Source organism: Heteronotia binoei, chromosome 9 (genome assembly GCF_032191835.1).
Source record: "Heteronotia binoei isolate CCM8104 ecotype False Entrance Well chromosome 9, APGP_CSIRO_Hbin_v1, whole genome shotgun sequence".
Taxonomy (NCBI): domain Eukaryota; kingdom Metazoa; phylum Chordata; class Lepidosauria; order Squamata; family Gekkonidae; genus Heteronotia; species Heteronotia binoei.
In genome coordinates this window covers 51562559-51850916 of record NC_083231.1, presented here as the reverse complement: position 1 = coordinate 51850916, position 288358 = coordinate 51562559, and the positions used below count along the sequence as shown (strand labels likewise).

At 42.6% G+C, this 288358-nt stretch overlaps 1 non-coding gene and 1 pseudogene across 1 annotated transcript; one reads left to right on the top strand and one right to left on the bottom strand.

The window, feature by feature from the left end:
* Positions 1–134922: 134922 nt before the first annotated feature.
* TRNAS-GGA (transfer RNA serine (anticodon GGA)) lies at positions 134923–134989 on the bottom strand. The gene has a single exon. It is a non-coding gene; the product is annotated as a tRNA-Ser (tRNA).
* Positions 134990–272589: 137600 nt separating this feature from the next.
* Positions 272590–275991, top strand: LOC132577582 (nocturnin-like; annotated as a pseudogene).
* The last annotated feature ends 12367 nt before the right edge of the window (positions 275992–288358 follow it).

The following is a 288358-nucleotide window of genomic DNA, read 5'->3' as shown; positions in this document are numbered from 1 at the left end:
GCTAAATCTCACTGCATCAGACATATTCACAGAAACATCCATACCTCGGCTTGGCTTCGCGAACGAAGATTTAAGAAGGGTGCAATAGTCCACGTTTGCTGCAGGCTCTCTGGTGGCTGACAAGACCAATGTGGGACAGGCAGGTCCGGCCACAGCGGCTGCAGGGAAAAGTCTGATTTAGGGTAGGTCCTGTAGCAGTGCGATTCTTCCTCAATCTCCTTTTGTCCTCAAGACCAGCTATGCGTGCGTTCTCAAAGGAAGAGACAGCCTGGTGGATGGTGTGCCTCCATGCTTTGCGATCTGAGGCTAGGTCAGACCACTGGTGATGGTTGATGTGACAGGTGCTAAGGGATTTCTTCAAGGAGTCCTTGTACCTCTTCTTTGGTGCCCCTCTATTTCGATGGCCGGTGGAGAGTTCGCCATACAGGGCAATCTTGGGAAGGCGGTGGTTTTCCATCCTAGAAATATGCCCTGCCCAGCGCAGCTGCGTCTGCAACAGCAGTGCCTCAATGCTGGTAACCTCCGCCCGCTTGAGGACTTCAGTGTTGGTCACAAAGTCACTCCAGTGGATGTTGAGGATGGTGCGAAGGCAGCGCTGATGAAAGCGCTCAAGGAGTCGCAGGTGGTGACGGTATAAAACCCACGATTCGGAGCCGTAGATGAGGGTTGTCATCACAACCGCTTTGTAAACATTGATCTTTGTGCCTTTTTTCAGATGCTTGTTGCTCCACACTCTTTTGTGCAGTCGGCCAAATGCACGGTTTGCCTTTGCCAGCCTGTTGTCAATCTCCTTGTCGATCTTGGCATCTGAGGAGATGATGCACCCCAGGTAGCTGAACTGCTGGACTGTCTTCAGAACTGATTCACCCACACTGATGCAGGGGGGGTGATAATCTTCCTGGGGTGCAGGCTGGTGGAGAACTTCTGTCTTCTTCAGACTAACTTCTAGGCCGAATAGCTTGGCAGCCTCTGCAAAGCAGGACGTCATATGCTGCAGAGCTGATACCGAGTGGGAGACGAGTGCAGCATCATCAGCAAACAGTAGCTCTCGGATGAGTTTTTCCATTGTCTTGGAGTGTGCCTTTAGTCGCCTCAGGTTGAACAGGCTGCCATCGGTGCGATAGCGGATGTATACACCATCGTCATCATCTAGATCTACTGCGGCTCTTTGAAGCATCATGCTAAAGAAGATCGTAAAGAGAGTTGGCGCGAGAACGCAGCCTTGCTTTACACCTGTGCCTATTGGGAAGGGCTCCGAGAGGTCGTTGCAGTGTCTGACTTGGCCTCGCTGGTCTTCGTGTAGCTGGATGATCATGCTGAGGAACCTTGGGGGACATCCTAAACGTTCCAAGATTTGCCACAGGCCTTTCCTGCTAACGGTATCGAAAGCTTTGGTAAGGTCGACAAAAGTCACATATAGACCCTTGTTCTGTTCCCTGCATTTCTCTTGGAGCTGCCTGAGAACAAATACCATGTCGGTGGTGCTCCTGTTAGCTCTGAAGCCGCACTGGCTCTCTGGGAGGAGTTCTTCTGCAATGGTGGGCACCAGTCTGTTCAGGAGTATTCTGGCAAGGATTTTGCCTGCGATGGAGAGCAGGGTTATCCCCCGGTAGTTGGAGCAGTCTGACTTTTCCCCTTTGTTCTTGTATAGGGTGATGATGATTGCATCGCGAAAGTCCTGTGGTAATTTGCCTTGTTCCCAGCAGGTGACAAGTACTTTGTGAAGTGAGCTATGTAGTACTGTGCCCCCATGCTTCCAGATCTCTGGTGGAATTCCATCAACTCCCGCTGCCTTGCCACTTTTCAGTTGCTTGATGGCTTTAACAGTCTCTTCTAGGGTGGGGATCTCATCCAACTCTGTTTTCACCGGTTGAAGTGGGGTGAGGTGGATTGCTGAATCTTGAACTACGCGGTTGGCACTGAAGAGAACCTGAAAATACTCCGACCACTGGTTCAGTATGGATGCCTTGTCTGTGAGGAGCACTTGGCCGTCTGCACTATGCAAGGGACTCTGAGCCTGATATGATGGACCATATACTGCCTTCAGGGCTTCGTAGAACCCTCTTAAATCACCAGTGTCTGCACACAGCTGGGTCCTCTCTGCATGCTTGGTCCACCACTCGTTCTGAATGTCTCGAAGCTTGCGCTGGAGGTTGCTACATGCAGCGCGAAAGGTTGCTCTTTTCCCAGGACAGGAGGGCTGAGCAAGATGTGCTTGGTAGGCAGATCTCTTTTTTGCCAGTAATTCTTGGATCTCTTGATTGTTCTCATCAAACCAGTCCTTGTTCTTCCTTGTGGAGAACCCGAGGACTTCTTCAGAGATCTGCAGGACGGTAGTTTTTAGGTGTTCCCAGAGTGCTTCTGGAGAAGGGTCTGTGGGGCAACTGGGGTCCTCAATTCTTGACTGGAGTTTTGCCTGGAAGGCAGCTTTAACTTCGGCTGACTGGAGGCTGCCAACCTGAAACTTCCTCCGAGGGATACCTCCTCTCCTGGGTGTGGGTTTAAAGTGAAGACGGAGATTGCAGCGTACAAGACGATGATCCGTATGACATTCTGCGCTGGGCATTACTCGGGTGTGTAAGACATCTCGAAGGTCTCTCTGGCGCACCAGAATGTAGTCGATAAGGTGCCAATGCTTGGACCGTGGGTGCATCCAGGTTGTCTTCAGACTGTTCTTCTGCTGGAAGATAGTGTTGGTGATGGTGAGGTGGTGCTCCATGCAGAATTCTAGTAGGAGGCGCCCGTTGTCATTGCAGTTGCCAATGCCGTGTTTGCCAAGTACTCCTTTCCAGGCTTCTGAGTCTTTACCTACTCTGGCATTGAAGTCGCCAAGGATGATCACCTTGTCCTCTGTAGGGGTCTTCCGTACGAGGTTGCGTAGATCAGCATAGAGCTTGTTCTTTTCTGCAGGATCTGCTTGAAGGGTTGGGGCATACACACTGAAGAGTGTTGCATGCTGCTTGTTTTGAAGTGGGAGGCGCATGGACATGATGCGATCTGAGTGACCTGTTGGCAGGTTTTCGAGTTTGGAGGCAATGGAGTTCCTGACCATGAAGCCAACGCCAGAAAGGCGGCTCTCAGCCTTTGACTTACCCGACCAGTAGAGGGTATAGCCAGCACTGTGTTCTTGAAGACTACCTTCCTCAGGGAAACGGACCTCACTGAGAGCTGCTATGTCGATATTCAACCTGAGAAGTTCGTGGGCAACTAGAGCAGAGCGTCGTTCAGGGCGACCACTGCCTACTGTGCCAAGCATGGTTCTGATGTTCCAACACGCAAGCTTTAGTCTTTGCACACTTTGTGAGGCAGGTGCATGCCTTTTCTTTGTTGTTATTTTTTGACCGCAAGTAAGGATGCCCGTTGACCGCGGCTAGCCAACTGGGGTGGGGGAGACGAGCTTTGTTTAGGCCACCTTTTCTAGGCCCCTCTCCGTGTGGAGCAAGCAGTGCTGTCCCTAGATAAGGCTGCTTGGTCATTCAGGGTGCTGCCGAAAAATGCTTTCGTCTCCGGGTTAGCATCAGGCGACCAATACCCTGAACCGCCTACATGCAGGATCGGGACTGCGGCTTCCAGTGGCACCTTCCACCTGCCGTTTCGCCCCTTGCCCATCGCTGCAGGACTTGATGCGTTGTGTGTTGTGTGTGTGAATATGCCCTTCAGGCCTGCGCAGAGGAATTTTTTAGGTGAAGCGCAGTGTGCGCGGTACTGGCTCCACCCTTTCACCTGGGGGTCATCTGCCATGGCCCAGTAAGCCGGGACGCCGGCAGCGAGTCCTCCAGGTGGTAGGTGTTACATTAACGAGCTCTATCTGCCCGGGTTTGATGTTAGAGTTTTCCTTCTCTTAGGCTGGCGAGGTTGGTGGGCCCAGCCTGCCCATCCGGTTATACCGCCGGACATTCGATCGCACCATGACGTAGCAAACTTTGTGAAAACGGGGGGGACCAGCGAGAAGGTGTTGCTATGGATGCAGTAATGCAGGAGAGGCCATTGCAGTGACCATCTGCCAGGCATAGCCAGACAGTGACCACGCGGCGTTCACTACACCGGGAGAGGAGAGGCTATGTATTGCGCATGCACTTTCCCTGGGGGGGGGGGGTAGGATTCGCAGAGGGAGCCCCCCCCCACCCCCCCCCCCATATATCCATACATAAATATGTTTAAAATACATATAGACACTGCATGTACTTTGAGTTGAACCTTAGGCTTGCATCAAGGAAGCAGATTCTTTTCACTGTTTTTTTGGACATCTTTTTCATTTGTTGCTGGACACTGGCCCTGTGATTCCAAGTAATCCTGATATAAAATTTAACTGAGTCCCCAAAGTATTTAGATAGCAGCACAGATGCCTCACAGAAGGTCTTTGGCAAGTGACACTTTTTACTGTGCAAAGCATGAAGAAACTTTGTCAGCTGTGCCATTGATTATGCAGCTTGTTCTATAATCAAGAAAGTCCAAAGTAAGTGATGTAGTAGGAGTCAGTGTGGTATGGTGGATTGAATACTGGAGCTGGAAACCCTAGCCAACCCATTAAGTTTTCTGTCTTGAGCAGTTCACTCTATCTTAGGAAATATAGAACAGACCTGCTTTCAAATCTGCTGTAAATTATTTGGGTTGCCTTCAAAGTCTGCTTTCAAATGCCATGCTAAATCATGTTTTATAAGCTGTGGTTTAATCAAATACTAGCTAGTTCTGATGTCTGAAAGAAGACAGTCTCCCCTGCCCTTGTCCACTATCTAGTACCAAAACAGGATTTCATAGTTAGGACTAACTATTGCCAATAAAACAACTTCAGATCCTGCTTTGATTGAACCATAACCAACATTCAGGCAATTACTGTAGCCACAGTCTATTTAATGAAACCATGGTTTTACACAGTGGGTGGGATCACTCTGGAAATTTGGCACAGCAGTATCCCAGCTTTGAAAAAGCCAGTTCTCTTTGGTGCATGCTGTAGCAATCACACAGCCCCAACCTTGTTGCTGGGAGAGGCATGGACTACACATGTGCAATAAGAGCATTCAAACTGCTCCTGTGTGTGTGGGGCTGGTGCACTGTGGGCCCAGCTGTTCAGAAAGCTGGGAAACATGCCCTGCATGTGTTTTATAGATTTGCTACCAAGGAGTTCCTGGTAGCTATTTAATCTGGTCCCAGTCCATCCTAAAATGAGGAAAGTATGGGTGGGACTCAGGAATAGGGTTGACAAGTCCAACCCCAGAAATATCTGGGGACTTTGGGGGTGGAGCCAGGAGACACTGGGGTGGAGCTAGGGGGGAGGGGGGGAATGGCGCCGGGGAGCATGGAGAGCCGCCCCTTCTCGGAGCGGGCGACGCTGCTGTGCCGCTGCCGCCGCTTCTCTGCTCGCTGTGGCTGCTCCTCCGAGATGGGCTCAGCCTGAGCCTATCTCGGAGGAGCAGCCACGGCGAGCGGAGAAGAGGCGGCAGCGGCGCGGCGGCCTCGCCTGCTCCGCCTCTGGGGTGGAATCGGAGGGGGGGGTGGAGGCGGGCCGGGGGCGTGGCGAGCCGCGGGTCCGGGTCCTAGAAGGGCCCAGATTTGCGGCTCGCCATGCTCCTGGCCTGCCTTCGCCCTTCCCTTCTCTGGTTTTGCCTGTGCTTCTGCCGCCTCTTGGCTGCTCCTTCGAGATGGGCTCAGCCTGGGCCCATCTCGGAGGAGCAGCTGCGGTGGGTGGGGAGGGGGCGGCAGTGGCGCGGCGGCCTTGCCCGCTCCGGGATGGGGTGGCTCGTCATGCACCCCGGTGCCGTTTCCCCCTCCCCCCGCTTCCATTTTTTGGGGAGTGGGGGAAAAGGGTGGAAATCCTGGGGTCCCCCGCCAGGGCGGGAGGGTTGGGAAGCCTACTCAAGAAGCAGATATGTGTGTGTGATCATGCACATTAGATCTGGAGGGGAGGCATTGACTAAACTAAACCGCTGGTTTGCTGACCGGATCATGTCTCTTTGCTGAAATCATTGCAGAAGTTCTCGTATATGGGTATATTCTTTATACACAACAAATCTCCTATACTCTAATACAATCAGTGGATTAGGTCACTATACATGTTACACAGTTGAGGCCTCACATAGAAAACAAGACCCAAGACTTAGCTCTGAAGTTGTTTTATTCATAAAAGGAAACAGAGCTTGATATATTTTTGTTTTTAGACGGATTCCCCCCCTCCACTGCCAATTTTCTTTGAACTTTTGTTTTGCTTAACAATTAGTTAAGCAATAGTTTAAAAGATAATTAGAAAATTAAAAAAATTCAACCCAGTGTGCATAGTCCATCCAAAACATTTAAATGGAACACTTTTGACTACTGCTTATTAAAATAGCTGGGGAATGCTGAATTTTGATTAAATGATGCTGAGTCAGCACAGTTGATTGTTGGACTTCGCATCCCCACTCAAGCCATCAATTTCTCTGTCTTGGGCAGTTCACCATCTCTTATTGAGTATAGAAAACCTGGACCTTGGAGGCATTTGTGCTGCTCATCTTAATAGGCTGAATATAGCCAGTTTGAATATAGCCAGGCACAATATAGCCAGTTTGGTGTAGTGGTTAAGTGTGGGGACTCTTGTCTGGGAGAACCGGGTTTGATTCCCCACTCCTCCACTTGCAGCTGCTTGAATGACGTTGGATCGGCCATGGCTCTTGTAGGAGTTGTCCTTGAAAGAGCAGCTGCTGTAAGAGCTCTCTCAGTCCCACCTACCTTGCAAGGTGTCTGTTGGGGGGGGGGAGGTAAAGGAGATTATGGTGTGTGTGTAGCCTGCTTCTATGTAGCAACCCTGGTATTCCTTGGTGGTCTCCCATCCAAATGGGACTGTAATTAGCTTCTGAGATTTGACAGAATCAGGCTAACTTGGGCAGGCTAAATAGAGGCAGGTATTTTGTAAATGCAAATAAACAATTTTTGTGGCACTTAAAGTCAAGGAACATTTCTTTGGCATCATGAGATATCAACATACACTGGCTTCCAAGTCCTTTCATTCCATAGCACTTGTTGCAGGTAAAGTTTTGCAAGGGCATTTATCCTTTTAAAATTCCAACATATAAGACTGTCATTATTTCTTGGGCAGCCTAACTACAACTTGTGGTAACTTAAACAAAAGAAAAGGCATCATTCCATAAGCAGGGAAAGCTACTGTACATCTATTAATGATCATGTAACCTCACAGTACTATGTCAAGCTCCTGTAACATCAAGTTGGGTCAGTGATCTTTTTGCCCTGATTTTTGTCTTGGGTGGTCAGCTGCTCCTGCTCGAGGCCTTTTTCATTTTCTATCCAACTTTTATTCTGTTTCAGCGGCTGACCTTATTTTGCACAGACCTTAGTTCTAGATGCTGTAACCATACACAAGTTCAAACAGTGTGCCAGTAGCCTACCTTAGAGACCGACAGCAATTGATCTGCAACCTGACATGTTACATGGTGTAATAATAATAATAGGAAAAATCAGAGGTGTACACAGGAAGGCATTTTTTAATATAAAAAATCCCTCTGCTTTCTAATCTTATTTATATTTTAAAGAAATCTGTTTCATTATTTGCACAATTTAGGAGGTGATTGATGGCCACTCAGATAGGCCTAGTTCTCCTGGCTATAATCTCTTAGTTACTACTTTAAATTTAGGTTACCAACTGATAATATTTTACAATCTTTATTAATATCTGGCTTGCAACTGATTAATTGTTTTTTTAAAACTGTCATAACTAGCAAAAGCTTAATAAATATCGCTCTCTGAATATCCTGAAGTAAGCCTGCAGTTCATTTTCAATGGGAAGTAGCCAACAATTTAATTAATAAGGCTTACCAGTCATTGGTTTGTATCCAAAGGCACTCTTCTGGTCATAAAGGTATCCTATTCTCAGTTGTAGTCTTTTATTCATGGAAGGATTCTCATGAATGTAAGATGTTTTCCATTAATGAAATAGGAAGAGGAATTGGAGAATAGGAGGACATTTTTTGATTCAAACTAAAGGCCAGAATAGGAGGACATTTTTAAAATTCCAACCAGAGGCTAGGATATCTAATTTAGGAGCATGAAATATTTACTATGATTGCAATGTACCAAAGCAAAACTGATTTTAAAATTACTGTGCTGTAAAGGAATCTGTTTGAAATGCCATTGGACATCAGGGATGCTTTGAGTTTTGCAAACAACAAAAATACACACAGAGCGAAATGGTCAATATTTGATTATACCTTGTTGTTTGCAATGTCCTTTCCACACCTAAATGAATGACTTTATCTGATTGCTTCTACAATTTGATTGCAATAACACTTTAAGTAGTGTTTCTTCTAGAATTTTTTAGATATAGCCTTTGATTCCTCAAGTCTGTTTTATAAGAGGAATTCCTCTTCACTTTCTCTATAATTTCTCTTTGTAGAAAAACCAATGCACCCTTTCTTAACTTCAGCCCTTGCTGTTGTTTACGTATTGTTGACATTATGATGCTGTTAGCCGCCCTGAGCCTGCTTCGGCAGGAAGGGTAGGATATAAATGTGAAAAATAAATAAATAAATTTAATATTATACACCACAGGGCAATCAGGAGATTAGGAAAGTTTATTTGCCTACCTCAGACTATCTACAGAGCAAAATTCTGAAGTTGTTCATAACTTCCCTTTTTACCCCTCCTGTCTTCAAATTTGATCAAAATGGAATTTGTTATAATCCAGATTCCTGAAAAAGAGGAAAGAAACACACTGTTTGATTTCAGAGAGAAACTGGATAAAGATGAATTAAGAGAATTTATTTTAGTAACACTGGTTTCACCTGTGCAATGGGACATGGTGTCTGCCCTGATAGCTATACACTCACAATTACTGACTTGCTTGCATTACATGTGCACTAGGGTAATCATAGTCTAGGCATGTACCACTGAAAATCACCTATATTTCATTGTATGTGTTGCTTTTGTGTCTGTGCTATTAGTAGTATTCATCAGCCATCAGTATTCATCACGTTGGTGCATGTACAGAAATAACTGGATCATTCTACAATTCCCAAGCCACAGTATGAGTATGTGTAAATCTAATTAATGCAAATGAAGTTAATGGGAAGTAGATTCAGGATGAACAAAAGAAAATACTTCTTAATACAACAAATGATTAAAATGTGGAATTCACTGTCAAAGGATATAGTGATAGCTACAGGAATAGACAACCTTTACCTTTTTACAAGAATAGACAGTTTCAAAATGAGAGAAGAAAGATTCATTGAGAGCAAGTTTTCAGTGACTATCAGTGGCTAATAGCCATGGTGACTAAAGGAAACCTTCACATTCAAAAGTAGTAAACATTTGAGCACAAATGCCAGGAGGCAGCCGTCATTTTGTAGAAAAAGAGATGCTGGAGTTCATTAGCATAACTCATTTGCATATGCCACACACCCTGACATCACTGGAAGGTGTACTAAATTATATCAGCTCAGCATCCACCTTAAAATGCTTCTTGAATTATAATTATTAAAATAAAACCTTATTCCCATCATATTTCTTAAATTACTTTCTCCTATGTTGCTACAGTGGCATGATGATTTCCATCTGTCTGTTTTAGATGTTTTGGTTATTTCTCCATTTTTTGAGGGGAAAAATATTAGAAAATTCGTCAAATCTTAAGAGTTCAGCAAAATTCTCACAGGGAGTTTGAACAATGGAGCCCAGAAGCAATTATTTGGTGGGTGAGTAAGAAAGAAAGAACACAATAAAATTTAGAGGATCTGGCGCTCCACTTGGCCTTTATACTCTGTTGATGGCCCTGCATAGTAACTGGTTGGTCACTGCGTGAGACAGGATGATAGAATAGATGGGCCACTGGTCAGATAAAGCAGGCCTCTTATACTCTTATGTTCAATGCCCTGGGCTCATAGACCTTCACTGTTCTTGCTTGATGAACATTAGTTCTGTGAGTCAGTGGTTCTGTGATCAACTATGAGTCAAGCTTTTTTGACAAAAATATGTGAGCTTGCTTAGAGTTGGAACTGTGAACAATTCTGCTAAGGACAGCTTCTGAAGGAAAGATTTTACTGATCATTAGATGTTTTATTATAACTATTTTCTTTATCTGCTGTGCCCTTTCTGAGGCTAGAAGTTTTTTTAAAAAAACAACAACACAGCAGCCAATGGATGGGAATTCCTATACATACTGCACATCAGGCACAAATTTCTGCTGTTGAAGACCAGCTGTTTTGAAATGACTTCACAAGTCTGAAGCTGCTAGTTGTCAATACAGAAACACCCATGAGATGTTTAAGGATTTAACTGGTTGCCGTGTGGGAGTTTTCCTGGGATCCAACATTGTTAAGCACCCTTTCTAATGATGAATGTGTTTGTGATTAGAGTACCAACACTGACAAAGTCTGCAGGTAACACAAAAGTGCTGTGAGAAATTACAAAGTGTGTGAAGGTGCAGGGTGCTGCTGCAGAGGGATCTGTGCTGCTTGCTGGCATAGTCATACACACACAAGTGAAATGCTAAATCAGACTTCTAAGACGAACCTCAAATACTGTGTCTATTGTTCTTTGGAGGGGGAAACAGTGAAAAGAATGTCCGGATCATAGCTGCTTCTGTGGAATTGGTTGGATCAGTAGTCCATTCACTGATCCAGTGTTTTATCAGTGTTCTGATAAAACAACTAAGATTATTTTCCTCTCTATGTAAACTGGGAAGCTGAATGGGGATAGATTTGTGAGATTTCTGCTAGTTTGTTATATGAATTTGGGAGTTAAAAGTAAAGCTGTTCAGGAAAGCCTTCATTATAAACTCTAGTTGCTTGAATATGAGAAAACTACCACAATTTACATCAACCATCTGGAAAACTTGGATTAGCAAACATGGGTTGCAGTCAGATGAACAGTTTGATCTGAAATCATTGTTGTTCCCTTCCAGATTTAAAGTGCATGATCAGACAGTGACATCTGCCTTCCATTCCCCAATCATTGGCACCCCAGCCTTCAAAAGTGGAGTATTAGGCACAGGGGAAAGTCTGGCCTTTATGGACATCAGTGCTTATGGATGTCCAGTCTTTATGGATGTCAAAGCCCTGAGTGAGCCCCTGAGAAAGCAACCAGAGTTGCAGGGGGGAAGGTCTTCAGAGTCCAAAAGAAATCTTGTAAACCAAGTATTACTTTATTACTTATCTATTTGCCTTTAAAAATATTCCTGGATGTCTGAACTCAAGCCAGTTGTGAAGTGTGAACCTTCTCATCCATTTCTGCCACCCCTCTTTTAACCAGGTAGTGGTGTGTACGTAAGCACACAGTCACCTCTGGGTAGTCAATCACTGCTTGTGCATTTATTATTTACAGTTTACACACAGCCCCCCCCCCCCCCACACACAGCCCCCCCCCACACAGAGGATTTTCTCAAGACTGTGTTTTTTTAAGAAAACTTCCAAGGCACAATTTTAAAAACACTTTCCCTGCACTGCACTACATATCCCAGCAGCCTCTTTCAACAATCCCATTAGCCACCAGCCACCACCATCCTGCCAGGAGTTTGAAGTGCTGCTTCCCATATGTGTTTATGTGCATGCTCAGAAGACAAATGATGAAAAAAGCTGCCCACTCGGTAGTTATCGCACAGCAGTAATCTGATTGATCAACCATGGTGAGTGCATGCTGAAGTGGGTTATGGTGGGATGTCTGATCAAAATTCCCTAATACACAAGGCTGGATTAATTAGAGGTGGGGCCAGATTGTGCTATGCCTGTTTTCTGATGGCAGCCATGGATGCCATGCTTCACTTTTACCTTCACAACAGCTCTGTGAGAAACATTAAGTGACCCAATATGTTCCTTGGTAAAATGGGAATTTGAAGTCACACTGGCTTCTCTATAGGAGCATTTTTGTCATGGGAACATTCAGAGTAATTTAAATGCAACCAGGTGGGTCATAAGCACTGACCAGATAGAGACCTGTTTAACTTCTGCATTGTTGTGGGCTCATTTCTTTTCATATGCCTCGCAACCATGGTAAAGATAATATATTCTGTTAAATAATTTATTATCACTGACATGTCTATGTAGAATTGGATCTCCATCAGCCTGCCGCCTCGCAGCTAGGCTGACGGGGATTGTTTGCCTCCTGGGAGCGAGAGCAGACGGCGAGGTACGCTTTAGGCGCGTCTTTTAGGGGGCGGGGCTTAAGCGTGCCTTTGTAAGCCTCTGCCCCCCTCACTTTCAGCCCCTTGATGATCACTGGTCTTCCCGCCCGCCCTGTGTGCTATATAGGCAGTTGCTGGTCGGCACATTGAGCGAGGGGCCGGGTAGGAATTTTTTACTCCCCAGCTGTTTGGCTTATGACTGGGGTGTGTTTTTTGCCTACCCTACATAGCATATCAGTGGATTATGGAATTGGCTTTGGGATGGTGCCTTATTATAGGTTGGTCACTTTGCTGGCAGGTTTTACTGGGTTATGGTGTGAGGCAGCCTGGGGAGGACCAGTTAGCCTCCCCCTTTTGGGGAGTTAGGGGTCTGGCAGGATCAACCTTTGGGTATTGGTGACCCAAGGTGTGTGAATACAGACTGTCCTGGAGACTTGATTGGATGGGTGACTTTCGCTGAGACACGCGTCTGGTGACTGGGCCCTCCAGTGCGGGCCTCCCTGCTGGGCCTGCCTGACGGGAGCTGTGACGCACAGATCCGGCTGGGGGGCCGGGTCTCTCGCCTGTAGAAAAGGCAAGGGAGCAGTCTGTGGAGACCCCTGGCCCTGACCTGGCTGCAGTTCTGGTTGCCCTTGTCGTTTAATTAATAAAGTGGCCCATAGTTTTTACCAACTCACTTGTGTCCGCCTCTTATTCCGACTTGGGGGGCAAATCCAAATCCAACTGATTTTTCATCTATCTAAAGTGATGGGCAAATAACTATTATATTGAAATCAAGTATATTCTTTCTATTGATGTGTCTTTTATTAACAAAGAAAAGGAAAGGAAAGGTCCCCTGTGCAAGCACCAGTCATTTCCGACTCTGGGGTGATGTTGCTTTCACAAGCCAAGAACAATTGATTAATTGGCCTCCATACTCTTTGAGAGCACATGTTTATAACTTCTCCCCATGATGTATATGTTGTTCATTTTTACTAGTGTAACATAGCATTAAAAAATGCCATGAAAAACCAGCTGGGTATTATTTCATAGAGACACTGGAGATTAATACAGTTGCCACAGATGGTTCATCCCAAGGCATTAAAGATTTTATTTAATGTTTTGGTGCCTTTGCTTACCAAGTTAGACATCACCCATACTGTGCTAAACAGCTATCACTGAAACGTAAGTATGCCTATACTATCAGTAGTGGCACACCTCATTCCCCTATTGTGGCTCAGCCGTCTTGTTGGAACTTCAGCAACCATTAGTACTGCCTTGGTTAGGCCACACCTGGAATAATGTGTGCAGTTCTGGAGGCTTCACTTAAAAAAAGATGTGGACAAAATTGAGCGGGTGCAGAAGAGAGCAACGATGATGATCAAGGGTCTGGAGGAAGAACCCTATGAAGAAAGGCTGAAAACGTTGGGAATGTTCAGTCTGGAGAATAGGAGGTTGAGAGGAGGAACGATTGCTCTCTTTAAATATTTGAAAGGCTTTCATTTAGAGGAGGGCAAGGAGCTGTTCCATTTGGCAGCTGAGAAGCAATGGGCTCAAATTACAAGCAGAAAAGTACCATCTGGATATTAGGAACACATTTTTTACGGTCAGAGTAGTTCAGAGGTGGAACCAATTGCCTAGGAAGGTGGTGAGCTCCCCTTCATTGGCAGTCTTCAAAACACAGCGGGATGATTATTTGTTGGAGATGCTTTAGGCTTATCCTGCATGGAGCAGAGGGTTGGACTAGATGGTCTGTATGACCCTTTCCAACTCTATGGTTCTATGATTCTGTAATTCTATAAGCAGCATTATGGGGAAGTCCCCATGTGACTCAATTGTGTTGCCCCTAGTTATTTGTAAGTTGAGAACAGGTTAGGTGGTAACATGGAGATGGCAACTTTCCCATGTATCCTTTCATATATGAACTCAAGTAAAAACTATAGCAGGAGAAGTTGAAGGAAGACTATTAAAGGCAACTGGGGCGGAATGTATTCTTCTTGCCTATTATAGAATGCACTGAAGAACACAGCAGGACATGGATCCACATTTGCTACTGCAACTGGGTTATTACACTTTTATCTAGGGTTGGGCATAGACTAGGAATTTGCAGTTCAGTTAGCAAACTGAACCAGCTACATCCCTGAACTGGTTAGCAAACCAAACCCAAACCAGTTCACAAATCAGTTTGCAAATCAGTTCAAATGAACTCTCCCCCTGGGACCTAGACACTTCAAAATCACATAGGATCTCTCCTTTACATGTCTAATAAGTTTGGTGAAGATTGGACTTTAGAGATCCTAGTTACAGATCCCGAAACATGGTGTCCCCAGACAGTGTTTTTCAATGACAGGTCACACACCAGTTCACGAATGTACTCTTCCAGAGTGCCTTCTGGGATGTCCCTACATACTGCCAATAAGTTACTTGCAGGTTGGATTTGGTGGGTCTGAGTTACAGACTCACAAACAAGAACCCCCCCCCCCCCAGGAAGGTGTTTTTTGGAGAGATGTTGGGTATGGGTTCATGAGTTCATCTGACTAAAAATGTATTCATTACTAAGGACCACACCAGCCAGCCACCCTACCAAGGCCTGGAAGCCACCCTTAAGCTGCAGGTGCCTGCTGCCACCCTGCTGCACTTGCCCTCCCTTTGTGGGCTGTCTTAGTGATGATTGGGCAGGGCCAACCATCCCACCATGCTCAGGTCCTGGGAGCCATTTGCAGCAAAGAACAAAAAAAAAAATGCAGCATGAAAACCCAGGGAAAGTAATTTCCCCAGACCAATGCAGCATGGAAATCCAGGGAAGGTAATTTCCCCAGATGCCTGCTCAACTAATGTTGACAAGAAATCTCATAGCCAGGAGATCCTGACCCACCAGCAATGCTCTTTCATGAATGCAAAGACACCTAGAATTCTCAAATACTTGACATGAACAAAGACAACATGCACCGTCCATTGGCTTATATACACCTCCCTGCCTATCTTGAAGATCCGAAGCGGACCTCTCTGATTAGCAAGCAGCATTGCCTGTCAGGCTTGGAAAGCTCTGTATTGGAGTTTCCAGGGTTGTAGAAGACCACCCTCAACATCTTTTTTGCACAAAAATTTCTGGGTGAGTTTTCTTCTTCAAATGCTTCTGAGCTGCAGCAAAAAGTTCAGATAGGTCTGTGCTAAGCACATGATTCCTGATCTGTGCATGAACCTCAAACCGGATGAAGTTCATCCCAGACTTCTGAGTCTGAACCGGTTTGTGCCTGCCCCTACTCTTATCCTAAACCAAGAAGAATAGTTCTGATCATTTCCCCAATAGTGATCTGTTGGCCAAAACAGTATTTTGCCCATCAAAACACCCCCCCCCCCACACACACACATACTTTTCTGGGGAATCAAAACCTATCACAAAGTTCACACAATCTATCAGCAAGTACTTCACAGTTACACAGTGCATATGCTCAGGCACAGATAGGACATGCCATGCAAAAAAGCAACATTAAAAGGAACATGTATATTTCAGTCTTATAGTACTTGAGGCAAATGTTTATCACTCATTAATTAAAATATAATAGGACCACCATGGACCAGAAATTTCTTTAGGAGTTCATATTTGTCTCAGGTTAGCTTTTGCACTTAAACATATGCAGTAGTGCATACAACATACCTTGTAACTTCATGGCTATTTCTGATGGTTAAAATGAAAGACTGATCAAACATTTGCCTTTATTCAAATAAATAAATTGATGATAAATTGATTTATCTTTTTTATGACATCTCCTAAATGCTATGTTTAACCTACATTAAATAAGATTTCATTCACTGTGGAAGAAAAACTAATATTAGTTCTAGAGAAAATAATTATTTTTCTTTTACTACTCATTTGCTTTGTTTCTTTTTTTATCTTTAAGAAGTTTCATATAATCTCTCATTCCTGTAAAAAGAAAGAGCAATTAACATTTGAACAGTCTTCATGATTACATATAATCCAAACGCCATAATCATGAAAGCAGCTCTTTCAAAACTGATAATGATGAAACTCATACACTTCCACTAAACCCTTGGCCCATTTCCCATACAATTGGTAAGGAAACAAAACAAAATCACATTTTTTTAACTTTATCTCTTTCCTTTTTGTTGAAAGTAATAGTTTACAAATACTGTGTAAAAGTTCTTCAAAATTTTTACTGTATGCAATATTAAAAAATGAAAACAAATCTGATAATATAATTCTCTGGAGCCTTCCATCCTTCCTTCCTTCAAATTTTTGGCCTTCTTGAGAGCTCCAGATATCTTTTTAAAAAAATTCATGTTAAACAAAATGGGTAAAGTATCAATTAAAATAAAATCACAACAAATGCTACCAAAATATAGCACCATAAATTTAATTGCATGGGAATTTTAAGAAGCTTTTTTAATCACCTGAAGACATTTTTCTTTGAAATGTGCAGTAAAAATGGTGTGCTTATAGTATCCCATTGGTACATATGGAAAGGGGCAAAAAATCAACTTGGATTTTTAAATAAGGATTATAACAATAATTCAGTCAGTGTATTATGATCCAAGATCAGAAATCGACTCTTCAAAAAATATGCCCTTTATATACATATCTCAAATATACCTTGTAAAATACATTGGGCGTTTTAGCACTGACCTTACTCCGGAGCGACGTCCCTCTTCACCACGCAGCGTCTGCGCAGATTTCGCACTAATTGCTCTGCAGAACCCGGAAGAGCCGCAGAACCCGGAAGAGCCAGAAAGTCCCGCGGCTTTTGCGTCGCAAGTGTAAACCGCCAAAAACCAGTTTACTTTGCGGCTCTTCCGGGTTCTGCAGAGCAATTAGTGCGAAATCTGCGCAGACGCTGCGTGGTGAAGAGGGACGTCGCTCCGGAGTAAGGTCAGTGCGAAAACGCCCATTGGTTCAAGAAAATTTGTTAAACAATAATGTTTTCTTCTGTCTAATTGAACATTCCAAGGCACAAAATCTGGCTACTTGAAAGGTCATTTCCTTGCATCAATTACCAAGCAAGAGAGAAATATAAACTTGGTTAGATGATTGGACATAATACAATATTATGAATATACATATTTCAAATGTTCTGGTAAAACCTACAATAAAAGAGGTTGGCATGGTCAGAGGCATTTTATATATGAGGTACATGCATACCTCCTTTTTTTAAAAGGGTAAAAAACATAACTGAATTGCCTTACTCCCTGCCATCCAGAAGTTTTCAAAAGACTCAACAGCTAGCTCCTTAACCATGCCTTGAGTGATCTGATTACATTATTTAATTTGCATTATGAATTGAGTGTATGTCAAAACAAAATATGGTCTAATTTTTTATCTATTTATATCCTGCTCTTTCCCACATACACACGTGAAGCTTCCTCAAACTGAGTCTAACCACTGGTCTATCAAGGTCAGTACTGTCTGCTTTGAACAGCAGCAACTCTCCAGAGTCGCAGGCAGGGACCTTTCACGTCACCTACAGATTCCAGGGATGGAACCTTGGATTTGGCTGCATGCAACACAGATGCTTTACCACTGAGCCATGATGACTCCAGTCCTCTAGGTTTAATTTCATAGCAACATTATGAGATGGAACACACTACCAGGTAGTGACTGACTGTAGAACACATCATCCAGTGAGCTTCATAGCTAAGGGAATTTTACTCCAGGTAATTTGGGTGAAAGTTCCCACTTGACTCAGTACATCATATTGCCTGTTCTGGTTCCAGAAGCATCAAAGTCAAGACTCTTTTAAAGCAAACATGTTTACAGGCTAAAAGCATCTTTAATTTCTTTCTCCAACATTCTCATTCAAATAATGATTAAAAACTAAATCTGGGTTACCCGTGATGTAAAATGCTAGTGTACAGGTTGACCATAGATAGTTTTCTACTCACTAACTGAGACCATGGTTAAGTGGGATGTCTGAATGTAGTCCAAGAATTTCAATAACCTGTATATTTCCTTTGGGGCGTATTCAGTAATGACTCTAAGAAATTATGTGAAAAGTGCCAATTCCAAAAATATTCTCATAGGTTTGCAAACATTTAATTTATTTATATGTGTTTTCATAGCCTATATGTATTACAATTTCTGATTTATAGCAAAAATCCTTGCAAATTTGAGGAATGCTTAAACACCAATTTATAGATAGTTCTGTACTAAATGTTCTTGGTAAGACTCCGTCAGGTGTTACTAGTTCATTTTTATTTATATTTGGAGGAAAGTGTTAATTATGTTCCCCCCCCCCTGCAGAACTAATAAAAGGTGTTACACAAATTCAGCTTGAGTTTCTGACAGTGACAGCCATGAATATCAAAAAGTGTTTGCAATTTGTCTTAACGTTATAGCACAATACAATTTTGCTCATTCTATTATTATTATTAAACACTGTGGTTGTTTTTGCTACGACATTTTTGCTTGTCTTATGTCAGTTGAATTATTTTTTAAAATTATCAATACTTCCTTATTCCTGGAATAAAATTATAATGAAACAAATTAGAGACACAACATTTGTTATCGGTGTTGTAATTCGTTTTTGTTTTCTTCTATACCTGCGAGTGACTTTGGAAGCAATTCACTCTGATTCTCCCTATACTTCTGCATCCTGTCTAAAGTTCAAAATTAATCCTCTGGGAGATTCATGTTTGCCCCATGTTGCCTCAAAATCTGAACAGAATTCAGGATTTCCTGTACAGAGGAGATAGGTCTCTATTGAGTAATTTCATGCTCAGTAATTACCTATTCCTTATCTGGTGTCACAGGTTAGTTCACAACTTTGAAACATCCTTCTCCCAAAATTTGTAGAAGTTTGAGCCTCAGAGTTGTCTGGAAATACTGTGAGACTTCCGTGTTTGATTTTGCTTTTAAGCATTGAGATTGAGCAGACACTGATTTTTTTTAATTCAACACTTAATTGTTTTTAAATGGGCCATTTCCCTAATTTGTGATTATTATTGTGATGACAGGTTTACTGTTAAACTGTTGCATCTGCATCTTACAGGTGCTGTAGATGAAGAATGCCAATAATTAATGCAATATATTCCAAACATCGGGTAATGGCCAACAAACTTTTAAAAAGTTTTGTTTTAGATGCAACACATACCAGAGAAGTGACTCTTATTCTTACCATGCTTGTGAATGTCATCCACATTCTGGAGAAGTTTATTCTTTTCTCATAGTACTAGTATAGACTGGCAACAATCAATGAAATTAAGTAGCAATGAATTTGTGGTGGGGAATATACTTTGTGCTACCCTTTAGGGCCATATGTGATATGCTGGATCTCCTTTAGGTATGAGCTTTCAAGAGTCAAAGCTCCCTTCCTCTGATGCAGGGACCTTTGACTCTTGAAAGCCCATACTCTCAAAATCTTGTTGGACTTTAAGGTGCTACTGGACTTGAACCTGGATGTTCTATTGCAAACCAACATAGGTACCTCTGAAACTATTTCCATATTCAAAGACTTTGATTACCAATTTTGAGGGCAAGCTATTTCTATCTTGATTCAATTACCAATTTCAAGGGCAAGCTATTTCCATCTTGATTTGTTTCTTAGCTTCTTAAGATCATCTGGTTGTCTACTACTGGATAGAAATGGAATGCTGGCTCAGCTATATTTTGGGTAAGATCTAGCATAGGCATGTTCTTTTTGAGCTAAATTAAAACATAATTGCCACAATTTCCAGTGGGACAATGACCCAGAAAAATATTATCTACTGATTAGTATGATATTTACATAAAAACTGTTAATTGCTTGAAATCATAATTAGAAACATGCTTTGTGGAAGCAATTCACAATGACTTATAAGGTGGAGTTTCTAATGGAATTGCTGACACAACATTAGCTACAACTGTTAAATGAAGAGGTAATGAAGGGTTTGATAATGCAGCTGATAATGACTTTACAAATTTTTTTGTTTGCAGTAAGAATAATAGTGAGAGTCATTTATTTAACTCCTGTAACCATACATTACTGCACACATTTATTCAGCTGTTAAAGTTCACTTACAATTGTGTTAGCCTTCTACAATAAAGTATGTTTCTATTCCAGGTTTATAATGGACTTGCTAATGGGGTATTGACTACAGTTTCTTATCATCCATCTTCCTATGGCAAGGTGTTCATTACTGTTCACTTAATAATTCCCAGTTTTCTCCACATCCACATAAAATTGCTTTTATTATGAATCCATTCAAGTCGCACTCCCCAGTAGTCACAGCGGCCTCCAGCATTTAATGAAGTGGGGTTTCAGTGTATCGCTCAAATAGTAATTCCACATGCATCCAAAGGCTGTTTTCCTCCTGTTGGTTGTGGCAAACATGTGCATATAATGATGCCTTTAAAACTTAGTGAAAGTTGTGCACTGTCATTCTGTTGATTGGAATGTTAAACTCAAAGCTGGTTTTTAAAAGGCTTGCTGTAGCCTCAGCACCGTTAGAGAGGAACTATTGTTGAGCACATGTCAAGAGTATATTAAAGTTCTACATTTCTAATCATTTCTTGAAATATGAACTGAAGAAAATATACCAATTACAGTTACAAAGAGTAAGAAGATGACAGAACATCTCTAGTGCAATGAAACTGCAAAATGGTCACTTGATTGGCTCTTGGGAATAAGGCACCCTGTGTGCTTTGAAGTATGCCAAATTTTCACTCTTAGAAATGTCAGAATAAAATAAGATTTTTGTGTGGCATGACATTTTCCTCACCTCTCCTCCATCTATTTTACTGTTGGCGGTTTCCCCCCAGTGATCCTACACAATTAGGAATCACATAGAGAACATGGGAACATTATGGTGCTATAGAACCAATCAATTTATGCTATGTGATAAAATCAGAGCAAATTGTTTGCCCTAAGTGTAAATTGGTATGGAGAGGGAGGAAGAATGTCCTGATTACTGAGGCAATGCTATCTCAGCAATGAAGATTCTCTCTGTGTTGCTGTGTGGAAGTTTTATTTCATCATGGTAAGACAAGAAGAGACCTGATTGGGCATTTGAATATTTATGTTGATTGTCTACATTACTTTCAGATTTATTATGGCATGAACTTCTATAGCCAAGATACTACTTCACCAGATGCCATATCATGCAACAAAAATTTACTATTCTCTAGTACCACAAATTTCTGGAAAAGCTACAGAATGGTAATGACACATATTCCTCTACTACATACATGCCCTTCTTTCTGTACTTCCTAAGAAATGGTGTCTACATTTAAGTTCTTAGATCTATATTTACTTTCAGCCATGTTTCTGAGGATTTGGCCCTCACTGGTTAAATTAATCTTCACACTATTAATGAGTAATAAGGGGTTTTTTTTTGTAATATTGGGTGGATTTATAGGTGTGTCTTTTGTCCCAAACTTTTCAGCAAAGTTTAACTGGCATGTAGACTAGGAAATCCAGATTTTAATTATTCATTACAGACATATGCTTGACTCCATTCACACAGGGCAGTGAGATGATCAAATGGCTAAAGCTGGAAGGGAAAAGCAGGAGGTGGCCAGCAAAGAGGAATGTGAGCTATAAAATCAGATCCCATACCATATGTCATATTAGGTATGTAGTAATGATTTGAGGGCTGCAGGTTGTGAAATCTGCTTTGTGTGAAGAACAGAGCAAGGCATGTGACACTAAGCTATTCTGTGCAATCTTTTGAATCATAAAATCACCATGAACAATGAATTTCTAGTTAGCACAGTATAATGTGTTCCTGTAATCAAGAAAAATATGAGTCACAGAGGAAGAAAAGTACAATAGGAAAAACTGCATTTAAAAAGAAGCATCTGATGATCATGGATAAATTTTGTGGAATGACAACATAACAGGTAGCCCAGTCCCTTGCATCTCTACTCAGAACGGAGCCTCCTGCAGCCCGTTGCATCACGGCGTGGCTGCAGGGGAGATTTTGCCCGCCCGGAGGGAGAGCAGACTCTTCGGCGCGCTTTCGAGCGCGTCTTGAGGGGGCGGGGCTTCAACGCTGCTATTGAAGCCCCGTTTGCCGGCTCGGCAGTCCTCTCGGCATTTTTGGAGGGCTGGGAGCGTGCTTGCACGCTCTTTGTGTGAATGGGGGCTGTGTGGGCCGAGAGGCTGGTCGATCATCGCGTGAATCGTCTGGGAGGGCAGCAGAGCGCGTCGTGGGACCATTGTTACTGCAAGAGTGTTGGATGCGAGAGTGTTGCTGTGTGCCCTCGAGCATTTTATCTCCTTTCGCCTGTTTACAGGGGCGCCATTTGGGTGGTGGGAAGCTTCCTTTACAGGGGCCCCGGTTGCCAGCGCTTCTTGGGGGAGCAGATCATTTGTTTGTGCCCTGTATATCGTTAAGGGTGTTAGGTGGCCATTTGAGCGAGGCTGAGATGATTACCAGGGCGGGGCGGCCATTTTCATAGGCTGCCATTTGTCATAGGTTCTGGGGTGGTTGTACTTTTACTTCTCCCTGGTGCTTGGTGGCCATTTTTAGGCTTGCTTCTTCTTCCCCACACCTTGCTCTTGGGGCGGCCATTTTATGAGGTGTTGAGGCGGTGGCCATTTTAGAGTCCAGTGGGGTGGTGGCCATTTTGGAAGCCGGCTTTGGCCTTTCCCCCCCACTTCGCCTTTGTCTTGGTTAAGCTAATTTTTTAAAAAAATGAATTGTGCTGTGCTCTTTAGCGAGCATGTCGAGTCGTAAAGGTAGTGGAAAATCAAAGGGGAAACAGCCTATCCCTAAGGCTCCTAAGCCTCCACCTAAGCATCCGCCGCCCCCCTCGTCTTCTGATGAGGAGGGGGATGATGAGGTTAACGCAGCCATTTTCCAGCAACTGCGAGCACTGAAGCAGGCATCGGGGCTTCCACTTTCTCGATTGCCTAAGAAGGGACAATTTTCTAAGCATGCTTTGCAGGCAGATAAACTGACCCGCTTGTCTCTTTTGGAGGGCAGATCTGCTGCAGATGCTGCTGGAGGAGCTGTGGGGCCTGTTGGCTATGATGTTGGAGCGGGTCCGTCGTCTGGTGCAGTTGGTGCTGGGTCAGTTTTGGTGCCTGCTTTACGCTCTGGTAAGTCAGGGGATGGGTCTTTGCCTCATACTGGGCCTGTGTGGCCTTGGGGGGCTTGGGGGTCTGCTGGTCCTAGTGGGGCGGGTGCTCAGTTAGGTGGTTCAGGGGCTTCTTCAACTTTAGGCTTGGAGCAGCAGAGCAATTGGATGTGGCCACAGGGTCAGTTTGGTCCATTTGTTAATTGGCCCGGGGTGGGGCAGCAGGGGTCAGCAGCGGCTTGATCAGGTGGCTGGGGTTTACCTTCTCCTTACGGGGCGGTCCCTTTTGGCGCTATGCCTTTTGGTGAGGTTGCCTTGCCTTTCGGCGATCACCTGCTGCCTGCCACTAGGGAAAAAATCTTAAAAGGGGAATATGTTGACATATTTTCCCTTTTATTTAGAGAGTTGGAAAAAAAAGGACAAGGAGGAACTGGATGATAAAGAGAAGGAGAAGCTCAGGAAGAGGAAGGTTGATCGGACCTGGGCCAATTGGCTTCCGGGGTTTTTCATATATGCGGGCGTGATAGCACGTGCGCAGCCCTGGCGGGCCGCTGTATTGATTCAATATATGGACATCATATACAAGGGGTATACGATGTTCAGCGGCCCGGCCTGGATCCAATACAACCAGGAGTTCAGGATGAGGGCTGCTTTGTACCCTTCACTCCCTTGGGATCGGATTCACCGGCAGTTGTGTCTGCAGGTGATGTCACCTGCTCGGCCCAATTTGGGGGACCAATCGGACAGTGGTCACCTAGTGACTAAGGCTTCCTCTTCTCCTTCTGGTGCGTCCTCCTCCTTCTGCAGTGTTGTGGGGCAGGCGGTTCAACCCTGCTTGCTTTGCTGGGAGTTTGGGTCGCAGGGGGCGTGCAGTCATAAAGACTGCCATTTTAAGCACGAATGCCCCCTGTGTGCTGGCCCACATTCCTTCAACAACTGCCCGAGAATTCGGCCGTGCAAGGGTCAGAAAAGATCAGGTGGGGGTCCTTTTCAAACTGGAAAAGGGCCCCAGCCCGATAAAGGTGGGGCCTCTTAAAGAATGGTGTCGCAGGTACCCACGTAGGGAAGACAGTTTATATTTGTTGAACGGTTATACGTTGGGTTTTAGAATTCCTTTTCAAGGTTCTCGCGTACCAACTTGGTCCAGAAACCTTAATTCAGTTGTGGGTTTAGAGCACATAGTTGAGGCCAAAATTGCTAAGGAGTTGGCGGAGGGCAGGATTTTGGACCCATTTGCCAGTCCTCCTGTGGTTAATCTTAGGGTTTCCCCGTTGGGGGTTGTGCCAAAGAAGGCACCTGGTGAATTTCGTTTGATTCACCATCTTTCTTACCCCAGGGGTTCCTCTGTCAATGATGGCATACCTGAGGATCTATGTTCCATTAGGTATACCTCATTTGATTGATGCTGTGGTCAGGGGGCTGAGTTGGCGAAATGCGATATCAAGTCGGCATTTCGCCTTCTCTCTGTCCACCCTGATGATTTTGAGCTGCTGGGCTTTTCGTTTGCAGGGCAATTTTACATGGACAGGGCATTGCCTATGGGTTGCTCTGTATCATGTGCCGCTTTCGAGTGTTTCAGCACCTTTTTGGAATGGGCTGTGCACGAGAAAGTGGGTTTGCAGGATGTCGTTCATTATCTGGATGACTACCTGTTTGTGGGCCCTGCTGGTTCGGGTCGTTGCACTCAGTTGTTAGCCGGCTTTATTGAGTTGGCCGCTGAGTTGGGTGTGCCATTGGCTGAGGAAAAAACTGAGGGCCCGGCCCATTGCCTTGTGTTTTTGGGGATCGAGCTAGATACTTTAGAGCAGTCATCTAGGATTCCTGATCAGAAGCTGCAGGACTTGAGGGAAAGAATTAATTCCTTCCTGCGCAAAAAGAAGGTTACGTTGCTTGAGCTGCAGCAGTTGGTGGGGCATCTTAACTTTGCCTGCAAAGTGGTTGCCCCGGGTAGGCCTTTTCTTCGCAGGTTCTGTGACGCTATGGTGGGCCTTCGCTCGCTGCAGCACAGGACCAGGGTTACTAGCAGCATGAGGGAGGACCTGAGGATGTGGCAGGAGTTTTTGGAATCCTTTAATGGGATTTCTTTTTGGAGAGAGGACATGAGGCTCGAGGCTGAGCTTCAGGTCATGTCCGATGCTGCTGGGTCATTAGGCTTTGAGGTCTACTTCCGTGGACACTGGTGCATGGAGGTGTGGACGGAGTCTTGGGTGCAGGCCGGTTTGAGCCGGGACCTCACGTTTTTGGAATTTTTTCCCATTTTGGTTGCGGTTTGGCTATGGGGGAGTGATATGGTTAATTGCACTGTTCATTTTTGGTGCGATAACATGGTGGTTGTTCATGTTATTAATTCCCTTTCGTCCAAATCGCAGCGGGTTATGAGGTTGGTGAGGGCCTTCACTCTGCGTTGCCTGCGGCTTAACATTTTGTTTTTGGCCAAGCATGTTCCTGGGGTGAATAACAGGGTGGCTGATGCTCTCTCTCGTAAACAGATGGAGAGGTTTCGTCAGCTGGCCCCAGACGCCGATCTGGATGCAGCGCTAATGCCCCAGGAGCTATGGCTGATTGGAGAGCCGAGGCCTGCAGAGCGATAGGCTTAGCCATTGCACCTAGCACCAGGAAGTCTTATGAGCGTGCTGTGCGGCAGTTTGAGGACTTTAGGGCTGAGGTAGGGTATCGCATTGTTTGGCCCCTCCCAGTGGAGCAGTTGCTCCATTATTGTGTTTCCTTAAGAGGTAAGGGATTGGCCGTGCTATCGATTCAGGGATGCATGTCAGCGCTTGCCTTCGCTAGCAAGGCCTTGGGGTTTAAAGAGGAAACAGCAGATTTTCGTATTTGAAAGATGCTGGAAGGGTGGTCCAGGGAGGCTGGGCCTAAGCCTGATACTAGGACCCCTATGTCTCCTGAGATTCTTCGGGGTTTGAAGCGCAATTTGTGCGTCTCATTTCGAGGCAGTGTTGTTTCACGCAGCCCCTCTAGTGGCCTTTTTTGGGGCGCTGAGGGTTAGTGAACTGGTGGCAAGCTCCAAGAGTGATGCTTCAGGTAGGGTGTTGTTATTGAGGGATATTAAGTTGCTGGGGAGTAAGGCGGTTCTTACTATCCGGCGATCCAAAACTGATCAAGAGGGCATGGGGACTGTGCTAGAGTTGGGTCCGTGTTCGGAAGTGGAGCTTTGCCCAGTTTCCACATTGGTCGACTATTTGGCTGTGCGGGGAGGTTGCGAAGGGTTGTTGTTTTGTCATGCTGGAGGCAGTCCTCTGACAAAGCATCAGTTTTGGGCTGTGACGTCAAAGGCTATAGCCTTGCTGGGGTTGTCTGGAGTGAGGTTCGGTACCCATTCCTTTAGAATCGGCGCAGCTTCTACGGCTGCTGCCTTGGGTTATCCTACTTCGTCAATTCAGCGCCTTGGCCGTTGGTGGTCTCAGGCTTACAAAGGTTATATTCGTCCTTTGCTCCGCTAATAAGTTTGTGGTTAGGAGCCGGGGTAGTTTAAAGTTTGGGTTTTATAACTTGTCTGTTTTTCCTTTTAGATGCTGTTGTTCCTGGCCGGAGGAGCAGAGTTCTCATCTGTGGGCACAGTTATGTGTTTTGGGCGGCACATCAAGCTTGGAGAACTGCTGTTGGCTCTCAGCTGGGGCTCAGCAAACATGTTACGATAGAATGGAGGGGGCGCTGGGGTCTTCAGTGGCCTGGCTTGCTTCCCCTTTTGTTTCACGGGTGTGTGGGCCCTCCTCTGCAGGTATTAATTGTTCACCTGGGAGGGAATGATCTCGGGCTGATTAAAGGCAAGGCGTTGATCTTGCAGGCCCGAGATGATTTCAAGTACATAAGAAACAGATGGCCTGGTACCATTATAGTTTGGTCGGCCATGATTCCGCGCTTGGTGTGGCGCAGTGCTTGGAATCCAGCTGGGTTAGAAAGGGCTCGTTACAGAGCGAATAAGGAGATTCACAAGGTTTTGGAGGGTGGTTTGGGCCACTACTTGCCCCATCCGTATATTTCTAGGGAATGTCCTGACCTCTACAGAGGGGATGGGGTGCATCTCTCGGAAAAGGGTAATATGCTTTTCCTGAGGGATTTGCGGCAAGGGTTTATGTTGGCTTTGGGCCTTTCTGTGGGTGCTAAGCCCTAAATAGAGACTTGGCCTTAGTTGTGGCAGTTTTTACGGGGTTTATGGCACCATGCGGCCTGGGGAGGACCGGTTAGCCTCCCCCTTTTGGGGAGTTAGGGGTCTGGCAGGATCAACCTTTGGTGTGGCCCGAAGTGTGTGAATGCAGACTGTCCTGGAGACTTGATTGGATGGGTGCCTTTCGCTGAGACTCGCATCTGGTGTTTGGGCCCTCCGGTGGGAGCTTCCCTGCTGGGCCTGCCTAACGGGAGCTGTGGCTCACATCTCCGGCTGGGGGGCCGGGTCTCTCACCCGCTGGAAAAGGCAGGGGAGCGGTTTGAGGAGACCCCTGGCCTTGACCTGGCTGCAGTTCGATTCCCCTTGCCGTTGCTGTGTTATTTAATAAAGTGGCCCATAGTTTCACCAATCTAATTGTGTCCGTCTCTTTATTCCGACTTGGGGGGGGGGGCAAATCTCATGCATGACTTGGGTAGCCTAAAGCGGTTTTAAGCAGAATTAGTTTTGCTCTTAAAACATTTCCCTAAACATTCTAATTTGTATGTTTTGATGGCAAATATTCTCCAACTATATCTGCATTTTGAAAACCAGTGATATAGTTATTTTCAGTATTTTGTAACTCATAGTTGTTGTTTTCCAAAATGAAAATAGTAACATGTAATGGTATTTAACTTTGTTGTTTCTACCATCAAGTCATGTTTGAGTTATGGGATGGATGATAATGGAACTGAAGTCCACCAGCCCCACCCGGGACTATCCTCAATTTTCATCCTTATCCTACTGGTCCTAATAAATCATATCCCCAGCTATATTCTGCCAGAGTATAGTGCAAGCTGTTCCTATAATCCTAGGGTTGTGAGCCAGGATTTTGAGGATGTATGCAGCACAGTCAGAAACTGCTTGCCCTCTTCCATTCAGACTGCACAGTTTAAGCACATTTTCCCCTTTGGTGACAGTATTCTTTTAGAACCTCATGACATCACAGACATAAGACATAATCTGTTAATGAGGTCCTTTCCACTTGCCTAGGAAGCTCCCTCACCAAGTGTTTGTCTCTGAGATTCCAAAGGCTCTTTGGATGTGTTAAGAGCTGATGTTGCCCTGAGTCCGCTTGCGGAGAGGGCGGGATATAAATGCAAAGTAATAAATAAATAAATAAATAAATATCCCTGGTTTGGTTCCTTTTAATGGTCCAAATCCAAAGCCTGTGAGAAGATTTATTTTACTATTCCCCCAAGGGCTAAAATGATGAACAAATGAGTGTGCCCTTCTACCTTTTTCAAAGAACAGATATGCAGAGACAGCTCTCTGCAAAATTATTGGGAATAACTTACTGATCATTCTTAAGGGTCTAAAGGAGTCTGTGGTTATACTGCTCTTTAAGAAAAAAACAACTTTGGATCCTTCTGATCAATGCTTCCTCTAAGCTGTGGAGTATATTGAGCAAAACTTCTACTTTGTGAGCTACTGGCATTAAAGATGTGAGCTACTGCATAAATTAATTTGCTCTGGGGCCATTCTTCCTGAGTTAAGGCAAAAATGTGTGAGCCGGAGGCTAAAAACCTGCGAACTAGCTCACACTAACTCAGCTTAGAGGGAGAACTGCTTCTGATCATTCCTGGGTAAGTTAATTGAGAGAGTGGTAACTGAACAGCTCCAGGCTTTCCTGGATGATATATCAACATTAGATTCATTCCCATCCAGCTTCTGTCCCAGCCATGGAGATAGTGTTGATAGCCTTGACAGATAATCTCCATAGACAGCTGGATTGAGGCAGGTCAGCTATTATTAGATCTTACAGCAGTGTTTGACATGGTCATTGTACTCCTTTGACCTGCCACCCAGCCTCAGATTCAGTGGGAGCTCACAGGAGCACAGCTCCTGAACCTTTCTGAGAGTTCCATTTTCTCCTCCTGAGAGTTTCACCTCCTTGTCCATTGAATAGTATGTGCAGCTGCATAACAATCCCTGGATGAGCTCCACCACCTATTTTTCTACAAACTGACCCCTGCCTGCCACCTTGCTGACCTCCCATTTGTGGGGTGCCCCTTCAATGGATTACCTCTTTTCTCCAAGGTTGGGGACAGAGGATGGTGCTGGGAAAGAAAGTACTTTTCTCCCTGATGTTATTTAATGTCTATATCCTGGTGATCCCTGGCCCAAAATACATCTGGCTGTCTCAATCAGGGTCAGGGGCTTTTCAGTCTTGGCCCCAATCTGGTGGAATTCTCTGTGAAACACCGTCAGGACCCTGAAAGATCTTATGCAATTCCTCAAGGCCTGCAAGGCAGAGATGTTCTGCCAGGCCTTTTATTTGAGGGCAATGACATTTTCCATTCTGGCTAGCATCCTCCCATATTTTTCTTTCCCCTCAGACTGTTTCTCTTCCTCTCTACAACCATGAGGTGGTCACAGTTTGGAATTAGGAGATAATTGCTGTCTTTGCCATTTGATTGTTTAGATTGCTGTAGTAATATTTTATGTGCTTGTTTTTAAAATTTTTAAAAATGTTTTTACTATGTTGACTATCATCTAGAGTCCTACAATAGCAGGGATTGGGAGATTCATAAACCTAATAAACAAACAAATAATTCAGTTATGGAAATAGACTATGTTCTTTTCCATGTTCTACAGCAGATTTTATGCAGAAAAAAGTTCTAACTTTTTGTGGTTGTTTGTTTGTGTGACGGACTCAGAAACTTATCCTGAGAAGCTAGGAACAGCCTTACAACAATTGGCTGGGATACAGCCATGATAACTAAAATGTAGTGAAATGAAGGGACTTGTAGCAGGTAATGACTCAGGGTTTTCAGTTCAGTTTAGTTTTGAGTCTGGAAGTCTTCAGCAAGAGTCTGGAGTGAAGACTGAGACTTAGGCTAGTCAATTGTGGAAGCAACTGGACAAGGATCTGAGAACAGCCAGTGGGGCTGAGTTCCTTGTGGAGACAGAGCTGGGCTGAGCTTCTGTCTGAGAGAGAGTTTGAAGTCACAGAGCTGGGCTGAGCTTCTGTCTGAGAGAGAGTTTGAAGTCAGAAGGAAGGGGAGAAACCAGGCACTTTCTATGAGAAGAAACTGTTTGTGGGAGATCTGCCAGCACATCAAGGCAGAATCCTTGTACAAAGTGAGATCACACAAACACTAAGAAGGGAGGACTGGATTCTGGTGGTCAGCAGGGCTTCCCATTATTCAAACCAGAAAACTATCTGGGGCTGAGACACACAGGAGTGAGAGGCTGGTATTAGCTCTCAGTGGTGTGAGTCCTGGATGCTAGTGAGAAATGTCTATAAGGGAGAATTAATCTGGCACCAGTCAGAAGTTCTCTCTGTGTGTGGAAAAAGAGTGACTGCCAGTTTGTTATTTTTATAATTTGAATAGCCAGAGCATAGGGTTATATCATCTGTCAGGGTTCTATAGTATTCTAAAGCCTGCCTGTTTGGTAATTTAAAAATCTTCTGCCAGGGTTATATATTTAATTTTACCTCAGCCTGACAAAATCTCTGTGTTTAGTAATTGATTATTTTTGCCAACCATCTGATGCCAACTGATTTGCCTTTAATCAAATTTAATCAATATTATTTTTATCCCTCTCCCTTGCCTTTTGTTATCCAATAAATATTTCTTTGGCTTTTGAATTTAAAACCATCTGGTGCCTGTTTTTAGAGGTCTGAGAGGATTTCTGTATTTGTGCTTGAGGGACTGAGGGAAGGTGACTGGGAAAAAAATTATAGCGGTCACCCTCCCAAGCTGACCCTGACTGGTCCCTCACAGCTTTCTAACAAAACTAGAAAATTAGCTGGGGCTGAGACACATAGGAGTGAGGGGCTGGTATTAGTTCTCAGTGGTGTGAGTCCTGGATGCTAGTGTGGAAATCTATAGTGATTACCTTCCCAAGCTGACCCTGACTGGTCCCTCACAGCTTGCTTTGCAAAAACCTTTCTCTAATGCCCAAGAATTTAATTAAATTGAGGTAAGCCATGGATTACCATTTTTCAGCATCCACAGGCCTTGATAAATTTCAAGAAACAAGGAAGAAAGGACAATATAATGGTGACATATACTAACTCCCATGGAGGGCAATGTGGCTGTGTTCTTGAGGTGTTAGAAGAAATAACATCTCAAGTTGCAATTATTTTTTTTTGCTATGGAAAGAACAGCATAGAGGCTTTAAACTATTACATACCATAAAACATTATATTGCTGCAGTTGGGAAAATAAATAATGCATGTCACCATACAGCATGGAATGTTGCCTAGATGAATGGATTCAAGCACTGTGCTTGCCTTTTGCTAAATGCTTATTCTCCTCATACTGTCAATTCTTCCTTTGCCTGTAGCATTTTTCACTGGAGCTGATCATTCATTCTCTTGGGGGAGATTTAAATCGTATCCTAGATGTAAAAGGGAAGTAGGGAATTTCTAGAAAACTAGATGTTTGGGAAGGGGGAATTACTAGAAAACTGAAACAATGTTATAAAAGTGGGGCTGGGATGCTGTTGAAATGGTCTTTTTAATTTGCAAATTCCCTTTCCTAAATGGCCTACTATTCAGTCATGAAATGTGCTTTGTATAAGCAGAAGGAGAAAGATATAACCTCTCTCCCACACAAATGTTTTTATTTGATTTCAACTGTGAACAAAGGTCTACAGTTTACATATGGAATTGTTAGGGTCAGGTTTAAGGGTTCAGTGGCCCACTGTTAAACTACCCATCTCATTTCTTTGCTAGAGAGATGAAAGCTGTTTCCTTCACTATTTTTCAGCCTACAGAATATATGTAACTGAAGACTGCAACTATGAAGTATTAATGCATAAACTGGACAACCTCTCAACTTAAAAATCACTGTTTGGTATCCATCTAGCGTGAGGGGCCTTGTAGGTTGCATTCTAAAGAAAAGTCTGAGTAATTTTCTTTGTCCAGGGGTTGTCGATTTCAAGCAAGGGTTTGTTTTTTAAATATATTGAACATCTGAATAAAGCTAGACACAAAGCTGAAATGACTTCAGAACTCTAAGTAACCATGCAAATGGTCTAAGCTGTCCATATCCAAGTTGTCTACATTGCTCTTTTGCTCTTCATAGGATTGTGTCTCTTCCAGGTTTGTTGCCTGGGCGTTTTTGTTTGTCATACTATTTCTTCATATAAAGGATCTAAGCATATGAAGCAGGTAAAAGGGTTTTGCCCCCCTTTCTGTTGCCTCAGGCTAATCCTCTGAGAAGTTAAAGGATGCTTGTTTATTATACTTCTGGTTTTAAGAAATTTCAGGAGATGTGTGATGAAAGAGATTTGAAACTTCAAATAGATTAGGGCCTGTCACATTAGTATGCACTGGAGACAATTCCAATTCAGCTGTGTTAAATCACACAGATGTGTGTGTCATCATTCAATGCTCACTGCACTATAACAGTGCCACAATATGGCAAAGTGCATGATAACCAGCAGATCACTTAGGGGTGCCAGAGAAAAGTTTTGTGTAGTTGTATCATCAAATGGATGTTGTAAGCCAAAATGCCCTCAAAAGAGGTTGGGGAATTGATAGGTGGGCAACTATGGCTCAAAAGGATCTAGACTCTATATATACAGGATTCGACTTCCAGAAATTCTTACTAAATTTAAGGAGGACACTAATTAAGTAAAACAATTATGCTTTTATTACAGAAAATTATAGAACACACAAGGTAATGGATACATACAACACACATACAGACCTAATAAAAATAGAGAGACATATACAGAGGTAACACAAGGATGGACAAACAGGGTGATAATTACTGATTGTAGTCTTCGAGGAAGGCTCCAATGGCGATGAATGAGGGAGATGGGGGAAGGGACCCTCAACTGATCAGGTATCAGGGACGTATCTAAACAGCAGGATTGGGGTACTGTAAGGTCCCCCTGTGTAGGGAGTTGGGTCAGAGGTTATAAGGACTACCTTGAACCCTTAGGGGGTAGGAGGTGCAGGAGTGGATGACAGGTAGTCAGCTGATACCTGACCTCAGAAAAAGGGGAGGCTCCAAAGTGACTATAGGGGCTTGACTTGTGTGGTGGGCAGTGGCCAGTCTATTCGGGGCACTTGATTGGATGCCCACATCCGGCCTGATTGGGCTTCCATGTAACAATGGGCAAGGGGGAGGCTCCAGTATGACAGTTAGGGCAAGGCATGGGTGGAGGTATTGGGTGGAGGTGATTAAACAAGCTATCCAAACTTATCTATAAGTTTGTATAATTATAATTACTAATGTATTTTTAATATATTTAAATTGATTTTGTTGGTTTTATGTTGTAAGCCGCCCTGAGCCCGCCTCGGTGGGGTAGGGCGGGATATAAATCGAATTAAATAAATAAATAAAAATAAGTGACAATAGAGAGTCAAATTGATACCTAAGGTGACACCCAATTTATACAAAGAACTCTGGCTCTGAGTGAAGCTGTTCTTCCTCTTCTTTACTCCTCTACTGGCACCATCTTTTGTCTTGGGTTCCATTGGACAAAAGCTTAGGCAGTCTGGCAGGATCCATGCCTAAGATAAGCTTGATTGCCTTATGCAGAAGTGACAGCTGTTGAGTACGTGAGCCTCTTGCTTCTCTGTCATGGAGTCTGGCACTGCAGGAAGATGGCCGCTGATGATGTTAGCCTACCAACATGACTTTCATGGTCAAGGCTGAAAACCGCTTGTCCAGACAGTTCCTGGCAGTGCAACTTCTTCCACTACAACTGCCGAGATGGTACACGCACGGAGTGGCTGGAAACCCATCTGTACTTCTGGCTAGCACTCTTCCAGAGATATAGAGTGCTGTTGTAACGCTGAGGCTGTTAGTACTCACATAAGTCTCTTATACTCAGGTAGATAAAACTCACGTTTCCCAGCAGATATGTGTGAGTTGAATCTCCAGGTAACCTGGCAACCAAATGGGTGATTACGATGTCTGTATACTACTGAAATTAGAGGTCTTTTGTTCACAATGTGTCTCTAGAGAAGTGTCATTCTTATTACCTAAGTGCTGACCAATGTTCACATGTCCATTTTCAGTCTAGCTTTTAATATGAATGCAGTGTTTAAACATTTGGCAGATACGCACAGAGTTTAGACTTCTGAGAAATGTCTAGTAGGTAAAAATTGATAGAAAAACACAGCTTTTCCCAGTTATTTTCCCTAAGAAGAAGACCATAGATTTATACTCCACCTTTCTCTCTGAATCAGAGTCTCAGAGCAGCTTACAATCTTCTTTTTCTTCTTTCCCCACAACAGACAACCTGTGAGGTGGGTGGGATTGAGAGAGCTCTCACAGAAGCTGCCCTTTCAAGGACAACTCTTGTGAGAGCTATGGCTCAACCAAGGCCATTCCAGAAGCTGCAAGTGGAGGAGTGGGGAATCAAACCCGGTTCTCCTAGATAAGAATCTGCACACTTAATCACTACACCAAACTGGCTATCACAGGGTATTATAGTCACCTAACACAGGAAAGAATTACTGTTAGGGTACAAGAGGAAGCATATTGCAACAAAATTGGGATGGTCATGTCCAGTGGGAAAACTATAGTGATGTAAAGAAGACAGAAACATTATTTTATTTTAAATGTCATGTATCTGCCTTTTCCGACACTCAGAACAGCAATGCTGATCATATACACGATGCAATAAAAATAAATAATAACAATACTAAAATTAAGCAATTAAAGTAATTACAATTTCTTAAAAAAAATTCAAAACGACATTCCATTAAAATATCTCTTCATTTTACCTCATAATTTAGATTATAAATTAGAAGTTATTTAAAAAAGAGGTTTTATTTCCTCTGTGGAAGCTCAGCAGAGAAGCTGTTTTGCTTCCCACTGATATTTAGTATCTTCAAAAAGAGGAAAAAGAGTGATAAAATTATATATCAAATAATGTATTTTTTCAAAATATCAGCAATCATTCAGAAATCATTCAGCCTTTCACTTTTATTAGTGTGAATATATATGAAAACAGAATTATATTCAACATATTGGGTTGGAATCCATGATCTGTCAGCAGACAGCACTGACCTTTCCCACAGTCCCCTCTTCCCCAACAGACATTGCTGATCCCAAGAAAGTTTATTCCCAAGGTCCTGGGAACAGCCACAAGGATTGCAATGCTGCAATGGCGAGGGGGGGGGGAGGATGAAACTGTGTTTTCTGCTTCTTCTATCAGGGCAGCTGAGGAGAGGAGAGAAGAAAATGATTTATCTGTCTTTCCCCTTCTCACTGCAGTTTCCCCAACAATACTATCAGATACATCATGTTATTCTGGGAATAACATTTCTTGGGGTCAGAAATGGTTTGCTTGAGGGAGGGACCTGTGGGAAAGATCTGCAGACCTCGCTTCTTCAGACTGTGGGAGATAATCCATTATATTTTCAAATGCTGGAAACAAATAAGGAACCCCACAGCTAAATAAAAAGAGGAGCCTCACACCCCTTTATGTCTGTATATAATGAATATTATATTTCAAGAAGATTGCACCCCGATGTCCTCTATGCTCCTGTGGGAAATTGTCCCCTGGTATACAAAGGAACTCAGGGGGATGAAGTGAGAATTTCAGTGACTAGAGTGTGTTTGGCAGCATACTTGTGATGAGGTGACACAAACTCATAGGACACTTGTGAAAACCTATGAGATGGGGATGAAGGCTGCAAAGAGGGAGTTCTACTCAGCCTACATTGCATCCGCAGGCTCACACCAAACTCTATTGTTTAGGGTGATTCATTCATTAACATCTCTCACAACAAGAGGCACAAAAAAGAGATAGCAATTTGGGCATTAGTTTGGAGGTGTTCATGAGCTTTCTCATGGATAAAGTCCTGTTGATCTGTTTCAATTTACCTGCCAATTTGGATACAGTTAGTGAACTGGAGGCCTCTTGGCTGTCTTTGGATTCAATTTGTGACTCTTTCAATCTGCTCTCCTTTTCTGATGTTGACAGAGTCCTGCGTGCTGTAAGGCTGACCACCTGTCTACTTGATCTGTGTTCCTCATGGTTGGTCAAGGCCAGTAACAAGAGGATCCAGGGCCCTATGAAGGAAATTATCAATCTATCCTTGGAGACAGGGACATTTCCTGAGGGCCTCAAGGAAGTAGTGGTCGTACGACTCTTGAAAAAGCTATCACTGGATCCATCTGACCCAGACAATTACTGCCCAATATCAAACTTATCATTTCTGGGTAAGGTAATTGAGAGATGGGTAGCTGAACAGCTTCAGGATTTTTGGGAGGATACATCAGTGCTAGATCCATTCTAATCTAAATTCTGCTCCAGATGCAGGACAGAGACTGTCCTGATCGCTCTAATAGATGGCCTCCAAATGCAACTGGATTGGGGTGGGTTGGTGCTGCTGCTATAGCTAGATCTTACACAGTCAACCATGATCTATTGACTGACCACCTCACGGATGTGGGAATCTGGGGAAGAGAGCCAGTTTGGTGTAGTGGTTAAGTGTGTGGACTCTTCTCTGGGAGAACCAGGTTTGATTCCCCACTCCTCCACTTGAACCTGCTGGCATGGCCTTGGGTCAGCCATAGCTCTGGCAGAGGTTGTCCTTGAAAGGGCAGTTGCTGGGAGAGCCCTCTCAGCCCCACCCACCTCACAGGGTGTCTGTCATGGGGGAGGGAGATAAAGGAGATTGTGAGCCACTCTGAGACTCTTGAGTGGAGAGAGGAATATAAATCCAATGTCGTCTTCTTCTTCCTCCAGTGGCTTTCCTCTTTTCTCCACGGTTGGGGACAGAGGGTGGTAGCAGAAGAGCATGTGTCTGCTAGATACCTCCTAGTCTGTGGGGTTTGTCAAGGGGCACTCCTCTCCCCGATGCTGTTTAACATCTATATGCCCAGCTGGTATGAAACTGTGGGCTGGGCTGTCATCAATAGACAGATGTCAGACAGCTGTATTTGCTGTTGGGTGATTGGTCAGCTACTGTCCCATACTCATTGGCCAAGGGATTGGAGGCTGTGGTGGGCTGGCTGTGGAATAGCATATTGAAGCTGAATCCATCAAAATCCTGTTGCTCCAACAGAGCTTGTATGGCTGGAGGGAGTGGGGTTGGAGTTTGAGCGTAGACTGCTGGCTTTTGACAGGGTGCCTCTAACAGCAGCACCAACCAGCAAGAGTCTGGGCGTAACACTGGATACCTCCTTTTCAACGGAGGCCTGGGTTTTATGTATTACCAAAGTGACATTTTTCCATCTTCAGAAGTTTGGCAACTGGCTCCCCCTCCTATCTTGCTCAGATCTAGCCACAGTAATCCATGTGACAGTCACCTTCAGATTAGTGTAACTCACTGCACACTGTCCTACCCTTGAATTTGATCCAGAAGCTCCAACAGGTCCAGAATATTGCACTGCAGTTCTGACGGGATCACCTAGGACAGCACATATCCAACTCATGCTGTGCCAGCTACACTGGCTTTCAGTTGACCACTGAGTCAGGTTCAAGGTTTTGGTTATGACCTTTAAGGCCTTGAGCAGTCTGGGACTGCCTCCTCTGCTGTAAAGTACTGGGGTTGGCGCAGTAAGAGACCAGAGTCGGAGAGTGATTTCAGCAAGCTTTACTTCAGGAACACACACACAGACTGAGCTCTATTCAAACTTCCCACTCTTTTATACAATTCTTGCCCCCTTCTGATTGGTCCTTAACTATGTACATGGATTGGCTATTTACAGAGGCCTAAGGGCCTATCAGGGTACAGTATGAGCCTAGGTGTTGATTGGCTACTTATGTTTCAATCCTTCCCCTGATTGGGCACGCTTAGGCCTTCTCTGGAACCCTGGTGTAGAGTACAAGCTTTGGCTTGTTCAGCTTCCCTCCAAAAGTAACAGTTCCCTCCAAAAGTAACAGTTCGCCCATTTGAGCCTAGGACACAACATCTGCTATGTCCCTGGAAGACATTATGCTCTACTGGTCAAAACCTACTGGTGATCAGTGTCAGTGTCAACTGAAATCAAGATTTCAGAAGGACAAGGAAAGGGGCTTTTCGAATAAGCCAATTGAATTGGATCTTATTCTAGAGACTAAAAAGAAGATAATCTCCAAGGTGTATGATTGGTTACTCCAAGTTAAGATGCAAGACGAAGTTGTAAAAGAAGCATGGGTCCGTTGGCTGAAGGACTTCGGCTACAATATAGCCCTAGATGAATGGGAAAAACTATGGAAACAGAACATAAAATTAATAAAACCAGCAGATCTCAAAGAAAATTTATATAAAATGGTATATAGATGGTACCTTACACCAGACAGACTGGCTAAAATCTATCCCACATATTCAAACAAATGCTGGAAGTGTCGTGAAGCTAAAGGGTCGTTGTTTCACATTTGGTGGCAATGTAAAGACGCAAGAAAATACTGGACCCAAGTTAATATATGGATTCAAAAAATCTTGAATATACATATTAACCATGTGCCAGAGTTGTATCTCCTGAACATTTGTAGACAAAACTTTCCTATGATAAAACTGAAACTGCTACTGTACATAGTTACTATCGCCAGAATACTTTATGCCAAGTATTGGAAGATTGACAGAATTCCTAATAGAGATGAATTTATTAACAAGCTGTTGGACGCCGCAGAATCTGATTTAATGTCCACAAGATTAAGAGATGGTAATGTCCAAAAATGTCAGGAGGAATGGGACCCTATTTATAAATGGGTTAAAAGTAAAGGTTTTGGCATGGAGTAACAATATTTTCCCTTTGTTTTTCAAACCCTCTCCATCTCCTAGTGTGTTTGAGTGGGTGGTTGTATAGTTGTTAGATTTATTATTGTGTTTTGAATGTACTGCGCATTGAAGTGTCATGAATGCTCTGTTTTTTCCCAATGTATTGCGCATTGATGTGTTCTTGAATGTTTTGTGTTTGTATTTTTGATAATGTTGATGGTATTTGTGCTTGTTCTATGTCCATTTCTTGTGTGTCAATGTGTTTTCACTTTTTGTGTGTTAATTCCTTTTCTAATAAAAACCCTTTAAATTAAAAAAAAAAAACCTACTGGTGATCCTTGGCCCTCAATGAGGACTTTTTCAGTTCTGGCCCCAACCTCATGGAACTCTCTACCAGAGAATATTAGGGCTCTGCAAGATCTTCTACAGTTTCACAGGATCTGTAAGGTTAGGACAGCAATGGTTGCCAGGCTAGCACCTCCCCCCACCCCCTTACTGCTGCATCCAGAAATCTGTATTGGAAAATTTTAATAGGATGCCTTTTGGATTTGTAGTTGTTATTTTAATTGTTTTTACTGGTTTTAAATGTTGTATTTATAAATTATGTTGTACATCGCCCAGAGCCCAGCTTTGGTCGGGATAGGGTGATTAATCAAGTCGAAAGCATAAATAAATAAATTCAAGTGTTGATGGAATGGAAAGGCAGCATAAAATGCTTTACTAACTAAAATTAGCTGTATATTGAAGTTGGGGAAAATGTTATCTATGGAGGACAGTATGGGCCCATGTTGTGGCACAGGAAAAGGAACATTGTCCCCTGTTCTTTTGTACTGGGGCAAAAAACCCTCTGGGAGAAGAGGTTCCTAGCACTGATGCCTTGATTCATATTGGGGCCACTGCTGTTGCTGCCTGCAGCAAAATTACATGTCAGAATAATCAGTTACAGACTCCTCAAAATTGGGCCATGGAATCAACACAGGTACACAGATATAATAGTTGTGCTTATTAAGCACCTGAAGTTTACCACAAAGGGTACAGAAATAATGTAGACGAAAGCAATTTCAGAGGGGTGCATATAGGGGAAACTGCAGAAGGATGTCCCACTACTTAATGCATTCGTCCATTCAGGTGATCAATAAACACTGGGGTTCTTTTGCATCTTTTCCCAGAACAAGTAATGTATGTTTCTACCTGAGTTGTTTGACTTAATTTTCTTTCTTAATATCCCATCCATTATTCTGACATGTTTTATAGAAAGAACAAATTCTTGATTGCTGTTGCATACCAAAGAAAGGGTTTTTTTTTTTGCTATCTATACCTTTACCCACTCCTACCTTCATATGCATCAGAAGCAATTTAAATGCCATTGCTTGAGAATGATTTCCAGGAGTGTGTCCTAATGAGGTTCTCTGGTGGCATGTCAATGTGATGGATATGTACTTCTGTTTAAGGTGTTTATATATATATTTTTAAGACACAGAGATCCATCTTGACTGGATTCAAAATGATCCTTTCTGTTGTTTTGTTCACCAATCTTCCTAAAAACAATGTTGCAGAAGCTGTGGAAATACAGATTTCTTTTCCTAGATGAATTGCCCGTGTTCTTTCCTGAGAACAATGAACCATTTATTTTCTCTTCTAAGTGGAGCCATTGTACAGCTGACTGAGAAGACATTTCCCATTGAGAAGTTAGTAAACTCTTGTTTTCATATTCATATTTCTGATTCAGATTAAAGTCTCCTGGATCACAGGTATGTGAAAACTAGCATCTAAGGAATCACAGTTGGCTGACAATTCTGCTTGTTACTATGATGACAAATCTATTCAATGACCCGGGTCAGTATTTCTGAATGCCCAAAGATAGCTAAAAGTCGATCAACTTCTAGCCAGGATTTAGGCCACATATAATCAGCAATGGTATTGCACAGTCATCATGTTATAGCATTCTTTTTTAGTTGGAGTTTCCAGTATGGATAACACTTTACACTATCAAATTATAAATAATGTAGTTTAATGATAATGTATTTTCTAACTGATGTGTGAATGCAGCCTTACTGAGGAGTGTGGGATGACTAAGGATTCTACAAGAATGAAGTTGCTGTATAGAAAATCCTGATCCTGCTACATCTCAATTCACATTCTTAAGAGTCATTGGTTTCCTGCCACAACAGTCACTATGGTGGCATGCTGGACCAGGTCTTGACAACAAAGGTTCAGTATATTTTCTCTTTTCCTTAGGTTACCTGAACATATGAGGCATCCCTAGGATGAGGACACAATGGCTTAGATTCCACTTAGAATTTCTGTGGGTGCAAGGATGTGGGTGGTTTCTCTAATTCCCTCTTCCCACAGTACTAAAAGAAGTCTTGTGAGGGCAATCAGGATAAATCACCCCCTCCTTTACATCAACGGAAATTTTAAGCAAGATCCAAGCCATAGTTTCAGTGGACTATTTTCTTTCCTGCTTGTACACTGAAGATTCATTGACTCTATGGAGGATTGTGACAGTGCTGCCATTCCATATCTAGTACCACAGATTATTGATCTGATAATGTGACATATCAACTCAACCATCATTTGTCATAAGATCAAGCTCATTAGCTAGAGAAGGTGATTCCAACATCTCCCTTTGGATAAACTGAGGTGGCAGCAGCTGGCTGGAAGGGAAAACCAGCTGAATGGATGGTGTGTGCCTTACACAAAGCATCAGGGCAGCACAGAAGAAGCTCTTTAGGGGCTAGCTGCTGCTCCACTCACCAATTTGTCCAGCAAATGGATAAGGCCTCCTTTGCAGGAAAATGTTGTTTGAGTGGTACATGGTATGGATTAAGTGGGAACCCTTATTTTGGAGCATGAAGGGGTAATTCCCAGACCAGAAGCCTGGGGCTTTGATGCCTTTGTGGATCTATGACAAAATGCCATTATCTTTGACTCATAGACCTTATGGGTAGGGGGAGGATGTGGCACATCTCCTTCAAGCACTAAACAAGGCTTTGCAAGGAGGAGCTTGAGACATATACCCGTGTGATGGCTCAGAGTCAGGGTGACCTTGCCTGTCAGGAATGCACATACAAAGGAGACCTGACTCTTCTGCATCCTACCAATCATAAGTACTGCCATTAGGTTTGGAATGGGATTTTGGCCTGTATGTGCTGCTGATCCACTTTTGATCAATGTAAAATAGTTGGCCCATTTATTATCTCAGCTTATGGTGTCAACTCTCCTTATTCAGCATCTGCAAGCAAAGATGTGTTTTAATTCCGTATTGCTGTTGCCTAAATCTAACTGGTGCTCTGTTTCTTATAGTCTGAAGACTGTGACAGATACTCAGATCTTTAAATATATACAAGGCTTTTTTCCCCCCTGGAAAAAGGGGTGCTGGAATTCTAAGAGGGTAATGAAGGAGAAACACATGTGTTTTCATGAAGAGGTTTTAGAACTCCATTCTGCCATGTTCCCCCAGAAAAAAAGTCCTGTATATATATATATATATATATATATATATATATATATATATATATATATATATATATATATATTCTCTGCCCTGAAAAACAAATGCCTTAGAGTGAAATGAAAGACCAGACATTAGCATACCTATGTTAGTTAGTCTGCAGAAGTCACAATGAACTGTGATTGCAAAATGTACATGAATCTTGGTGGTTGCCAGACTCACACACATGTCTCTATCTCCCTTCTTTGTATGGTAAGTTATGGTTAAAACCAGGGATCATTTTGTAGAAAAATAGGTGGTGGAGCTCATCCAAGGATTGTTATGCAGCTGCACATACTATTCAATGGACAAGGAGGTGGAACTTTCAGAAGGAGGAGGTGGAACTCTCAGAAAGGTTCAGGAGCTCCCACTGGAGTTTAAAACCAAACTCCAGTTACATATATGCACAAATGCAGGTGTAGAAGTTAGCTGAAGTTAGTTTCCTCATCCCCCCTAAATTGGGATTCTAAACAAGAGTTTCCCTAAGGTGGGAGTGGGAGGACTTGTGGTGGCTCTCTAGGACTAAACTTTAGAGCTTAGAATCTAAACTAGAAACTTTGGAACACCCTCCCAGAAGCTATAAGGGCCCTGCGGGATTTGTCGGCGTTCCGCAGGGCATGTAAGACTGAACTGTTTAAACAGGCTTTTGTGGTTGATTGAAAAGGGGCTGCCACCGGACATCCTACAGAATGCTGGTGATCATAGTCAGAAGTCAATACCGCCTATATTGGACTGAAACAGCGCTAATAGTTTTAAAATTGATAAGTAAATTATGGTTTTATATATTTTATTGAATTGATTGTTTTTATGATGTTATAAGCCGCCCTGAGTCCGCTTGCGGAGAGGGCGGGATGTAAATGCAAATAAATAAATAAATAAATAAATAAATAAATTTAAACTAGAATTTAGAATCCAGAATTTTTCCTTAACAGTGGTTAAATATAAATGTAGCCTTAAACTCCTGTTTTCTGTCTGTGATAATTCTGGAACAGCAAATATTATGGATGAACCTCAGGCATTTGATATGCATGAATGATATATTTTTTAAAAAATGAAAGTGATTGAAGCCTCCAGATTTTAGGACTGATTAAAACTTGAGGGTTTTCTAGTTCTTCACACATGTTCTATTATTTCTCATTCACAAATCAGCATGGAGGAGAGAGAACACTGATGAATCACCTGAACTAGTCACAGATGCTGTTGGTTTGAAAATGTATTCTGTGCAGTACAGAAGCAGGATATTTGCTTAAAGATGTGTATTATTTTGAATTTTCAAATTTGGACAAATAAGAGTGGAAGTCATTCAGTTAGTCCAGTTGCAGACAAATGAGAGTTTTTAACATTCAGCTCACATGCTGAGTTAAGTGTAATACTTGGCTAATAAATAGTGCAGATCGCTTTTTTATGACTTGTTTGTTGCAGCCTTTATTGATTCTTATATTTTATCTCCATGCATATTCAAGGATAACATTAACAAATTACAAAGGAGAAATTTAAATTTAAAAAAGATCACTTGGCTTGAGAGTTTTAATTCTTCAGCATACTTTTATGTAGATAACTAACCAGTAGTAAACAAGTAAAACGGAAAGGCAGATGAAACTGCTGTCACCAAAAAGAAAGCCTTCCATTTTCCCTACTCAGAAACAGTCATGCACAAAAATTCCTTAACAGGGAATGGTTGTGTATTTATCCTTTTCTACATGTTTGAGTGTGTATACTTCATAAATTAAGAATGGGCACTAAATATAATCTTGACATGATATGCACATTTGGAAATGTAACCAAGATTTGACTTTCAGAGTGAAAAAGATATCTATCTGGTAGTTCTGATTTGGAAAAATCAGGGCTGGGCCCTCCAGGTGAGGATGTGGTAGCCTACAGAGAATTTGAAGTACTTCAAAACTTCTAGGTACTGTTGAAGATTCCTATCACATGCAAACAGCTCTGTGAGATCCTGTCCTGCTTCTAGACATCTTCTATTTCAGTTTATTCTCCCCAGTGAACTTCTTTCAGTTCCCACCCATATGCCATAACAAGAAGAAATAAGTTCACCATGTAAGGCATTTTTTGATTACATGTGCCATATTGTTCCAATGATTTCCACCCCCCACCCCCCACTGGGAAAGAATGGCAATATTCTCCCGTTTGTTCACTCTAGAACATAAATAATAATGAAGGAAGCTAAACATGGTCTTGATTTCTTCCTCAGACTACTATGCTATAATTACTTACTTTACAAGTAACCCCAGTACAGTGGATTGGAAGCCTTGCAGCTTCAGGCTGTACAAAAGAGATGAACACATAAATAGCCAGACGTCAAGTAAAGATTCGTTAATCTCTGCCAGGTCATTGCCTGACTGATGGTAGGACACTGCATGACTCATTAATGCTGTTAATAAACTATAATGTATTATCTTTGTTATCCAAGTGCATCACATTCTGGTCTGTCTTTCCACCTTGCTGATAATGCCAGCTCTGACATTGTTCCTCATTCAGATGTCACTTTATATTCCGCTGTTTGGCTCTGACTTGATTTATAATTAAAACAATGTCATTAAGATCAAGGGACTTATTGATTTCTGCGCCAAATAGTTCACATGAAGTAATTTATTTCATTGATTCTGGGGTCCTTTCTGTATTTGTTTTGCTTCCATGTGGATGCTGCTGACTTTTGCTGTAGAAGACTTTAAAAAATGGAACATTTGAAGTATGGGATCAAGTAGTACCTATATAATCCCCCCCATTCAAGTATATTTGAAAACATTTTAATTCAAAATGGCTCTCTTTAATATATTTTTTCATCTACAGTAAATAGGTTATGAAGGATTATTTTTAAAGCCATAGTGAACTTTCTCTCCAAATATATTACTAAAATTCTCTTCTATTAATTTTAGAAGGGAATAATCTGTTAAATTCTACAAATACTTGGAATATATTAGAGTCCCTGTATCATTTAACAACAGCACCAGAACAACATTCGGCATAATCTGACAACTGAAATGCATTAGCAGTCAAAATGGCCATTATCTAAGATGCAACTGTTAGTTGTTGACAATAATTGACAGTCAAGATGCAGCAGCATTGAGCATTTGACAGCTGACATTTATTTATGTAGACAATTTTATGCCACATCTCTAGGAAACCTGCTTGAGGCGGATTACAAAACAAAACATAATTAAAACATTTTCTAATTAGAAACCCCCCCCCCCCCTAATTTAATGACTATTAAGTTGGCAGCTGCAATGGCATATAACACAAACACCCTAACCTCTAACACTAACTCTCTAACCCTAGCCATAACTCCTAACCCTAACCTCTGTTAATTTCTTGCCTTAAAAACCCTATGGGGTCACCAAAAGACAGCTGCTACTTCACAGCACTTTCACTACAACCCAAATCCAGTTACATCTTAAAAAGCAGAAACCATAACAACACAGACCATGGAGCATTTTAAAATAACAGGTTTCAGACTACAAGTGCACTAAAATAGTGTTAAAAGATCTATGTCTTAAATAAAAGTCAGAATACATTGGAATGTATTTGTCTATTGCCAAAAAGTAGGGTTGCAAGCCTCCAGGTTGGACCTGGGGTTCTTCCACTTTTACAACTGATCTCCAGCTGGCAGAGATCAGCTCCCCCTGGAGAAAATTGCTACTTTGAAGGTGGGTATACTGAGAACTGAGGCACATCTTAACTGGCAGATGGGACAATATGGGACCAATCTGTGGGACCATCTCCTCTCTTATGCCCCAGAGCATTATGCTCTGGTGATAGTAACCTATTGATGATCCTTGGTCCTAAAGAGGTCCAGCTTTCCTCAACAAGGTCCAGGAACTTCTTGGTCTGATTCCAGTCTGGTGGAACTCTCTACCAGATGACAACCAGGCCCTGCAGGACCATATGCAATTCCACAGCTGTTGCTCAGGGGCTCTGCCTACACCTTAGGAAGCACCCTACTAAGAGATGGGGTCTCCCAGTCTTTCACTCTGAACCATGATTCATTGCAAAAAGCAAGCCAAGAGAGATAAACCATGCTGGAATGGAAATACAGCATGTAGACAGTGTTTATGGTTCAGTAGAACAGCAGCAACACTGACCTAAATTTCCCCTCCCCAGCTCTGAAATAGAACATGTAAAACAATTGGTCTCAGATAAAGTATGACTTAATCTCTGGCTAGCAACTACTGGCTAATCTCTCCTGTCTCCAATACTCCTTCCTGACACCTTTCTTGTGTTACCTTATGTTAATGTGTAGACTTATTTACACAACCCTCTCTCTTTCCTGCCCCCCTCCCTTCAGAGTATTGATGTTAAATTAGTGCCAAACATTAAATCATGATGGCGCTTTATGACCAGCTATCAAGAATTCTTTTGTCCTGAACTGGGAATCCATTCAGGAACCCAGAAAAGACCCATCAAATGACCATTAAGGGTTGTCATAGCTCTGGGAAGACATCCACCCCTCCAAATACTATAAAACATGAGAGCAAACCATACCTCCTTGTTCAGTCTGGGCACATAGACAGGTTGTTCCCCCATTACTCTAAGTAATGGGCTTCTTAGATGTGGCTTCATGGATGTGCACGTTTCCATCTGTAATTTCTAAATGGATTTCTGCACATCTGGAACAGGTAATATCGCCCTCTTCAACAATCCCTAAAAATCCCTATTGATCACCTCTATTTTTCTAGCTCTTGTGTGTATTGTATTACTTGTGTGTGTGATTATATTTTTACATATTTTTTCTAAGTAAACATTTTTTTAAAAAAAACTATTTTAACTCAGGAGTTTTCCTTCTGACACTGGACCGTCATATTATTGGTAAAAGATCAACTCCTAAGCTCTATCTCTTGCTAATTCCCCTGCTAACACAGGGCCTGTAAGGAAGACATTTTCTGCCAGGCTTTTGATCGAGGACAGTGATGGCTGGCACCTTCCTATTCCCCATCCCTTCCCCCCCCTAGGCTTGCCAATCCCCAGGTCCCAGTGAGGAATCCCCCAGTTTTGCAGGCTCCTTCCCACCCCCAGTCAGCTGGCTGGCTGGGGGAAGCCCCCTCCCAAAAAAGCCACCTTGTGCTTCCACCTTGGAAGCCTAGAAGAAGCTTGGAAAATGCTTGCTTTTTGGAAGGTGTATGTGCCTCTAAATTTGTAGAAGCCAGGCTGAATGGGGGTGGGGTGAGCAGAACAATGGTGGGCAGAACAATGGTGGCTGCACCTAGTTGAGATGGGAACTGGGGAACAGAAAAGTCTCCTATTCATGTAGGTAAGGATGGAATCAGCATACTGTGATACAAAGTTTTTCTCAGCAATTTTCCACTGGCAAGGAGAAAAAGTATCAGGTATGCATGGCAATACTGCCTGAATAAGCAAATAGTGTACACATTAAAGTATATGTGTGTTCACTGGAATTAATGTACAGTCCCAGAATGATAAGCCTTTAATGGCTTTGATTCTACAGAGAACACTGTCAGAAGACAAACACTTTTTAAAACTTAATTTCCTACTTTAGGGGTATCTACTGTCACTAGAGCATCATTTATCCAAGAAAGAAATTCAATTTGGAGAAGTGAAAATCATTTTTTCTCTTTTTCAATAGAAGACACAGTTTTGAATATATTTTCCCCTTGCCTCTTATTTTTCAATAGTGTACTTGACAAGCTTTTCTTTTCCTAGCTTTTGTCAGTGACAAGCAGAAGCCATACCCTGTTCCAGGAAGCATAAAAATAGTTTTATCATTAGTACACCCGCAACAGGTCAGTGTAAATATGTCAAGATGGTACCACAGCCTAATCAAATGGCCATGTTGCACTAGCAGTATAAGTGAGGGGTCAAACAGCCATTCAGTTTCCTCTATCAAGATACAAAGGCCAACACAGCAGCTTCAGGGCTGATTGCTTGACATACATCATCATTTTAGTTCACCATCCATTCTTTTGTATTTGCATTTTATTTATTTTCAGTTTTCATATACAGGAAACATTTAAAACAATGAGAGAAAAATGAGGGGAAAAGCAATATATCGACACTATCATAATTAGAATGATTTATTATTTAATATACCCTTGCTTGGAATTTTAGTAGTACCAGAACCATTTTCATGTGGAGATTAGTTTCTAGACGATGGGTTGGATCCCACAAAGCAGACCCCTTCAGGTATTCCCAAGTCTCTGTTAGAAGCAACATTTTGTGGGAGGCATTTTGGACTACAGCTGGGAAAAGGGTAGATGGAAAATTTGCACTTTCGCAGATGGAAATGCTTCCATCCACATAAATTAATGAATATTTAGGGTGATATCTAAGCAAATAATTAATTAAATGCATATACAGTTTAGCACTAAATGTAATGTTTGGGTAAGGATCTTGTTAAAGGTAAGTGATATATTGCTAAGTGATAATTAATCACCTAAACTATTGAGATTTACAAACACCAGCACAACTTTAACAGAAAGGAAGAAGGCATTTCCATCCACCAATCTTGGTATCCAGCTCTGCAAAACACACTACAGACTATAAATTGCAGAAATTCACAGAACAACCAGTACATTCCACAGAACAATCAGCACAGTCAACAACCATCTTCCTTATTTTCACACCCCTTCCAACCCTCCCAGCAATTAACACAGAACAATGGTCACATTCAACAGCCAGTTTCCTTATCACTACCCTTCCAGGAAGACCCACCAAACAATGGGCACATCCACAAACCTATTGCCCTTTCACCACACCCCCTCCAGCCTAGAAATAGCAGCTCTCCAGCAGCCCTGGCCTCACTCAATGCACAGCAGCCAAGAAGGTCACAGCGCCTGCTCCGGCTGCAACGCCACTGAGGATGTTCTCCGCAGCTGAGAACGAAACGTCTGGAAGAAAAACTTTCTCCAGTAGAACACGGCACCGAAAGATTCTACAAATCCTAATGATGTTACCAGCCGTGAAAACCTGAAATCTTTGATAATCACCTAATGCCTCACTTTTATGTAATATAACAGTTACAATTGTTTATTATTGTATCTTCTGGAGAGCCAGTTTGGTGTAATGGTTAAGTGTGCGGACTCTTATCTGGGAGAACCGGGTTTGATTCCCCACTCCTCCACTTGCACCTGCTAGCATGGCCTTGGGTCCGCCATAGCTCTGGCAGAGGTTGTCCTTGAAAGGGCAGCTGCTGTGAGAGCCCTCTCCAGACCCACCCACCTCACAGGGTGTCTGTTGTGGGGGAGGAAGGTAAAGGAGATTGTGAGCCGCTCTGAGACTCTTCGGAGTGGAGGGCGGGATAGAAATCCAATATCATCATCTTCATCTTCATCTTCATCTTCATCTTCATCTTCATCTTCATCTTCATCTTCTTCTTCTTCTTCTTCTTCTTCTTCTTCTTCTTCTTCTTCTTCTTCTTCTTCTTCTTCTTCTTCTTCTTCTTCTTCTTCTTCTTCTTCTTCTTCTTCTTCTTCTTCTTCTTCTCTTAGTTGCAATCATAAGCCTTTATTTTAAAATGCCCAATATCACACATTTCAGTGTATACCTTTACCCCAAACACAGAAATTATCCCTTTAGGGAAACTATAATGTGTGTAGTGTCTCTTTCTTCTTTGTTTAGGCTAAGAAACTTCAGCTTGTCTAGTTAGGATTAGAAACAGAACTGGTAATGTCTCTGAGTTCCTCAATTCTTGTCTTCTAATTTCTTTTCTTCTTCCCCATGTCCAGCACTGTGGGCTGTTTCACTGAGGCAGTGGCTCTTGGCTCCCTGACCACTTGGAGCTCTGGTAATGTCTAACCCTTTTTGCCTAGGCATCTTTTTAGAGAACTGTTTGAGATTCAGAGGGTAATATAGGAAGTTCCATGGAGGCAGAAGGGCTTTTAGCTCACCTATGACACTGTTTCTGAAGCAAGGTTGAATTTCAGTTTAATTCAACTTGTTAGCGTTTATATTTTATATTTATAAAATGGGGGAGGGATGTTTTTTATGTAGCAAGTAAATGTTCCTAAAACATTTCACAAAGAACCTGTGATTAGAAAAAAATCAACTGAGATACCGCAGGGCACATGTGGAAGTACTTATGTGTAGCATCTTGTGTAGTTTTGAGGAATTTTTTCAAAAACCACACAAACCATTATTGATTTGCAGAAAATGGCATCTCTCTATCATCATTCGCAAAGAAATAATGAAAGTCTTATTAATAGAACGCCCAACCTGCAAGCATCCTCACTTAGAACAATGCATTAGAAGTTCAGCCCTAACCATGTCTTGCCACAGAGAAGGTTAAGATCTCACGTTTTACAGTTTTGCTGCCAAAAGCCATAGTTCTCTACATCCCTGTTACTAGCTAATAAGCAGTTAATCTACATCTTGTTCTTCACAGTCTTTGAACCTAATTTCTCCCTAATGGAAATAACTACCTGCCAGTGCTGTAGCTACTGCCTCTCACACTGCAAAATGAATATTCCCATTGGCTTTTTTTCAATACTTTGAGATCAAACAGCAACACATAGGGTATATATTAATTTAAAACATTCATGGACCACTTTTCAATTCTAAAATGCAATGGAAATAGTCTAAACATTCCCCTCCCACAGTGAAATATCCTGGTCCTGCTGACTTTCCATCCTCTGGACAAGGAATGAGTATTACGGGATCTAAGGGGATTTCCAGTGTTCAGAGCTCTTCCACATTCCTCTTCAATATGTCTATAAGACCCATTAACCGTATCAACTGAAACTTTGCAGTTGGTTGTCACCAATATGCAGATGATACCCAGTTATGCATCTTACCACATAAGCCTCCAGGTGCTGCCCCCTTTGTTCTGGGTCAGTGCTTGACTGCTATGGTCAAATGTTTGGGGACAGGTAATCTGAAACTGAATAAGACAGAGGTGGCCAACAGTAGATCTCCATATGTTTTTTGCCTACAACTCCCATCAGCCCCAGCCAGCATGGCCAATGGCTGGGGCTGATGGGAGTTGAAGGCAAAAAACATCTGGAGAGCTACCGTTGGCCATCCCTGGAATAAGGCATCCTTTCCTGAGGGGATTTCACTCCCTATTTTGGATTGGGGTCAGTTCTATTTGATAGACAGTGTTAAGAGTTTTGTGGTCTTCCTAGATTCTGTTCTCTTACCAGAGAAGCAGATGGTGATGCTGGCTAAGAATACATATTCCAGGTATATTTAACAGAACATCCTTCAAAAATTCATGCTATGGTAATCTTGAAAATTGAATATTGTAACATGCTTTACAGTGGGCTGCCCTTCAAACAAATCAGAAACTACAGTTGGTACAGAATGCAGAGGTACATTTATTACTAGAGGTTAGCCCATTTTAAACATCTCTCTCCCTGGTTACTAGCTTGTTTCTGGATTAACTTCATAATTCTGGTGTTTGCCTTTAAAGATTTTCATGGCCTGGAACCAATATATTTGAAGGACTGCCGCCCTAGATATGAGCCCATGTGGCAACTTTATTATGGCACAGTAATCCTTGTTTATTGCATCTCCTACTCAGGAGCGTACCACAACAGCTACTTGTTCGCAAGATTTTTGGATGGCCTGACTCTTTCGAATGATCTTTTGGATGAATTTATGAGAGCTTACACTATGATGATGTTTTGGAAGTGGTGTATCACTGAACTTCTTAGGAGGGTCTTTGGGATCTGTTGTCATTGGAGACATTTTAAAGATGCCTATGTGAATTTTTCCTATATTCATATAGACTACAATATACAATGAAAAAACCAAGAAAAAGGCAAGAGAAAATATGCAAAGTCCATAGCATATCAAATGATCAAACTTTAGTTAAAATATGGGTAAAGTTGCAAGATATCTCTGCTTTTGGGACATCTTGAGCAGTGGTTTGGTTGAAATGATAAATAATCATTCTTGCTGGGCTATTTGTGATGCTTTATTTTTGTTGCTATTTAGTCTTTGAAAGTTTTGAGTGTTTTTACTGCCTGCCTTTAGCTCATTGTTGGGAAGAAAGACAGCTGTATACATTTTCAAAATAAAATAAAATGAATAGGTTTTTGAGGGAACAGTGAAAATGTGAGACTAGTAGGGTGAACTAAACAATTAAACTTTACACAAAGCCTTCGCTCCCTTAGTCAGGTTTGACTAATGTGATGTTGCTTTCCTTTCCAAACTTTTATTTTCTAAGTGGTTTTCCTTCCCTCCTACGTATTTCCTGCTACTGCCATGAGGCTAGTTAAAAGCAAACAGTTTTCAAGAACAACTGAATCCTCAAACTACTGATTTTGAGGTTATATCTCTAGACACTGGAACTGCCACTGTGTGTTTTTCAGGAAAGTAAATGAAGCCAGTTTCCTGATTACCCAAAGGTAATTTAGATGCAGCATTAAGGCTAGTTGAGTATTCCAGCACCAATCCAGTGCTACTTGTTTGTTTGGATACTATTTTGCAATTTATCTAATAAAATTCCATTCAAATGCAATGTTTCCCCCCTCCAGTAAGGCTTGTGTTTGCTCAAAGTAATAGAATGAATGAGTGGTTCAGCAAGGATTAACATTCATAACCTTAGTTCTCTTCTGTAATCACTGTACAGCTACAGTGACTTGTGGTTCTAACAGCATTTGGAAGAATTTTTATGTAGTCCCTCAAGTGGTACAGCTGAATAATAGCATTGCTTTGAAGCAAAGCTTCAGTAATATTATGTTCATGAAACCATAGTGACACTGTAGACTGCCAGCATGGATATTTGGACCAATTCATACCAATGGAAGTGGATACATGTTGGCCTCCTTTAAATATATTGTTTTGTAACTTTCTCTTTCAAAGTTTCATGGAATCATACACAGTAAGCCATTATTAATATTTGTAGATGGAGATATTCCTGGGGTTCTTATATGCAGGCATTAGAATACTGTAACTAACACAGGAGAATAGTTAATGACTATTTAAAGTTTCAGAGTATTGTGAATTCTCATAGACGAACAAGCTTTCATTCCAACATAAACTTCTGTAGACTAGAGCCCACTTAGTGGGATGCATGTATTAAGGATGCATTAAATACACATGAATATTTATGTGTAAGACTATGTATCATCAGTCAGAGTCACAAGCCAGCTGCCAATAAGTAATGGAAGAAAGAGATAAATTGGATGGGTAGAATGAACTAGGGGGGATGTGATTATCCAAATTGTTGTTAAGTTTTCTAACTAATTAGTGGTAGGGGCCAAATTAGATTTTATTAGGCTTGTTAGGCTAGGCTAAGAGTGTGATTGGTTAGGAGTAGATATAGGAAGTGAAATTAGTATAGAAATATAGGAAGGAATTGTGTAAGAGGACACTACTATATTGGTCTGAGGCTGTGGTGAAGACCAACTTGTGGTGATGTCTGGCCAGGGGATCTCAGTGCTCCTGGGGCAGGGAAAGTATAGTGATGGGAATAGGCAGAAGTCGAAGGAAGGAGACTGAGATATGGAAATGCTCGCTCGCCTTCCAGTCTATGCCCCATCCTGATAGTAGCAGGTAGTGGGACCAAGAGAAATTACTCACCCCCATCCCTGGTGTTGTGCAATGCCAGGTCCATTAATAATAAGACCGCAGTCCTACGAGACTTCCTGCATGACCAGTCAATGGACCTGGCTTGCATGACTGAGACCTGGGTGTGAGATAGAGTAGCTCTCTCTCAAATGGCTTCAACTGGGTACTCAGTCCTTCACCAGTCATGGACTAGCTGGCGGGGGGGGGGGGGAGTGGCACTATTTATACGGGAGGTTTACTCCTTGCGGGTGCTCCCACCCCCAATGATCACTGGCCTAGAGTGTGCTGGCCTGTTATGGGATGTGGGGAATCCTCAAACCTATTGCTCAAAAGCTGGCCGCAGCAAGCATCCGCTATAGATGGTCGCCCTCAGGCAGACTTGTCATACATCGCCAAGGGAAAAGCTGGACTATTGAAGACCCTGAAGCTGGTTTGTATCTACTTCAGTCACTCAACATAGATGTTCCGATGGAGCTGGATCGTAAGTCACAAAAGCGAAAATGGACCTTCGTGTCACCGCCTAAGGATCGTAAAATCTCAGCCCGTTCGCATGAACCAGCCCAGGCTCCGGACTCTATACAGTCACTGCAATCAGTAAACTCATCATAAACCTGCGTTGTTATCTTATGTTATCTTACTTTAAAGCTTTGTCTTATATGATAATTAACATCTGAGGGAGGGTTGGGGGGGGGGTGAGGGTAGAGTGGGGCTTGGCTCTCCAGCTCTCAAGAATGAGGGGAATGTGTAGTGGAAGGGTACAAGGACCCCGGTCTTGGGTGGTTTCCTGGGACCCACGGGTTTTCCCCATGTGCTGGTTACTGGTTCTGTTATTTAATGTATCCGATGGGAGTTCTGTCCCCCTGCAGACATCTTTCCAATCTATCTTTGACCATCATTTATATACAGAGGGGACAGAGAAAGGGGGAGGGGGGTGGGGATGAGGTATACTTATTGCTGTTACTTGTATTATAGTGTTAGATATGCTGGTTACCACTTATGCTGCTACTCTAGTACGCCATCTGCTGTTCAACTAGGGATATCACATGATTGTCTATTAGTTCTGTATAGGTTTCTTTGCCTTTTTTCTAGTTCTTGTTTGTTTGACTTGACACTGATGCAGTTCATTTGTCCTAGGAACAAAATGCATATGCCTTCATGTTTTATGGGCTTGCTTTTTGGATCAGTGGCCCTTTTTCTCCTGTGCTCGTCATTTTTCTTTCTCAAAGGCCCGCCAAGTTGGCTTAAACTACTATTTCTATTTAGCCCTGTTATAGCAATTAGTACCTTTCCAATATCCCATTATATTCCCGCAGTAATCATAGATTGGGACACTGTCCTACATTCACTCACATACAAACCATCCTTTTTCATAGTCATGAGGTCTCATACTGCTATGGATCTTACATTGTAATTGTCTATAGTCTCCGTCCTTTGTCCCTGACGGGAGACCTAATTTATAATCCATATATTTTGACCTAAATGGCCCTGGCCCTAAAAATCGTTTCGCTGAACTGTCGAGGGCTTAATAGCAAAATCAAATCTAGACGCATCCTCTCAGGGTTGAAGAAACGTGCTCTAGACATTATCTTTCTACAAGAGACACACTTACGAAATGACATTAATCCCCTATTTCGCTCTGCCCATTTTCCTGTGTCTTTCACAGACTCTGGTTCCTCTCATGCCAGGGGGGTTGCCATTTTACTCTCACGTTCAGTTCAGTTTTCTTGCTTGGCCTCTGAGATAGATGAACGTGGTAGATTTCTTTTTGTTAAGGGTAGACTCAATGACGAAATCACAACCCTAGCTGCCATTTATGCGCCTAATTCGGGACAACTAGAATTTATCCGGGAGATTATGAACAAAATAAAAGCTTTTCAGGAAGGCCCTTTAATTATCGGAGCTGACTTTAATTTCCTTATGGACACTCGGCTAGACAGAAAATCGGAACATTCGCCTCTCCACTCCCCCCCCCCCCAGACGAAGCTTTTCCCCCTCAGGCTTGAATAAAATAATGTCAGAAATGGGGCTTACAGACTCCTGGAGGTTTCTCCATCAAAATGAGCGGGACTTTACCTACTTCTCTTCGCAGCATCAAACTCACACGCGCATTGATTATATCTTTATTTCTGATTCTCTTTGTAATGCTCTTGTAGATGCCTACTTACTATCTCTTTTTAACTATATTCTCAATTCTGGCTCAGTCCCTCAGTCTTGGAGTCTTGCCAAAATTATTGTTTTACACAAAAAAGAGAGAGATGAATTAGACCCCAAGTCTTACCGACCGATATCTCTTTTAAACACCGACTACAAACTTTTTACTAGCATCTTAACAAGGCGACTGAATAGTTTTATGGCAAATTATATTGCCTCTGATCAGTCGGGTTTCATCCCTGGTCGTGACTTAACTGATGTCACCTCAAAAACACTGAATTTGATTCATCATTGCAAAACCAAAGCTGTTCAGAATGCCTGCATCCTATCTATAGACATAGAGAAGGCCTTTGACTCGGTCGAACCTCTCTATCTGCACTCCTTACTAGAAAGAATGAATTTTGGTCCCAAATTTCGTACTCTTATTGACTCCCTCTATCTCTCTCCTTCAGCACTTCGGATTAACAACTTAAACTCAGCTATTTTCAGTCTGTCTAGAGGCACACGGCAAGGCTGCCCTCTCTCGCCCCTACTATTCGCTCTTGCAATTGAGCCGTTGGCCATCAAAATCAGGAACGATGCTCGCATCCATGGTATTCTCGTGGGGACCGAAGCTTTTAAAGTTAGTCTCTTCGCAGATGATATAACCTTGTATCTTACCAACCCTTCCTCGTCACTTCCAGCAACTCACTCTCATCTTTCAGACTTCGCTATCGCCTCAGGCCTCACCATAAACTTTGATAAATCTCTCTTGCACCCCATTACCCTATCTTCTACCTCTATTTCTTTTATCAGCAAGCACTACCGATACAAATGGGTTAGAAAATCTTGGAAACACCTTGGTGTTCACATCCCGTTAGACTTCACTACTCTCCCAACCGTTAACCAGACAGAAATTTCCAAATCTATCAATTCTCTCCTATCCCACTCGGGGAAAAATATTTTCACCCTTTTGGAACGTATCTATCTAATTAAATCATTAATTCTACCTAAGATTGTGTTCTATTTACAGGCGGTCCCTCTGTGTGTTCCAGCCTCTCTGCTGCATAAATGGCAATCCCAAATAAATGAATTTGTGTGGCAGCATCGGAAGCCAAGGCTCAACTTTCCCTCAAGTAGACGGCCTATTTCGCTGGGTGGATTAGCTGTCCCAGATATTTCAAACTACCATGATGCTGTTATCCTCACTAATTTGGTGAAATATTATAGGTCCTCCTACGTGGCGGACTGGAAGTTGATTGAGGATTTTTATCTCAGGGCCCCCTCTTTCCAGGAGGAACTCTGGTGTCTAAGCGCGTCAAAACTTCTTCTTCTCCGAACCCTTTTTTGGCCTCCATGCTGCAGGTTTGGCGTAAACACCGTAATAAGTTAGCTCCCCCGACCTCCTCCTTAACCACTTTTGTTAGACAGCCCTGGTTCGCTCCGGCGCTGAGTAAAGACTCGTTTATGCAATGGAAACGTCTAGGACTGACCCGATTTGCTGATGTTCTTCTTAAGGGGGTACTGAAAGATAAAGTGACTCTGGAGGCTGACTCTGACCTTCGACTACCCTGGTTCGAATACCTTCAACTTAAACATTTATTAGATACACATTCCTTCAGTCCCCCTCTGCGCGTCCACCTTGCTGGCTTTGAAAAGATCCGATTTGGTGATTCAATCCCGATCAAAGGACTGATATCAAAAATATATCAATTGCTACTCAGCCCCCTTAATGCAAAGCCGCACTCCTATCAAGGTGCCTGGGCTCGAGATTTGCAGATAGAACTAACTGAGGAGCAATGGCGAGCCATCTGGGGTTCTTCCATATATAAAACGAAAGCAATGAATGTCCAACTTCAAGCCCTTAAAGTTCTCACACGATGGTACCGTACCCCAGTGCAGCTAGCGCACTCGTCTTCCATCTCACCCCTCTGTTTCAAGAACTGTGGACAGAGGGGCACTTTTCTCCACTCCTGGTGGCACTGCCCAATCATAAATAGCTTTTGGAGACAAATCTATCAAGAAGTACAAGAACTCACATCATACTCTCCTCCATTTACACCCAAATTTGCCCTTTTAAATCTTCTAGATAACTCAAATATCCCCGAATCTGCAGAGGAATTGATCTCACTCATGTTTGTGGCTGCTAAATTTGCAATAGCTCTAGTTTGGAAACAACACTCTCCCCCCTCACGACAAACTTGGTGGTTAAAATTGTGGGATTATTTTGCACTGGATAAGCTCACTTATGACTTAGGCCCTCATCGTTCCCAACAAATTGCTTCCTCAAATTTTATAGAAAAATGGCGACCTTTCATTGATAAAGTTTATGCTGATAATAGAATCCCCAATGCCTCATACCACACTATATTGATGTCCTGTCAATTACTTTCGTAACTGCACTCTGTAATGTTTCATGGTGTCATGTTTTGATATTTGATATTTGATGCATACTCATGGTTTTCGTTTGTGATATCTGTATCGCACTTCTTAACTCAATAAAGCATTCTTAAGTTTAAAAAAAAATGTGGGGAAAGGTTGGCTATCTGGCTTGCATACTGACCATCTATTGCACTGGCCAGTGCCTTACCGTCCCTGATGGAGGCTGTAGCAGGCTAGGCGTTGGAATTCCCATGACTTTTGGTCCTGGGCGATTTCAATGTCCATGCCGATGACGCGGACTCTGTATGGGCGACAGACCTAGTGTCATCCATGGAGATACTGGGGCTCTCCCAGTGTGTAACAACTACTACCCATCAGACTGGGCACACTCTAGATTTGATCTTTGTGGCGGGGGTTATGGTGGACTGGATTACTGCTGAGGCTGTGCCATGGTCGGACCACTATGCCCTGAAGGCCCATATGGTTGTGTCACCACAACTCTGTTTAGGTGATGAGCATATTTTAGCTCACCCACAAAGCCAGTTGGACCCTATGCAGCTTCAAACAGCTCTGTGAGATCCTTGGCCCCCTGGCAACTCGCTATATGGACTAGCAGAGACGTGGCATCAACAACTCTCCACAGCCATCTATGAGATTGCTCCCTGGTGTCCTCTTTGCCATCACTTGAGGCTTGCCCCATGGTACACCCCAGAACTGCAGCTGATGAAATGGCAGTTTAGACGACTAGAGAGGCGATGGTGGCATGCTAGCGACGAGGCAACAAAAACATCTTATAGGCTGTTTATGAAGTCCTATGAGATGAAGATTTCTTGGATTTATATCTTGCCCTATACTCTGAATCTCAGAGCGGTCACAATCTCCTCTACCTTCCCCCCCCCCAACAAACACCCTATGAGCTAGGTGGGGCTGAGAGTGCGTTTACATCAGCTGCCCTTTCAAGGACAGCTTCTATGAAAGCTATGGCTGACCCAAGGTCATCTCAGCAGGTGCAAGTGGAGATGGCAGTCAAGGCTGCAAAGGTTTACTTTGCAACCCAGGTTGCATCTGCAAATTCTCGCCCGGCCCAATTATTTAGTACAATTCGGACCCTTACAAACTTGACACAGAGCAAACCAAATGATAGCGAATTGGAAATTGGCTGTGAGGCCTTTGCAAATTTTTTCACTGATAAGGTCCTGTTGCTCTGCTGTGACCTACCCGCTAATTCTGATACAGTAAGCGAACTTGAGGCTCTAAACATGTTTTCTGATTTGATCCTGGATCATTTCACTCCACTCAGCTCAGGGGAAGTTGACAAAGTCCTCTGTACTGTGTCCTGTCACGGCTGGGGCCGGGTCAGGCAAAGTCCAGGGGCAGTCTGAGGTCTGTAGCCAGTAAGCAGGAGGGTCCGAGGCGCCAAATCCGAATCACTGTACAAGTATCGCAGGTCCGAGGTCCAGAAGCCGAGGTCAGGGAGTCCAGAAGTCACAAGCCAAAGTCAGGGAGTCCAGAAACCAAAGTCAAGACGGAGTGGACGCTAGAACATCAGGGAGATGACTAGTTGCTTCCACAAAGCCTCCTCCCAAAGCCTACAGCTATATAGCCCTCTGCTGGCTGTTGCCCATTTGGGCTAATTGCTGGCTCAGAGAGGCAGCCAGGATCCTGTTACAACTCAAGCATCCTTGCTCTTAGGAGGGCCAGAATCCTCTCAAAACTCAGGGCTCAGGGAGCGTCTTGCTTGTGAGCATACCGCCCTCCTCCGATCCCTGAGGTCCTGACGGAGGCGGTCACGCACATGTGCCACCCGAGAGGGCGAGGCAGGGGGGCTGGGATCTTCTCCAGCAGGAGGCAGGGGCACTGGTGCAGGTGGCAGGGGCACAGTTTCTTCTGCAGGCTCCACTTCCTCTGCAGGGTCCCCAGCACCCATGACATGTCCCACTATCTGCAGTTGGATCTGTGTCTGTCCTGGCTGGTGCATGCCTGCCGAATGGAACTGTGAATCCCATTGCGAGAGATTAACAACAGGTCCTTAACTGAAGGAACCTTTCCCACACCCCTTAAAGAGGCGGTGGTTCGCCCTCTCCTCAAAAAATCATCTTTGGACCTGGCTGTATTTTGTCACATTCTCAGGTCAAAGTCCAGGAAGTCAAGCAGGAGCCAAGTCATCAATGCAGAATCACAAACCGGAATCAGAAGTCAATGTCCAAATGCCAAAAGGTCAGGGTGCCAAGGAAATCAAGCAAGTCACGATCAGGAAGGAGCATGGATGCAAGCCAGAGAATAGACTTGTTGCTTCCACAAGGTTACCAGGTCCTGGGTGGGAGCTCTATGGGAGTCTCAATCAGCCTGCTCCCTGGGTGGCAGTGACTTTGCTAGAACTCAGGACTGAGAGACCTAAAGCATGCCTCATGTCTTCGCTCTGAAAGTTATTTCCAGAGCCTGCTTTGAACTCTTGAGATGGGAGGAGGAGAGCTTGGTGGAGATTGATCATCAACAGCTGACACTGGTGCCTGGAGAGTGATTGAGGGGCCAGCTGCTGTTTGTTCAGCTGAGGAACTCTCTGGCAAACTACCGGCAGGTGTCAAACTTGCCTTTTTTGGGTAAAGTCATTGAGAGGGCAGTGGCAGGACAGTTACAGGGGTTTTTGGATGACGCTTCTGTGCTAGACCCATTTCAGTCTGGCTTCCATCCAGGACATGGGACAGAGATGGTATGGGTCGCCCTCATGGATGATCTTTTGAGACATCTGGATTGGGGCGGCTCGGCAATATTGCTGTTGCTAGACCTGTTTGCTGCATTTGACACAGTTAATCATCAGCTACTGTCCTGCTGCCTTGCCAACATGGGGATTCAGGGGTCTGCCCTTCAATGGTTTACCTCGTTTCTCCAAGGCCGGGGACAAAGGGTGGCAGTAGGGAAGCAATCGTCCCAGAGACACCCACTTGTGTGTGGGTGCCTCAGGGGGCGGTTCTCTCCCTGATGTTGTTTAACATCTATATGCGTCCCTTTGTCCAGATTGTCCGGAGATATGGGCTGGGTTATCATCAGTATGCAGATGACACCCGGCTCTATCTATTGATGGGGAGCTGGACTGGCTATGCCCCAGAAAATCTGGACCTGGCATTGCAAGCCATAGTGAAATGGTTCAGGCAGAGTTGGCTGAAATTGAATCCAGCGAAGACAGAGGTCCTGTGCCTTAGTCACAGCAGCCTGGGTAGAGAGATTCCTTTGCCAGTCTTTGATGGGATGCCACTGGTGCCAGCATCGAGGGTTAAGAACTTAGGGGTGCTCCTGGAGCCTTCATTAACAATGAACAGCCACTGCCAAATCTGCATTTTTTCATCTTAGGTGGATAAGATAGTTGATTCCATACCTGGAGTGTAACGACTTGACAACAGTGATCCATGCAACGGTCACCTTGAGAATAGACTACTGTAACACCCTCTACATAGGACTGCCCTTGACTCATCTCTGGAGACTGCAACTGATGCAAAACACAACAGCTAGGTTGTTGTATGGGAACACATTCAACCTGCTCTGGAAACGTTACACTGGTTGCCTGTGGCATTCTGGATTCATTTCAAGGTGCTGGTTATAACCTTTAAAGCCCTATATGGCCTGGGACCTGTCTACTTTCGAGACTGACTTTCCCCATATGTGCCCCAGAGAGCACTACATTCAGGATCCCAAAATCTCCTTCAGATTCCTGGACTGAAAGAAGTTCGATTGTCCCTCACTAGAGCCAGAGCATTCTCAACAATAGTTCCCACTCTGTGGAATGCCCTCCCCGAAAACATCAGGGCCCTGCGGGACCTGCCACAGTTCCACCGGGCCTGTAAGACCAAACTATTTAAGCTTGCCTTCAGTAGTTAAGGGGAGGTAGCAAATGTCCCACAGCACTGACAGTTCCGCTGGACAAATATAGATATTGAGAAACACCAACATGCATCTTGGATCTTATGGTTAAAATGTGTAGAACTGATTTTATTGTATATTGTTTTTTAGTATTCTATGTGGTTTTTAACTGTTGTTAGCCACCTTGAGCCTGCTAGGGAAGGGCGGGATATAAATCTGATAAAATAAAATAAAAAATAAATAAAGGGAATGATAATAAATGCAAAAACATTTATATCCACAAACTCACCTTTGAGTTTCACAATTCAAGAAAAAAAATCCAGTCACAACTGAATCAAACATGAATAACAATAATAAAGAAAGCTGAGCAAGAGTAGTTATGCATTGAACATAATGGTGTATCTATGCGGATTTATTTTTAGCATATTATTTCCGTTTCAACTTCACATTATTATTATGGTACTCTATATTGTTGGTATTTTCAAATTCACAAGGCTAAAACCTCAGTTTCATTCCCTTTTAGATCATCCAGAGCTAACAATCTTATAGCAATCATAGTTCATTCTTTTTCCCAAGACAAACTTAATCTTAATTAGATTAAGTTTGTTTTGGAAAATATCTGAGGGACCGCCTCTCCCCATATGTGCCCCATAGAGTCTTGAGCTCTGTGAACCATCACCAACTGGTTGTCCCTGAGAGATATTTGCTTAGACTCAACCAGGGCCAGGGCCTGATGGAACATGCTTTCAACTGACATCAGGGCCCTATGGGACTTGTTACAGTTCCACAGGTCTTTTAAAATGGTGCTGTTCCTCCAGGCCTATGGTTGAGGTGGTGGGGATCTACCAGTTGGCCTCCCTGTTGCAGCCTCGGATGCTAGGATACCACCAAACATTACAACCAGCGCAATGCCAACCCTTGATTGGGATATTGTTAATTTAAATTGCTTTAACTGTTTTATTATCTGATATTTATTGTAATTGTTTTTATTGTTTTAACAATTGATGTAACCCAGCTTGAGCCTGTTCACAGGAAGGGTAGGATACAAATATAATTAAATAAATCCACAATATATTTCCTCAAAGATAGCATCAAATTGGTCCACATCAGAAGGCCACTCCAGAGGACCAATACCCTTCTGATATTGCTGTGCCACAGATGGAGGCTGATGCAAGGTTGTTGTTTTTTTTTTAGCAAATTCTGAGAAAGGTGAGATCAACAAAAGCTTCTGGGCAGAAACTGGGTACTTCTTGCCTCCTTCCTTTCCTCACCACACTAAGAGAAACATGAGAACAGATACTGCTGACTCTTCAGATACAGACAACAGTATCAGTTGTGCTTGATCCTGAGTCTTTGCTCTCACATCAAAGAGGCTCAATAACATCACTGACCTGGGTCAACATGATACTGCTTGGTTGCTCCATAATGGCAGTGCAAACATCACCCAAACAGAGCATTTGTAGATATCTGGAGCCACCCTAGTTCTCATTTTGTCTTAGGTAAAAGCAAACGTAATATATATAAAAAGGAATTACAGTGTGTTGTTCAGCCTTGTTTAAGCCCATTGTCACATGGGGAACATGTCAATGAACAGAATTGGAACCCACAATTCTTGCCCCCCTCTGCTGGTTGCCTCACTCACCCACTACTTCTTCTGTTGTCTTCTGAGATAATTTAACAAATACCTCACAACTGGATTCCTGAGACAGGAGGATGTTGCTTTGTTAACTTTTCCCATCTGAAAGACAGTAAAGGAACACGTGCAAGCAATACTGGCAAGTATTTGCACCAGAGTTTAATTTTTGGTATACTTGTCTGGCAAAATCAGATGTGAAAGCAAGCTTGCAGCAAAATGAGGCCTTTCTAAAGATAGGTTCTGAGCAAGCTGATAACTGTAGACTGAGATAGTTACAGAAGAACAGTGTTTCATTTTCTTTTATTTGAAAAGCTTTGTAATCCAAAACCATCTTCTTCTTAAGCAAAGACAGTGGAAATTTTAAACCCTTCCTTCCTAGCAAAAACGGACATTGAAGAAGCTTCTGAATTGAGCTATCAAAGCTTATTCCTCCCCTGCCAATAGTTTCCTTTTTAAAGAACTTTTTTGGCGTCATCAAGTCACAGCAGACTTCTGGTGACCTTTTATGGGATTTTTAAGGCAAGAGATATTTGGAGGTGATTTAGCATTGCCTGCCTCCATGTCATGACCCTGGAATTCCTTGATGGTCTTCTATCCAAATACTAGCCAAGGTTGGCCCTGCTTAATTTCTGAGATCTGATGAGTTTCTGAGCTCAGACTAACCTGGCTATTCAAGTTAGAACAAAAGAATTTTTAGCAGTTTAAAAACATGACACCTTTCTGTTCTTTATTTTCTTTTTTCACTTGAAAATTTGCCAAACTGCATTTTTTTCTTCATGGCAAACTAATAAACAAGCTTAGTCTTTCACAGACTTAATGATTAAATGCATTATTACTTCAGTGTATTAAACAATATAGCAGTAGATACACTAGAAATCCAGAACCATCAGCGACATCACAAATATTCCTTATTGTCAGCTACTGTTTCTTTAATAGCTAGAAAAAGGATTATCAACATTTGTCACAGCATATCAGATACTATCAAAATTATAAAGTGTGATGGTATAAATTAAACCAGTCTTTGAATAGAAGTAACAATGCTGATGCAGCCAATAGTTTTGAACATTATCTTTACATAACTGCTTCCAGACCAGTTCAATGCAGAATTAGTTGCAGATCAATACTACAGTGAATTGGTTAATCATACAGTAAACATGATATTGTGATAATCTGACCATATGCTAAATTTTCTTTTGCAAAGCCTCCGCAAATGTTCAGCTCTATCAAACAAGATAATTTCTCATGTTCTTCAGAATAGTCATTATTCCTGTTCACTGTTAGACATGGTGTTCCAGAGTCCTTTTTATTTGTATAAGTATACCCAAATAAATTAGACTTGTAGTCTTATTTCTGCTAACATAAACTGTATTTTTAACTGTCCATTTTCATCATACTGTCTTCAGTCAATTATTGACAGACAAATAGTAAGATTTGCTTCACCAGTGCCCAAGAGTAGGAAATGGTGTGCCAAGAAGCACAATAGTGAACCATCATAAGGCCAGGGATGTTGCAGTCACATCATAGCAGATATGAAGGGAACAGATGCCCATGACTGAGGTACTATTCTTATTGATAACTTGAGTTGTCTTCTTTGGGGGTAAAGGCTGCATTCTACCTAGATATAAAGCATTATGGAACAAATTTCACACCTGCTTCAGAAATACTGAAGCCTATCCTTCTCCCCGATAGTCCCTTCACTGCCTGAGAAACTGTTACTAAAATTCATAAAGCTTTCTTCTTTGAAGAAGAAAGAAAACAGGAAAAAACAGGGCTTTTTTGTAGAAAAAGTCCAGCAGGAACTCATTTGCATATTAGGCCACATTAGGGTTGCCAAGTCCAATTCAAGAAATATCTGGGGACTTTGGGGGTGGAGCCAGGAGACATTCGGGGTGGAGCCAAGATCAAGGCTGTGACAAGCAGAATTGAACTCCAAAGGGAGTTCTGGCCATCACATTTAAAGGGACAGCACACCTTTTCAATTCCTTCCTTCCATAGGAAATAATGAAGGATAGGGGCACCTTCTTTTGGGGTTCACAGAATTGGACCCCCTGGTCCAATCTTTTTGAAACTTGGGGGGTATTTTGGGGAGAGGCACTAAATGCTATACTGAAAATTTGGTGCCTCTACCCCAAAAAACAGCCCCCCCAGAGCCCCAGATACCCGTGGATCAATTCTCCATGATTTTCTATGGGAATAAATCTCCATAGGAAATAATAGAGTTCCCAGAAGACATTTCCCTCCCCTCCCCCCGCTTTCTGACGACCCTGAAGCGGGGGGAGGGCCTCCAAACCTGGGGATCCCCTGCCCCCACCTGGGGATTGGCAACCCTAGGCCACATCCCCTGACATCACCATTCTTTCACACAGGGGTTTTTTTTGTAGAAAAAGCCAAGCAGGAATCATTTGCATATTAGACCACACCCCCTGATATCAAGCCAGTCAGAACTGCATTCTTGTGTGTTTCTGCTAAAAAAAAGCCCTAGGAAAAACTAAAGTCAGATCTGAATTAATTTCATCCCCCTACCCCAGTATCCCCAGTAGTTATGTATGGCTGTGAGAGTTGGACCATAAGGAAGGCTGAGCACAGAAGAACAGATGCTTTCAAACTGTGGTGCTGGAGAAGAATCTTGAGAGTCCCTTGGACTGCAAGAAGATCAAATCAGTCAGTCCAAAGGGAAATCAACCCAGACTGTTCCCTGGAAGGTCAGATGCTGAAGCTCAAATACTTTGGCCACCAAATGAGAAGTGAGCACTCACTGGAGAAGATCCTGATGCTGGGAAAGACAGAAGGCAAAAGAAGAAAGGGATGGCAAAAGATGAGATGGTTGGACAGCATTACTGATGTAACTAACAAATTTGAGCAGACTTCAGAGGAGGGTGAAAAACAGGAGGGCCTGGCGTGACTATCCATGGGGCTGCAAAAAGTTGGACTCGACTGTGCAACTGAACAACACCACTACTTCAGTATCTCTGTTTTGAATGCCCTATTCATTCATAGTTTTAAAAGAGAATTCTATAACAGAAAAATGGCTCCCTTACCTAGAGTAGGTTAATTCTACTGTTTTGGAAAATGAAAAGTTGCCTCCCGAAATGTTGGATTTCATTATTATTTAAGGTAATTATCTTGTGTCAGTAATGATTGAATCAAGTCTGTAGAGGAAGGATTTGTTTGTATTTTTTATAATTCTAATTTGTACTAAATTGTTTATTTTGGGTTATAATAAAATTAAAAAAATTAAAAAAGAGAATTCTATGAAATCTTCTGACTTTTTAAAGCTTTGTGAAATCTCAGAAATAACTGTCTCATTCCAAACACTTCCATGCTAGCCTTCCAAGTTTCTGAGAACTTTAGTAGGCCAGAATGCCCTAGTTATAGGAAATCTGCAAATATAGTGTCCTCAGTGTTTTCAGGATCTTGCTGGGGTGGGGAATCCTCTGCCCCAAACTCTCAATTTACCACCACTATGGCCAGTGAGAGAAAGTTAAGCTAAGAAAGCAGCCGTTGGTGATATCACTTCCAGGAAAAATCCAGAAATGACCTTCCTTTCTAGGAATCTCTAGAAACGCCTTTCATTTTCCAGAAATTTCTAGAGAGGCATGTTGTCACTTCTGGATTTTTCCTGGAACTGACATCATGCTATTGCTAAAATATACCTCATGCCCCCCCCCCCCCAAAAAAAAAAAATCTCGCACAGGTTGCCAGGCACCATATGTGTGTTCTAAAGCTTCTGGGTCTTTACTAAAATCTGAAAATTCAATTAAATAATATTGAAAGAACAAAATCTTTCCCACATTGAATAAATTGACTAAGGGAACATGCTCACTAGGTCATACATAAGGAAGGAAGAAAACATCAATAATAATCTTTATTGAATTATTTTACATAGACTTTATTTTAAATATTTTAATATTAAAATGTTATTTTTAACTGCCTTGGTCACCTTATTTGGGTAGAAGGGTGACATAGAAATGTTCTAAAGAATAATAATAAAATAATTATTTATTTTGAATCTCATGCCCAGTTACAACACATTGTACCTCTAATACCACACCATATAACAATAAAATTTCCTTTCATATTTAGAAAAGTAGTGTATATTTTGACTCTACCTGCTCATTAAAAGTTATATTAATATTTTGCTTCCTTGTTGGATGTTGTATCAGTCTGCAGAGAAAGATGGCAATGCAGTCCTCCTTAACAATATAGGATCCAATGAATCTTAAAAAGCTGTAGGGAGAGTGGAGATAAGCAATAAAACTTAAAAGCAAGCTCTCAATAATAATTCTTAACAAAGAATAGAGGGCCAAACAGAACAGTTAAGATAATTTATGGAACAAATGCCTATAAAACAGCCATTAAAGACAGATAAAGAATTCAAGACAGTGACTCAGAGCTATCCTAACAGAAACGTTAAATAATTGCCTTCTCTGTGAGAGACTATGTGAACTTCTGGAAATGAAACAGTATAAGCATTAAATTCTAAGTTAAAATGTATTGCTGATAGAGGTCATAAATTTATCCTTTCAAACATTAATGCTGCCGTTGGAAGTCAGAGTTGAAACATTGCAACCTCGCAACCTCAGAGAGTGATCTGAAATTCCCAAATGGTACTGCAACTGCAAGGAATACAACACAACAGAGGGGGGTTTAAAGTAATGTTCAAAGAAGTACTCTACACTACTGGGAACTCTGCATCACAGATACCATGAAGCAACGCCATTAAATCATTACACAATGGCTGTTTATCATATGAACATACCAAAAAGATTAGGTGGTGCTCCCACCCCCCCACTTGCCAACACAAACTTTCTTTGGTTTGGCATAGAAAAAAAATACCCTATCACGGTGGGATACCTGTATCACATGATGGGCTTACATTACAATAGCAGCCATTTCTTGAATAAATATTTTGACTGCAACAGACAATCTAGGTTCTGTCCTGTACTGAAAGACAGTCAACAGCTAACATGCCACATAGCTTGATATTAAGCACAGTCTGCTCTCTTGCAAAATCCAAGTTGAAATGTATTTACAGCCTAACATTTCCTCTTATTTAGATTATCATGTTCTACTCCACCCCTCCTTTAGTACTTTAGGGAAATGGAGGCATAAACTATTCATTAAAAACACCCCCATCTCCCTCCCATCACTGCCATGTCAATGTAAATAGCATATTACCGGGTAGCTCTCCAGATGTTTTTTGCCTACAACTTCCATCAGCCCCAGCCAGCATGGCCAATGGCTGGGGCTGATGCGAGTTGTAGGCAAAAAAAACCCTGGAGAGCTACCCTTGGCCATCCCTGGCATATTATCTTATGTGCATCCCATTGTTACTGAAAACAGGAATCTACCATGAATAAATGCTTACTTGTTTCAAAATCAATACAAAGTTACTTCTGCAGGCTGCCATGGTATGGAGGGGATCATGTTGTTTTCTTCCTAAATCTCAGTATCATATATTCAAATACTCAAGTGTGGGGCACTCTGTCAATATTTAAATCCACAAATCAGGCCCACATTGACAGAAATAAGATTCTTCTCCAAACTTGATCCCCATCCCAGTTAACACCACTAGGTGTGTAGGGAAATCTGAGCATAGCAAAAAGTTCTACAATTGGGTAACCTTCCCTTCTCAAAGACTCAAGCAAACGTCCTTAACAGATCATGCTGATATACATACACACCCTAACTAATTACAGTGATTGTCAGCCTGCAAGCCATTTTCTCCAAGAGTCTAACCTTTCTCTCTCCCTTTCCTTGCACTCAGCTGAGCAATATCTTGCAAAGCAGTAGTTAGGGTGTTGCAGCAAGATAAAACAACCTTTCCTTTTTTTGAGTTCTCTCCCCAGTTTCCACACATTTCTCGTTAAATTCTGTCTCCTTTCACCTAATTTTTCTGTGCCCCTCCCTTTATTTTCACTTCTTGGTCTCAAGGTATTCTCATTTCTATCCTGCTAGTTCCTGTTGCAGAGATTATCTGGTTTGATCTTAGTCCTTTGGAAACAATGGAGGATGGGAAACAGATCTCAAAAATGCCTTGTATATGTTTGTAATGATCATTTCATGGGCTTCAAAATGGAGAACAAAAGTTCTTCCAAGTGCCTGCTCAGAGCATGAGTGGTATGATAGTGTCTGTCTGTCTGTCTGTATATCATCTATCTATATCTTTGCTGTCAAGTCACAGTTGACTTAAGAGCCCTGTGGCGCAGAGTGGTAAAGCTGCAGGACTGCAGTCGGAGCCCTCTGCTCACGACATGAGTTTGATCCCAGTGGAAGCTGGTTCAGATAGCCGGCTCCAGGTTGACTCAGCCTTCCATCCTTCCGAGGTCGGTAAAATGAGTACCCAGCTTGCTGGGGGGAAAGTTTAGATGACTGGGGAACGCAATGGCAAACCACCCCGTAAAAAGTCTGCTGTGAAAACATCGTGAAAGCAACGTCACCCCAAAGTCGAAAATGACTGGTGCTTGCACAGGGGACTACCTTTACCTTTACCTTTTTACCACAGCTGACTTATGGTGACCCTGTAGGGTTTTCAATACAAGAGATGTTCAGAGATGGTTCGCCATTACCTGCCTCCACTTCAGCCCTGCTTAGCTTCTGAGATCTGACTATCCTGGTTTTATCTGGGTCAGGGCAAGGCTGAGAGTAATCTGATTGGCCGAAGGTCACTGAGCAAGCTTCCATGGCATGAGTAGGGTTTTGAACCTGGATTCCCCAAATCCTAAAGACCTAGTCCAACATAAACACTTTGGTGTTCATGATGGAATAGCATATTGGAATTTGATTTTTGTTTCTGACATGATTACTGGCATGTATTTAACAAAGTTAAATACAATAATTTTTTCACTGTTTGCATTTCTTTTCTGGCCATTGAATACAAAGTTTGAATTGTGTCACCTTTAAGACCAAACTTTGTTCTGCTGCTTCAGACCAACATGGCTACCTACCTGAATCTTTTTTCTGGGCATTATTATTCTTCATTTTATTTCATGATTATTAATAAAAATAATTTTGTCATATAGAAGAGAGACCTGATCTGCATAGCCTCAGCCAAGCCTGATCTCATCAGATCACAGAAGCTAAGCAGGGCTGAAATGGAGGCAGGCAATGGCAAACCACCTCTGAATGTCTCTTGCCTTGAAAACCCTACAGGGTTGCCATAAGTCAGCAGGGACTTGACAGCAAAAAAACAGAGGTGGGAGTGTTAAAAAATTATATGCCCCAGGCACCAAATAGGCTAGGTATGTCACTGAGTTGTGCAGCCCTGTTTTACATAAACAATATGGCTTACAAGAAAAGAATATATGTGCCACCAGTTTAGCGCCCTTTCATGTGGGTATAATGCTTTAAAAATAATGAAAAGGGCCTCTATGCATAATCAGTTTACCTCCAAATCTGTCTTACCATTTAAAATGAAAATAAAATTGCCTTTCCTTCCTTCCTGTCTTTTTTTTTTTTACTGTATGTCAAACTTCAAGTACTTTCTCCCAGAGATGAAGGTTGCAATTGTATGTACTATAAATTACTGTAGTTAATCTGCCTTAAAATTCTGTTAGAAAGGTGCAGAACAAGGTTAGAGGTTCTGCTTGGCTGTCACAATGTAATCATTTCAAAAGAAAGCTCAGACATGTTATTAATAATGATCTGCCTTCAGCTGCTCAAACACAGTAGCATTATATCACAACTTTAACATAGTTATACATTGCCCCCCCAGTCGGAAGAACGAGACAACACAGTGTATGGGTATAAACAGGGCAACTTTATTGAACAAACAGCTGGGGCAACCTAACAACTACCCGGTCAGGCGAAGGGAAATCCAAACCCTTCCCTGCCCGGGGGAGGGCGGGACACCCCGCCCCCAGCAGCAGCCAGGTGAAACTGGCTGCTGCCAGGCCGGCAACGGTCAGGGGTCCCCTCCGATTGTCGCCGCCGCCCTCCCAGGGCCGGCGCCAAAGGAGGGACCCTTGCAGCGGGAAGGACCGCAGAGGGCCGTTGAACCCAGCTGCCGTCCGTCCCCCGCTACCTCCCTTAACCGGGGAAAACCGTGGGTGCCCACCAAACAAACCTGACTTCCAGTACCGCCCCCAAAAGTTACCTAACCTAAACCCAACCTCGAAGCAGTAGTACAAGGTAGGCGAAAAACATCCCGGCTCGGGCCAATCAGCCGGAATGAAAAAATTCCTACCTGGCCCCGATAAACGGCGACCGGAGAAGCCTGTACTATTGCAGGGCGGGAGGGTGGGCCGAAAACGGCCAGCCGAAGTGCGTGGCCGCGGGCGTGGTCCGGCCTATAAGGCCTCCCCGAACCACGCCCCAACATCCCCGGATGAAGGGGCCGTCTTGCCTCGCTCCATCCGGGGAGGCAAACTCGGCCCCCGCCCTAAAGCCGGCTAAAGCCGGCGCGGGCGGGATGGGGCCGGATTGCCCCCCCAGTCGGAAGAACGAGACAACACAGTGTATGGGTATAAACAGGGCAACTTTATTGAACAAACAGCTGGGGCAACCTAACAACTACCCGGTCAGGCGAAGGGAAATCCAAACCCTTCCCTGCCCGGGGGAGGGCGGGACACCCCGCCCCCAGCAGCAGCCAGGTGAAACTGGCTGCTGCCAGGCCGGCAACGGTCGGGGGTCCCCTCCGATTGTCGCCGCCGCCCTCCCAGGGCCGGCGCCAAAGGAGGGACCCTTGCAGCGGGAAGGACCGCAGAGGGCCGTTGAACCCAGCTGCCGTCCGTCCCCCGCTACCTCCCTTAACCGGGGAAAACCGTGGGTGCCCACCAAACAAACCTGACTTCCAGTACCGCCACCACAATGCCAAGCCTCTGCTTAGGCACTTGGGCCCACCCGCTGGCCTAAGGCCAGCCTAAGCCCCAGCTGGAGGTCAACCAAGAAAACCCTGTTGCCAGCTACGGACAGGTGAACACCGTCCTGCCGATACAGGTCCGCCCTGTACGACCGTATGGCCGGGTGTGGCAGGTAAATCCCAAGTCCCCCGGCGAGCGCCCTCCGCATCGCTCTATTGGCCTTGCGTCGAGCCCTCTCGACACCGGCTGGGTTCCAAGCAGCCCTCCACACCCGCCGCGGAAGGATGGCGGACCACAGGATCAGCACCTCGGGCCACCTGCTCCGTATCACCTGGAGGTCCTCGATCGCCTGGCATGACAGGGCCCTCCCCTGCACCAGGCCCAAATCGTTACCCCCGAGGTGAATCACCAAAATCTGAGGCGGAGGGCCGACCCTCCCCCGAAACAACAGTGGCAAAAGGCCGTCCCAACGTAAACCTCGACGCCCCTGCCACTCAACCACTGCCCGCTCGCTGAGGCCCAGCTGCGAACCAAAGGGGGACCGTCGAGCGTAGTGGGCGGCCCAAAATATCATGCTGTGGCCGGCGATCAAGATCGTTGTCCTCTCACCCCTCGCCACAGCACCTGAAACAAAGAAACAAATTGTAACCATCACTTTACAAACACCCTCAGTGGGCAATGGGACGCACGTAACCTTTGTAGGCCGCAGACCTCCACCTACCAACCTTCTGAATGGCAGGTCCCGGGTACCCCATGGCCGCCGCCGTCGATGCAGCGCCAATACGGAAAGAATGGGTTCCAAACCGTACCCCACCCAAGCCGAGCTTGTCCAGGGCGCGGCTTGTAACAGACCAAAACTGAAATTTGGTCAATGGCAGCCCGTCCTTGTGCCGGAACAGCGGACCCAGGGCGTCCCCCCGGACAGCGATATATTCCTTCAGGGCCAAAACCGGGCAGATATCCCTATCATGGCAGGGTCCCAGGGTGATACACATACCCCGCTGGCTCTGATCCGTCTTTGACTTACGGATTGAGATGGCAACGCTGTCCCCCTGGATCTTAATGTCGCCTGCTTGCAGGGCCCGCCCAGAGCGGTCTTTCCTAGAGCTGACCACCAGCTCACTCACCCTGAGGGCCCCAAAAAATGCCGTCATCACCGCCGCCTGAAACAGCGCGGCCTCAAAACTAGAAAAGCAAACTGCAGGCCAAACGGCCCTGAGACCCTTCAATACAGCCGGTGAGAAAGGTTGCCGGGTGTCAGCTCGGGGTCCCTGTTCCCGTGTCCAGCCCTCAAGCATCTTGCGCAGTCTGAAGTCATCAGACCTATCAGGGAAGCCTTTAATCTTCCCATAAAAAGCCAGGGCTGCCAACTTGGCCCTAATCGTCTTGACGACTAGCCCCTTACCTTTTAGATGCACGCAAAACTGCATAAGGTGTGATACCGGAACAGGCCAACGGATGGCCAACCCCACCTGCTCCCTAAAGGTCTGGAACTGGATGACAGCGTGGTCGTAGGCCTTCCGGGTGGAAGGCGCCAGGGCTAACATCATTGCTCGGTTGGCCTCGAGTCTCCAAGCCGCCACATTTCTGCGGGCATCCGGGCAGGCAGGAGATCGGCCTCTGGTGCGAGGAGGCGGAATCGCTCCATCTGCCGACGAGACAGGGCATCCGCAACTCCATTGCACACTCCGGGCACGTGCTTAGCCAAAAACAAAACATTTAAGCGTAAACAGCGTAAAACAAACGCCCTAACTAGGCGCATAACCGGGGCCGACTTAGAGGTCAGCGTATTAATCACGTGGACGACTGCTAAGTTGTCACACCAGAAGTGGACGACACGATTAGCCAGAGCCGATCCCCATAACCGCAGCGCTACCACTATCGGGAAAAACTCCAAAAACGTTAAATTCCGGCAAAGGTCGCTGGACAGCCACTCAGCAGGCCAGGCCTCAGCGCACCAGTGCCCGCGAAAATAAACACCAAAACCGACGGACCCGGAGGCATCGGAAGTCACCTGTAGCTCAGCTTCAAGCGTGAGTTCCTCACGCCAGAAAGAGACCCCATTAAAATCGGACAGGAAGTGCAGCCACACCCGCAGATCCAGTCTCATGCCCTGGGTGATCCTGACCCGGTGATGGGGGCGGCGCAAGCCCGACATAGCGTCGCACAAACGACGCAGGAACGCTCTCCCCGGGGCCACCACCTTACAGGCGAAGTTAAGGTGGCCCACTAGCTTCTGAAGTTCCAATAGGGACAGCTTGCGTCGGCCCATAGCCGCGGTCAGCATCTGCTTCAACTGGTCGATTTTTTGACCGGGCAGCCTGGACGTCTGATGGGTAGAATCCAACTCGATACCCAAGAAAGTCAAGGTGGCCGCTGGGCCCTCAGTTTTCTCGTGCGCGAGTGGAACTCCCAATTCCGACGTCAGTGCCACAAAGGACTGGAGCAGGTGGGCGCAGTGGCCCGCCCCCTGGCGACCCACAAACAAAAAATCGTCCAGGTAATGCACCGTGGTGGACAAACCGGATCGGGCCCGTAGGGCCCACTCGAGGAAAGTGCTAAAACGCTCAAAGGCTGAGCACGAGATAGCACATCCCATGGGGAGGGCCCGGTCCATATAAAACTTCCCTTCAAAGGCGAAACCCAGGAGCTCGAAATCATGCGGGTGTACTGGTAACAGGCGAAATGCCGACTTAATGTCGCATTTCGCCATTTCCGCCCCCACTCCGCAGCTCCGGACGATCCTGACTGCCTGATCAAAAGAAGTATATTTCACGGTGCAAAGGGGGTCCGGAATGCCATCATTAACCGACCCTCCTTTCGGATACGAAAGGTGGTGGATAAGACGGAACTCCCCAGGGGCCTTCTTAGGCACCACCCCCAACGGGGATACCCTCAGATTGGGAACTGGGGGGGCCTCGAACGGACCTAAAACCCGGCCCTCCCTGCATTCCTTGAAGATTTTATCTCTAACAATCGGTTCCATCCCTTTGATGGACTGCAAATTACCAGACAAACAGGGGCCTCTGGGCCCTTGAAACGGAATGCGAAAACCATAACAGAAACCATTCAACAAATAAACCCGGTCACGGGTACGCGGGTAAGCCGCGAGCAAACTTCTAAGAACCTTCAGCCTGATGGGACTGGGGCCCTTTACCAGATCCAGGGGGGTTCCCGCTGCCCCCCGTCCGCTTGCCCCCCGATCGGGGCTTGGTCTTACTACAGGAAGACAACGAGTGGGCGCCGCCACACAACGGGCACTCGTGCTTGTATTTGCACGGCTTTCTGGTGCACCCTGCCTGGGAAGCAAAGTCCCAACAGACCAGCCGGGGTTGAACCGGCTGCCCCGCTGCCGAGCGGGGACCTGACGCCATTGCCTGTTTATTCACCAAATGGCCGCTATCCGACCTGTCGCCGCTATTGGGCTTAGCTGGCGACATGAGTTGCAGCCAAAGCTGCTGGTGGATTTGGTCCCAAGGGATGCCAGGGTTCAAGGCCGCTCTCATGCGGAACTCCTCGTCATACTGCTGCCAGGCAGCGCCAGAGAAGTCCGTGTAGGCCTTATAGATTATATCAATATATTGAAACAGCGGGGAGGCCCGCGCAGGTTGCGCCCGCGCAATGACCCCCGCATAAATCAAGAACCCCGGCAACCAATTGGCCCAGTTCCTTTCCACCTTGCGACGTTTGATCCTTTCTTTATCTTTCTCGTCTAAGTCATCTTTGTCCTTCTTTTCTAGCTCCCGATAAAGAAGGCCAAAAACATCCACATATTCACCACGCAGGATTTTTTCCCGCGTGGCCGTCGTCAGGTGGTCTCCTAGAGGCATGGCAGTGTCCCCAAAAGGGCGGCAGTGAAAGGGGGCAGTACCCCATGCACTCGTGGGGCAACCCCAGTTGCCCCACTGAGAGAAAGGCCATACTGATGGTGACGGGCCAGGTTGGCTCCCCCATGGCAAAGCGCCCGCCATGGCCGGCTTGCCAGTAGCATCGGGAGGCGCAGGAGGGGGGGCTACAACTCCGGCTCCCGGGGTTGGGCCCCAGGGCAACACTTGCCCTTGACCAAACGAACCAGCTGTGTAGGCTGGCCCGTGCGCCCATCCCAGGCTGAAATTGGCCGGTGGGCCCGGCATGTATGCTGAATACCACGGGTTCAAACCTCCCCACGGCCACGTGCCTGCACCACCCGGCCACCCCTTCTTACCATCAGGTTCCACGCCATCCGGCACCCCGACAGGAATAGCACCGCCTGCACCGCCCGGGCGGGCCGGCCCCTCAGGGGCGTTACCTTCCTCCACGTCCGAGTTGTCGTCAGAAGGCTCCTGGCCGGATCCGCCGGACGGGCCCGGAAGTGCTGCCCTCTCCTGTAAGGAAGAGAGACGGGCCAGGACCTCCTGCTCGAAGGCCCTGGTGGAAGACCGAGCTGCTTTGCGTCCACGGGGGGGGAGGGTAGACCCAGGCTCCAACCCATGATGCCTCTCCAAGGCCGTCAAGCTGTCCACAATAGCCTGCCTGGTGTGGGCCTCTTCCTCAACTCCCGGGGGGGTACCAGGGTTGGGCCTCTTTTGCCCCTTCTTTAAGGGCTGCTTGCCCTTTGACTTTCCTTGCCCCTTGGGCATGTTTTAGGCCAGGCCCCAATACCCAAGCAGGCAAAGACAGATGGGACCACAATGGCAGCTCCACCCCCAACCGTGCAGGGAGCAGAAGCCAAGTTCCAGCCCCTCAAAGGGGGAAACCAAGGCCCGAAACCACCAACCACTATATGGAAGAAGGGGGGGAAGGAGGGGGGGGGGTGAAGGACGCTCAAAAACCGCCCACCTAGTCCCCAGGCCAAAGATCCCGTGTGGCGTCGCCCGGGAAGCCTCCGAGGCGGGAAAAGACGCCCTGCTACTAAAGCGGCGACGCGCCGCACGAATCCACGCCGCGCGATTCCCCCTCCCCGATACAAACCGCGCCGGCCAGCTGACCGGCGGCCGGGCGCGCGAAGCAGCTGCTGCCGCCTCACAAGCAGGCCGGATGGCCGCGCCGCGGCCGCACGCCGCTCCCCTCGAGCTCGTCCCGATTCCGAGTGAGTCCCGTCGGCTGCTCCTGACCGCCTCGAGGAGGTAGGCAGATGGGAAGGGAAGGGCGAAAAACGCCTCCACCGCCAATACCGCTCCCCGTCGTCGACTCTACCCCGTCTTTCCCCAGAGGCCCTGCAGACGCCTGAAGGGACCGGGGAAGACGCACGCCTCACCCGAAAACGGCCAGCCGAAGTGCGTGGCCGCGGGCGTGGTCCGGCCTATAAGGCCTCCCCGAACCACGCCCCAACATCCCCGGATGAAGGGGCCGTCTTGCCTCGCTCCATCCGGGGAGGCAAACTCGGCCCCCGCCCTAAAGCCGGCTAAAGCCGGCGCGGGCGGGATGGGGCCGGAGTCTGTAAATTGCATCTTATCCGCCTTATGATTGTATCTTAGGCAGCCTGATTCTATGGATCAACATTTCTGCAGCAGCCCCTATACTATTTGAAATAGCAAAAATGTAAAGTCACATCCAGCATCTGCAACAAATATTTTTACTAACTCCTTCCAGCATGATTCAGAATTTCCCCCAAAAAACGGAATCTATTTTTTTCCTCCAGACCACATCAGGAATATAATGGGACTCAAATACCTTCTACCATCATCTTGCAAATGCCCTAAATTGTTTTGTGATTGCCACAAGACACCCAGCACACACAATATTTTTTACCTCACATCATTATTTGCTACATTCAGATTTCCTGGTTGTTGCAGCAGTCACGGCCAGGAGATCTCTCTGTAAGATCTCAGTTCCTCCCTGGTACCATGGATTTGTAATTTCTAGAGCAGATGAGTACTCCATAATTCTCCCAGGTAAACTATATCCCAGGGTTCCTAGTGCCTGGAACAGTGAAATAAGCATGCTTCTTAGCAGGACTTTTTCTGTAGAAAAAACTCAACAGGAACTCATTTGCATATTAGGCCACACCCCTGGCATCACTTTGCCTTGCAATGGATCTCCTCTTTCCTCCAAGGTTGTGAACAAAGGGTGACGATAGGGGAGCAATCATCCCAGAGACACCCACTTGTATGCAGCGTGCCTCAAGAGGTGGTACTCTCCCATATGTTAACATCTACATATGCCCTCTTACCCAGATCACCCGGAGGTTTGGGCTTAGGTATCATCAGTATGCATTTGACACTCAGCTCTATCTATTGATGGGTCACTAGTCTGGCTGCACCCCGAAAAATCTGGACCTGGCACTGCAGGTCATGGCGAGGTGGCCCAGGCTCAGTTGACTGAAACTGAATCCAATGAAAATCTATAAGTTACTTTTAAAATGGTCTACGGAAGATGAAGTAGTGAAATCTCAAATGATTAAGTGGGCAATTAATGTAAATAAAGAAATACAGATAGACACATGGGAATATTTGTGGAAGAACTCTATGAAACTCTCAACATGTCAGAGTATTAAAGAAAATTGTTTTAAGATGATGTACAGATGGTATATGACTCCTAAAAAGTTGGCAAAGATGAACAATAAGATGCCAGATAGATGTTGGAAATGTAAAAAACATGAAGGTTCTTTCTACCATATGTGGTGGATTTGTGAAAGAGCGAAAAAGTATTGGCAGATGATTCAACAAGAGATTTCTAAGATCTTGGGATACGAATTTAACAAAGTTGCAGAGACTTTTCTGTTGGGATTACAAATGGAAAAATTTCCAAAAGAAGATAGAACTTTAATCTGGTACTTGCTCTCAGCTGCTAGGACATTGTATGCGCAGTTGTGGAAGCAAGAAAAAATACCAGAGAAATGGGATTGGATTGTAAAAGTTATGACATGGAGTGAAATGGACAAGTTAACAAGAACCTTAAGAGACTATTATTTAGAAGTATTTAAGATGAAGTGGAAAAAGTTCAGAAGATACGTAGTAAAAGAGTGGAAAATAAAAGGACATTGGACAATTTTTGATAATGACTAAGTACAAGAGTGAGGAGGATATTAATTTTGGTTCTTATTAATTCAGGGTACCTTTAATATTAAGATTTTAAGTATATAACACCGGCGGGGGTCAAGTAATGGGGGGAGGGGTGGGTAGAAAGTAATATATGGGATAGATTTAAAAAGTAATTATTAATTATGTAAGAAATTGAAATTTATTACCATATGTTACTAATAAAATTGTTTGAAAGATAAGATACAAATCTAATAAATAAATAAATACATAGTTTCAGACAGAGCTTTTTTTGTAGAAAAAGTCCAGCAGGAATTCATTTGCATGTTAAGCCATACCCCCGGATGCCAAGCCAGCCAGAACTGAGTTCCTATGCATTCCTGCTCAAAAAAAAGCCCTGCTTCTTAGTGTTCCAGATGCAAGGAAAGTGGGGCATTAGATTATTTGATCTTGATGTATTTAAAGAGTACTTTTTAAAAGTTAGTTTACCTTTATTGGCATTACAGATAAAAGATCATTTAAAGAATACTTGCTGATCTGTGTATACCCAGAAATTCAGTTTACCTTTTTGCAGGGCTTTTTCTGAAAAAAACAAGCAAACAAAAAAAAAAACCCTGCAGGAACTCATTTGCATATTAGGCCACACCCCTTGACATCATCATTGTTTCACACATTGTTTTTTTCCTACAAAAAAGCCCAGCAGGAACTGGTTGCCTGCTAAGCCACATCCCCTGACATCAAGCCAGCTGGAACTGCGTTCCTGTGCATTCCTGCTCAAAAAAAGCCCTGCCTTTTTGAACTAGAGGAAGAACTTGGGGATATGTAATCATTGTAAGCTGGATAAGCTCATATTCTGAACCAGTTAAATACAATTTTTTTTTTTGGGGGGGGGGTCATTTGGCATAAAAGTCAATGATCACATCATAATTTCTGGGGTTCTACTTTCCACCCCCTTAAAAAGCATTATACAGTTTTATCACGAAGAGCACATGGCTGGGATCTGATCTAGCTACAAGTGCCCTAAGACCTGTTAGGGACATCACCAATAAAGCATAGTTCCTTGTCAGTCATAAGATGAAAACAGAAGTTTGCCCATCAAGAAACTTCACGGCTGGTCAACCTTATGTTGTTGCAGCCACCAAAATCCTCCTTTATACCTACCAATCCTAGAAATCTGGGATACTACACAAAATGGGCTCATGAATGAAGAAGCTTATGTGAACACAATAGAATTGTGTAGAGAAATTTTATTCATTTTGTGTCATTTTGTTCTCTAATAATTGCATTTATCTTTATGATAGTTATTACAAATGTCTGGATTCTTTTTCTATTTTTATTCATTTCTATTGTTGCAGTGAGAGATAATTTACTGCTTTTCACTTTTTTTGTTTTTACCCAACTGGAATGAAATCTTCAAGTATTTTATTCTCTTAAGATATCTTCCCTGCCAAATTTTAGGCACATAGGAGACAATATCCCTGTTCAAGAGATGAATTTAACTAATTTTCTGATTTCCATATGTCTTAACAATGTATATATTAGTTCATGAGTTTTCCCTTCTATTCTGGGATTCTTAAAGGGACGGGTGGGGTAGAAAGTCTGTTTCAAGGCTTAACCATTTCCCCAACTATTTTACCTTGTATTTGGTTGACTGCAAAATTGTTTTTCCATCCTGGATTACTCCCAATGTTGGAACCTGATTGAGGAAGGCTTTAATTTCCTTTACCTATATATTTGAGTTTTGCTAAAAACTACTGTGAAGGGGAGGTTCCCCTACTCTTCACCCTTACTTCACCCCACTGGCTTGGGTGGGGTTCTTTGTAGGGAGGCAGAGGCACTGCTACTTTTAAGTACGTTTACAAGAATTAATACACTAGAAAGCTCAATCTGATCCTTCCTTAGATTTTACATCTCATCAAATTTGAGATTGTATGTTTTTACTGTTGGTAGGGGCAAAGCGTCTGCTAGGTAACTCATAAAAACAGGACCCATGCTTGCATAGAATTTGAAAGCATGAGAAAGTATAAGTATAAACATAACAAGTATAAATGTTGTAAGTCAAATTGCCCTCAAATGAGGTATGGGAAATTAATTTTAGGTGGGCAAAGATGGCAAAAATGAGCAGGGTCAATAACCTGTGTATACAGGAGACAGTCTACCCAGGAGCCCTCTTGAAATAATGAGATGGTATATCTAAAAATGGGTTTATTAGAAAAATAGTTCAAGCATACAGAAAAATAAAAATCACACAGCAGTCATACAGTCCTAGGAAAAATAGAGATGAAGACTGAATAGAGAAGCATATAATTCAGGCAAAATAATAATAATAATTAAAAAAGGGAAGGACATACAGGGCTATACTTTACCAATCTTGAAGGTTGCAGAAGGAATGGTCCAGTAGTGAAGACAATAGGGGGAGGGGGAATGAGAGACAACCAGCGTTACCTGCCATAATAGGGCCCAATACTGATTAGGTAATTGGGAGTGGTTCAGACAGCAGGATAGGGATACTGTAAGAGACACACCTGAATGGCCAAAACCCAGCCTTGATAGCCAAATTCATGTCCCAAGGTGATATCAGGTGACCCATGACATAGCTGTCAGGTGACCTATGACATAGATACATGTGACTCCTGACCTCATCGAGGGGCAGGCTCCCAGGAGGTGTGGAAAAAGGATTAGTGGGCACTGATGGGTTTACCTATTGTAAACCTTACCTAAACAACGAAATAATATGGGGCCAAATTGCTACCTATTGTGACACCGAAGCTAAACACAATGGGGACAATCTCGGTGTCTGGAACTGGTTTCAGCATATCAATCCTTCTGGCTGGATTTGTATTGTGTAAGCAACTACCTTGGCTGTCTGGCAAGAAAAGTCTTTTGTCCAGGTGTGAAGATGTGACAGCAAGCCTACTTTTGACTGTTAGTTCCTTCATTAACATCTCTAAAGCTTGCCCAGCCTCTGGAATGCAGTGCATGGTCTGCATGTCTCCTCTGCAAGGCATTTTGCAGAAGAAACTGTGTCCTTTTGGAACATTTCAGGAACATGGTTGACCTGGGCTGCCTTTTATGCTGTCTTCTGGGGACAGGAACACAGTTGCTGTCTGCAGGGCTTGGCAGCTCATGGTAGAAGCGTGATCCAGGGTTCTTTACTGCAAACTGAGTTCAGCCAGTTAATCCCATGATAGAACCAGGCAGGGAATTCCTTGTATGCTGGCTAAGGAGCTTGCTTCTCAGGGTCACACCGGGTAAAATGTATTGGGTTAACTTCACAAGTCCCAATACCTTACGTTCAATACTGAATGTCCATTGAGGCAGTTTGCTTGTGCTTACACCAGGGTTTTTTTTGAGCAGGAACACAGTTCTGGCTGGCTTGCTGTCAGAGGGTATGGCTTAATATGCAAATGAGTTCTGCTGGGTTTTTTTTTACAAAAAGCCCTATGTGAAACAATGGTGACATCAGGGGGTGTAGTGTAATATGTAAATGAGTTCCTGCTGGGTTTTTCTACACACACACACAAAAAGCCCTGGCTTGCACAAACATACCTAGTTTAAGAGTTCTGTATGGCTGACATTGGGCCTGAATGAACACAGTCCATAAAATGGTGCAAGAGGGGGTGCAGGGCTAATAATGTTGTGCAGAGAATTGACAATAGAGATGATCATCTTTGGTGGGAACATAGGTAAATTCTTCTGGCCGGACTATGCCTCTGTCACATGTATCTGCCAAGTTTTTCCCTCCCTTCTCTGCTTCCCTTCTGTATATATTAACAGCTATGCACAGTTATTTCTTAATGTAGTTAGATTTCCTTTTTTGGGGTTACATGCCAATATATGTCTAAATGGGGTCAATTTGATTAGTTATATTAAAATGGATACCCCTGATAGACAGTAGTCTCTTCCAGGAGTAACTTGCATGAGTGAAAGGGCACCTTTTTAGAGTGTATGAGTATATTTATATATTCACAAAATTTGTACCCTACCTTTATTCCCTTATCTTGGCCACCAAGGCATCTAACAGATTGAAAACATACATAATAAAAACATATCTTGAAACATACATCATAAAAACTTGTATTATCATGTCTTAAAACACAATAAAACATTAAAATACAATAAAATAATTAAAACCATTACAACCAAGTTAAAATACACATACAAAAGCATTAACAACTACAATTAAAACATAATGCAGAAAGAAGGGATCTCTGAGAGAACCCAAGGTTATGGCCCTTTTGACACTCCATTTATGATGCTGCAACTATGATCAAGAAATCTCAATATTTTGAGCCAGTTTGGTGTAGTGGTTAAGTGCACGGTCTCTTATCTGGGAGAACCAGGTTTGATTCCCTACTCTTCTACATGCAACTGTTGGAGTGACTTTGGGTCAGTCTTAACCCTGTCAGATCTGTTCTCTGAAGAGCAGTTGCTGTCAGAGCTCTCTCAATCCCACCTACCTAACAGAGTGTCTGTTGTGGGGAGGGGAAGGGAAAGGATTGTAAGCTGCCCTAAGATTCCTTTGGGTAGTGAACGGGAGGATATAAAGCCAATCTCTGCTTCTTCTGTATTAATGAATATAATCTAAGGTTTGGAATTTGGATACCAATGGAATTAATGGTTATCATTTTGATAGAATGTCACAATGATTGTAGACAGGTTTTTTGCTAATGCACAAAGCAAAGGGGTGAAAATAGCCCATAGCTTCAGCTCCTTTATCACCATATGTCTGTGTAGAGAAACCACAGTGAAACTAGCCTCATGTAGAAGCACTACCCACAGATAACCAGCAGCAGAATCTCCAGTAAAAAGAACAAAGAAAGGAATCAAGAACAGCCATTGTTTCCCATTTTTCACACTGGAGAGTCAAACAACAAAACACAGTTTGTGCATTTTTGAACTTATGTTCTTCTCCAGCTACAGGAGCTATTGCAACCAAACTAGTCTGTTTAATGTTTTTTGGAGCAATGAACCTGAGCATTATTCTTTTCTTTTCAAACAATTTATTAGTAACATATGGTAGCATAATCAATTTCTTACATCATTAATAACTAATTTTTCCCTCTAACCCATATATTACTTTCTACCCACCCCTCCCCCCCGTTACTTGACCCCCGCTGGTGTACTAAACTTAAAAAATTAATATTAAAGGTACCCTTAATTACTAAGAACCAAAATTAATATCCTCCTCCCTCTTGTACTTAGTCATTATCAAAAATTGTCCAATGTCCTTTTATTTTTCAACCTTTTTCTACATAACTTCTGAACTTTTCCCACTCCATCTTAAATACTTCTAAATAATAGTCTCTTAAGGTTCTTGTTAACTTGTCCATTTCACTCCATGTCATAACTTTTTCAATCCAATCCCATTTCTCTGGTATTTTTTCTTGTTTCCACAACTGCGCATACAATGTCCTAGCAGCTGAGAGCAAGTACCAGATTAAAGTTCTATCTTCTTTTGGAAATTTTTCCGTTTGTAATCCCAACAAAAAATCCCAACAGTAATGGCAGCACCATCCGTCCCTTTCCTCAGTCGCCAGCTGTTGATCGGCCATCCCTCCCACCCTGTTTGTTACGTAGGCAAATGCTGGTTGCCTCATAATCTTGGGGGGCCGGGTAGGAATTTTCTGCTCCCCAGCTGATTGGCAGTTTGCTGGAGTGTTTTTTCACCTACTCTACATAACAGGGGTGGGGAGGGGTGGGGAGGGGTGGGTGGGCTCCCTCTTGGGTATCCTGCCCCCCCAGGGAAAGTGTATGTGCAATACATAGCCTCTCCTTTCCCGGTGTAGTGAACGCCACGTGGTCACTGTCCGGCTATGCCTGGCAGATGGTCACTGCAATGGCCTCTCCTGCATTACTGCATCCGTGGCAACACCTTCCCGCTGCCCCCCCATTTCTCACAGAGTTTGCCACGTTATGGTGCGACCGAATGTCCGGCGGTATAACCGGATGGGCAGGTGGGCTCACCAATCTCGCTAGCCAAGAGAAGGAAAACTCTAACATCAAACCCAAGCAGATAGAGCTTGTTAACGTAACACCTACCACCTGGAGGACTTGCTGCCGGCGTCCCGGCTTACTGGGTCATGGCAGATGACCCCAAGGTGAAAGGGTGGAGCCAGTACCACGCACACTGTGCTTCGCCTAAAAATTCCTCTGCGCAGGCCTGAAGGGCATATCCACATCCACAACCCACAACACACCAAGTCCTGCAGCGATGGGCAAGGGGCGAAACGGCAGGTGGAAGATGCCACTGGAAGCCGCAGTCCCGATCCTGCATGTAGGCGGTTCAGGGTATTGGTTGCTTGATGCTGACCCGGAGACGAAAGCATTTTTCGGCAGCACCCTGAACGACCAAGCAGCCTTATCTAGGGACAGCACTGCTTGCTCCGCATGGAGAGGGGCCTAGAAAAGGTGGCCTAAACAAAGCTCGTCTCCCCCCCCCCCCCCAGTTGGCTAGCCGTGGTCAACGGGCATCCTTACTTGTGGTCAAAAAATAACAACAAAGAAAAGGCATTCACCTGCCTCACAAAGTGTGCAAAGACTAAAGCTTGCGTGTTGGAACATCAGAACCATGCTTGACACAGTAGACAGTGGTCACCCTGAACGATGCTCTGCTCTAGTTGCCCACGAACTTCTCAGGTTGAATATTGACATAGCAGCTCTCAGTGAGGTCCGTTTCCCTGAGGAAGGTAGTCTTCAAGAACATGGTGCTGGCTATACCCTCTACTGGTCGGGTAAGTCAAAGGCTGAGAGCCGCCTTTCTGGCGTTGGCTTCATGGTCAGGAACTCCATTGCCTCCAAACTTGAAAACCTGCCAACAGTTCACTCAGATCGCATCATGTCCATGCACCTCCCACTTCAAAACAAGCAGCATGCAACACTCTTCACTGTGTATGCCCCAACCCTTCAAGCAGATCCTGCAGAAAAGAACAAGCTCTATGCTGATCTAAGCAACCTCGTACGGAAGACCCCTACAGAGGACAAGGTGATCATCCTTGGCGACTTCAATGCCAGAGTAGGTAAAGACTCGGAAGCCTGGAAAGGAGTACTTGGCAAACACGGCATTGGCAACTGCAATGATAACGGGCACCTCCTGCTAGAATTCTGCACGGAGCACCAGCTCACCATCACCAACACTATCTTTCAGCAGAAGAACAGCCTGAAGACAACCTGGATGCACCCACGGTCCAAGCACTGGCACCTTATCGACTACAGTCTGGTGTGCCAGAGAGACCTTCGAGATGTCTTACACACCCGAGTAATGCCCAGTGCGGAATGTCATATGGATCATCGTCTTGTACGCTGCAATCTCCGTCTTCACTTTAAACCCACACCCAGGAGAGGAGGTATCCCCCGGAGGAAGCTTCAGGTTGGCAGCCTTCAGTCAGCCGAAGTTAAAGCTGCCTTCCAGGCAAAACTCCAGTCAAGAATTGAGGACCCCAGTTGCCCCACAGACCCTTCTCCAGAAGCACTCTGGGAACACCTAAAAACTACCATCCTGTTGATCACTGAAGAAGTCCTCGGGTTCTCCACAAGGAAGAACAAGGACTGGTTTGACGAGAACAATCAAGAGATCCAAGAATTACTAGCGAAAAAGAGATCTGCCTACTAAGCACATCTTGCTCAGCCCTCCTGTCCCGGGAAAAAAGCAATCTTTCGCGCTGCATGTAGCAACCTCCAGCGCAAGCTTCGAGACATTCAGAACGAGTGGTGGACCAAGCTTGCAGAGAGAACCCAGCTGTGTGCAGACACTGGTGATTTAAGAGGGTTCTACGAAGCCCTGAAGGCAGCATATGGCCCATCATATCAGGCTCAGAGTCCCTTGCGTAGTGCAGATGGCCAAGTGCTCCTCACAGACAAGGTATCCATACTGAACCAGTGGTCGGAGTATTTTCAGGTTCTCTTCAGTGCCAACCGCATAGTTCAAGATTCAGCAATCCACCTCACCCCACTTCAACCAGTGAAAACAGAGTTGGATGAGATCCCCACCCTAGAAGAGACTGTTAAAGCCATCAAGCAACTGAAAAGTGGCAAGGCAGCGGGAGTTGATGGAATCCCACCAGAGATCTGGAAGCATGGGGGCACAGTACTACATAGCACACTTCACAAAGTACTTGTCACCTGCTGGGAACAAGGCAAACTACCACAGGACTTTCGCGATGCAATCATCATCACTCTACACAAGAACAAAGGGGAAAAGTCAGACTGCTCCAACTACTGGGGGATAACCCTGCTCTCCATCGCAGGCAAAATACTTGCCAGAATACTCCTGAACAGACTGGTGCCCACCATTGCAGAGAGCCTCTCAGAGAGCCAGTGCGGCTTCAGAGCTAACAGGAGCACCACCGACATGGTATTTGTTCTCAGGCAGCTCCAAGAGAAATGCAGGGAACAGAACAAGGGTCTATATGTGACTTTTGTCGACCTTACCAAAGCTTTCGATACCGTTAGCAGGAAAGGCCTGTGGCAAATTTAGGATGTCCCCCAAGGTTCCTCAGCATGATCATCCAGCTACATGAAGACCAGCGAGGCCAAGTCAGACACTGCAACGACCTCTCGGAGCCCTTCTCAATAGGCACAGGTGTAAAGCAAGGCTGCATTCTCGCGCCAACTCTCTTTACGATCTTCTTTAGCATGATGCTTCAAAGAGCCGCAGTAGATCTAGATGATGACGATGGTGTCTACATCCGCTATCGCACCGATGGCAGCCTGTTCAACCTGAGGCGACTAAAGGCTCACTCCAAGACAATGGGAAAACTTATCCGAGAGCTACTATTTGCTGATGATGCTGCACTCGTCTCCCACTCGGTATCAGCTCTGCAGCATATGACGTCCTGCTTTGCAGAGGCTGCCAAGCTATTCGGCCTAGAAGTTAGTCTGAAAAAGACAGAAGTTCTCCACCAGCCTGCACCCCAGGAAGATTATCACCCTCCCTGCGTCACTGTGGGTGAATCAGTTCTGAAGACAGTCCAGCAGTTCAGCTACCTGGGGTGCATCATCTCCTCAGATGCCAAGATCGACAAGGAGATTGACAACAGGCTGGCAAAGGCAAACCGTGCATTTGGCCGACTGCACAAAAGAGTGTGGAGCAACAAGCATCTGAAAAAAGGCACAAAGATCAATGTTTACAAAGCGGTTGTGATGACAACCCTCATCTACGGCTCCGAATCGTGGGTTTTATACCGTCATCACCTGCGACTCCTTGAGTGCTTTCATCAGCGCTGCCTTCGCACCATCCTTAACATCCACTGGAGTGACTTTATGACCAACACTGAAGTCCTCAAGTGGGCGGAGGTTACAAGCATCGAGGCACTGCTGTTGAAGACGCAGCTGCACTGGGCAGGGCATATTTCTAGGATGGAAAACCACCGCCTTCCCAAGATTGCTCTGTATGGCGAACTTTCCACCGGCCATCAAAATAGAGGGGCACCAAAGAAGAGGTACAAGGACTCTTTGAAGAAATCCCTTGGCACCTGTCGCATCAACCATCACCAGTGGTCTCACCTAGCCTCAGATCGCAAAGCATGGAGGCACACCATCCACCAGGCTGTCTCTTCCTTTGAGAACGCACGCATAGCTGGTCTTGAGGACAAAAGGAGATTGAGGAAGAATCGCACTGCTACAGCACCAACCCCAAATCAGACTCTTCCCTGCAGTCACTATGGCCGGATCTGCCTGTCCCGCATTGGTCTTGTCAGCCACCAGTGAACCTGCAGCAGACGTGGACTACTGCACCCTTCTTAAATCTTTGTTCCCGATGTCAAGCCGAGAGAGAGAGAGACATAACAGGTCTGTGGATTTGGATTTGGCTATAGGGAAGTGCTGTTAAATAGGTTGGTCACTTCAGTTTGGCAGGTTTTTACTGTGCTTATGGTTCTGTGTGGCTAGGGGAGGACCAGAAAGCATCCCCTCTTGGGGGTTTAGGGGTCTGGCAGGATCAACCTTTGGGTATGATGACTGGGTTGGAAGAATGCAGACCATCCTTTGAGGATTGACTGGAGGGTGCCTTCCATTGAGACGTGCATCTGGTGGTTGGGCCCTATGGGGCTTGCCTCCTTGCTGGGCCGGCCTGGCGGGAGCTGTGCCACACAGCTCTGCCTGGGGACTGGGTCTCTCGCCTGCTAATGGCAGGGGAGCGGTCTGTTGAGACTTCTGGCCCTGACCAGGTCGCAGTTCTGGTTTGCCCTTTCCGTTTATTCTTATACTTAATAAAGTGGTTATTATTTATACCAATACCTTGTGTCTGACTCTTTATTCCGACTTGGGGGGCAAACATTTACAATACAATGGCAAAGCCAACAAACATAAACACAGATAGATGCACACTTGAAAGGAGAAATGGAAGCCAGAAAATAATTTTATGCATTCTGGAACTGTCCCCACCCCCCTCTAATATGAATAGTACAAGTGATTTTATGTCCTTTTTCCACAAATGGGAAAGATGTAACTAAGAGATTCACCTTGGGCATTACAATACATATAAGAATCCTGAATATAGTTCCCCACTAACCTTATTCTGGTCTTGTTGCTCCTTTTCCTGTGGCACTTCTGCTGGATTTTGCACAAGCTGGCCCACAGTGGTGAGTTGCCCCACCTCTTTTCAAGTTCCCTCCATGGCAGGCAGAATCCTCTGAAAACTTGTTTCTGCCTGCCATGTAGGGAACTTGAAAAGAGGCGGGGCAGCTCACCTCCCTGTGGCAGCTTGTGCAAAATCCAGCAGTAGTGATGGGAAAAGGAGCGATGAGACTGGAACAAGGCTAGTGGGGAATTGGTCTTTGTGTGTACAAAATGACACATGTGCAAAGCAAAACCTCAGTTCCAGTGAAAGGGAATACTTTATGCAATGGAACTTCATGTACCATTGTAAGACATGCAGAACTTTGGGTTGCTATATCTAGCAGCATAGCAAAAGAAAAAGTGAGAACAGATCTTAAAAGAACAGTGAAAGCCATTGACAGTAACACAATGTGAACTGTCTTCCTAATTGAGATTGCTGTGTTATTATTGTGTGTGCGTGTGTGTGCATTTGTGGTATTAAAGCCTGGTTAACACATGATTTTTGGCACCTGGCATTAGGTCATGGCAGTTGATTTTGTCAAGTGACGTGATTCATATAATATGAAAAGTCTGTCTCTGGTGTTGCATTGTGGGAAGTCATCTTTGTTGACACTGCAACCATTTAGAGATTAGTATGCACATGGAAATCAAGCCTGAGTATCTTGGCACCAGGTGGTTCTCTGTCATCATCAGTGTGGGGTGGGAAGGTAGGGAACGGTCAGGAATAGATTAGATTATTCTCAGCACCCATCTCAGCAGGGTGCAGCTGCACTACAAAACATTCAGCAATGCAGCATTATTTCTTTCAGAGGTTAATCGTTTTAAAGAAGCTTGAACATTTTTATGTAATGAAAAATGCATTAAATTTTCTCCATTATGAAGTTTCATTAGTTTTAATTCCCCTAAAATGCCATTCCATTTAGGAATTAGAAAAATATATAAACAACATCCATGCCAAGCATTTGGATTCTGCTACTTAGCTGTGAATATGCTCAAGAACAGTGTCTGCATTATCTCCTATGTGTATCCAATAGTAGACTTTGTCCCTAGTCCCTGTAAAATGATTGTTATTACTGTTGTTAATCTTTTCATGGTTTCCAGCAAGGCATCAGAATAAGGATTGTTTTTTCTGTCTTTCCAGTAATGCCAGATTTAAAATGTACCAACATTAAGAAGATTAAGTATAGAAAGTGAAAGCTAACTAACCGAAAATTAATTGAACATTTTTAGATGCATATTTCTTCTTTTGTGCTTCAGTGGTAGAAGACTGGTGACCTGTTCTTTCAACAGAAAGATGGGAAAATAAATCACATAATTTTCAGAACATTTTGATTTTATTGTTTGGGGAATTATCATTTTCATTTATAGGATGTATTTGGCATGATTTATCATATGATTCTACAAATAATGTTTAACAGAGCAATAAAATCCCAGAGTTTAACACTAAGGTGACCTTCATTTAGCATCAGCATGTTAAAAAGAAATCAGTTCTTCCTTCTATTATGGTTTATCTCCATTATCCTAATCACTGCCATTTATACCGGAACAGTTGTGCATTGTCTCAAAATAATGCATCAAATGTGGTGTCTAGCATCTGGAACAACAAGCATCTGAAGATATTTCAAGTGACAAGCTAGTCTTTTGCTGCTTATTTAGAATGCTTCCTTCCCAAATGCACAGTGTAGTATACCTAAGTATGCTCTCAGGAAGACTGCTATGAAGAATCATGGGAAAGAAAGCAATTCTGTGTGGTAAGGCGCTTCCTGACAAATGTGCCAGGAGTGATGGTAGATGCAGACTGTCCTGAAAGAGGAAATAACTAATGGAAGGTGTATACCCAGTTGAGACAAAAGCATAACCTCTGCAAATCACAGAGTCATTTGGAGGTGCCAGTGTGCTGTGATGTTCAAATTGCCACATTTGGATTCAGGAGACCTCAGTTGAGATCCTCACTCTGCCATGAAATTGCTTATGCCAATAAATCTCTCTCATCCTAACCTACCTACCTCACAGAACTGCCATAAGAACAAAAGTTAACACCGTCTTGATCTTATTGGGATAAAAATAGGCAGATAAATAGAATGTGGTAGTAAAGGTAACCCCATACTCTCCAACAGGATTTCCCATCTATTCATTATTTATCTATTCATTACAGATATATTAATGGAAAAAAAGATATTTTCATAATTGCTAAGTGATTTAGTACATAAATATAACCTAATAAAATAATAGTTTCCAGTCCACCACTCATTAAAAATAATGTCCCTTTAAATTTAAATACATGTGTTTTCATTGCATATAAATCCCAGCAAGGCCAAGTCTATGAGAAGCACAGGAATATTAGCCACTATCTACCTTTTGGTAGCCCCTGTGAGAAATATGCAGGACAGCTGCAGGGTGTTTTGTTTCCTCTTCCATCCCTGGACTGATATAGCGGGACGACTGTCATCATAGTTAATGATATCCATAAAAGGAAGTACTTCTTTAATGAGGCCCTTTCTATTTTAGGACTTGTCTTCTTCATTGCCATTGGTCCTAGCAGTGACATTGGGAAGTGCCTCAGGGGAAAAGATGGTCTTCCTCCTCTGCATGAGAATTTGTTCGCGTCCTCTGCCTGAAAGAGTGGCTAGCATATTTTTGAATGTTCTGAATAGGGATGGAATCAAACTAGGAAAATAGAATGGTGCATGGAAGGCAAGAGGGAATGGAATGCCATGGATCAATGTAGCACAGCAGCTGGGAAAGGCCACAACCTCCATGATGGACTAAGGCTGGCCTCCTTCTTGAAGTGCAAGTCATCCACTTTGAAAGAACTGAAGTCCTTTCTACGGTCTCACGTTATCATACCTGCCTGAACAGAGAAGCTATTGAGATTTACAAACACCAGCACAATTTTAACAGAAAGGAAGAAGGCATTTTCATCCACCAATCTTGGTACCCAGCTCTGCAAAACACCCTACAGACTATAAATTGCAGAAAGTCTCAGAACAACCAGCAAATTCCACAGAACAATCAGCACAGTCAACAACCATCTTCCTTATCTTTAAACCCCTTCCAACCCTCCCAGCAATTAACACAGAACAATGGTCGCATTCAACAGCCAGTTTCCTTATCACTATCCTTCCAGGAAGCCCCACCAAACAATGGGCATATCCACAAACCAATTGCCCTTTCATCACACCCCCTCCAGTTTAGAAATAGCAGCTCTCCAGCAGCCCTGGCCCCACTCAACGCACAGCAGCCAAGAAGGTCAGAGTGCCTGCTCCGGCTGCAACGCCACTGATGATGTTCTCCGCAGCTGAGAACGAAACGTCTGGAAGGAAAACTTTCTCCAGTAGAACACAGCATTTGAGCCCGAAAGATGTTACCAGCCGTGAAAACCTGAAATCTTTGATAGTTTTAGCAACTGTTCTGATTTTGGCAGTGCTGGATTTAAAACAATTTTATTGGTAACATATGGTAATAAATCTATTTCTTACATCTTTAAAAACTTCTTTTATCTACCCCATATATTACTTTCTACCCACCCCTCCCCCCGTTACTTGACCCCCACCAGTGTTATTTACTTAAAATGCAAATATTTAAAGGTATCCTTAACTATTAAAGCAAAAATTTATATTCTTATTCTTTTTAAAACTTAATCATTATTAGGCTTCCCAAACCTCCCGCCCTGGCGGGGGACCCCAGGATTAGCCCCCTTCTCCCCCGCTTTCCAAAAATCTGGAAGCCGGGTGGGGGGGGTATGGCATCTGGGAGTGATTCCATTGTGAGCAGTTGCTTAAGGTGGAGAGCTCAGTTCCTCTGCATGAGAAGAGCCAAGCCGAGTCCAGGAACACCTTAAGAGACCACCAAGATTTTTAGGGTCATAAAGAGCTTTCAAGATTCAAAGCCCTCTTTATCTGATCTTCTTAAGAGAACTTTGGTTGCAGTCACGCACACAAAGGTAGGAGGGCCTCCTGGAGCGGGGCAGGGGGGGGAGTGGTAAGTTAACTGCATACTGCCTAGCCCTTGTAGGATTGCCCCCCCCCCGGGGTTTCTGGCTCCTGTCTTTCACTTTCCAATCCCAGCGTTTACACAGAGAACCTGCTGGGATCAATTTGCAGCCGCTTTGCATTCCACAGGCTTCCATCATCCCACTTCTTCATAGTCTTCTTCTTTTTGCACATTTACTTGGAAGCAAATCCCAGTGTTTCAGCTGAGCTTACTCCCTACTAGGCGCAAGAAAGATCACAGTGCCTCTGTTTCCTGCTGAAGAGAGCTGCCCCAAACTTGTGCATGCTGATTTGGGAGTGCTCTTTGAAGTAGGCATGCTGAATTAAGGCTGCTGTTCTAAGCAGTGTTACTGGGTGAACTTGCCTTCTGAGCTTAGGGTTGCCAATCCCCAGGTAGGGACAGGGGATCCCCTGATTTGGAGGCCCTTCCCCCACTTCAGGGTCATCAGAAAGCAGAAGGGGGGGAAATGTCTGCTGGCCACTCCATTATTCCCTATGAAGATCAATTCCCATAGAATAATGGATAATTGATCTGTGGGTATCAGGGCTCCGGGGAGCTGTTTTTTGAGATAGAGGCACCAAATTTGTATCATAGCATCCAGTGCCTCTTCCCAAAATACCCTCCCCAAGTTTCAAAATGATTGGACCAGGGGGTCCAATTCTACGACCTCAAAAGAAGGTGCCCCTATCTTTCATTATTTCCAAAGGAGGGAAGGCATTTAAAAGGTGTGCAGTTCCTTTAAATATGATTGCAAGAACTTCCTTTGGAGTTCAAATATGCTTATCACGCCCTTGCTGCTGGCTCCACCCCAATGTCTCCTGGCTCCACCCCCAAAGTCCCCAGATATTTCTTGAATTGGACTTGGCAACCTTAATCATTATCAAAAATTGTCCAATGTCCTTTTATTTTCCACTCTTTTTCTACATATCTTCTAAACTTTTTCCACTCCGTTTTTAAAACTTCTAAATCATAGTCTCTTTATATTCTTGTTAATTTGTCCATTTCACTCCATGTCATAACTTTTATAATCCAATCCCATTTCTCTAGTATTTTTTCTTGCTTCCACAACTGCGCATAAAATGTCCTAGCAGCTGAGAGCAAGTACCAGATTAAAGTTCTATCTTCTTTTGGAAATGTTTCAATTTGTAATCCCAACAGAAAAGTCTCTGCGACTTTGTTAAACTCATATCCCAAGATCTTAGAAATCTCTTGCTGAATCATCTGCCAATACATTTTAGCTCTTTCACAAGTCCACCACATATGGTAGAAAGAACCTTCATGCTTTTTACATTTCCAACATCTGTCTGGCATCTTGTTATTCATCTTTGCCAATTTTTTAGGAGTCATGTACCTTCTATACATCATCTTAAAACAGTTTTCTTTAATACTTTGACATGTTGAAAGTTTCATAGAGTTCTTCCACAAATATTCCCAAGTTTCCATCTGTATTTTTTTATTTACATTAATTGCACATTTAATCATTTGAGATTTCACTATTTCATCTTCTGTAGACCATTGTAGAAGTAATTTATATACTTTTGAAATTAATTTATTATTGTCTCCAAGCAGAACTTTTTCCATTTCTGTTTGCTCTTTCCTTATTCCTTGTTTTAATATCATTCTCCACCAAGCTCTTTATTTGTTGCATTTGTAACCAATCATATTTATGATTCAACTCTTCAGCAGTTTTCAGTTCTATTTTGCCACTTTGTATTTTTAATAATTGATTATATGACAACCACTTTTCTTCGTCTATCTCAGCCGTTATTTTTATTACTTCAGCTGGCACTATCCATAACGGTCATCTCCACAACTTTCATCTCCATGTTTCTTCCCAGCTCACACAAATTCTGAGATTTTCCTTCACCATTTATCAAATTGTTTGCGATCCTTCACAATAGGAATAGTTTGAAACAAATACATTATTCTTGGTAAGATATTCATTTTAATTGCAGCTATTCTACCCAACAATGACAAATTAAGCTTGTTCCATTTTAACATGTCTTCATCCATTTTACGCCATAATTTCTCATAATTATTTTTAAACAGATCAATATTCTTCATTGTTATCTCCACCCTAGGTACTTTACCTTAGAGGTGACTTCACAGCCCGTTAGTCTCTGTAACTCTTGTTGCTTGTTCAACTGCATATTTTCACACAGAATTTTTGATTTTTCTCTATTAATACAAAGTCCCACCAACTCCCCATATTCTTGTATTTTGGCTAACAACAAAGGTGTAAGTTGTATGGGGTTTTCATTTTTAAATATTATATCATCAGCAAAAGCTCTGCATTTGTAAGTAAATCCTTTTATTCTTAAACCTTCTATATCTTTTTCTTCTTGGATCTGCATCAGTAATATTTCAAGAGTCATTATAAACAGCAATGGTGAAAGCGGACAGCCTTCTCTAGTACCTTTGCTAATTTTCATATCTTCTGTAAGATCTGCGTTTATACATAACTTTGCACTTTGTTCAGAGTATATTGCTTTTATCATTCTTATAAAGCTTTCTCCCAGCTCCATTTTTTCCATTACTGCAAACATAAAGTCCCAATTTAAATTGTCAAAGGCTTTCTCTGCATCTGCAAAGAATAATGCTATTTCTTTTTCTGGATGTCTTTCATAATATTCTACAATATTTACAACAGTTCTAATATTGTCTCTTATTTGTCTTTTGGGAAGGAACCCTGCTTGATCTTTCTTTATAAAGTTTATCAAATGTTGTTTAAGCCGTTCTGCTAAGATTCTTGTAAATATTTTGTAGTCATTATTTAATAGCGAAATTGGTCTATAACTTTTTTCATTCGTGACATCTCTATCTTCCTTAGGTATCAATGAAATAACAGCTTCTTTCCATGTGTTTGGTACTTTCCCTTTTATTCTTATCGTATTCATCGACTTCTGCAGTTTTGGTATTAACTCGTCTTTAAAGGTTTTAAAATATTTAGCTGTATATTCATCTGGCCCAGGTGCCTTTCCATTTTTCATTGCGTTAATTGCTGCTTCAATTTTTATTTTTTCAATTGGATCATTCAAAACTTTTTGCATATTTTCAGTTAAGGGCTCTATTTTTATCTTTTGTAAATATTCATCCATCTTCTCTTTCTTTATTTTATCACCTTTAAACAATTTGGCATAGTACTTAAAAATTCTCCTTTTATTCCCTCTTGAGTAACCACTTCTCTTCCATCACCACAATTCTGTTAATAATTCTATTTTCTCTCTTTTTCTTCAATTGCCAAGCCAAATACTTTCCCAGTTTGTTTGCTCTCTCAAAGGATTTCTGCTGAAGTCTTTTCAAACTCCATTTCACTTCTTTATTTAACAAATGACGCAATTGAGTTTGTAATATTGTAATTTCCCTTAAAATTTTCTTTTTCCCTGGCCTTTTTCTCAACTCCCCTTCCTTTTTCTTTATTTCATTTTGTTGTATAATGTCTTTTAAAAAAGCATCCTTTGCACCATTAGGCACATACAATCCCAATAACGTTTTCCCCATTTAATATTGTCTCTACTGCTACAAATATTTATCTTTAAACACTAATTTTGGCTCCAATTCTTGTTTAATATAAAAAACCACTCTCCTTTTCTTCTGTTCAGCCAATGAAAAAAATTCCACTCCCAATTGTTTGTTCCATAAAAATTTATAATCCTTTTGTTTGATATGCACGTCTTGCAAACAAATTGTATTACAGTTTTGTTTCTTAATCCAATGAAATGTCCTTTTTTGTGTGCGCTGAATTTAGTCCATTAACATTCCAAGACAATAATTTGTAATCCATCATGGTGCAAATTCTTTATTTTCTTCAAAAAATCTATGCATATCCTGTGCATTTGTAATTGTGATTCTTTTCCCCTGGAGTTTAAAGCTCAAACCTTCAGGTATTATCCATCTAAAACTCATTCCATTGTCTCTCAATTTTTCTGTCAACTTGCCTTGGCAGCTCCTTCATGATTCTCAATCTACTGCCCACCACTATCAGTGTCTTTTCAAAGTTTTTATTCATGATCCTTCCCACCATTTCCTTTGTCATATATCTTATAACAACATCTCTTGGTAAGTTATTCTTCTTGGCATAAAGTGAGTTCACTCTATACATATAGTCATACATGTTTTTAGACTCTTCAGGGTCTTCCTCTAAAAATTCTGCAATTATTTTTTATTATATATTCTCTTAAATCACCATCCTCCTTCTCAGGTACTCCTCTCAGACTTATCTGAGTCTCCATCAATTTGCAGTCATGGATTGTCACTTTTTCTTGCATTTTCAACAAGGTGGAATCATATACTTTCATTCTGCCTTCTACCTCCTGCACTTTCTTAGATGTTTCCTCAGTTCCCTTTCTGAGATCTTCCATGTCTTTTTTAATCTCTGCAATGATTTCTTTTTTCATTTCATTTATAATCTCTCTCACCCCTTTCATCATTCTGGTCTCCATTGCCTCCAGTTGGTCCTGCATTTTTTCCAATGAAGTAGCCGTTGTACGGGGCTGCTTGTGTTCAGACATTTAAAAAACAGTGAAAATTTGGACCTCACCAATTTCCAATTCAACTATCAGATTCAAAAGAGTAGGACTTGCCCTTTATAACAAGCCCAATTTTGCCGTCCTCGGAGCTCCCAAAGTCAAGATATTTATTTTTAAAGTTTTTAAATCTTCCAAAATGGTGGTCGTGACTTTTTACTGCTCCTTACAATTTTTTCCCCTTTTAAAAACGTCCAAGGTCCACTTAAATAATATGACTAAATAATAGTATTTATCTTCTTACCCTCTTTTCAGTTAACTCCAACAATTTTTAATGTCCCGAATTCTTTAAAAACATTGTTTTTATTTTGACCTCCCAGCAATGGCCACCAATGTTTCTCAATGGTAGTAAATTCCTAGAGTAGGTTTTCCTTCCACTACTTCCTGTTTTTTGTTGCCACGAAGTCTCATTCACACTGGTAAGGAGATCTCACGATACTTGACATACTTCCTGTCTTGCTTGAATGTGCTGCAGGTCTGTGACGATGTGATGATGGTGCTTTTTTTCAAAACCGCAAGTAGACTAAACAATAAATTCCTTTCCACTTTTTAGCACTTTTTAACACTGTCCTTTATATTTATAAAGTCCAAATTTCACCTCTTCTCCCCCTCTTCTTCCAAACTTTCTAGACTTTCCTTTCCCACCATTTAAATTTATTCCATTAAGCTGTAAATAGTTCCGGAATGAAAGATAGTAAGTTGTACCTTCTCTTCCAATTATCCAAGTTCCCACCGGTCTTGCAAAGCTTTAGATGTTTAGCAATGTCCAAGAAGGTTAGGATCCTGTCGAGCTTATGTCAAATAAATGACTCTGAAAACTTCTGCAGATGATGAAAATGCAACTCTTCCCGGAGACCCCTCAAAGGAGCCCCCCCCCCCCCCGGGACTCCCTTTTAGCCAAGGTAAATCTCCTCAAAGTTTCCTGTGCATATCTTGGACTAATCTCTGACTGAGAAAAGTAGGCAGTAGGCAACGAATTGCCTTCCACTACCCCAAATAGAAGTTCTAGCCTGCTCCCGTTATGAGAAGCAGCTCAGCTTGACATTTTCCTCCCCCAGAAGTCCTGATTTTGGCAGTGCTAATGGCTCTTCTGCCTCACAGTCCATTCCCAAAAACACATCAGGCTCTGCCTCTGAGCCCCCTGTTGACACTTGAATACAGCTGGGCAGTGGTGGGCTGTCAGGATGGGCTTGTTCCACAAGAATAGGGGCCTGTTGGGGCAGAGTGGACTTCATCCCTCCATGATGAGCATCTCTGTCCCTCACTTTCACTCTCATAGCACAGAGGGGTGTTGACAATTAGGCGGGAATGTAAGTCCTTTACCAGGGAACACACTGGCTGAGCCCCTCTGCCTGGCTGTAGCCCACCAGACACCAGCTCATCCAGGGACAGGTTTGGAAAACTTCCACTAAAGGTAATGTGTGGGTTCATAGCTGAAGAAACCACTGGCTCAACCCCTCTGCCTGGCTGTAGCAGAGGAGCAGGTGGTGGCTAAAACTGGAGCCCACCAGACATCACCCCAGCCAGGGGCAGGTGTTTAAAACTCCCACTGAGGGGGACTGCATGGGTCTGCAGCTGGGGAATCTACTGGCTGAGCCCCTCTGCCTGCTGTAACAGAGGAACTGGTGCCTCAGAGAGTGCTGAAGTACCAAAACTGTTCACAGTACTCCTTCCTTTTCTGCCTCTGACAGTTAACTCCCTCTCTGCCTAACTGCCTGTTGCTATGTAAAAAGAGCTGTGTGTGAGCTGGGGGCATATCTTCATTCTGCTCCTATACAGCGGAATGAAAGCTCTCTTGTTGGCAGCCAGAGCTGACTTGCAAGCTTTGGAGAGCAACTAGGGGTATTTCTAAGGCTGCAGAAGTCCAACCCTGTCTCCATCGCTTTGACAGTCCACTGGCACCAATGTATCTGGATCACAAACCAGTTTCAAGAACCTCTGTGAAAAAGGGTGGTTTGTGGGAGACGCAATCTCATGAATCAAGGCCTCACAAACCACGAACTGACCATATTTCTGACAAAATTAGGTTTGTGGAAAGGCCCATTTCAAGTTTTGAATCAGTACAGTAGGCTATAGGGGAACAGTCCAAGATCATATTCCCTTGGCTAAATCAGTAATGGTGTAGTGTGCAATGAATGATATAGTTAGCATCTATCTAGTACTTTTTTATTCCATCCTTCCTCCAAGGAGTTTACAGCAACTTTCATTATTTTTCCTTCCTTATGTTATCCTTACAATGACCCTTTAAGAGTGGTTAGAGTGAAAGAATGTGACTCTCCCAAGGTCACCCAGCAACATTTGAAACACACTGGGGATTTCAATGCAGGTCTCCCAGTTCCTATTCCAATAATCTAACCACTGCATTGCACTGGCTTTCACATGGGGAGAGTAATCACATGGTGATTACTCTATCTATCACACCCATTAATGGTGCAGATCACACATTTATGCATGCATGCACCCATTCTCCTACATTTTTTTCCTTGGTTTACATGTAACCATTGTTCTCATGTTGTTTTTTAAACCCAAAGTCCAAAAACAGCAAAACCTCAATAAATACATCCTACTGTTTGTAAAAAGAAGATCTAGTATATTATATGCATACAATCCAACTGATTCTCCTTCTTCACATGATAGATTTGAGTCTTAGAAGTTATAACACAGATTGAAATAGAAGAGTTTTTAAAAGTCATTACTACAAGAAGTAGAGAAAATAAGTCTATAGGAAAGACAAATGTATACCATGGCAGTAAGTCCTTCGTGAAACTAGGCACTGCAGTAATTAGAGAAAGAAGGAAAAATCCATTAAAGAAAAGGATTGTCTTGTGTGCTCCGATTATGCAGGAACCTCCATATGTTATATTTTTGACATGCTCATAATTTAAGTCCTTCATTTTCTTCTTGTAATCTTGTAATGCCTTATGTGCTCATCTTTCGCTTTTAATTCATTCAATTTGGGTTATAGCTTAATGTTAATAAGCAGATAGCAAGTAACAGAGAACTCAAACCATTATATATTTTCCTATTTTGAATATGTAGTTGCTGCTAGCTTTCTGGCTCCTTGCCAAATGCAAGTTTCCATTCTTATTTTAATTAATTTCAACCTTCTCAGTCTTTATAGTGGGGGAAAAAACAATTTAAAAGGGATTTTCCAGCATGAAACATAGGATTTACTTCACCTTTTTGAAAATTCTCATTTAGTTCTCATCATATCTCAGTATATGTAATTAATCATGTTGGTTATTTAGACTTAGATCCAACATTCTACAAATTAGCTTGGGCGCTGTCAAAATTATGGGGAGAAATGCTACAAGTAATTTCCTCTGTCACTGCTCACCTTTCTTCCTGCTTTTTGGGGAGATATCCTTAGTAATCAATTCCATATACAAGCAACAAATTGGCACCTTTCCAGATGATCAGTTTATCATACAACAAGTGCACAGTTGTTGCCCATGTGTTGCATGAGATACAGAGCCTATTAAGTAAACAATTTGGTATCATAACTGTGATCATGATTTTCTAGCATTCAAAGGGCAACAGACTGATCTATTTTCCTTCCCTCTTACACGTATTAGTCCTGCTGCTGCGACTTGGAGAATTGTCGGTCATATCATTGTGAGAATGCACAGATCAAGTGTGTATCATACTGACACCACAGAAGACAATGAAGGAGATAAAAAGTAACTACCAGTATGTAATAGATACTTATATTCCCAGAATGACACTAGCATATGACACATTTTCTATACCTGTATGACATACCCATGTCATTTATGAATGACCCAAGTACCTTTATTTTGTCCATCCCCTCTTAATTTGATTATCCTAATATCAACATAAGAAAGTACTGTTGTAAGAACTGAAACTGACTAGCTTTAATGCATGGCAGAGAACTCCTTTATGTAACACATCCCCATTGTTACTATTTGAACAAGCATTTTTATCATATGAAATATTCAAAAGGGAGGGATTTCTTAGTACTACTTCTAATGATTAAGAACATAAGAAGAGTCCTGTGGATCAGACCAATAGTCCATCTAGTCCAGCATCCTGTCTCACATAATGGCCAACCAGTTCCTCTGTACAGCCAACAACGGCATAGAGGTCAAGGCCTTCTTCTGATGTTGCCTCTGTTTGGGCTTCAGAGTCTTAGTGCCTCTGAATATGGAGGTTTCCCTCAGTCACTATGGCAAATAGCCACTGATAGATCTATCTAATCTCCCCTTAAAGCTGCTTATTCCTGTGGCCCTCACTACATCCTCTGGCAGCAAACTTGGAATCACTCTCTGAATAAAGTCAATTTAATGACAGTTACTGTGAAGTCCTAGGCAGAGTTACACCCTTCTAAGCCCATGGGACGGAGACAGTGCTGGTCGCCTTGGTGGATGACCTCCAGCGGCATCTGGATCGGGGCGGCTCTGCGGTACTGATGTTATTAGACCTGTCGGCGGCATTTGATACAGTCGACCATCAGTTACTAAAGCGCCGCCTTGCCGACATAGGGGTTAGGGGGCTGGCCTTACAGTGGCTTTCCTCCTTCCTCTCTGATCGGGGACAAAGGGTGGCCATTGGGGGCGAGCGATCCCAGAGGCACACACTTGATTGTGGGGTGCCTCAGGGAGCAGTTCTCTCCCCAATGCTGTTTAACATTTATATGCGCCCCCTTGCCCAGATTGTCCGGAGGTTTGGGCTGGGTTGCCATCAATATGCAGATGACACCCAGCTCTATCTACTAATGGACGGCCGGCCTGGCTCTGCCCCAGGGAACCTGGATCAGGCCTTGCAGGCTGTAGCGGCGTGGCTTAGATTGAGTGGGTTGAAGTTGAACCCAGCGAAGACAGAGGTCCTTTGCGTGGGTCGCGGCGCCCAGGGAGGGGAAATAGCTCTCCCAACCTTCGACGGCGCACCATTGGAACCAGTGCGCCAGGTAAAGAGTTTGGGTGTTTTACTGGAGCCTTCATTATCAATGGAGGCCCAGATAGCAGCCACTGCCAAGTCAGCATTCTTTCATCTGAAGCGGGCAAGGCAGTTGGCCCCCTTCCTGGAACGCCGCGACCTCGCAACAGTGATCCATGCAACGGTCACCTCAAGATTGGACTACTGTAATGCCCTCTACTTGGGGCTACCTCTGTGCCGGACTCGGAAGCTGCAGCTAGTGCAGAATGCGGCGGCCAGGCTGTTACTGGGGCTCCCGAAATGGGAGCACATACAGCCGGGGCTGCGCGGACTGCACTGGCTGCCAGTTATCTACCGAGTCCAGTACAAAGTGTTGGTTATTACCTTTAAAGCCCTATATGGCCGAGGACCTGCCTACCTAAGGGACCGTCTCTCCCCGTATGAACCCCAGAGGGCACTGAGGTCAGCAAGTAAAAACAAAATGACCATCCCTGGGCCGAGAGAGGCCAGGCTCCAAAGCACCAGGGTGCGAGCCTTTTCAGTTGCGGCACCTGCACTGTGGAACCAGCTCCCGGAGGAGGTGCGGGCCCTGCGGAACCTCGACCAGTTCCGCAGGGCCTGCAAGACTGCCCTTTTTAGACGCGCCTATAATGATACGGACTGCTGAGTTGCAATGAACGAAGAACCGCCATCTTTAACACCATTTAAACTGGCAGAATCAGCGCCAGAACAGCTATTACTGCCAGATATATATATAATGTAATGTAAATTAAGTATTTTAATTGAATTAACGGGTTTTTATGTGTAATTTTAATTGTTAATCTAATGTTTTACTATTTATGTTAATATATTACTTACTGTTAGCCGCCCTGAGCCGCTTTGCGGGGAGGGCGGGGTAGAAATAAAATTTATTATTATTATTATTATTATTATTATTATTATTGACTTCTACAGACTCAAAAGAATATGATACTGCTTAGGGTTGCACTGAAAGTGCACTAGAATATAATGAGCAGATTGAAACCATGCAGTCTCTGCTCTGATGGTTTACAATCTTATATGGATAAGACAGCAATGGGCTGGAGGAATCTGCAAGGTTATAGTGGTTATGCTGTTGTTCTTTAACAAGAAGAGGGATAATTACTCACTAAGAGAGAAGGAAAGACTGTTTCAATCACAAGAGGCAGTGGCAGGAGAAATTGATAGAGACAAGATATTGCAGAACAGGGAGAATGATGATCACTTAAGTAGATGGGATTCTGGAATGTCCATGTCCAGATCTTCCAACTCTTTTTAGCTTAGAAACAGAGCCATAACCTGATTTAGTTTTGGATTTGGACTAATAAGGGAGAACAGATGGCTTAATGTCTTCCAATACTGTATGAATTTCCCAACTGAACCTCATTTGCATTTTTTCATTTTATTATTAAACTTTTATCCTAATATATAGAATAAAATAATCAAAATATAAATATACAGCAAACAGAACATTACACGGGCTCATGTTTTTCCAGACCTTCTCTAATCTATAAACATCCTAAAACCTCTGAAGAGCTGTGTGTTTAAACAGAGTATAAAAATCCTTAACTTCTCCCAAGCATTCTTTCTTCTTGGGAATAGCCTTTTGCTTCCAAACTTTCACACTAACAAGTTTGGCAAAACTCCCCTGTAGTGATACTAGTTTGGGAATGAAAAAAGGCAGGTATCATTAGGTTCAGTTGGTTTGACTAGGGAAACCATTTGGGGATAAAAGTCCTCCCCCTACTGCAGTTGGATTCAAATTGAGACCCTTCACAACTGGTCTCATTCTTAAATGCTGGGGAAATCCAGTCAGATCTTTCAGTGCCTCATCTACTTAAGGCCATAAAAAGGCATAAGTAAGGAGTTGGCTAAAAGCAGAACCCTTGTTTAGGTCTCTGACACAAAAGAATAAACAATGCACAGATTTGATACAGATGATCAGAATTGTCAGCAACAAAGCAATGCTCCAAAGCAGTAATGCTCTACCAGAATCTTTATTGGCTGTGGACAATATCTCCTAATTTCCTCAAGGTCAATTGTGTTGCACTAAAAGCAGGTTTTGGGGTTTAATCTAAATCCCTCCAGTGAGGATAACATGACAGCTTACAAATAGGCAAGATTCTAGCATTAATTAAGTGACCAGGGCTTTAAATAGTTTCATGAAATATAGCTGAGAGATCTCTGCTTCTCCTAAATTAAATATTACCCTTTCCAAAGAGGTAAATAAATGGGATTCTGTCTAGAAGTCTTATTCTAAACATGTTTGCTCTGAATACCTACTAAATTCAATTAGACTAGGTAAATAAAACTTGGTCTTACATCCCTAGAACGAAATTTGTATCATAGAGAAATCTAGCTCCTATCAACATACAAGGATTTCCCTTTTTTTAAAAAAGGCTATTTTGAAGAAAGGATACTAAATGTGCTTTCTTTCTTTTTTTAGAATAAAGAATACAAAGAATCAAACAAGGGAAGGTACAATTATTTCCTTTTGGCTTACTACTTGTGCTAGTGTTGCAGCTTTCCTGCACCAGCTTCTGCTTGATTTATTAGCTTTCAGAGTCAAACTCTGCTGTGCTGTTATGTTCTCTGCCATGTAAAGCACCTCACTATTTATTATTCATAGGATTCCTTGGGAAAAGTGGAAGATGAATAAGACCAGAGCAGTCATGGCAACCCTCTTAGGTCAAACATTTTGGCTTCTAGACTCCCAAAGGTGACATCCTTTCTGTATTTCCCCACAAATAACTGGGAAATATAACATAAAATGCTAATGACTTTTCTTGAAGAATCAGTTTATATATATTAAAAAACCCAATGGGGGAGACACCATTCTCATTTAAAGGAAACCTTCAAAAATTTCCCACTCTCCTCTGTCAGGGGCTGTGGGCATGGCCAGTTCAAGGTGTTTTGTCACTCTGATTACAATAAATCTATCACCAGCTTCACTGCACCACTGACCAGTCCAAAACAACTCCCTGTGGTGCTACAGAACTGTAGGAATTTCATTCAAAACCAGCCAGTGGTGGGACAGTTATGAATGGTGTGAAGTCCCTTGTTTCTCATGCCACCAGTGACCAGAAGCAAGCTGAGGACAAAGGAGACCTGATAGATGTCATGTGGACAAAGGAGACCTGATAAATGTTGTTTACCTTGACTTCCAGAAAGCTTTTGATAAAGTTCCTCATCAAAGGCTCCTTAGAAAGCTTGAGAGTCATGGAGTAAAAGGACAGGTCCTCTTGTGGATCAAAAATTGGCTGAGTAATAGGAAGCAGAGAGTGAGTATAAATGGGTAGCCTTCGCAGTGGAGGACGGTAAGCAGTGGGGAGCCGCAGGGCTCGGTACTTGGTCCCATGCTCTTTAACTTGTTCATACATGATTTAGAGTTGGGAGTGAGCAGTGAAGTGGCCAAGTTTGCGGATGACACTAAATTGTTCAGGGTGGTGAGAACCAGAGAGGATTGTGAGGAACTTCAAAGGGATCTGTTGAGGCTGGGTGAGTGGGCGTCAACGTGGCAGATGCGGTTCAATGTGGCCAAGTGCAAAGTAATGCACATTGGGGCCAAGAATCCCAGCTACAAATACAAGCTGATGGGATGTGAACTGGCAGAGACGGACCAAGAGAGAGATCTTGGGGTCATGGTAGATAACTCACTGAAAATGTCAAGACAGTGTGCGTTTGCAATTAAAAAGGCCAACGCCATGCTGGGAATTATTAGGAAGGGAATTGAAAACAAATCAGCCAGTATCATAATGCCCCTGTATAAATCGATGGTGCAGTCTCATTTGGAGCACTGTGTGCAGTTCTAGTTGCCGCATCTCAAAAAGGATATTATAGCATTGGAGAAAGTCCAGAAAAGGGCAACTAGAATGATTAAAGGGCTGGAACACTTTCCCTATGAAGAAAGGTTGAAACACTTGAGACTCTTTAGCTTGGAGAAACGTCGACTGCGGGGTGACATGATAGAGGTTTACAAGATAATGCATGGGATGGAGAAAGTAGAGAAAGAAGTGCTTTTCTCCCTTTCTCACAATACAAGATGAAATTGCTGAGCAGACAGGTTAAAACGGATAAAAGGAAGTACTTCTTCACCCAATTTTTTTTTGCCACTGTGTGACGCAGAGTGTTGGACTGGATGGGCCATTGGCCTGATCCAACATGGCTTCTCTTATGTTCTTATGTTCTGAGCCCCATGGTGCATCAGTATTCCCCTTGTTTCATTCTAGGGTTGCTGGTTCCCAGTTGGGAGCAGGGGATCCTCTGGTTTGAAGACCCTCTCTCACTTCAGGGTTATTAGAAAGCAGGTGGGGGATGGAAAGCCTGCTTGGCTCTCCATTATACCCTATGGAGACTGGTTCCCATGGGATATAATGGAGAATCAATCTGTGGGTATCTGGCCCTCGGGGGGGGGGGATTTTTTTGAGTTAGAGCCACCACATTTTCTGCATAGCATCTGGTGCCTCTCCTCAAAATACACTCAAAGTTTCAAAAATATTGGACCAGGGGGTTGAATTCTATGAGCCCCAACCCCCAGTAGTTCCAATAGAAGGAAGGCATTTAAAAGGAATGTGATGGCCAGAACTCTCTTCAGAATTCAATCATGCCTGTCACAACCTTGCTCCTGGCTCCACCTCCAAAGTCTCCTGGCTTCACCCCATAAAGTCCCTGAATATTTCCTGAGTCAGACCTGGCAACCCTATGCCACTCTCAGTTGTCATTCTGGTAGCCTTGGCAGTGAACTGGTCCAAACTGTGAATCTTGACTTAAAAATCTGCTGTGGCTCAGGCACAAGTTTGCCTATCTGTCCAGGGGCACACACCTGCCCCCATACTTGCAACCAGCAACAGAGGAACCACACAAGCTGGGGAAGAAAGTGGGGCTCTGTCAAAGACTCTGTCAGAGATAGTGCAGCAACAAATAGGTCCCCACCTGGAGGGTGGGGTGGGGGGTGGGAAATCATCTAGAAAGAATCCCTAGGAGGCGGGCAGAGGCACAGCAGAGGCAGAAAAGGTATGCCTGGGCATCATGCAGCAACCAGCCAGTGCTTCCCAGGCCTTTGGGTCCAGAACAGCTCCTTCAGAAGTGAGGAGGAAGGCACAGGTGATGGCAACCACCTCAGGCCTGCATGGTGAGGATTCAGTTTTTTAGAAGAGCCAGGCAGGGGGAAGGAAGGCTCAAAACTCCAGTAGGCAGCCCAGTGGTCCGGAAGCCTGTCTCTTCAATGGGAGAGCCAGTGTGGTATAATGGTTAAGAATGGTAGACTCTAATCTGGAAAATCAGGTTTGATTCCCCATTCCTCCACATGAAGCAAGCTGGGTGACCTTGGGCCAGTCAGAGTTCTCTCAGAAGTATCTCAGCCCTGCAAGGTATCTGCTGCAGGGAGGTGAAGATAATGTGATTGTAGGCTGCTTTGTGTCTCCTTATGGTAAAGTGGGGTTTAAAAACCTATTATTTTTTCCATCTTCTTGCCTCCAGGGTAGAGGAAGTAGTTGAGTCTAGTGGTGACATGCCTCTTGGGAACCCTCTGAAGGATGATTCCCTGGAGAACCAGGAAGGAAAGGTTAGACTTCTCCTGAGAACACAAGGGAAAGGCAACTGGCAGGAGTAGGACAGGTAGAAGGATGCAGAGAAACCACACCTCCTCACTCAGTTCTGAAGCTCTTCTGGGCCTTGCCTTACCAAAAAAGGACACTGGAGAGCACAACTCCTGACTCTAACTGGACCCCACTGAAGCATGACATCATCACAGGGTTTCCCCTTGTTCCCCAGGTTACATTATGCTGAGGAAGCAGCAAGTCATTCCATTGCTATTATTCCTATATTTCCTTATGGCTCCACTCTCCTACATTTTTCTTAGATGGTATTTGCTGAGATGATTTCTCTTTATTCTGCTCTAACCCTTAACTTTAGTCTAGTCAAGGCTGCAAGCAGCCAAGCTGCAAAGAATTCCTGCTTGTAAGTCAATAACTGCTCCATGAAGCCATGCATTGTGATCCTTGCTGGCTGCACTTTAATCTAATCCATGTCTGAGGAGATCACAATGCAGTGGGCACACCAGGAACTTGTATTTGGCTAGTGTCTTTCTATTATGAGTCTGTTTACAAGCAATGGAATTAAACCTCTCAAAGGGTAATGGAGAAAACAGTGGGGTTGCTCTTTCTCTGGTAGTGCTTTGAAGAACATTATTGGTGTATTCTTTGTTTGCAGCTGAAAACCTCTCTAGATGTTTTATCCAATCAAAGTCGCACACTGATTGCTCTTGTACCAATTGTGCTCACTTTTTGGCTGGCTGCCAGAAGCTATATTCACTTGTGAAGGATACAGTGAAATCAAAACATCAAGGGGAAAATATATGAGACAAGAGAACTGGTATGAACTTCAAACCTGCATAGAGCTATGTTACAACCCTGTGAGAGAAGCTGCACCTGCAGAACTTCCTCAGAAATCCAATCTGTTTTAAAACACGTCACATGTGGATCTATGTTAGTATCACCTGTGATTGCAACATTGCCAACATGACCTTAGTTTGGTATAGCACACAGCAGATTTAGGAAATTGTGAATCTTTAAATAGGAATTTTGAAAAGGATCTCTGGGCCTACATAAATCAGCAAAGGTTGCTTCAGGTGAACAGGTGATAGTGTATGCTTTGCTTGACCCACATTGGTATCAGCTACTGAGGGGGGCGGGGACTGAGACCAAAGTTTCTCAAGGAGCCAATGGTCTCCCAAGCAGCACAAGACAAACTCAGTGTCAGTCTATGCCTGCTTCCTTCTGGCTTGCTCTACTTGTGAACACAACAGGTAAGATACTAACAGTGACTCCCCCATGAAGTGTACATATATATCACAATTCTGTTCTTAAAACAGAAAATCATGGTTGTTCCTGGTTGGCAAAGAAGACTGCGGTTGGCTCCAACCTTAACCTTTAAGGTGTCTGGGTTGACGTATTTGCTTTTACTGACCATACTGTGGACATTTCTGTGCTCTGTGATATATTACCTTTAGACTGAACCATGTGAAACCATGAATGTAGTAAAATGTGCTGCAAGTTCACTTTCTATTGATAACTAAGATTGTATTTCTTTGTCATCCATTAACATTTCTCTTCCCTCACTGAGTAGCTGGTCTACTATTTCCTCCTCCTTACTTTGAACATACCTCCAAAAGGCAGTTTTTGTTGTATTTAATATTTCTTGTTAGTCTCTACTCATTTCAAGCTTCAGGTTTTCTGACTGTGTACCTACAAGTCTGAATTACTTGTCCCTTAAAGAGTTTTATGCAACCATATTGGCTCGTATTTGTGATTTTACTATTGGTAACTCCTTTCTGTAGAACCAGCATGGTTTATTGATCAAGAGCAGGAAATTCTAACCTGGAGAACCGGGTTTGATTCCCTGTTCCTGCACATGAAGCCTGCTGGGTGAACTTGGTCCAGTCATAGTTTTGTCAGTACTCTCTCAGCTCCACCTACCTCACAAGGTACCTGTTTTGGGGAAAGAAAGGGAAGGCAATCTCAAGCTGCTTTGAGTCTCCTTAGGGTAGAGAAGGGCAGGATATAAAAACCAACTGTTCATTTTCTCTTTATCAGTGGGGAACTCCTAAAGTAATACAATTCTTAAAAAAATTGTTAGCTGTTTTTGTTTAATCTTTTCCTTCTATCCTAGGGAGGGCTGCCAAGCTCCCAGGCTGGGTGGGGTTCTCCTGCTTTGGGGGTCACCAATCCGCCAACCTACAGTGGGCTGGTGGGGGAGATCCCTGCCTGACGTCACCTGCATGATGATGTCACCTGGATGATGTCACTTTCTTTTTTTATATGAAAAAACTTGCTTTGATAAAACATGTGACAGTTAAAGTTGCCAACTGCCACAAAAAAGGTTCCCCACTGAAGGCCATGGGGAATTTGGCAATCCTAATCCTAGGATTGGCCCCACTACTTTTCCAAATTGGGTCCTATATCAAAAGTTGGCTACTACAATTCTTATGACTCATTGTGCAACCTGAACAAAACTTAAGAGTTTTGAAGGATATAGGAAACACCTGTTCTCTGAATAAAGCTGAGAAAACAAATAAACAACTAGTATATCTAAGCTGGATCTTTAAAACTGCCAGAAGAACAAATGTATAATTTTTACTGTAATCCTAAAAAGAGTTACATCATTCTAAATTAGGGTTGCCAATTGCCACTTGGAAAATTCCTAGAGATTTGGAGGAAGTGAATGGAATGGGTGGAGGTAGAGTCCCCTGCTCTGAAGCTGCCATTTGCTTCAAGGGAACTAATCTCTATAGTCTGAAGATCAACTAAAATGCTAGGAGAACTCCAGGACTCACCTGGTGGTTGGTAACCCTAAGTTCATAGAAGTCAGTGGGCTTGGAAGGATGCAAGTCTCTTTAGGACTGTGCTGTTAATGATGTTCTGCAAATTCCTGTGTAAGGGCTAGTGCAAGATTTTTGCATAAGGTCTGGGAAAATCTTATGCAGAAACTTGCACAGCTTTTGATAACAGAAAGACCTTTTAAAATATGATTGTCCTTTCTAGCCTACCACACCTTTGATAAGTAAAAATGGCTTTCCATTAGGAACACAGCTCCTCCACAGATGGGTGGCTGCTGTATCAGTCAACTCTCTCTCTGTCTATTTGGTATTTTATATGCAGCAAATTGGACAGGGGGAATGCACTACAGATCAAAAGAGTACCCCAAATATGACCATTAGTATGGGTGGTGGCAGCAAATACACTCTTTTCCAACAGGGCTCATAATCAGTTCATGTCAATGTCTAGTAAAAAGTAAAGCAAACATTTTGCAAAGGACCTCTTCCTTATGTTGCCTAGTTTCTGTGGGTGGACTTTCACAGTATGCAAAAAAGAGCATACAGCTCCCTGAATGTATTGGCTTTGTGCATTTATGTTAAAAAGGCTGTATAAAAATGGTATGACTTGCAGTTAGCACAGTGGCTGTAAGCATGGCAACCCCCCCCCCCCCAAATCAAATATGCACTTTAATAGCCCTCCTCTCATCTGGCTTTGTGCGCTGTACAGTTTTAATGCAGCAAAGCAGTAAGGTGGCTGCTGGCTCTTAAATTCCAGTGAGCTGTGATTGGTTCTTTAGAGTTGCTCTGGAGTACAGTTCAGCCAAGGTATATATATCATCCTGAAATGCTAGCAAGAGAGATGGCATGGGGCACTGAGTTCCAAACTGCAATAAAACTCAAAACAGTTCTGCATACTTGTTAACTAAATACAAAGCAAAAACTTTCTAAAGCCCACATGAGAACCACTGATTTGTTAACCAGGCATGACTCCTACAGCTTTACAGAGCTTTTATTTATTGTGGTGGTTTTTAGAGGAGGTTTATATCACTGTGGTCATTGCTTTTCTTTAATCATTGGGGAGATCTTAAGAACTTTCTTTTCCAATATGGAAAAAAATTGCTTTGATAACCCATATACTTGTCAGGATTATTAAACTAACATGATCCTAAAACAGTAATAAAGGGCTAACTGTGAACATTAAGTTCATCAGTAGCAATTTGTAATGATGCAAACTTAAAATAAAGAAAAAGGTTTAAGAAGCAATGAACAATTAGCCTGGTTACATGTGTGCAGATTATTTGTGTATGTGTGTAATATTCATATATATTAAACATTTTCAAAAGTGAAAGATCTACATAGATTCTGTGCATATACATATCTTCCACACACCCTATCTATGTAGATCTTCTAATTTTCAAAATATTTCCCTTACATTCTTGTACTGATTCATAGTTGGTCAGCATTATTATACCCACAAAATGGTGGGCAGACACTAAGACAGTGATTTGGCTGCCAAGTGAGATGAGCCCATCTGTCGATACAGGTGAGATTCAAACTTGGAGCCTTTTCATAACAAACATACAGATTATAAATCTTGGTCAGTTGGGTCTAATTCCTCAGACCTGACTAGCTTTCTCTGAAGTCACACAGCTGCCACAGGAAGGGGAATTTTTAAAGTGCACAGGAGTCCAATTCAGCTTGAGACTGTAGCACAGGAGGAAAAGGGACTTCTGTCCCCTTCATGCCACTTTCCTGAGATCAAACAACCCTGATGGGGGAGTAATTGTGTTAGGGTTGCCAAGTCCATTTCAAGAAATGTCTGGGGACTTTGGGGGTGGAGCCAGGAGACTTTGGGGGTTGAGCCAGGAGACATTGGGGCGGAGCCAGGAGCAAGGGTGTGACAAGCATAACTGAATTTAAAGGGACAGCCCAGATGCCCCCTCCTCCCCACAGGAGCCACCGGAGGGGGGGGGAGCAAGGCCAAAAGCAGCCAGCCCTGCCAGCCAGCCTGCTGCCCCACATCGCCCCACCGCCACTCACCGGGCCCTGTTTATTGTATTTTCATCCCACGACGCACACACGCGTGACGAGGCGGGCTGCCTGTGGCCGGCTCTGCCTCTGGCCCGGATAAGGCGGCGCTGCCGAGCTGCCCCCGCTCCTTCTCTCTTGCCTCTTCTTTCTCTCCCTCGCCCGCCTTCATGGTGTTCCGGCGCGTCGTGGCGGTGACAGACGCTGCCTGTGGGCTGGCGGGCGGCTCAGTCCTCCTTTCTTCCATCCGGAAGCAGCAGCAGCAGCAGTTGGTCAGCAGCAGCAAGGCTGGCGGGACGCGCCCAAACCGCTCTCAGCGCCTCCTTCTCTGTGGCTGAAGGGGGCTTGGAGCCCAGTCCGGCCCAGATGCCCCCTCCTCCCCGCAGGAGCCGCCGAAGGGGGGGAGCAAGGCCAAAAGCAGCCAGAGGGCGGCCAGCCCAGGACAATCGTTGCGGTCCTGCCGCCCCTGCCATGCTCCTTGGTGCCGTTTCCCCTCCCCCGCTTTTGTTTTTTTGGGGAGTGGGGGAAGAGGCTGGAAATTCTGGGGTCCCCCGCCAGGGCGGGAGGGTTGGGAAGCCTAACCTGTGTGTATCTTCAAAGTGGAGCAAAGTGCTCCATCCAGGTTTTGGCTCAGAAAAGCAGTGCTGGGGGTAGGGCACCCAGGAGTCCTTCCTTCCCCTGCACCATGCTGTCAGGTAAAATACGACACTATAGACTTTTAAAAAATCCTTTCCTTGCAGCAATGTGACTGCATGGGAAGCAAGTCACCGAGTTCATAGTGTGTAGTTCGGCCCTCAGTCTCCGACTGCACTATGCTCTCTGAACCTGCTAATTCACACACACACAAGAATGAGGCACCAGAATGGTACCATAGTGGTTTTATTTTTCTCAGAGCATGGTATCATAGAGGATCATTCCAAAATGGGATAATGCATTCAGTTTCAGTTTTATTATTATTATGGTCAGTGACCACATCCAACTGACAAAAGCATTATCAGGTATACAAATATTCAAGCTAAACTCCAGTTAAAATAAAAATATAAAATTTGGTACCTAATGTATTATTCTGCACCTGAAATCTGAGGGGAATGCTACAGTCCTTTCTACTGCTTCAGGTCTGTGCCACATCAGATCCCTGCATATTTGAACCAGGCCTCAGACAAGCTGGATGTAGACGTGATGTATTTATGCAGTACTTGTGTGGATAACTCACAGTATAAAGGAGATTGTAAGTCTGGTGAGACTTCTAGAGAGCCAGTTTGGTGTAGTGATTAAGTGTGCGGACTCTTATCTGGGAGAACCAAGTTTGATTCCCCACTCCTCCATTTGCACCTGCTGGAATGGCCTTGGGTTAGCCATAGCTATTGCAGGAATTGTCCTTGAAAGGGCAGCTGCTGTGAGTGCCCTCTCAGCCCCACCCACTTTACAGGGTGTCTGTTGTGGGGGGAGAAGATATGGGAGATTGTAAACCACTCTGAGTCTCTGATTCAGAGAGAAGGGCGGGGTATAAATCTGCAATTCTTCTTCTTCTACCCCACACATTATGCAGATGCAGAATCTTTCAGAGGATCAAGGCTGAAATTCCTTAAAGAATGCAGACTGGGTGAAATATGGTTAAGAACCACAGATCTAGCTCTTTGCACTAATAAAAGAATGTGAGCTGGCTGTGTTATTCACTCTTGACGCTTGATAAACTCATGGAAGCTGATCATTGATTAACTAACCCTTAAATAAACATGGGAAGCCAATAACATTGACCAGAATGGAGTAAAATTTTTGAACCTTCCTGGTCTGGGTTGTTAATGAAGCTACACAGCTCAAAAGTGGGAATGGGGAAGGGGGAGGAAGTCATTAGATCCACCTATAATATTGAACAAGTAGGAAGAGTGTTTGTTGTCCCAGACAGGGAGGTTAAATGCACTCTGTTGCAAAAGCAGCACAGAGAGACACTTTTCTGCTTAACTAGAAACTACTTATTTACAAAAATAAATTGTCTGGAAGATCTGGAACAAAATCTACACTGTGCAAACAGACAACATACACAACATTTTCATCAATTTCTGGGTTTTTGTTTGGTCCCATCTCTTTCCTGGCTCCTGGAGATCATTAAAGAAATAGCTGCATCCATGGTGATGACTCATCATGCTGCAAAGCTGTTAAGACACTGCCACAATACTGGCATGAAGATTCTGCCACAGAACTTGACTTCTGCAGGTGAAGAGTAACTCAATAAGGTGGTACCATTTTCTGGCTTCATTTTTTAAAGACCTGGAACCTTCTAGTAACTAAAAGGCTAGGAAAGGAAGCTGCAAACCACTTTTTAAAAATGCATTCTGCAGAATATAAACATTGGGTACCCTTTTGGAATCTGGCTATGTTTAGTAACCTTCATGAAAAGTTATTAATTTGTTTTAGGATGATTTTTATCTCACTCTAACTCCTAGGAACTCAGGGTGATATTCATTTTTTGTCTTTCCTAATCAACTCTGCAGGAAAGGGATTAGCATAAAGTGAACCAGGAAGCTTCATGGTAGAGTGGGGATTTGAACCTGAGTTCACAGATCAGATAAATTTTTGATGTAGCTTAAGTCCTAGCTACTTATCTGTTTACTGGGAATGTGTGTGTGCACCAATCCCTACAATAGTCTGTTTGCAACCTATTATTACTTTTAGTAAATTACTACTAAACTATTTTCTGAGTTTGCTTTTGCTTGCTACATAGATTGGAACATTGAAACATACCTACTTCCTGTGCTGAACTGCAACCTCCCTCTAGGGATGCTCAAACTTTGGCTCATTTTGTGTTTGTCAGCGGCAATCAGACAGCCAGTTACTCCATGAGCTGTTCACAATCTGCTTGTGTGGATTTGAAGGAATAGACTATTGGCAGTCATCAGAAGCAGACCCCCATCTCCAGCTGAGGAAATTTTGCTCTGTGTTTAGAACACTGGAGAGAGGATGTGATACTAACTGTGAGATGATCAGTTGGAAGTTGGGTTGTTCTGATTTTTACTCCTGGAAACTTTGCTGTGTCCCCAGCTTGCTGAGATAAAGCAAATTTAGTATGAGTAATGGGGGAAGGGTGTGATCAGAAGCCTAGATGATTTCCCTTGTCCCCAACCCCAAATTTACCTTCTCTGCGTCATTTTGGAAAGTATCAAAGCATAGTAGTCCTGGATATGCTTGTGTATTGTATTTCTTTTGTTTAACTTGCCTTACATAATTAATGACTTTCCATAACTTTCACATGAGCAGGTGCTCTTAGGGAAGCAGTGTTTGTCTTGCCTGAAGTTTTCCTCTTTTGGTATTCAATTTAAAGTTTATGCTTTCTTCCCTGCCAGAAATGTGGTTACTTAATTGTTATACATCCATAAACTGCTCAGCTATCATTGTACCAGGGCTCTGATTGCATTACCAAGATGGGAGATTTTTTTTTAAGTAGAATTTCTGTCTTAAAGACAGAATCTGTCTTTGTCATTCTCTTCTGTGTGTATTTTTCTCCTCTCTAGTTGCCAGCTGATAGCTGCTTAGGCATTTGTTAGGCTAATCCAGGGGACCTAGGCATCACATTGTCAATGCCCTCTGAAATATCATGAGCCAACTGTATTTAGAACTTGTATGTCTATATTGAATCAGTCAATCACCTACTCCCATTATCATGGGAGGCAGTAAAAAACAGGCAGTAAAAACAGCTAAAAACAAAGCCAAAAGATAATTCCAATATTTCAGATGGTGTTAATAACTTTTTATATCCCACTCTGTACTGTGCTGAAGCTTGCAGGTAGGTAAGGAGTGGAATGAAACAGAGGTGGAAGAAGGTGCCAGCTATGATGGAAGTGTTGCCATCCTCAACCAAAGGCCTGGCGGAATATCTCTGCCTTACAGACCATGTTGTAAATATGCATTTGCCCGTCAATAAATACAATGCATTAGCCCAATTAATCTGTGTCCCCAACTTGCTGTATATTTTGCTGCATTTATGCTATACTTTGTTGCTTCTTCTCTGTAACAAAGATGTATGAAGAAGTTTTGCACCCATCATCCAAGAGACCATCTAGAGTGTTTAGTTGCATGCTTTCTTGAAAACTTGAAAAGGGTCTTTTAAAAGATTTCCTGTGCAGGATATGCCCATCTCTCTGCTGTAATAATAACTGATGTTAGCAATCAAAACAAAATCCTTACCAGCAAGTTAAGGCACAGCATAGGCTTGAACGATCTTTTCCCCACCCTGTGCAATCACCACAGGGAATTTAAAGGCAGTAAAAAAAGTAGGTAAGAACCATTTGGCATGCTCAGATGACAGAGCTGTGAATGAGTTCTGTTAAGGCTCCCTGGAGAGTCTCTGCCACTGGCAAATCTTTGGGTATGATTCAGTATAAAGCAGTGCTTATATCTTCAGCATAGCCTGTATCAGGACAGTCAGTTCAAGCTAATGAGGGTTTCTCAGGACTTGTGAAAGGTCCTGATGGAACATAAAGGCCAAGTTTATATGTCTGCAATACAAATTGACTTTCCACTCCAAAAAACATAGAATATAAAAACATCAAAAGGTTCCCTATTTCACATTGATCTCTTTGTCAAAATGTGTTCAACTAAATGTGTAGAAAGATAGTTTTTCCAGTGTCATTAGTAAAGTCAACCTACTTCCTAGGAGTCAAGACAATTCTGTTTCTGTATTATCTCTAGTAAGAAATATCACTGGACTAAATTAGATCTGTAGTTTTGCCATTACATAATTTATTTGATCACTGAATGCTAATCACTTTGGTTGATGAACTTTCAGGTATAATATCCATCCTCTTTTTTCTTATAAAGCACAATCCAACAAAAATTAAGGGCTTTTATTTAATTAACTAAGAGAGGATTTATATCCTACCTTTTTGTAATTAAAATGGTACTGGCAGTTCACAATGCAAAGATAAAACATAAAATAATGCTATTATAACACAAGAATCTGTAATCTAAACCCTCCAATGAACAGCTGAATACAAAAAAACCATAACTGGAAAAAACACTAAAGCATTGAATAAATGATATTCCAATGGTTTCAAGTACTATTTTAAGCCCTGTTGACTTCAATGGAGCATTGAATGCATGCTTAAATCTCACCTATTAAAGTCAATAGGACTTGGTACGATCCTCTACATCAGGAGTGGCCAAACCTGCTTGATGTAAGAGCCACAGAGAATAAATGTCAGATGTTTGAGCGCCATTAACATGAATATCAGATATTTGAGAGCTGAAAGGAAGGCAGGCAGGCAGGCAAGTAGTTGGGGGAATGGAGGAGGGAAGGAAAGGTAGAAAGAGAGCAACTTTAACTTTAAATGTATTCTCCAAGCTGCCAGCTGTCTTGGCTTGGAGAATGCACTTAAAGAGACAAATGCCTTCTCCAAGCTGGCCAATGGGGTGTTGGGGGCTTTGATAGCCAAGCAAAATGTATGAAAGAGTCACAGGTGGCTCCTGAGCCACAGTTTGGCCACCCCTGTTCTACATGCTATTAAGAAGTTCATGTCATGAGTTCAATGAGCTTAATGTCTAGGTGTGGACTTTAAAGAAACAAAAACTAGTCAGTCAGTCAGTTTATTATGATCCAAGATCAGAAACGAACTCTTCAGGAAACATACCTTTTAGATACATATCTTGAACATACCTTGTAAAATACATTGGTTCAATAAAATTTGTTAAAAGATGTTTCTTCTAATTGAACATGCCAAGGCACAAAATACTGGCTACTTTAAAGGTAATTTCCTTGTATCGATCACCAAGCAGGAGAGAAAAATAAAAATTGGTTAGATCTACCTGGATGATTGGACATAGTTGGATTAATATATATATTCTGAATGTTCTGCTAAAACCAACAATAAAAGAGGACATGCTCAGTTGTTTCTACTATACCCAACTGGAATGGGCAAGGCATTTTGCTTATGGAGTATGTGCGTACCTCCCTTCTAAAAGGGAAGATGGAAGAATGTTAAATCAAGCCAAAGCTCTGTGATATTTGGGAAATTCTAGCATAAAGAGATAGACAGAAGAAAATTTTTGTTGCAGGTCCCCAAATGTAGGCTTGTGATCTGTCCATTTGCAGAGAGATGTCACATAACCTTTCTTTAACTACATTTGCAGTTTGTCCTCAATTGCTCTCACCCACCCTGAATGAAAACTATCTAAAAATATTAAGAAAGTTAATCTTGGGGTGGTGGGGGAGAGATTTAGCTTTAACCAGAAACATGGCTGCAGCCAATCCTATGATTCTAGTGTTATCAGGCTATTTCCAATCTTAGCAAAGTGTTGTGTACAAAGTAGAAATTCCAAAAAGAGATTTCAACTAACTGCCTTTTAGTTTTATTGTTACTTGGCAGTTGTCATTATCTAGACATGGCAAATTACCCCGTAAAAAGTCTGCCATGAAAATGTGAAAGCAACGTCACCTCAGAGTTGGAAATGATTGGTGCTTGCACAGGGGATTACCTTTACCTTTTAGACAAAATTAAGGACTTTAGGGCTGCAATTCTTGCCTTTTAATACTTTTTTTTGGCTTCATCATTTAATAACTTTTAATATCAATATAGTTTTTTGTTTAGAAATACATAAATATACACAAATAGAGGCTTGCCACACACTTTTACGATACAATTGTGGTTTCTATCCTCATTATCATCTGTAACTTTTCTTCTCTTTCCAATCCTAGGCTTGCTTCTTAGACTTTCTAGGAGTGGACAGTTTTCCTAGGAATAATTATGTTGCTACTCCAGCAAGGCGGAACTAAATAGCCATCTAAATGTGGTGCTCAAATGTGGATACAATTTGTTTATCATCACGACAACTTCTGTTTTGGCTCCTGAGTGGTATCCCTAAGGCCATCCCAGTTTGTGCTAACAAAGACTTTAAAATGCCCAGTAAGGTAGGAAGCTTCCAAGGCCATTTGCTCCTGCATAGTATATCAAAGCAGTTGGGTTGCTTTGCCAGGTTCCCCCCTAGATTGCTAAATAATTCTTCTTCAATGTTTCTAATTATCATAATCAAAATCTGGCAACACTCCAGTCACCAGTTGCATTACTTGTTATACTGTTATTCACCATTCTTCATGTATATAATAAAAAAGCCATTTTCAACAATGATTTCATTAATAACTGTGTTCATTACGCTCCCAATTTTAATTTCTTAAGACTGGAATGAATAGAAGCTATATGACTTCTTATTTAATAAACTGGAAAAACTGAACACACAAGAAGGTAGAATGTCTTTTACAGCTCATATAGCTCAATTATGAACACTGAAGGATCCTGGAGACAGCATTAACATGAACTAAGGGATTAATTAATCATATGTGATACACTGAAAAATCTTTGTGTCATCTAAGATGCTAATGTTCTTTTTGGGGGGGTGATTGTCTAAGTACAAAAGCTAGCAAAAAAGTAAGTACAGAAGCTAGCAAACAATTATTCTTAAATGTACAAGTTGTCATTCTGATATCCCTCAAAGATAGCTATAAAACTATACTCAGGAAAAGTCTGTAGTATCCTTAATTAGAAGGCATAACACAGAGTAGAACATAGCAGTAGAATACATTCTACCCCCAAATCTACCTCTTATGTTTATAGTTCTTCTGTAAAAGTGTTGCAGGAATATATACTATAATGAATGTGAAAACATTCAGTAAATGCAGATGTCGACTTGTCATTCTTAAGATGTTTAAGAGGCCTGTGACAAATATTAAACATTCTGGAAGACTAAAGTTCATTTTATTCCATGGACTCATGCTTTTAACACCAACTATGATTGTTTTAGATTTTCATTTGTTCAGAAATGTCCTTATGATGTATTACATCTCTTAATTAATTTGGCATTATTGTTTAGAAGTAGCTGGGTCAGTTTCAAGAGGTGAGGTGGCCAAGGAGGAATGGAAAATATTCTTAATCATTAGTTTTTCCTCACCTATATCTTTTTCTAGGCACGGTCCTCTTCCTTCCATGCAGATTATGTCAATTCATTATACACTATTTTGTCTTTGACTTCAATCGCCATAGGGTAAAATGGTGGGATGGGGAGCACCCTCTTTGGATTCCTCTTGAATTGGACCCCATGATCCAATATTTTTGAAACTTGGGGGTTCTTTGGGGGAGAGGCTCCTGCAGCTGTCCTCAAATTTGGAGCCTCTGTCTCAAACCCCACAATTCATTATACCCTATTTTGCCATTATTTCAATCGGCCTAGGGTATAATGGTCATCGAATTTCGGTGGCTATTTGCAGCTGCTGCATTTGGCAGCTGAATCAGATCAGCCTGAATAAATATGAGTTAGCTGTTTTTCAGAGTTGTATTCAATTCAGTTGAACTGAATGCACACCCCTAGTTGTTAGGATTACAGCCCTTGTTAAGTCGAAGTTGTTCCCTGCCTTGCTGTTCTGTACATTACATAGAAGAAGGTTTTGAAGACATCCTGCTTGTTGCATCTCTTTGTCCTTAGGGCGAACCATTTACCCACATCCACAGTGAGTACACATCAGAAGTGAGTCTACTCCTTCATCAAGCCTGACACAGCTCTTCTAGGATCTGTGGTTTTGGTTCAAACTTGTAAGATGCAGTCTTTCGAGTCTGTTCGTCTTGACTGTCAATTTGGTGGAGAACTGGACGAGATGGGAGTATTTTCCTCACAGCATCATCTTTACCTCACAGCATCCAATGCAGTAAATTAACCAGGAGAGATTGCACTGCATTGGTGATAAAGCTTTGGAAATATACAATAATATGCAAAATGTGCTTGTAGAACCAGCCAGGAAAATTCTGGAAAAAGTCCTAACAGCCTTTAAAAATTATTGTGAGCCCAGGGAAAAAAAAAACCCTGTTTTTGAATGTTACCACTTTTGGCAGCTCGGGTCCAATGAAGCAGAGAGCCTTGATAGTTTTGTCACACAACTGAGGTGCAAAGCTCATATCTATGATTTTGGAGCAGCAGAGGACATTATGATTAGGGACTAAAGTGTCACTGATAATAAGCTAAAGGAGAAGCTGCTACAACATACTTATCTCATGCTTGCAAAAGCAATTGATATTTGCAGAGCTCGAACCTCAGCTAATGCTCAAGTCCTAGCAATGGCTGCAGAGGCTCCAGTGACTTTGCATGCAATAGCACAGAAACAAAAAAAAAGCAGCCAACACATAAAGTAATTAGGTTTCCAAGCAACACTCCATTCTCAAGAGATAGCTGGTTCATACAGTGGTCCTCTTGCAAGAGGTATGTATGCAGTCATAATCTCAAAGCCTGTCCTGCTTTTGGAACTCCTTTCTACAAATCTGGAGCACAGAATTATTTTGCAAAGATGTCTGTTACCCAGTGAGAGAAGAATTTGAATTCCTTGTTCATTGGAGTGACTGCAGCACTTCAGCTTAGAGGAGAACCAAACAGTTGTGAGACATGGTTTTCCATCATTTGTATAGTAGGTGTTCCTGTATCTTGCAAGCTAGATAGCAGTGCTCAACCAAATACCTTACCTAAAGATATATACCTTGCCAATTACAGTGTAAGAAACACTAGCAAATGTCACTCTGGTTGCTTTTGAAAGATCTAAGTCAGGCCAAAAGCAACAATCACAGCATCCTGCATGGTTGACTCTCAGATAGTTATGTTGATCTTCAATGTCACTGAAGATGATGGTTGGAAAACCAGCCTGCATAGTCCTTGACCTTCTTAAGAAACTCCATAGTATGTCACTGCTCATTTTGGCTTCCCAAGATGATCTTTTGCCAACCTATGTGGATGTCTTTCAAAAGTTTTAACATAGATTCAAATGAATCTCATTCCGTTCTGTCTAATTAAGTATGTGTGAAGACGAAAGCTCACACCCTGAATAAAACTTTGTTAGTTTTTAAGGTGCAATTGGACTCTAACTTTGTTCAGAAGTTTGGACAGTTTCCCCAGCACCTACCATTTCCATGTAGATCCTGAGATACTGCTGGTGATACACAGTTGTTGCAAAATTCCCTATGCTACACTACCTGCACTCAAACCCTTGACAATCTGGAAAAGACTAATGTCGTCTCTACGGTAATGAAGCAAACATCAGAAAAATAATGGCTCACTTTGCCTTTGTCTAGACCCCTGAGTCCAACAAAACCACTTTTTCTTGCCTACCATTGAGGATGTACAACAAAGCCTGGCTAGCAAAAGATTCTTCACAGTCTTGGATGACAAAAATGGTTACTGGCAAAGAATCTGCTGAACTGTACACATTCAATACTCCACGGGGTCACTACCATTTCAATAGGCTGTCTTTTGGCATCTAGTCATACAGTTAAGTTTTCCAGCAAAAGAATCATGAGTACTTCTGTGACATCCTGTGTGTGCACATATGATCATTGCAGTCTCCACAAAAGAACACCATTAGATCCTTGAATAAGTTCTGAAGACTGCTGGCAGAAAAGTATGAAGTTCAACCTCAACAAAGTTTAGTTCATGAGTGACAAAGTCAACAACATGGAGCACATCATCTCTAAAGATGGCCTTCAATGTTATGATGTCAAAGTATAGGCCATAACTTAGATGTCCCTGCCAACAGATAAAAAGAACACACAACGTCTCTTGGGTACTGTGCATTATGTCTCCAGGTACATCCCTAATGACTCAGCTCTGACAGTACCTCTGTGTGTACTCCTATGGAAGATGCAGCTTGGCAGTGGGGCCCAGCTCAGCAAGATGCATGGATGCTCTAAAGACAGCGGATACCCCAGCTCCTGTGCTCAGATTCTTTGATCTGATATAGCAGCTGGTAATCCAAGCTGATGCCTCCAAAGATGGTTTGACTGCCTGCCTGCTCCAAAACATGCAGGCCATTGCCTACACCTTTTGAGCTTACATAAACTGAGCAAAACTATGCACAGCTAGAAAAAGAGCTTCTGGCCATCATGTTCACCATGGAGAAGTTTCATCAATAGTGATGATGGTGCTTGGTGTACCAACAGTGGTGAACAATGGTGCTTGGTGTGCTAACAGTGGTGAACAATGGTGCTTGGTGTAGTAACAGTGGTTCAGTCAGATCACAAGCAACTGGGGGGGGGGATCTGGTAAGCCCCCAGAGACTACCCCAGCTCAGGGCATTGTGTCCATGCCCAGGGATACTGTTCATTCAACAAAACCTCCAGAACTGTGAACAAATCTGCAACAAACATTAGCTCAGACCAGGAGAGTGGGTCAGCTGCCCTCCATGTAAATATGCTGATTTTCTTATGCAGAAGTGAAAAGTGCTCCTCCCTAAATAAGAGATGTGTGCTTGAACCTCTGACCCCAAACTTGTAATAGATATTTCATTTGGGGACATGTCACACTAGGGGATTTGGGTCCTAAGTGGAACACCCTCTCTTCACAGGAATGGGTGAGTTTTCTGGAATATGCTAGTTAGAACTAGGTTGTTGAGAGTTAGGACTCCAGCCCCTATTAAGTCTATGCTGTTTCCTGTCTTGCTGTTCTGCACATAAAAGATGGTTTTGAAGACGCCCTGCCCATTTTCATTAGCAGTGGTGAATTTGTCCCATCTCTATTCACAAGAGGCTTGGTTGTTCTGCACTTTCTCAAAGAAAATGGACTATTGCCCCCTCCAGTTGGAAGAAAGAGATGGACACAAGTGTTGGGTTTAACTAATGGGCTACTTTATTAATTATAACAATATAAAGGCAAGATCAAACTAACTTGCAGTATTAGCAAGGCCAGGGGTATACAACACCTCCCTTGCCAAATCATGGGTGAGACCCCCTGCTCCAGGAAAGAGCCATCATCAAATGACTCTGACCCAGCCAGCATACAACCCAAGGAGAGGATCCTACTAAGGTGATCTCTCAAGACAGTCTGCTTTCCCTACCCAGAGCCATACAACCCTTGAGTTGTACTCATCAGACTCCTGTTCCCCAAAAGGCGGATTTAGCTGAGGCTCGTCAAACCGCACATTATGCCCATTAAACTTCTGCCAACCTACAAAGTGACTGCCTATTTAACAGCACCACCTGGTCCAATTTCCCAAATCCCAGTCACAGTGCAAGGTAGGCAAAAATGCCTCCTCATATGAGCGAATGCAGAAGAGGTGAAAAATCCTTACCTGGCCCCCAAACGGGTGGCCAGCCTGGAGCCTACACTAATAATCAGGCGGGAGGGTGGGCCGTGATTGGGTGAAGACAGACGCCACCCATGGGGCCAGCTAGGAACATCAGCAAGCCCCACCCAAAGCCCCGAAACTCCGGAAGTGGCATAGCCACATACAGATGCCTCTCCCTCCTTCCAGGAGGGCAAAGGCATCTCCCAGGCCAAGTGGCCGTGGTCACCGGCTGAAGGATCTGCATTGTTCTATCTCTAGTACTCTGCTTTCAGTATTCTGCTTCTGCTCTGCTCGCATATTCCCCAATTTATCAAGTTTTCCAAAAAGAAAGTAGGAAAACTGGCAGTAGAGAAGAATGGTGGAAGAACCCATGCTTCTTGACACGGTGGAGGCTTCTGAGCATGCTTATAGCCCCTGTTGTTGATGGGAACTATACAAACTCTGAGTGATTTTTTTAAACCTGTATTTCCCAGAATTCTTGTTGTCAGCGAAGGAGCCATGCTCATAATTTGTCATTGCACACACAAGTAATAAGAAAAGGATCAAATCTGGGCTTTTGGCAGTCTTCTCTGCTGCCAATTTCCCCCATTGCTCCCACATCCTAGTTTACGTAGGGCAGTATAGGGAGAAGAGAGGCTCATGGCAAGGAAAATTGGCAGTGTCAGAAAAGTGATTTTACTCTTTTACAATAAAAGTTACAATTTGGGGGAGGATTCAAGTCATTCTGAATAGTATTCTGATTCCCATTTCTGAAAACTTGTCACCATCCCTTATTCCCACAGTGGCAGTAACCATTAAGTCCTTCCATAGGGACTGTTGTGAACAAAATAGTATTGGGAACATTTTATCAGCTATGAACAGTTTAAATGGGACTTCATCACAGCCACATAATTAATTTTAAAAAAATCTGACACACAAAACTGCTCCTCTAGGCAATGTTCACCAGCTGTCAGTAAAATATTTTCATATTTTTGAAATTAAATTTATATTGATTTTGAATTTCAATCAGAGCAGCTAAATGGGATTAACACTATAGGTAGTTAGAAACCTACAACTCTCTCTAAATCATTTTTTTTATTTCCAAGACAACATCTTTTATAATAATAAAACCATAGTGGTATTGGCCAAATGGAGCTCTCCCATTGGTTGATGCCTGTGCTCTATAAACCATTGGCCCATCATGCATTAATCACTACCTCTGGGTTCCCATTGGCTGAGTCCCCTGTCCCCTGCTTACTGCAGGCCTGGGAACATGGAACAAACTGCCATAAAAGTCCTACTTCAGGGACAGACACATCACTTATGCTTCTCTGTGTCCTTTCAATCAACTGGCCTCAGAAATGGCTGCCACTCCACTGCAGCTTCACAAAGCTTTTCCTCAGAGGCCATGGTGGCTGCCTCTTTCCTGTCACTACCTTCTTCCCTCTTCCTCTCAGCCTCACCCCAGGACAGTTGAGGACTAGGCCACAGAGGAAGCTGCTAGGCAGAAGCTGTTGTTAGGCTGTAAAGGGAGAGACCTCAGATGAATATAATACCATAAAGTTCATTCTCCAAAGCAGTTATTTTATCTGGGGGAGAGAGATTTGTTGTCTGGAGTTCAGTTGTGATCCCAGGAGATCTTCAGGCTCCACCAGGAGGTTGGCTACCCTAGACCTGGCAGCACCCTCTGCGTGACTTCATGCTACTTGACTTGCATGACTTAACTAGGCCTGGCTGCTTGTTCCTGTTCAGCAGAAGCCTCCCTATGATAGCCAATGTGACTTAGCAGTTGTCAACTCCAGGTTGGAAAATTCCTGGAAATTTGAGGGGTGGAGCTTAGAGAAGGTATTTTCTTCCTGGGAAACCATTGCTGCCAATCTGCCCCCCTGAAGATGTGTGTGTGGGGTGGGGGGGAGAGTGAATGCCTATACTTGGATGGGTGGAAAGACAGCAAGGATGGGGGAGCATTCACCCAGAGCCTCTTTCTAGAGCCCATTGTATTTTTATTCACAACAGGCCTTATTCCTGGTAATTATAGAAAACTTCAGTACTTTTCTACCTCCCTTCCCTGCCACTGGATGCTTAAGCAGGACATCCACTGTGGTAAACACAGAGGAAGACTTGGTATCATTTCTGCCTTATGTTTTGTAAGCCAAAATGCCCTCAAAAGAGGTTGGGGAATTAACAGGTGGGCAACTATGGCTCAAAAGGATTTAGAATCTATATATACAGGATTCGACTTCCAGAAATTCTTACTAAATTTAAGGAGGACACTAATTACGTAAAACAATTATGCTTTTATTACAGAAAACTATAGAACACACAAGGTAATGGATACATACAACGCACATACAGATCTAATAAAAATAGAGAGACATATATAGAGGTAACACAAGGATGTTCAAACAGGGTGATAATTACCTATCGTAGTCTTCAAGGAAGGCTCCAATGGCGACGAATGAGGGAGATGGGGGAAGGGACCCTCAACTGATCAGGTATCGGGGGCATATCTAAACAGCAGGATTGTGGTACTGTAAGATGCACACATGTAGAATGTTGGGTCAGAGGTTATAAAGTTCACCTTGACCCCTAAGGGGAAAGGAGGTTCAGGGCCAGATGACAAGTGGTCAGATGCTCCATGATGCTGACTCACATGGTACATTATCTCAGAAAAGGGGAGGCTCCGAAGTGACCACAGGGGCTGGACTTGTGTGGTGGCCAGTGGCCAGTCTATTCTAGGTACCTGATTGGATGCCCATATCCAGCCAATGAGCGGACCTGGCCCTGGTTACCTGATTGGGTGCCCATATCCACCCAATGAGCAGACTTGGCCCTGGTTACCTGATTGAACTTCCAGGTAACAATGGGCAGGGGGAGGCTCCAGTGTGACAGTTAGGACAAGGCATGGGTGCAGGTATTGGGTGGAGGTGATTAAACAAGCTATCCAAACTTATCTATAAGTGACAATAGAGGGTCAAATTGATACCTAAGGTGACACCCGATTTATACAATAACTATGGCTCTGAGTGGAGCTGTTTTTCCTCTTCTTTACTCCTCTGCTGGCACCATCCCTTGTCTTGAGTTCTGTTGGACAAAAGCTTAGGCAGTCTGGCAGGATCCATGCTTAAGATAAGCTTGATTGCCTTATACAGAAGTTGAAGCAGCTGTTGAATATGTGTGTCTCTTGCTTTGCTTTGCTGTAATGGAGTCAGGAAAACAAGATGGATTCTGGTGGTGTTAGCCTTTGGTTCATGGAAACAAGCTGGAAACTGTTTGCCTGTACAGTTCATGGCGGTGTGGCTTCTTCCACTGCAACAGCTGAGATTGTGCACGCAAGGAGCGGCTGGAGGCTCGTCTGTAGTTCTGGCTAACACCCATCCAGAGATGTAGAATGCTGCTGAGGCTTATAGTATTTACATAAGCCTTAGAAACTGTGGGCAAAGTCCACTTCTTAGAGCAGATGTGTGCGAGTCAAAACTCCAGGCACCCTGGCAACCTTACTGGTGATCATGATGTCCATGTGTATGAAAAGTAGGGGGCTTTTTCTTACAGTTTATGTCCCAAAGTTTGGCTTCTGATGCATCTACCTGTTATACAAGATACCTCAAACCCACACTGGCCACCCAGATGCCTCACAACCCAGCTGCATCCAAAATGCCTGTTTAACAAGATTTGGTTCTCCTTCTGAGCACAAAAAAGCCAGTCACTCTTTTTTTTTTTTTTTTAACAAACTTTCCCTTTGTAACCTGCTAGAAATTGTAAAAAGAGTTGTTAGTCTTTGTATTGATTTTCCAATGCAGCATGATGTGCACAGCTGTGGTCCATTGTCAGTTGTCACTGGTGTGCCTCTCATCCAGCTGTTTCCCACTGGGGCTACAGTTTCCGATTTTCTTCCATTTCAGTAGGCTTTTGTTGTCTAGGCGTTATAGATGGATCTTCTGCCAAGTCATATAATGCTTTCACTTCTAATGCAATTACATTGCAGATGTTTTCTTTTTCTGAGCACCTGGCCCAGGAAAATGATTTATTCATAGATTGGTAAGATGTTCAGATAACTTGAGATCTCATTTGTCAGATTTTGACTCTGTTCCACGGCCTTTAGTGCAAAACTTACCCAAATAAAGTTTTCCATTGCTTATTTCTATGCCATGAATAGCCTCACCTGTTTGATTTCTTCCAGCCAAGCAGGTGTTAAAACACAACAACAGAGGCAGTTAGGAAAAGTAGCAAGGCTCCAGTCCAACCATAGTTTCATGGGGCTCTCCTAGGTAAAAATCATGCCCCAATATGAATCCTTTCAAACTTGTCTATCCAGAATCACTGTGCTTGTCAACTGGGACATGTTATTCATGGCAAGGTGCTTAAAGAATTGTCCACAAGCTGATGCTTAGCATTGGCTGTTGTTGGCAAGGGATGCCATGAGCAGCAAAAAATGTTCAAAACAAGAGAGAGAAAAAGAAAACAGACTTAGTGAAGATATGGAAATGTTAATGGGTGACAAAGAGAAAAAGGAACTTCTCAACTCCTGTTTTGCATCTCCCTTTTCTAAAAGTGACCTGTGTGTAATCTAGCAAAATGATGAGGAGAGGGGATTGCAGCTCAAGATCAGTAGGGAGGTAGTCAGGGAATACCTAGCTACCTGAAATTGTTTCAGCTCTTTTGAACCAGATGAATTGCATCCAATAATGCTAAAAGAACCTACTGATGTTCTCTCAGAACCTGGAAAGTCTGAAGATGTTCTGGTCTTCAGGATCTGGGAAATTATAGAGTTGTCACTCTGATTTTGGTACCAAGGAAGATACTAACCTTATGCACAAGTTACAGCAAATACACATGCAATCCATGTAAAGCGCACACTTAATTGTTCTTCCTATGTGGGTTGAGTAATTCTCAGGTTACAGTTAATGCAGATGAATATGTGATACAAACCCCATATTTATCCAGGTGCTGATTCCCAGTTGTAAGGGGAACACACATTGGGTCTTTTTTAGAAATATAGGTACATACATAAAAGCAGGATCCTTGTTTGGTCACTGTGACATGTGAACAGGACTAGGGGAACAGATTATCAAATGTCTGTCTGTAAACATCTTGAAAACATTGTAGACATTAGTTGAAGCCAGGGGTGGTTTTGTAGAAAAATAGGTGGTGGAGCATATTAGCATAACGCATTAACATATGCTGCCCCCCCCCCCAACCAAAAGCAACCCAATTCAAGAAAGGAGAGCCAAAGGCGAGCAAGGCCTGCTTGGGCTGGCCACCCTCCCACCACAGTCAAAAGGCCAGCAAGCCACTCACTGCCTAAAATCACATGAGAAGTGGAGAAAGGGTGGCATGGGCTTCTCCAGGGGTCAATGAGGGCTGCTGGGGGCATGGCAAAGCTCCTAGTGACTGGATGGCTGCCTACTCTCTTAATCCAGGGGTTGTTATGCAGCTGCACCTACTATTCAATGGACAATGTAGGTGGGGAGGAGGAGCTGTGCTGAGGTTCAGGAACTGCATTCCTGTGAGTTCCTGCTGAATTCAAGGCCTAGTTGAAGCCAGCATGGATTTTTCATAAAAAAATCCTGCCAATTGAATTTTCACCGCTGTTTTATCAGGTTACTAGCCTAGTGGAGTGTGGGAATGCTGCGGACATAATATATATTGATTTCAACAAAGCAGTTAACAGATTTCCCTGTAAGTTTTTGGTTAGCAAATTAGTTAAATGCAGGCTGGATAATAGTACTCTCAGCTCATATCACACCATGCTTAAAGAGTGCTCATCAACAGTCCTTCATCAATCTGTTTTAAATGTGATTCTGCAGAGCTCAATACTGTTCAGCATCTGAGCTTCCTACCTGATGTTAGAGGCCTCCCTTTTTAGCATCTCTTTGTGTTCCCTCTTTGAGTGTATATGTGTGTGCATGTGCAGGGAGATGTGGAAAATGCTTAATGGCACTGCAGCAGCTTACCAAGCCTGCTGAGAGGGCAAGAAGGCTGCTTGATGTAATGCTCCAATTAGGGGTGTGCATTTGGATCCACTCAAGCAAAAAAATACCCAATAATACCTTATCAAGATTTCATTTTTGGTATATTTCAGCTTCCCAAATGAATTCAGGTTTTCTCAGGAAAAAAAAAAAAACAGAGAAAATCTCAGATATATTTGGAGTAGTTCTGAAAATAGCTGTTTGTCAGGCAGGCTTATGCAGCCCCTTTAAACTTTAAAGAGACTGCAGAAGTCAGTCTGAGGGTCAGCTGAAGCAATGGGCTTCTCTTGCAGCCAGGCCACAAAAGAAGCCAGCCCAAGATCAGCTGGTCATGGGGAGTTGACAACTCCCCACCAGCGCAGTCTGCACTGCCTTCTCCTGCTGCCCAGTTTAAACTGGGCAGAAGGAGTGGGCAGCCTAGCCAGGATCCACTGTGCCCACAAGGAATCCATTGTTTCCTGTGGGTGCAACTCTGTGCTGCTTTTTCCTGCTGCTCAGTTTAAACTGGGCAACAGGAGATGTCAGCCCCAGCTGGGATCTGCTGTATCCATGGGGATCCAGTCACTCCCTGCCAGCACAACTCTGTGCTGCCTTCTCCTGCAACTTAGTTTAAATTGGGCTGCAGAAGAAGCCAAACCAGCTCCAGGACTGGGCTGGTATTTTTTTAACAGGTATATTTTTGGTCCTGGTGCATTGGACCTGAAAAAAAAATATCATGATTTCCTAAGAATTCAAGATCTAATTACCATACCAGTGTTTGGATCTGGGATTATTATTATTTTAAATCCAATAGATCCGTATTGAAAAATACTGGCAATTTTTTTTTGCACACCCCTCATTGCAATTCCATCCAGTTAACATTAATATCAGCTTTTCTTTGTGTGTGAGAGAGGTATAAATTAATGACTAACATGACACTATATCTAATTGAAGAAAGACTTGCAAATTTTTCTGTGTTCCAACAGAGGTCATTTCCCAAAATATGTTGGTAGGCACAACACTTAAAACAGTTCCATCTCTATGATCAATGTGCTGAAATGTTTTGCTCTGGAAGTTCTTGACAAGGTGATCTAATAAGTCTTTCACAAGGGTGCACATCTTATCTCAGTTTAGCTCAGCTTCAGTTGTTTGCCTGCTTGTCCTTTGTTGTGTGTGTCTGTGGGTCTGTCTGTGATATGCAAACTGGATCCTCATGAGATTTGTAGTAGAATTCTAGTACACGAAAAACATCAAAATAAAGCTTCAGGAATGGATTTCATGTCTAGAGCCAGAATGATGAAAATGCAGAAATCTTGGGGAAAGGATTGATAACAAATCTAATTCTATATAATACATAATCTTTTTTTATATTAGTTTGAGGAAACATGGTGTTCAGAAGTTTTCATTTCTTTTCAAGACCATTCATTTAAACTTGTAGTGTTGATGCCACAGGGCTTCTGGAAATGTATCTGCTGTTTGTGTAAAGAATTCATTCATCACCCAAGTATCAACAAAATGTGCTTACTCTCTAGGGTTTAGCTACCAAAGTCAAAGAAAATTAGAAGATATAGAAAAACAGAATTTTATATCTGCAATGAGAAATCAATCTAGAGTGAACTTTTGCAAAAATATTTGGCCTTCTTTGGCATCCATTTTTTCACAGGAGACTTGGGGCTTCTTAAAAATCCAGTTGGTCTATTTTTTTAAAAAAAAGATTAAGGTCTAATATCTTGCAACAGTGATTTGAATTTATCATCAGTTCTTTCCATTTCTCCTAAGGAGTTATTGTAACCTGGTTTGTAAACCAATTAATATTTTGTCTCCTAACCTGGAATTAGCAAACCTAGTTATAGATCTGACTGTAAATAGCTAGTTGGGCCACAGCTGCCTAGTGCCTGCCCAAAAGAATTCGTCTCCGCCCTGGCCAGGCCGCGAAAGCGGCTACGCGCCGCGGGGACGTCCTTTGCCTCACCGGAAGGATGTGAGGCTGGAGAGAGTTTCCTGGGCATCCGGGTGCTGCCACTGAGCGGAGGGTTGAGGCTATATATAGCCTCGGCCCTGCCCAAACTGCGCAATTTCTTTTGGCTCTTGGCCCGCCCACCCAATGTGCAGTAGTACAGGTCTGACCGGTCATCTTATTGGGGGCCAGGTAGGATTTTTTTCACTCTCACCTGATTGGCCGGCGGTGAGGTGTTTTTTGCCTACCTTGTACTGCGGGCAGTGGTGTGGTAGTTAGGTAGGGAGTGTTTGGTTCAGTCACTTGGCAGAAGGAGCAAGGGGTTTATACCTTACAGATGAGCACCCAGGCCTCTGCACTTGTTTAGTGCAGTCGATCCGCAGGAACGGTAGATGGGCTTTATGGCTCAATGCTGTATAATGCGATCGTGTTTATGCCTCCCCCAAATTCGCCTCCTTCTGGTGATCGGGGATGAAGTTGAAGGGGAGGGCTGTTTGGCCTGGCTGGCCTGGCATAAACCACATTCATGGGCATCATGCTGGTGACAGGGTGGCTCACCCATTTTGGACAAGGCAGGGTTGGAGGAAGACCCCAGGGCTGGTCCAGATGTAGGTTCCCCTTGCCGTGTTAGTTGTTAATTTAATAAAGTGGCCCATTTCCCAACAATTTGTGTCAGCCTCTTTATTCTAACTGGGGGGGGGGGGTGCAAAAAGTTTGCTGTTCCATTTTGTGTATAGCAATGGCTCTTAACAGTGTTGAAGTGGGAGCTTCTTAACTTATTCTACTTCTAGCAGCCTGCTGGCAATCGGACTCCATTCACTTTTCTTCTCCTAAACATAAAATGCAAGAATCTCATACCAGTTAACACTGAACATATGAACATATGAAGCTGCCTTATACTGAATCAGACCTTTGGTCCATCAAAGTCAGTATTGTCTTCTCAGACTGGCAGCGGCTCTCCAGGGTCTCAAGCTGAGGTTTTTCACACCTATTTGCCTGGACCCTTTTTTGGAGATGCCAGGGATTGAACCTGGGACCTTCTGCTTTCCAAGCAGATGCTCTACCACTGAGCCACCGTCGTACCAGTTTTATATTTTATTTCATGTTTCTTATGTAAATACTGAGTATTAATGGATAATGTGCTGTACTTAATGGCAATTTCTTACATTTTATGGATAAAACCCCAGCAGATTACTATCCAGAGAGTGCAACTTGCATAGAAAAGCCATCTTGAATTGAACTGACATCTAGAGCAGAGTGTATCCTCACAGTTTGGAAACAGTGGTTTGTGTTTAACCATAGAACCATAGAATTACAGAGTGGAAGGGGCCATCCAGTCCAACTCTCTGCCCAATGCAAGATCAGCCTAGCATTCCTGACAAGTCCAGCTGCTGCTTAAAGATTGCCAGTAAGGAGGAGCTAACCACTTCCCTCAATAGCTGATTCCACTGTTGAACAGGTATGACCTGGCCAATGCAGTATACAATGGGACTATGACATCTTGCAATTTGGATGTTATACCTATGTTGATAGGTGTTTAGTGTTCCAAAAGAATTGTAAAAGTGACTGTTGGCCCTGGGAGACTGCTTTCTGTGGGATCTCAAGGGGGTAAGGATCTAAATAAGAATAGGAACTTGGAGAGGACAAATGAGCAGATAAGATCAACTTTTTCTTGCCATGATAGGTAATGTTTTCCCCATGATTTTAATTTGGTGCAGATTGCAGATTGTATGGGAGTCAGATTGATGGAGCAGGGATCATTAAGTTGAAGAGGAACTTGAAGGCCTAAATATTTCCAGGTTTTTGTGATCTATTTATAGTTAAATTGTAAGTTAAGATAGGACTGAAGAAATATAGGATATAGTTTCGGGTTTTTTGTTATTCAGATGATGCCCTGAAATCTGGCTAAATTCATTTAACAAAGGGCTAATATGTTGTAATGACTATAAAGGGTTACTGAGGTAGAGAACATTGTCAGTGAATAAAGATAATTTGAAGATGATATTAGCAATTTTGACTCCTGAAATGTTGGAATGTGAGTGAATCAGCAGGGCAGGATGTTCAACAGCAATATTAAAGAGAAGGTGGAAAGGTGACAGCTCTGGCGAGTGCTTCTGGTGGGATAAAAATAGTCAGATAAAGTACCATTTTGAGTTTGGCTCTGGGAGAGTTATATATTGATTTAATCGCCATGAGGAATTTTTCACCAAAGCCCATAGTTTTAAGAAGATTAAATAGGTAATTATTTGCTATGGAGTCGAAAGCTTTTTCCAAGTCCAATGAGAGTAAGATTAAATTTCATATGTACAACAATGGCTGATAAGATTTAAAGTTTAGCGGATGTTGTCTGTGATATTTCTTGTAGGGATGAATCTGGCCTGGTCACTATGGATGTAATGAGATATGAAGAGATTCAGTCAATATGTAAGAACAGATGAGAAGAACTTAAAATCCTGATTTAAAAGACCAATTGGCCTGTAAGCTTTCATGTCCACCGGGTCACAACCAAGTTTTCCCTACCATGTTTTCTTCTTGTTGGAATAGTGATGGCTTGAGTTTGTCAAGCTCTTGTTTTAGGGGACCTCACCCATCATTTGCTCCTTTCCTTTCCCGCAGTCTTGCCCATGCCTCTGAGTTTATTCTCATCATGCCTCTGAGTTTATTAAAGTCTGCCCTACTGAAATCTAATACACACGTATGACTATGAATTTTATGGTCCCCCACAGCAAATGGAATTCTAGCAGGACATGGTCACTTGCCCTAAGATCCTCACCACCTTCACCCCATTTACCATCTCTTGCCTGTTGGTCAATATTAAGTCAAGTCTGGCCAACCTCTCATAGCTTCCTCCACCATTTGATGAAGGAAGTTGTCAGCCAAACAGGACAGGAATATGCATGACCATGGAAGCTTTGCACTGTTTGTCTCCTAGTTGAACTCATCCATAACTACCAGGTCATGTTGTTTGGATACCCTATCAAGCTGGTCAAGGAGGGCAGCATCCACCGTCTCATCCTGGTCAGGAGGTCTGTAGCAGACTCCAACCACAATACTGTTTGTAGTCCCTTCCCTTATCCTCACCCAGATACTTTCCACTGGGCTGTTGCCTTACTCCTTCAGTATTTATCATCTATGCACAGAAAGCACACATAGTTTTCTTGAAAACCTCTTTGTTCCAACCCCCCTCGTTTGACCTCTAGAAAGATCCTGGAGTTACAAGATCTGTGTGGAGGAACAGATGTGCAAATTTGTAGGCTTGGGTAAAGTAGGGGAAAGGGATGAAATTAGGGCTGGCAGTCCTCCATCTCTCATTTTCTGACACCTCTTGGGGCAGTGGCGGGGAAAAATTTAAAAATGGCTGTTGGGCTGATAGTGTGACATCACTTCCAGAGAAACAACATCATTTCTCTTTAGGAAATCAATTCCTAGCAATTTCTAGAGTGGCAAGACATATGCAGGTTTTTCCTGGAAGTGATATCATGCTGTCACCAATGGCTGCCCCCATGCCCCACCCTGAGTTCTGCTGCTTGCTGGGCTGGACCTGAGAACTCTTGGTGAAATCAACCCCTTTCTTAACAGAGCTCAGCTTGCTTAAGAGGAAGAGCAATGATTACACCCCTTTATCCTTCTTCATTCCAACCCCCCAAAGAATGATCTCAGCCAAAAAGAACTGTCAGTGTTATGTGCACTGGGTGATTGGATATAAGCCAGGGTATTTGTTCTCCTATCTTCTCTACTTCCCTGTAGACACATACAAACAATCAAGTTCCTTGTTGCAGAGATCCCAAGTTCTCCCTATTGTAATGCCTCACATTGAATGCTATACATCATGAATTATGGCTAGTGAGGTTATTTGACTCTCTCCTCACATTCTTGCAGTCTCGGAGAGCAAAGCTGAAGTTGATCTAGTGAGTTGCAAGTGATAAATATTTGGTGTAAATATCAATAAGAATACTTCAGGCATTCATGAAACTACTTGGAAAAGTATTGAGAAAGTCCAATCTGAAACTTCACTAATGAAGTATCCATCACTGGATTTACTGCAAATTCAATAAAAGAGATACAGCCCATTTATGTCAGGTTATACCTCATTTGGTGACACAGTTCACCTGTCACAGTCACAAATCATTCAATATGGAAGCAATTTGCTAATTACTGCCATTTGCTCTGAAGATGAGCTTCTGTGGTGAGCACACTGCTGCTAAGATATGGTGTTAATAATTATCTGTTCAGTAAAAATTAGATGGAGAGGAATCATGGTCAGATACTGGATTTAGGAATATCAATCAGAAAAAGAATTTATGAGATAGACCAATAATATTAACAGAAAGATAACTAACTGGATGATATTTGAGAAGTCTTTATTAGACTTTTTCCAGCAATACCAGCAGATGATTTACTTATCAATTGCTTAGTTTGATGCTCTATTTTAAAAATACTACCTCTAAGGTTATAAAGTACATTAAAAAACCTCACTCTCTCTGTCTTTCTGGTCTAGCCTAGACATACCCCCCCCCTGCCCTGATGATCTAGACATATTGCAGAATGAAGTGATAGACGGCAGAGAAGTGACGTGGTAGAATGAACTGTCCAGATGAGAGAACTACATTTTTCAAAATCCCCCTATATTAATAATCCTCTGCAAGTGGAAAACTAGCATAGTATGTGAAGAAGTAGGCTAAAAATATTATCCCTAATGTGCTGCTTTATTTTCTGGAAGTTTCTGTCTGAGAGAGCATTAAAATGTGACCCTATTTCCATTTACAAGCAGAAGTAATAGAGCTCATTCTACTACTTCAGAATTCTTCCTCCTCTGTTTGCGGTGCAACAGGCCCCAACCTACTACTTCACAGGATTAGCATAAAATGGAGGAGAAAAGGAGGTTCTTTAGCCTCAGTTCCTTGGATAAAAGACAGGATAAAACAATATGCAAATTGATAGGTAATGGTGTTGTTTTCATTGCAGTGAAATACTACACTAATCCATGTCATTTTGCATTCTTCATTTGGGGAAAACTCAAATGGTACTTGATGAGATAAATAGTTTCCACTGAATTCACACAATGTGTAAATTTGCTCCAGCTTTTTTGCATTGCAGAAGAAGGTCACTATTGAAATAGAAAAGTCAATGCAAAAGGTGGTTGATGGATAAGTTGACAGAAAGCGTTTAAAGGATCATTCCTGGCTATTTGTTTGCCTGTGCCAAAGTCTCTCTTCCTTCTGTCCATTTTTGCAATCAGGGCCGGCCCACCCATTAGACAAACTAGGCATTTTTCTAGGGCACAGGCAGGGTGGGGGTGCTAAATTTGGCCATCCCTCCTTCTCCATGCCCTAGGCAAATCCTTCATTTGCCTAAGGGCTGCGCTCCCCAGTCTCTTCCCCGTTCCTTCCCCATGTCATTTCAATGCTCGTGAAGGGGCAGTGGAGCACTGTGGCTTCCTGGGTGATTTTAAGGCCCTCCCCCCAGTGATCAGCTGATCGGCAGATAAAAAAGTGCCAGAGGCTCGTGGCTCCTATACCAGCTCTCTGGTGTGATTAGTATCAGTGCAGGATAAGGGGCAGTAGCATCAGTGGGAAGGAACACCACCGAAAGAGCAAATGTGGCCACTGCCACTGTTGCCTCCTCCCCACTTCCTTCCTGGATTGCAGGAAGGATGGGAGGAGGAGGCAGCAATGGCCATGGCTGCTCTTTTATGGTGTTCCTTCCCACTGCTGCTTGCTGCCCTGGCAGGCCCTCACCCCACACTGATGGTAATCACGCCGAAGGAGCCATGAGCCTCCGGCACTATTTTACCTGCTGATCAGCTGATCGGTGGGGGGAGCTTTAAATAGCCCAGGAAGCCATGGTGCTCACTTCCCAGGCATTAAAGTGGCATGGGGAAGGGAGGGGGAGGAGGCTGGGGAGCCTGGAAGGACCCCCACAGGCTGAGGGCTGCAGCCTTCAAGCAGGATGGAGCGTGGCTCCATGGAGGGGCGCAGGGCACTGCGCTGCGGAAGGGAGTGGCAGGAGGTAAGTATACCTGGGGTGCCATGCACCCTAGGGATGGTCCTGTTTGCAATATGTATGTACCATATGTATTACTTATTTGATCTGGGTCCCAAAAGCCAATATTAAAACATTTGAACAAACAAAAATAATATTTAAAATTATAAAATAATTTAAAAGTAACACATAATACCAAAAACAGGGAGTTGGACCTATAGCTTTTATTGGGAGTATACCAATGGAAATAAGTCTTTAGCCACCGCCAGAAGGCAATAATAGAGGGAGACAGATGACTCTCCCTAGGGAGGGAGTCCCTAAGTTTATCTCAACCTAAGCTATCTTGCAGGGTTGTTGTGAGTATAAAAAAATAAGTCAGAGGGGACAATACATTTTCCCTGAGCTCCTAGGAACAAAAGTGAAATAAAAATATAATAAATAATAAGAACTAACAGAAAAATTAAGAGAAGTTATGACATGGCCATGCTATTTTCCTGATTTTCAGAAAAATTGAGTTCTAGTCTTTTTTTACCCATGTGTAATTAGAAATAGCGCTACTCTTTGTATGTTACTGAATACATGGAAAATTTTAGCCTGAAGACTTTGTAGAATGAGGGTGGGCAGAAGGTAGACTGAACTCTAATGGTGGACCACAGCCAATTTTCTTGTGAACAAACTAGTGCTTACTAGTAGCCCAGATCCTTGCAAATGTTGGACTAGGTGGACTTTAGTACAGCGGAGTACCTCTTAAAGAAGTATTCAAACTCAGATTCCCTTAATGCAAATTAGTTATGCCTTAATTGTTAGGAGATGATAGTTATGCCTTAAATCTGAGTATGCATGCCTTCTGTGTACATTTGCAAATAAATAATTGGGATATAAATATTCCAGTGAATGAGACCACCCCCGATGTAGGAAAAGTTATGAATTTCCGATTTGGTTGTCTGTGATTTGTTTAGATGTATCTCATTCTCCAAATGCTTTATAGAGATTAAAGTTAATCTTTTATTTTCTTTTTTTGCAAGATGAGAACAAGGAAACATATTGTTGTTGTTGTTTTAAAAATAATAATAGGTTTTGTTCTCCTTACAGTTCTTGTACTTTTAAAATCTTTTCCCTCCATATTGCCTGCACACTTAAATCCAAGTACGATTTTTTAAACATCAAAGTCCATTTGCATTACATTGGACCAGAACATTAGAACATTGTAATGTTTTACTTTATTGTACTAATCTGATCTCAAACACGGTTCTGTAAATTATGTCTTGTTCTAAGTGAAAATTGTAGTTCTGCTATAGTTTTTTGGGTTTTTTAATTCAAATATATGTAAACTTTGCCTATGTGAATGGAACCTGGTACCTGAGTGATTCAAAAAACACTGGGAAAAATTAATACCAATAGTTCTGGTGTCCTGTATGTTTTAGTTTAGGGTTGATTTTGCCTGAACCAGTGAGGGAGTGGGGAGTCATTCTAATTGGACTTTTGGGCTACTAGCTATGCAGAGGAAGACAATGGTAAACTGTAAGGCCCCCGATGTGTTCCTGCTAAGAGCACACTGGGTAGAAGATGTCCCTTATCTTTCACCTCCAGTTCTCTCAATATACAAGAGTTGACCATGTCTGGTTCAGGAGTAAGCCAGAGTGTGGCCTGGAACTGTACACTAAAACTCAAGATGAGGAAGAGCCAAACAAAATGGTTCCTGATAGGAAATGAATGAGCCCCGTGGCGCAGAGTGGTAAAGCTGCAGTACTGTTGTCCTAAGCTCTGCTCACGACCTGAGTTTGATCCTGGCGGAAGCTGGGTTCAAATAACTCGCTTGAGGTTGACTCATCCTTCCATCCTTCTGAAGTCGGTAAAATGAGTACCCAGCTTGCTGGGGGGAAAGTGTAGATGACTGGGGAAGGCAATAGCAAACCACCCCATAAAAAGTCTGTAGTGAAAACATTGTGATGTGACGTTACCCTAGAGTCGGAAACGACTGGTGCTTGCACAGGGGACTGCCTTTACCTTTAGGAAAGGACATGTCTGAACTTGCTATTTTGGAAGGTGGTTGTAGGACATCTGTCAAGCTACTGGTTCCCGCCCCATTAAAAACAAAGAGATATTTCTCTTTATAATGGAGCCCACAGGAAAGAAAATTTCCCTACTGGAAAAACCTTAACACCTGGTCCCTCCCTTCCTGATTATATCATCCTAATAAATGGGCCATTCTCACAACTGTATAGCCTTTTCTCTCCAGCAAGTAAGGATCATCAGTGGATTGTTGAACTCTCATTCCCAGTCACATTCCAACAGAAACCTTAGTAGTTCCTGTTTACTTGGAAACTCATCCATTTACACATCTTTCCATTTTCACAACCATGGACTTCTGGACCTTTGAATGGTAATTATAGTTCCCCCAAATCCCTGTTTTAATTCCCTCTCGCATCTATTTTCTTTTACCTTGTGTGTTTACTTCCAGTGTGCATTATTTTATTATTTCTTCTTTCAATGTAGCAACATCTCTTTGTTAAGTAACAGTTTGGTTAATTCTGAGAGTTCTCTAGGGGAAAATCCCTGTGAAATAGGTGAAGAATCTTGCTAGTTACCTTCCTCTTGCCAAGTCCTCTCTTGCTAATTCCCCAACAAAATAATAGACAGCCCAATTTTACCAAATAATAGCAAAACCACCTCTGTTAGTATCTTGTCTTGAAAACCTGATGTGGTCATCATAAGGTGGCTGTGACTAGGTGGCACTTTATACAAATACAATTCCAATGGATTTCAAGTTTATTTTATAATGTCATTCTACTCGAAGAGATTTAGTAGCAATTGGGCTACAAAGCATTGAAGTCATCCCAGAGTATTTAATTGTCCATCAATGAATATTGGACTCTCTATCAATGACCAGGCCAAGCCATACCTTGGGTAACAGCCAAATCTTGCCCTTGTTTACTGCAAAACCATGTTTCAAAGCAATATAAAAATTGTCTTTCATGTGTTTCTTTTTATTGTCACTAAAGGTTTCAAGATAGAGTTGGAAGACAGATACTTTTTACTTGTTGAAAGTGTTCAGGCCTCAGTCTGGGCAGTATCTGTATGAAACCCTTTCTGGAAATGTTGTGTATGCCACATTACTTCTATTTTGGGTAGAAATGTGGGATGATAAATGTAATAATAGTATATGAAGAAAATTATGTCCTGTTACAAAGAAGATAACTATCACATTGATCACTGCTTGCATTTCTCATATGTAAGCTCTCCAACATGCAGAATCAGGATAATGGTAATTCTTTTTTTTTTCCCTTTATAAGCAGAAGTTGATAATGAAGGTTTCCAATAATCTAGGCAATTCCAATAACCTAGGTTTCCAATCTAGGCAATTGCTTGGGCCATAGCTCTGAATCAATAAGTAATGCAGATATAACCAATAACAAGAAACAACAAATGCACCAGCATTTAAACTATATTCCTAAACTTGCTTACCTAATAGCACATAAAATTCAGGAAGCTAATCCAAAGCAAATCAGCCATACACACAAAAAATAAAACCCATCTACTTGGATTCTTGCCAGCTTATTCCCATTAAAGTCAAGCCTGGCATTTAAATGCATGGCGTACACAAGCAGAATGAGTTAAGTGCTGAATGTTAATGGTTTCAGTGGCATATCAAGTCAACATCATCTTGCATATAAGCTTTGCAAAGAGGTGTTTTGCAGCCAAAGTATGAAAAGAAATCATTGTCTGATGTCACATCTTCTTATTTCAAATTAGTCAAGGTGCCTTTTAGGCTTAAACGAGAAGTTCAAGGGCATTCTTCATCAGCTCTTGATAGCAAATACTTTCTTATCAGTTTTGAAAGAATAAGGGTTGCTGAACTGAGATTCCTAGACTTATAAGCTAGTATTGAGAACATAAAAGTATAAATTAGTGCCAGCAAAGAGATCAAGGATATTAAGGTGTATTTTAATGATTTCTACTAGAATTAACTCAGGTAATATAAGAATATGCTATTTGGAGAGAAAGCATGTATTTAGTGGATTTCCACAGGCCAAAAACTTCCATGTCAATCTGTGTGAAACTGACAATGGATTCCATAATGACACATAGTTTAGCCCTTAATATATTTTTTTAAAAAATATCTAAAATGGTACATCCCTCAAATATCCAATCTTGTGGAATTTATCAATACAAAAAGAAATCATGCAAAATATACTTGTGACAGTCTTTTTTATCTAGAAAACAATTCAGCTTGATTCGCTGGGCTAACATTCTATAAAACTGCAGAAGTAGTTGTAGCAATGTATTCAGGATGGTACTGTTGATGCTGTAATAGATAATTTACCATAATTGTAAAGTGACATATCATAAAAGAATATTAATGATTTCAGTGGATATCTGACAAACAAGAGCTGAGACTCAATGAGAAGAAAGAGGCATGAAGGAAATGATTCAGTACTCTGTATCTAAAGTGTCCCTTTCAGATCCTGTGGTACTTTAGTCAAACTATAGTTTCTCATGGCACTTGAAAAATTGTTGCATCTATCTACATTTATTCTGTAGTGGAACATACAGTGGATCATCCCAGCACTGACCTGCCTTTAATTTCAATAAACTTGTCATATAATGAGACCTTTAACCATATCTGCATTTAGAGGCAAAGATGACACCAAGGCGCACAGTGGGAAGCAGGTACACCTCTAAAAATATTTCCCTTCTGCCTTAGCTCCTGTGCCACATATCTCACCACACCAGAAAACTACCACAAGCTCATAAATCAAAGTAAATGAATGTCTGGTGCCTTTGTACATTACACATTTGAATTACATACTTTAGAAATTTGAGACTCTTCATTTTAAATAAGAAATGCTTCTTTCCCTGTCTATTTCAGCATGACTCTGAGAGCTAAGTGGGAGGAATATAACTTCCCAGACTGTGGAACTGAGCTGGCCAATGCTGCCTAGCTGAGGCAAAGACACAAAAATTCCTTTTGCTCCAGTAATTTTTGCCATGCCATTGCTCCTTCAAATGAAGTTGCTTCTGTTTGCAGGGCATATGTGAAAATTCCCTATTTGTATTAGTTTTGCAACTCTATTTGAATTCAAAGAACCATTTCATAAATAATTGATCCTGTACCCATTGCAATGTTAATGCAATATAGATTGTGACTCCACTCCAACAAGGCCTTGCCATGAAGTGAAATTTTGTTGTGGGTTGTAAAATTCTTCAGATGAAGGGATCTAGTCACATAGACTTTTCCGCTCCTTCATATTTTCTTTAAAAATTGAGAAAATAAATTATATTTCACCCTGTGGTATTATATACCTGTTGCAGTATAGAAACATGAACAACATAAGTCAGGAGTAATACAGTTGTAGAATTCTATATTTTAGTCAGTATGCTGAATGCAATTCACCAGGGACCTGACAGAAACCTAGTATTGTTTCTTTGTAAGAAAGCAACTAAAAAGATCCAAGCAAGTAGGGGTGAAAAACCTCAGCTTGAGACCCTGGAGAGCTGCTGCCAGTCTGAGTAGACAATACTGACTTTGATGGATCCAGGGTCTGATTCAGTAGAAGGCAGCTTCATCTGTTTTGTTTTTTTTCTAAGTTGAATGTATGTATTTCTATACTGAAGGAAAGTTCATGATTATATAAATGTGCACTTGTATAAGACATGGGGGCAAATTAGAGTGTATTTCTCCTGATCAATCACCATACATTTGAATAGGACCACCTGGATTGCATCAGAAGTCTTTTTAATATTACATTACCCAGAAATTTGGCATACACACAGCTGGTACAGTTTGCATATGCTAAGAAAACAAAACTCTATGGACAAATTGTTGAACTGATGAGCACTAAATATTATCATGGCAGAGAAGAGATCTTACTTCAATAAACGTATGAGAAACATAGTAATAACGTACACACAAATGGGAAAACTCGACTCTAAATTTGCATTTTATTAAAGTGATTCACAGTATACAAAACTATACAATGGTGAAGATTATAGAAATATTGTTATCTATGCCCTAGTTGGCCTTGTATATCACAGAAATACCATAATATCAGCAAATGAATGTGATACTCTTGACACTTTATTCCCTCATATTTCATATTTATTAAGGTATAAGTTTTGCAAGAGAGGTAATAAATGTTTCCTTCCCATAGTCAGCGACAATGCTTTATTTTTAACTCAATGACTATACTTGCCATAAAAACAATGGAAACTCCTAATATCTGTTCTGTGTAGATCACTATGCATCATAAATCATGCACTGTGGGCTGTAATTTATTTAACTACTCAACAGCTACTTCAGGAATTCTTGGGGGGAAAGTTCCATCAAACTGATTACAAAGTTAGTTTAGAAAAAGGTACATCATGTGTGGCATAAATGGAAATACAGGACAATAGAAATGAATGGATAAAACCACAACAGTTTTATTCCTGATATGTACAGGCCTTTCCTTGAAATGCAAATGAACAAAACCTATTCCAGTCAGGATTAGGGGTGTGCACATAAAACACTGTTTTGGAGGGTCGGGGTACACTGAACACACACACACACAAGTGTGCGTGTATTTCCTGATATTCCTGAATCCCAGTATCATTATGGTATTGGGATTTGGGAATTATTTGGGATTACCATTTTTTGCTCCTTTGGGGAATTATTTGGGATTACCATTTTTTGCTGCATTATATCCTATGGGTCTATTATAGTCAACGGTCCCCATGGGCTATAATGGAGAATCAATCTGGAAGTATCTAGGGTTCTAGGGGGGCTGTTTTCTGAGGTAAAGGCACCAAAGCTGCTGGCACCTCTCCTGGATCCTTTCCCCAAGTTTCAAAAGATTGGCCTAGGAGATCCAATTCTATAGGGCCTCAGAAGATGGTGCTCCATCCTCCATTGTTTTCAATGGAGGAGGAAAGTCGTTTAAAGGGACACAATCTTTTTAAATGCCTTCTCCAAGCCACCGTGTGACTTTGTGCCACAATGAGTGAACTCCAATGATATTTAAAGGGACTACAGTCCATTCAAATGCCTGACCATTCACTCTAAAGGCATTTAAATAAACCGAGAGCCTTTTAAATGATCTGTAACTGAGGCTATCTGGTAGCCCCGAAAAATCCTGAATATTTTCAGAGGGTTTTTTTTTGTCAGCCATTTTTGAATAGCCAGATCACCAGCCCCCTCAGTGATCAGCTGAGAAAATATCTGATAAAAATTGTTATGTATTTATCAGGGGGTCTTTTTTGCCTTGGTTTATACTGAGTCCATACCCCCAGTCAGGATACTTTCCCTCAAACTCAGCTAGATCTTTCACAGCTGCTGCAGTACAGCTACCACAAGCTTTCTATTTCTTCCTCCGTTTTATATACACACTCCCTAATTGGATTAAGGAGGTAGAATATTTTAACTATTCTAGATCATATAAAATGCATTTCTAAGCAAGATATTCAGCATTCTGTAGAAATGCAACTCAGATTTTGGTAAAAAGAAATCTTGAATTCTGTGGCCAAACTGTAATAGTCTATAGTAAATTGTGGAACATCCTAATTCATAGTGTGTGATCACAAATGGTTGTACCAGCTAGAGAAGGGAAACTGAGTTTTGTTAGTGACAAAGCATGTTGCAAGTTGAGTATGCTTGCAATCAAATCCTTGCAAATCATATTCTTACAATAGAACTCATAGCTTTAACTAACCTCACAGTGTCTAGATGTTTTACAACAAATATGTAATTAAACATTTATTGCAGCTGTACTTGCATAATATACATGCAGAAACTAAAGGAACTTGTATTCATACGTTATAATGTAGTATCCAAAATATTCTCAGTATGTTGCATTACAGCCATCATACAATAATGTATGGGCAAGTATGTGTGAGCAAACCTCCAAAAACAGACTTCACCAAATTGGGGAATGTTATTCAGCCAACTCTCAACATCCACTTCTATTTAGTTGATTCCTATCTGGGGAGACACAAAAGCCATCACCAGAGAGAGGTTGTGCCAGATACTATGAAAATGTTCTTTGATTTCCCTCCTTCCTGTTTTGCTCTCCTCAAAGTTATAATTTGAGGTGACCTTGGGAAATTTACCTTTGGGGATGGAAGTTTTATTTCAAAACACATTCAGAACTTTTATTTGCCATCTGTTTGTTTATGTACTTCTAGTCTGAGAAGCCAAGAAACTGAACATGATGGATGTTAATTCCAGTCAGGTAATAAACTCTCCTAAAATGGGGAATTTATGTTTTTACATTCCCAAAAAGTTCTCCAAGTGCCGGGGAGGACTCCTTAAAGTAATATGGGAATTCTACATGGTACAAGTGGAAGGAGAAAGGGCAAAGATAAAAACAGACAGTATACAGAACAAATGCAAACGAGGGGGAAGAAAATCATAAATATTCTCTCTTTATTCAGTCATAATGTGAAACCATAGTTCAATTGAACCCATCATGGTTAGTGTGAGTATCTGAATGCTGGCTGTCCCACTAAGCCTTTAAAATTATGGTATATCAGATTGTAATTAGAAGCATGATTTGAAGTTGCTTTATTAGCTACAAGTAATTTTAACTGTGGTTTTGTATGTTCTATGAACACAGATATCCTTCCTTCTTCGTGGAGTGTTCCCTGGACACTCCATATCTACAAAGATGCCTGATCAGAACAATCTAGGATGTGAGTGATGGTGAACCATAGTTAGAATAAACAATAGTTTCAAATTATGTCTGTTCAAGACTAAATATTTAGAAAACAGGTTCAGATAACTAACTTGCCTATTTGTGTTTATGAAGTACATACATGAAGAAATTCTTTGGAAAAATAATTTAATTATTTGCACTGGCACATTCTAGAAGCTAAGCCTTGTTAGCTGGTTGCACTCAAAACAACAATGAGTCTTATGGATCCTCAAAGACAAATGAGCTATTGTGTCAAATGTTTTTATTAACCAGGGGTCCACTTCATCAGTATAACCTGTTATATGTCTATACTGAAGGAAATATTTATTGCACCTGAATTTGCATAATACACATGCAGAAAGCTAAAGGAACTTGTATTCTTGTATACCCAACCATCCAAACAAAAGCAGGAGGGGGAAATTATTATTACAAAGTGAGACTGGAAGGCATAACATACAAGATACATGTGTTATTTTACATTGATAGCACAGATGAAAACATGATCCAATTAAAATCCAGTCAAAGTGCATACTACTCCAGGCACTGAAGAATTGTTTAATTGTTATGTTAAATAGCATAAGAAGGGATAATCATTTTCTATAGTGATCTATTCACTCACAATTTTCCATCTCTATGTGTAGTTCAGAGCTTGGCCCTAGAGTGCAGACCAAAAAATGTGCACAGTGAGATTGTTGTGGGTAGATGTCTTCATTGACTTAACTCCCAGTTTTCTGGATGAAAGCTAAAAAGTAGAAGAAAATTATTTTTTTTGGGGGGGGGGGGAAACAAATGGAGAAGTAGTGCCAACTACTGCAAGTGCCAGACTTTGCAAAATCACAACAAGCATTATACCTAGCAACTTAGTCTTTAAGGAGGAACAAAACTGGGTGAGGTGAGGAGAAAGAAGAATGGCAATTGGAGGCTTGTGGAGAATGGTTTGGGATTGGAGATGTTGGAAGAGAAAGTGGTGACAGGAAGGAAATTGAGAGGAGTTTCACAAAAGTGGTGATGGTGAAAAAGTGGCATGAGGATAGCAGAGCAAAACTAATGGAACATTATATGATATTTAAGTTTACGTTATTAGTGTTTCATACTATCTAAGATTCAGGATTCCTGACTTCTGGAAAAGGGCATAATTGGCTCTTATTCCAAAGTCAGAAGGACCTAACAAGAGCATAGTCATATAACACAATTGCATTATTATATTATTACTGTAAAATTTTCTTTGGCATTTTGGCAGACAGATTGAGTAGAATATTGTGTAAATATATCAGTGAGATTAACCTCCTATCATTTTTACCATTTTTGCTAATAATGTACCAGGTTTATTGCCTTGTTCAAAAACCCCTCTGTTTAGCATAATTAGCAGCTGTTGCTAGTGCTTTTGCTCTCAGCATTCCTATCTGCAGTCACAAATCAAACAATTTCTCATATATCTCTGAGCTTAATGTAATTTAATGATGTGTCTATAGCTGTATAACTTATTGAATTAATTTTTCCTTCTCATCCCCCTCTTCTGTTTCTGACTTCATAAGATCTTTACAGTATATACTGTGAGAATAATACCCCTATTTCCAAAACATTGTAGTTACCCATTTGGTTGCCAGGGTGCCTGGAGACTCAACTCCTCATAGATGACCTCATGCGACATCTGGATCAGGGCGGCTCAGCGGTGCTGTTGTTATTAGACCTGTCAGCCGCGTTCGACACGGTTGACCATCAGCTACTGACTAGCCGCCTTGCCGATGTGGGGATTCAGGGATCTGCCTCACAGTGGCTGACCTCTTTTCTCCAAGATCGTGGACAAAGGGTTGTGATCGGGGAGGAAGTATCCCAGAGGCACTCTCTTAGTTGTGGGGTGCCACAGGGAGCGGTCCTATCCCCGATGCTATTTAATATCTATATGCGCCCCCTTGCCCAGATTGTCAGGAGGTATGGACTGGGTTGTCATCAATATGTGGATGACACCCAGCTTTATCTATTGATGGGTGGCCAGACCGACTGTACCCCGGAAAATCTAGACCTGGCTCTACAAGCCATGGCATCTTGGCTCAGACTGAGTCGACTGAAACTGAATCCGACAAAGACGGAGGTTCTCTACCTGAGTCGGGGTGGTCCAAGGGGAGAGATCCATCTGCCGACTCTTGACGGGGTGCCACTAACACCGGTCCCTAAGGTCAGGAGTTTAGGCGTGCTCCTTGAGTCCTCCCTTACAATGGAGGCCCAGGTAGCAGCCACTGTTAGATCTGCCTTCTTTCATCTTCGGCAGGTACGGCAGCTGGCTCCTATCCTGGAGCACAACGATTTAGCGATGGTAATCCATGCTACGGTCACCTCAAGAATAGATTACTGTAATGCTCTCTACATGGGGCTACCCTTGACGCAAACCCGAAGACTACAGCTTGTGCAGAATGCTGCGGCACGGCTGCTAATGAGGCTGCCGTCTCTCCCCATATGAACCCCAGAGAGCACTGAGGTCAGCCGGGAAAAACCTGTTGACTATTCCCGGACCGAGAGAGGTGAAGTTGCAATGTACCCGCAATCGGGCCTTCTCCTCTATAGCTCCGAGCCTATGGAACCAACTTCCAGAGGAAATGCGGGCCCTGCGGGACCTTGAACAGTTCCACAGGGCCTGCAAGACCTTCCTCTTCCGACTGGCTTTCGCTGATGAAAATGGAAATTGCTAAGGAAACCGCCATCATAAAAGCAAACATAAAGTAAACATAGCATTAGCACTTTTATTAATTTAATTTAATTTTAAAACTTAAACAGATTTTTAATTAAATGTTCATGTTGTTTAACTGTAATTTTATCTATCTGTATAGCTAAACTTGAATTGTGTTGTTAGCCGCCCTGAGCCTGCCCCGGCGGGGAGGGCGGGATATAAATAAAATTTTGTTGTTGTTGTTGCTGCCACGATGGGAGCACATTCAGCCAGTGCTGAAAGAGCTGCACTGGCTACCTGTTGTGTTCCGAGTTTGCTTCAAGATGTTGGTATTGACCTTTAAAGCCCTTTATGGTCAGGGACCTGCATATCTACGGGACCGCCTTTCTCCATATATTCCCCAGAGAGCACTGCGGTCGGGGGCAAAAAACCTACTCTCGGTCCCCAGACCAAAAGAAGCCAGGCTATGCGTGACAAGATCTAGGGCCTTTTCGGTGGCAGCACCAGAGCTTTGGAATGCCCTTCCAGAAGCCGTACTGGCCCTGCGAGATCTGTCTGCGTTCCGCAGGGCCTGTAAGACCGAGTTGTTCAAGCAGGCCTTCGATGCTTGATGGAAAGATGGCTGCCACCGGACATCACACAGATTGCCGGTGATCACTGTTTGGAATTTTAATGCCGCTTATAATGTATGGATTCAGCACTATATAATGGTTTTTAAAAATTGTAATATGTTTTTAAACTGTGAATTGTAAATTATGGTTTTATATATTTTATTAGTTTAACTGTGTAAATGATACTGTGAGCCGCCCTGAGTCCGCTTGCGGAGAGGGCGGGATATAAGTCAAATGTAATAAATAAAATAAATAAACTCACACACATCTGCCAGGAGAACGTGGGTTTTGTCTACAAAACTGGAAGGGACTTATGAGTACTAACAGCCACAATGTTGCAGCAGCGCTTCATGTCTCTTGAGGAGTGCTAACCAGGAGAACAGATGGTTTCTAGTTGCTCCATGTGATCCCCATCTCGGCCATAGCAGAGGAAGAAGGTGCGCCGCCAGGAACTGTGCAGGCAAGCAGTTTCCAGCCTTAACCATAGAATCCATCTTGGAAGGCTAACACCACTAGCAGCTATCTTCCTGCAGTGCCAGACTCCATAACAGCGAAATGGGAGGCTCACGTACTCAACAGATGTCACCTCTGCATAAAGCCATCAAGCTTATCTTAGGCATGAATCTTGCCAGACCGCCTAAGCCTTTGTCCAACAGAACTCAAGACAAAGACTGGTGCCAGAAGAAGATCAAAGAGGAGGAAGAACATCTTCACCCAGAGCCAAGTTCCTTTGTATAGATTGGGTGTTACCTAGGTAGCAATTTGGCCATCTGTTGTCACCTTTTTAGATGTTTGATAGACTTAAGTACCCCCCCCACCTTAATAATTTTTCCCATTCTTTCCCTTAATGGTCATCCTGGAGCCTCCCCCTTGGCCCATTGTTACCTGGAAATCCAATCAGGTAACTAAGGCCAAGTCTGCTCATTGGCTAGCCATGAAATCCAATCAGGAAATGCCAATTAACTGGCTATTGGCTACTGCATAAGTCCAGCCCTTATGGTCATTGCAGGGCCTCCGCTTTTTCTGAGGTCATGTACCAGCTGACCACTGTCATCTGCCCTTGTACCTCCCATCCCCCAAGGGCTCAAGGTAGTCCTTATAACCTGTGACCCAGCTCCCCACAGGTGTGCATCTAGCAGTACCCCAGTCCCACTGTCTAGATACATCCCTGATTCCTGATCAGTTGAGGGTCCCTCCTCCTAGTCCTCGTTCGTCACCATTGGAGCCTTCCTTGAAGACTACGATTGGTAATTATCACCCTGTTTGTCCATCCTTGTGTTATCTCTGAATCTCTATTTTTCTTAGGACTGTATGTATGTTTTATGAGTTTATTACCTTGTATGTGTGTCTATATTTTTCTACAATAAATTTTAATTGTTTTTACTTAATTAGTGTCCCTGGTAATTTTAAGCAATAATTTCTGGGGACTTCCAGGATTGGAAAATGGCGAGCTGAGTTGCTTTCCCTAACGGGGGCAGGCTGGCACTTCTGTTCAGGGTAGTAAAAGGAGAAATTAATGCCTTCTGCCTTCATTTCTCAGCTAGAGAATTGTCCAAGATATGCACAGATATTTTGAGGAGACTTACCTTGGCTGAAAGGGAGTACCGGGGGAAGGGGGCTCCTTTGAGGCTTTGAGGGATCTCCGAAGAGAAGTTGCATATTCATCATCTGCAGAAATTTCCAGAGTCATCAATTTGGCATAAGCTCAGCAGGATCCAAACCTTCTTTTACAATTTTAAACATCTAATCTGCAAAGGACTGGTGTTGATTTGGATAAACTACGGAAAAAAGGTACTATACATAATCGTCACAGACCTGCAGTTCTCACAGTCAACACAGGAAATACGTCAGATATCGTGAGATTTCTCTACCAGTGAAATGAGATTTGAAGGCAAGAAAAGCAGGAAGTATTGGAGAAAGAAGAAGGAAGTCAACGAAGCAAACAGCCTACTCTAGGATTATAACACCAGAGAGAAACATCGGCGACCATTGTTGTTGGAATGACTAAGTTTTAACATTGTTTTTTTGTTTTAAACAATTTATTGGTAGCATATGGTTACAAAACTTATCTATTTCTTAATTTTTTTTCCTTTTTTCACATTAACCCATATGACATTTCCATCCCCCCTCCCTCCAATGTTGACTTCCCCGAGGTTATAAGTTCAAATCCATGCTAAAGGCACTTCTGACTGCTCAAAGTTCCATATATATATTCTTACAACTAAAAAATTGTCCAATATTTCTTTACTTTCCAAGTTTTCTCCATGTATCCTTTAAATTTTCTCCACTCCCTTTTGAATATCTCTAGATCATAGTCTCTTAGTGTTCTGGTTAATTTGTCCATTTCACACCACGATAAAACTTTCATGGTCCATTCCCATTTCTCTGGTATTTTTTCTTGCTTCCAAAGCTGCACGTACAAAGTCCTAGCAGCTGATAACAGGTACCAGATTAAAGTCCTATCTTCTTTTGGGTATTTTTCTAATTGTAATCCAAGTAAAAACGTCTCTGCAATTTTCTTAAAATCATAACCCAAAATTTTGGTGATTTCTTGTTGTATCATCTGGGTTTTAACATTGTTTTTAAAGTGATTGGGACATTAAAAATTGGTGGAGATAATAGATTTGACAATTAAAAATTACTACTGTTGGATAGTAGATAAGATTTGAACTGGTAAAAGGGAAAAAAAGGATTTTTTTTTAAAGTGAAGCAAACGTTGTGACTGCCATTTTGGGAGGAATAAAAACTTTAAACATTAATATCTGAGCTTGGGAGGCTTAGAGGACAGCGAAATTGGGTGCATTGGAAAGGGCAAGCTTCACTTTATCAAACCTGATGGTTCAAATTTAATTTGTTGAGATTAAAATTTTTAATTTCTTTTATATGTCAGACCCGAAACAAACTCATGCTAGGTCTGCTTCAATAGAGAAAATGCAAGCCCAATTAGATGCAATGGAAGCTAGGATAATGAAGGGGGTGAAAGAAATAACTGCCTCTAAAAAAAAAAAAATAAGAAAGGATATTGGCTGAACAGAAGAAGAGAGGAGTAGTCTTTTATATTAAACAAGAATTAGACCCGAAATTGGTATTTAAAGATAAGGATGGAAGATATATAGCGGTAGGAATTACTTTGAATGCCAAAAAAAACATTGTTGTTGGGACTTTATGCTCCAAATGGTGCTAAAGACATTTTCTTTAAAAATATTACACAACATCTTGATGAAGTGACCTATGAGCAAATTTTATTGATGGGGGACTTTAACGGAACAATTCAGAATACGATAGATCTGGGAAGAAAAAAAATGATAAAGAAGGGAAATTGCCAAAGTCTTTTTTTGAATTGGTCAAACAGGAGAGTTTGGAAGATATATGGAGGAAGTTTAATCCTGAAGTACGGGACTATACTTTTTTTTCAGCAAGACATAGCTCCTTCTGTAAAATTGACATGTTGTGGGATACTAAAGATTTGGGGCTTATAACAAAGAAAATAGAGATATTACGTAAAATAGGAGCTGATCATAACCCAATGTGGATTACAAAACTGTCGAAAAAGTCAAGAAGATGGAGATTAAATGAAGATTTACTACAAAATAAAGAAATAGTGACATCTCTGGAAAATGAAACCAAAGCATACTTCCAAGTAAATGACAGAGAGGATATAGAATTTCAGATGGTATGGGATGCCTACAAGGCAGTAATGAGAGGATTACTAATAACATTGAATAATAAAGACAAGAGAGCAAAAGATAAACAGATGTTGGACATTCAAAATGAAATTAAGAAAAAAGAAGGTGAATTAAGGAAAAGGCCAGGAAAAAAGAAAATTATAAGGGAGATTACAATATTGCAAGCACAAATGAGACATCTGTTAAATAAAGAATTGGAATGGAATTTGAAAAAATTAAAACAGAAATCTTTCAAGGGAGCGAATAAACCTGGAAAACATTTGGCCTGGCAATTGAAGAAAAAGAGAGAAAGTAAAATTATTAATAAAATTGTGGCTGATGGAAGAGAGATGGTAGATCAAGAAGGAATAAAGAGAGAATTTTTAAAATATTATGCTAATCTATTTAAAGGTGTTAAAGTAAAGAAGGAAAAGATGGAAGCGTATTTGCAGAAGATTAAAATAGCACCCTTAATTGATTATATGGAAAAAGTTTTGAATGATCCAATTGAAAAAATAGAAATTGAAGTAGCAATGAATGCAATGAAATTTGGAAAGGCTCCTGGACCAGATGGATTTGCAGCAACATTTTTTAAAACGTTTAAAGAAGAATTAATACCGAAACTTCAAAAATTAATGAATGTGATAAGACTAAATGGGAAAATACCAAATACATGGAAGGAAGCAGTAATTTCGTTGGGAGGGACGGTGGCTCAGTGGTAGAGCATCTGCTTGGGAAGTGGAAGGCCCCAGGTTCAATCCCCGGCATCTCCAAAAAAGGGTCCAGGCAAATAGGTGTGAAAAACCTCAGCTTGAGACCCTGGAGAGCTGCTGCCAGTCTGAGAAGACAATACTGACTTTGATGGACCAAAGGTCTGATTCAGTATAAGGCAGCTTCATAGGTTCATAGGTTGATTCTAAAGGAAGATGGAGATGTCACTAATGTAAAGAACTATAGACCAATCTCATTATTAAACAATGATTATAAGATATACACAAGAATCTTAGCAGAAAGGCTTAAACAATATCTAATAAATTTTATAAAAGAAGACCAAGTGGGTTTTCTCCCTAAAAGGCAAATAAGAGACAATATTAGAACTATTGTAAATATTGTAGAATACAACGAAAGACATCCAGAGAAGGAAGTTGCATTATTCTTTGCGGACGCAGAGAAAGCTTTTGATAATTTGAATTGGGACTTTATGTTTGCAATAATGGAGAAAATAAAGTTGGGGGAAAACTTTATAAGCATGATAAAAGCAATTTATACTGAACAACATGCAAGGTTATGCGTAAATGCAGATCTTACAGAAGAAATGATAATCAGCAAAGGTACAAGGCAAGGTTGTCCACTTTCACCATTGTTGTTTATAATGACTCTTGAAATCTTATTGATGCAAATACAAGATGATGAAGAAATTGAAGGAACGAGAATTAAAGGATTTTCCTATAAATATAGAGCATTTGCAGATGATATAATGTTTATAAATGAAAATCCTATGCAAGTAACACCTTTGTTGTTAGCCAAAATACAAGATTTTGGAGAATTGGCGGGACTTTATGTTAATAAAGAAAAGTCAAAAATTTTGTGCAAAAATATGCAAGTAAGTAAACAAAAGGAATTGCAAAGATTAACGGGATGTGAAGTTATCCCTAAAGTAAAATATTTGGGCATGGAAATAACAATGAAGAATATTGATTTGTTTAAAAACAATTATGAAAAGTTATGGCGTAAAATGGATGAAGATATGATAAAATGGAACAAACTTAATTTGTCACTGCTTGGTAGAATAGCTGCAATTAAGATGAACATTTTGCCGAGAATAATGTATTTGTTTCAAACTATTCCGATTGTGAAAGACAGTAAACAATTTAATAATGGCAAAGAAAAATTTCAGAATTTGTATGGGCTGGGAAAAAACCAAGGATTAAAATGAAAATTTTAACAGATGCCAAAGAAAGAGGAGGATTTTAACTACCAGATTTAAGATTATATCTTGAAGCAGTTTGTCTAGTGTGGATAAAAGATTGGGTGACGCTGTTGAATAAAAAACTTTTAACGTTGGAAGGTCATGGAAATAAAGTCAGCTGGTACGCTTAAATGTACTATGGAAAGAAAAAGTTGGTTGGTTTTTTTCACACCATTATGTAAGAAATAATCTACTAAATATTTGGATGAAGTACAGGAATAATTTCGATGAGAGAAAACCACTATGGATAGTGCCAGCAGAAGTAATAAGAATGTTGGAAATGTAAAAAACATGAAGGTTCTTTCTACCATATATGGTGTACTTGTGAAAGAGCGAAAAACTACTGGCAGATGATTCAACAAGAGATTTCTAAGATCTTGGGATAAGAATTTAACAAAGTTGCAGAGACTTTTCTGTTGGGATTACAAATGGAAACATTTCCAAAAGATAGAACTTTAATTTGGTACTTGCTCTCAAATGCTAGGACATTGTATGCGCAGTTGTGGAAGCAAGAAAAAATACCAGAGAAATGGGATTGGATTGTAAAAGTTATGACATGGAGTGAAATGGACAAGTTAAGAGACTATGATTTAGAAGTATTTAAGATTGAGTGGAAAAAGTTCAGAAGATACGAAGAAAAAGAGTGGAAAATAAAAGGACATTGGATAATTTTTGATAATGACTAAGTACAAGAGGGAGGAGGATATTAATTTTGGTTCTTATTAATTAAGGGTACCTTTAATATTAAGATTTTAATTATATAACACCAGCGGGGGTCAAGTAACAGGGGGAGGGGTGGGTAGAAAGTAATATATGGGATAGATTAAAAAAAAGTAATTATTAATGAAGTAAGAAATTGAAATTTATTACCATATGTTCCTAATAAAATTGTTAGAAATTCAGCAATAATTTCTGTATCCTGTATACATAGATTCAAAGATCCTTTTTAAGGCAGGTGCCCACCTGTCAATTCCCCAACCTCGTTTTGAGGGTATTTTGGCTTACAATACTTCTTATGATAGCTTCCCCTGTATCCCAATTATAGCCCATAATCATTTAATGCTGATCTGACTTTAGTTCTGACTTTTTAATTTTGTAATAGGACTGGGTTAAATTCCCAGTGTCTTGATTGATTAGGGTTGTTAATATCTGTCCAGTTTCATCAGTGGATGAACTGCATGGGACATGGATTCTTAAGTAGGAACAAATGTAGGGTTTCCAGCCTCCCACTGGGGGTGGGGTTTTCCCTGGTTTGGAGGCTCCCAAGCCACCGGTGTGGAGCTGGCCCCTGGGGGATCCCTATCCCCAAAGAGCTCAGTCGCACATGACGTACCCAGCATGATGACATCATCCAGAAGTGATGTCATTGCACCGGGCACATTACTCTGGCAATTTGGGTAAACACTCTATGATGCCATCACAAAAGCACACATGAGGACCATCCCCTGCTTGGACCCAGGTAGGACCTGGCAACCCTAAACAAATTAGAGTGATTTTATCTTCATACAGCCTATAAACAAGATCCAGCAGACTGCTGCAGGTTCTATAAGATTTATAAGCAAATTCTTTACTCACTGAAACATCTCTTCTGGATGGCTATGCATGGATGCAATGGTTGCAAAAAAAAATAATCTTTTAACTGACATGCAGCAGACTCTAAAATGAGCTGTAACTTAGACTCGGTCACATTGCTCTGAATTTCCCTCCATCTTTATTCCAGTTATTATCTCAAATTGCTTCAGTGCTCCAAATCCCCTGTTATACCAAGAAGCAAACTGGACTCTAGTCAGAGGGTGCCAATTTTTGGCCATATTTTTAAGGTATCTCCTTTATCTGAGACTCAGAGAAGTGGAGCAAGCTCTTAAAACTGAAAACAGCTGGACACAGCAAGGCTCCTAATCAATCTAACAGTCTGTTTAAAATCTCTCCTCCTGCTGTCTCCTTCCAGTAGAAATAATGAAACATTACATGTAGGTAGGTCAACTATTAAGAGCAATTTTTTTTGTTAGATTCTTGTTTAAAATAGAATTTACATGATGCGTGCATTGATAGAATTGCTGCAAAAAAAGCAACTAATTGCAATAAGATTCCCCCTCCCCAGTTTTTACATTTTGCTCATGTATACTGTTAATATACCACACACACAAAGAATTTAATGTAACTGTAAAGCACTATCAAATCAATATTTTTGCTTGATTTATCAATGCTTACGAAGGAACATAAGCATGAAAACAACAGGCAAAACACATTTTAATATAATAAAATATAAAAAATAATATCAAGATTGCTTTTCTGCAGTATTATCATAGAATCATAGTTGGAATGGGCCTCCAGGGTCATCTAGACCAACCCCATGCACAATGCAGAAAACTCACAAATACCTCCCCACACACATGCCCAGTGACACTTGCTCCACACCCAGAAGATGACAAAAAAAAAAGGGATCCCTGGCCAAATTGGCATGGAGAAAAACTGTTGCCTGACCCCAAAGTGGCCAACAACATTTATCTGAAGCATATAAGAAAAGGCCATGAGAACTAAGTACTGATGCAACTCATCCTGCCTCTCCTTCTGATGATTTCCTTAAATTCACAGAATCAGCATTTCTGTCAGATGGCCATCTAGCCTCTTTTTAAAAAGCCTCTAAAGAAGGACAGCCCACCTAGGCGTCCCAATCCCCAGGTCCCAGCGGGGGATCCCCCGTTTTTACAGGCTTCTACCCACCTCCAGCCAGCTGGCCGGTGCGGGAAGCCCTGCCCCCCGCAGTCACCATGTAGTTTTAGAGCTTCTGCAGGTCCGTTTTTAAAATATGTGCCTTTAAGGCTGAGCAGGAAGCAGGAAACACGAAGGGCTTTGGAGAACGGCCCCTCCCTTTGTTTTGCTTTCGTTTTCAGATCAAGTAAAGTTCTGCAGGAACAAGACCCAGTAAGTATTTGTGTGTGAGAGAGAGGGAGGGGGCAGGGATTCCCTGGTTTGGAGGCCCTCCCCCCGCTTTAGAAAGAGGGGAGGGAGGGAAATGTCTACTGGGCACTCTATTATTCCCTATGGAGAACGATTCCCATAGGGAATAATGGGGAATTGATCTGCAGGTATTGGGGGCTCTGGGGGGGCTATATTTTGAGGTAGAGGCACCAAATTTTTAGTATAGCATCTAGTGCCTCTCCCCAAAATACCTCCCAAGTTTCAAAACAATTGGACCAGGGGGTCCAATTCTATGAGCCCCCAAAAATGGTGCCCCTATCCTTCATTGTTTCCTATGGAAGAAAGGCATTTTAAAAGGTGTGCTGTCCCTTTAAATGTGATGGCCAGAACTCCCTTGGAGTTCAATTATGCTTGTCACACCCTTGTTCCTGGATCCACCCCCAATGTCTCCTGGCTTCACCCCCAAAGTCTCCTGGCTCCGCCCTCAAAGTCCCCAGATATTTCTTGAATTGGACTTGGCAACCCTAAGCCCACCATTCTCGAAGAAGCCTGATTTACAGGGGAACTGATCTGTCAGGAAGTTCTTCCTAATGTTTAGTCAACATTTTTTCTGATTTAATTTCAACCGTCTTGTTCTTGACCAACCTTCTGGAGCCATAGCAAACAACTTCACAACATCCTCTATATGATCGCCCTTCTAGTACTTGAAGATGGTTATCATATCACCTCTCAGCCATCTTCCCCCTAGGCTAAACATATCCAGCTCCTGCAGTCTTTCCTCATAGGACTTGATCTCCAGACCTCTGACCATCTCATCTGAACATGTTTCAGCTTGCCTATATCTTTCTTAAATTGTGGTGCCCAAAACTGAATACAATACTATAGGTGAGGTCTAGCCAGAGCACAGTAAAGCACTACCATCACTTTGTTTGACCTGAACACTATACTTCTGTTGATAGAGCCCAAGATCACACTTGCCTTTTTAACCACCACATCACACTGCTAACTCATGTTCAGTGTATGGTCCACTAAGGCTGTGATCACACAGATTAAAGAATGCACTTTCAGTCCACTGTCAGTGCACTTTCCAACTGGATTTTACTGTGTGAACTGGCAAAATTCACTTGAAACGTGCATTGAAAGTGGGTTGAAAGTGCATTATTTAGTGTTTGTGACCACAGCCTAAGACCGCTAGATCCTTTTTGCATATACTACTGCCAAGACCTCCTCATTCTATAACAAAGCATTGGATGTTTACTACCTAAATGCAGGTTTTTACATTTATTCTCCATTAAAATTCATTTTATCTGTTTTAGCCCAATTTTCCACCCTGTCAAGACCATCCTGTATCCAGACTGTATTCTACTGTATTTGCTACTCTTTCCAATTTAGTATCATCCACAAATTTAATAAACATTCCCTCTATTCCTCCAAATAATTTATAAAAAAATATTAAACAAAATATGGCCCAGGATTGATCCTTGAGGCACTCAACTTGTCACTCCAAGAGGATGAGGAACTGTTTTATCAGTGTTCACATGTGGATTGCTAATATAGTGGGCTGGGGAGAAGCAGTATGCCCAGTATTCTATACAACAGCAATGAAGGATTCCTAATTCATTAATTTCACTTTGGAATAAAATGTGATCCAATCTTTTGAAATTTGTAGGGTGGGATTGAGGAGAGGCTCCAGCAGCTTTGGTTCCTCTACCTCAGAAAACTGGATGGTTGTCATGGGTCAGATTGAGACATGCAGTGCTGGGGTCTCCTTATTTGCAAAGGAGCTTCATGTAGGCAGACCTGAACTAAGGGCAGAGACTAATCAAGGCTCACAGCCAGCAGCTGACCCAGAGCCACCAGGACTGCAGCAAGTAAGACCCAGTGAAGTGAGATCAATCCACCAGGCTCTCCTCCACCCTTTGTGTGCCAGAGACAGAAGCTTAGAAGGGAACTGCAAGCAAGGATTAGGAGTACAGGTTTCCTGGCCCATCATCAGCTGCTTGCTGATGAGTTTTAAGTAGTTGCAGCAGTACTCCCAAGCAATTAACTGTTAACAAGAACTTGTTGAGAAGTGCCTCCCAGTGCAGGGAGCCTGCATGTTGTGGAAGCTATGAGTCACTAACCTCTTGATTCAGTGACCACAATGCTGTTATTGAAGTCTGCTGTGTTCCTGTGACCCCTGGGCTGGCACTTAACTCTGACATCTCCCCCCCCCCTGAACTTGTGAATTACTTTGGACCGTTGGACCTTGCTTTCTGTATAATGCTTTGAATTGGACTCTGCTCTCTTTGTAATTTACTTTTGGAGTGAACTTTGATTCTGGAATTTGGCATTCAATCAGTCATATGCCAATTGCACTGGCTACCAATTGAGTACTGGATCTGGTTCAAGGTGTTGGTTCTAACCTTTAAAGCCCTGTGCAGTCTGGGACTAACATATCTAAGGGACTGTCTCTCCCCATGTGTCCCCCAGAAAGCCTTGTGCTCTGTGGATCATCATTTACTGATTGTCCCCAGCCCAAATTTTTTGACCTGGCTTCAGCCTGGAGGAACTTGCTCCCACTTGAGATCAGGACCTTGCAGGACTTATTACATTTCTGCAGGGTCTGTAAGATGGAGCTGTATTGCCAGTCCTTTGGTTGAGGCAGCAGATGCCCAATATCCAACATCTGACCTTCCCTGAATTGCCCATATCTGAAGTCAGGTCACTGCAGTCTGTACTAATTTTGTACATCCAGCACCATGAAGACCAAGAATTGGTATAGCTTTATGTTATCTGGATGTTAATGCTTTGGATTTAATGTTTTAAATATTCATTTAAAATATTATGAACTGTTTTAATTGAATATTGACCTATTTGTATTAGTTAACTGTTTTAATAGAAGTCAACTCTTTGTTGTAACCTGCCCTGAGCCTGCTTGTGGGGAAGGCAGGATATAAGCTGAATCAAATAAATAAAAATAAATAAATAGTGATTAGATTGAGAGGTGTGGATCAGTTTATTATTAGGATGTTTATCTTTCAATGTTAGCAATTTTTTATTCCCTGTGAAAATACAAGTTCTCATTTGAGATGCAACTTCAAGTTGCAAGGTCTTCATCTGTTTCTTAGAGCTAAATTTGAATACAGTAGCACCTTAGAGACTAAAAAGATTTTGGGGTATAGGTTTTTGAGAGTCAAAGCTCCCTTCATCAGATAGCAGACCTTAGAAACCATATACCTCAAACACTCTGTTGGTATCTAAGGTACTACTGGATTCAAAATCTACCATTTCTCTTGTAAACCAGCATGGCTATCCTCCGAAACTATCTTCATGAAATTCAAGCAGGAGCTCCTTTTCATATTAGGCCACACACCCCTTATGTAGTCAGTCCTCTAAGAGCTTAAAAGGCTCTTTTTTGTAAGCTCTTCGAGGATTGGCTACATCAGGGGTCTGTGACCTAATGTGCAAAGGAGCTCCTGCTAGAATTCCACCCCTAATGGAAGGCATACATTTCTTAGTGACCCTGAGGAAATTAATGCCTGATTATTTGTCTTGAGAAACCGCAGACTCTATAATTGCTTTCATCACTAAATTGAATTTAGTCAATTGAATACTAAATGGTCTTCAAATTAACTTGAAGTTAACTAGGAAATCTAGTTAAACCTCAATGAGATTCTGTAGAATTGTTGTCAAACAATGTGAAAGGTACAGCATTTCCCAGACACCATTGCTGTGCTTTTTGTTAGTGAGAAGGTTGTGTTAAAATATCTGAGAATGAACAGGTAATTCTTGCAGACTGTTCTTTATAGGTTAGATCTCATCAGAAAAAGAATTAATTGCTATGACTACTGAATGCTTTGCTAAAGTCCTAAACTGATGATATTTCAATGTAGTATTTTGCAAATTAATAGCTTTATACACTGGATATAATAAGTTTTGTTATCTGAATGTCAGAAATTATTGAAAACATGGTGCAGTTGGGTATTGCTCAGGCAAAACATGCAAAATTGGCAAAGTGTTTTGTAAAGTACTGGGGTCGGCGCAGTAAGAGACCAGAGTTGGAGAGTGATTTCAGCAAGCTTTACTTCAGGAACACACACACACAGACTGAGCTCTGTTCAAACTTCCCGCTCCTTTATACAATTCTTGCCCTCTTCTGATTGGTCCTTAACTATCTACATGGATTGGCTATTTACAGGGCCCTAAGGGCCTATCAGGGTACAGTATGAGCCTGGATGTTGATTGGCTACTTATGTTTCAATCCTTCCCCTGATTGGGCACGCTTAGGCCTTCTCTGGAACCCTGGTGTGGAGTTCAAGCACTGGCTTGTTCGGCTTCCCTCCAAAAGTAACAGTTCCCTCCAAAAGTAACAGTTCTCCCATTTGAGCCTAGGACACAACATGTTTCTTCAAACTTTCCTTTAAAACTCATGTCAAAGATTAATGGGGAGGGGGAGGAGGCAGGCATGAGGGAAAACAGACCTATTTAGTCACTTCATTGAAAAACAACAGAGGTATTCATTTGTGAATACTGCTGACACAGGATGCGCAACAGCCTTATTTCTCAGAAGGTCTGTTTCATCTATTGCTGTTATATGTGGGTTCACTAATCTGTATACAGGTGATTTTGCTCTGAATTCTATTTGCAAAGGCTATTCGTAAACAAGGAAAATTCTTCACTTCCTTGCATTAATTTAATGAGCCCGCATCTACTTAGATATGCATGGGAAACTCTCATAGGGCTAACTCTGGACATTACCATAAATTAGGGTGCATTCTAGCCCATTAATTTTGTGATGAAAGAACCAGTTCTGTTAATCTGTAAGACTTTGGCACTGGGATGTCAGTGAATCCTTCTCAAACTGTGCTTTTTGTATTAAAGGGCTAGTTCTGTCTAACTGAGATGACTTGAACATGAATGCAGGATTACAATTTCCCCAATTCCTCCCCCCCCCAAAAAAAATAAGATTGGAATATTGATCTACAGATGACATGCCTTGCAAACATCGGTTGCTTTTTTGCTCATAGTAAAGTTTGTCTTTGCATGTTTTTACATGACTCTGTATGAAGTGACACGTCTTGCTCTGCCTCATATACAGGAAGGGCAACACTGGAGCCAATCTATTTTTTGCAAAGCTATTTTTAGTTATCTTGAGCACTATTGATTGGGTGAGACATAAATTAAAGATGCAGAAAAGTGGGCATAACAGTACACACTAGAGTTGTTTTGGTTTCATAGGAGTTATTCATGTGATTAATACTATTGAGATGAAATGACGGACTGAAAAAAATGCTTGACTTTTATCAATAAATTGGAAAAAGATACCTAAAACTAGCTATAAATCACTGTATTCAATACAAATACACAAATGTAGATAATCTTTTGTTTTATTTGTTTGCAAAATTAATACCCCACTTTTTTTGCCCTCATCAGGGCTACCAAGACAAATTAAAAATATATGCAATAAAGACATGTATTAAGAACAATTAAAACAAATAATGCCACACAATTAAACCAAGCTTTGTATGGTGAATGCATTATGCAATCCCATCCAGAATGGATGACCTTTTAAATTCCAGGTCAAACTTTCTACTCACCAGTAGCAATTCCAGCTTGTCAGGATTAAGCTTCAATCTATTAGCCTGCATCTGCTCCAAATCTGCCTCTCGGCATCCGTTCAAAGTTTTTACAGCCAACCAATTTGTTAGTCTGATACGATTGCAAAATCCCTGAATTTGTTTATATACATTCTATATAAATAGGTACATATCAGTTCACAATAAAATTTGATTTTAGCATGCAGTTTTTTAAAAGCACTTTTAAAAGCGATTCAGGGATGAAATAAATGGGTTTAAAGAAGGTAAATGCATTTAAATCTGAGAGTAGAGATTTTAGTAACACGCTCTGTAACATGAAGTAATAATTCCACCCAAAATTAGCCAGAGTGGAAATAATTATATATTAATCAATATGCAGTGAATGTGATCATTAAACTGCATACAGATAAGTTTCAACTGGCTTGAAATACATGCAAAGAGGGCACCGTGGCACATGCACAAAAATAGAAGCACATGCATACAGCTTTTAAAATACACGTTATTCAATGGTAGTCATCCATTTTAGATTCCCACCAGTCCGGCTTCATCTGGGTCATGGGACGGAGACAGTGCTGGTCGCCTTGGTGGATGACCTCCAGCGGCATCTGGATCGAGGCGGCGTGGCGGTGCTGATGTTGTTAGATCTGTCGGCTGCATTCGACACAGTCGACCATCGGCTACTGACTCGCCAGCTCGCCGACGCAGGGATTAGGGGGTCGGCCTTACAGTGGCTTTCCTCCTTCCTTGACGGACAGGGACAAAGGGTGGCAATTGGGGGAGAGCTGTCCCGGAGGCACTCACTAGTGTGTGGGGTGCCACAAGGTGCAGTTCTCTCTCCAATGTTATTTAACATCTACATGCGCCCCCTTGCCCAGATTGCTCGGAGGTTTGGTCCTGGGTGCCACCAATATGCAGATGGCACCCAGCTCTATCTACTAATGGACTGCTGGCCTGACTGCGTCCTGGAAAATCTGGACCTAGCATTGCAGGCCATGGCAGGTTGGCTCAGGCTGAGTGGGTTGAAGTTGAATCCAACGAAGACAGAGGTCCTTTGCTTGGGCCGCGGTGCCCCGGGCAGGGAAATCCCTCTTCCGGTTTTTGACGGTGTGCCGCTGAAAGCGGCCCATAGGGTCAAGAGCTTGGGGGTTCTTCTGGAGCCTTCATTATCAATGGAGGCACAGATAGTGGCCACTGCCAAGTCCATGTTTTTTCACCTTCGACGGGCGAAGCAGTTGGCCCCCTTCCTTGGGCGCCGGGACCTAGCAATGGTGATCCAAGCAACAGTCACCTCAAGACTGGACTACTGTAATGCCCTCTACATGGGGCTGCCCTTGTGCCAAACCTGGCGGCTGCAGCTAGTGCAGAGCACGGCGGCTAGGCTGTTGTTGGGGCTCCCAAGGTGGGAGCACATACGGCACTGGCTGCCAGTGGTGTACCGAGTTTGTTACAAAGTGCTGGTTATTACCTTTAAAGCCCTATATGGCCAAGGACCTCCCTACTTGAGGGACCGTCTCTCCCCATACAAACCCCAGAGAGCGCTGAGGTCAGCTGGAAAGAACCAGCTGAATATCCCTGGGCCAAGGGAGGCCAGATTGAAGACTACTCGGGATCGGGCCTTCTCTATTGCAGCTCCACTACTGTGGAACCAACTCCCGGAGGAGGTGCCCGGAGGAGGGCCCTGTGGTGTTTAGACCAATTCCGCAGAGCCTGCAAGACCTACCTCTTTAAAATAGCCTTCACTTAATGCCGAGCCAAGATAGATTCGCTGTAAATGTTTTAGCCACTGAATTTTATAGAAGATCGGAGTCATAGCACCATAATGTTAATTTTAATACAAGTTGATTTAATTGTAATTGTAATTGTAATTATCATGTATTTGTAATTATCATGTATTATGGTTTTACTGTACATTGTATTTCTATGTTGTGAGCCACCCTGAGCCTGCCTTGGCGGGGAGGGCGGGATATAAATAAAAATTATTATTATTATTATTATTATTATTAAAGACTAACAAAATTTGTGGCAGAGTATGGGCTTTTGTGCATCATTGCTTGCTTCTTCAGATGCATTTGAAGAAGTGAACACTGACTCACAAAAGCTCATACTCTAACACATTTTTTTTATTTTTTTATATATAGTGTGTGTGTGTGTGTGCATGTGAAAAGATAGTCCTCTGTGCAAGCACCAGTCATTTCCGACTCTGGGATGATGTTGCATCATGACATTTTCACAGCAGACTTTTTAATGGGTTGTTTGGCATTGCCTTCCCCAGTCATCTATACTTTATTCCCAGCAAGCTGGGTACTCATTTTACCAACCTCGGAAAGATGGAAGGCTGAGTCAACCTTGAGCCAGCTACTTGAACCCAGCTTCTGCCAGGATTGAACTCAGGTCATGAGCAGAGCTTTAGACTGCAGTAGTGCAGCTTACCACTCTGTGCCACAGGGCTCATATATATATGATGTATTTGTTATAGATTTTCAGCCTTTCAAATACTGTGTGTAAGCTGTAAAGAGTGCTTTTGGCAGCTTCAAAGTAGCATTTAATTACCTGTCTATCTCATCCCATCAGTCATCAAAACCTGACAACAGAAAAGAGGCAGATGGGACTAAAATGTATGAGTATGATAATAGCAATGCAAAAAGACCTCCAGACCCTCTGCTGTTGACTACCTCAAACTTCAGTACACATTAAATGAAGTTTTACTTCCTCTGACATATGTGCTTTCTGTTCAGGGAATGAGTGAGGAATAAAGACAGTAAAGGATGACATTTGGCAATAGCGCCCTTAGGCATTTCCCTCGTTTTCATATGTTGCTAAATAAATGAGTTAACAGAGATGCATGCCACCATTCTGTCTCTGCTAGATCTTACTTTGTTTTCTAGGCATGGTAGTTTGGGGATAAGTAACGTAAAACAAAATTTTAAAACCAGGAAGAAGGTAATAGTTCAGCAGGGGCTTCTGCTTCCTGTTGAGCTCCTCTGATGCATGTACAAGTACAAAACAAGTCAATGGGCTTTGCTGTATTCTTACACCTTCTCAAGTATCAAAGAGTGGCAAAAAAAAAAGAAACTAATGCCTCTTGGGTTTTCATTTTTTAAAGAAAAAAACCCGTGTTAACAATATCTCAAGTTCTGATTTTGAAATGGCAAGATTTCCATTGGCCTCAGTAGATCCAATAACATATTGTACCTCTTTTTTTATTCTGCCTGAGGTTTGTGAAAGGTTCAAAAACACTGGTGCAAAGTTCTTCCCACATTGATATGTTCACCATCATATTATCTTAATATGTATTGGATAATGAAGGGTAGCTGATTAAACTCTGCCAGATATATATAGCATTGAAATGCAGGTGTAATTGACAAGACATTCCAAATCACCTAAAGCTTTATTTTAAAAAAGAACCATCTGTTTATTACAGAATGAGAATACAAAGCCAGGCAAAACATGTGGACAGAATCCAGGCAGCTAAGCACTTGAAAGTTCTGTTGATATAAAAGTGAGAAAATTGATGCTTAACTTTCATTTTCAAATAATTGATTATTAAGAGCTTAACTTTGACTAGATTATTCTCAGTGGGCTGGATCTAATAACTCTTTTCTAAGTGTGGAGTTCTTGTGATGGAAGAACTTCTTGGCAGAATTGAGTGTTTTGTTCAAGCCCTATGTTTGTTATTAAAGAGAAGTATGTAGCTCTCAAGATTTCAGTTTCTAGGGATTTTGCTCCTCTCAGTCTCACTTTATTTTTTTCTTCAGTAAAGGAGAAAAATACTAGGAACAGAGTTGGTTCATAAGAAAAATATCCAAAAATCACAATAGGATAATATTAAAATACCCAAAAGTCACAGTAGGATAATATGAAAGGTACAGGAATATGCTGTTACACTGTTGTGACTTTTGCTTTTCCTTCATCTTCTGAACATATGTGTTATTTTATTGAAATTGGAGAAATTCCCCATTGCCACTCGCTGCATTCGTCATTCTACTAAGAGATGAGTAGTCAGAGAAAAATAAAGTGTATAGCCATATAACTGTGTGTTGAAGGAAAACTTTTGTTCATATACTATATGTTGTCTACAAAATATGTTCAAATTCTAAAAAAAAACGTTAGAAGAGCTATCACAGAAAGAATTGTTAATCACTCTCTATATCAAAAAGAAACCCATTTTTGAACATAAGAACATAAGAGAAGCCATGTTGGATCAGGCCAATGGCCCATCCAGTCCAATACTCTGTGTCACACAGTGGCCAAAAAACTAACAAAACCCAAGTGCCATCAAGAGGTTCACAAGTGGGTCTAAAAGCCCTTCGACTTTGCTCCCCGCCCCCGCCGAAGTACCAAGAATACAGAGCATCACTGCCCCAAATAGTTCCAATAATAAACTGTGGCTAATAGCCACTGATGGACCTCTGCTCCATATTTTTATCCAATCCCCTCTTGAAGCTGTCTATGCTTGTAGCCACCACTACCTCTTGTGGCAGTGAATACCACATGTTAATCACCCTTTGGGTGAAGAAGTACTTCCTTTTATCTGTTTTAACCTGACTGCTCAGCAATTTCATTGAATGCCCATGAGTTCTTGTATTGTGAGAAAGGGAGAAAAGTACTTCTTTCTCTACTTTCTCCATCCCATGCATAATCTTGTAAACCTCTATCATGCCACCCCGCAGTCAACGTTTCTCCAAGCTAAAGAGCCCCAAGCGTTTTAACCTTTCTTCATAAGGAAAGTGTTCCAAACCTTTAATCATTCTAGTTGCCCTTTTCCGAACTTTTTCCAATGCTATAATATCCTTTTTGAGGTGCGGTGACCAGAATTGTACACAGTATTCCAAATGAGACCACACCATCAATTTATACAGGGGCATTATGATACTGGCTGATTTGTTTTCAATTCCCTTCCTAATAATTCTCAGCATGGTGTTGGCCTTCTTTATTGCAATTGCACACTGTCTTGACATTTTCAGTGAGTTATCTACCACGACCCCAAGATCTCTCTCTTGGTCAGTCTCTGCCAGTTCACACCCCATCAACTTGCATTTGTAGCTGGGATTCTTGGCCCCAATGTGCATTTCTTTGCACTTGGCCACATTGAACCTCATCTGCCACGTTGACACCCACTCACCCAGCCTCAACAGATCCCTTTGGAGTGCCTCACAATCCTCTCTAGTTCTCACCACCCTGAACAATTTAGTGTCATCTGCAAACTTGGCCACTTCACTGCTTACTCCCAACTCCAAATCATTTATGAACAAGTTAAAAGCATACGACCCAGTACTGAGCCCTGCGGCACCCTGCTGCTTACCGTCCTCCACTGCGAAGACTGCCCAATTATACTCACTCTCTGCTTCCTATTAATTAGCCAGTTTTTGATCCACAAAAGGACCTGTCCTTTTACTCCATGACTCTCGAGCTTACTAAGGAGCCTTTGATGAGGAACTTTATCAAAAGCTTTCTGGAAGTCAAGGTAAACAACATCTATTGGGTCCCCTTTGTCCACATATTTGTTCACCCCCTCAAAGAAATGTAACAGGTTAGTGAGGCAAGATCTTCCCTTACAGAACCCATGCTGAGTCTTCCTCAATAACTTGTGTTCATCAATGTGCCTACTAATTCTGTCTTTGATAATGGTATTGAAGTCATTGTTGTTCAGCTCCTCAGGTGTTTAGTGGTTTAGTGCAGGGATGGCCAATGGTAGCTCTCCAGATGTTTTTTGCCTACAACTCCCATCAGCCCCAGTCATTGATCATGCTAGCTGGGGCTGATGGGAGTTATAGACAAAAAGCATCTGGAGAGCTACTGTTGGCCACCCCTGGTTTAGTGGGTGCTATATAAATAATGGAAATACATAAAATGAGAACTTGGTAGTCCCCTAGTGTTTCAAAACGTAAAAACTAATCATGAAAGAGCCAGTGTTGTGCAGTTGGACTAGAATTGAGGAGATCCTGATTCAAATCCCTATTCAGCCCTGAAACTCAATAGATAGACTATAGGCCAGTTGCTCTCAGTTTAAAACTACCTAGAGTTAATGTGTTGGTATGCCACCCTGAGAACTTGAAAGAAGAATAGAATAAAAAGGGTGTAAACAGATAATAGCAGCCAGATATAAATAGTCTAAATTTGCTGGTATGCCTGAAATTTGGACCATGTCTCATTTCTGTACTTGTATCCAAAAGAGATGTTTGAAAAATGGAATAAGCCTTGGGAACATCTGCTAGTTTTAGATAGGACAGATTTAGTGGTGTGTCTTTTTCCTCTGACTAAAATTGCTAAAGCCTTTTAATCGTAGGCTTAGGGTGCAATATCACTGTTTTTCCTTTTAAGTTTGGAGCCTTTCAGTCCAATAGGCAGCAAGTCTTGCGTTGCTGGCTAAGAATAGCATAAGCAGCATATTTTCATTATATTCCTGGTTTCTCAGTCTCTGAGTCATGCCTCTGCTCTTGGCTTCCTGCTTACACACCACAGGCTATAGGATATTGTCATTTGAATTACTCCAACTGTAAAACAAACAACCCAGGCTGATTTCACTGGTATAAAGAGATGAGAGTAGATGGCTGACAGGACCAGAATAACAGCATGCTTCAAGCCTCTGGATAAAGAAGGAATCCTTTGAACAACAACTGCTTATAAGTCTTCATGCTTCATACCCAATATAATAGGCTAAGCCCCCCAGCCATATTTTCACCCCTGGATTCTTCTGTAGATGAACTATATATAAACTTTGAGAACATTGTTTAAGAAAATTTAAAATGTCTCACATGTTCCTAGTATGATAAGGCTGTAGCCAAGATCACTAAGCCCAGCTTCCCATATAAAGAGCAAGGTTTCAGCCTACTTTAGAACTATTTTAAAAATGGCTTATGACATGAGAATTTCCACTTTAAGAATGACATTTTGGTTTTGGATGGGGAAATTTCTTATGTCAGTCCATCCCCCCAAAACAAACCTCCACCCCCCAGTTTGCCAAACTCTGTTTATCCAAGATTTTTCTGGATGGATTTTACCATCACTTTTATAATGCTCAAGTGATCCTTTAAAAAAAAATCCCATTTATACTCACTTTGTTTCCTGTCAATTAACCAGTTTTTAAACCACAAGAGGACTTCCTAACACAATTACTGAATTTACTTAGAAGCCTTTGATGAGGAACTTTATCAAAAGCTTTCTGGAAGTCTAGGCAAACAACATCTACTGAGTCACCCTTGTCCATGTGTTTGTTCACTCCCTCAAGAACTCTAAAAAGTTAATGAGACAAGATCTTCCCTTACAGAATCTACACTGATTCTTGCTCAATAGTTTTTGTTCATCAATATGCCTATTAATTCTATCTTTGATGACAGATTCCACCAACTTATCTGAAAGGTGGTAAGCAGTGGAGTTCTGTAAGGCTTGATACTAGGTCTGGTGCTTTTTAACTTATTCATTAATGATCTGGAGTAGGGAGTAAGTAGTGAAGTTGCTAAATTTGTTCAGGGTGCTGAGAACCAGAAAGGATTGTTAGGCTGGTCAAGTGGGGTTCAGTGTAAGCAAGTAGTGCACATTGTAGACAAAAATCCTAAGTGTAAATATACATTGATGGGGTCCTAACTGGCAGTAACTGACCAGGAGAGAAATTTTGGAGTTGTGGTAGATCTCACTGAAAATGTCAACTCAGTGTGTGACTGCAATAAAAAGGATAACTGCTGTGCTAGGAATTATTGGGAAGGGGATTTAAAACAAATCAGTCACTACCATAATGACCCACATACAGCTATGGTGCAGCCTCATTTGGAATACTGTTTAGTTCTGGTCACTGCACCGCCAAAAAAAAGATGACATAGCATTGGAAAAGTTGCAGAAAAGGCAGGTTAAATTATTAAATGGATGGAAAACCTTTCTTATGAAGAAAGGTTAAAGTGGTTAGGGGTCTTTTGCCTGAAGAAATGGAGACTGAGGGATAACATGACAGAGGTTTACAAAATTATGCATTGGATAGAGAAGGTAAAGCAAGACTTTTTTCCGTGTCTCACAATACAAGAGCTTGTGGGTACTCAATGAAATTAATGAGCAGTAAGCTTAAAAGGGAGGGATAACAAGATATTGGATCTGGCTCAGCATGCAGACTGACAGTTTAAAATTCTTTCCTGTAATATCATGGATTGGTGCAATAAACTTTTCCTAAATTCTTATACAAATTTTACATCTTATGACTTCAGGAAACATGGATTCTGGAACACAATATCTATTTCTTCTTGGGTTCTGTCCATGTGTTTACCCTGCAATTAAATCCAACATCAAGGGAAGTGGTAGTGGGGGCCTGGCAATTCTTGTCTTGGTTGATCTATCAGTGGAAATTTTGAAAAGTGAATCCCAGAACCTAATTCATGTTCTGAGGATATGTGATGCCCAGGTTGGCTCTCTCATTTGCATTAACATTTATTCCCATCCCCCAAATTTCTAACCTATGGAGCCCAAACAGTGTCCTGAACAAACTTCTGTTACTCTGGAAGCTCTAGCTTTTCAAAAGCCTAATTCTCACAATCTCTTATGAGTTGACTTTAACACCAGAATAGGTGCTGTCTTGTGTAACTTCCTGATTGTTCTATCAGGTTATCCTGCAAGCAAGCCTTTTAGACAGATGGTTTGAGGATCCAATAATCAATTGTGCTGAAGCAAAATTTCAGAATTGTCTTCAACTCACCAACTTAATAGATAAAAAGAAGTACTTCTTCAGCCAATTACAGATGGAATTCACTGCTGCAAGAAATGGCGGTGGCTGAAAGCATAGACAGTTTCAAAAGGAGAAGCAACATTGGATTTATATTCCACCCTCCACTCAGAGTGGTTCACAATCTCCTTTATCTTCCTCTGCCACAACAAACACTCTGTGAGGTAGGTGGGGCTGAGAGGCTTTCTCAGAAGCTGCCTTTTTCAAGGACAAGGTTTGTGATAGCTATGGCTGACCCAGGGCCATCTCAGCAGCTGCAAGTGGAAGAGTGAGGAATCAAACCCAGTTCTCCCAAATAAGAGTCCACACACTTAACCACTATGCCAAACTGGCTCTCTGGGGACTGGATAAACATATGGAGCAAAAATCCATCAGTGGTTATTAGCCATAAAGTATAGATAGAACACTATGTCTAGGGCAGTAATGCTCTGTATTCTGGGTGCTTGGGGGAGACAACAGTGGGAGGACTTTTGGAGTTCTGGCTCCTGATGACACCCGGGGTTTTGATCACTGTGTGACACACAATGTTAGACTAGATTAACAATTGGCCTGATCCAACATAGCTTCTATTAAATTTTTATGTTCTTATATAATAGTCCTAAAACAGAGTAAAGGTGTTATGAAAAAAAGATTTGCTGTTGCATCAAAGACCACAGGAAAAAGAAGCAACTGCTCCAAAGTATAAAAGCCATAGTTTGGATCTATCTTTGCTTAGGATTGTACAGTGTGAGAATAATCCTAAACAGAACTACTTGGAATAGGGTGGCCAGACCGTCCCGGTCTCCCGGGACATTCCCGGATCTGGCCACCCAATCCCGGATCCCGGGCTGCCTATACCGGGACCATTAAAGGTCCCGGTTTAGGCAGCCCAGGAGCCGGTGGGCCGCGGGCGCGGGCGGGGAAGGCGGGGAGTGAGGGAGGGAGCGTCCCTGTGCCTGCGCAGGGCCCCTGCGCACGCGCAGGGACGCTCCCACCCTCACTCCCCGCCTTCCCCGCCCGCGCGCGGGGCCCGGCGGTAGTGGTGGAGGCCTCTCCGTGGCCTCCGCTGGTCGCTGGAAGCCCTCCAGAGACTCTGGAGGGCCTCCAGCGACCAGCGGAGGCTGCGGAGAGGCCGCGGGGCACCCGGCGCTGGTCCCGGAAGGCCTTCCAGAGCCTCTGGAAGGCCTTTGGGGACCAGCGCCGGCCAGCGAAGGCTTCCCCGCGGCCTCCGCTGGTCCCTGGAGGCCCTCCAGAGTCTCTGGAGGGCCTCCAGGGACCAGCGGAGGCCGCGGGGAAGCCGCGGGGCACCCGGCGCTGGTCCCGGAAGGCCTTCCAGAGCCTCTGGAAGGCCTTCCGGGACCAGCGCCGGCCAGCGAAGGCTTCCCCGCGGCCTCCGCTGGTCCCTGGAGGCCCTCCAGAGTCTCTGGAGGGCCTCCAGGGACCAGCGGAGGCCGCGGGGAAGCCGCGGGGCACCCGGCGCTGGTCCCGGAAGGCCTTCCAGAGCCTCTGGAAGGCCTTCGGGGACCAGCGCCGGCCAGCGAAGGCTTCCCCGCGGCCTCCGCTGGTCCCTGGAGGCCCTCCAGAGTCTCTGGAGGGCCTCCAGGGACCAGCGGAGGCCGCGGGGAAGCCGCGGGGCACCCGGCGCTGGTCCCGGAAGGCCTTCCAGAGGCTCTGGAAGGCCTTCCGGGACCAGCGCCGGCCAGCGAAGGCTTCCCCGCGGCCTCCGCTGGTCCCTGGAGGCCCTCCAGAGTCTCTGGAGGGCCTCCAGGGACCAGCGGAGGCCGCGGGGAAGCCGCGGGGCACCCGGCGCTGGTCCCGGAAGGCCTTCCAGAGCCTCTGGAAGGCCTTCCGGGACCAGCGCCGGCCAGCGAAGGCTTCCCCGCGGCCTCCGCTGGTCCCTGGAGGCCCTCCAGAGTCTCTGGAGGGCCTCCAGGGACCAGCGGAGGCCGCGGGGAAGCCGCGGGGCACCCGGCGCTGGTCCCGGAAGGCCTTCCAGAGCCTCTGGAAGGCCTTCGGGGACCAGCGCCGGCCAGCGAAGGCTTCCCCGCGGCCTCCGCTGGTCCCTGGAGGCCCTCCAGAGTCTCTGGAGGGCCTCCAGGGACCAGCGGAGGCCGCGGGGAAGCCGCGGAGCAGCCGGCGCTGGTCCCTGGAGGCCTCCAGAGGCCAGCCCCGGCAGCTCCCTCCCTCCCTCGCCGCGAGGCCGCCGCCGGAGGACTCCCCGCCGCCGCTGGATCCGCCGCCCTGGATTAAGGTAAGGGGGCCGAAAGCGGGGGGGGGGGCGGGGGGCGGCCTTCCTTTCTTCCCTCCCTCCTCCCTTCCTTCCTTTCTTCCTTCCTTCCTTCCTTCCTTCCTTCCCTCACTCCCTTCCCTTCCTTCCTTCCTTCCCTCCCTCCCTCCCTCCCTCCTCCCTTTCTTCCTTTCTTCCTTCCTTCCCTCACTCCCTTCCCTTCCTTCCTTCCTTCCCTCCCTCCTCCCTCCCTTCCTTTCTTCCTTCCTTCCCTCCCTCCCTTGCCTTCCTTCCTTCCTTCCCTCCCTCCTCCCTTCCTTTCTTCCTTCCTTCCTTCCCTCCCTCCCCCCTTCCTTCCTTCCTTCCTTCCCTCCCTCCCCCTTCCTTCCTTCCTTCCCTCCCTCCCTCCCCCTTCCTTCCTTCCTTCCCTCCTTCCTTCCTTCCTTCCTTCCTTCCTTCCTTCCTTCCTTCCTTCCTTCCTTCCTTCCTTCCCTCCCTCCCTTCCTTCCTCCCTCCCTCCCTTCCCTCTCTTCCTTCCTTCCTTCCCTCCCTCCCTTCTTCCTTTCTTCCCTTCTTCCCTTCCTCCCTTTCTCCCTTCCTTCCTTCCTTCCCTCCCTCCCTCCTTATGTTGTTATGTGATGCAGAGTGTTGGACTGGATGGGCCACTGGCCTGATCCAACAGGGCTTCTCTTATGTTCTTATGTGACGCAGAGTGTTGGACTGGATGGGCCACTGGCCTGATCCAACAGGGCTTCTCTTATGTTCTTATGTGATGCAGAGTGTTGGACTGGATGGGCCACTGGCCTGATCCAACAGGGCTTCTCTTATGTTCTTATGTGACGCAGAGTGTTGGACTGGAGGGGCCACTGGCCTGATCCAACAGGGCTTCTCTTATGTTCTTATGTGACGCAGAGTGTTGGACTGGATGGGCCACTGGCCTGATCCAACAGGGCTTCTCTTATGTTGTTATGTGATGCAGAGTGTTGGACTGGATGGGCCACTGGCCTGATCCAACAGGGCTTCTCTTATGTTGTTATGTGACGCAGAGTGTTGGACTGGATGGGCCACTGGCCTGATCCAACAGGGCTAGAGTGTTTCGAGCCCGTCCCTGTGGCATCGGTCCCATCATTGTGGGGCCCAGGGGGCCGGCGCAGCGGCACGCTGAAGCAGCCTGTCGGTCACTTCCAGGTTCCTGTCCTGCATCTTGACCGGTGTTATTAGTGACAGGCTGCTTCGGCGTGCCGCTGCGCCGGCCCCCTTGGTCCCACAACGATGGGACCGATGCCACAGGGACGGGCTCGAAACACTCTATAACCCCTCAAAAGAACAGCAGTCTAGCTCGCTTCCCCCGAGCCCTGCCGCCATAAGCCTCAAGGGGGCTCATTTTGCGGCATCTCCCGGCGGGAGGGTGGCACCCGCACGGGACACATATCAAATGAAAGAGGGGGCGCAGGGCTATCAGAAACAGTCAGCGGAGGGAGTCGGGAGACCACCCCACTGGGGGATCCACACCCCGAAAGTGATGAAGGTGGCGCAGATAGAGCCAACAGAGCCAACAGGACAAAATAAATAGGCTGCATTATGCAGCACAGTTGAGAAAGTGCCTTATCCCATATACTGATGAAGTATATACAGGATTTGAGAACAAAATTGTTTCCGGCGGTGATATTTGGGGGATTTTTGGGGACGTCACAGGAAGTGCTGTGAAGTCACTTCCTGTTTCCGGCAGGTGACGCGGGGGAAATGATGTCACAGGAAGTGATGCCACTTCCTGTTTCCGGTGGTGGCATGACATCACCGGAAGTGACGTCACCGGAAGTGACGTCACTTCCTGTTTCCGGCGGCGCACACGCTTCGCGCGCGCACCCCCCCCCCCCTCCCAGTGTCCCTGGCTGGCCTTCAGACATTATGGTCACCCTAACTTGGAAGTAAGTTCAATTTTATTCATTGGGGCTTAGTGCCAAGGAAGTGCCCATCAGATTGCACCTTGAGTGTCTTAAATCACTGACATCTTATTTTAAAGAGGGTTCTATAAGAAAAGCCTAAACATTCTTAAAACTCTAAAAACATTCTTCAAATTCTATAAACATTGGTTCTCAGTATTAGAAAGGGTTTATTGTAGTAAAATCAAAGAGATTTTCTCCATAAGGTGAAAAGATGATTTCTAACCAAATCTATACTTTTTCTTTACAAAAATGTTATTTGCTGTTGATGTTGTATTTCAAATGCATGGTGTCAGGATTATATCTGTTGTTTACTGTTAGTTTGCTGGGAAGTTAATATTCTTTAGTGCTGACACCTATTATATAGTGGTATTATATGAAGGCAGGAAGATATAGTAATGCAGACTTCTTACTTTGCAGCATAACCTGCATTATTTATTTTCAGTACCTTTCATTTTTTGAAAACCTGCACAAAATAAATTCTCCCAAAATCTAGTTACAGCACCACAGTGTTCACATTGAAAAGTCTGTGCTAGAACTGATGTATAAGTTTTGCTTTCAAGGTTCTATCACTTCGCTATAAATTTTGACTTCAACACAATGGTATAAATACCTGTGGCTAGTCGTTGTACCCAGGCCCAAAAATAATGAAACAAGACACAGAAAAAATCTGGACTATGACTATCAGGTATTGTTCTCACCACAGTTCTCAAAGTGGTGAGAAATTCCAGGTGATAACACTTACCAGCCTGGTTCCTATGCAAGAAAAGAATACTGGAGTCTTTTAGTATTTTTGTACTATATCTGCTTGAATTGCAAATATTTAGGAAGAACACAGGTGGAGGCATTGAGACACTTCTTCAGAGTAACAAATTTGCACCCTATCAGATCTTTAGAACCTGCATTTCTGCATTTAGCCAGCTCTAAAAGCTATGGCTCTTTCTTCTCCCTCTGTCTCTTTCAGTCTTAGCATTGGCACCTTCTTCCCATAGATCCACATACACTTGGCTATGCCTTTCAGGTAGTGGAGAGGGAATAATCTCTTCCAGTCCTGATGGCTGTATTGTCAGAGCCATAATGAAGCAAGCCATTATCAAACATTATATAATATCTTCAACATTGTCTAAGACTGAAACATTTTGCACACACTTTCAGCCTCAATTAACCCCTGATCTTGCTGCATCTTGGGGCTGAATGCATGTCCTGCATGCTGTCAGTGCTAAGCCACTTTGGGCTGACTGTCAGATTTTTGCATTGGCACAGGAAATTACAATGTGAAGAGAAGTAGGTAGAGCTAGGGGTTGGCAGTGGAGAAGAGAATACAATTTTTCATTTCTTGCAAGTCATTGTGGTTTCCTGCTTGTTCTGTTATAATTTAACTGCATCTTTCTAAATCCTTCCCTAAAATATTGCCTGTTGGGCCTAATAGACTTTCCTAAATGTGGAAATCCATACTTTGCCTTCACCTTTCTTCCTTGTGTTTTTATTTCCTTTAATTATTAATCCTAGAATATAATGGATCATTTGATGTATTACATTTGCTTGCAACCCACTCTTTCTTCAGGGAGTTTCAGGCTGTGAACATGATTCTACCTTTCTCCATGGTAAAAGAGAAGAACAGAGCGAGAGTAAGCCAAGGGCTCCCAGGAGACTTCTGTAGCTCCCTATAAGATGATTTTTTTTTCTTTTGATTTGTTTACTATAAGAAGGAATAATGGCTCCCAAAGAAATTCTGCTATGGCCCTTGATAGAGGAATAGCCTGGACCAGAAGAAATTGGAGGAAGGAATGAAAATAGTACCTCCAGCACCAGAGCAGCCCCCCATTGTAATAAAAAGTTCATCCTGATCCAGTAATAAAAAGTGCAGGAGCAACAGCAACACAGTCTGTCCATCAACACAGAAACAAGAACATAAGAGGTGCCCAGTTGGATAAATCCAGTGTTCATCTAATATAGCATCTTGTTTCACACAATAGCCAACCCTAGTGGTCCAGCAAACAGGAAAGTACTGGTGTGGACTAAAGCACAGACACCACCACTAGCTTCCACTTTAATCATTTTCCTTTTACATTTAAGCATTTCAATTGGGGGGGGGGGGGTAGGGTGTCCTTGATCAGAAGGCAGCCAGGATACCAGTGCATAGTTAAATGTATACGATTGCTTGGAAATCGTGTCAACACTAAAAAAACAATACAAATTTAAATCACTAGATGAGGCAAGCAATGATATGTAAAAATTTCAAGTGCTGTCAGTTCTCATGCAAATTACTGCACCTTGTGGTAGCTTTTGAAGGAATCTTTTAAAATGCAGGAAAACACTTACAATACAAGTTGTACCAGTAAAGAGCTTCCAAGGCAAATAAGGTGGTTTGCCATTGCCTTCTTCTGCAGCATCTTCCTTGGCAGTCTCCCTTCCAAGTACTGACCCTGCTTGGCTTCTGAGATCTAACAAGATCAGGCTATACCATGCTGCCTTCCCTCCAGTAAATAATATGAACGGAACTTAAAAAAAATGCACACAGTTCAGGACATATCATAATAGAACTGGAAACAATATTCAAACAGAGGGTGATAAAAAGCATTACTTTGCCAAGATCTCTTTAGAAATTGACTTGCCCCATATCTATTCTTAGAGATCCCTGTTTGGAGCATGCTAATGACTACATCTCTCCCTCCACAAAGCAGTGCATTCTTCTTCCCATACACATGGCAGTATAGCCTATCAAATAAAATGAAGCAGAGAGTGTCCCAGAGGCTTTCCAACATAAGCCGTCTGGAATACTAAAACTTAATATGTGAAGATAAAAATTAAAATATTTTAAAAGCCATTTAAAAACTTAACAAAAGTGTCATTATTTGAAGTGTTTACCACCAAATGTTGTGAAAGATATTCAACACTGATAATGAAGTATTAGATAAGTGGTGAACACTTCGTATGAATGCTAATGGACACTAAAGAATCCAGGTTAGAGAGATGGGTTCTTGTTCTACCATTTTCTTGTAATCAGGCAATGTATCATAATATTGCATATTATACATAGACTGGTATATAGAGATTGGTATAAATCCAATTGTTTCCTCCTCCTCCTCCTTCTCCTCCTCCTTGCACCAGGCAGGGAGGGAAGCTGTAAGCTTCCTTTCTCTAAATTAAGCAATATTCTCTGAAATTACAGGTTTTAAAATTGAATTATTTTGTCTTGCAGGGGATCCTGACAGAACTTTTCCAAATTGTTAATCTAGTGAATAGCTTCACATTTGATGCACAATCATTATTTACAAGCAATGCCACTTTGTTGGTTGAAATAACTGATTATTATTAATCATGAATTGCCTTCTACCTCCTGGGACTATCATGAAAATGAGATGCTGTATCTCTAAAGAGGCCTCTGAAAAGGAACATTTATAAGTAAATAACAAAACTGAACATTTGGTAAATTGCTGCTACTGTAAGCCTTAAATCAAATTCGAATTAAATAGAATCATCTCCTATGCGATTGATGACAGATTTGTGACTTCTCATGTGCTTCTATTGCCAGCACCAGATTACCCATTGCATAAAATAAGACGACTGCTAATGCAACAGGATAGCTCTATCATAACAACTGTACCATAGCAAGTAGTACATAATTCTCAGTAGTTAAACAGTTGGCTCATGCTGCTAAATTCATGCACAAATTGCATATTTAAATCAGAGTATATCAAGTATACCCAGTATGTAAAGAAACATCAATCTCTGCCTGTATAGCCTTGTGTAGCCTTGAAGTTTGTATACATGATCAAATGGAGGAACTCGTTATTGTGAACTGGCACTTGGTACCAATTCACACAATCATGTTTGCAAGTACAAATACTACATTTGATAAAATCAGTGGCTACTATTCCAGCTGTGAGATAACTGCAAAATATGCTTATGGCTGTCTTCACATGCAGTAAATCTTTCACATAAAAGCCAGATGAGTTCTATATTTTGAGATATAAAAACAGAAGCATGAAATGGTTTTTTGCAAAGGCAAACTATTAATATGATTTTTTAATATCTGTAGGACTAAATATTATGCCTAAGAGCCCCATGATGCAGAATGGTAAGCTGCAGTACTGCGGTCCAAGCTCTGCACATGACCTGAATTCAATCCTAGCGGAAGCTGGGTTCAAATAACCGGTTAAAGGTTGACTCAGCCTTCCATCCTTCTGAGACTGGTAAAATGAGTGCTCAGCTTGCTGGGGGTAAAGTGTAGATGACTGGGGAAGGCAATGGCAAACCACCCTGTAAAAAGTCTGCCAAGAAAACGTCATGATGTGACGTCACCCCCATGGGTCAGTAATGACTCTGTGCTTTCACAGGGGACTACCCTTACCTTTTTAAATATTATGCCAAATTATCATATATATTATTATATTTAAAAAGGTTAGAATATCTTTTTAAAAATATTGATATTGAGGTGAGGAGTCATATATGGAAAATATAGTGGTCAAATACTAAATAGGGAAATGTAGTTAAAGGAGTAATCTACTTTCTAAACTCAAGGAAACTTTAAAAAAAACATTTGGGAGCTCTATAGCTGAAAGCAGAAAACATTTTAGAATATGAAAACTCTGTCTTTCTGTGAAAGAAGATTGAACTAAACATTGCCAGGGGAAAGATGGAAAAGATATACAGTGTGTTTTATGAGAGATTCAGCAATGGCATCTGATTGTCCCCCCCCCCCCCCCAAGGATAGGTATAGGTGTCTCCATATTGGCCTGCAGCAACTGATAATTATGAATTGCTATTAAAGGTGATATTGCCCCCCCCCAAGGCGGAATAAAGAGGCAGACACAAATACATTGGTAAAACTATGGGCCACTTTATTAAATAACACTGCAACAGCAAGGGCAACCAAACTGCAGCCAGGTCAGGGCCAGGGGTCTCCTCAGACCGCTCCCCTGCCTTTTTCAGTGGGCGAGAGACCTGGCCCCCCAGCCGGAGCTGTGTGTCACAGCTCCCATCAGGCAGGCCCAGCTGGGAGGCTCGCACCGGAGGGCCCAGACACCAGACGCACGTCTCAGCGAAAGGCACCCATCCAATCGAGTCTCCAGGACAGTCTGCATTCACACACCTCAGATCACCAATACCCAAAGGTTGATTCTGCCAGACCCCTAACTCCCCAAAAGGAGGAGGCTAAGCGGTCCTCCCCAGGCCGCATGGTGCCATAAACCTAGCAAAACCTGCCCTAAAAAGTGACCAATCTAAAAGAAGGCACCTTCCCGAAGCCAATTCCTCAATCCACTGATATGCTATGCAGGGTAGGCAAAAAACACACCCCAGTCAACAGCCAAACATCTGGGGAGTAAAAAATTCCTACCCAGCCCCTCAAAAAAGAGGCGACCAGCAATTGCCCACATAACAGGTCGGGCGGGAGGGCCGAGCACCGCAGGAGGACTGACGAGAGGGAAGCGGAGGCTTCAGAAGGCACGCTGAAGCCCCGCCCCCTGAAGATGCACCTAAAGCATGCTAAATCACCCGCTCTTTCCACTGGGAGGGGCAAAATCTCCCTGACAGCCATGCCGCAATGCAGCGGGCTGCCGGAGGTTCCATTGCCCCCCCAAGGTGGAATAAAGAGGCAGACACAAATACATTGGTAAAACTATAGGCCACTTTATTAAATAACACTGCAACGGCAAGAGCAACCAAACTGCGGCCAGGTCAGGGCCAGGGATCTTCTCAGACCACTCCCCTGCCTTTTTCAGTGGGCGAGAGACCCGGCCCCCCAGCCAGAGCTGTGTGTCACAGCTCCCGTCAGGCAGGCCTTGCACCGGAGGGCCCAGACACCAGACGTGCGTCTCAGCGAAAGGCACCCATCCAATCGAGTCTCCAGGACAGTCTGCATTCACACACCTTGGGTCACCAATACCCAAAAGTTGATCCTGCCAGACCCCTAACTTCCCAAAAGGGGGAGGCTAATCGGTCCTCCTCAGGCCGCATGGAGCCATAAACCCAGCAAAACCTGCCACAACTAAGGCCAAGTCTCTACTTAGGGCTTAGCACCCACTGAAAGGCCCAAGGCCAACACAAGCCCTTGCCGAAGATCCCTCAGGAAAAGCATATTACCCTTTTCCGAGAGAAGCACCCCATCCCCTCTGTAGAGGTCAAGACAGTCCAAAGAAATATCCGGATGAGGCAAATAGTGGCCCAAACCATCCTCCAGTGCCTTGCAAATCTCCTTATTCGCTCTGTAACGAGCCCTCTCTAGCTCAGCTGGATTCCAAGCACAGCGCCACACCAAATGCGGAATCATGGCCGACCAAACTATAATGGTACCAGGCCATCTCTTCCTAATGTACTTAAAATCATCTTGAGCTTGCAAGATCAAAACCTTGCCTTTAATCAGCCCAAGATCATTCCGCCCCAGGTGAATAACTAAAACCTGAGGAGGAGGGCCCACATACCCATGAAATAAAAGCGGTAGCAAGCCAGGCCACTGAAGACCCTGGCACCCCCGCCATTCAACCGTAACATATTTGCTGAGCCCCAGCTGAGAGCCAACGACAGTTCTCCGAGCTTGATGTGCCGCCCAAAACACATAACTGTGCCCGCAGATGAGAACTCGGCTCCTCCGGCCAGGAACAACAGCATCTAAAAAGAGAAACAGAGAAGTTATAAAACCCAACCTTAAACTACCCCCAGCTCCAAATAACAATACTAAGAATGGAGCAAAGGGCGAATATAACCTTTATAAGCCTGAGACCGCCAATGGCCAAGGCGCTGGATGGACGAAGAAGAATAACCCAAGGCCGCGGCCGTAGAGGCCGCCCCAATTCTAAAGGAGTGAGTACCAAACCTCACTCCAGACAACCCCAACAAAGCTAAAGCCCTAGATCTCACTGCCCAAAACTGATGTTTTGTCAGAGGGTTGCCTCCAAAATGACAAAACAACAACCCTTCGCAGCCTCCCCGCACGGCCAAATAATCAGCCAATGCGGAAACTGGGCAAAGCTCCACCTCTGAACATGGACCCAACTCCAACACAGTCCTGATGCCCTCTTGATCCATCTTGGATCAGCGGATGGTAAGAGCCGCCTTACCCCCTGTTAACCTAATATTCCTTAGTGACAAAGCCCTGCCAGAAACATCATTCCTGGAGCTTGCCACCAATTCACTAATCCTCAGTGCCCCAAAGAAGGCCACCAAAGAGGCTGCGTGAAAAAAACAACCTCAAAATGAGACGCACAAACTGCTCTCCATGCTCCTTTCAAATCCCTAAGAATCTCAGGAGACATAGGGTTCCTGGTATCAGGCTTAGGCCCAACCTCTCTGGACCACCCTTCCAGCATCTTTTGAATATGAAAATCTGCTGTTTCCTCCTTATACCTTAACGCCTTGCAAGCAAAGGCCAGCGCAGACATGCATCCCCTAATTGATCGCACGGCCAATCCCTTACCTTTTAAGGAAACATGATAATGGAGCAACTGCTCCACTGGGAGGGGCCAAACAATGCGATACCCTACCTTGGCCCTAAAGTCTTCAAACTGCCGCACAACACGTTCGTAAGACTTCCTGGTGCTAGGCACAATGGCTAGGCCTATCGCTCTGCAGGCCTCGGCTCTCCAATCAGCCATAGCTTTTGGGGCATTGGCGCCGCCTCCAGATCGGCGTCCGGGGCCAGCTGACGAAACCTCTCCATCTGTTTATGAGAGAGAGTGTCAGCCACCCCGTTATTGACCCCAGGAACATGTTTGGCCAAAACCAAAATGTTAAGCCGCAGGCAACGCAGAGTGAAGGCCCTCACCAACCTCATAACCCGTTGCGATTTGGATGAAAGGGAATTAATAACATGAACAACAGCCATGTTGTCACACCAAAAATGAACAGTGCGATCGACCATATCACTCCCCCACAGCCAAACTGCAACCAAAATGGGAAAAAATTCCAAAAACGTGAGATCCCGGCTCAAATCGGCCTGCACCCATGAATCCGACCACACCTCCATGCACCAGTGTCCACGGAAGTAGACCCCAAAATCCAATGACCCAGCAGAATCGGACATGACCTTAAGCTCCGTCTCAAACCTCATGTTCTCTCTCCAAAAAGAAATCCCATTAAAGGATTCCAAAAACTCCTGCCACACCCGCAGGTCCTCCCTCATGCTGCTAGTAACCCTGGTCCTGTGCTGGGGCAAGTGAAGGCCTGCCATAGCGTCACAGAACCTGCGAAGAAAAGCCTTACCCGGGGCAACCACTTTGCAAGCAAAGTTAAGATGCCCAACTAACTGCTGCAGCTCAAGAAGCGTAACCTTCTTTTTGAGGAGGAAATCATTAATCCTTTCCTTCAAATCCTCCAGCTTCTGGCAAGGAATCCTGGATGATTGCGCTAAAGTGTCCAGCTCAATCCCCCAAAACACAAGGCAATGGGTCGGGCCCTCTGTTTTTTTCCTCAGCCAATGGCACACCCAACTCAGCGGCCAGCTCAATAAAGCTGGACAACAACTGAGCACAGCGTCCAGAAACCGCAGGGCCCATAAACAGGTAGTCATCCAAATAATGAACAACATCCTTTCTCGCACACAGCCCATTCAAGAAATGTGCTGAAACACTCGAAAGCAGCACACGATACAGAGCGGCCCATAGGCAACACCCTATCCATGTAAAATTGTCCTGCAAAAGAGAAACCCAAAAGCTCAAAATCATCTGGATGGACAGGGAGAAGGCGAAATGCAGATTTGATATTGCATTTAGCCAACTTAGCCCCCTGACCACAGTGTTGAACGACACCCATGACCTAATCGAAGGTAGTATACCTAAATGAGCATAGTTCCTCAGGTATCCCATCATTAACAGAAGAACCTTTGGGGTAAGAAAGGTGATGAATCAAACAAAATTCACCAGACGCCTTCTTTGGAACCACCACTAAAGGGGAAATCCTAAGGTTAACCACTGGAGGACTAGCAAATGGGCCTAAAATCCTGCCCTCCGCCAGCTCCTTGGCAATCTTAGCCTCCACTATGTGCTCTAAACCCTTAACTGAACTGAGGTTCCGAGACCAAGGTACCCGAGAACCCTGAAAAGGAATTCTAAAACCTAACGTAAAACCGTTCAACAAATATAAACTGTCAGCCCTACGTGGGTACCTACAAAGCCATTGCTCAAGAGGTCCCACCATTATCAGGCTGGGGCCCTTTTCCAGTTTGAGAAGGACCCCCATCCAGTCTTTTCTGACCCTTCGTGGCCGAACTCTTGGACAGTTGTTAAATGAGTGTGGGCCAGCACACGGGGCATTCATGCTTGAACTGGGAAGCTTTCCGACTGCACGCCCCCTGCGACCCAAACTCCCAGCAAAGCAAGTGGAGTTGAACTGCCTGCCCTGCAGAGCTGCCGGAAGATGATGATGAACTGGAAGGAGAAGAGGAACCCTTAGAAACTAAGTGACCACTGTCAGAGCGGTCCCCCAGATTGGGCCGCGCAGGTGACATCACTTGTAGCCACTACTGTTGGTGAATCTGATCCCAAGGGAGAGAAGGGTACAACGCGGCCCTCATCCTGAATTCCTGGTCATATTGAATCCAGGCTGGGCCGCTGAACATTTTATACCTTTTGTATATGATGTCTACATACTGAATCAGCGCTGCCGCCCGCCAGGGCTGAGCACGCGCTATTACTTCCGCATATATAAAAAACCCTGGAAGCCAATTGGCCCAGGTCCGATCGACCTTCCTCTTCTTAAGCTTCTGCTTGTCTTTATCATCAAGCTCTTCCTTATCCTTTTTTTCTAATTCCTTAAATAAAAAGGAGAATATTCCCCCTTAAGGATTTTGTCTCTTGTGGCGGGCAGCAGGTGATCACCCAAAGGTAAGGCAACCTCACCAAAAGGCATAGCATCAAACGGACCGCCCCGTAAGGAGATGGGAAACCCCATCCGCCAGTTAAAGCCACAGCTGCCCCCTGCTGCCCGGCCCCAGGCCAATTACTGAAAAGGGCCAAACTGACCAAGTGGCCAAATCCAGTTATTCTGCTGTCCCACACCTAAAGTTGAAGGAACCACCTGAAGCAGCACCAGCCCCATTAGGTGCAGCAGATCCCCAGGACCCCCATGGCCACACAGGCCCAGTATAGGGCAAAGAACCATCCCCCAACTTGCCAGGAGGTACAGCAGGCACCAATGCTGTTCCCACACCAACTGCACCGGATGACGGGCCAGATCCAGCATCCGAGCCGACCAGCCCAACAGCTCCTCCATTAGCAGTCGCAGCAGACCTGCCCTCCAAAATAGACAAATGGGTCAGTATATCCGCCTGCAAAGCCAGCTTAAAAACCTGCTCTTTCCCTGGCATCTGAGAAGGTGGAAGGCCAGATGCCCGTTCCAGGGCCTTTAGCCTCTGAAGAATGACTGCGTTCACCTCGTCCTCTCCCTCCTCGTCTGAAGATGAGGGGGGTGGAGGACGCTTCTGGGGCTGCTTAGGAGCCTTACGAGCAGGCTGTTTACCCTTTGATTTTCCACCACCTTTCCGCCCAGACATGTTTGCCACGCCAAAGGGATTACGGCACCAAACAAAAATGAAAGAGAGTTTAAACTGCAGTATTGTGGCTTTACCACTCTGCCCCAGGGGCTAAGTCTCACAACCCCCCAAAACCACTCAATTTCTTCACTCAAAAAAAAAAAAAGGCCAAAATCCACCCCTAAAATGGCTGCCACCTCAAAAGCACCTAAAATGGTCACCAAGGGCAAGAGGCAAGGCAAATAGCAGGCACAAAATGGCCACCAGGGACAAGAAGCAAGAGGGAAGAAAGCAACTCCAGTGCCTCATAAAATGGCCGACGCTCACCCACCCACTGGCTGCCGCCTCAGGCCCACTAAAAATGGCTGCCAAGGCCACCAGGCCCTAAGAGGGAGACCCACTGAGAAACGAGGGGCTTAACAGAATAAAACCTTCCAAATAATGTAGCTCCCCGCCGCCCTACGAAGCACCCCTGCAAACCCCCCCTCCCAAATGCCAACCACGAGGGGGAAAAGGGAAGGTCCTGACACAGAACCATGCTGCGCAGGCCTTGTAAAGGGACCGACAGCCAGAAAAAGGATGCCCCGCTGCGCTAAAATGACTCCCTGCACCAGTCCCATGACGAGTTCGGAGCCCAACACTGCACCACGCTTCGCACTGAACGGCCCTTCAAGGCCTAATTCCCCCCTTTGCCAGCTAAGAGCGTGACAGCACACTCCACCGAGCACCGCAGGAGCACTGACGAGAGGGGAGCAGAGGCTTCAGAAGGCACGCTGAAGCCCCGCCCCCTGAAGACGCACCTAAAGCGTGCTCTTTCCACTGGGAGGGGCAAAATCTCCCCGGCAGCCACGCCGCGATGCGGCAGGTTGCCGGAGGTTCCATTCTTTTAGTTTCACTTAATGGTTCATTGAAATTCCATTAGCCATCAAGTAGTTAAAAGGTAAGGTTGGGGATGAACTGCCCGCCCCTCCCACAGCATCGCTGCCCCCATTTTCACCATTTAAAGGCTGGGGAAGTGGCCGTGAAGTGCTTCCTAGGCCGGCCCCTGCCACGGCAGAAGCTGCAAGTGACCCGCTGAAAGAGTGGTGCTGCCCTTGCTGCTTTGTATTGCAGTTTTCCCTGCTGATCAGCTGATTGGCAGGGAGGTCAACCTGAGACACACTTCATGGCCCCTTCCCTGGCCTTTAAATGGTAAAATGGGGGGGGGAGGTGCAGTGGGGAGGCAGTGAGGCTACAGGGGGGCAGGGCAGGCGGTAAGGCATGGCCCAGTTGGAAACAGGCTGTGGACCAGTACTGGTCCGCAGCCCCGGGGTTGGGAACCCCTGGTTTAAGCGACACCAGAACTCTGTGAGGTTCATTTAAAAGGATGTCCCCTCATATTACAGGTGGGTGGGTGGGTGGGGGGATTAATTGCCAAGAAGCACCATTTACCAAAATGACAGATTGGTAACTGTAGCTAGAAATGGATAAACATATTAAACATAGCCAAAACAGCTGCAGTTTTGGATATTTGCGGGGATAATAACATTCCTGAGAACTATGTTTGACTGCAGTGGCACCTTTAATGCCAACATAGTCTGATTTCTGTGAAAAATTGAGAACTAAGCAACTTAGTTCTTAATGGAAGCCAATATCTTTATGTCCTGTGGGTTCCATTGTGCTGACTGTTTTTCAGTGACTGGTCTCTCAGCTTTGTTGTGATAGAAAAATAATGTTTCTCTTTTTTGGAAATGTGCCATGCCAGAACCAAGATGTAAGATAAGTACATGGTGGTGAAGGGGTCCCAAGAAACTTGCTTTTAAAAGAAAAGCAAAGGTGATATTTGCATGCCAGTTGGCATGTCAGTCAAGGTTCCCCTTGAACAGCCTTGATTTGTCATCAGCTTTTTTTAAAAACCCAGGATTTTCTTTCAGTGACAAATAACGAGTTTTGAAGGATTCCACACAGGTATTTCTTCTGTGGGATTCTGGTTCAATTAGCAGATGCTTCATGAATGTCCATGTCCCATCTCTGTTGCATGACAATACTGCACTCAATGAACTGGTTCTGTGCAGCAGTCCTTTCAGAGAGCCACCACCTTAATTTTTGTATGAGAGATTCTTTGGTTTGATCTAATGTACTGTTTGTGCCAACAGCAGTAGCATGGTAGCACTGGTTCTGTTCAGGGACATGGCACTGCCTGTTGGGGAGAGGGTTGGGGGCTCTCCCTTAAACTGTCTGCTCCCCAGAGTCACCGTAATCACGGTGGGAAAGGTAACTGTTTTTCCCCCACCGAGCGAAATGTCCTTTTAGGGTGCCCCTACAGTGGGAACCCATAGCCCAATACTTTTGGGACTTGGGGGTTCAGTGGGGAAGAGGCCACTTCAGCTGTCCAGAAATTTTGGGGGCTCTCTCACAAACCCCCTTCTCCCCAGAGTCACTTTTCCCACAGTTACCACAGTGGGAAAGGTGACTGCCCCCCCCCCAACCATTGGGGAAAATGGTCCATTTAGGGTGCCCTTTGAGTGGAAACCTCTGGCCCAATCTTTTTTGGGACATAGGTATTCAGTGGGGAAGAGACCCCTGCAACTGGTCTGCAAGTTTGTGGGCTCTCTCTCAAACTCTCTGCTCCCCAGCTGCCATTCATTATACCCTATTTTGCCATTGACTTCAATGTCCTATAGGGTATAATGGGGCCATGTATTCAGTAATAGCTGAATATCTCCTGCATGTTTAGCTATTACCGAATACACAATTTGGGGATATTAGGCTATACCCAATACCTTGCCCTTGAACATCCCCAAAACTGGATAATACTGCTTTTGTTTTTGCACACCCCTAATGTATGCTTGGTACTGTTGATTTACAATGTAATCCTAAACAGAATTGTGTGTGTTGCTTCCAATTTATGGTCAGTCTATGAAATAATAACCTTCAGTTTATTTTTCTGCTAGTCATTATATTGTCTACACTGGCTTGGAAAAAACTTCATTCTGAATCTGAACAAGCAGTGGGTCCTGTTTACTTGCTAGTCTATTCTCTGCTTTGCTGCTGTGCCTCCCTGCCTAGAGACATTTTGTTTGTAGTCTCTGAAGGAAGACACTGTAGACCAAAAGGAGTAAAAGCAGAGGCTGTGTTGTCTGCTACATACATCTAGGGGAGAAAGGCAAACAAACAAGAAAGCAATCCCTGGTCTTCAATAAGGGGATGACACAGCAGAAAATATGGGCTCCTGTGGCATGCTGCAATTTTGATTTGGCATTATATAGACAAATATTACTGTTCTGTATTTACAGAGCAATCCTATATGCATGTACTCATAAGTAAGCCATATTGTACTCAATATGTGTGGTTACATGCTCCTTTAGTTCCATCTTACCCATGGTTCCCATTCAGATTTTATAAGCAAGTCCAGACAACCACATCTGTCCCTCGTACACAACTCATCAGTATCTCGACTTGCCCTGGTTTGATGTCAGTGTTATTTGACCCCAGAGAAAGTCTCACTCTTTTTCCTAGAAGTGGTACACATTTGGGTTATTCCTGTTTGGACAGTTCGTGCGTGATACTGTCCTTTGGGATGTTTGGCACCTGACATCTTTGTTTAAAAAAAGCCCAGCAGACATGTGCATGACCAGATCATTGGGAATCTGAGGTGGGATTTCTGCTTCTCCAATCAACACAGGATCCATGGGAGAACAGGGGGAAAAAATCTTTTTTCAATGTGAAGGATTTTCAGATATCATTGTCACTGCCAAGGTCCAGGAAAGTAGTTCCTGGCAGTCCCCTAATTTGAATCGGCAATGTTAATTCCCGGAAATCCCCCCTCCCCCAACCTCTGAAGCAATGTTTGATTTTCCACCTCCCAATGATTGGGCACATGTTCAATGAAAATCCCGTGGCAGGAATCACCATCTGATTGCTTAGCAACTGAATGAAAGCGAGACGACTTTGGATCTGCTTGATCTGTTGTGTGCATGTTCCAAGGAAAGAGTGTGATAGCATTCAATGTCTGATTGTTCAACAACAGGATGAGATTGGGACGAGTCTCATTCTTGGATGCTCATCTGATCGGTTCCACATCGAACCAATGTTCAGCCGTTTAAATTTGAGCTCTGCATGCCCGCTTTTAATGTAACATGTGACTGCACTGTAAGGCCAAATGCTCTCAAAATGAGATTGGGGAATTAGTTAGATGGACATCTGGCCTAATAGGAAACTTTTATCTATGTATACCAGGCTCAACCATTCAGAGAGTGATGCTCAATAAAATGGACTCTAATTTAATAAAAACCAATTGTAATTTATTTAGAATAATAGTTCTTTCATACAAGGTAAAAATACAAAACACTCACACATTCACACAGGTCTAAGGAAATACAGATAGATTGATAGGGGTAACATATATGGGTAGACAAACAGGGTCATATTTACCATCGTCGTCTTCAGGGAAGGTTTCCAATGGTGACATAAGAGGACAGGGGAAATGGACCCAAAACTGTGGCCAGAATTGGGGATGGATCTAGACAGTGGAACTGGGATACTGTTAGATGCACACATGAGTGGAGTTGGGTCAGAGGTTAAATAGACTCTCTTAGACCCCTTAGGTTCTGGGAGGTCTTGGGGAGGAGCAGGGGGAGGCTCTATGATGACCAAGGAGGCAGGACATTAGCAGAGCCAATGGTGAGTTCCTTGCTGACACCTAATTGGATGCCAGTTTGGGCCAATGAACTTCACCTTAGTCCGGTGAACCTGGAAATTTCCAAGCTGCAATGCTGCCTGGGGCGGCTCCAAGGTATTAGACTAGGGAGAGAATGGGAATGGCTGGATACTTAAGGTTAAATGCGATTATCTGGAAAGGTGACAATAGGGAATCAAATACTGGCCTAGGTATCACCCGGGTTAGACAAAACACTTGGTTGAGACAGGAGATGGTTTTCCTCTTCCTTATCTTCTTCCTGGGCAAGAGTTATTGTTCTGGTATTGCTGAGCAATTAGGCTCAACAGTGGAGCTATTAATCCATTCATGAGGTAAATGGGTTGCTTGCAGGCTAGGGTGTGTACGTGTAACTTTCCCACTAAGAAGGAATGAGTTCAGCCTGGCAGGGTATGCTTGGGTCAGGAAAGCAAGATGGATTCTGCTGTTGTTAGCCTTAGGTCAATGGAGGCAGGCTGGAAACATGGTGGCCTGGCTTCTTCCACTGCAGTGGCCGAGACTGGGCACACAAGGAGCAGCTGGAGCATGTCTGTAGTTCTGGCTAACACTCTTCAGAGATGTAGAATGCAAAGCTGCCATATAAGCCTTAGAAACTGTAAGCAAAGTCCACTTCTTAGAGCAGATGTGTGAGAGTCAAATCTCCAGGCACCCTGGCAACCACACTGGCGATCACGATGTCCACATGTATGAAAAGTAGGGGGCTTTTCCTCACAGCACCCAATTACACTTTTTTTTTTTGCCCTCAAGTTGCAGTCAACTTATAGTGACTCCATATGGTTTTCAAGGCAAGAGATGTTCAGCAGTGGTTTGCCACTGCCTGCCTCTGTGTGGTGACCCTGGTGATTTCCTATCCAAATACTAATCATGGCTGATCCTGCTTATAGTCTGAGATCTGATGATAGTAGGCTAACTTGGGCCAATGGGATTTACTTCCAGAAAGCCATGTGTATGATATTACTCTAAATTTGGTGTAGACTGACTGATCATATTATCACTTTTAGAAATTGAAAAAAAAATTCTCATTTGAATACCAAACTTAAACACAATAAATGACAAATTAATCCAAAACACATGATCTCCTAGTTTATCTAAATTATGTAATGTGGAAAAGCCTCTCCAACTTTGTAATGTAGATTATGTAATGTAAAAAAACCTCTCAAAAAGCTGTTCTTAACTATATAATGAATGGAATAAAAAGATTGGGAGATTTTCTTGAAGGCTGAAATTTATGGTTTCATTAGGCTGAAAAATTAAACCTAAAAGGTATAAGAATACACATTAATCATTTAGCTTCAGCACACAAATGCAAATGGGTTAAAACTGAGCTTCATTTCAAACTGTAAGTAACTATTACCTAGCAACAAGGCTTGAGTTGTATTAGAATATATTTATAGAAAGTAAGGGACACCAGGGACCTGAACAAATAAGAGGATTATGGTCAGAACAAACTGATAGCCATAAAGCATTGTTAAGCAGTTGCTCTTTCTAAACAGATAATGAAAAAGAGTAGGTCAGGTTTCATGTAGGAAGAAAAAATTACATTCATTACACTTTATTCCCCTGCCCCTATTCATGAGATGTTCTGAATAATGTGTGACTTATATGAATTGACTTGATCCTTGAGTGTAATTCAGTGATTCCACTGAAAGGCCCACAGTGATTCTTGCAGTAACGCCCCCCCCCCCCACTTCCCCTTGTGCTAATGGAAGACATTTTGGTAGTTTGATTATATATACACATGGCATCAATTAACTGAAAGAACAGATTGAACTTCCATTCCCTCATTCCCCACAAGCCATTCCAATTTCAATCCAGCACAACTCAATCTTCAATGCAAAGTTGGGTTGCAATGCATTTTATTACACTGTGCAGTCCTGAAAAGTTCTGCTAAGGACATCTGCTAAGGACAATTCTGCTAAGGACATCTCCTGTTAAGGAAACACACTAATGGTTTTGTAACATGATTCACTTTGCTGATAATATATAAAATTGGAGAAAAATGTCCACAAACTCATCACCAGTAGAATCAAACAAGTCAATACAGCCATCTGCTTTAATACTTCAAGTTTTAGGCTTGGAACTGGTAACATCCTATCTGACAGTTAGAACTAATCATGATGTTCTTTAGGTACAAATTAGGAGCAGTAATATTCAAGAAGTTTTTGTTCAAAATAGCATGTCTTCAATTTATCAGTATGTGAAACTGATAACTCAAACCTCTGGTATGCTGTGGTAGCAGTATTTCATAATCTCAAGCAGAGCTCTTTTTTAGTACTGTCAATTGATATCCTTTTAACTGAAGCACCTTTGACCTGAAACTGGAATCTCTATATGCACAGTATATGTCCTGCCTCTGAATTATAACTTCTCCCCTGGCAACCCTGGCACTCAGAGGAAGACAGTTCTCCATCCAATTAATGCCCTCTTTCGATGATGCTGGAAAAAAGAACATTTCCAAGATGTCACTGGACAAGTCCATTACATGAGAGTTTCTATGTACAATAGTTTTATACTACCACTGTCTTCCTTTACATATTTTTTTTAAAAAAAATAATTTCTGGCCTTCCAAAAGTCAGTAACAAATTTGCACCAACAAACACACCATAACACTTTAGAAAAATAATTACGGGATAAAATTCTAGTCGCCATGGGTTCCCTGGTAGGAAAAGTATGAGCTAGGAGAGACCCTTTCAAAGGCAGCCTGAATTTTGCTTGCTTAGTGATGCTTATCAGTATGTCACTTCTTTCCTAATCCTTTATGACCCTCCCTACAACCTGGTGGTGTAAGTGCAAATCTTCTATATGAAATTTATGGTGAACTCTAGACACTATAGTATTGCCATTGTTTTTTCTGTGAAGACATGAAATACCTTTCAAAATGGCCATGCAAATATTCCTAATGCAGATATGCACTGATACACAAATATCTTCATGTACCAACTCACAACCATTTTCTATACCTTTAGACATATTTGCTAATAGCATTCAGCTCTCATGGCTATTTGCAGAAAACAAACAGCAGAGAGCAAATAGCTATACTACCACCTCTGATCTTGAAAAGGAAATCTGCCTCTCATGTTGAATATTTGCTTTGTACAGCACATCTGGTTTCTAGCAGCTGTGTTTGAATGTTGCTTTTTCACATGCTGAAGCTAAAAGGCTAACTGAAGAGAGAATCATATGCCTCATCTAGAATATGGATAGGGTACATTAACTGTGCAAGGGATTGATGTGTTCTAGAATTCCATTTAGCAGGAGACTTCAGGGCCAAGCAAAATGACATGTATGGACATGTCCTATTCTCTTTTTTATAATATTTCCAGTTTCCCTTAGATACAATCCAATTGAGATGCAGCATTTTAACATGTAATTGATTTCAGAGATTTAAACATGCAATTAACTTTATCACTGAAATCAGTGGAGCTTAACTGTGCTTATCTTTTATTAAGTTGTACCATAAATAAAATGTCTCTGTGTGATATGAATATATCTTGCTTATAATAACTTAGTGATTTTTCTATTCCCAAGTAGTTACTATTTATTCAGTTTTGAAGAATAACGGGTTTTTTTGCTAAGGAATTGTACTTTCAACTAAGATAGCTTGCCATCAAAGACAAGGAACTGATAACATTCCTTTTTGTTCTGTACCTAGCTCAGAAAAAAGAAAGGAGTCATTATTCAGAATGTACCTAATCAAAATCTGATGTGAGCAGACTTTCTAGATTAACCTTGGAAAGGTAGGTAATCTGAATACAATTACCTCAGTCTTCAGCTGCATTCTGATTTCAGTTCCCCTGTTCCCTTTACAGTTGTCTGAGGGACTGATAGTGAGAAGGGAGCAAGGAAAGAAGGGTCTTGACTGATCCTACACATGTCTGACACAGGCATTCCTGTGTATAGCAAGCATTTCTCCTGATAAGTGCATTAACTCAGAAGCCTGAGAGCTCATTTGCCTGTTTCTTCTTCTTCCTCCTCTTCCTTTGTCTCTTCCTCTTCCTCTTTTTCCTCCTCCTCTATTAATTTGTTTTATGGATTTCCCCATCCCAGCTTGCACCAGACTCTGGGTGATATACAAGCGCTATGCCTTAGAACAAACATACAACTTTAAAATTCAACAAAATTTGATAAAAGTTCAAAACCAGAATAAAAGGCAGTCTAAGACGGCATCTGATTAATTTCTGTACCAATTTGGGATTACCTGGACATTTTCTGGAAGAAGGGAGAGGAAACAAAATATCCGTAAGAGAGAGGAAAGAAGGGAGGAAGGGTGCCATCCATAAGAGAAACCATTACTGCCCTCAACCCAAAGCCTGGTGAAACATCTATGAATTATAGGCCCTGTGGAATTACATAAGATCCTTCAGGGCCCTGGTGTCATTTGGCAGAGAGTTCCACCAGGTTGGGGCCAGGATCAAAAGGCCCTGACCCTGGTCAGAGACAGCTGGGCATTCCTAGGACCAGCATATAGTTTTCAACAGAGTGCAAAGCTCTCATGAGGACATACTAGAGGAGATAGTCCCATAGATATGTTGGTCCCAGATTTGTAGGTCAGTATCAGCACCTTGAACCTCCACTGGGTACTCCACTGGGTGCCAGAACCTTGGTACTCCACTGGGTGCCAGTGTCTTTGTAATAATGCTATGCTAAAATTAGCATGCAGTCATCTCTTGGCAGATTGTTTCTAAGATCTAGAAAACTGTCTCCAATGATCAGCATCAGCTTGCAACCACATAAAAAGGAAACATCAGTTACCTTGTAGCACTGCAATCATTATAATGTGTGGATTTGCAAGCTGTAAGAATGGAAAGTGTGGTCCCAATTTAGGGCTGTCAGCTGGCAGCTAGCACCCTGAAGGAGATTTGGGGGCACTGTCACATCAATGACATGATGTCATTTCCAGGGTTGAACCCAGGATTTCGAGAACAGAATGTCTCTTCTGGGTTTGCCCTAGAAATGTTATCATACCATCAATGTGATGGTGATTTTCCATTACACACACACACACCACTGGCCTACGAAGCAGTAGCATGGATCAGTGTGCTGCTGTGGGACAACCTACCTCAACTACATAATCAAACGCTACAATTGGTTCTAGGGACATTTATGTTTTCTCCTCAAAATAATCACAACCAGTAAATATATCTATGGTAGCCTAAGCCATACTACACTGGCTGTGCCATGTTTCATCATTGGGAAATAAGCTCTAAAATGTACAGTAATTTTGCCTTGCTAGTTTATTCTGTGCCTTGGAGAGGAGCAGAATAGAGATAATATATGAATGGTGGACTACACAATTTCAATTTACCCCTCCTTTCTTTATAAAATTTTGCTTAACTGAGCCCAGGTATGACAAGCACATAAAATCTTCTTTATCCCTGTGTTTTAAGAGTTAATAGCAACTGTGAAATAGCATTTGCTTTGGTGAACTCCCTTTCCTGTACCATTTTACTAATTTAACCTGCCTACTCCATCCAAGAACTGCTGTTTGGTGCATGGGAAAAATACATGCAGGCAAAAGCTGATACTAGAATGATCCTGAGATGTTTCAGTTTCAGCTAAATCACACCCCCCCTCCTTTTTATAGTAGTAGAAAGCAAGGTATAAATGGATTGTGAATGGGGTAGAATTCAGTGCAATGGTATGTCTTTGGACAGATTGCAGTTGAACACATCATTGTTTTTTAAAGGAAGTTGAGTATTCAAATGTCTTGGTTGTCATTTATCTGTTTTAGATAAATGAGGCTATGTTGCCTTTAAACCAACAAGGAGTTCTAGTAGCACTATTAATCCTTGAAAATAAATACAAAATATTACAATTAATACAATTAGCTAACAACAGCAATATATAACAGTAGTTAAGTTAAACACAACCTTTCACTAATGAATTCTTTGCTTGAATTCAATTAACACGTGTAAAGTGAGTGCCAATTAGTACTGCAAGGAGTTCTTTGAACATGTCGAGTGGTTGCTCTCATGTCTAATGAATATAATTGATACCTCAGCATAAAGTTTTACTTGCAGCCCAAACATTCTTCTAATATAGAGCAGAATTCTACAGTAATTGATGTCATGTCTACTACATAATTACAATGATGCCTAAATACTGTTTGAGATGGGTGGTTTTCTTTCAAAAGTTGAGTGATATCCCTCTTGGTATAGAACCAGTGGTTTATGGAAACCTGTGTTAGACCTTAGATTGTTAGTTAACTGAATGAGTGGCATAAAACAATTGTCAATAGTTTTCTCATAGTCATATCTCCAGCAATGACCAAAATGCTTCTGTAACCTTTATCCTGCTCATGTTTCATTTTATTATATTTGAGCAGCAGTACTATACACTGGGTGTATAATGACAAAAGTCAATGTTGCATATTGATGAGGGACATGCAAGCCAAAGAATTTAAGACCGAAACGAAAGTTATGATGTTGTCATTCCAAAGCTGGAAGATTACATGAAGGACCATATTGTCACAGTTAGCATGCTTATCAGTCAGTTTCTAATTCTCAGTTTTCTTCTTTAAACCATATTTATTTCACCTACTGCCTTGGACCTCATCAGTTTATTTTGGTTTTCGGCTTTATTTTATCTTCACCTTTGTGGCTTTATCATCTGTTTTGTATAAAACCAGGCCAAATATTTCTTCAGTAAATTTACCATCTGTTCATGCACAGAGCCAAGTTTTTCAGAGCTTTCTCTTATAGATGTAGAATGTTCACACGTGTATCAGTAGCTTCTGATTCAAAGTTCATTTCAAGTTGTACTTATCACTATATTAGTCCATCTGTATGCACAACTGAGTAGCTAAATACATTCTGCACACAAATAAAGGGGGACACAGTTGAAAAGTAGTGTGCCAAAGAAAGATACAAACAATATGCTCTTTTACTAATCCAGTTAAGTATGATAGAATTAGATATCAGTTTAAGGCATTATGGGTAGGATGCTCTAACAATTCAAAGGATATTTGGATTAAGATCTGAGTCCCAGTTTTGCAATTCATCTGTACCATGCAGCCAAGATACGTGAAATAGATTTGTAAGCACTAGTCTGTGAGCTAAATGAATGAACTGAGGCTTTATTTCCAACCTGCCAAGCATTTGATCTGGCTGCCATCTTTGTATTTTGTTATGAGAAGCACCCTTTCTGCTGTATGACCCTGTATATAGTCCATCGTGCAAACTGGTGTTATTGTCTATTGATCAAAGAGGTCACTGTTAGGACATAAGAGAGCATATTAAATGACTGTTGAAGTGTATGCAATCAGTTTCTATTGTTTAACAATTAACATTATTTTGACATGAAAAGCCCTATATGTCTTGAGCACAATTTCATTTAATGAAACAGTGTTCTGAATGCTCATCTGCCCACTTTAGATGGTATTTGTGGGGTCAAACTAGGACTTGAATTTGCAAGAAATGAATGTGCCTTTCTACAGCCTTAGAGTTTGAACCTACTTGTCAACATAGCAAGTAGCCATACTGTAAGAAGGAAGAAGAAAACTTTTTAGATGTATTAACTTTTAGGTTAGCCTTATAGTTATGTTTTATATGTGTTCACTATGTTTACAACCTTTTGGATGTGCTTATTATGAATAAACTGGGGACATGGTAATGCATGTAAGGAAGTCTTTGAAACTGGGAATTTGCAAAACTGAGCAATTGATGGATTCTGGGTGTTTATTGCATTTCTGAAGAGAAAATGAGATTACTGTCATGTGATGGAGACTTACCCATTTTCATCTGGTGGCTGCTCTAATGAAGTGGCCATTGATGTGGAAAAGACTTGTCTTCACCACCTATTCTTTTTGCTAGAGGATGGGAGGTACTTTGGCAAGAAATGACCTTGCAAAAGTAGACGTTTTGTGAGAAGTTGGAGAAAGCAGTTCTTGGGAGAGTATGCATCACTTGCCAAGCTCTGTGAAAAAATCTGGAACATTAGCCTTGTTGAGGAAACTCCAAACCTCTAACTCCAGGCAGGAAAGGAGTCAGTGAAAAGACAAGGGGAAAGCAAGGCAAGGGTGAGGGATAGAGCATTGACACTCACTCAACTGACTATGACTTCATGATCAGGAAATCTAGTTCTAGGGAGCTTCTGGTGAGGAATCATGGTGGTATGATGTCTCCAAAGAAGCAGAGAAACATCACAGTCAGAAACACCAGCAAGGAAAGGATTCCAGTTGGCAAAATTTTCTTGGATTAAAGGGAGATCATGAGATAACCCACATGAACTCCCGATAGTTGCTATAGCTGGCTCCTGAGTTGAAGTCCTGAGATTTCATCTATCCTCATAGCTACAGTGTAGCCCTTATATGGACATTATGCCTTGCCACTCTCATTTCTTAATGAGACATTATGCCGGTGGGCTACCTTTGCCTCCTGTGAAAGGAGGAAGAGCAGGACTGTGCTTTACAGCTGGGTCCCTTGGCAGGGGACAGAACCAGAGTTTGCATCAGTTGGCTTCACCCCTGCCCCCTTTCTCAGTCTTTGCATTGTGCTCAGACTGAAAGGGTCCTTGGTGGCTCTTGTGCAGCAAACTAGGACCTGCTTATAAGAAAAAGTCAGCAGAGATAAGACTTCAAAGGCACCACTGTTTCTTGCATTCGATCATCAGTGGTTTGGGTGTTCTTTTCAGTGGCCAGCGTGGCAGCAGCAGTTTCCTCACCATCACTCTTTTGATCTTACTATATTCTTTGCAGCTTTGAATAGATAGTAGGTCATCCGCTTAGTTTAGATCAGGAGAAAAGTCACCATGCTGTTCCTCCTGATGCATTCAGGGAAGAAGAAGGAGGAGCAGAACAAAGAGGAAGGGAGTTCCCTGAGATTACATTCTACCAATTAGAGAAGGTGAGTAATAGTCAAGTAGACAGGAAGAAGACAGACCTATCTATTTGACAGGAAGGAGACCTATCTATTTGTATTGCTCTATGGTGTTTGTAGTCTTGGGGGACTGAGCAAGAGACATCGCCAGTCTTTTCTTCTAACAGTTTTCATAAATAAGGAATTTTAAAAATAGAAAAAGAGAACCTTTCTATGTAACCATATAGTAAAAGAAAACCTTGTAATCATGTTTATATTTGTTGCAGAGGAAATTGGAAGCCATCTTTTATTTTATATAGCTTTTTCTTCTTTCTTCTGCTATTTCTGTTATTTGTTATTTTTTTTAATAAAACCCTTTTACATTGTTTAAAAAGGAAATTAAGTTCTAGCAAATTCATTTAACTGATATTTCCTAATCACCAATTATTCAACCACCTTTGACCTACTAGAGGCCATACGATTATGTCACCCTGGTAGTGATCATATCCCTCTGCAGGGGTCATTTCATAGAAAAGGAGGTGCCAGAGCTCATTAACACAACTCATTTGCATATGCCACACACCTGTCATCACCGGAAAGTGCACTAAAATATGTCAGCTCAGCATCTACCTTAAAATGCTTCTTGAATTATAATTGTCATAATAAAATCTCACTCTCATCATACTTTTTAAATTACTACTTTCTCCTATATGGCCACAGTGGTATGATGATTTTCATCTGTCTGCTTTATATGGTTTGGTTATTTTCTCATTTGTGTATGTGTGTGGGGAGGAAATGTTAGAAAGTTTGTAAAATGAAAGAGTTCAGCAAAATTCTCGCATGGGGGTTGACTAATGGAGCCCAGAAACAAGTATTTTGAGGGAGGGGAAAGAAAGACCACAATAAAATGTAGAGGTTTCAGAGCTCTGCTCCAGTGAGTTCCTACCCAAAATGAGGCCCCTGTCTTTTTCTCAGATTCCTATTATAGTTCACATTGTTCTTCATATTGTAACAATTTTATTCTTTCCCTAGGTGTATTCTTTTTATTCTGTTTATAAATTGCTCCCAGTAATGTTCTGCCTGCGATCTAGCTGCCATTTTCATTATTAAAAACATTATTATATTGGTGCAATTTAGAGTTCACCTCTGTCACTTCATCACAATACATTGTTCCAGTCATTATATGTTCAGCATCTGCTGTCACTTTCACGCATCCTTATCTGGCTTCAGAATATAATCCTGCTCTTTCTACATGGTCCTAATTTTCTTACTGCCTCTCCAATGGACCATATTTGCTACACTTTCCAAAAGAGCATCTCCTCACTGTGTTATATTAATGGAAACAATAAAATAACCTCTCTCTGCCATCTTGTAGCAGAAAATCATATAAAGCAGAAAAAGAGAACTCTACAGGAGATCAGTGACAAAAGATTACCTTTTCTATGGATTCAGGTGTTGTCCTAGATCATAGCAATTAGTCTGTGTGTGTTATTTTACCTTCATCATTACTTTTTTAAGATAACTTTGCTTTCAATATAGTACTTTTTCTTCCTCCTCCTTTCATGTTGTGACTGCACCTTAGGTGGTCATGAGTTCTAGCAGAATCTAGGCACATTTGTTAAGAACTAAAGCACAGATATTCAGTGCAGGGTTGCTACTGAAAATGGCATCCCTGCAGTGAATTTTTCCCTTGCCGATGACCTACTGAAATGTTTAGCAACCTGTACCTTGTGAAGTGCAGCCATGTCTCTTTGGCTGCCCTCTCACACACTAAATAATACACTTTCAATTCACTTTCCAACTGGATTTTGCCAGTTTAGTGTGTGTGATCACAGCCTATGAGGATCCCCACCTCTACTCCACAGATTTGCTGGTGAAGGCAGATATAGTCACAGTATGATGGCTGCACTAAGATAAGAGCTTCTAAATATTACTGCGGGTGCTTGTGGAGAACTTGCCATGGAGAAGCTGTTTTGAGCAGCATTTCCATTGTGAATATAACTTGTATTCCAGTCTTAATAGCTAACAAAAAGATACAGCTCATGGTATAAGCAGACAGCAATTCAAAACCAGGGAAACTGGGTTTACACCAGTTCTTTCTCAGACTTCCCTTGCCCCAGTTTTTTAGGGACAAATGGTCTGCTTGCTTATAGGCTCTTCTAAGAAGTTGTTCAACCCTGTCTACAGAGCATACTGTTCAGCACTTTGGATTGAAGGCTACAAGTTCAAATAACTGTCAGACTAGAAAAAATGGCAAATGAGGAAGAGCATGCTACTCAGAAGTGTCTTTCCCCATTTAAAATAGGTTAAAATAGGGAGTATGTCTCAGATTTTGTACAGTGACTTCTGATACTCGTTGATCTAGAGCCAGTTACAGTTCTGATCTTACCATTTATTTGAATATAGGGGAGGGACGGTGGCTCAGTGGTAGAGCATCTGCTTGGGAAGCAGAAGGTCCCAGGTTCAATCTCTGGCATCTCCAAAAAAGGGTCCAGGCAAATAGGTGTGAAAAACCTCAGCTTGAGACCCTGGAGAGCCGCTACCAGTCTGAGAAGACAATACTGACTTTGATGGACCAAGTGTCTGATTCAGTATAAGGCAGCTTCATATGTTCATATGTTCAATATATGAATCATCTGTCAAACCAGCAAGACAAAAGAAGAAAGCATTAAAGCACAGCCTGCTGGTGGCTAGTCTGTGGGAGGAACTTACAAAAACGCTTCATTGATGACAGTAGATGGAAAGGCAGAACCAGTCCTAGTATAGCATCTGAGCTTAAATAATACCTCAGCAACATCAAATGAATGTGGTTCACATCATAAACATGGTTGGAGAACCTAATTAAAAAGCAGTATAGAAATATGGAGCTGGAACAGCAGCACCCTTTTTGTTAAGTCTACCTTTCTTCTGAGTAATTTGATCTAATGTATAGGAAATAACATATTAGTTAAATTTAATTACAAGGTCCACCCAGCGCACATGTTCCACCTCACTGAAGTTTTACCTTTCTCACACAGACCAGCTCCTACATATTTCCCCCCCTGCTTCCTCTTTTCGTATATCCTTTCTGTTTGACAGGCAAAAACCAAAAGCTGGGTCAGAACATTGTACAGAAGTTCCAGGAGCACTGTAAATATGTCAATAATGAATAACTGGATGACGCCTGGTCAGGGTGGAATTCTAGCAGGAGCTCCTTGGCATATTAGGCTACACAACCCTGATGTAGCCAATCCTTCAAGGGCTTGCAAGGCTCTTTTTTGTAAGCTCTTGAAGGATTGGCTACATCAAGGGTGTGGCCTAATATGCAAATGAGCTTTTGCTAGAATTCCATCCCTGCGTCTGGTTTTTCTTATTATATTGATATATTGTGATGACAACCCTAATCTACGGCTCCAAATCGTGGGTTTTATACCGTCATCACCTGCGACTACTTGAGCGGTTTCATCAGCGCTGTCTTCGCACCATCCTCAACATCCACTAGAGTGACTTTGTGACCAACACTGAAGTCCTCAAGTGGGCAGAGGTTACAAGCATCGAGGCATTGCTGTTGAAGACGCAGCTGCGCTGGGCAGGGCATATCTCCAGGATGGAAAACCACCGCCTTCCCAAGATTGCCCTGTATGGCGAACTTTCCACCAGCCATCGAAATAGAGGGGCACCAAAGAAGAGGTACAAGGACTCCTTGAAGAAATCCCTTGGTACCTGTTGCATTAACCATCACCAGTGGTCTGACCTAGCCTCAGATCGCAAAGCATGGAGGCACACCATCCACCAGGCTGTCTCTTCCTTTGAGAACGCACGCATAGCTGGTCTTGAGGTCAAAAGGAGATGGAGGAAGAATCATACTGCTACAGCACCAACCCCAAATCAGACTTTTCCCTGCAGCCACTGTGGCCGGACCTGCCTGTCCTGCATTAGTCTTGTCAGCCACCAGCGAGCCTGCAACAGACGTGGACTACTGCACCTTTCTTAAATCTTCATTCGCGAAGTCAAGCCGAGAGAGATTGATATGCCATATTAAGGCATACAAGCCACATTTAAATATGCATTAGGAAGTAAGCTAGGTGCAATATTTTAATGCGGTAGAAAATCAGTTGTGCCCAGTACCAGTATGACATTTATAATCACAAGAAAGAAATACAGTGGGAGGGGTGTGTCTGATTGCTGGTTGTAGAATTCCCTTCTAGTACTAGAAGGTCACTGTCTATATCTTTTTTATTATTGTCTGGTCTTTGAGCAGAAATGTTTATATGCTTTAAACATTCCCAGATGCTGGAAATGCATGTTTTTATCATATAGAGACATGTATTAAAAGTTCTCACCATCTTAAGTGATTCACAGGCTTAAAGTTTTCGTATTGCAGCCAGCCTTTGGAATGTATAATACCAAACCATTAATCCCTTGGCAGGCTTCACAACAAGGCCTGCTGTGTTTAATGACCTATATTCTAGTCAAGACTGGGCTGTTTCTAATTTAGAAACATGAAAATACTAAGTATTCAAAAGCATCTTGCTCCCAATTATGTGACACCATCCAAAAAAACCAACCATCTTTGTCCCTGTCTGTAACAAGAGTCAGTTGCTTCTGGTTTCCTCTTTGACAAAACTAATTCTAGCTGAAAATGTCAGCTCAAACATGAACTGTGGGTAATTTGGAGAAAGATCAAATAGTCCTTTTATAGCCAACAGTGGTGAGCATTTGCTTTTGGATGTTTGGTCACCATTGTTCCCTCTAGAATGCAGGCAAGGTCCACCATTGAAGGAAGAGAATATATTTTACAATGGAAAAGTTACATTTTGATGCTGAGAGTTTCTGACTGTGTCATGGAATAAGTACTTGTCAGATTTTCAAGTTGTAATAAACTGTATAGCAGTATAATAAATAGGTAGTGTTTAAAGCTCTGTAGATGAGACTTTGGGTTTTGCTTGCTTTAGCTTGGTAGGTATTCTGTCTCCTAGCTGTGAGACAGAACACTCAACTCAGCTTGAGAATCCTTCAATTATATCCTACATTTTTTGCTGTTAGCAGCAAGGATAAGAAGGCCAGATACCACAGAAATCGGTTTCCTTATTTTAATACAGAAATCTCTATTCTTCTATTTCAAGAATTTCAGCAGCCTTAAACATGTGGGTTTTAATCAATATGTCTATCAAACCTTCCTATAATGGCTACTGCTTCTTCAACAATGGTATACTGCCAAGAGCAAAAGGATAACATTTTAGGATGAGGGAAAGAAGAATGCCATAGCCAAAACTGAAAATTATGTTTTGAAAAGAATTCTCCAAGCTATGGATTGGGCCCAGCCAGCTTTTCCATTGCTGAAAAAGGGATAGGGTTACCAGCCTTCAGGTGGGGGCCAGAGATCTCCAGCTTTTACAACTGATCTCCAGCTGGCAGAGATCAGCTCTCCTGAAGAAAATAGCTGCTTTGGAAGGTGGACTTAGAGACATTATACCTTGCTGAGGTCCCTCTCCTCTCCAAATCCCGCGCTTGCCAGGCTCCACCCTCAAATCTCCAGGTATTTCCCATGAAAGAGTTGACAACCCTGAAAAGGGAGGAGGTATCACCTTTGACCACTAAAACTATTCAGTTTCCCATTGTTGAAAAGGGAAGGGGTATTGCCTTTGACCACCAAAACTACTATGCAAGATCATGGGGTATGTATGGGCAAAATCACACAAAATGTGGAATGGGAGCTGTAGTAAGAAGGGGGGAAAAGCTGTCTGAATCCAACTTAAGATATAATATAGAATTCTTACAAACATATACTGAAGACATAAAATGGTTTTAGCTTCACAGGTATTATTTATAAGGATATTAATTAAGGTGCAGCAATTTAATCTTTCAAAAGCTGACTTGTATGACAATTTGACGTAAGACTGAACTGCCTTGGCTGATGGTGACACGGCTGTTTTATAAGACCTGGTACTGAGGATATCTATTTATTTACGTCAAGGAGTTATACCTCCTTTTTTAAAAAAAAAATAATGTGGTGCAGAGTGTTAAAGCTGCAGTACTGCAGTTCTAAGCTCTGCTCACGACCTGAGTTCGATCCCCGGTAAAAGCTGGGTTTTCAGGTAGCCAGCTCAAGGTTGACTCAGCCTTCCATCCTTCCAAGGTTGGTAAAATGAGTACCCAGCTTGCTGGTGGGGGGCGGGGGGAAGTGTAGATGACTGAGAAAGGCAATGGCAAACCACCCAATAAAAAAGTCTGCCATAAAAATGTTGTGAAAGCAACGTCACCCCAGAGCTCGAAATGACTGAAGCTTGCACAGGGGACCTTTCCCTTTCCCTATTAAGTGCTATTATGTCATGACACCAAGAATATCAGCTATTGGTAGAAACAACGTGTGGCTCTCTCTTTCTCTCTCTCTCTCTCTTTCCACAGCAAGGAGTTCAGATGGAGTCACAACTGGCACTATGTTTTCCAGCAGGGCTTTTTTTGTAGCAGGAACTACTTTGCATATTGGGCCACACACCCCTGATATAGCCTCCAAAAGCTTACAGGGCTCTTACAGTAGTGTCTACTATAAGCTCCAGGAGGATTGGCTACATCAGGGGTGTGTACCCCAATATGCAAAGGAGTTCATGCTACAAAAAAAGTCCTATTTTCCAGTATTTGCATAATACCAGTGTAATTACATGACATATACACTCATTTGGACAAAAAAAGAACAGTTTGCTGAACAATTGGCTCCCTGTTTGCCAATAGTGATCACCATGTGAACTAAACCATTGGTTCCTCAAGCATCTCTAACAGTAATTAACTTATGCCCATTCATTTCATAATAAACTTTGTCTGGGCTGGTGCCAACCCTTCTACAACCCTATAAACTACAACCCTATAAACCATATGCAACACAACAGAACTGACTGTAACAAATGAGCATGCTTGTAGGCATGTATACACTAAATATCACATATATAAATGGAACAAATATGAGAGTAAATGGATAGTATGTGCTTTTTCTCTTCTTATGTGCTTGACCAATGCCTCTTTTCATTATTCCCCCATAGCCATGGGTCACATTGGTGACAATCTGTCACAGCCATGAGTAGAGGCAATCATGTGAGAGGCAGTGGTACTCAAGGAACTAGTTAGTCTTCCCTTTGAAACTTGCATATCATCATCTCTTCAATAACAACCTATTCTTTCTGCCACGTGGTGCCTGCCCTCCTTGATCCATGCATGGCAGCAAGGTGAGTTGGCACTCACTCTCAGTGCAGTAGCATGGCAAGTAGCTGCCACCCACATCCTCAGCACCCTCAGCTGGAGGAAAGGTGGGAAGGAGCTGGCTCCCTGCTGGCTGCCCAGTGGTGCCAGAGGTACCTCTGGAGGCTGCTACTTGCCACAGCAGGCCCCAACACTGTGGGGAGGGCAGTGAGCTGGGGGCAGATGGCCTGACTGCAGCTCCTCCACGACTGGTATCTGAGGTGATTGCCAGTTGGGCCACCCAGAGGATAGGCTGCCCCTACTACCAGAACTCATAGCAGTTCCAAACAGCTTGCCTTGAACACAAATAACAGCTGCTAAACTTAGAAGGGCTGTGCAGATCAGGCTTTGGATATGATGAAAAACTAGCTATAACTTTTGCTGGGCTTCATTATGTTGTTCATTGCGATTGTGCTAATTTCTGGGCAAACCAGCTATAACTTTTGCTGGACTTCAGCTCATTAGACTGTTCTTCCATTAGATTGTGCTAATTTCTTTTATGCCTTCAACCTGTATTCAAACTCCCACTGCTGCAATTATATGTGAAATTTAGAGCTAACAGATTGTAAAGTTATGCTGTCCACTACAATCTACTCAAGGGTAATTTAACATGAATTACTAAAGATGATGCAACATGTCCTCCCCCTTGCTCTTGTTAACAAGGTGCTCAAAAAAATTATTTTTTTTTTTGCTTTCATTCAACATTGGCAGCCAGCACTGGCTCCCAGTTTGAATTTCCCACTTGAAGACACGAAAAGCAACAAGGTTTAAAATAATGTGATTAATTACTAAGCTTTTTGAAATTACAGCCAATGGAAGTTTATGAATATCACTTAAGAGGTTTTCCTCTTAACTCTTCCCTTCCCCCTCACACCCCGCCGCTCCACTGATGGGTGCTGTGGAAGCCTTTTGCCATTTTTCAATCCTGTTTGCTCTATCTGGAAGAAATTCAAGCAAAAGTTCAGCTGCAACTACTTACCTTTCTCATTTTTTGCAGTTGCTTTCATGAATATCAACATGTAATAATTTCATGATTTTTGACAGTAATTTCAAATTCATTCTTATTATTTCAATGCTTTTCTTCTCATGAACCATTTTCTTCTTTGCCTTCACTGCCCTTGACCTCATTTGCCTACAAAGCTATTTAATCTGATTGGCTCATGACTTCATCATCAAGATCATGTGAGCCATCAGAGTCAATATGATACAAGTTCTGTCATTATGAGGTTGCAAAAACTTGTAACCATAATTACATGGGTTGGCATAGCTAACCAAATTAGATGAGGACAGGTATTATGAGGGCAAAAAATAAGTAATATGATGACAAACAGCAGCAAAAAGTGCCAAATTGTATCAATACAACACAGATGTTCAATGTGGTTAGAATTTTTGTTTGAGAACTTGATTGTGATACTTCTAAGCTAAGTGAATATTGATATTAAAGAACACTGCTCAAAATCAAAATTTACACATTAAAGCATTAATTTGAAACCTATTGGAAAGCTAATACCAGTGGGATATTGAAAATGTGTTAATTTACATATATATTCTTTACTCTATGAAGGAATACCATCTTAACATATAGGCTGGTTGACTCAAGTCTTGCAATACCATCTTAAATCCTTTGCACCAGGTCAGATCATGTGACTGATTTGGATGGTTAAGTAACCACAGTTCAGTGGTGGATTGTCTGAACCTGTTTTATCTCTCTGACTTTAGCCAGTGACTTTCAGCTTACTGCTTCTCAGCTTTCTAAAACAATAGTGAGATCACAAGAAACTCATTGTGGCTATCAAGCAAGAGAGAGGAACCCAGAGACCCATGAGAAGATGCACTGTGGCTGTATTCTAATCTCTGCTTGTACTGAACTTGGTGGGCACCACTGAAAGTCCAGCATCAACAGTAAATGATATATGACAGCCATTGGCCATGCTGACTGAGGCTGATGGGAGTTGTAGGCAAAAAGCATCTGGAGAGCTACCGTTGGTCACCCCTGATATATGATATTATGCTCCATTTTTTTTGCCAGTATTGGTAATTTGTTTTGTAGTTTAGTTTCACTCCTTGTATTTCTTGTATCATTTACATGCATGAAGGTGTCTATGTTGCTCACCAGCATTTTTGCAGTTACTTCTAAGCACTACATAAGGGTTGCCAGTCTCCCTAGTGCAGCCTGGAAATCTCTGGTTTTATATTTAATCTCCAGCTGGCAGAGATCAACTCCCCTGGAGAAAATGGCTGCTTTGAAGGGTGGAATTTATGGCATTACACTATGCTGAGGCTCCTCCCCTCCTCAAACCTTGCCCTCTCCTGGCTTCATCCTCAAAGTCTCCAGGTGTTTTCCAACACAGGCCTGGCAACCCTACTTTTCATAAATGATTTATTTGCAATGTTTGTTTTGCCAGGCACTATAAACACTTTTCTTGTGCCAGGATGGAGTTGCTAGTTTAAGTTCTAGGTAGGCCTTGGTTTTGCCCAACTAGTTCATTTGTTATAAGTTACTTTCCAAGACACTTGGCTAGTATTCCTTTTGATCCTCATTTTATCTATATAATGCATACTCTATTGCATTCTTTGAAAAAAAATGGAATATAATCAATTCATGACATTAAAAAGGACCTGAAAAACCTAGAATTTGTCCTTATTGTATTCCTCCCTAAGAAGCTTAGACTTTGACTATTTCCCATTTGATCAAAAGTGTACTTTGAAGCTCTTTGAAATAGGACTGTCTTGTTGGAGCAGAACTGTACAAATACAATTAATTGTTTCATCATAACAATATATGTGAATGTGTGGAAAAAAAGATAAAGAAATAAGTTAATAAAAGGTATACATAGAATCAATCCGCTATTGAATGGTAGTTATAATGCCATTAGTTATGAAAGAAAACTGAAAGAAGGAATGAAAACTGACAGATGAATTTCTTTTTTCTACGGGCTCTAGAGTATAATAATCAGATCCTGCTTACTAATTTCATTCTGTAAAACGAGAAATGCTAATGAACATTATGCAAGTGTGCTTCACAGGGCTTTTTTTGAACTGGAATGCACTGGAACACAGTTCCGGCTGGCCTAGCCAGCGTTTCGGCTCAGCAAAAGCCCTGCTCCCTCAACAAGCCTCTAACTCAGGCATCAGGAAAGCAGCATAGCACTCGGGAATCTGCCTAAGCTTTGTACAGCCCCGCTTAAACCCCCCCAAAAAAACTTGCATTGCCGCTCCTGGGTACCTGAGTGCCGGTGAGTGGTGCAGGTGAGCCACCTGGCCCTAGCTGGTGCCACCAGCCAGAAGATGTCAGGACTTTGATTTGTTTGCCTGCACAGTCCCTGACCATATGAGCGCAATAAGCAGTAAGCGAGTATATGAGGGGCCAGCTGCAGGGGCGCGAGTGGGGTCCCAATGCCCACGCTTTGCCTTGCCATTGGGGGAAGAAGCGGTTGGGCTTGAGCCCTTTGGTGCCACCAGCTGGGATCTGCCTGCCTGCTCCCTGGCCATGCTAGCAAGAGTAAGCAAGTGAGGGGCAGCAGCGGGGGTGGGGTCTGTGCTTTGCTTTGACATCGGGGCAAGAAGCGGTTGGGCTCGGGCCATGGGCTGGGATCTGCCTGCCTGTTTCCTGGCCGTATGAGTAAGGCAAGCAGTAAGCAAGCAAACAAGCAGGCCAGCAGCAGGGGCAGAGTCCCTCTAACTCGGGCACCAGGAAAGCAGCAGAGCACCCAGGAATCCTCCCGCCTAAGCTTTGTGCAGCTCCTGGGTAGGTGAGTGCGGGTGAATGGTGCAGGTGTACAGCCTGGCCCTCACTGGCACCACCAGCCAGAAAACATCAGGACTTTGATCTGTTTGCTTGCAAGGTTCCTGGCCACATGAGCGCAGTAAGCGAGTAAATGAGAGGGCCAGCGGTGGGGGGCGGGGTCCCAATGCCCACGCTTTGCTTTGCTGATGGGGGAGGAAGCGGTTGGGTTCGAGCCCTTTGGCGCCACAGACTGGTAGCCCTTTGGCACCACTGGCTGGGATCTGCCTGCCTGCTGCCTGGCCAGGTGAAGGGAACAAGCGAGCTAGTAACTTTGCAAGCGGCGGGGGTGGGGTCATCAGTGCCCACACTTTGCTTTGCAGTCAGGGGAAGAAGCCCTTTGCCACTCAGCAGCTTAGCTGGGGGAATTGATCTGGGACCACGCTCTGTGTGCAGGGGTAGGGTGTGTGCTTGTGCTTCGCATCGGGTCCTCCTGCCGCCAGCCTCCCTGGGAAGCTGCCTCTTAACTCTACCTGGTAGGGAGGAGAAGGTGAGAGGAGCTGGCCGGGAGCAGCTTGTCTAGGTTTATCCCTGCCAACAACTCCAGAGAATGGCCCAGGAAGAGGTAGAGCGCGGGTGTGGGAGAGAAAGAACAGCTCCGTCAGCTCAGGACTCCTATCTGCATGCATGCTCTCTCTCTCATCTTTGTTGCCCTAACTAGCCCAACAAACCAGCGGTTAGGAGAGCCTTGCAATCCCCCCCCCCATGACACTTGCCCTCCTCCTCTTCAGCTACTGTGATCACATTTTTAAAAGTATTTATTAAGTGACACCAGGCAACAAATCTCCATTGCTTCCAAAGTCACAGCCTTTGATCTAGGCCATGGTCACACTCACCATTAAGTCCATTAAAAGCAACGTCACCTCAGAGTTGGAAACGACTGGCGCTTGCACAGGGGACCTTTCCTTTCCTTAAATGGTAATAATCTCTCCCCACCCTTAAGTTAGTGTAGAACTGAAAAACACATTGATTTATTTTCAGCCTTTAAAAGAAGGAAGGTACAAAGGAAAGCCCACCCCCCTTCTGTGTTAGCGTAATATTGAAAAAATATCACTAAAATGGATTTGTTTTTACTGTTTTTTGATGCTATGCAGACTTACTCAGGAGCAAATCTTGTTCTCTGTGTGTGTGTGTTTAATGTCTGGCTGGCTATGTGAGTGGAGAAGGAGACCTAAACTTAATTATCCTCCACCCACCCTAAATATGTTCTTGCTTGTCTTTGTTGCTAGAAAGTAAACATACAAGAGAAATCATGTTAGGGGGTAGGGACAGAACTAGATCAGGGGCCCATTCTGTTTTTTAGAATGCTTTCTTAAACCCAGGATCAATAGAACAAAGTTTGAATCCAGCAGTACCTTTAAGACCAACTAAGTTTAATTCTGGGTATAAGCTTTTGCATGCATGCACACTTCTTCAGATATATATCAGATATTTATTGGTTGCCTTTTACCTTACTGATGAAACATTGTGCTTTTTGGTTTGGGGAGCAAGTGAAGAGTGAGTGGGTTTATCTTTCCTACTGAAATAAATTAAAAGGGCTTCACTTTTGGCAGGACTTTTATGCCATGCTTTAGACTGTTCCTGTTACTTTATCAAGTCATTTGTTTGCATCGCTTTCCAGTTTTGTAATCCTAGTCCTAATGCATTGTTTATTGGATTTGTAGTCCTAAACCAATTGTTTATTGGAGACCCTTGCTATTTTATTAAATTCTTTTAGTTGTTGTGTTCTGCCCTGTGTCTCAGTGAGGAAGGAAGACTACAAATGAAGCTGGTAATAATACTAACATTATTTGTTGGATGACCTCTGCTGGTGTGCTGCATCTTATTGTTAAAGCACAATGTGATGGCAGGATGATTTTCAGATTTACAGTGAATTTTTGTGATGGTGTAATATTTAATGGCCTGTTTTGAAGCTATTAATTATGCTTGGTGTGATTGGCCTATGCAGAATCATACAAGGTTAGTCAACACAATCCTCTGCTTTCCCTGGTACCTTCCTTCTTTTCTCCCAGACTTCTCTGTTGGGTTAGATGTGACACACGTAAGTATGTGTGCATAGGAATAGACAAATTAAGTGATAAAAGTGCCCATGTGAAACTGCCCTGGGTGGAAAGATTACTGAGATTGAATAGCCACCCAGTTGTCTCCAAGGAGGACCTCCACCAATTAGTCTGGCCAGATTGTTCTTCAGATCCAGAGGCCTATTTCACATACAAACCACTCCCCTCACTCCCACCCTTTAAATAGGTGTCCTGCATGTCAGACTCAAGGTAGACTGTATTCTGCCCTGAAGACATTTTGTTTGTAAAGCCCTGAGCCCATGAATGAGAGCATTTATTGTTATATGGTTTATACTTCCAGTGACATCAGGGGGTGTGACCTAATATGCTAATGAGTTTCTGCTGGGCTTTTTTACAAAAAAGCCCTGGTGATGTCAGAGGTGTGGCCTAGCATGCAAATGATGAAGATGTCAGACTAATGAGTTGCTGCTGGGCTTTTTCTACAAAAAAAGCCCTGGTTCTTCAGATATCATTTACTATTTACTGAATTTGAAAAAGAAAAGGAAAGGTAGAAAATGGTAATCTATAAATTGTCCTCCATTCAAATTGTAATTTGATTTCAAATCATGTGGCATTCTCGAGAAGTAAAAAATGCATAGTTTTGAGAGTTTAAAATTGTTCTGGATTGTAAATTCTTTGTATACTTGAATTGCCATATTGCCATTTGGGAACTGCGCTTTATGTATGACTACGGTGCAGTTTTGTTCCCTGGGCACCTTTCCCCTTCATTCTGAGAATGTTCCAGCACTGGTTACCTGTTGGCTGTTTAAAGTGATGATAAATGCTGTTGATCATGCAGATGTAGAGCAGCACATTGTCAACGTGCATTATTTCTAGTCTAAACTGATAACCATTTCTGCACAAGTGCAAACCTCAGCATCGGCATTCTTAAATAAATGAAGTTTGTAAAACTCTCTGCAGAAGTTTTTGTCTTCCCAGGTAAAGATCCAAATCTAATGCCCTGTTACCTGGCATTTTCCTAATCCACTCTTTCAACAATATTTTTCACCTTTGGATTTGAACTCACAGTTTTCCAGTGAGGAATTCCCAATTTCAATTTTTTTTGCCATTGCCCTTTTTGTGTCATCAGTGTCTATGTTCACCCAGGTTGTCTGCTGAGCTATCCAGTAATTTTCAAAAGTACTATTGATTGCATTACAACATGATTGTTTTTATCATAATATTGCAACATTATAATGTGGGAGTGACAAAATGGGCAGCAAGGTTTCATGAAGTCTTCTCCATGCAATTACTCATCCATGAAGTTCCTTTCCTTACCTGTCTTTTTTTGGTTTTGGTGGATAAATTATGTTACCTTGCACTTGTATTATTTCTTCATTCTTGCCCCTTTCTCTTCCCCTATAGATCCCGATGTCTTTTCAATGACAATTCAGTCTTTAAAACATCTAAAAATAATGGAATTATATAACTGATTTGATAATCATGGAAATGCAACATATGTAGTTTTTCCATTTACCATGCATCATAATTATTAAATAACACTGTTATGAATTGGTGTAACTAGTTTGATAATCATGAACAGAATACTATTTTTATTAGGATTTTGTGAGAACCTTCACTGGCTGTTTTCTTAGTTGTTGACTAAGAAGGAGCAGGGGACCTTTGAAATGGCAACAACCATGCTGTTCTCATAATACATCCAGCCACCCCCTTTTTACAATGCTGTTATGTTACTGCACATGTGGGAGGGAGGGGGGAGAGAAGGAGATTCTGTCACTGATGAGGGTACATGATGACACGGCTGCACAACTACTTTTCAAAGGAAGTGCAGAACACATGGTGAGGGTCAGATTTGAATTCAAGAAAAAATTCCTTGAAATAAATGCCCTTTTGCAGAAGAAATGCCGCAAAGTTGGAGTATCAGCTGGGGATTCAATATGCCAGGAAACAATGGTAACACTGCAGTGTGGAAAAGGTCTGTGTTGCAGGAGAGATCTTTTAAATCTTACTCTGGGAATAACACTTATAGGAAAAGAAAGGGGAAGGGAAAGATTATAAACTGATCTGAGTCTCTGAGTGACGGGCAGGGTATAAATCCAATCTCCTCCTCCTCTTCATAGTTTCTCCCAAAACCATTCCTTCAGCAGTTTCTGATTACTGGCACTAAAGGGTACAACATAGTGAAATAAAGTTAGTTCAGCAAACACAGCTTAAGTATGTAGTGTATACAAGTGTGTATAGATGTAGAGCATTAATTTGTATGGCATAACATAGCTTCATGATTACATATAAGTAGTTAAAACGCATTACAAGAAAATTTCAGGCAAACAGAGGAGGAGAGGCAGAGAGAGGCCTGTATGTATGTATGTTCTGGTTTGGTCAGTATTAAAATCTGTCCCAAACTCTGCCTATCTTATGATGGCTTTTTTATGAATCAGATCCTTCTTTTTCTTATGAAAATAAATGTTTATTCTATTTATTTTCATTTTGGAGAAAAATAGGCTTTTCCTTTGGGACTCTTTTTAAAGTTTGAAATCTATCTAAGCTGGCAAAGTTCTCTCTACTTGGCCTGGTTCCTGCAGCTCAGGTAAGTCCATATTTGCAAATCTCACTAATTATTAACCTGCTCTTACCTCCTAAAGAACATATCTGAATGGTGTCAGGAAAAGAATTAAGTAATTAACTTATTATGATAGCTGAGATGAGATCCCCTTCTCTCTTTTCCTCTGTCCATCTTCTCAGGGTGCTTATTAAAATATTAAGGTGTATATGTATGTATGTTTGAATGTGTTTCTAATACACCTTACTATTAGTCTGCATGAATTCCTAATACATCTTAATATTAATAATTTTAAATACATCTTAATAATATTTAAATATTTGAAACTGAAATTAGAATGATAGTGTGTGTGAGAGTGTGTATATAATTATTTCAGTTTCAACACTTACACTCTTGCTTGTGATTTCATTCTATTTGCATAGATCAGAGCTGTTTATTTGCAAAAACCTCAGACTTTTGAGCCCAATTGAGTCCCTTCATTCTGGAAGATCAGTGTCTATATTGTTTCTTGCCAGTGAGTTTTTTGTCAGTGGAAAATTTCGCTTGCCTCTTCTCAGGTCTACTTTTAAAGAAAATGACTCTTAGAAACAGCAGCTTTTTGTTGATTCGGGTCTCCCTAATCTAACAACATGAACTCAGGATATAGCTCTTTTTAAATTACAAGTATATCAGCACTTGAATCTATGGAAGACTAGCTCAAACAAACAGGATAGGCTCCATTTTCAATTATTTGTGAGAATTGCTGTATTACTGGTAGAAATAAAGGGAGTACCTTAAGTCCTGTAGTTACCAAAGTACCTCAATTATATGATATGATACAGCTTCAGTTGCTATGGTGCAATCAGTGTCATGTGCCAGAGCAGTGTCTTATTTGAAGCAAGATGAACACTGCTCACCAGCACTTGCCTTAAGGAATTCTAATCCCTATTTATTGCCTTAAATCTGGCTCAGCATTATATGGATTATGCCAAAGCACTTCATTACTGCTGTTTCCATGAGGTGGCACCACATCATTGAGATCAGGGCCCTGTGAGACTTATTGCAGGGCCTGTAAAATGGAGCTATTCCAGCAGGCCTTTGACTGAGATGGCGAACATCCAACTATTTTGGCCTTTTCAACTGAATACCAACCCCTTGAAATCTGCCCATGTTACTGCCTTGTTACTGCACTTTTGGCCAGCACACCTTCTCTTTGATATTGTTTTAATGCTGCAGGATTCAGAAATTATTGCCAATAAGATTAATTTTCTTTTAGCTGTTTTAATTATTATTGTTTATATGATTATTTTAATTGTTTGCATATTTTTTATTATTGTTACCTGCCCTGAGCCTGCTTGCAGGAAGAGCAGGATATAAATTGAACTAAATAAATCATCTATAACATCTGCAAATGGGAGAATGCCTGAGGTGGTTGGATGATATTGGGCAGTTATACAGGAAAGAAACCAACAGGAAAACCTCAAAATGCCTCAAATGATAACAGTCTTTACTGAGTATATAGAACTTTATTGAACTGTAAATTCTTAATATAGTTTTAATTCAAATGAGTTTTTCAGCCAGGAAAACCTACTCCATGACAGCAAATTCCATTCAGTTCTGAAAAGTTTGGCTAGTTCTAAGAAATACATGGCTCTACCTGATGATATCCCTTGGGTTATAAAGGAAGGAGGTCCTAATTTGCCCTCATGGAAGAATTGAGACTGTGGGCTGTAACATATGGGCTTGTTTGAGAGTGGGGCGAAGAGCCTGAATTGTTATAGGCTCTCGTTCCCAGATTCAGTCAGTCTTCACTCATTATTCAGCTCACTTGCCTACCCTGCCATAGAATGGGCTTAAGCTAGTCATCATATTTGGAGCCAGGTAGGAATTTTTTGCCCCACTTCGATTGGCCTGAGCTGGGGTGTGGTTTTTCTTGCCTGCCTCATTCTGTGTGTAGAGGTTTTGGACAATTAACTTGGGTGGAGCATCAAAAATAGGATAGCATAATTTATTTGGAGAGCACCGAATTGCAGACCCCCATCCCCCGAATGGGGGTGCTCTGTCTTGCAGAAGCCATCTGGAGAAGGATCTCTCAGTGTGGGGGGATGCTAGCAGCCAGCAGGACTTTCTGAATAGGCACTCCTATCAAGCTCCTTGGCATTTCTTGCATGCAGAGCTGCCCAGCAACAGCCATGAAGTTTGGCAGGAGTTTGGGGTTTAGTGCTCTCCCAGTTCTGGCTGGAAGGGGACCTGGAGAAAGGGAAAAGAACCCTTTGCTTCCCCAGTTGATTGCCCTTGCCATTTTTGCAGTGAATTGTGTTCTTGTATACACTTGGGTTTCTTGTATACATTTCTTGTATACACTTGGTTTTTTGTTTTATTTAATGTGTCCTGCATTCAATATATATACAACTGAACATGCAATACAAACCCCACATTTATCTAGATCCTGGTCCCTGGTCAATGGCGAAGCAAACACATATTGGCTCTTTCTTAGAAACAGATGTACATGCAGGATGTCTGTGCATTCACTGTAACATGTGAACAGGGCTTCCCTGTATGGTGTACACTTGATCTTTCTTTATTTATGCATCAAGTAATTTAATACATGTACAGCTGAATTAAACCCCACATTCATCCAGGTCCTGGTCCCCAGTATCACTTATAAAATGAACTTCATTGGCTCTTTCATGCAACTCCATGCAAGTGGTATGTGCAGTCACTGTAACATGATCTGGACTACAGAGAATCTTGGCATGAGACCGCAATCTCTGCACTGAACATGATAGAGGGCTGGCCTCCAAAAGTGTATCAGACTTTAAAGTACAATAGCTAATACTTCGTTCCTTATAAAAGAGGACTGTGGGACTTACTTTATTATTAACTCCTTGCAGTAGTTGAGGTGCTCAAATTTCAATCTGGTTGCTTAAATTCCACCCAGAGTGGTTTTAGCCACTTCCAGGTTTATACTGGTTTGGCTAAAGGCCACAGCCCTGTCATTGCATGCCTAGATCGGACTAAAATCTCCTTAATTTTGGATTGTCCAGCATGTTACCTCACTTCCTCCAGGAACTGAAGAAAGTCACTTGGGATTAAAGGCTAGTCTCCTGTTTCTTTCTAGGCATTTTCGCCACAACCTTGTTTACCAGAATCTCTGTCTTTTAAGGCTTTTAGAAGATGAGGGTTCAGTTTGGCTTCAACATTATTCATTATTATGCAACTTCAGTTGCACCTGCATTTACATTTAGGTTCAGTTTAGGTCAGATACAGCATATAGTCTAAAAGGAACCTCTTGAGGTTTTGCCCCTGACAGCTGGATTTAATAGACATGCATCAGCTCAAACAGACATTTTGTGAGAAGTAACTCTGCCTCTCTTTGACCCATGTGTTTTCCACATGGCATTGGGCCCAATCATGTGGAAGTAATCAAGTCAGAAGAATAAAAAGTCCTTCTTGATGACTAGTAATAATTCCTGGTTATGATAGTTCACCAATGAAGATAAATTATAAAAATAACTAGTCTTCCACATTTTAACTAGTTTATCAACACCTAGGTTGTGGTCACACATGCTAAATAATGCACTTTCGAGATACTTTCCAACTGGATTTTGCTGGGTGAAATGGCAAAAGCTACTTTCAAACAGTTTCTGAAGTGGATTGAAATTGTATTATTTGAAGGTCTGTTCCTACTCAGGTCTTTCTCTAGATGACTGGTGGAGTCGTGGCAATTCTCTAGATGACTTTGTGGAGTCGTGGCATGATTGGCTCTCCAGGACCATCAATGAGATCGCACCTTGGCGCCTTCTGCACCCCCGTTTTAAGCTCGCACCGTGGTATACCCCGGAGTTGCAGTTGATGAATCGGGGGCTCAGATGGCTAGAGAGGCAGTGGCGGCAGACTTGAGATGAAGCAACCAGAACATTTTATAGGGAGTTTATGAGGTCCTATGAGATGGCAGCCAAAGCCAAAAAGAAAGCTTTCTTTGCGGCCAAGATTGCGTCTGTGACATTGCGCCCGGCACAATTATTTAGGGTAATTCGGTCGCTTACAACACTGCCACAAGGCAGGCCAAATTGTAGAGAATTGGACATTGGTTGTGAGGCTTTTGCAATTTTTTTCACAGACAAGATCTTGTTGTTCCATCACGACCTTCCCGCTACAGTTGAAACAGTATGTGAACTCGAGGCTCCATGCATGTCTTCCGGACCAGCTTTATATCGCTTTAAAATGCCCAGTCTGGAGGAAGTTGATAGAATACTCTCTACTGTACGCCCAACAACATGTGATCTGGACCCTTGCCCATCCTGGCTGATTAAAGCGTGCCAGGGAGAGCTCCGATATCCTATACAGCAGAGTTTCCCAAACTTTTCTTTCCCGTGGCCCGGTTATTTTTACACTTCTCCTTCATGGCCTACTAAAATTGGGGGGTGGAGCCAGGAGACTTTGGGGGTGGAGCCAGGAGACAGAAATTATGTCATTTCCTGTGGTATCACTTCCAGGTCAAGGGCCAAGTGATGTCACTTCCAGGGCACACTGAACCAAACCTACACCAAAACCAAAATTCCACCTTTTCCTGTGATGTTACTTCTAGGGCACTCCCCCAAACCTGCCTCTTCTTCTGAAGTAACTTTGTTTTCAGAAAAATTTCTCTGAAACTCATGCTGAGCCAAAATGGGGGTGGAAAGTGGGTGTTCTGCAACTTTTTCATATATTCCCAGGGTCCTCTCTTTCCACCCTCACACCTGCATGCACCTATCTATTTGTGTGTTCTTCTCCAGCTTGCAAGCACTTTTAATGCCCATGTTCAATTGCCTGCACCACCTACACACCCCTTCCTCAACAGGACTGGCCAGTGTATGCAGTTGGAAGTGCTGTTGCCATTGCCATCAGGAATGCCAGTGCTGTGTACCACCCACACTGGGCCCTGGCAGCTGCTGTACCTCAAAATATGCTAACACATTTAGTAGGCCCTTCCTTCAGCTGCTACTACTGGAATCCTTTCTCAAGCTACAACCAAGCTTGCTTGGTTTCAAGAAAATCTTTTGACAGCTATTTTTCATACTTTTCCTTGACTGAAACACTGCGGAATTGCTGTGAAAGGTAGCACAGAATTGTACTGCAATTAATGAGTTAATTTCAAGTTATATAAAGTTCATACAAGCTTTTCTGCAGTTATCCCAAAAAGGATATTTATGAGGGGCTTGCAGCTTTTTACTGGGTATGTTTCCCATGCCTTTAAAAACAACCTGTTGTACAGATATTTTAGCCAGTGAACTTATTCATCCTTTTTAATATCTACAGGAGGAGTTTAATTTTGGTGTCACACAGCTGTTAAAAGCAGGACCAGTAAAATGGTGCCAAGTTCATAGTACCATCACTTCCAGTGCTGTTGAGATATACAGCAGTAATCTCCAATAATCTCTTTCTGCCCCACATCTCTAAGTCTCACTCACTCACACAGAAATCTCATAGAAAGCCAGCTGGCTACAACTGACGGTGCCAATTTTTCATTGACAGAGCTCCTATATCTGCAACAACAGTATGATGAACAGAAAAGTTTCATCCAGTAAAAATGGAAGGAAAGAATGAAATGGAAGAAAAGGAAAAGAAAGACATGGAAAGAAAGAACATAAGAGAAGCCATGTTGGATCAGACCAGTGAACCATCCAGTCCAAAACTCTCTCATACAATGCCCAAAAAGCACCAGAATGTCTACTAGTGAGGCCAGGGCACTAGAAGCCCTCCCACTGTTGCTTCCCCCCACCCCCAGCACCAAGAATATGGACAGAGCATTCCTTGCAGAGGGAAAAAGAAAGAAGGGGGGACAAAGGGGGGGAAAAGCCTTACTCATCATCAGATTACCCCAGCCAGCAACAATTCTGCCCAGGGGTGTTTGGTAAAAAAAAAAAAAAAAGCTACTGGAATGCCCACTCCCCGCCCCTCCTGGCTGAAAAAAACACACATCCCTTCTTTGCCGCCCAGGCCTCCCAGGAAATCTCCCCAAAAGAATATATTGCAAGGCACATGAAAGCTCACACCTTGAAGAACACTTCATAGATCTAAAGTACCAGTGGACGCCAGCTTTTCTCTCAAACACTGGGAGAGGGGGAGAAGAAGGAGATGCAGCTCAGCTCCTTTCTGCACAACACAGAGACAGGGGAAGGAAGCCAAACAAAGCTCAGGCTTTGCAGCCTGTGTCAGTCTTCAAGGCTAGCTTTTCTCTGCACAACAGAGAGATGGTGGAAGGAAGGAAGCAGAGCAGAGGTCATGCTTTGCTGGGGCTGGGCTAGCTTTGGCTTTTCTTGTGACCAGGTAGTGAGGCTTCCATGGCCCGGTACAGGGTCCCGACCCTGAAAATGGGAAACAGTGCTATACGGGATATCGTAACTAGATCTCTCTTGGAAGGGCTTTTTCCAACGTCTCTCAAAGAGGCAGTGGTCCGCCCTCTCCTTAAAAAGTCCACCTTAGACCCAGCTGAATTGTCACAATATCGACCGGTCTCGAATTTACCCTGGGAAAATTTGGGGACAATTATTGAGAGGGCAGTAGCGTTACAGTTACAGAGTTTTCTGAACGACACTTCCATTCTAGAGTCCCACCAGTTCGGCTTCCGCCCAGGCCATGGGATGGAGACAGTTTTGGTCGCCCTCGTCAATGACCTCCAGCGACATCTGGATCAAGGCAGCTCGGCAGTACTGATGCTGTTAGACCTATTGACTGCGTTCGACACGTTCGACCATCAGTTACTAGCCGACCACCTTGCCGATGCAGGGATTCAGGGGCTAGCCTTACAGTGGCTTTCCTCTTTCCTTTGTGGTCGGGGACAAAGGGTGTCAATTGGGGGAGAGTCGTCCCAGAATCACCCGTTTAATTGTGGTGTGCCTCGGGGCGGTTCTATCCCCAATGTTCTTTAACATCTACATGCAACCCCTTGCACAGATTGTCTGGAGGTTTGGGCTGGGTTGCCATCAGTACACTGATGATACCCAGCCCTACCTACTGATGGATGACCAACCTGATGATGTCACAGAAAGCCTAGATCAGGCACTGACAGCTGTGACTGGTTGGCTTAAGCTGAGCCGACTGAAGCTGAATCCGACGAGGACAGAGGTCCTTTGCCTGAGTCGCGGCAGCCTGGGCAGGGAAATCCTGCTGCCAACTTTTGACGGGGCGCCATTGACAATGGTGTCCAAGGCCAAAAGTTTGGGGATGCTATTGGAGACCTCCCTGACGATGGAGACTCAGACAGCAGGAACTGCAAAATCCACCTTCTTTCACCTTAGGTGGGCGAAACAGTTCCTTTTCTTGACCGTGGTGACCTGACGACTGTGATTCATGCAACGGTCACCTCGAGACTGGACTACTGTAATGCCCTCTACTTGGGGCTGCCTTTGTCATGAACCCGGAAACTTCAGGTAGTGCAGAATGCAGCTGCTAAGCTGCTATCAGGGTGGCCCAAGTGAGAGAACATACAACCAGCGCTGCAGGAACTGCACTGGCTACCAATAGTGTACTGGATTCATTACAAAGTGCTGGTTATAACCTTTAAAACCCTATATGGCTGAGGACCCATTTACCTGAGGGACCATCTGTCCCCCCCCCCCCCCAAGAGTGCTGAGATCTGGATCCCAACATCTTCTAGTGATCCCTGGGCTGAGGGAGGCGAGACTGTCGACCATCAGGAATCGGGCCTTTTCAGTGGCAGCCCCTTCCTGGTGGAACCAATTGCCGGAAGAGGTTAGGGCCTTGCGGGACATAAATCAGTTCTGCAAGGCCTGCAAGAACGTTCTCTTCCAGCAAGCCTTTCAGTTAACTGTAGGAGAATCCTTGAAGAATCCTGGAACAACTGTCATCTTGAGAATGAGTAACATCTAATCTAGCACCAACTGTATACTGTTTTTAATTTATATTGTTTAATGATTTTACTGATTTTATTGATTTTATGATTGCGATCATTATTCTATGATCTCTTGTAAGCCGCCCTGAGCCCGCCTTGGCGGGGAGGGCGGGGTATAAATTAAATTAAACTTAAACTTTCCCCTTTGTCTTACATCCATAAGAGTGTTCTTAGGGTTGCACAGTTAGCTATCTACCCAATTAGTCATATGTGGCGTATCAGTAGTGTAAGATATAAAAAGAGAATCACCCTTCTTAATTTTGCTTTGTGGTCACCTGATACTTATTTGCCAGACAAGTAGCATTTTAGAAGTCTGCTGTTCATCCATGTCAATTTTATGCTGCAGAGGCTCAAGTCCTCTTGATCTGATTTGAATAATCTTTGCCTTTTCAGCATCATTTCAGAAGGGACATGTTTCCTAGCCATTCTATGCATTCAGACTCTTCCTCTGTTATCATTTGCTCTCAAATAAACAAGAGGACATACCTGCTTTGTATTTACAACTGAGCATAATTCTTTTTTTATTTGTGTGTTATTTTATTTATTTAAGATTTGTATCCCGCCCTTCCCACAAGTGGCTCAGGGCGGCTGTATATTGTATTTTGCAAAATTGTATTTTGCAATACAGCATTTCTAAACTAGGGAAAGCCTGTATTTATTTTATTTTCAGTCACTACCTTATCCTGAACAAATAGCCAGACTAGGGAATAACTAAGTGGAACTATCATTCAGTGCACTGATCAGGAAAAGGACTTTGGGTTTATTGTCAAAAACTCTCTGAAACCTTCAGCTTAGTCAGAGCAGATATATAAGAAGCAGGCAGAATAGATAGAAGTAGCCTAGAGGAAGCATCAACATCCAAAAGTGACACATTTCAAAGGAGGCATACCAAATTACTCTCCTTTACCATTGATATGTTTAGCTTCGCTATAAGCAACACCTCTCAGAGTTGCAGTCATGCAGCTCCATGGATTTATCTAGTATCTCGATGGAAGGCTCTCTGAGACTTTTCTGTTCTTTCCAAATTCCTAAGCAAGACCACAGCTTCTTTTTACATATCCTTGAAGCCTACATAGTTTCTGATATTGGTTGGAGTTCATGCCTATATTTTACTAGTAACAAATGCTCCTATGGCTCCCTCTTTTTGCCGAATGAGAAAGCCATCCTGTTCCAGAAAAAAAGGCTCCTTCTTCTGAGGCAAGAATCTCTTATGAACCAAAACTTCTTCCTTTAAAACATTCTCCCACCATTAGACCAAGTCTCCTCACCTCATAGAAGGAGTCATTAAGATCCAAGCCAATCAGTATACCACAAAAAATGATACCTAGCTCCTCATTTAGGGATATAGATGAGCTGGAACATGCTCAGAGGAGGACAATGAAGATGGTGAGGGGTATGGAGATTAAGTCCTATAAGGAAAAGTTGAAGGAGCTGGGTATGTTTAGCCTGGAGAGAAGATGACTAAGAGGTAATATGATCACCACCTTCAAGTACTTGAAAGGCTGTCGTATAAAGGATGGCACAGAATTGTTTTCTGTGGCCCCAGAAAGTTGGACCAGAATCAAATTAAATCAAAATAGTTTCCAGATAAACATTAGAAAGAACTTCCTGACAGAGTGGTTCTTCAGTGGAACAGGCTTCTTCAGAGGGTGGTGGGTTCTCATTCCTTGGAGGTTTTTAAGCAGGGGCTAGATAGCCATATGACAGCAATGCTGATTCTGTGAATTAAGTAGATTATGAGAAGTTCCTTTCCTTTTCCTTTTAAAAGTTCTTCTTACATGCCCAGGGAAATGCTGATTGACACTTTGGGGTCATTCAGCAATTTTTCTCGAGTCCAGTTTGGCAAGGGATCCTGGAGGTTTTTGCTATCTTCTGGGCATGGAGCAGGGGTCACTGGGGATGTATGTGTGTGGGGGAGGTATTTGTGAACTTCCTGCATTGTCCATGGAGTTGGACTAGATGACCCTGGAAAGGCTCATGAGGGTTTCTTTACAGAATGTTTAACAAACTATGGAAGTGACACCTTGGGAGATTCATCACCTGCTCTAAACATGCTCGAGTTACATCTTTCCCCATGTCCCCTGACTATATGGGACAACATTATTGGGTATGTGTAAAAGGAATCTTCAATCAGCTTTTTCCACCTGCAGCAGGTGCAGTAGCTGGTTCCATACCTCTCCACCCACAACTTGGCTGATCCACGCAATGGTGACTTCTAGACTGGACTATTGTAACTTGCTGTATCCAGGCCTAACCTTGTACCAGTCCCAGAAATTGCAGCTAGTGCAGAATGCAGCAACGTGAGTGCTGATAATGATGTCTTCATGGGCACACATTCAGCCTGTTCTCCATGAACAGCACTGACTACTGATAGAATTCCAAGTCTGGTTCAAGGTGCTGGTTCTAACCTTCAAGGCCTTGAGCAGCCAGGGGCCAACATACCCGTGGGACTACCTCTCTCCATATGCGCTCAGCTGAGCCTTGCACTCATCAGACCAGCACTTACTGGTGATCCCTGTCTCAAAAGACATCTGGCTAGCCTCAACCAGGGGCAGGACATTTTCAACCCTGGCCACAGCATGGTGGACTAAATTCCCAAAGAGACCAGAGCCCTTGGGACCCCTTACAGTTCTGCAGGGCCTGTGAGATGGAGCTATTTCACCAGGCTTTTGGGAGAGGCAATAGATGTCAAATACCATGTGGCCCCTCCTGTCACCACCTGTTATCACCTCTTTTATCTTGTTGCTGCTGCTGAGAGTAGAACATTTACCATCTCTTCTTTATTGAATACTACTGGGACACCACAGAAATAGCCTAAATAGTTTGAATACCATCTTGTTGGGGGCCAACTTTCATAGTTTTTAATGTGTGATTATTGTTTTAAATCCGTGCTGCAACCTGCCCTTGAGCCTGTTCACAGGAAGGGCAGGATAGAAATAGAACCTAATAATAAATAAATAATATAAATTTTGTCATCCTTGTGACATGGCTGTGTCCCATACTGCAGCAGTCAGCTGAAAGAGGGAGGGATCATATGGGTCTGGTAATGGTGTGGTTACCTACTATGCCTATACCAGCCTTAGTGAAAATAAGCTTTAGAATGACGTGCAAATGCATAATCCATCCCACACAATTATCTGTGGCAGAGATAATCTATACATTGTGGAATCCAGCCATGTAGAAGCAGCAAAAATTATCCTCAGTTGAATATAGGTTATGCATTATGGATGCTTATTCTCACTTCTTTCAATAGAAAGTAGTAGGATTGTCAGGATGATACCTGAGCTGCTTTCTCTTTGCATACATGTCAGTAGATGTAAGCGCTTGCCTGCCTTTCCTATTACATTTGAAGCTACCTGAGTACAAAACAGCAGGGCCTGGTGTTTCTTCCCATCCAATCCAATTTATCAGACATGCTAAAGTGACAACTGCAAGGAAAAACATTCTGTTCAGCCCTTGAGCATTCAAGAAGTGGTCTGGCCATTTGCAATTCAAAATCAAGCTTACAGCTCAGCTTTAAAATGTTCCAGGGCTTTTTTTGTGTTATTCTATTGAGTCAATGAATTATTTTACATATGTTTTGGCACACGTGTCACTTCAGAAAATCAAAGAAAAGGGTGAGAATCCTCCATGTTAAGATAAAAGAGATTACATCTTTCCTCTCAAGGCTGGAAGTCTTGAAGGGGAAAATTCAACAGACGCTTATGGCGTATTGCTCTCTCTCAGGAATGGCATTGTATCTTTCCTGAACCTTTTGAGAAGAGTTGTGCCTGTGTTGATAATTATTCAGCTGAAGGAGATTCACAGGTCAAAAAATGGGTAGGAGGAGAGCTAACATTTACAACCCCCACTGAAGTGCAGTGGTATCGTTTTTAGTTAGGAATAACCCAGTGAATTTGTATATTTTAAAAAACATGGAGAGCCAGTTTGGTGTAATGGTTAAGTGTGCGGACTCTTATCTGGGAGAACCAGGTTTGATTCCCCACTCCTCCACTTGTACCTGCTGGAATGGCCTTGGGTCAGCCATAGCTCTGGCAGAAGTTGTCCTTGAAAGGACAGCTGCTGAGAGCCCTCTCCAGCCCCACCCGCCTCACAGGGTGTCTGTTGTGGGGGAGGAAGGTAAAGGAGATTGTGAGCCGCTCTGAGACTCTTCGGAGTGGAGGGCGGGATATAAATCCAATATCTTATTATTATTAAACTTGCAGATATTGGGATTATAATTTTAATGTTAGGCCATTAGCACAAACATGTCAGCAAAAGAAATAGAGATTTTCTGTGTTTTAGAATTCTGTGGGAGAGTTTTAGAATTTAAAAGGCAGAGATCTGATGCTAAATAATACTATGTGGTTGCTTCATTGTCTTGACAATCTTCAATGAAGACCATGAACAGTTAAAGAAAGCTGTTTTCCTGATCTCGCCTCAGACCTCAGACCTAATATTGATTGGACAACACAGGACTTTCCCTGCTACACAGTCCTATGCAAGTCTATTCAGAAGCCTACTCAGGGTTTCAATGAGGTTTACTCCCAGGAAAGTGCTCTTAAAACTGCACTGTACATTTTCTAGCAAGGAGGAAGAATTGTTGAAAGTAGTACAGCTTGGGGATAGCTGATGCTCTGAACAACTGACTGTTTCCACCTTCAGTACAGCCTATTCCTCCTCTTTAAAGCTCTTTTCTTCTGCCTAATTAATTGCCTCCAATTACTTAGGATCCTTTTTCCTGCTTCTGCCTAAGTAATTGCCTCCAATTACTTAGGCAACACTAACTACTAACAAACCTAGAATGGGTACATATAACCCTTCCACATGCAGTTCTCTATTGCAAATAGTAATCATCAGCAGGCAAAAAGTGGTGCTGAACATTTCTCAAATAAGGATGCCAATTTGAATAATTTCTACAGGAGACAAAGAAAACAAAAGTTTTGATCCAGAATATAGCACAGAATGGTGGCTATCAAAGCACTTCTTGAGCTCTTAGTTGGATGGGTAGAATTCTTGTCAAGGATATTTATAGTTTTTTTCTACTAATTGATCAAGTACTTGGGGCAATTTCCCACACAGCTTACTGAGGAGCGAATCCCTCCTCATCGTGCAGCGTCTGCTCGGATTTCCCACCAACTGCTCCGCGGATTCAGGAAGTGCCGCACCTTTTGCGTCTCAAATGGAAATCGCTAAAACCCTAGTTTATGTTAGCAATGCAAAAGGTGCGGCACTTCCTGAATCCGCGGAGCAGTTGGTGGGAAATCCGAGCAGACGCTGCACGGTGAGGAGGGACTTCACTCCTCGGTAAGCTGTGTGGGAAATCGCCCTTGGACTTCCCTGTGAACAGACAAAGAATTCCAGAGAAAAGTGACAGCAGAAATCAAAGTACTACAATGAGATTCTTCCGTTTAGTGATGTTTACTGCAAGAACAATTGTCTGCCTGTTTCCATCAGGAATTTGATTTAAATTGAATTTGCTTATGTGGCTCAGCTCATGAGCAATTCTGCCAGGTTGGCTAGGACATCTTGCTCAGCCACCTAAAAGTTAGCTTTGCTGCCATTTACATACTGGTTTTGCTACAAAAGATAGAACTAGGACTATACAGGGTAGATACTTGCCATGCTAGAATGATCTTTGTAGATCTCAGGGCCTGCAAGCAGGCTTACTCTGTTTGAAACAGTAGTGTGCAAATGTTTTAAAACAATAAAATGTTTGATCCAAGTTACACTATTAATATTAGTTAAAACAAAACAAAAGCCATCTGAAAAAGAGATTAACTAAAGTGCATGAGAGCAACATTCACTTTGAACTCTAAAAGACTTCATTTTACCAGATTTTTTGTTGTTGTTCAGTCACACAGTCGAGTCCAACTCTTTGTGACCCCATGGACAAAGTCACGCCAGGCCCTCCTGTCTTCCACCATCCTCCGAAGTCTACTCAAATTCATGTTTGTTACATCAGTAACGCTGTCCAGCTAGCTCACCTTTTGCCGTCCCCTTCTTCTTTTGCCTTCTGTCTTTCTCAACATCAGACTCTTCTCCAGGGAGTGCTCCTGTGACGGAAAGCTAGGGGTTAACCAGAAACTGAAGACGCACAGGGCCTGCGTCAGGTGACCTGAGGGTGGGGGCAAAGTGCTCGGAGCTCTCAGGGAGGGAAAGTGGTTGAGTGACAGAAACTGCTGAGGCAGTCATTCAGTCAGTTAGTGTCTGACCGAGTTGGTGCCTGTCAGAGAAGTCTGTCAGAGTTGGGGCCTGACAGAGACTGAGTGGGTCAGTTCGTGCTTGACCGAGGCTGGGAGGGCAGCTGATCCTGTGAAGGAGCTTGAGACAGTGACGGGAAAGTCTTCCAGAGACTGCAAGCTCGACAAAACCAGCCAAGAGGGTTGTGTGTGAGGAACAAGTGTGAGTCAGTCAAGACCTGAACGGTCACAGACACCTATAGACAACTCTGAAGATCTAGTGAGGTGGTTGAGGGAGCGGATGTAGGTCTGAGACACCAGAAGGGCTGAGAGGAGAGACTCCAGTCGAGGGGTGAGACTTGGCACATCATTCCCAAGAGGCCAGACCTTGGCTAGAGGTGGAGAGAGCAAGTTATAGGGAAACTGTGAACTGTGTAACTGAGAAACTCAAAAGAAGGAAAAAGTGATTGTAAAGCCTGAACCAACTGAGCAACGTGTTAGCCTGTGTAAATATCTCCCATATCCCCAAGTTAAGTCTTTGTGTTATAATAAATCTGTGGTTTGAGTTAAAGTTCTTGAGAGCCTATATTTTTGGGAAAAACTACAAAGCTGCTGTGGTCCCCTACGAAGAGAATTCTATTTCCATCAGATAACAAAGTAAAATACCCCGAAGAGACTGAAATATAGAGATCCAGTGAGGCCGTGAGGTTGGCGCTGCTATAGCTCCCTTCTCATTTGGTGGCAAATGTAATTGAGCTTCAGCTTCAGCATCTGATCTTCCAGGGAACAGTCTGGCTTGATTTCCCTTAGGACTGACTGATTGGTTCTTCTTGCAGTCCAAGGGACTCTCAAGATTCTTCTCCAGCACCACATCTCAAAAGCATCTATTCTTCTGCGCTCGGCCTTCCTTATGGTTCAGCTCTCACAGCCATACATTACTACTGGGAATACCATGGCTTTGACTATACGGATTTTTGTTGGCAGGGTGATGTCTCTACTTTTTATTATACTGCCTAGGTTCACCATAACTGTCCTCCTGAGGAGCAAACATCTTTTAATTTCATGGTTACAGTCACCATCTGCAGTGAGCTTGGACCCCAGAAATGTGAAGTCTGTCACTACTTCCATGTCTTCCCCTTCTCTTTGCCAAGGTGTGATAGGACCGGATACCATGATCTTAGTTTTTTTGATGTTGAGTTTCAAGCCTACTTTTGTGCTCTCCTCTTTCACCCTCAACAAGAGGTTCTTTAGGTCTTCCTCACTTTCTGCCATTAGACTGGTGTCATCTGTATATCTGAGGCTGTTGATGTTTTTCTGGCAATCTTAATTCCAGTTTCTGCTTCATCCAGGCCAGCATTCCACATGATGTACTCTGCATATAAATTAAATAAGCAGGGTGACAATATACATCCTTGTCAAACTCATTTTCCTATTCTAAACCAATCAGTTGTTCCATATCCTGTTCTGACAGTTGCTTCTTGACCCTTATACAGGTTTCTCAGGAGACATGTGAGGTGATTACCTATTCTGAATATAAGAAGGGCTATGTTTTGAAGTATCATTCAAGGTCAAACTGCACATTACATGAGAGATCTGTTGATTGCATTTCCTATTATTTTTATTGCTAAAAAAAGCAGCTGTGGGAGAATTTAGTTCTAGAAGGGTAGGCAACCAGATAAAGGGAAGGTGGGAAACATGATATGGAAATGTCAGAAAGTTTATTCAAAATGGTATAAAAGAGGATATGGTAATGATGGCAGCATAATTCTTTTTGTGTGTGTGACAAAATGCCTGTTGGAGGTTCCTAAGTGTGGCCTTAATTCCTTTGAGTTTCAGTCTTTGGCATGTGGCATTGTTTCAGCCTCCCTCCTCCGCAGCTCATCATAGAGCACTTCCATTTAAATGGATAGCATCAGGTGTGGTCCTATTCATCCCTTCATGCCAGGGGTTCCTTGCATTCTCTTGACTCACAACTATGGGGGTTTCAGTACCATGGACTTTTCCAGATTGGAGGTTCCCATTGATTCTTTTTTAATATTAAAACCAATAGCAGGTGATCTGATCATGTTTATCATATTCAATGTACACTTTGACCCTTAGTTGTAGTAATGCGTTCTTCTTCTAAGAATATGATCTTGAGATCTACAGTGTATCCAGATTTTAAATTTATATTGTAGCCAAACTAACCAACTCAGAAGTTGTAAATAGACTGAAAATCTAAGCAAACTTTCTTGGATATAACTTAAGTACCTTGAAAACCAGCTGGACTTACTTCCAGAGCCAGTTTGGTGTAGTGGTTAAGTGGTGTAGTGGTTAAGACTGTTATCTGGGAGAACTGGGTTTGATTCCCCACTCCTCCACTTACAGCTGCTGGAATGGCCTTGGGTCCGCCATAGCTATCGCAGGAGTTGTCCTTGAAAGGGCAGCTGCTGTGAGAGCCCTCTCAGCCCCACCCACCTCAGAGGGTATCTGTTTTGGGAGGAGAAGATGTAGGAGATTGCAAGCCACTCTGAGTCTTTGATTCAGAGAGAAGGGCGGGATATAAATCTGCAGTCTTCTTTTTCCAAGTAAACACAAGTGTGATGAAGCTGGCAGTATTTTTAGAGTGACACATCATAAACATTGATCTCTAGACCTTTTTTTATTATTAAAGAAGCCTAAGTGGATGTTGATCAATATTTTTCTAGGAAACATTGTTCTTTAAGTAGTTCTTTTAGTAGTTCTTTTAAGTAAGTTCTTTTAGTCACTATGGCCCGTAGCCTCTGATAGACGTTTCCTCCATGAATTTGTCTAATGCGCTTTTAAAGCCTGTCTGTGCTTGTGGCCATCACTATATCCTGTGGGTAAGGAAGTATTTCCTTTTGTCCATCCTGAATCTATCACCCATCAACTCCACTGGATATACCCCCAAATTCTAATATTTGGAGAGAGGGAGAAAATTTGTATCATGTCTCCCCTTAGCTGTACCTCTTCTAAACTGGTAAGTCCCAGACTCTTCAGCCTTTCAGCCCCTTAATCATCTCAGTTGCCCTCTTCTGTATTTTTTCCAGCTCTTCTATGTCCTTTTTGAGATACAGTGATCATAACAGCACACAGTACTCCAAATGAGGCTGCACTATAGATCCACACAGAGGCATTGTAATATTGGCAATTATATTTTCAACAACAACAATTTTTATTTGTATCCCGCCCTCCCCGCCGGAGCAGGTTCAGGGCGGCTAACAGCATTATTTCATACATTAGTCATACAATCAATAAAACTACATTGACAGTTTAATTAAAATTCTAATTAAAATTCTAAAATTAATAAAATTAATAAAATATATACTAGTGCTATGATTTTCAATTCTTTTTAAAATAATGCCATCATAGGGTTTGACTTTTTCACTTAAGGCATTCTGTGTTGGCTTTTTCCTTGAGGTATACACTACAACCCAAAGGGCTCTTTCCATCTCAGCAAATTCAGACCCTATTGAGATATGCTTCAAGTGGAGATTTTTTTTTTGTTCCAGTGCACATCATCTCATACCTATCTACCTTGAACTCCATTTGCCACAATGTAGTCTATCCATCCAATTTGTGGAGATACCCCTGAAGCTCTTCACATTCAGTCTTTTTTTTTCACCATCCTGAATAATTGTGTGCCATCTGTCAATTTGGCCGCTATGCTGCTCAGCCCCAGTTCTACATCATATATAAACAAAATAGTACCTGTCCCAATACAGATCCTTGTGGGATTCCACAGCTTACTCCCTCCTTTCAGAAAACTGTCCATTTATTTTTATCTTACTCACTGCTTCCTGACATTTAACCAATTTTAATCAATAAGATCTTATCTCATGATTGCTAAGCTTTCTCAGGAACCTTTGATGAAGTAGCTTGTCAAAAGCCTTTTGAAAATCGAAATATATAATGTCTACTGGATCACCATTATCTCTATGCTTGTTGCGTTTCTCAGATAACTCCATAAGTTTGATAAGGCAGGACTTCCCTTTGCAGAAGTCGAGGTGATTTTCCTCAGCAAGCTTTCCCTCTCTATGTATATTATGTATGCACATTACAGTTTCTACCTATTTGACATTAGGTTAAACACCCTGTAATTTCCTGGTTCTCCTCCAGACACCTTTTAAAAATCTGTGTCACAGTTGCTCCTCTCTGGTGTTCTAATAAAGTGGCTAATTTTAGTGACAAGTTAATAGATCAACAGTCTCATATATGAGTAACCTAAGAACTGTTGGGATCTGGAGACAACTGGTCTAGAACTTCATCTTTCCTCACCTCAGTTCTTCAGGCCCTTTTTCTGAAAATAGTGACTGTGGCCTGGGTACATGCCCACACTTTCCATAGTAAACACAGATGCAAAGAATTTAGCTTCTCTGCCATCTCCCTATCTTTCTTTAGAAATCTTTTTAGTTGTTGGTCATCTAAAGGCCCAGCTGCTTCTCTGCCTGGTTTCCTGCTCTGGATATATTTAAAGAAATGCTTATTGCTTGCCATGATGCTTTTAGCAACCTGCTCTTCAAATTCTCTTTTTCCAGGCCTAATTATTAACTTACAGTTCCTTTGTCAGACTCTATGCTATTCACTTTATTGGTGCAGACCTTCAACTTTTAAGAAGCCTTTTTGCTTTTTATGACTTGCTTGACTTAGGTTGATAACCATGTAGGAATCCTTTTAGATGTGGCGATTCCTTTTTCTAAGGTGGCGAATGCATTCTGCCTGGACTTCAATTAGTGGATTTTATTTCCAAGCATCAGCTAGGGGTTTTATTGCTTGTGTTTCCCTTTCAGCTTCCTTCTAACTAGTCTCCTCATATTTGTAAAGTTCTCTCTTTTGAAATCAATTGTTGCTCTTTTGAATTTTAGGGATAACTTTCAATTGATCTGAATGCTGAACTTAATAGTGTTGTGGTCACTGTTATCAACTGATGCAACAACAGCTACATCTTGCACCAGCTCTTGAGCCATGCTGACAACCAAGTCCAAGATCAGTCCCTGTCCAGTTGACTCTGCAACCAACATTTTCAGGACACAATCATTTATAATGTCTAGGAAACTCATTTCTGCGGAACAAGTAGTTATGTTTCAGACCCCCCCCCTCCTTTTTTAAAAAAATATTTTCTGCATGTATGTTATCAAAGGCTGTAAATAAAGCGAAAACATGGAACTGGGAAAAAATTTCTCTTGACCACTGCAAATTGTCAGTTTACAGGTATCAGGTAAAAGATGCAGATCAAACTTGGCTCTGTGTTTGTGCACTGCAATTTCATGTGGTCTCAACCAACAGTTGACCTGTGGGGAAAATAAGATCTTTATCTTTTGGTGATATATACAGACACTGTGTTCAAAATACATAAAACCTTACAGAAGTTTGTATGAGCATCACTCCTCAGACTTGGTAAGAATATTGTTCAAAGTTCCTGATCATTTTTCAAGCTGTTGCTCACATATGAAGCATTGTGAAAAGGCTGTTTCCCCAATCATCTTCAGTCCAGCAGCCACAGTTATACAGTCCCCTGGCATCAGCATGAAGAGAGATTCTAGTTGCTTAGCCATTCTGTGGTTGCACAGAAGCCAAGCATATACAAAGCCAAGTTAATTATCTGAGTGATCAATGACTCCATTTTTATGCAGCAAAAATATATTAACCCTGAAGGTACCATATGGTGTATAGCGGTATAGTTGATCATGGTATGCAGTAAAATAAAATTAAGCATTGCCTGCTTTGATGTTCATGAGGTAATTTGGCAGTGGCTGAGACTTGCTTCTCAGTAGTCAAAGTTGTTCATTAACATGAAATATAACTGTCTACTATCACCTTTATGCTCAGCACAGATATATGAAATAAGGGAACTAAGGAGAAAATCTATAAATGCTGCAAGGCAAGGGCAGCTAAGAAATAAAGCAATAACAGTATAGTAGAACTTAATACTAATTAGCATGAGTTGTTTGCAGGTAGAAAACCAAGTACCATCCTGCCAGAATTTGGGGTGCCAAGGTTCTCACTTCAGCAATATGTCTGCATAGAAGTGGCTTGCCAGACCATTCCATCTCTTTCTCCCCTTCTGCCTTGTGAGCAAGCAGAGAGAGAGAGAGAGATGGGGCTGGGAAGCCCAGTCTTCCTGTTTTTTTGCAGCTGGCTGAAGATGTCTCTATCCAGCTGTGAGAATCAGCCAGATCATTCCCCTCTCTTTCTCCCTTTCTTACTGGGGATGGAGAATGCAGTGGCAGAGGCCATGGCGACAGCAGGGAGGTAGCCTGCAGGTTGGGGGCCCCTCTCAGAAGTCAAGGTCAGGGCCCCCACAGGCCCCCCTGGCTATGGGCCAGTCCCATCTGATCCATATCTCTAGGTAGACCAACAGATGGTCTAAAGTCTGGCTACAGAGCAGGAAAATGGTACCATCTACCATCAAGAGCAGCAAAGAACAAATACTGGCTTTATGTTAGAGGCAGTGTTCAGAAGTCTGCTGAATTAACATCCAAAAGCACTTGGAGGAATTGAAAAGGGTGTGCTAAACTTCGTAAATGAATTTTTTTTCTTTAAATTTTCAAACTATTAAATCTAAATATATTTAAATTCTGATGTTAAATATCATTTTTAAATGCTTCCTAAATGAGAAAAAAATTATCTTGACAGAGGTGAAGTAAAAAGGGCTCAATGAATCTTCACCACAGGGCCTCCAGGGTTCTTAAAAGTTGCCTCTGATCCTAATTAAGTTTATATTATGTTTGCAGAAATACTTCCTTGAATGAAAACTGTCACTTAGAAAAAGGGTTTTCTGTGTTCAGTTCTTTTTGGTGTACCCTTGTCTGATTTTTTTTTTGCTTGAAACTAGAATAACTAAAAACTAGTTTTTTTAAATTGTTTCAGTCATCCACCTTCTTGCAAACTAAAGCCTGAAATAATCGTATGTATAAATGAAAGCTTAATGGTACAGTGGTCATTTAACCAGGTAACAGGGCAGGATATGTGAATGGAAGATGTAATGTAAAACATTCTGAATATTGATTATTTTGAGACCTTCACATTCTAATTTCATCCTTTTTTATGTCACATAATCATAAACACATGGTTCTTCTTTCTGTTTTTGTTCAACCTACAGAATGTGGAATGGCTTCTCTGATGTTAGAATAAGTTATTTGGATTTACTTGGTCATCTGTAGCAGAGCTCAAAGCATCTGTGAGTCAATTGTAAATGTCATGACTGGATGCCAGACTGCAACACATTATATACATTATCTCCTGTCAATATATTTATGGCATACACAGTTGGAGCAGGAGGTGAAAGGAAGATTTCATATATTTTACCAATGCTATCCAGTTATAGTCTTTGTGCTTTTATGTAATATTAGCTATCATTTCTGCACTAAGAAATTTAGCACTTACATAAGTCTCTTTCTTTCTCTTTTATGTGTTGGTTAATGAAATTGTACAGTTTTTCTCTATTCCACTTTCATGGATAATTACTTCATCTTATAAACTATGGCTCTAACCAGCTTTCTACTGGTGAAAAAGAAAGGAGGACACCCCTTTTGACCACTGAAAAGGCTATGATGGCAAATGAGGGGGCAGCAAGGACAAAAGGCTTGTAGGATGGGGGATGTGATAAGGAGGGAAATTAATTGAGATTAAGTGAAAAAGCTGGCTGGATCCAACTGTAACCTTGTTTTTAAACATAGATTCTGCAATGTAGCCAATTCAGTTCTAAATTGGAAAACATTTCTAATGACTGATCTTAGCTGATTAAGAATGCAATTCAAAGCAGTTATATTCTTCAAAACCCATTGAAGCATGTAACTCTACTTACGATTGAATTGCTAGTGTTCTTTTCCTAATAATACTGCTGTCTGAATTCTTCCAGCTCATGGATTCCTAGCAATCTAAAGAAAAGTAAATTTATAAATGTTTACATACGTGTTCCAAAGAGCAAAGAATCCATTATTTTACTCAAACAGAAGTCTGATATCTGAAACTAACTGTTCAGCACCTTGGACAGTTCAGAGCTTTGATGATTTAAGAAATAGCTGTTGTAACTAGCCTGAGTAACAGCCAGGAGGTCTAGTATTCTTTCTTATGAAATCATTGGCTGTTTTACATGTCACATGCTGTTGAGCCATGGCCTTTTCCTTCTCTTTGCACTGTATAGCAGAAGGCTTCAACAAGGAGCTGGCCTTGTATATTTATTTTCTACTTTATACCCAGTAGAGTTGCACAGAGCACAACTAGAAGGTACTATTATTCACTAGTGATATTATTCAGTTATCCCTACACACATTTTTGTCTAGATTACCTGAATGCTTTCTTTTGGATTCTGATTTCTGCAACTTGTAGAGAATAAATCTATTTTGTTGCCATTCTACATTTTAAGTTCTAACCTTTCATGAGTGGGGAGCATGTTAAAGTTTTCTTTTTGCCTCTTATATAGTCAGAGTGCAGCCCCATGGCACAGAGTGGTAAAGCTGCAGTACTGCAGTCCTAAGTTCGATCCTAAGTTCGATCCCGGCAGAAGCTGGGTTCAGTTAACCAGCTCAAGGTTGACTCAGCCTTCCATCCTTCCAAGGTTGGTAAAATGAGTACCCAGCTTGCTTGGGGGGGGGGGGGAGTGTAGGTGGCTGGGGAAGGCAATGGAATGAAAAAATAAGATGCTTGATATTTAGGGCAGTGAGTAATGTCAGTAGTTTCTAACAGTATTGCTGCCTGTGACTTGGGAGTAGGGCAGACTCACTAGCTAAGACTAGAGAGTCCTTCCAGACTGGGAAAGCCAGGTCTATCCCCAAAGAAAACAATACCCCTTTAACATTTAAAGGACGAGGCACAACTTGCTTCTGTAAGGCACTGAAATTTACTCCACATGATAGAGCAGACCTCCACAATCCAAAGGTCTGGTTTACAGCCCATAGAATGACTCAGTGGTTTTGTGCTAAGATTCAATTCTTGTCCTTTTAAATTTTAAAGGAACACTATTTTCTATGGGGACAGTAGACCTGGCCTTCCCATAGTCCTCCCCTCATAGAAAATAATACTTTTATAAAATGTAAAGGGCTATGGTCTGACTCTCAGCTATCAGATGGGCACTTCCCCTTGACCTCCCTCCCTTCCTACTTTTTAATTCAGTATGGGAAAATGGGGATATTAAATATCAGGAATATTGAATAGCTGGTGTTTATGAGCTGCTTTCATCAATAGACTATCCCCACCAAAATGCTAGTTAAATATTCTAAATCTTCTGAGGTTAAAATCCTCACTTACTACAGAGTACAGCTTTCACCTTTCATCTGGTCATGCCTGAAGTACTTTTGTTGTTGTCGTGATTTGGTTTCTAGAAAAACTCTACTTATACAGGGGTAAGATAGATATGTGCTGGTGGGAATTGCCAGAGGGTAGGGAAAAGACCAGGGGGAAATATTGCAGGAATACATATTGGTGGATTTCTCCAACAGGATGAGTTGGACTCCCCCAGATATTTAAGATCAGGAAAATGGTGCGGAGGGTGGGGGGAGGTTGAAGTCCCTTTGCCATGTCTGCTACAGAGTTGGCACTGCACATATAGGAGCTGAGGAGAACCCACAACTCATATGTGATTGTGACACTGGACATGTGGTGAAGTTCCTGGTCCCAACCTGTGTACTATGGAATGTGTGTCAATGCTTCTGCCCACCAGCTTGGGAGGTTTTCAAGAGAAGCAAACTCATATATACCTTGCATGCTGTTCAAACACTTGAGTACTCCATAAATTTGTCAACCACTAGCACAGAAGTTCAAAAATCATAAGACTTGCCAGTCTGAGATGTCTTTCAGAAGTAAGCTTTCAGTCAATAAAGGCCAAGAGGTCTTTTAAAACAGTATTTTAAGCTGTTTGTTTTGTTCTACTATAAAGAAATACTGTAAATTTCTATAGCAATGAAGATCCTGTGAATTTAGGGGGCGGTGTTTGTGGGTTTCCTGCATTGTGCAGGGGGTTGTAGTAGATGACCCTGGATTCCCTTCCAACTCTATGATTCTGTGATTCTAAGGTGATTGTAGAACTTGTTTGATTATTAACCACATTGAGCCTTCAGGATCTGTATAACAATATGCGGAGTAAAGCTGTTTGTTCTGCAAGCACCTTCTCTGCTTGTCCTACAATACGTCTGGAATGGCACAAGATGATCTTTAAAGAACTGGTGATGGCTAGCTCTGCCCAGCAACATGCTAATGTCTTTTATTTCCCAACTTTACCGTTTTATGCTTTCAAAACTTATTCAGGCAGGCAGACATTGCAGGTTTCTGTGTTCCTTAGTCCCACACCAGCATTTTCTCCAATAGGATTATTTGTGACATTAAATACATTGAGAAGAAATAAAATGTTAAAGGGAAAATGCCCTTCTTTGAATTTGGCTCCAGGCAAACAGCTCAGTTTGCTGGATGTCACATCAAGTTAGCTTTAGCAAATACCTCCATCAGTTTCTTTCAGAAAGAAACCCCAAACTCATTTTCTATGTCTGCTATTTGTGCAAGAAAAAAGTTCTGCTTTCTTCTGGCTTTGCTTTCTAATGCCTTTTGTGACTTACACTGCTAAAGCTGACATGATTCTCTCCCCCCTTTTCCCCCATATCTTTCATATACTGCATCACATTCTATCATCCAGATATAGTTAACTGCTGATTAAATTCTTTACTGATGTGTCTCCTCTTCCTTCTTTTTTTACAGTTACAGTTTTCTAGGAATAGAGGTCCACTCCATTAGAATGCAGACTAACATGCTAAAAAGTTGAAGAAATCAGAAACACATGGCAGTGCTTCCTAGCATGTTGAGGGGTAATTCTAGAAATGTATGAAAACAAGTATTCCTTCTATGTGTGGTTGAAGAAGACAGAATGACAGCTATCTAGCCAATGGGTAGGAAGTAAAGAAAGATGGATGTTCTGACTGCTGGCTCCTTTTGACTGAGACTCTGCCACTTTGAGGAGTATCTTGTGATATTCTTTGGTCACTATGGTTAAAACCATTCATGGTCTAATCTTTCATGAATGTGTCTAATCTCTTTTAAAACCATCTATGCTTGTGCATATCACTGGATTCTCTCTTCTATGTGCCATACAGATTGATGGAAGCATGGGCAAAAGAGCTGGAGGAGGCACAATAAAAACTAATTCAGCCCTCTGATGCTGCATCTGGAAATCTGGATTAGAAGAATATTGATAGGATGCCATCGGGGTTTATGATCTACTTTAGTGAATGGATTTTATTGGTTTTATATGATTGTATTTTATTAGTCATTCTTGTAAATCACCCAGAGCCCAGCACTAGTTGGAATGGGGTGATTCCTTAAATTGAATAAATATTATTTATTTATGTTAAATGGCTTGGGGCAGCTTCCAACAACAATAACAATTATAATATTGAAATATCAAAATTACAGTGTCATAAATATAATAAGACATTATTAAAATCATAAACATAATAACCATAAAACAGTCAGGCATCAGTATTCTACAGACTAAAGTCCATGATAGTGGTCATGTGACAATAATAATAATAATAATTGGAGTATACTTGAGATCTGTGAAGGAGTCAGAAAATTGTGACTGTACAGGTGAATCAAGACAATTGAAGAGTATGCATTCCCATCTCTACCAAGGTTTTTGAATCACAATGTAATGGTTCCATTTATCCTGACATTTTACCCAAAAAAACATTTAATCTATGTTCAAATATACCTTCTGTGTAATGTCAGCAGGGTTTTTTGTTTTGTTTTCCTTTCCTATAGTATTCATTATAGTTTGAAGTGCATTTGTAACCCTTGCATCTTTTCCCATGGAAATTAGAAGTCAACACATCATCTGTGGTTCTGTTGTTGGACACGGGAGAATGCTCTATTTTCCACAGCTGCCATTTCCAACCATATTGCTTCTCCCTGTTCATTTGCTATTACTTCCAATTACATTGCAGCTTCTGGTCTTTGTCCTCCTGGCTGTCACTTGTGGATTTTGTGTTCTGGCCAGACTGAGTAATGACCCTGGAGATTTTTTGCTTCTTCTACAGCAGGCAAGGGCTTGGCTGAATTGCCAGAGTTACCAGGAGCTGTACAATCTGTAGGCTGCATCTTGTTTGTTCCTCTTTTCTGCTTGTGGCAAACAATTAACCTGAATTGTGTTTGTTTCGTGCTTTGTTTCTGACTTAGATGACACACAAGGCAGAGTTTTAACACAGTACCTTGGCCATCTCCTGTCTCCTGCTTTTTTAAAATTCTCCCATCCCTTTCCCCTGTGTTCTCCTAAATATCCTGAAATGTGTGGCCAGCAGAGATTCTCACGGGACATATTTCATATGATGAACAAGAAGCTAAACTGAAGTTACAAGAGGAGAGAGAGCTGGCTGGTCAGGTGGAAAACATTTCCTTCAAACCTCCACATATCTAACTAGCACTACTTCTAATTACAATGTAGCTTACTAGAGGAAGGTTACATCTCTACAAGATGCAAATATAGCTAACTGATTTCCTACAAGTGTATCTGTTCTGTCTCTTGAGGCCAGGATAGAGAAGGACTCCTGATTTGCCTCATTTTTATCTCCTATATTGTGGGTATCCCGGCAAACCTTACGCGATTTGCTTGGGAGGCTGAAGGCTCTTGGAAATTCTTGGTCTAAAGCTCTATGAAACACCTGCACAATGAGATCCTTCCCAATGTATAATATAAAGTCATCACTATGTGGCCCAATGTTTGTGTAGTTAATAATTCCATTACAGAGGAATTTTTTTATTTCTGTACAGTAATATTGTATTTATGTGACTACTTTTTGATTTACATAATTTATAGCACAGAGCTGAATAATATTTAATTATTTACATTTCAATTGTTCAATTATTTAATGAGTATTTGATACACAGTTGGGAAATAAATCATTTATATGGAATTTTCAATTACAATCTGCTTTTTCCATTAATTTTTTAATCAGCTGAACATAGTTTGTTATCAAGTGTAACTTTAAACATGTGTCTGTGTATAAATCTTTTGGTTATTAACCTGTGACTTGTTTTATAAAAGGAAATACTACCCAACAAAAAAAATACTGGCCTTGTAAGGACACCATTAAAAAAACACCTAATGAATGATGACATACTGTATGGCAGGTGAAGTGAAAGAAATTCACTGGCCATGAATGCTGGCTCCACATTTTAATGAACTCCGAAGAGCTCTCCATTGCCAGAGGACTCATCCTAGTTTATGCTGAAGGTGATGGAAGATGCACCATAAGGAGCTTATTACTTCAAAAACCATGAGATTTAATGTACGCTTAGTACATGCAATAAGTGAAAACACATTAACACAATCAGTATGAAAACAGCTACTGACTTTTCTTCCTGTTTCTGTCTTATGTTATTTCACCATGATGACTCCTACTAATGTTCTTCTATTTAAAAAATAATAATTCAGGCCAACTTAAAAAACCCTAAATATAATTTAAAGAAACAGTTTAAACAAATTAGACTGAATTTAAATATACAACTGAAGAAAAGAAACACAAAGCTGCATCTTGAGCAGGTTCTGAATCTTGTGCCACTCCTTTTGTTTATAGATTGCCATCTGTTTCTTAATTTTTTCATGTTACTGGAACTTTGTATAGCTCTTGGCAGCATGGTGGGGAATTCTTTGATTCCAACTTTTGTGACAACTTGAACCATGGGTCAGCCTCCATCTTTAGGCCATTGAATTGTTATGGGCTAAGGAGACTGTATGAAAGCTGTCTCTGTGCTTCTGTTTCATCTAGGTAAAAGCTTGTGGTCTCTGGCACACCTTGCAGAGGACAGAATTTAAAGGTGAGTTACAAATCTGGCAGCTGATGACACTGGATGACTTACTGTCACTTTGAGAGCTATCTGGTACTGCTCTAATCTTCCTAAGGAAATATTTTTCAAACAGGGGGCCCCTTCCTTTGTCTGTAAACATGGGGCAATGCTCTTTTAAAATTTGTTTTAGACTGTATGGATGTAGAATCGCCTAAGGTGGCCTAATGGATGTGCCAGCCCTGGTTCTTTGTACCACTCATTTCCTAACTGGTCTTAGACACACTACAGTAGAAAGGGGGAGGGAACTTGTCAGGGTGCAAGTGGACAACCCTCCAAAGGAAACCCAAAGCTGTATTTGGTCCCTGTGATCACTGGGTAGTAGGAGACCTCAAGGCCAAGCCTTAGAACTGAGAAAGGAAGTCAGGAGCCTGTCCCTATTGGCAGGGAGATCTCAAAAGGACAGTGCTGGTAGCAGTATCCTAGTGAAAGGAAGTAGAATACTTCCATCCAGGAGTTGGCAACCCAACAGAGGGAGACGGCAGAACAGGGTCTGTAGGTCAAGCAGACCTGTTCTGTCACAGTTATAATTAAAGTTACCTAATTCCTGTTAGCTCTTCACCTGTCACACTTAAACCTGATACCTACCTGACCATTTCCCCTCAAAAATGAAATCAGTTTATTTTTTCAGAATTACTATCAGCTTCTCTTGTGCCATAATGTGATCTATACAAAATATTTTTGATTCCTTAGTTCTGTAGGTTGAGTCAGCATATACCAATTGTCACACCTGGTCTCTCCCCTCCTGGTGGCTGTCGCTGTGCCCCTGCCACCCCGTTGCCTTGCTGCTGGGCTGGGGTCTCAGAATTGGGTGGGAGATCGGGTTAACTTCACCCTCTTGGTATCCACACCCTTGCTGGGCCTAGCTTCAACTCTTTTTGACTTTCCCAGTCCTGTAGTGCGAGTCTTCCTCGATGCCCTTTGGCCCTTCCTTTTTATACTCCATCCTTCCGTCTCCTTCCCCTATAGCTCTGGCCCTGCCCCCCTTTATCAATGGGTATGCTGTGGTGCTGGGCATCTCCACTTCCTCCCCAGCTTCCCTCCTCGGCTCCTCTCCTCTTTCCCCTCTTTGCTTTGCTGCTGTCAGTTTTGGCCAAGCGACATTAGCCATGAGGCTGGCTATCTGTTTGGGCATGGGCTCCTGCCAGTCCCCTCCCTCAGCAGTGCTCAGGCATGTTCCTTGGGTGACCAACCAGGATTGCCTTTCCCTCTGGATGTCTCCTGGGCTGGTAGACTGTTCCATGGTGGGAGACCCTCCACCACTATTGCTGTTACTCCTGGTGTCTTCTGCCAAGCCTCTGGGCCCTGTCTGGTGAGCTGGCCCAGGCTTGTGCTGCAGGTTGGTGTTGAGGTGCAGGGAGGTCTATGGGGGTTTTGCAATGGCTGTGGGGTGGGGAAGCCAGAGTCCTGGCTGGGCCCTGGGATGTCATTATTGTTTTAAACAACTGGGTGGGACAAACAGATATGTGAAGAACAACAAAAAGGACTGCTCCACCCAAGAGAGAAAAGAAAAAGTGAGTTTGGGGAAATTGTTATACCAGGGTTTTCTAGTCTAGCATAATAACATAAATGTTAAATTAGGCTATAATAATATAAAATCAATGAGTTCTGATCAAGATCATTTTTAGAAATGAATAGGCAGTAAGCAGTTTTAAGCAAGAAATTCAACTATAAGTCTGCAACAACAAATGCATGGCTAGTTTGAATAGTTATTTTTTAAAAATAATAATAATTACAACTCAGATATTATATTAACCAGGAAGATACAATTCTGTGATATTTAAAGTACTCATTCTTGAGCTTTTAATCTCTATTTTTAATGTATCTTCTCTGAAGAGACTTCAACATTTTTCTTAAACTGCTTGTTCTTCTGACGGGTGTGTTTGTGCTTGTGTGTGTGCGCACACCCATGGATAATTGGAGACCTAGATACACAGCTCTGAGAGTGGAAGTGGCAGGGCCAGTTTAAATGAAAGTAATACACTGAATTTAGATATGCAGTTCAACTAGAGCTCAACAACTTGCCCATATTCCTGGCACATAGTTTAGCATCTGGAGTAGTTGAGAGGTTTAAACCCTACTTCTGGAGCTTTTCATGATCATAACCTGTCTAACATAGCCTTTTTATTTGTTGAGAGCCACTACTTATTGATGATTCCAGTGTCTGTGGTTGAAAACAGGCTTGGCATCCCAGATGAGTGGTTTTTCCAACAGAAGCACCTGCTTCTTTGGGAGTGAGAAATTGGGAGTGAGCATTTGGGAGTGAGCAGTGAAGTGGCCAAGTTTGCAGATGACACTAAATTGTTCAGGGTGGTGAGAACCAGAAAGGATTGTGAGGCACTCCAAAGGGATCTGTTGAGGCTGGGCGAGTGGGCGTCAATGTGGCAGATGAGGTTCAGTGTGGCCAAGTGCAAAGTAATGCACATTGGGGCCAAGAATCACAGCTACAAATACAAGTTGATGGGGTGTGAACTGGCAGAGACTGACCAAGAGAGAGATCTTGGGGTCGTGGTAGATAACGCACTGAAAATGTCAAGACAGTGTGCGATTGCAATAAAAAAGGCCAACGCCATGCTGGGAATTATTAGGAAGGGAATTGAAAACAAATCAGCCAGTATCATAATGCCCCTGTATAAATCGAAGGTGTGGTCTCATTTGGAATACTGTGTTCAATTCTGGTCACCGCACCTCAAAAAAGATATTATAGCATTGGAAAAAGTCCAGAAAAGGGCAACTAGGATGATTAAAGGGTTGGAACACTTTCCCTATGAAGAAAGGTTTAAACGCTTGGGGCTCTTTAGCTTGGAGAAACGTTGACTGCGGGGTGACATGATAGAGGTTTACAAGATTATGCATGGGATGGAGAAAGTAGAGAAAGAAGTACTTTTCTCCCTTTCTCACAATACAAGAACTCATGGGCATTCGATGAAATTGCTAAGCAGTCAGGTTAAAATGGATAAAAGGAAATACTTTTTTCACCCAAAGGGTGATTAACATGTGGAATTTACTGCCACAGGAGGTGGTAGCGGCTACAAGCATAGACAGCTTCAAGAGTGGGTTAGATAAAAATCTGGAACAGAGGTCCATCAGTGGCTATTAGCCACAGTGTGTGTGTGTGTGTGTGTGTGTGTGTGTGTGTGTATATATATATATATATATATATATATATATATATATATATATATATATATATATATATATATATATATATATATATATATATAACTTTTTTGGCCACTGTGTGACACAGAGTGTTGGACTGGATGGGCCATTGGCCTGATCCAACATGACTTCTCTTATGTTCTTATGTTCTTTCTTCACAAGAAAGACAAAGAGCAAAAAAGAATATCTGGCTGGATTTAGTCCTTTATTGAAGAACCTGCTGTGGCAAAGTTTTCATTTGCCTGCAAATGATAGATTTTCTAGATATCAAGTGCTACCTGAAAGCAAAAAGCTACCAAGGTGAAATGCCATGATCTAGTTTAATGCACCATTATTTGAAAGAAGGTACCAATAGAAGCAGTAGGAAACATAGTGGAGCAGAGATATTTCTCTCTTGAATATGCCATCATTCTAGCTTTCCCATGTGTACTTCTGAAGTAATTACAATTCATTACATTCAATTAAAATAAAGGCCCAAAGAGCTATCTATTTCAGGATTAAGTGACCAGATGAGTGACATTCAAGATTTTCTTTTGGCCAAGGGTTGCAATTTTTGTGCTACATTTTTGTGAAGTATTCTCCATTTTTATGCCTCCTTTGGTAAAGCATAATAGAGTGTTGTGACAGAATGTTTCAAGATGTGTACAGTGGGCAAGGTGGAAAAATGTGTCATTCAGAATTGTTCTGGTTTTAAAAGTATGTGGAAAGTAGGGAGGTAAACTGATCAGTAACAGATTTGTTGTTGTTGTTAGAGACCCATATTCCATAGAATAGCTTTAATCATATCTTCAGACTTAGGCAAATCTACAATATAAAATTTTCATATAAAATTTCAATACTTATTTTTATTGTACTCTGACAGTATTACCTTTATTGCATTTCCCATGTACTTCCATGTGTCTTTTCTTTTCAACCTTTATTTTTATTTATTTTATTTTCACATGGATTCATGGTGGATTACTCATAATGGGTCAGTACAGTCAGCAAAACTGAACATTCAGTGCAATTGCATAAATATTAACAAATTCCACAATAAGATCCTATTTGCAGCATGCTATATATAGCAGTAAAGACCACAAATTCCAGTCATTTATCCAAGTAAGTTTGTGAACCTATTTTTTTTTTTTACTGTGCAGCCTTATTACTTGCACAGAAAAAGCCCTCTTGTATAGTCAGGTTTGCATAGTTTGTAGAAGGCCAGGAGAGTGGGACCTTTCCTGACCTTTTTGGAGGCCATTCCAAAAAGTGAGAGCCACAATGGAGAAATGTGGGCATTTTGCTTCTTTGCAGGTTGGCACCTGCAGAACCCCCTGCTGACATTAGTTGTCATGCAACAAAAAGAAAAGTCACATGGACAGGAGAAAAAGAAAAAGCACTATGTATAAAGTACCTCTTATCCACTGATGAATATTCCCAAATTTCCAAGAAAGATACTGACTTCTGAAAATAGAAAAATTATTCTCTTTTACTGGTATCACAAAGTTCATATTCCTATATATATATTCCAAATACCATCAGCTAACAGGCATAGCTGGTCTGAACTTCCTGTTTTGCATCACTGCTTTATCCAAGCTAGAATTTCATACCACTGTATTGCTTCACTCTTAACAATCAGTCAGGACTGGATCTGGATCTACATGTTTGGGGTTTTTTTTTGGGGGGGGGACAAAATTAAAAATGGCACCCCCTTATGGGCTATTCTATCTTATGGTCCCATAGAATACAATGGACTCCATAACCAATTTGGTGCCCCCTCCCCACTGTCAGCGCCTGGGGCAAGCACCCCCTTCAGCCCCCCCCCCAGATCCGGCCCTGCAATCAGTAATATACTTACTCACTTCACCACCACTTACTAGTGCCTAGTAAGCACTAGATGAACTTTGTGATACCAGTAAAAGAGATTAATTTTTCTTTTTTTGGAAGTCAGTATCGTCATTGGAAATTAGGGAGTATTCATCAGTGGATAAGAGGTACCTTGTACATGGACATTAGTTGTCATGGCAGAGCATAGTGAGAGGCTGCCCCATAAATAAGAGGAGCCACGACAATGAAGGGCTTTCTGTGTGATAGCCAATACCTTAAACTGAGCTCAGTAACAAATGGGCAGCCACTGGAGGGTCTGCAGAATGGGAGTGATATGCATACTGCACCTAATTCCTGCTAATATTTGAGCCACAGCATTCTGGACCAGCTGGAGTTTCTAAGCTGATTTTGAGAGACCAATGTACAGTGTATCAGAGTAGTCTACAGTTAAGGGGCAATATTTTGGGTTAGGCTGAGATAGATTAATTTACTTCTCCAGTAATTAACCTGGATCCAGTATGACCCCAGGACTTAGTAGTCATCAAGTGCCAGCTGAACTCCCTCAAAAGTGGGCAGAACAATATCCTTCAAGGCCTTTGCCTTCCCAATCAGCATTAGTGCTGTCTTTTCAGGAGTTATTTTCAGTTTGTTCACTTGAACCAATGTGGTCAGGTAGTGATTCAGGACCTCTGTCATATCACTAGGAGATTTGAATAAGCATACATAGAGCTGAGTATCATCAGGATACTGATGACAACCAAGCCAAGACCATGAATTATTTTTCCTAAGGGCTTTAGAAGGTAAAGGTAGTCCCCTGTGCAAGAACCAGTCATTTCTGACTCTGGGGTGATGTCACATCACAACATTTTCATGGCAGTTTTTTTACTGGGTGGTTTGCCATTGCCTTCCCCAGTCATCTACACTTTAACCCCAAAAAGCTGGGTGCTCATTTTACTGACCTTGGAAGGATGGAAGGCTGAGTCAACTTTGAGCCGGTGACCTGAACCCAGCTTCCGCCAGGATCAGCTCAGGTTATGAGCAGAGCTTGGACTGCAATTCTGCAGCTTACCACTCTGCACTACGGGGCTCCTTGGACATGCATTGATAGTCTATCTCTGTTGTAGCCAAGTGACAAAAGGTGGGGGAATGAAATTGGCCTTGGAAAATACATGCAAATTTCAGTGAAATGTAATATTTTCCCCATAGAGTAATATTTTTCCAAGGATAAATGTTCAGTAAGCATTCAGTCATGGAAGAGTGGTGGGCAAGAATTATGAATAGAACACTTGGTTCCTTTATAATCCTATTCAGTCATATCTCTTCTACAAAAAAGATATCCATGTTTCATTAACACATTTTTTTAACTTGGATTCTTTCCCATATATATTCCTAAAAATCTTTTGGAAATTCATTATGTCCCCTGCATATGTATTGTGGAGGTACTCTTTTACAACTAGTGTACAGCATCATTAAACAGGGCACACAATAAAAAGGTAATATTTTCCTTATTTATTCAATAGAATTTATCTTGTGTATAGTCAGAGCATACCACAATTTCTTTCACTGATTTGTTTGTAGTTTCAGTTAATTGAAGGCTTAATATGAACTATGTGAAATGCCAATTTAGTGCTATTAAGAACCAGTAATCTTTTTAAAATAATTTTGCATACTTGTAAATTCTGAGCTCAATGCTAATGTGAAACTGATTCCATGATTTAACTATTATGAGTTCGGTGGGATTTCCTCTTTGACACATAGGGACAGCATAGATGCCTCAAAGAAAACAAAAGGGGATCATACACATTGTTATTACTATCTCAGACTATGAATCTTCATGAGTGCTTTATAGGATGGGATAGATAGTTGGAGCACAGTTCAGATAATCTATCTTGCTATTTTAAGACAAAATTAAGACAACAAAACAAATGCTATTAAATTGTAATTTTCATTGTAATCTTGACTTTACACAACAGCAGTCCTTTGATCCTTACTGTAAATCTTATCTCAACCCACATCGTCTAACTGAGAAACTTGAAATGATGCCCTGGAATCTCAAAGAAGCTTTTAGGCAAATGTACAAAAATGAACATACTGATGTAATTAAATTTTGAGTTACCTAATAAAGTGGAGTAGTTGCTTTCTAACAACAAATATGAAAGAGTTAAATTCCAGATATCAGGAAAGGTGAGGAAAGGCTTTTAAGATAGGTATAGTGAGGGAATATTTTTGAAACATGTAATATCAGTAAAAAGCAAGCTGTGGCACTATTATCGCCTATTTTAGGGATGGCCATAAACAATGAAAATGCAGTTTGGTTCATGGTTCATGGCATGTGCAGTTCACAAACCACAGACCATCAAAACTTTGATTTTTTTTTATTATTATTAATTAAAATAAGGGTACAGAAAAGAAAAGAGGACAAGGGTTGTTATAGGTATTGTATTAATCTATTACTTATTAATCACAAGGATGGACAACATTAGAGTAAGTATGGAACGGTTAACAGACATTTAAGATACATAATTTTCGGTAGTTTCTACATACTATGCTTATTATTAAAGCCTAGTATTTATTGCCATTTATTACTATTATTACATTGATTATTTCATTATATGTTCTATTACATCTTAGAATTACTGCGGTTATAGTCAAATTTAAATCAGTACTTTTAAAGAGCATTTCTAAAAATAAAAAAGGATAATGATAAATTAGGTTCATATGTGCACTAAAATTAACTTTTGTGGTCTCAAATATGACATTACTTCAAAGAGTGTAGCATAATTTCAGAAAATCTAGAAAAAGAAGCTATTGAGGTAGAACAACAGCCTAATAATATCAATTGAGAGAAAGGATATTCTATCAGTAAAGTGTGAAAACCTTCACAAATACAATTATGTCACCCTACAAGTACTTCACAGAGAAAAGGAAATTCCAGTGGCAATGACATAATGGTACAAGCTGAGGTTCACCTACATAGCACAGATACAGAGTTTCCTTCAAGACACTAATTAGTTGCTTTTATCAGCAGACTTAGTTATGAACATTTCCATGCAAGAGTTGGAGCTGTCTCACAATCAGGCCTTAGATTCAGTGGGAGCTCACAGGAGCCCAGCTCCTGAACTTTTCTGAGAGTTCCACCTTCTGAGAGCTCTACCTCCTTGTCCATTGAATAGTAGGTGCAGCTGCATAACAATCCCTGGATGAGCTCCACCACCTATTTTTCTACAAAACAACCTCTGCTCACAACGATATTGTTGCCCTGTGGAACAGAGTGGCAAAGCTGCAGTACTGCAGTCGGAGCCCTCTGCTCACAACCTGAGTTCAATTCCAGTGGAAGCTGGTTCAGGTAGCCGGCTCCAGGTTGACTCAGCCTTCCATCCTTCCGAGGTTGGTAAAATGAGTACCCAGCTTGCTGGGGCGGCGGGGGGGGGAAAGTGTAGATGGCTGGGGAAGGCAATGGCAAACCACTCCGTAAAAAGTCTGCCATGAAAATGTTGTGAAAGCAACATCAGCCCAGAGTCGAAAAGGACTGGTGCTTGCACAGGGGACTACCTTTTTTTTTTCCTGCTGATCTTAGCATGGTGGTTATAGTTCTAGTAAAGCAGCTAAAGCTAAAGTCAGTCCAGCTTGGCCAATGCTCAGATGGAAGACTTCCTGGGAATCCTATACTAGGCATGTTGCATTACCTGAGAGAAGAGAGATAGTATATAAATGGGGCAGATAAATACATTTTAAAATTTTATTGCAAGATCTATGAATGTGTTCCCAGTTGTATTTTATGACTCATGTCTCATTTGACTCTAATTTAGACTCCATGTTACCATAGCTTAAATACAACATAGAGAAAGTAGAAAAGATTAAACAAATTTCTAACTCAGTTTGATGCGACATGAGAACATTTGTTAGTTTCAGTGGAGTCTCTTCTGCTGATTTTGAGTAAGTTCCTTATTCCTGTCAGGTTATCTGCCAGAATGAATAGCTGAGGGAGCTTAGGTTATAGGCATAATAAATGTTCAAAACAGCACTTCCAGAACATTTATGCAAATGATAAATGTAAGAGAACAATCTTGAAGAATAATTTATAATCTCTGCACCCCAGGGCTTTTTTTTTGTAGAAAAAGCCTGGCAGGAACTCATTAGTATGCGAGGCCACACCTCTGAGATCACTGTCATTTGCATACTAGGCCACACCTATGACATCACAATCATTTGCATACTAGGCCACACCTCTGAGATCACCATCATTTGGATACTAGGTTACACCTCTGATATCACCAAAAGTGCTATAATATCTTTTTTGAGGTGATCACCACACCTCAAAAAAGATATTCTAGCATTGGAAATAGTCCAGAAATATATAGCCATATATATAGCCATAAATATATAGCCATCCCAGAAAAAAAATCAAATTCCAACACACTACTCAATCACAAGAGCCAGCATGGTGTAATGCTTGAAAAAAGAAAGAGAAATAAAGCAAATAGACAGGGAAGAAGACTGAGAGAGAGAGAGACTGACACAGAGAGAAAGACAAAGACACACACACACACACACAGAAAATACTGTCTGATTGACAGAGAGAGGGGAATAAAAGCAAATAGAAAGAAAAAAGAAAGACTGACGAAAGAAAAAGAAAGATGAAATAGGAAGTAAGGAAAAGGAAGGGAGGGAGTGAAAGGAAGGGAAAAAAGGAAGGAAGAAAGAAAAGAATGGAAAAGAAATAGAAAGAAAGGGGATGGGAGTAACTCACCAGTAAAACTGCTGGCTCTCAGCAAGCGCGACTGGCCTCTCTGAACCCTGCCAGACACCCAGAACTCCGAAGGCCCTCACACACGTGCTGCTGGCCTCCACGAACCCCGCCAGACACCCAAAACTCTGGAGGCCCCCGCGCATGTGCGGCTGGTCTCCACTGACCCCGCCAGACGCTCAGAACTCTGGAGGCCCCAGGTGGTCACCCAGAATTCTGGAGGCCCCCGCGCCCGTGCGGCTGGTCTCCCCAGACCCTGCCAGACATTCGGAACTCTCCAAACCCTGCCAGCCAACAGGGAAGCTACCCAGGCCAGCTGGATGCTATGGCAACAGCAGCCACTTGTTATGCACAGAGTTGAGCTTGACAGCTTTCACCTACAATTTTCAGAGAAAGAAATGTTATCTTGAGTTTTTCATAGTATATGTATGTAATGATGTCCCTGTGGGCAAGCTGTCAGGTACTACATGTGTCATTTCCCTATATTCCTTTTCCCCAAAGAAAGATGAAAACTGCTAAAAGTGCATTGGTGTAGCATTGCTCACTGAAAACATACATCTGCTGCATCTTCTAATAGCTATATCCATAATACCTTAATAATAGGACTGTTTCTGACTGAAATTGGCTACTATTGCAGTATTAGGCACCTGCTAACATTGGTGTGTCAAAACTGTGTGGTGATTCTACCAGTCATCCTGTTGATTGCTTGCCTGCTGAGTGTTGTGACAAGGCTTTTCTCATTCAAATATGCATAGCCTGTTTGCAGAGGGAGAGGAAGGCTTCTTTTGCTGGCAGTAACAAAAGCAAACAGTTGAAGAAGCCTTGCTTAATGCTGCTGAATTTCTTGTCATCTCTCACCAAGGGATTTTGAAAGTATGATTTTTTTTAAAAAATGCATAGTTTTAAGCAACGCTATAGACCAGGGGTGGCCAAACTTGCTTAATGTAAGAGCCACATAGAATAAATGTTTGAGATGTTTGAGAGCCACAACTCATGAACATCAGATGTAGGTAGGTAGGAAGGAAGGAAGGAAGGAAGGAAGGAAGGAAGGAAGGAAGGAAGGAAGGAAGGAAGGAAGGAAGGAAGGAAGGAAAATAGATGGGGGGAGGAGAGGTGGAAAGAAAACAACTTTAAATGCATTCTCCAAGCTGCCAGCTGACTTGGCTTGGAGAAGTGATTTAAAGAGAGAAATGCCTTCTCTTAACTGGCCAATAGGATGGTGGGAGCTTCGAAAGCCACACAGTATGTGTGAAAGAGCTCCTGAGTTGCAGTTTGGCCACCTCGTCTATAGACCAATTTTTAATGGATAAATTATCCATTAAAAATAAAGGTATTATGTATTAGATTCTTTACTCCCCTTTTAATAAATTGTGGGCTAAATGTGTGGTCAACTGTGGACTGAGAGGCCCAAGTAGAGACTTCCTGCATACTGAGTGGAGAAATCTCAGACAAATGATGGTAGCTGCACACCATCCCACAGGTATTATAGCCCTGCATGTGTGCTGCCTGCAATTGTTGGAAGCAGAGATCAGCAGGTGGGTGTACTTCTCCTGACCATGAAGGCTGTAGTGAAGCAAGCTCAAGAGGAAAGTGAAGAAGGGCTGAGCGAAAGGAAGGCTATTTCTAGGTAGCTTTTTCCTAGTTGGGACCAAGGTGATTTAGATAATAATAACATGTTAGAGACATGGAGAGAGGGAGGAAAATTAAGGAAAGGTACTGACAATGAGAGATGGGGAGTAATGAAAGATTTGAGGAGAATGCAGAGCAGTGGTCATTTTGTAGAAAAATAGGTGGTGAGGTCATCTAGGGATTGTTATGCAGCTGCACATACTATTCAATAGACAAGGAGGTGGAACTCTCAGAAAGGTTCAGGAGTTGTGCGCCTGTGCACTCCCACTGAATCTGAGGCCTGATTCAGAGGATATTATTTAGCTTGTGGGCTAGGGGTCCCAAATCCCCCGCCTGGGTGGGAGACCCCCGATTTGGAGCCTCCTCCCCCCGCTCACCAAAAATCTGGAAAGCGGGGGGGGGGGGGGATGGCGGCCCTTCCCACCAAGACGAGCCGAGCGCGAGCGGGCCTCTGGCTGCGTTGGCTGCCCACCGAGGTCTCACGCCCCTGGAGCTGGGCGCTCCTTCTCGGAGCCCTTTTCTGTCTGGTGGCGCAACTTCCCTTCCCGCCTCAGCCCAGCTGGCTGGGGGCTCTTCCGCGCCCTGGTGGTGGAGGGCCGGCTGTCCCCGGAAGGAAGGAGGGAAGCGCGCTTGTGGGCCTCTTCTGCGGCGGCAAAAACATCAAAGCTAACTAAGGCAGGCAAACAAATGAAAGAAAAGTGAGCTCCGTTGCTGCTGGCCGCGCTCGCTGCCTTGGTGCCCGCAGCCACTCAGCAGGCGACGACGGCTCCAGCCGCATCACCACCCCACGACGAGCCGGCGGGTGGGCAAAGGCCCAAGAAGAGAGTCACTGCTGCCGGGGTCTTCCCGAGAGGAAGGGCAGCTTTCCCAGCGGGGCGACTCGCCTCCAGCCCTCCCCGTCCAAGAGCAAAGGAGTGGCTGCAAGCTGCGCGCTCGGCCAGCCGGGCTTGGGATTCTCCGGGGCTTCTTGCTCCGAGTGGGCTTTCTTCTTTGGCTGCTTGGTTGCCGCTCGCCTGCCGGGTAAGAGACTTGCACGTGGCCAAGATCCCCGGAGAGGAGGCGGCTGAGAGGGGAGAGGATCACCGTCTTCAACTCCCTGAAGGGCTGTCCTAGAGACAATGGGGCGGGATTGTTTTCTGTGGCTTCGGAAGGCAGGACCAGAACCAGTGGGCTGAAATTAAATCAAAAGTTTCCAGCTCAGCATTAGGAAGGATTTCCTGACAGTTAAGAGCGGTTCCTCAGTGGAACAGGCTTCTTCGGGAGGTGGTGGGCTCTCCTTCCCTGGAGGTTCTTCAACAGAGGCTAGATGGCCATCTGACAGCAATGAAGATCCTGTGAATTTAGGGGGAATTTGTGAGTTTCCTGCATTGTGCAGGGGGTTGGACTAGATGACCCTGGAGGTCCCTTCCAACTCTATGATTCGAAGATCCCTCCTTCCGCTGTCTCGTCCTTATCGGGTTGCCAGTCTCCAGGTGGGGACAGGGGATCCCCCGGTTTGGAGGCCCTCCTCCCGCCTCAGGGCCATCAGAAAGCGGGGGGGGGGGGAATGGCCGCTGGGCACTTTATTCCCTATGGAGACCGATTCCCATAGGGTATAATGGAGAACTGATCTGCAGGCATCAGGGGCTCTGGGTGGGGTGGGGGCTGTTGTTTTAAGATGAGGCCCCAAATTTGCAGCATAGCATTCGATGCTGCTCCTCGAAAGACCCTCCAAGTTTCAAAAGGATTGGACCAGGGGGTCCAGTTCTATGAGCCCCCAAAGAAGGTGGCTCTGTCCTTCATTATTTCCAATGGAGGGATGGAGGGAAGGCATTGAAAAGGTGTGCGGTCCCTTTAAATGTGATGGCCAGAACTCCCTTTGGAGTTCAATGATGCTTGTTGCAACCTTGCTCCTGGCTCCGCCCCCAGAGTCTCCCGGCTCCACCCCCAAAGTCTCCTGGCTCCACCCCCAAAGCCCCCAGATATTTCTTGAATTGGACTTGGCAACCCTATTGTGGGCTGTATGGGATGGCTGGGTCATGGTGGGAAATTAGATAAGATATCAAGGGAGACTGCCCCCTCACAGTTTAACAGGTTGATAGTCTATTCAGATGTATTTTATTTTTCTGGGTGGATCCAATTGTCTTCATCCCAAATGAATCAAACGCAATATGAAATGTTTTCATATGTCCACCTTTGGTGTCTCCAGTTTAGGGTTGTCTGAGTTGGAAAAATTTAAAAGAGTTACCTCACTAGAGCTGAGCCCAGGGTCCCATTTCAGTCTCTCTGCTTTAGCTGAATGCTAGTGTGATTGTGGGGAGGAGTGGCAGAATAAAAGGAGAGGAGACCTCTTTTTGGCTTATTACATGTAGACAGATCGAGGTGGCTAGCCATGTTGGTTTGAAGCAATAGAACAAAGTTGAAGTCCAGAAGCACCTTTAAGACCAACCAAGTTTTATTCAGAACGTAAGCTTTAGTTAAAATTAATCTTCTTTGATCAAATCAACTATACTTTTGCTTGATTAATCTACTGATTAAAACTTTCAGGCCTAGATTTAAAAAATGAAGATACTTTGAGCCAATAAAATTGACCTGCAGGTTAGTGGGGACCCATGATACTCATTGGAGAGGATCCCGATACACAGACGGAGGGAATTCCTCCCCACATTACTGGTGATTCCCCTTATAGCTCAGTGGGGGAAGACTTTTGGGAGGAATCCTAGCACTGCTCCTGAGTCCAGTGTCCTCTTTCACCACTGCTGGCTACCAGGAATCCACCACTACCACAAGCTGGGGGGACTCCTAGGACTTTCTTGGTAGCACATCACTGATGTAGCCAATCCTCCTGGAGTTTACAGTAGACCCTGTAAACTCCGGGAGGATTGGCTACATCAGGGGTGTGAGGCCTAATATGCAAAGGAGTTCCTGCTACAAAAAAGCGCTGGGGAATCTTATATCTTCCCCCAGTGCCAAGTCTGGTGCAGCTCCTGACCCCAGTGGTCTTCCTCTGCCATCTGGCCCAATATGCCACTTGGGCTGCTGTGTTGCCAACATTGGGCTAGCATGGCTCCTGGCCTGCCATACTGCCACTGGGCTCAGAACAGCTTCCAAGCTGCTGTGCCACTGATGCCAGACCCAGCATAGCTCTCAGGCTACCATGCCTCTGCAACTCGCCCCAGCATGCCTACTGGACTGCTACATTGCCAGTTTTGGGTGCAGCATGGCTTCTGGCTGCTGTGCCACCAATGCCAGATCCAGTACAGCTCCCATGCTGCTATTGCACTGATGTTGTACCCAGAATGGCTACCAGGCTGTCACGCTGCCACCACTGAGTCCAGCTGTGATGTCAAAGTAAACTGCTGCTGGCAGCATGCCCTGCCTAGTTCCCAGGTTATGCAACCACCACCACCTAGCTGAGTAAAATGCAGGGACCGTAGCAAATGCTGACGGTAACTGCATTTCAGGGAATTTAAACCCCGTTTTTTTGTTTAATTTTCAGATTATTCTGCAAACTTGGGAGTGCACCAGGTTTTCAGAAAAATCCCTTCAGCCTTCATATGGCCCAAATATGTGGATTTAACTATCTGCAGATGAGGGACACGGATGGCTAATCTCTCTCTCGGCTTGGCTTCGTGAACGAAGATTTAAGAAGGGTGCAATAGTCCACGTCTGCTGCAGGCTCGCTGGTGGCTGACAGGACCAATGCGGGACAGGCAGGTCCGGCCACAGTGGCTGCAGGGAAAAGTCTGATTTGGGGTTGGTGCTGTAGCAGTGCGATTCTTCCTCAATCTCCTTTTGTCCTCAAGACCAGCTATGCATGCGTTCTCAAAAGAAGAGACAGCCTGGTGGATGGTGTGCCTCCATGCTTTGCGATCTGAGGCTAGGTCAGACCACTGGTGATGGTTGATGCGACAGGTGCCAAGGGATTTCTTCAAGGAGTCCTTGTACCTCTTCTTTGGTGCCCCTCTATTTCGATGGCCGGTGGAGAGTTCGCCATACAGGGCAATCTTGGGAAGGCGGTGGTTTTCCATCCTAGAAATATGCCCTGCCCAGCGCAGCTGCGTCTTCAACAGCAGTGCCTCGATGCTGGTAACCTCCGCCCGCTTGAGAACTTCAGTGTTGGTCACAAAGTCACTCCAGTGGATGTTGAGGATGGTGCGAAGGCAGCGCTGATGAAAGCGCTCAAGGAGTCGCAGGTGATGACGGTATAAAACCCACGATTCGGAGCCGTAGATGAGGGTTGTCATCACAACCGCTTTGTAAACATTGATCTTTGTGCCTTTTTTCAGATGCTTGTTGCTCCACACTCTTTTGTGCAGTCGGCCAAAGGCACGGTTTGCCTTTGCCAGCCTGTTGTCGATCTCCTTGTCGATCTTAGCATCTGAGGAGATGATGCACCCCAGGTAGCTGAACTGCTGGACTGACTTCAGAACTGATTCACCCACAGTGATGCAGGGAGGGTGATAATCTTCCTGGGGTGCAGGCTGGTGGAGAACTTCTGTCTTCTTCAGACTAACTTCTAGGCCGAATAGCTTGGCAGCCTCTGCAAAGCAGGACGTCATATGCTGCAGAGCTGATACCGAGTGGGAGACGAGTGCAGCATCATCAGCAAACAGTAGCTCTCGGATGAGTTTTTCCATTGTCTTGGAGTGGGCCTTTAGTCGCCTCAGGTTGAACAGGCTGCCATCGGTGCGATAGCGGGTGTAGACACCATCGTCATCATCTAGATCTACTGCGGCTCTTTGAAGCATCATGCTAAAGAAGATCGTGAAGAGAGTTGGCGCGAGAACGCAGCCTTGCTTTACACCTGTGCCTATTGGGAAGGTCTCCGAGAGGTCGTTGCAGTGTCTGACTTGGCCTCGTTGGTCTTGTGTAGCTGGATGATCATGCTGAGGAACGTTGGGGGACATCCTAAACGTTCCAAGATTTGCCACAGGCCTTTCCTGCTAACGGTATCGAAAGCTTTGGTAAGGTCGACAAAAGTCACATACAGAGCCTTGTTTTGTTCCCTGCATTTCTCTTGGAGCTGCCTGAGAACAAATACCATGTCGGTGGTGCTCCTGTTAGCTCTGAAGCCGCACTGGCTCTCTGGGAGGAGTTCTTCTGCAATGGCGGGCACCAGTCTGTTCAGGAGTATTCTGGCAAGGATTTTGCCTGCGATGGAGAGCAGGGTTATCCCCCGGTAGTTGGAGCAGTCTGACTTTTCCCCTTTGTTCTTGTATAGGGTGATGATGATTGCATCGCGAAAGTCCTGTGGTAATTTGCCTTGTTCCCAGCAGGTGACAAGTACTTTGTGAAGTGAGCTATGTAGTACTGTGCCCCCATGCTTCCAGATCTCTGGTGGAATTCCATCAACTCCTGCTGCCTTGCCACTTTTCAGTTGCTTGATGGCTTTAACAGTCTCTTCTAGAGTGGGGATCTCATCCAACTCTGTTTTCACTGGTTGAAGTGGGGTGAGGTGAATTGCTGAATCTTGAACTACGAGGTTGGCACTGAAGAGAACCTGAAAATACTCCGACCACCGGTTCAATATGGATGCCTTGTCTGTGAGGAGCACTTGGCCGTCTGCACTACGCAAGGGACTCTGAGTCTGATATGATGGACCATATACTGCCTTCAGGGCTTCGTAGAACCCTCTTAAATCACCAGTGTCTGCACACAGCTGGGTTCTCTCAGCAAGCTTGGTCCACCACTCGTTCTGAATGTCTCGAAGCTTGCGCTGGAGGTTGCTACATACAGCGCGAAAGGTTGCTTTTTTCCCAGGACAGGAGGGCTGAGCAAGATGTGCTTGATAGGCTGATCTCTTTTTCACCAGTAAATCTTGGATCTCTTGATTGTTCTCATCAAACCAGTCCTTGTTCTTCCTTGTGGAGAACCCGAGGACTTCAGAGATCTGCAGGACGGTAGTTTTTAGGTGTTCCCAGAGTGCTTCTGGAGAAGGGTCTGTGGGGCAACTGGGGTCCTCAATTCTTGACTGGAGTTTTGCCTGGAAGGCAGCTTTAACTTCGGCTGACTGGAGTCTGCCAACCTGAAACTTCCTCCGAGGGATACCTCCTCTCCTGGGTGTGGGTTTAAAGTGAAGATGGAGATTGCAGCGTACAAGATGATGATCCGTATGACATTCCGCACTGGGCATTACTCGGGTGTGTAAGACATCTCGAAGGTCTCTCTGGCGCACCAGAATGTAGTCGATAAGGTGCCAGTGCTTGGACTGTGGGTGCATCCAGGTTGTCTTCAGACTGTTCTTCTGCTGGAAGATAGTGTTGGTGATGGTGAGCTGGTGCTCCATGCAGAATTCTAGTAGGAGGCGCCCGTTATCATTGCAGTTGCCAATGCCGTGTTTGCCAAGTACTCCTTTCCAGGCTTCCGAGTCTTTACCTACTCTGGCATTGAAGTCGCCAAGGATGATCACCTTGTCCTCTGTAGGGGTCTTCCGTACGAGGTTGTGTAGATCAGCATAGAACTTGTTCTTTTCTGCAGGATCTGCTTGAAGGGTTGGGGCATACACACTGAAGAGTGTTGCATGCTGCTTGTTTTGAAGTGGGAGGCGCATGGACATGATGCGATCTGAGTGACCTGTTGGCAGGTTTTCGAGTTTGGAGGCAATGGAGTTCCTGACCATGAAGCCAACGCCAGAAAGGCGGCTCTCAGCCTTTGACTTACCTGACCAGTAGAGGGTATAGCCAGCACCGTGTTCTTGAAGACTACCTTCCTCAGGGAAATGGACCTCACTGAGAGCTGCTATGTCGATATTCAACCTGAGAAGTTCGTGGGCAACTAGAGCAGAGCGTTGTTCAGGGCGACCACTGTCTACTGTGTCAAGCATGGTTCTGATGTTCCAACACGCAAGCTTTAGTCTTTGCACACTTTGTGAGGCAGGTGCATGCCTTTTCTTTGTTGTTATTTTTTGACCGCAAGTAAGGATGCCCGTTGACCGCAGCTAGCCAACTGGGGTGGAGGAGACGAGCTTTGTTTAGGCCACCTTTTCTAGGCCCCTCTCCGTGTGGAGCAAGCAGTGCTGTCCCTAGATAAGGCTGCTTGGTCGTTCAGGGTGCTGCCGAAAAATGCTTTCGTCTCCGGGTTAGCATCAGGCGACCAATACCCTGAACCGCCTACATGCAGGATCGGGACTGCGGCTTCCAGTGGCACCTTCCACCTGCCGTTTTGCCCCTTGCCTATCGCTGCAGGACTTGATGCGTTGTGGGTTGTGTATGTGGATATGCCCTTCAGGCCTGCGCAGAGGAATTTTTTAGGTGAAGCCCAGTGTGCGCGGTACTGGCTCCACCCTTTCACCTGGGGGTCATCTGCCATGACCCAGTAAGCCGGGACGCCGGCAGCGAGTCCTCCAGGTGGTAGGTGTTACATTAACGAGCTCTATCTGCCCGGGTTTGATGTTAGAGTTTTCCTTCTCTTAGGCTGGCAAGGTTGGTGGGCCCAGCCTGCCCATCCGGTTATACCGCCGGACAATTCGGTCGCACCATGACGTAGCAAACTCTGTGAAAAACGGGGGGGATCAGCGAGAAGGTGTTGCTACGGATGCAGTAATGCAGGAGAGGCCATTGCAGTGACCATCTGCCAGGCATAGCCAGACAGTGACCACGCGGCATTCACTACACCAGGAGAGGAGAGGCTATGTATTGCGCATACACTTTCCCTGGGGGGGTAGGATACCCAGAGGGAGCCCACCCCCCCCCCCCGGATGGCTAATATTATATAGATTATTTCATATTATTTTGTATTTTTACTCATAAATGGTCTGTTGGTGGAATTCATTGTAGGATGCAGTAAGTTGAAAGAGCTGCTAATTGCATACAACCCCATCTTCTGTATGCCTAGTGCAGGTTATTTGGCTAATTACTCACTTGTTTGTTGCTTTTTTATACTTGTAAGTGATCTGCTTTCCCATCTATGCCATTTAATTGGTTGCCTTAAAGTTGTATTCCTTTCCCCCCACTTTCTTAGCTTAGCTTAGAATTTCTTAGCTGCTTACACTCACTTTCTCCTTGTGTCCTTTGCTTTGCAATGTGATAATTGCTTCTGGGATACAGTAATCAGCTTGTTAGATTGTCACAGCATGTTAATTTCACTTAGACTTTATTAATTTCACAGCCTCTGGCAATTCCATTTTAGCCATTTCTGTTCTTAACAACTCAAGCTGGGCCTCTGCTTAAACATTGCTACAACACAATTTTGATACTGCACTTTTGTTTTTTTAAAGGACAGCTGATGAATGGGGCATTTGGAAAAAAAAATGCAGTGTGCTAGAGGCTCAAGAGTGGGACTTTTTCGGGAAAGATATTCCAACTTGATTTGTATAAAAGCCTTAGTTTTCTCTGAATCTAATACCAAAAAAATGAAGCTATGGAAAGTTTTAAATTGCAAGCAATACAGTGAATAAATAATTTTTAGGGAACTGAGTAACAGCACATATGGAAACATATGCTAAATTCAAGTAAAAATAACTGGTGTAAAGTACCCAACACTTGTGTAAAGTATCCCAGTACCAGCTAGAGTCATTTCATTGATGGGAAAGAATAATGTGTTCAAGGTAGGATTCAGAGATCCACAGAGAGCAAAGAACAAGGGATAAAACCTCAGGGGAGGCTGTAATGAACAGCAAAGGATTAATGCTGTACCCTGGTATGAGAACCTTGAGTGACAAGGGATTCAAATTGAATTCTACAGTTGGCAGTTGAGAGTGGCAGTTAAGAATGACAATTGAGAGTGGAATGAAAAAAGTGAAAGAGAGTTAAGCAGAGTGAGAGGATCAAGGAGGATCCTGGGAAAATAGCTCCTAGTAAAAAGGGTAATCCTCACCAATTGGTTAAGAAGAGAAACTGAAACTTGTGTGTATGTTCCTGCTTTTAGCAATGTATTTTTAAGATGAAGCAGTTTAGGCTTTTTTATTTAAGCAGTGACTGTCAAAAGATCTCTCAACAGTTTTAAAGGTCTGTCTGTATAACCAAAAAACTGTTTGATTGTGATAAACCATCTATTGTTTATACTTATACAAAGTTGCCTTATTCCTGTTGTCTATTCATCTTCTAAATCCTAAACCAGATACCCACCTGATCATTTCCCATTGAAAATAAAGACCAAATACAAAGACCAAAGAAGGATTTTAGTTGGCCCCTCCATACCCTAGGCTGGCTCAGCATATATCCATATATATTTAAACCACTAGGTGGGACACAGAAACAAACAAGAAGAAAAAGGGACTGCCTAGACAAAGAATTAGAAAAAAATGGAATTTGGAAAGTGGGAAATCATCACAGAGGAATTTTTGCAGCTATGGGAAATTACACAATCTTCACTCAAAAGGCCAAGGTTAATTTTCTGGCATCTTAAATGCATGTATCAGAATGTGAAACTTTGGAGACCAGCTGCTAATCAGAGTAGGTGATCATTTGATCAACTGCACAGACTTATCAACACCATTCAGCTTCATGTACCTTGGTGAGAATTAGACATAAGGGATCTTAAAGTCTTTTCTACATTATGCTTTCCATAATTGAATCATTTGTCTTTGAGCTGAAAATTCTACTTGTTAATATATATCAATAGTTATAGAGTGTAATTAATTTGCACAATTTTGAAAAAAACCTTTCATTATTATGTTGTATTCCAGCATTGTCAGATTTCAGCATTATCAATCACTTTGAATTACGGCTAAAGAAGTCAATTTAAAACTATGCAAACTATTTAAATCAACTATAATATTTATGATGAATTATCTTTCTTTAATAAAGATTTAAGGTTTGAATTAAAATATTTTCCTAACAATGCATAAGTATATGTCATCATCCCCTAGCCTGTATGCCTTTCACTTTGGAGTGCTTTAGTACTAGCCCTATGTCACCCTTCAATTGAGCTTTCCATTATTTTGAATGGAGTCATCCTACATTTTTAATAACATGCAGCACAATGGCGTATGCAGTAGAATGTGACAGCTTCTCATATGTTTCTCTCTGGAGACAAAACAAAAATGAAGCAGTTAGGAAAAATGTTTTTAAATTCTTCACACCCCAGTGTAGTATTTCAGATAATAAACTTGGGTTTAGAAGGCAGAACTATTTGCAACATTTGGAACTAAACTGATAGATTTGTTGAAACTGTCTGAGTGGGCAGGGCCAGCCCTGCTATTCCAGAATGAGGCAAGGCTTCAGGCTATGTATTTTGGACATCATTAAGCAGCAGTAAAATGGCAATTATTTCAGTTAAGAGAAGGACTGCCATTTTGATTTCTATCTCCAGTACAAAAATATCTGGCGGCCTGACATGAAGGAATGTTTCTCAACCTTGACTAAAGTTCTGCTTATTGCAAAAGAAAATGGGTGTGCATGTCCCTGTACAAACTATGATTTAAAATGGTTAAATTGTTAATTAAAGAGCTACAAACAAGTACTATAAATAGCCCAAAGACTCAGCTGTGGTTGACAGTCCTACTATCAAACTCTTGTTAATGAACAAATAGCACCCTTGTCACTGAATACCTATAACTGCTTATCGAATCATAAGAATAAAACAACAACAGCATAATAGTTAGGATTTTTTTAAACATGTCATAAGATTACAAAATTTGATAGAGGAAGAATTGGATAGATTTTTATTCTTTGAATGTATATAAACGGAAACCTAAACAAGGAAAAAAATAGCACTACATACAACATCTGCTTTCAAATCTCTTTGGGCATTTTTCTATTATTCTGTAAGCTAGTCAGCTCACTACCCTGTTATGTGGGACCCAGTGGGACTTGGGTTGTCCTTTGGTGAGTTCTGTATTTTGCCTAATTAAAAATATGCTAATTTAACAGGCACCTGTGGATATTTTAAAAAAAAAATCTGATTCCATACAATTTTCAGAAGAAATACTGCTAAAAATTTTTAACAAGAAGGCACTAAAGGGAATTCTTTTTAATTTTATAAATGAGAATATAGTTAGTGAATCCCTACCTGAACATTTCTCCTACCTTCCTGTACTAAAATTTATATATCAATAACTAATGTGAGAAAATTTCCCTTCATCCTATATGAGTGATGGATTGGAGCAAAGGAGAAGGTGTGGAGCCATAGTCAGGCTGAATAGGCTGCGTGGATTATGACTGACCAATCTTGGGAGCGATAGTCAGGCCGAATAGGCTGAGTGGATTATGACTGACAAAGGGTTTGATTCAATATAAGGTAACTTTAGGGTTAGAAAACAAAACACATAAATGGTTGTTAGTTTCATCAACAATATTTTTGGATTGGTGGATAGAATGGATGCTGCGTTTGAGGGGGGGGGAATGCCATACTCCCTTTGTAGCAAGGAGCTGGATGAAGCTCCTTCTGTGTCAAAAGGGAGGTATTATTTATTGTCTGTTGTGTTGCTTTCTGAACAGGATGGCATCAAGGTACCATGCCCCCCCCTGAGAAGGCTGCAGCAGGAAAAAAGGGAAACAGCTAAAGCCAGCCATATGTTCAATCCACATGCTATGATCATGGCAAGAGCCACCTCTGCCCAACCTGTTGGGCAGCCTGTCCAGGGTCCGGCCTCCGGGGTGCCATAGGGCACTGGGGCAGGGCTTGGAGGGCTCAAGCAGTGACTGACACTGCCATCAGCACCACACAGCAGGCATTTCCATCCCCAGCAACTTGACCACCCATTGTTCATTCCCAGGAACACACAGCGATTCTGCAAGGGATTGTTCAGGCCACTGCCTATCTCTTGGAGCACTTTGACCAACAAGGCACTGCCACACCAGCAACAGAGGTGCCAGGTTCATCTCAGCCTCAGTCTAGAAGGAGAAAGCATTTGCTGGCTAGATCAGATGAGTCCAGCACTTCTAGGGACACCTCTACACAGCCCCCACCACACTGAAAAAAGCAGCTCCAAATGTAAACACTTGTGGGTCCAGGACATTTCAAGCAGCGACAGCACTTTGGGCGAGTCATCCCCAGAGGAGAAATCGGCACACACGGCTGTCAATTACTGGTTGGCTGGTGCCTACACTTCAGGTCTGTCAACCTGGGACCTTAGGCTTGGGGGGCCAAGCAGCCTGACCTTTGGTTGTATGGAAAACAGATCAGCCCATGGGGATGAAAATCCTGGTTAGGTAATGATGAGCACCAACCACATACCCACTTGCCACAAAAGTGGGTATGAGAACAAATCTTGGATTACTCTTATGTGGGTGTTTTCACACTTCTGAGATTGGATGAGGAGGTTGGCCAGGTAAACTTATCACAACACAAAAAGTGCATGGAAAAGGAGCATGGACCACTCCTCCTAGAGCTGGTTGTTTGGGTACATCGTTTTTATGAGCATAGTACAATCAGCTTACCCAGAGCAGGGTTGATACTTTCCTAGCCAGATCCAGGTCCTAGCCACTTAGCCAATGTGCTGTGTGCTTGGGCTCTGGTAGGGATACCCCCATCACTGAATATAATGTGGCTTTTAGGCAAATGGCATCACACAAAGAACTGACTAGGTGGGAACTATTGGATGACAAGCAATGGCTTTCAGTGGGCACAGCATGGATCAGTCCAGGCTAGGCTCAGCTTTATGCAAGATTCCTTCTGGTGAGTATAAGCAGGTGTCATCAGTCCAGGTATAACTTTGAACAAGATTGTGGCTCCTGCTTCGAACTGCATCCAGAATCATTCTGCCCCTGTAGTGGGTCATCACAGCAGCCTTTTCAGGGCACTCAGTACTCCAGTTCTGGAATTTTAAAAAGGAGGATCAGATCTTCCAACTAATTCTGGCAGGCACCCTCTTTTCTATGTAAGTAGCAAAAAACCCGGTTTTGCCTTCAGGCCCTGTTGCCCCCTTTTGCTTGGCAGAGTATCTGGAAGTGAGTGCGTTTTTAAGGATCCCCCTCATGGTCCCCATTGACTGACTACCTGCATTTCAAGGGCAAAAGAAACAGCTTAATATCCTTAAGGGTGAAAGGCAATCTCAATGAACAGAAGATATTGCAACCCTTTTTTCTATATGTCAGATATGGTTGTCATGAGGAAAAAAATACTATTAAAGTGACCAAATGACAGTATTATTCTGACAGCACTTGTTCCTTACAAATTTGGTAAGGTGTGTGTGAGGAACTCTATTGTGCACTTGTCTTACTGTGCTGTCTTCCTTTTCAGTGCACTTGTTGATAAAGACTGAGAAATATTCTCTGAACAATAAAATATGCATTCAGCATGGAAGATTCATAATGCTGCCTTCCCAAAACCCACCCAGCAACACTTCCTGGGTAGTCTAAACTATTACCCCCCCCCAAAAAAAAAAATCCCAGAGGACATTTTATCTCTTGAGTCAGAATCTCCATTTTTAAAATGTCATCTGAAGCTCTTACACAATGCTGAATTACTCTCCTACCAGGACTATTAATTCAATTACTTAGAAGCACCTTCTACTGAGGTTTTTAGCCAGTGGTCTCTCATGAGAGAATGAAAGCCTGAATCAGTTTTTCTTTCCTTCTTTCCCTGTAATACCCGTGTGGTCAGTTTGACTTGTAAAGAAATTAAAATGACCCTGGAAAGGACCATGGATTAGTAGCAGAGCATATGCTTTGCATGCAGAAGTTCTCGGGTTCAATTCCTGAATCTCAAAAGAATCAGGATCAGTGAGACTTCATGTGTCCATGTGATTCTCACCAGTCATTGTACAATCTCACATCCAATCTCTCAGTTTACACATGATGCTGAAATTCCATAACTAGAACTCCAGAGATGTTATTTGCCTCCAAAAGTATCCAGATGACTTTAAATTCCAATAAGGAGAAAACACAGCCACCATGTTAGGGTTGCCAACTCCATGCTGGGAAATTCCTGAAGATTTGGATGTGAATCCTGGGGAGTGTGGCATCCAAGGAGGAGAGGGACATCAGTGATGTATAATGATATAAAGTTCCATACAAAAGCAGACTTTCCCCCGCTGTCTTCTGGAGATATGGAGGTTCCAGGCCCCACCTAGAGGCTGGCAAGCCTGGTACAGATATTAGGTGTTTTTGTTGTGCCTCTGAGGCTTAATGTAGTAACTGCTGGAGGCATTTTTAATTCAGTGAAATGACATACAGAGTGAAGAAGTCAACCTCCTTCCCCAGTTCTGTTGGCTGGATTCAGATCACCCCTCCTCCCCAGTGCAGCTTTTTAAAGAACACAACACACATTTCAAGTTCTAGTGAATAGCTTGGCTCCTGAAGGATACTTCAGGGGACTGGATCTTCCTGTCCTCCTCCCTTTTGTTTGCAACCTAAAATGCCCCTGAAACGCTGCTCCCAATACTCAGAAGAATTTGTCATTAGTCTGTAGCAGGAGGGAAAATAATTGAAAATCTCCTCCCATTCCATTCACAGAAATGATCTGCAGGTCTACTATTGAACTCCAGCATCAGTAGCAACATGGGTAAGTGCAACCTGCCAGGTGGTGTAGTGGTTAGTTAAATTAGGATCTGGGACACCCAGGTTTGAATTTCCACTATGTCATAGAAATGTTCTGGGTGATCCTGAGCCAGTCTCATATTCTCAACATCAACTACTTCACAGACTTCTTCTGTGGAAGAGATGAGAGACATAAGCTGCTTTGGGACACCCACTGAAGAGAAACACAGTATGATAACAACAACAGCATGTCCAGTTCCTTTATGAAATTTTGTTTTGTGTTTTTCGCTCACTTTTATGTTTTCACTCAGCCACCCAAAAAGAGAATTTCTCTCCCCACCTGCCCTTCTTGCCTCTTCCTCCACAGCAGCCTCATGCTGTGGTTGCTCCACTGTGGGTCCAAGGGCTGCAAATCCTCAAGCTGTGTATTCCATTAGATAAACATATGGAGCAGAGGTCCATCAATGGCTATTAGCTACAGCGTATTGTTGGAACTGTCTGTCTGGTGCAGTGATGCCCTGTATTCTTGGTGTTTGGGGGGGGGGCACAGTGGAAGGGCTTCCAGTGTCCTGGCCCCACTGATGGACTTCTTGATGGTGCTTGGTTTTTTTTTGCCACTGTGGGACACTGAGTATTGGACTGGATGGACCATTGGCCTGATCCAACATGGCTCCTCTTATGTTCTTACGTTCTAACAGTACAAGCAGGCTGTATAGCGTTCTTGTAAAGACTCTGAGCAGTGGTGTGGTCTCCAGATAACAGGGATACTTGGAACATCCAGAGTTTGAGATCTTGGATTCTATAGATCCTAAGGACCTGCTTGAAGAATGTCAAGTTGTTTTTCTACCCAGCTCCAGAGAGACTTTGTGAACCTGCAGACCAATGTTTCCAAAAGCCACCAGCTCATTAGAGTCATGCAATGGAACATACTTGCACAAGCTCTTGGGGAAGGCAAAAACAACTATGTTCAGTGGCCTACGGGAACCCTCAGGTGGGAAGAAAGGAAATTTCTCATTCTTATACCAACCAGACATCCTGTGTCTACAAGAAGTGGGCCACTATTTTGACATCTTCAGCCAGTTGACTGGGCTGCCAATGTACTTTCTTCCCTAAGTCGTGGTCTCCATGTCTAGATGTGGCATGTAACCATGGGCCAGATGGCTGTGCCTTGTTCTTTCTTAAAGACAGATTAGAACATAAGAACATAAGAACATAAGAGAAGCCATGTTGGATCAGGCCAACGGCCCATCAAGTCCAACACTCTGTGTCACACAGTGGCAAAAAATGTTATATACACACATACACTGTGGCTAATAGCCACTGATGGACCTGTGCTCCATATTTTTATCTAAACCCCTCTTGAAGGTGGCTATACTTGTGGCCGCCACCACCTCCTGTGGCAGTGAATTCCACATGTTAATCACCCTTTGGGTGAAGAAGTACTTCCTTTTATCCGTCTTAACCTGTCTGCTCAGCAATTTCATCGAATGCCCACGAGTTCTTGTATTGTGAGAAAGGGAGAAAAGTACTTCTTTCTCTACTTTCTCCATTCCATGCATTATCTTGTAAACCTCTATCATGTCACCCCGCAGTCAACGTTTCTCCAAGCTAAAGAGTCCCAAGCGTTTCAACCTTTCTTCATAGGGAAAGTGCTCCAGCCCTTTAATCATTCTAGTTGCCCTTCTCTGCACCTTCTCTAAAGCTATAATATCCTTTTTGAGGTGCGGCGACCAGAACTGCACACAGTACTCCAAATGAGACCGCACCATCGATTTATACAGGGGCATTATGATACTGGCTGATTTGTTTTCAATTCCCTTCCTAATAATTCCCAGCATGGCATTGGCCTTTTTTATTGCAAACGCACACTGTCTTGACACTTTCAGTGAGTTATCTATCATGACCCCAAGATCTCTCTCTTGATCAGTCTCTGCCAGTTCACACCCCATCAACTTGTATTTGTAGCTGGGATTCTTAGCCCCAATGTGCATTACTTTGCACTTGGCCACATTGAACCGCATCTGCCACGTTGACGCCCACTCACCCAGCCTCAACAGATCCCTTTGGAGTTCCTCACAATCCTCTCTGGTTCTCACCACCCTGAACAATTTAGTGTCATCCGCAAACTTGGCCACTTCACTGCTCACTCCCAACTCTAAATCATTTATGAACAAGTTAAAGAGCATGGGACCCAGTATCGAGCCCTGCGGCACCCCACTGCTTACCGTCCTCCACTGCGAAGACTGCCCATTTATACTCACTCTCTGCTTCCTATTACTCAGCCAGTTTTTGATCCACAAGAGGACCTGTCCTTTTACTCCATGATTCTCAAGCTTTCTAAGGAGCCTTTGATGAGGAACTTTATCAAAAGCTTTCTGGAAGTCAAGGTAAACAACATCTATCGGGTCTCCTTTGTCCACATGTTTGTTCACCCCCTCAAAGAAATGCAACAGGTTAGTGAGGCAAGATCTTCCCTTGCAGAACCTATGCTGAGTCTTCCTCAATAACCCGTGTTCATCAATGTGCCTACTCATTCTGTCCTTGATAATGGTTTCTACCAACTTTCCCGGTATTGAAGTCAGACTGACTGGCCTGTAATTTCCCGGATCTCCTCTGGAACCTTTTTTAAAGATGGGGGTGACATTTGCTACCTTCCAGTCCTCAGGAATGGAGGCAAATTTCAATGAAAGATTACAGATTTTTGTTAGAAGATCCACAAGTTCAACTTTGAGTTCCTTCAGAACTCTCGGATGTATGCCATCCGGACCCGGTGACTTATTAGTTTTTAATTTGTCTATCAGTTGTAGGACCTCCTCATTTGTCACCTCAATCTGACTCAGGTCTTTCAACACCCCTTCCAAAATTAGTGGTTCTGGGGCGGGCAAAAATTTCTCGTCTTCTACAGTGAAGACGGAGGCAAAAAATTCATTTAGCTTTTCAGCCATTTCCCTATCCTCCTTCAGTAATCCTTTTACCCCATGGTCATCCAAGGGCCCCACTGCCTCCCTGGCTGGTTTCCTACTTCTAATATATTTGAAGAAAGTTTTATTGTTGGTCTTTATGTTTTTTGCAATATGCTTCTCATAGTCCCTTTTTGCCTGCCTGATCACAGTCTTGCATTTGATTTGCCACAGCCTGTGTTCCCTTTTACTAATCTCACTTGGACTGGTTTTCCACCGCTTAAAGGAGTCCTTCTTACCTTTTACAGCTTCCATTACTTTGTTTGTTAACCACGCAGGCCTTTTCTTATGCCTGTTTGTGCCTTTCCTAACTTGATTTACTTTGATCAGCAGTGACAACATCAGGCTGACCACAATGAAACTTAAAACTAATCAAGTAGCCATTGCTCAGATACTAAAATGTAACAAAACCAGCACAGTGTTCTGCATTGCTGCCACTCACTTGAAAACACGTAATGGCTGGGAAAGATCTTCTGCACCTTGTGCAGGTCTTATGCAGAAACTAAAAAGTATCACCCAAAGGCTGATATCCCTCTCATTGTCTGTGGTGACTTCAATGCTGAACCCACAGAAGGGGTTTACAAGGAATTCTCAATCTCCAGTCTGAATTTAAATAGTGGTTACAAGCTGCTGAGTGCTGATGGGCTATCAGAACCTCCATGCACAACTTGGAAGATTCATTCTTCTGGAGAATGCAGACAGATAATGTATTATATATGATATTCACAACAGGCCTTACAAGTGAATGCTGCTCTGTCTTCTGACTGAGGAACAAATTGGACCCAACAGGCTACCATCTTTGAATTATCCTTCAGACCATTTATCTCTAGTATGTGACTTCAGCTTTGACGACAATCCTGACAGGCTTTTATGGTTTAGGTTTGATTTGAGGAATTTAAGAAACTTACTGGGTTTATGTAGTGGCCCTTGAAACTATGCTCCTGAAGATTTTGGGGGAATTATTTATGAACTGACAACTAATTTATTTTGAATCATCTCCTTCAAAGATGCTGTCATTAAGACTTTGCCATAACACTAAGAAACAAAAACTCTGCTGATTGCTTACTTCAAGAGATGTCTTGTGAATTATCTCTTCTTATAGAGGCTAAAGAGAAACTCTGTCACTGTTTGAGAACTGATTCCCAATGCTGCTCAGGGATCCATGAGTTCTTAGAGCATTTGCCTCAGATGGACAATTATGCACTAAGTTCACAAAATGGGCCCCAAACGTGTCACACTACAGTGTATGTTATACTGATTGACCAAATGTGGGTGACCCAATTGACCCATTTAATTTTACACATGCAAAACCAGATTTTAATTAATTAATTAATTAATTAAAATATGCTTGAATTTGACAAAAAAAGGCAATTGAACTGACTTCCCCCTTTCTGACTGTTCTCTGCCTTGGGGTGGGGGGACTTTTGAAACTCAGAATGAAGGTTTTGCTCATTTCAAACCTTCAAAGGAAAAAATGCATTTATTCACAGTCATAGAGAACCAGTTTGGTGTAGTAGTTAAGTGCGTGGACTCTTATCTGGGAGAACCAGGTTTGATTCCCCACTCCTCCACTTGCACCTGCTGGAATGGCCTTGGGTCAGCCATAGCTCTGGCAGAGGTTGTCCTTGAAAGGGCAGCTGCTGTTTCAGCCCCAGCCACCTCACAGGGTGTTTGTTGTGGAGGAGGAAGATAAAGGAGATTGTAAGCCGCTCTGAGATTCTGAGTGGAGGGTGGAATATAAATCCAATGTCGTCGGCTTCTTTTTCTTCTTCATGTTGCCTGATCTTTGGAAACTGAAGTTTAAGCCTGCTCAGGAGTGTCTTCCTACTGACATTCATGACTTTTTCCTGCCTCCTGGATTGAATTCAGAGGCAGAGAAAACTATAGACTCATAATTCCCACCCACTTTTTCCCACCATGGGTTATTCTTTCTTGAGCATCATTTCTAGAAGGCAGGTAACATTTCTTTCTTTCTTTGTTTTCTTTTTGCAACAAGCCCTCCCACTGCTGGTTACCCAAAATGTTTCGTCCAAAATTAAGTGTCTTCTGGTGAGAATTTTGAGAGAAGTGCCATGGCCCATCACAGAAGAAAAAAGAATATCAGGTGTTAATAGACTTTTTAAAAGAAAAAGAGGTTCCGTATACTTGGCTGATGCCAGAAGGTCTTCTCTTTATATATAAAGAAAATAGATACAGGATCAACTCAATCGTCAAAGCTGGAAATTTTTTGGAGAAGGTAGGCAAGAAGGAGAGGAAAGAAAAGAAAGATGGAGAAGACTCTTCAAGTGAGGAAGGTACAAGTGGTGTGAAGAAATACTCAACTCGGCTTCAGACTAAGAAAGATAAAAAAGATAGTGATAAGAAGAACCCATAATGGCCTCAATAGTCTCGGTTAATGTGAATGGACTCAATTCTCCTATAAAAAGGAGAAAGGTTTTTAAATATTTGGCCAAATTGGAAACGGATGTAATTTGCTTGCAAGAAACTCATATTTTGGTAAAGGATCAACATTTTTTGAAAAATATTTTTTTTTTCACAATTTATTTGTAGCATCAGATCTGACTAAAAAGAAAAGAGGTATGGTAACCTTTGTAAAGGACAAATTTAACCCACAATTAAGATTTGCTTCAGAAGATGGAAGAATTCTATTAGTAGAAAGTTACTATTGAAAGTAAAAAGATCCTATTGGCAAACATTTATGCCCCGAATGACCATCAAGAGAAATTTTTTAAGGAATTGCATCTTAAGCTAATCAACTTGGACTGGTTAGAATATTGTGTGGTAGGAGATTTCAACGCAGTTTTTGATAGACAACTAGATAGGAGAATGTACAAAGGTACTAAAGCTAGAGGACCACAGCTGCCAATAAGTTTTTTGAAACTAGTAGAAGAATTGGACCTTGTTGATGCCTGGCAAACTAGATATCCAACGTCAAGAGATTTTATATCAATCCTGGTTGAGAATTGATATGTGCTGGCTTTCTACTGACTTGATCAAATATATAGCAGAAGTTGAAATTCAACCAAGAGTGATATCAGATCACAATCCAGGGACTATTAAATTCAAGGAACCTCAACTGCAGAAAATGTGGAGATTGAACACGCAAATTCTAAAAGATAAAAAAAAAATTATCCAAGAAGCTAAAATAGAAATGGAATCTTTCTTTAAAATAAATACAACTCAAGATGTGAAGATTCAAGTGGTCTGGGACACTGCAAAAGCATATTTTAGAGGATTAGCAATGATTTAATGCCAAGAAAAAGAAAAAAAAAGCGGAAGACTTGATGAAGCCGTTAGGACAAGCTGAAAAGGACCTAAAGTCCCAGCCTATGAAACAGGAATATCAAGAGAAAATTCAAAGAATTCAACATCAACTTAATTTAATTCTTGCAGAAGTGGAGAGGAAATTGAGATATGCCAGACAAAATTATTTTGAACATGCTAATAAATCTGGAAGATGGTTGGCATATAAATTGAGAAAAGAAAATGTGAGAAAAACAATCATGGTGCTGAGAGATGAAAACAATAAAGAAAAATTTCAAAGACAGGAGATATCTCAGATTGTTGAACAATTTTATAAGAAACTATATGGAACTAAACAAATTCAGAAGGAAGATTTGGAATGATATCTTAGAATAATCTTAATAAATTTACAGAAGAACAACAGAAAATATTAAATGAGCCGATAGCGATAAGAGAGGCAATAGCATCGCAAAAAACCAGATGGTCTCCCTGCAAAATTTTATAAAACTTTTGAAGATTGTTTATCACTACTTTTTAAGCAACTTTTGGAAATGATTTTAAAAGAAGCTGAAAAACCAAATTCATGAAGAAGAAGAAATTGGATTTATATCCCGCCCTCCACTCCGAAGAGTCTCAGAGCGGCTCACAATCTCTTTTACCTTCCTCCCCCACAACAGATACCCTGTGAGGTGGGTGGGGTTGGAGAGGGCTCTCACAGCAGCTGTCCTTTCAAGGACAACCTCTGCCAGAGCTATGGCTGACCCAAGGCCATGCCAGCAGGTGCAAGTGGAGGAGTGGGGAATCAAACCCGGTTCTCCCAGATAAGAGTCCACACACTTAACCACTATACCAAACTGGCTCTCCTTGACAGGAAGCTATAATATCATTAATACCAAAAGAAGGCACAGATTTGAAGGACATAAAGAATTATAGACCAATTTCTCTTTTGAATGCGGATTATAAAATTTTTACCTCAATATTGGCACAAAGAGTAAAGAAAGTATTGTCGGTTATTATACATCAAGATCAAGCAGCATTTCTACCAAGAAGACAGCTGAAGGACAATGTTAGAACAATATGTAATATAATGGAGTATTATGAGAGTCATCCAGAGAAACAATTGGCACTAATTTGCCTAATGCAGAGAAGGCCTTGGACAATGTGAGTTGGCAATTTATGATACAGCAATTGGAAGACATGGAATGTGGTGAGAATTTCTTGAGGGCGATGCAATTAATATATTCATCCCAAACAGCAAAGGTGATAGTGAATGGTGACTTAACAGAACCAATTTCTATCCAGAAAGGTACTAGACAATGATGCCCTTTATCAACACTTCTTTTTATTTTATGTCTAGAGATATTGAACAACCAAATAAGAGAAGATTAAGGGTCAACAATATAAGCTGTGATTAAGGGTCAACAATATAAATTGAGAGCATTTGCAGATGACTTGGTCTTTATATTAGACCAACCATTAGATTCAATTGAACATTTGATAAATGGGATCAACCACTTCAGCCATTGGGCAGGTTTGAAGATAAATTATACCAAAACAAAATTCTTGACAAAAAATATGACAACAGATCAAATTGGTCTTTTACAGCAAAAATCAGGATTTTCGTTTGAGAAAAAAGTAAAATACTTGGGCATATACATTTCAAATAAGTGCAGTGATTTAAAGAAGAATAATTATGATAAATTGCTTATGGAGATTAAAAAGGATCTGGGGAAATGGCAAGACTTGAATATATCCCTAATGGGAAGAACAGCTTCGATAAAGATGAATATTTTACCAAGGTTGCTATTTCTTTTTCAAACTATTCCGGTTCTTCTAACAAATGTATTCTTTCAAGAATTGAATAAAATGGTATCAGAATATATTTGATGTAAGAAAAAACCCAGAATTAAGTTAAAAGTACTACAAGATGCTAAAACAAGAGGGGGCCTGGGTCTTCCTGACTGACAATTGTACTATAAAGCTGTGGTACTATCTTGGGCAACAGAATGGGCATTATTGACAGATAGAAGACGACTATTGTTAGAAGGATATGATCTTATGTCGGGTTGGCATGCATATATCTGGTACCAAAGATTAGATGGACACTCTTACTTTAAAACTCATTCGTTCCAGAAATCTTTGTATCATACATGGACTTGGTTAAAACTGAAAATCTATCAGAAAATTCCAAGATGAGTGTCTCCAGTAGAAGCGTTTACACTGCCAAATCTTATAAAACCAGACCAGAATTATAAAGATGAAGATTTGTTGAAAAGAGATAACCATCTGAAGTCTAAGGAAGAATTACCGTAGAAGGTATTGATATCAAACTGAGCTGGTGGTTGAGAGCACAAATAGAATCTAGATATGCTGAAGACAAGATAATAGGTGTCAGTTTGGATCAATATCCATTTGATAAAATATTTTTGGGACCTCAAGAGAAAGTGATATCAAATTTATACTCTTGCTTACTTCAGATGAAGATGCAAGATGAAATTGTAAAGAACTGTATGCTTCAGTGGGCTAAAAATGTAGGTCACAACATTATGTTAGAAGAATGGGAAAGATTATGGAAATCTAACATTAAATTAACCAGACCAGTAGCTTTTAAAGAAAACGTATAAGATGTTTTTTAGATGGTATGTAACTCTGCAAAAGCTTTCTAAAATGTACTCTAATATGTCCAATAAGCGTTGGAAATGTACAAAGCAAGTGGGGTCGTTTTATTATATGTGGTGGACATGCGGTGTGGTGAAAGGCTTTTGGAAGATGGTTTATGAGCTCTTACAGAAAATACTAAAGAGTCAGATTCAATTTAAACCAGAACTATTTTTATTGACTATATATCCCAGTGACTATACAAACAAAACAAGACATTTGTTGGTGCATATCAATACAGCATCCAGAATTTTGCTTGCCCAGAAATGGAAACTTCAGGAGGTGGTTAGTGGTTAGATACTTAAAAATTATATGGAGTGATTTTTTTGATCTCCAGCTCCTATAGTAGATATCCTAAAATGCTGTAAGTGTTAGAAATATAACTAAAACATGATGGTTTATAGGAGAACTTACAATCCTTACTATAAGGTGTATAATTTGAGAAGTTATGTGGCATAATTGATTATATTGTATACAATAATACTTTATGTTATGGACTATGTTCATTCAGGATGGACTGATATTGTATTGTAAATGACAATGTTTTTTCTTTACTCCCCCTTCTTCCCACCCTTTTTCTTTTCCCTTTTAAACCTAATAAAAACTTTATACCCAAAATTAAGTGTCTCCTTCTTCTTCTGAAAGGGGAATAAGTAACTGTAAGGGATAGAACGTTTGTGTGGAGGGTTGTCTTTCTGTTTGATACTTAATGCAAAATGTCCTGCATTTCTAGCAATCTATTGTATTAGTTTGGTAAAAGTTCTCTGCAGTCATCTTTTTTGTATGGAGACAAATTCATGAACAGCAGTACACAAATTAACTTCCTTATTTGAAGCTGAGTAGCAGTTTTGAAAATTAATGACTATGATCATAATAGGAAGTCAAATGTGAAGTATCCCTTTACTTTATTTTTATTAAAATTGACAAACACAATGTTTGACCAATATCATGCATCAAACAAATATTTTCCATCATTAACAGACAAGAATAATACTGGCAAAACACAGTTTATAAACTCGATGGCTATCAACTTGATTTGGTAATTCATCACTGAATAAATATTCTTTTAATGTCTCATTTCACACAAAAAGAAATTCAAAAAACCCATTCATTCAGACACTCCTCCCTAAATGAGAACAGCCCCACGTAATCTTTCAATAGTGCTTGGAAAGTAATCACACAGTTTCTTTGTGTTGATTCTTTAATGCTAAATGGTCTGATTGGGATTTAAATATTTCGACCAGAAATCAAAATTTTATGGTTGCCATGGAGACTGTGGGAAAAACAATTGGAGCAAAATTGTATTAAAATAGATTTAGAAGAAAAATATTTTGAACAATACAGAGCTTAGAAGCAGTGTAATTCTGTTCTGGTACTTTAAAATCCTAGTGAAACTTTTTTTTTTTAATACACTGAATGCTGCCCTTCAACACTCCGTTAAAGCCAACATTTCTACCACCTGTTATTCCCACTAGGAATACAGATGCACGTTCAACTTCACCCCAGTTAAATCCTCGAATGCTCAAAAATATTTTTGCTTTTTGCAGATGCTTGAAATTGTTCTAAATTGTATTGCAAGATGTTTTGTTCATACTTATTCTCCTGTTGCTCTCCCTGTAGTTATCTCAGATCTCTCATCTACAAAATGCATACTGTTTTTAATGGTTTACATAAGAGGTGCTCCAATACTGCTGGGTGGGGGAGGCCCCTGTGTGTCTTCTCTCTCTGTTCTAGCCTTGCCCATTCTGCTAAGCTGATTTATTGTTCATTCATGGGAATGGAGGCCTGGATTACATATATTTGCATACATGCAGTCTGGCACTGCTTTGCCATTGCTACTCCTCTGCCCCCCCCCCCGACCCACTTTGCTCAATGCACCCTAATTAAGAAAAGTATAAATGTTAACTCAAGGACATATACTTAGGAGAAAGATTAACAGAATACTGCCTTCTGTAAGACCCTGGGACTGCACCAGCCACTAGAAACTTTCAGCCATTGGCATGAAATTGTGGAATAATTCCAAAGTATGATGAACTGAGTATCTTTGTACCAGTAGGAAAGCACTTTGAATTTGCTTGAGAAAGATGGAGTTAATTCCCTCCCCCAGCCATTATTCAAATACCCCTTGTCAAGTTAATTGTGTGGGAGGAAAAAATACTCCTCCTGCACTTCAGCACTGATCCAAATGGCCCCCCTGATGGTTGCTGTTTGGCAACAACAACTTTTAAAATCTACCGGTTCATCCTGCACTTTGCAAGGCTGGCCGCTTACTGCTCCCTCTTCCCCAAAAGATTTGAAAGTTGCACAATACCAACTTGATAAAGTACTGAAGGTGCAGGTGCCTTGTTCTCCTTTGCTGCTTGTTAGTCTATTATTTTATGTTTGTGTAACAGAACTTTTGGAAATGTTTGTGTATATCTTGTTTGTATAATGGGCTGTGGCCAATAATGAAAAATGATGGTGCTCAGCACTGTCTCAGAGACAACGGTCTCCCAACTCATTTGCACAAGGCAAGGAAATTGATGCATATGTGAATTCACCATCTCTGGATGCTAGTTTATCATTATCCTGCTGCTGAGATAGCTGCACCTGGTCAAATAAAAAGACTGATTAAATGTGAAGCATCTGAACATGAATGTTACTGCTGGAATCCACTGAGACAGATTGTCAGACTCTCACATGGTTTGTGTCTTTGGTATTTATGACAGGATTTCAGCTCAGTCCACAAAACAGTTAAGCCAAAGTTCTTCTATTGCAGAAAAGATATTAATGGGATCATCTGTTTTGCCAACATCTGATAAATACTTATGCTACTGCATTCACAGTGTTTCCTGCCACTCTACATTAAACTAAAAGTTAATAGCTTGTAAAAGGTAGAAAAATCAAACATAAAATGCTATCTTTACTTTTACTGAACAACTAATGCCTAATTTATGTATTAATTTAATCACCAAAAGTCATTAAAAGCAATGTTATATTACAGCTATGTTACGGATTACTTCCACTGGTTTATAAACCTTAAGATAAAAGCCACATAAGAAGTTAAAAGTGTGATGATCACTTTGCTTAAATAAAGGTCTCTCGCTCTCTAGACCAGGGGTGTCAAACATATGACCCACGGGCCAAATCAGGCCCACAGAGGGCTCCAATCAGGCCCTCCAGCAATTGGCTGTCTGCATTTTTCCTTGCTTGCTTTTTTCCGTTGCCATTTTGTGTTTCTTCCCAGATAAGCCAGAACAGCAAAGCAGCCTTTCCCTCTCCCCCCTCCCTTTTCCCAAAGTGAGGAGGAGGGAGGAGCAGCCTCAGCCAATGAGGAAACTTGGCTCTATAGCTCTGCTGGGTGATTAAGTTTGCCAGGCTCAATTAATCACTGCAGAGCTACTGAGACAAGCCTCTCTTCCTTCTAATGAATGGCTGAGGCTCCTGCTCCAGGGAAGGAAAGAAAGAGCCAGAGCTTCCTTTGCCGTCCCCACCATCAGGAGAGCAATGTTTTAGTGAAGGTATGAGCTTTTTGCCTTGCTAAAGAGAGACAGAGAGAAAGAGAGAGAATTTTGTTGGGCGGGTTATGGTTGTAACTGGGTTTCCCTCCTCTTTTTCACTGTACTCATGCCCTCCAGTCTTTCTCAATAGGAAAGCATGTGAACTATTTAGAAGAGAAATATCAGCATTAGGCTGAGTGTGTGTTCCACACCAGGTTTACCCAGCAAATTTTCCTTAATTTTCCTTTCACAGTTTCCTTTGATTGGGGGTCTTGAATTTAGACTTTCCAGACAGTAGCCTGACCACTGTGCATGGTTGTCTCTCTGTTCTTGTAGTTGTTTTTTGGGGGGGAAGTTGTATTTTTTTTTAGTTGTAGTCATTTTTCTGGGGGAAATAATAGTTTTGTAGACAAGCACATAGCCCTCAATCTGTGCCATGGTGCCTTCACATGTTCTTGACTAGTACATGAAGCAATTTTTGTACAAAAGTTCACAATGCCCAACTGCTTCATGCTCCTCTGGGTCTTAGGCTCAAAGTGTTTACCATGAGATGTCAGTAATGAATGTCAATGAATCAAAAGTAGGTTTGCAACTTACAGATGTGCACACCTGAACAGCACATATTCAAGACTGGTACAGCACAGACATTGTCTGCAGTTTCTGATGCAATAATTCATAGCAAGAGGTGACATTTATCAGAGACTGTAAAACAAAATATTGCAAGCATGCTAATATTTTAAGCATGTTTTATTTTAACTAAAAAAATATTTAATTGTGTGTCTTTGCCCTTTATAAAGTTTATATGACCGCTACCTGGCATTACATTTTATGATGCACATGGCCTGACCCGACAAGGCCTCATTTATGTCAAATCTGGCCCTCATAACAAATGAGTTTGACACCCCTGCTCTTGACAAATGGGGTTATTTTTACCATTATGACAATGGACTCTAACTTCCAGAGAATTATTTTTATTTTATTTATTCATTGAAATTCTGTTTTGGAGCCAAAATGACTTACAAAATACAATTTAAATAAAGAAATGGAGCTAAAAAAGATCCATTCCATATCCTGAATCTGTTTACTCAGCTCACTGAACTCAGCCTGAAAGCTAAACTAGACAATACAGGCGACTCAGTGGGATTTCCCACTATTTAGAAACAGTGATTTCCCGTCTGGGAACTCAGTGAACTGTGCCACATGGCCCAGATTTTATCAAGCATATTGCCTACCCCCTGCACTATTTTCCTGAACTAAAATAGTGCTGGGTGGATATGTGAGTAAATAATTCCCTCCCTGTTAGGCTTTCCACTCCCCAGGTCCCAGTGGGGGATCCCCCGGTTTTACAGGCTTCCCCCGTCCCCAGCCAGCTGGCCAATGGGAGAAGCCCCGCCCCCACAGCCACCACTTACCTCGTGATCTCCGGCAGGTTTAGAAACCTGCAAACAGGTCCGTTTTTAAAATGTGTGCCTTTAAAGTTGAGCAGGAAACAGGAAGCGCTTCATGAAGAAGGGTCAGCAGTAGTTTCGTCAGAGCACAGACCCTCCGTTTGTTTTGCTTTTGTTTTCAGAGCAAGTAAAGTTGTGGAGGAACCAGACCAGTAGGTGTGTGTGTGAGAGAGAGAGAGAAAGAGGGAGGGAGGGGGCAGGGGATTCCCCATTTTGGAGGCCCTCCCCCTGCTTTAGAAAGTGGAGGGGGAAGAGGGAAATGTCTACTGGGCATTCTATTATTCCCTATAGAGAATTATTCCCATAGGGAATAATGGGGAATTAATCCACAGGTATCTGGGGCTCAGGGGGGGAATGTTCTTTGAGGTAGAGGCACCAAGTTTGCAGCATAGCATCTGATGCCTTTCCTCAAAACACCCTCCAAGTTTCAAAAGGATTGGACCAGGGGGGGCAATTCTATGAGCCCCCCAAGAAGGTGCCCCTATCCTTCTTTATTTCTAATGAGGGAAGGCATTGAAAAGGTGTGCAGTCCCTTTCAGTGTGATGGCCAGAGCTCCCTTTGAAGTTCAATTATACTTGTTCCAACATTGCTCATGACTCCACCCCTAATGTCTCCTGGCTCCACCCCCAAAGTCTCCTGGCTCCAGCCTCATAGTCCCCAGACAATTCCTGAACTTGGCAACCCTACTCCCTGTGCTGTTTTGGTTGGCAAAACAGCATGGAGGGAAGGCAGGAGCTCCCTTTCCCAGGTGCTGCGGTGGTCTCTGAAATAAAGAGAGTTGAGCCAGCTCTGAATCAACCAGGAACTCATTATTGCAAGAAGAAACAGTCACAAACAGCACAGGCACTTCACTCATTATATACACTGTGGCTGAATTAATCTGGGGACTTTGGGGGTGGAGCCAGGAGACATTGGGGGCAGAGCCAGGAGCAAGGGTGTGACAAGCATAATTCAACTCCAAGAGAGTTCTGGCCATCACATTTAAAGGGACAGCACACCTTTTTAAATGTCTTCCTTCCATAGGAAATAATGAAGGATAGGGGCACCTTCTTTTGGGGCTCATAGAATTGGACCCCCAGTCCAATCATTTTGAAACTTTGGGAGTACTTTGGGGAGACGCACTAGATACTATACTGAAAATTTGGTGCCTCTACCTCAAAAAACAGCTCCCCCAGAACCCCCGAAACCTCCAGATCAATTCCCCATTATACCCTATGAGAATCGATCTCCACATAGGGAATAATGAAGTGCTCAGCAGATGTTTCTCTCCCCTTTCCCTCTCCCCCCCACCCCGTTTCTGGCGACTCAAAGGGGGATTGGCCTCTCTACTCATGAGTTGCTGCCAACTTCTTCACAGCAGCACAGACACACCATCCCAAGAGGAAGCCTTTCAATCGAAGACTGAAGCCTCCGGAGGTGCAAAGGCACATGGTCCTCTGGGGGCGGGGCTTCCCCCCCACCAGCCAGCTGACTGGGGGTGGGAAGGAGTCTGGGAAAGCAGAACCCCCACTGGGACCTGGGGATTGGCAAGCTTATGGAAGCATGCTTCAAGCTCAGGCCTACTAATACATCAAATACATAACAGGCCTACTAACAGAGAACGCAGTAAATACATAACAGTCTCCAATGGAATTTGTTAAAAAGAATCCCCATTTGGAATTCACTGCTTCAAAATGGTGGCATGTCCCTGTATCATCTAATTTGGCTCTGAACCATAGGCCATGAGCCAAGGGAAAGAGGCCCTTTGGCTCTTATTGTCCAGTTTGCATCAAAGGCTCAAATCTAGACTACAAATAGTAAATACCTGCAAACAAAGAAGAAACAAGCTCATCCCAGATTTCACATAATCTTATAACAACACCTGCACTGTTTTTTCCTCTGTTTGGGTATTTTCAGGTTTTCAAACTGGGCATAGCCAGTTTATAGTCCATTCAGCTGATGGGATGAATTGCAACTTGGGTAGGCTAAGAAGGGGGATAGGGAAGTTGTTCATAGGTTTCCTTGTCTGCTCCTTTAGTTCTAGATTCACTCTGGGGTATGGTACTATAACAGGTCAATAAGAGCTACAATAAATGTGCTTATAGCAGAAGTGGCATCATATCATATCAGTTCAAAGATTTAACTATCTTGTAATATTAACAGTCCAGTCACAAAACCTACTGCATTGGAATGTAATTACTTAGCTGGGATGTACCATCAACTGTGCCAATTTGACGATTCTGGCAGAACAGAGCAATACAACATAACCATAGTTCAAGGACCAGAAAAGAACATGACAGTAAAATAATAAATCAGCCATAGCCTTGCTTTATTCTTAAGCACCTGCATCCTTTGGAACTCCGTGTTGTTTTATATTTTTCTTCTGCCATTTCTTCCCTAATGTACCTTTTACTATGCCCACTCTTCATGCCATGCTACTTTTATTTTTACTCTCCAGCACTTCCCACCAACCTCTGCCTCTGTTTCTTGTACACTCTTGCAAATATGCTCATGTTTATGACTTTTTCTGTGTCTCTGAACCAACACAATTTTTTCTGTTCTGTAGAAAGTTCAGCTTTCCTTTACTGTTGATGTTTATAAATGTTGAAGGAATCGCTGTGATAGAATGTGAGTCAGGAACATCCTGAGTTTTACCCTGTATTGCAGTTCTTCACAAAG